This window comes from Rhinolophus ferrumequinum, chromosome 21 (assembly GCF_004115265.2).
Source record: "Rhinolophus ferrumequinum isolate MPI-CBG mRhiFer1 chromosome 21, mRhiFer1_v1.p, whole genome shotgun sequence".
In the NCBI taxonomy this organism is placed as follows: domain Eukaryota; kingdom Metazoa; phylum Chordata; class Mammalia; order Chiroptera; family Rhinolophidae; genus Rhinolophus; species Rhinolophus ferrumequinum.
In genome coordinates this window covers 9,205,730-9,448,073 of record NC_046304.1, presented here as the reverse complement: position 1 = coordinate 9,448,073, position 242,344 = coordinate 9,205,730, and the positions used below count along the sequence as shown (strand labels likewise).

At 47.3% G+C, this 242,344-nt stretch overlaps 2 protein-coding genes across 12 annotated transcripts; both read right to left on the bottom strand.

Moving 5' to 3' along the window:
- Positions 1-3,048: 3,048 nt before the first annotated feature.
- On the bottom strand, positions 3,049-9,320 carry RCVRN (recoverin). Its single transcript, XM_033091497.1, has 3 exons — positions 8,940-9,320; positions 5,761-5,872; positions 3,049-3,170 (listed from the first exon to the last, which is right to left on the bottom strand). The coding sequence occupies exons 1-3, from the start codon at positions 9,318-9,320 to the stop codon at positions 3,049-3,051; spliced, it is 615 nt and encodes a 204-aa protein (XP_032947388.1).
- A 4,579-nt stretch (positions 9,321-13,899) lies between these two features.
- GAS7 (growth arrest specific 7) lies at positions 13,900-225,204 on the bottom strand. Of its 11 annotated transcripts, none has more exons than XM_033089884.1 (15): positions 224,607-224,784; positions 100,075-100,195; positions 71,474-71,554; positions 61,556-61,574; positions 60,309-60,394; positions 51,209-51,262; positions 44,776-44,865; positions 41,826-41,941; positions 39,128-39,202; positions 34,258-34,336; positions 27,865-27,993; positions 26,769-26,892; positions 21,910-21,989; positions 20,339-20,437; positions 13,900-19,657 (listed from the first exon to the last, which is right to left on the bottom strand). In XM_033089884.1, the coding sequence occupies exons 1-15, from the start codon at positions 224,651-224,653 to the stop codon at positions 19,544-19,546; spliced, it is 1,314 nt and encodes a 437-aa protein (XP_032945775.1). In that variant the 5' UTR covers positions 224,654-224,784; the 3' UTR covers positions 13,900-19,543. The 11 variants fall into 11 exon arrangements, with proteins under 11 accessions (XP_032945775.1, XP_032945785.1, XP_032945783.1 ...); XM_033089894.1 differs by lacking the exon at positions 224,607-224,784 and adding an exon at positions 164,037-164,054; XM_033089892.1 differs by lacking the exon at positions 224,607-224,784 and adding an exon at positions 128,968-129,074.
- Between the last annotated feature and the right edge of the window lie 17,140 nt (positions 225,205-242,344).

Here is a 242,344-nt window from a genome sequence, read left to right as displayed (position 1 = left end):
GAGCCAATTAGAGTCAGTCCTGGGACTTTGGCTAGGACTCACAACAGGAAGGTGTTTCTCTTTTCTGCCGAAATTAGAACCATGAAGTCAGTCAGCCTGGATCTGCTGGTGGCCATCTTGCCAGCGTGGGATAAAGCCTGCCTGAGAATGGAGCCAGCACAGCAGAAAGAAGACCCAGGAGATGGAGAAGAGCCCTGAGACACTGTTGGGGTCCATGGACTGAGCCAGACCTCAAACTAGTGCTACTCCTGGAATTTGCATGAGTCAATACATTTTTATTTGTGCAGTAACAGTTCATATTGGGTCTTCTAGCCCTTGCATCTGGAAGAGTCTTGGTGACATAGCTCATCACCGCCTCTACCTCTTTGTCTTCTCGTCAGTTAAGTTGGACTTTACACTGCTTCTGGGTTCTCTAAGCATCTGCCCCACAGAGTGCCCTAGAGCTGTATAGAGCCCCAGCCCAGGAAGCCTTGTCACCCCAAGCTAACCTAACATGTGCTCATTAGATTACCACTCTTGGGTTTTCCACTGCCCAGCAGAAGATCCAGTGGCCCCGGTATGTCTCTCATTGAAGCACGGACACGCAAGGTTATTATGCAGCATCTATCCTTTTTATCCAATGACATGGATGCTCTGACCTCAGAGTGAAGTGAAAAGCCCCCAACTTCACATCCTAACCAACCAGATTCACTCATGGAGGGTGGTGTGTGGGGTGGAGAAGGAGCCCTGGAGTGAGGCATTGAGCCCTTTGGTTCTATCCTGAGACCACCCTGGGCAGGACCCAGGGTCCTTCTTCTCCCCCCGAGTTGGCTCCTGGGTGGCCCACTATGTCTGATACCAGAGCGGTGCCTTGGGCAGGTGATTCTAATAACAACTCTCCTCCTCCCAGAACCACTGGACCAGATGCTGTATAGCCTCCTCTCCCTTCCAGCTCCAGCACTGTGGGATCCCAGAATTCTGTATCCTGTTACGTCCAGGTCAAAACTGTGAGGCAGCTTGGTACAAGCAAAGGGACTCTGGTTTAAGTACCAAATCCTACTCTCTCTTTGTGGTCTCAGTGTCCCCATCTATACTATGGGGATAATAGCACCTCCATCAATGAAATAATGCCGAGCATCTAGCAGGATGTCTGGCTTATAGGAAATGCTCCATATCTAAGTGTTAGAATTACTTTCAAGTTCACACAAAGAGCAGTGCTTTATGGTGGTGTTGATTGTGCCATCGATTTGGCTAAAGCTTGTGGGGGGATTACCCCCAACACCAGCAAGAGGAGACACCCTTGCTTCAAGGGATTGCACATAGGTTGGTCAAGTGTCCAGGACATCTAGATATTATTTTTGACCTTATCTTGGAACTTCAGGCTGGAGAATAAATGGGCCTTCACAACAATGACTCCGATGATTTTGAGAACCCACAGGTGGAATGATTTCTGAGGTGCTGCAGGCCCTGGAGCTCTGAGAAGGCAGTGTGGGCCAGTGGGCAGTCCTGGCCTGGCTCTGCTCATTAGCTGGCTGCCCCTAGGCCCGCTGCTTGCATCTCTGGACCTCCTTTTCCTGTCTCTAAAATGAGGGGCCTCCAGCACATTTGTCTTCGCCTCTCACAATATCAATACTGAACTTGTTGTTATCCCTTGAAACCAGCAACTCTCCGTTTCCCATCTCAGCAGCTGGCATCACTATTCACCCAGCACCTAAGCCACCTACCTGGCTGCCGTCCTTGTTTCTCCCTCCTCTGCCTACAACCAGAAAGGTAGATTCTGCCTCCCAAATATCTCCAGAGTGGTCCCATTCTATCCCCTGGCCCAGGCTGCCTGAGTGACTGTAAAAGTATCACTTCCAGCCGCCCTGCCCCCCGTTGTGCCCCTCTGATTTATTTCTACCCCGCCATAGGGTTCTCTAAACACAGATCCCTCTTACTCCAAACCCCACAATGGTATTCTCTACCCCCACGGTAACACCCAAGACTTCCCATGGACTGCATTCCCTGCTACCATTCAGGCTTAACTCACAATTGGCTCTCCTTCCTCCCTCTGCTCCCTGGCTACACTGGCCTTCTCACAGGAAACGCTCATTCCCACCTTAGGGTCTCTGCTGAGACAAAATGCTTCCCCGCCCTTCCCCCACCACAGTCCACTGGGTCTTAATTCAAGTGTCTCTTCATCAAGAACAACTTCCCTGATCTCCTGGACAAGGCAGCCCCTCCGTGACATCTTCCCACAGTGCTTTGCAAGTCTCCATGGTAACCTCCCCACTTGTGATGGCTTCTTCAAGGTCGGTAGTCCCCTCTGCACCCTGTGCCCTGCAAGGGCAGGGCCGAATCCATCTCCTTCACCACCACAGTGCCAGCACCCTGGCTTGTGGCTGCAGTGGCAACACCTCCCTGTCTTTGAAGCTGAGCCAACAGAAATCATTTCCTTTTCCAGTTCAAGAACGACCAGCCAGCTGTGTGCCCAGCTCCTCTTGCATTTATTCGAACCTGCTTACCCAGCAATCCACAAAGGAGCTTACATGGGGGTGATATTTAGGACTCCTGTGACCTAATCCGGGGATTATCATGGGAGGCATGAGCTGGCGGGCAAGGGAGAGGAGGCGGGGAGGTATAATGGGAGGGACTCTAAAGACATACCGTGTTTCCCCGAAAATAAGACCTACCCTGAAAATAGGCCCCCGTTCAGATCGTCAGCCAGATGGACGCATTTAGTAGTACGTTATGACGATTTTCCAGAAGAAGATGACATGACTGCATTTGAATAAATGTAGATTGTTGTACATGAAAAAATAAGACAGCCCCTGAAAATACGCCCTACTACGTCTTTTGGAGCAAACATTAATATAAGACCCTGTCTTATTTTCGGGGAAACACGGTAGGGAAGAAGGAACCGGTGGATTGCCAAAGACACTTCCGTTTGGCAGGGAATTTTGCTGTGTGTTTAATGTGCTGTGGGTTTGGAGGCCTCTCTCTTGGCCCCTGGGGTGTGTTTGTGTGTGCACATGTGTGTGTGAGTGTGTTTGAGCCGTGAGGGGCAGCAGGAGAGCTAAGCAGTTGGTATCAAGGGTTCTTTTCCTTTTCGTTTAACCTTTCCTTCACTTTTTGAGGCTCAAATTGGATCAGTCGCAGGATTTCCTTATTGGCCAGGGTCCTCTCGATGAACTCTTCCTCTGTAAGTTTATCTGTATATGGGGAAACAATACTACAGTCAGGATTGGCTGTTCCACGCTTCGACAAAGCTGATATCAGCCAGCATGCCCCATACAGATATATCTATTAGGAAAATGCTGAGTCTCAGTCCCAAGGGTACCCCCCACCCCTGCCCTAGATACCCAAATCTTCCTCCTGGCCCCTGAATCTCCCCAGGAACTAGCAACGAGAGGGTTAATGACAAGAATGGCAAGGGGTCCAGGATGCATTCTAGTGCTCTGTGTCTCTTCTGACTGGCCAACGCCTCTGTCTGGCTGGTTATTAGATATTTTGAATGTTACCCCTGGTCTCAAGCCTCAAGTTCTGGGGGGATTTCTAGGGGACTGAGCAAAGCAAATAGAATCTCAGCAGAGAAGCAGGGAATAGCATCCACCAGGGAGAAGGGAGTTAAAAGTGAACGGTCCGATATGGTGCCAGGCAGAGCCTGGCTTATGGAGAGTTCTCTCTGCCCGCCCTAACATCTGGGCAGCCCTACAATTCCCAGCTGACAACTCCTCCATGATTCTTTCCTCTGCATCTCTGCATCCTCCATCTACCTCCCCACCTGAGACTCTGAGAGAGCCTTTCCCCACCTACTATTCAGTTCTATGCATTTAAATGCCTCACTGAGCCCTTCTTCTGTGCCAGGGCCACTGTGCTTGGGGCTGGGGTCACTGCAGGAGGCAGAGGGCAAGGTGTGGTACAGAAGGGAAGGAGATAAAGTCCCTGGCCTCAGGAAAATCCTTGTCTGGCGGGGAAGACAGTCACCTGTAGAAATAAGTTTGAAATGAGACGGGTGCTCTTTCAGCTCATGATTATTCTCCTAGGTGCCTGCACGTAGCTTGGTGCTCAACAAAGCTTGACTGAACTGAATTGTACTTCCACTGGCTTATGTTCTAAGCCTTAGGGACATCCTTAATCCCTCCTGGATTGGGGTCCAGGCTGGTTCCCTGTGTAGGTCTGAGTGGTGAAACTTGGGTTGTAAAGTCCCAGCTGCCCTGTCAGCCTTACAGAGGGCTAAAACTGCCATCAGTGCCCAATTCTGGAGTGAGGTTTTGTCTCCAGGTGGGCTGCGTGAAAACACACACGTCACCTGGCAAGAGTAACACGTCAGCCGCCTAACACCACCACCTCTTGTGATGCTCACCTGGGTCAGTCTTCAAGTTCACAAGTAGCAGAACAAGTGACTCAGCACATGGCAGACCCACGGGGATGTTTTGATGGGGGTTACAGAGCAAATGGGGTGAGGGGCCACAGACAACTGCTAACGAGCTGTTGTCTTTACTTTTTACTATTCCATCTTAAACAGCTAGGATCTGTGCGAATGAGGAGGAGAAAAAGGTGCCTACAGGGGAGGTGACATCCGGGCTAGGACTAGGGTGAAGCAAGGGAGGAGCCTACCCTGCAAAATGTAAGGAGGCGCTCCCTTTCAGGATTGTGCGGCCCAGGCGTGTATCTGAGTGCCTCCTTAAATGTTGTGCCAGGCACCTCTCTTGCCTCGCCCTAGTTCTGGCCCGAGCTATCCATGACCTTCTCGTTTAGCAGGGCAACCGTGCACTTCTCTCACTTTCATCATCCTGGCCCCTGTGGCCACGTGCCATCAGCTCAGCTCCTCTCCCGTACCCTTCCCAAGATGGCCACAAGCGTCATGCTCTAGCAGCTCCCGTTCTGGAATCCATCACCTCTTTCAATGTAAGAACACACTCCTCGGGCTGCTCCCCGCCTAAGATTGGACAGGGCACGATACCAAGACAGATCAGCTCCTTGAGAAGGGGGCTGAAGGATGCCCCATCCACTTTGCCAAGACTTTCTTAGAACGGCACTGCAGTCTGAGACTTTTCTGACCCAACCTTCCTCTCTGCCTGCACGCACTCCATTCACTTTGCAGTCTGAGGCTTCCCAGCCTCTTCTAGAGCCTTCTCCATTTCCTCTCATAGGCTTTTCCCTCAACAAATCTCTTGCAATCTAATTTAAATCTAATCCCATCTGGCGGTGCTTCTGGGGAGACCTAAACTAACTTCCGAAGTAAAACCATATAAATTGAGATCCCACGCACTTGGGAATCGATGCTAATTCAGATGTAGACTGAGCTGACGTGTGCCCTGTCCTAACGGTCCAGAAAGCGTTGTTAAAAACAATAAACTGAAATGTCTACACACCGGCACTTCGCTTAAACAGAAAGTGGTGTGCAATTCCTCTAAACTCTCCGTCTGCACACAAACTGCTAACAAGCTGTTGCCTTTACTTTTTACTATTCCTTCAATATGGGCTAACTCTGTTATAACCAAAGATGTTGCTCTTCAAAAGCACTCCATTTCTAGCTTTCCTTCTCCCCTATGGACTCTCAGGCTAAGACGGAGTTGTATAAGCGACAGAGTATGGCACCATTCCCATCAGCAGTGTCAGCTCCACACAGGCCCCAGAACTGGGCTTGCTGACTGTTCTGCCCATTGTCCCCAGAGGCCCTTCAGCCAGCCCTGCACAGGTGCATGATGGGATAAGGTGTCCCCTGTCCTGCCTGGGCACTGGCACTCAGAAGGATAAATCTTGTTGGGTCTCGGTAGTGAGGGAGGAGGCATTCACCATCATCTTTCTTTCCAAAGAAGCCCCAGATCTTCTCAGCTCGCTTCTCAGGGGTATTTTCATCATCTGGAAGGTGCTTCACGTCCTCAGGACTGATCATTTTGAAAATCGCCTGCAGCAAATCAAGAGTAACAACACATGAGGGGAGCAGGAGGGGCTGGCGGCCCTGGGGAGGCCCACGTCGCTGACCAGGCATCCTCCACGGCACAGAGGTGAAAATGCAGATACCCAGGCTTCACTCTGCCCGACGCAATCAAAACTCTTGGCAGGCAGCTGGGCATCTGCATTTTTGAGATTTTCAGATGGGACAGGGAATGTGGAGGAGGGGTGGAGAAGGCTTTCGCTTCTTATTTTGTTCCTTTCTGAACTGGTTGAATTTCCTAACTACGTAAACATATTACTTTCATCTTATTTAAAAAAAAAAAAAAAGAAAACAAAGAATAAAAAGCTCCCAATGTTGCAGTTTGGGAACCACGACCTTGAACCCCACCTCCCAGAAGTTTTAGAATATCTAACGGCTTTCGGAGTCCACGTGATCCCCAGGTTTCCCAACCAGGCTGGCTTATGGTAATAATGGCTGACATTTGTTGAGCACTTAACACGTGTGCCATTTTTCTAAGCATTTTTACATGTAACCTTCATAAAAACTTTATGAGGTAGGTATACCACGCCTTATTTTACAGATGAAGAAACTGAGACAACTCACTTGCTAAAAGTCAGCCAGCTAGAAGCAGGAGATTCTAACCCAGGTGGTTGATTCTAGAATCTCCATACTTACATTACCTCACCCGCCTCCTGTTCTTATGCCTTGGAGAACATTCCCGTGGCTGGGGAAGGGACAGGGGAGGTGTCAACAAGAACTTCCCAAAGGTCTACCCAGGGCACAAGAAGCCCTCATTTACCCTTCTGCTCAGGGAAGGATCCAGAGAAAGGCTTAGCATTAGACTCAAGGATCCTTCTCACTTCCCTCTGCTCTTACTAATCAAGGACCCGGATGTGTGATGTGCTGCAAAGGAGGAAGTACCTCTGGACCTGCGATCAGGGAAAGGGACAAGGTGATCTCCATGTACCCTTCCAGCTCCAGGTTACTTCCAGCTCAGTAACTCCAGGGCTGGCCAGGCCCCGAGGGGACACTCAAGGTCATGGCCCCCGAGCCTGTTCCAGCCTGCACCCTCACTTCTTGAGGCAGGCCCGGGGTGCAGGCAGTGTGTTGGCTGGGAGCTAAGAGAGCACCTTGGAGATACCTGGGAGCACGGCCAGGCAGGGACAATAATGCCTGTGAAATTAGCCTGGAGGGAAGGTCAATAGCTTTCAGAAGTACCCTTTTAGCCCCCGTCCAGCCCTGTGCTATAACAAAAGGAGCAAGGAAATCAAACCGAGCAGCTTGGGGCAGCAGCCTTGGCTGGCAAGTGCCCAGCAACTGAAGGGTAGGTGGCTCCCTTAACTCTTCTCTCTGTCCTGAGCCACGGGAACAATGTGCAGGCCTGATGGCTAAACACTGGGATTGGCTGGCTGCCTGCCCCACTATGCTTCTAACACCAAGGACAGACTGTCAGGGTCTCATGAAAGAACTGAGAAAGAACCATCAAATGCTCACCCTGGGCCCTGGGAGATTATATGGTTTTTCCAAGGCCATGCAGCTAGTTGGTGGCATAGCTGGGACGAGGACCTGTGACTCTTGACTCCCAGGTCAGTGACTTTGTGATCTGGTGAATAACAGAGCCTCGGCACCGCCTTGCACAGCCTCAGCCATGGATGCTCCCCCTCTCTCTTCCCTTCCCCTCCCATCCCCACCTCATCCTTCCCTTTCTTTCTTCCTTCTTTCCCTTCTCCCCCTCCTCCACTTCCTCCTCCTTTTCCTCAAGGAGCACCAACTTGTAGGCCTCTGCTGAGCCTGGCATCCTTTAGGTGGTTCTGAGGACGTGTCTCCGTCCCAGGCTCCCCGCCAATCCAGGGGAGATTGATCTGAAGGCCCTGTCCAGATGCCAGTGAGGTTTCCACACATGCCTGCCCTTAATGGGAGATCCAAGCAGAGTCCACTGACCAACCATAAGATGCATGTTTGGCAATTTTATTTATGGTTTCTCCTCATAAGGATGGCAGAATTGCTCAAGTGAAAGCAGAATTATAAATGCATAAAAAATTATATAAAATATGATAAACGTTCTCCCTCTTAACAAGAATGGAATTAGAGAAAAAAAGCAAGTGGCATGGAGTAGGGGGATAAAAAAGATCAAAGGGAAATACAAATGATATAACAGGGAAAAATGGAAACATCCTAATTGCCCCAAAATATGAGAATCATTAAATAAAAATATGGAAAACATTAATAACAAAACAGTAATTGAAAAGAGGATAAAATCATATATGAACATATTATATTTCTAAAATTATTTTAAATATACAGATAAAAGACTGGAAAGGTATATACCAACATGTTGACAGTAATTTTCTCTGGATGACGTAAGTAAAGGCAATTTGAATTTTCTTTTGCATCTGTTTCTAAATTTCATGAATTATTTATGTATTAAATAAAACTGTGTTCAAGACACCTGAAATCTTCACAACAAATGATCCAATATGGACAGAGAGGAGAATGCATGTTGGGACGCACTGGCCTACAAGGAGCCTGAGGATCCCGTGGCTCGGTCTAGAACACAGGACAGAGGAGAAAGCTGAGGCTGGCAGGGTGAAGTGACCTGCCCCCCGTTATGTAAACAATCAGAACTAGCACCCAGATTTCACGTCCTCCACTCTGGCCTTTTTCTACTGTATTTGAAACATGTTGAGTGTTTAAAATTCATTGTGAATGAATTTGAATACGTACTGGTGAACGTTTTGAAGGACATTTTAATGAAAAAAGGAAGGAGGGAGGGCGGGGGGGAGGCAGGAGGAAGGAAAAAGGAAGGAAAGAAGAAATGTAAACAGGCAATTCCCAGATTCTTCTTCAGGAGAAAAATGAAGCTGTGGGAAAGTGCCCAGCTTTCTATTAATATCGGTATATGAGAGACCCCCTCCTCACCATGGTTCCAGAGCAATGGAGTCACAGTGGACCCCCACTCCACCCTCCAGCCCCGCCCCCAGTGCAGCGGCACCAGCAGCTGTATCTGCAGCAGGGAGGCCCTGACCCTGGGTGACCCCAGGCCCACGCAGCCATAACAGGGGAGGTGGAGACTGACCATGACAATCTCGAGCACTTCGTTCTTGCTGATGGCCCCGTTGCCGTCCACGTCGTACAGGGAGAAGGCCCACTCCAGCTTCTGGTTGGGCTTGCCCGCGCTGGTCATGTGGAGGGCAATGACGTACTCCTTGAAGTCCAGGGTGCCATCGCTGTTGGCATCGAAGCTGCGGAACACGTGCTCAGCGTAGGCCTTGGGGTCCGAGTCGGGGAAGAACTTGGCGTAGATGCTCTGAAACTGCTGCCGGGTGATACGGCCGTTGGGGCACTCCTTCCGGAAGGACTGGTACCAGGCACGCAGCTCCTCCGCCGTGAACTTGGTGTTCAGCTGCAGCTCCTCCAGGATGTCCTTGGACAGGGACCCGCTTTTGCTGTTCCCCATGGGTGAGGGGGCGTGGGCCCTGCCCGGCAGTCGCCGCTGGACGGGTGGGAGCGACGTGGTCTCCGCGTGCCCGGGCTCGGTGCTGCTGGAGATGGATGGATGTTGAGATGTTGCTGGATTAGGAGGATTTGCAGCAGGTTCACCCCAGTACTTGGAGGGAGGAGGGGCTGGGAGCTCATGGGGTGTTGGGGTGGAGCTCCCAGAACCCTTCTGGGATAAAAATAAAGAGCTGATAGCAAGTGGTCAATCCATCTTGGCCTTCTGGGAGGACAGGACAGGCGGTCAGAAATTTGAGAGCCCAAGCCTTGGGTCAAAGCCTTCCCTGACCCTATCCCAAACTCTAGCTCTCTAAGAGCAACGATGTTCAAGGCATGTCCTCCCGCCTAACTCTGAGGTCTGGTGGGTGGACCTTTCATTGAGCTCTACAATGCAGGGGTTAGGAGCCAGGCTCTGGAGCCAGCCTGGGGTTCAAATCCCAGCTTTGCAATTTACTAGCTGTGTGACCCCAGGCATGTTTTTTCACCCCTCTCTGCCTAGAATGCTCTTCTCCCAATCTTTCACCTTCTTCATGGCTTTCCTTAAATGTCACCTCAGCGAGGCATGTACTGTCCATTCTGTTTACAATAGCACATCCCACTCCCTACAGTCAGCACACCCCAGACTGTTTATCCTGCTTTGTTTTTCTCCCACCCCCATACACCTTCTGACTTACTCGTTTTTTATTCCGTGTGCTGTCTGTACCCTCATCAGAATGAAAGCTCCATGGAAGCGAGGATCTGTCTCTTTTGTTCCCAGCTGCATCTCCATTGCCAGAATGGTGCCTGGCAGGTCTGGGCCCTCAGTGAATAGTCCTTGAGTGGACGGGCATAATAATAGCATCTACCTCATTGTTATTGTGAGGCTAGAGATAATATGTGCAACACACTAAGACTAGAGCCTGGCACATAGTAAGTACTAAATGCGTGTTAGTTTTTGTTATTATTCACCTATGACAGGGATCAAAAATTAAACTGCCTACAGGGGCTGGCAAGCAGAGGGAGGGAAGCAGCTGGACCAGGGAGATAATAGGGAGAGATGAGGCCTGTGTCACACATGGAAGAGGTTGCCAATGTTCGATCCATTTCCGTGTGGTCGTATGGGATTATGGCCCCGTGTTACTAAATTTTTCGATTATCCACGAGGCATCCATCAATCAGATTTTTAGACAAAATTTCCAAACTTTTAAACTTTGGTTGTTGATTCATAAATTTCAAAAACACGGTGTGGGCCAAATACAACCTCTCTGGGGCTCAGTGTCCGCCCGCACGTTGTCAGTTTGCTACCCAGCGTGGTGTCCAGAGCTTGCAGACAGTCACCCAGGCTTGTTGAGTGAGTGAAGGGGTAAATGCGAGACAGAGAGCTCTGCAGGGGAAGCCTTCACATCCCTGCCGTCCGCTCAGCTGCACGTACAAGACACAGGGAAGAACGCTGGTGAGTATGTTTGGTAACTGAGTTCTCGTCACCCAAAGGAAAGGTCGGTGGTGACCTGGCTTGGCAGAGCATGCTAGAGAGGGTGAGGGCACCCTCAAATGACCAAATTGGGTGGGAAACTGTCTCCTCTTTGCCCAGGGGTGGTAACTACAAGGAACAAACCCCACAATGTCTAGGCAGGTGAGTTGGGGTTTGCACCCTATTTCATAACAGGTTAATACTAGCAGGGGACAGCAGGTCCTCTTTCCTGGGAGAAAGCCACTTGCCAGGCCCGCCCTGATGTTGCTTGGGAAGGACCGAGAAGTTCAGGCGCTGACCTCACCCACTGTGAGCCACCCACTGTGGTTCCAGAGCATTTCTCAGGAGGCCTTAATGTTAGTTACGGGGTGTGTGTATGTGTGTGTGCGTGCATGTGTGTGTGTGTGTGTGTGTGTGTGTGTGTGTGTGTACATTTACTATTTTTCCCTTCAGTTTGTGAGAGCATATTATTTCTTAATAGGTACCCTTTCTCTTCTTCTAGACTTTCACTATTCTGTAGCAAGGCATTTGTTCTCAACAGCAGTTAGAAATAGGACAGTCACCCAACTCAAAAACCAGCAGACAAACAAAACCCAGGCCATGAAAACGGGGCCAAAGGCTTCACCTGTTGCCTCCGAACCAGGGGTGGGAGGCCATTAGAAGTCCCCCTGGGTGCCAGGCCTCTCCACAGCAAGCCTGCAGGTGAGGCAAAGCCAGTGTTATAGGGAAGAAACAGGGCTCCAAAAGTCATGCGTCCCGCTAGGCTCACACGGCTGCTGAATGGCAAAGCCGGGAGGAAAGCCCAGCTCTGCCCGGCTCCCCGTTCATGGCTCTTTTCATTATATTACAACTCCTTTCTCAAGGAGGCCTGAGTCCAGGGGCCAAAAAGCTCCATTTCTGTGGATGAGGAGTTGGGGTTGCCATAAAAATGGAAGAGGCTGTGGGCAAGGAAACAGGGCCCCAGGTTAACACAGAAAGCAGCCAGAAACCCCCCAACCTGCCTTGCCCTTCCCAAGGGCAAGGAGGAAGGAGCCGGAACCAGGTGGGAAGCAGCCTGGTGCTGTCCACAGTCTTCAGGTTGCCGTGCCCGGCATGGTGGGGGGGCCCAACCATGGGACGGAACCACAGGCAGCTGTGTTGATGCTGCTGAGACAAAAGTCATGACCTGGAGGTTTGTTTGAAAACCTGCATAAACATCTTCTATCAAAGGGACAGTTTATGCTCCTTAGCCAAACAAGTTGTTGGAGATGATGTATTGTGAGTAGATTTGTTAAGTCTGAGCTGGGCCCATAAACTCTCCCCGAACCCCAAAGACCACTGGGGAGAAGGCTTCGTCTTCGGTCGGAGTCTCAGTTTGTGTCTTCCCTCCCGGTCCTGCCTTGGCTGAAAGAAGCAGGCGCTTCCCAGAGGCTGGCCTGGCCATACCCCAAGCCAGGAGCTCTGTCTTGGCTGTTAGTCGCGGCCCACCCCACAGCCCTCACCCCCATTCCTCTGCCTTCCCCTGCCATGAGCTGAAAGACAAGATGACCCTTCTTCTGACCTGCAACTGGAGCCTGCACACAAGTCTGCACCGAGAGGGCAAAGGGGGCATGGAGAGGGTGGGTGGGGGGCAGAGAATAGGAAAGGATGCTCCTCCCACAGCCGTCCCATTGCACTGAATGGCAACCCATCCTTTTGGGTGCTTAGACTGAAATCCTCAGCACCTGTCTTTCTGTCACACCCCCACTCCAGTCTGTCAGAAATTGTGTTGGCTCCACCTTCAGAGCACATTTAGAACCTGACCATTCTCCCCACCTCCACCTCTCCACCCCCTCAACCTGGCCTGCCCTTTCCAAGGGCAAGGAGGAAGGAGCTGGAACCAGGTGGGAAGCGGCCGGCTGCTGTCCACATTCCTCACATCGCTTCTCCCCGCGTTCCTGCGTCTCTGGCTTCCTGCTTCTGCCCTTGTCCCTTACAGGTCTGCAGCGAGCCCTGTAGCAATGAAGCCAGGCCGTTTGCTCCTAGGCTCAGACCCCGACTCAAACAAAGGCAAAGGCCTTCCATCACTGGCAAAGCCCTGCAGAAGCTGCCCCTCCCCACCACCCCTCTGCTCTAGCCACAAGCAGCCCTCCCCACCCCACCCCAACTCCACCCTGGGCCTTTAACCAGGCCACATTCTCTGTCTTTGATCTAATGCCATATTCTCAATGAGGCCACCCTGACTTTCCTATTTAACATAGCAACTTACCCACCCTCACGCTCTGCCCGTTTTCTTTCTCTGCAACACTTAATACCTTCCGCACCCATAGTGTGTCATTTTTTTATGTCTATTGTTTTTGTCTTTTTATCGTAAGCTCATGGGGGCAGGGATCTATCTGTTTCACTCACTGTGTTCCCAGTACCTAGAGCAGTGTCTGACCTATAGTAGGTGCTCAATAATTATTACAGGCAAGCAGGCAGGAATGGATGGATGACTGAGAAAGAAAGCAATAGCCAGGAGCCCCTTCTGTCCATAGGGACAGAAGTCACCAGGGGAGGGGACTGAGGCCTGGGTCATGTGTGTGGGTGTGGCAGCATGGCACCCATCTGGGCATCAATGCCCAGGTGCCCTTTGTCCCTCTGCTAAGTCATCAGGAGTAAAATTATCACCAATCCTGGGAGCCTGGGAGGAACGCTGAGACCATTTGTACAAAGGAGTGTGGCAGCCCTCCAGGAAGGAGGGTCGCCCAGTGGGACCCAGTGTCTCTGGACAGTTTATTTCACATGGGATAAATCTAAGCATCTCAAGTGTACACACAGCCGAAGGAAAAACATAGGAGAGCATTTAACTTCCTGAAAACGCTTTATAATAATGCAGAACAATTATATATAGCAAACGCCTTCAAAATTTAAACCCTTTAAACATTTAATTCTTCAGCATTAATACACACAAATGCTATTACGGGGAGTGGGGCGGGGTTGGCAAGGGCGGATTACAGCCTCCATAGGGATCAGAGTTTCAACAGTGTTACTTATAAATTATATTACATCAATTTTATTTACTGATCTAGGCAGCCAGAGGGTGGAAGGATATACAATGTGGAGTAAACACATTCATACCGGGGATGAGGAATGCTGGCAGGAGACACAGCTTTTTAACATTAAAAATGTATAAAGTATTTAGCAAAAGTTACAGAAAACAGACCAAACAAGCAAGTTTATTTTGTTAGAAAATTCCACTTTCATAGGATTTGCTGATGTGCTCGTGTCTGTGAAGGACTGCCCCCAGCTCCCATCCCATGTTCTCCTTCCCAAGGGAAGGGCAGAGATGTAAATTTGGGGCTGGTGTCCCTTTGGACGTCTCTCCCTGGGTCCACATGGCTGCCTGGAGGCCACAGCTCCTGAAAACCGGTCTGCTGCATGTGATGCTGGAAGAGGGGAGTCTCCACTTGACAGATGAGTCCACAGAGGTCCTGGGAGGGGACGTGACTTCAGGTTATGAGATAAATGAGACAGCAGAGTGGGCTCGGTCCAGTGCTCTTGCCCTGGTACATACGTTTTCCCTCTCCGTCCCTGTGTCACACCCACCCCATTAGAGCACCCATGTGCCAGACCCTTTGCATTCTACCACTGCAATCCCGTTAGAAATGTCCCTGAAACACAAAGGGTCAATGTCTCCTGAATAGCGCAGAGACATTGAGGGTGGTCACAACCCCTCTCCCTCAGAGGCACCTCCCAACAAAGGCTCCGGAAAGAGCCTCACCCTCCCATCTAGAGGGAGAATGGAACATTGCTTTTTTGTCACAGGTCTTATTCTTAGTCAAACCTGCTAAAACAGTAATCGGGTCCCTCACCTTTGGAAAAGACCTGACAGGAATAAAACTCCTGGGGAGAGGGGGATGATGAGAGTCCTCCCTGGCAAAATTCAGCCCAGAATCATCCCAGCAGCATAGATCCTTGGCTCCCCGCCACGGGACCCTGTGGGCCAGGGCTCCCCATTCCTGACCTTCGCCCGGCCAGGACTCAGGTTTTGCTTGGAGAGGTGCCTGGTTGCCTTCCAGAGCTCAACCTGTCACTGAACAGGGCATGATCAAGACACGGCTTGGAGGAGTCGTCACCATGGGCGGTCCTAAGAGGAGCTGCCTCATTTGTGCCTCAACAGCTCTTAATTTTAGCTTCATTTGTGTCTCCATGGAGACATGCCAGGGTATCCCTCTCATGAAGATTTCAGGCAACACCACGCACAACTGTGCTGATGGGACCCAGAGTGGGTATGACCATGTGCATAGGGTATAAAATTGGAAATGAGACGGAGAGGAGATAATGCAGGGACCGGAGGAGGCCTAAGTGACCTTCTAGAACAAATACCTTCAGTTTGCAGATGAATCAAGAGACCCAGGAAAGGGTCGTGATAAACCCAAGGCCACCCCGTGCCTTCTCATCCATGCTATATCCGTGTGCCTTCCACATCCCAAATGCTCAGTGAATGCCAAGGACGATGTGAGCTGCCATGAGGGTTCCCAGGAGGAAATGGATCTGCTAGTTGAGATGCAAACTTCCGGGCAGTGGAAGGCAACTGGGCCCTGCTCACCCTCTTCCCCAAATCCTTGCAGCTTTCTGCATTGTCAAATCCTAACATGAACCAAAAAGGCAAGTGTGAGCCCCGAGAACTGCCCGTGGGCACAGCTGGCGTTTGGAGTAGGCTTGTGAGCCACAGGAAGCAGGCTAGAAGCAGCCATGCAAACAAGCTGAAGACCCCAGAACAGGAACTTCTGGGGCAGACAACTCACTTTAACAGCAAGGAAGCAGTGTGGTACACCCATGCAACGGAACACTGCGCGGCAACACAAGGGAAGAAATTATGGACATACAACTACATGGGTGACCCAACCACACTCAGCTGGGTAGAAAAACCAGACTCAAAAGCTACGTAGTATGACTCCATTTATAGGATGTTCAAGGAAAGACAAAACTATAGGGTCGGAAAATCAATCAGTGGTTACCAGGGGCCGGGGGTGGGAGGAATAGATTGACTACAGAGGGGTCTGGGAGAATTTTTGCAGTGATGGAAATACTATGTTGATTTGGGTGGTTGTTAACGTGGTTTTATACATTTGTCAAATTCACAGAACAGAATACTTCAAAAGGGTGAATTTTACTGTATGTCTATAAACTCTTACACTGTATGTTAAATACCTCAATAAACCTGGAAAAAGAAAAGGCAGTGTGTCTTGTAGGGGAGGGCTGGGTTATGGGAATAAAATGGTGTGCTGGCTAAGTAAGCATGCGACTGACCTGTACCCCACTTAACATTTGCAAAGTGCTTTCCCTACCTACATAGTAACCAGCGGGACTGCAGAATCCTGTGTAAACTCTCCTTGTCGAGGCCGCTCACAGCTGGAAGTAAAATCATTTAAACAAGCCGAGGTCTTTGACGTCCTTTGAATTTTATGGCTTGTATTTCCAAGAAGGGACTTTGGCTCAGGCAAGGTATGTATGCACCCACCCACTAAATCTAGTAATTGGTTTCACAAAGGGAATAGAAATAAACCCCTGGTTTATGAGTGTGCACACTTTCTGTTTGCTTCAGCCACTGGCCAGCCCCAACGAGCAAAGCGCCTCGTACTGCAGAAGTCCTTCTGCCCCACAGGCATTGGGTGGAGGTGGAAAGAAGGCCCTGAGTGATTCCGCTGGCAGAACCTCAGGACAGCCATCCCTGTGGTTCAGCTGGCCAGTGCTTTGCAATACTGATCCAAAGCACTAGAAAAACTAGAGAGGAACAGTGGCTTTTCTTGGAGGTTGTTGTGGCAACCAGCTCACTGGGAATACCATGTGTCTTAGAGATATATTTTTCTTAAAATCAGGTTTTCACAGACAAAACTAAGTGCATCTGTGTCTCCCAGGTGGAGGCAAGTAGCAAGCGCTCACCTGATTTCAAACATGGAACAATGGATGTGCTCAAGAATAACCCAGACTCACCCACTCTGAACAAACCCAGCCAAATCCTCTTATAACCTAAACACCGAAACATAAACAAAAACAGAACAACACAACAACCTACCCAGAGCGCACTTTTAGATACTCTAGACTTCATCCTGAACTTGACTTGACCCACTGGGGGGCCCTGTTAACAGGGACAGAGGGCCTGGACTCTCGGCTCCAGTCCTGCTCCTCATTCCCTGTGTTCATCTCACAGCACTTACTGGCCACGCTTGGGCTTCCTTCTTCCTCTTTGTAAAGTAAGGAGAGTTATTTAAAACAAAACAAAAATCTTGGAAATTCGAGTTGGATATGGGCTGTGAGAGTCTCGTGACCAGGTGATTGAATCCTTGATGCTGTCTACCTTTGACCCAGTGTGTAAATGCTGCATGGTGGTCGCTTATATTGTAATTACAGGCTCCCAGTGGGTTAAATGTGGAAGGGACGCCATGTTCTCCTTTTCCAGAAAGGTCTAAATAGTCCCATCTACATGGAAAATAGAGGGGACCGGGGAGCGTGCCTGTCTTGTGTGCCAAGTATCTGCTGAGTAAAAGAATGAATGAATAAATGCAGATCTATCAGCACAACATAAGAGCATCTCTGAAAACCTAAATTCTGCACGGAGTACTTGTATGTAAGACCCCCGGAGAAAAGATCAGTCTATACAAAATAAGACATTGTGGACTTCCCTGCTCACAGGGCCACATCTTGCCCTCAGATCTTAGCACAATGCTTGGCCTTAGCTAAATACTTGACGAATGAATAAAGGAGTAAAGAAACACAGAAAAGGAGTATATGAGGAAGGTATCGAGGCTGAGGTAAGGGACTGAGAGGGAAAGAACAACTTCAGAAAACAGACTGGCCCACAATGGGCCAACTCGGGCTACCCTGGAAAAGGCAAGAGCTCCGTCTGTCCCAGGGAATCCTCAGATGGGAATGAGAAGACAAACATCAACGAGCCATATCCACTCAAAATATCTGTGTTAATAACAAGGCTATTGGCTTTGAATATTTCAAAATCATCCACAAATTAGTTTACTAAGCAATTACTACTAGCACCCATTTTCAGTAAAGAAACCAAGAAATCGTATCTTAAAATTGGTAGCTGGTACCATGGCCAAACTCCCAATGTAGAAGGAGTGGTTCTCCATGCCATGGACAGATCCATTCTAATGACCTTTAAGTTGGTTAAGGCCTTCCCTCACATTGACCTTTTTGACCGGGATGCTTCAAGTAAGAAAAGAAAACTGACAAAATTTGATTTGCTTTAGTATATATTTAACATCTTTCTACCATGAACTAAGAGAGAGTAATTCTGACAATGAAAGAAGTGCAAAAGATTCAAGATTAATAAGTCATCAATTACCGACATGGAAGATTGTGAAAAACACCAGTGAGTTGTGCTCTTAGAATTCTGCCCTCCTGTGAAGTATATGGGTCCTGTAAATTTGAAGTAATAGATGGGAAAGATTAACTGAGAAAGATGGGTTCTTAGAGCATGGGTTCCAGGCTAGAATTGGCTCTTTGGCTAGCTGTGTGACCTCCTTCAGGTCCCTTTTATTCTCTGGCCCCTTCACACTGGAAAGGGAGACAGTGATAAGCAAGGACCGATGGCAGCCCTGAAAACTGTCTAAGTCACACTCAGACCAGGCTTTTCCGGGAATCAGGAGATGGAGAAAGGGGACAATGGTACCAGCACCAAGCCAGGGCTCGGTGGAAGGCTCTGGAATGTGCAAAAGGAGCTAAGAAGCCAAGGTGGTAGGACACTGCCTAGTAGGTGACAACTTACTGTGGCCACATGAGTCTTCAGTGCCTGCACAGGGACCACCAGTGAGAGAAAACCATACAAGGGACAGCAGTTCCAATCCAGCCATGCAGAAGCAGGTGGAGCATCTGGGGGATGACAAAGACTTGCCCCAAACCATCTCCCACACAGGACTGACCCAGCCCCATTAAGGGCCTGGGAGGGGGTGGGGTAGGAAGAGGGAGTGTCTGAAGGTTGGGTGCACTGGGATTTCCAGAGAGGAGACTTTACAGAAGATACCTGCTCTAATAGGAAACACAATCCAACGCTCTGACTCAGGGCTAATTTGCTGAATGAGGTAGTTCCATCCTGACCTCTCCAGGCAGGGTCATTCTGGGAAAACAGGAGCCAAGCCTGCTTCCCAAGACCCTTGATGATGAAACGTGACAGAGAAGAGCAGGATGTGGGCTCCCAGAATGCAATGGGAAAAATAGAGGACTGCAAAGGATTCTGAGCGTGGGCTGTTCAGATGAATGGTGACTTCTATCCACAATTCTGATCCTGACACTTGGCTTGGAGACAGAGACGTCCTTCCCCTGACACTTCAAAGCCCTGGAGACAAGGGGGCCAGCCGGAGGAAGGGCTTTGGGGCTTCCAGGGGCACACACATGTGACCTAGCTGGCTCTGGGTGGGGAGGTGACCCCTATGTTGCTCAGTAGAGATCATAAAGTTCCAGCCTCAGTTTGTTCTCGGAGCGGCAAGCACGGCACGGCAGCTGGGGGGGCTTCGGCCTCAGAGACAAGAGCAGGGCTGTGAATCCATCTTCCTGGCCTGGGAACACTGGGGAGCTCCCAGCAGGGCCATCCAGGCTGTACTGGAAAAACCAGCTTCTTGGGGAATCAGCACACCCTCCCCTCTCCTCAGTGGACCAGGAGAGTGGGTGGGAGGGCAGCCCCACTCAGCAGCAGGCCCCATGATGGGAACCACCACCTCCTCTCCATTGGTCCCTCAGCCCCTCTCCTTGGCAGGACCCCCGGGGCCGCACGCGCCCTTCTAGATCTCCATGTCCACAGGGCGGATGTTGCCTGTCTTGTGCTCTCTAACCCACAGCTCCCTGTCTTTGGCTGGGTCCACTTTTCGAAGCAGTTGGTCCACAGGCTCGACTGTCTGCAAGGGACGGAGAAGAGGAGACACTGTCAGAGGTGGCAGCCAAGCCAGGGACACTGCCTCTGAGCCATTCTGCTCAAGCCTTTGTGTCTGTCAAAGCAGCTTCTACAGAGGGCTGTAGGGCCTCAGGGGAAGCCCATGGGAAGGACAGACGTGCACAGGGCTGTGCCAGCGGGGAGCCCGGACCTCTCCTTCCCACCTTGCTTCTCACTCGGTGCACTTTACCCTGCAGACCTCAGGGCTGGACGAAAGGGCAGAAATGTCTCCAGGTCTGTGACCAGTTCCTCCATTTGTTCTCCCATTTACCACCACAGAATAGGACAAATAGCATTTTAGCTTTAGACATTCTGAATATTTCTAGAAGTTCTTTAGGGGGTGGTAGTGGTAAGAAATTCCCTGGGGTAGGCAATAACGTTTTTAGGTTATTTTAACTATGATGAGCTGATTTCTCCTCATGGTAACAGCTCATGTGTGTTGCATCTATTTCACGCATTTCAGATGGGTTCACCTGGACATCCAGGACAATCTATAATCCATCCCGAGAGGTCGCCCACAGGCCCAAGAACCTGCCCACTGCCCATCTTCACGACAGATTTATTTGTAGTGAACACTTAACCTGCCACGGTACAGTGGCAGTTGGCTCTCTTTGGCCTGGGGTATCCCCGGGGAAGGGGAACTCACGCTTTGGTTGAACATGTCCGTTTCATGCCGCAGCTGTGTGTACTGGCACAGATGCTGCCGGATCATCTCCACCCTCTCCACCTCCAGCCGCTCCAGCTCCTGCACAGGAGGAAAAGACCAGAGACCTCTGAGCATGTCCCCTCAACTCGGGGACCTTCTCACCAGACAGGTCTCAGACCACCCTATACGCACAACACAAGTTGCCACCTGCTTAGACCCGATCCCATCTGAGCCTCTGGGAAATGACAAAGAACTCACTCTGTATCTAGAGGTGCAGGTGAAGATAATGAGGACATAGCAGCTATTATTTCCTGAATCCTGTCCTGCAGGCCTGGTGGGTGCTAAGAGCTTTACACGTATTACTTAACTGTCCTTACAATAATTTTGAGACATAGGTTCTGTTCTTATCCGCTTTCCAAACAAGGGAATAAACCCAAAAAGGTAACGTCATTTTCCCAAAGCGCCATGGAATTATGGGAGGAGTGGGATTTGAACCAGGGTCTGTTGTGGTCTTCATCATGATTCTGCACCAGTGCAGCCCCAGCTCCAGTTCCCCAATGGGGTGGAGAAATGGGACACATGAGGGAGTGTCTGTGCCCCAAACTCCTGGGGCTTTGTTCCTGGGCCTCTGCTGGGCAATCTCTCTCCTCTGTCCACCCCTAGTGCTGAGAGACCAGGCCAGGGGAGGCGGGGGGTAGGGGGGATGAGTGGGGTGGCCCCTGTCAGAGGGAAGAGTGGAAAGGGTTTGTCCTTTGGTTTCTAGGTGGTGCTGCATCTTTGGAATTTAGGGGATCAGACTGTTATTCTGTGAGCAACTAGGTCACTGCCCAGGTGATTACCCAGAGAGGGGGCAAAGCAGGGGCCTTAATTAGGAGATTAACCAGGAGGAAAACCAGGTCACCGTTCTGTGCTGCATGGATGGGGGTGGTTTCAGGCAGTGGGACGATGCGATAAGCACCTGGCATGATGCCTCCTTTCTCATCTGGCCCAACAGCGCCAAGTACCAACTACATTTCACTGCAACAGGTACTGACTGAGGAGGAGATGCTGCCCCATTCACAAGAGAAACTCAGGAAGGCAAAAAGAGGGTCTCGTCTATTCCTCACACCCCTTGGTCATGGGCCTCCCCCGCCCCAATTCTTTCTACACAGCTCCCCAATCTCACCATTTATGCACCTTGCAAGGATCTCCTTTCTAGGACCTGTGACTCATCTGGGGGGTAGGAGGGTCACACTTCCTACAACTTGGCTATTTGTCCAAAAGGGGCCACTGTCTACTTGACTGAGGGCAACCTCAGTTGAACCTGATTCCTCAGGGGACAGCCAAGGAGGATATAGCAAGACTCACCCCTTGCCTGTGTTCATTCACACAGATAGGAAGTGCCAGAGCAAGGACTTAAATCAATAGAGACTAGCCCAGAGTCAAGGTCTTGACCCCAACACTAGAGCAGATCAAATGACCGTCTCTATAGTCACCTCCCCTCTAGGGCCTATATGCCTGCCTGCAATGATCCAGGGTGCCCTGAGCGCCAGTCCCTAGACTGACATACATACACATTTCTGAGCACTCACCAATGTGGTGGTCACCATCTCTTCAAACCACTTGGACTGGGCCTGGTTGTAGAGGTCCACACAGCGCATGAGGTCATCTCCTGGGAAAGACCAATACCACAATCACGTTCTGTCCTGTCCTCGCCATAGCTGCCCTCTCCCACGTGCACCCCACAGCCATGCGCTCTCCTCTCCTTGGGGTCATGGAGGCCATTGGAAAGAGGGTGGGAGGGGAAAACACAACAAAGAGAGGGGACAACGCAGCACCACAACAGACCAGCTTCAGAGTGCCCATCTGCACTTGACCCCAAACCCCAAGAATTCAGGATGGGGGTTTCTAAGTGTGTGTGTAGGGGGGGTGTGGGTGAGTGGTGGGTTACTCCTAGGACCTACAACCCTATCGTGAGTCCAAGAAATGCTTCCTCTCTAAAGACGGCCGTTTCATTTCACATTGGAGAGTCTTTCTTGGTTAAAACATGTCACAAGCAACCTGGTACTAGTTAAGAGTAAAAGAAGAAACATTTTCAAATTATGTCCGTGTGTGTGTGTGTTTATACACATGTGTTACTGAATACACATGTATTCTGAAACACAAAATAATGTGTCTGATGGTTTATGGCTCATCCATGTGTGGTAATGGTATGAAAACATGAACTAGAGCGTTACACACCAATATCAGGATAGCACTTCTGTTGGGAAACAGAGAAAGGATGGGTAGGAGGAAATGAGCTCTTTTTATAGCATTTTATTTCATAAGAAAGAGATCTGGAACAAACATTAACTATTCCATCTTGATGACTAGTACATTGCTTTCTGTAATCATATGTACGTTTGAAACATTTTGTAATTAGAAAGAAAACAAACTATAAAGTAATTGCAAACATTACTAAGGTACCAGCACCCCAGAATCCTGCTACACAGTCCACAGTTCCTAGAATAGCAGCCTGGGTATGCCCTGGGAGCTTGCTAGAAATGCAGATCTCAGGATGTGCCTGTTACCTGGTGAATCAGAAACTGCATTTGCACAAGATCCTCAGGTGATCCGTGGGCGCATTACAGAGAAGCACCTCTGGAACGCACCTCTTGGTCTAAATGTAGGTTAGATCATCACACAGTTCCAGAGAGCATCATGGTCTTTGCTCTTGGCGGAAAAAACTCATGAGCCAACCAAAGCTAACTGATTTACTCTTTAAATCTAGTAATTGGAGTAGATTCAAAGGTATTCCTATAACATCACCTTGTTCATATGTATTCTCATATGAAAGTGGAAGAAAACATGACCCAGGGCCTAAACAGTAGCCCCTTTCCCCCTGAACCACACCACTGGCTAGGAGACGACCCTTGAGTAACAGACCCCAAATCAAGGCCTTCGTTCATTTTGTTCTTGGTTCCAGGCCAAGGACTGGACCCAACTGGACTGGAACTGGAGGGAAGAAAGTTGATACTTCCCTACAAATGCATGCTCACCAAGACCCTGTGCCTAACCCAGGATGGACTTAGCATGTTGTCCTATAAAGATACAACCAACATAAAATTCCCAAAGCCCTATTTGTCAATCCTGATTTTGAGGACATGCTTTGGTAAGTTCCACAACATCAGGAAATAGGGTAGGTGAAGGAAGGTGTGTCTTCTCTCTGTAGCGCAAGGGTTTGAAATCGAACCCTTCTGAACAGTACATGGATTCTGGAACCAGAATACCTGGGCTGTCACACCAGCACCACTGTTTACTAGCCATGCAATCTTGAACAAGTCAATGAACCTGCCTGCACTTCAGTTTCCTCATCTGTACGACGGGGATAATAATGGTACCTTCAGAGTCATGGTGCAGATTAAATACATCAAAATATGTAAAGTGCTTGGAACGGACACTGACCCAGAATCAGCAAACTGAAACATGAGCTACAGTGATGAGGATGATGAGACAAAATAAAGTCAAGCCGTGTGAGGATCCAGCTGCCCTCCCTTCCAGCAGTCCTGGAGAAGATAATGGAGGGGGAGGAAAGGGAGCAGAAGGAAAGAAAAGATGGCATGTTTGGGGTAATAGGGCTGTCCAGCAAAATGGCGACAAGTAAAGTTTTTGGAATGAGAGAAGAAAGAATTCTGGGCCACACACTCCATTAACCTAGGCCTTGGGGATGTTTCTCATCCTCTTTGCAATCAGTTTCCTCACCTGTAAAAGGGTATTAAAAAAATATACCTCCTGGGCAGCCGGTTGGCTTAGTTAGTTAGAGCGCAGTGCTCATAACACCAACATCGCTGGTTCGATTCCCACATGGGCCAGTGAGCTGCACCCTCCACAACTAGAGTGAAAACAATGGCTTGACTTGGAGCTGAGCTGCAACCTCTACAACTAGGGTGAAAACAATGACTTGACTTGGAGCTGAGCTGCAACCTCCACAACTAGAGTGAAAACAATGGCTTGACTTGAAGCTGAGCTGCAACCTCCACAACTAGATTGGAAACGACTTGACTTAGAGCTGATGGGTCCTAGAAAAACACACTGTTCCCAGTAAAACAAAACAAAACAACCTCCCTACAGGAAGACTATGAAGATTAAGAGAGAGACTGCTCTAAGGCACGTATGTAGCCTGGTGCCTGGCACACAGAAAAGTGGTATTTTTTAGAGTTGGGTCTAAGGACTAGTCATTTTCATCACAAATAATTCCAAGCTATAGGGATAAGAAACTCTATTATCTGATGACTGCAACAAAGCGAGAAACAAACAGCAAGATTAGAAAACAACAGTATAAAATCTGAACTCATGAAAAGATTTTATTTTAAATTTGGCTCAAAGATGAAATCAAATCACAAATAACAAAATATCTACAATATGAGAATGAAAACCCTGCAAATCAGAACTTAGGGAATATGGTTAAGGCAGGGGTGTGAGGAAAAATAAGTGTCTTGTTTTAACTTTTTTTTTTAACCTGAGGCCAAAAAAAAAAAAAAAGGAAAGGAAAAAAGTGATTTAAAAAGGTCTTTCTAAGTCTGTCAGTCACAAAACCTAGACTCATAAGGGAAAAGATCACTATACAAAAAAATAACAAGAAACAAGCCCCAAAAAGCCCCACCAAAAGGCAAAAGAACCAAATTAAAAGATAAACAACAACCTAGGAAAAATATCTGCAACTCAAAGACAAAACAATATTTTTCCTAACACATAAATAATCCCTATTAATCAATCAATAAAACGACCAGCCACTAGAAAATGGGGAAAGTATATGCATTATTCAGTCCACAGAAAAAAAATCACAGATGACTTGTAAGTCTATTTTTAAAATGCTCAAGTTCAATAAAAAAAAAGTAAATTAAATTAACAACAAGATAATTATTTTTCACCAGAGAGCTATAATGTCACAAGTTAATAACACACACAGCGTTGACAAGAATTTAGGGAACAGGCATTTATCACTGTTACTGGTGGGCACAGCTCTCTGGAAAGCAGTTTGGAAATATCAATCAAAATGTAGATTTAGTCTCACACACAGACACATTTATAAAGACATAGCATTGTTGGCATTGCCAAATACTCCGAAACAATCTGAAAGTCCTACAAAAATCAATTAGGGAAACGATGAAATAAATTTGGATAACAATCATATACTTGGAAACTCTTCAGTCATTAAAAAAGTCTGATGGACATGAATAGATGGATGATTGAATGTATTGGTAATGGAATGTAGCTATCTCTGTGAGTTATCAATTAAAATACAAGTTCAGAACAGAGAGTGCAACATGATCTAATGTGTATACATTTAAATATAAATATTTAAAAGCTTTAAAAAAAATTAAAACACTAGGAAGTATTGACAGTGATTATATCTGGCAAATTAAGATTTTATATCCTTATGTGCTGATTAAAAATTTTTCCCAAGATATTGATTTTGCAATATAATTTTATTTAATAATTTAATAAATTAAATGAATTTAAATATGCCTCTCCTTGACCTGTTTTCCTTCCCACTTCCAATAAGTATATTATGCCTTCTGTTTCTGGATCCAGTCATTTATCACTGTGTGTTATAAGATCTTTATATCAAACGTTGTGTTTAAATTCTATTATTTTGTTACTGACTTATATTTATAACATGTTATTTCAAAATGTCCGTATGGTGGCTACTTCATTCTATAATGAATTGATTGTACCAGGTTCATCAGAAGTTGAGGTGAAAGGGACCTACAGACCATCTTAATCCTACAGTACACATTTCAATCCCAGAATGCAATATGTATTATCCTTGCATGCAGTGAAACTGGTTTTTTTTTTTTTAAATATTTGGTTTTTTACTATTAGGTTGGTGCAAAAGTAATTGCGGTTTTTGCAGCTGTTTTTAACCTTTTAAACTGCAATTACTTTTGCACCAACCTAATAGTTCTAACTGGCTTTTCTCCTCCTTCTTTGGGCATTAGCTAATTTTTACCACTAGGTGGAAGCAGAAACCAACTCACTGGAGGCATCTTTCAGGGAGAATCTGACAGATGGTTATTTCATGGAACAAAATGTCAGCCTCTGGCTGGGGCAGGAACCCATCAACAAAGGAGAATCTCTGGAGTATCAGCCCCTGGGTGGGTGGGGTTTGCACTTCTCTGAGGGCTCTACACAGGGCCAGGACCCCTGAATTCCGGGTGCATGGAGGACTTACCACCTGCTGGTCAGAGAGCCAGGGCCTGGGCAGGAAAGAGCCCTCGCTGGGGAGCATGGGAGAAGCCCAGTCCCCACCATGGCCTGGAGACAGCTTAGCCTGCTCTCTGCCCCACAGCCCCACCCGCCAGCCTTACCATGGGCGATGCACCTTCCTGGTACCTCATCCCCCAGCCCTCTCCTTGCTGTGTTCCCTTCCCCAGGTGAGGACAGGTGGGCAATGGTTCCCCGCACTCACCAGCCTGTGTGGACTTCCTCCTCGCCTTTTTGATGTCCTCCTCTGTCTTGTTGCTCAGCTTGATCTCCAGCTGCTGGGTCTTCATCTCCAGGTCTCTCTGCCGTTCCGTGAGGGCTTTCCGGGCCTGGGGGCCAAGGACACGGAGAAGCTGTTCACAGGGCTCAGAGCGACGAGGGCCCCACGGGTCACGTGGCCCAGCCTTCCCCTTTCTAGGTAAGAGTCCTTTCATTTCTGTTTTTGTGGATGATGCCACCATGGCTCCGAGAGGAGAAGCAGCTAGACTAGCATTCCTCAGCGGAGGCTGCAGCACATCTTCGCATCCTCACCTCTTTCAGCTGCATCCTGAACTGGCCTACAGCAAGCCTCTCAGACCACATTTTCATTGGGACATGTGCACGTACTGAGGGCCAGGCAGTCCTAAAATCAGTCTTTCCAGGATGCAAGGAACATCAGGTCATGTATGTCACCTGGCACCAGTGCTTAGCAGATGGCAGCACCAGTCACACCTCTCTAGTGTAGGACAGTCCCTTTGGTGGCAGTTTGGTGGTGGCAGTTTGGTGGTGGCAGCTGGCAGGTACCTGCAGCTGTACGTGCCCCCTTCTCCTAAACCCTTCCTACGGCACTGGAGTCAGGCCATGGGGAGAGCTCTCTTCCCTCCAGGGCTGGCCATCAGCTCCCACCAAGCTCAGACCTCTCAGGCCTCTGGCAGGGCAGTGATTCAGTCAGGAAGGAATCTGCCAGGCAAGGCCCACACAAAGGGGTCTTCTGTGGACAGATAGCACATCCAGGCTCCGTGTCTCACAAAAGCATGGGTGTACCTCGTGTCATGTGCCTAATGGAGCCCACTACATCTCCCACAGCAGGTGTACCCTATAGAGCCTCATCCCACTGGCCCTCCGAGCAGTGGTCCAAGCTCCATGGGGAAGTAGCTCCTATCTGCCCTTTGGCTGCGGAGACAGGTAGGTCCCTCAGGTGTGGGCTGGAGTCCCTCCACCCACCCATCCCGCCCTGGCACACACAGCCCCTGCTAGTTCATAGCCCACCCTCTTCCAGCGGCCCCCACCTCCCGCCCACCTGGCATTCTGGGCCCCCCCACCTTCTCCACTGCGGCGTAGCGGCTGGCGAGTTGCTTGCGGAGGTCGGCGATGTGGTGGTCACACTTTTTCATATCTTTCTTGAAGTTCTCACGGAAGTTCATCAGGGGCTTCTCTACCTCGCTGTGAAGCTGTCAAGGAGAGTTGGGGGGGGACACACTGAGGACCCCAGGGCATCAGCTGCAAGCAAGTGGAGGAGAGAGGGGGCATTCTCCCACCTCTTCATGGAAGGATGCGGCCTGAGACGGTGGCCTGGCCCCTCTCACAGGAAGGGTAGAAACGAGTGGCTGCTTGTCAGGTTGTGGTTTAGGAAATCACGCCAGGCCCCAGCATTCACACCGGAGGTTGGACGGGTTAGAGTCTGGAGCTTTCCAAGTCCTTTGTCAGCTACCTCCTTCCTCCTCGAAGCTCCCACGGCTTCTTGGAGGGTTCTGCTTGGGTGTCCATCTCCCTTACTTTCCAAACTGGGAGCTTTCTGGGGGCAGAAACCAAGCCACCATCTCTGTCTGTAAGCCCTTGGCACACAAAGGCCGTGTGGATGCTAACTAGGTGACCTCAGCTCGATTCTATTTATTGAATATCTGCTATGTGCTGGGTGCAGAGATTACGAAGGTGATCTGGACATGGTCCAAAGCTCAAGGAATCTGTGGTGGGAACCACCTGCAGTGTGGTGGGAACTTCCAGGGTCCCTCTGGTGGGCTGTGCTCCGGGGGGTTCTCACCTCACTGGCCTGCAGAGACTGGTACACTTCCCATCCCACCACAGGGAACCAGCCTCATAATACGCGCGCCAGAGACAGAGTTTTGCTCTGAGAGGAGCTGGGTGACCTTGTGTTTCCCAGCTTTTTTCCCTTTCCTTCTATTCCTTCCCTCTTTCCCATTCCACTCCCTTTTGAGGAACTTTTACTTGAAACTTTTTTTGGTTTGGTGTGAACACGAGATGTATTTGATAAGAAACCAGATCAATGTGGACCTGTTGTGGTCAAAGCCAGTGGGCAGCCTAGAGCCCCCTTGACTCAGCCTCCTATGCCCTCCTGACTTGGCCTTCCGGGACTCCACCAACATGGCTTTCCTGGGTGCTTTGGCCTCTACCTGTCCCAGAAGTGCCTCTGGGAAGGAAGCACAGCTGAAGTTCCCTGGACAGATGACCCCACACCCACCCACTTGGGGATCCTGTGACTTCTCTCGTCTTCCTCCTCACCAGGCTCTCGTGACCTGATCTTTTCTCTGGAAACCTGGAGGACTTAGGTGTTCCTAGTTCTACACAATCAACTACACATGACTGTGAGTTCCAAGAGGGCAGGAGCCGTGCTGGCTTGGCCACCAAGTAGTCCGCAGTACCTGGCTGGAGCGAGTGCGGACCAAGTGCCCTTTCCCTACTGGGGAGAATGACAAAATCTTCAATGTCTGATGCGCTGGGTGACAAAACAAGTTTTGTTGTTGGATGACCTTTAAGGCTTAACAGGGAGTGGGCCATCCAAATGCCCCTCTGCTTCTTATGTTAGTCGTAAATGTCTGTTATTTTTCTGGGCCCGTGAAAGTCTCCTTGTATAGGTAAACACCCCCATCTGGTGGCAGTTTGTCAGATGCTACAAACTTGAGAGCTACGGAGGGCAGGCAAACCCCTTTCCCCCTCTCCCACACAGATGAGGTGTTTGCTGGGGAGACGGAGCTGCATAACTTAGCTGCCTGGGCATGTATGAGAGTTAACTCACTCTGCCTGTTGACTCAGTAACTCTGGGGTCTCTTTCTGAGGACCTGGAAAGAGAGTTGATCTCTAGACTTTAAGGTGCCCAGGAGGGGCTTTTCAACATTCCAGGGACTCAGCCCCAGGCTCTGTAAGCCTGCCAACACACCAAAATGCTTTCCCCAAATTCCAAATGGCATTCTGGAAATACAGTGCTACTCACTGTCAGGGGTGATTCAATCCTATGGATTCACCCTCTGTACTTTTAAAAAACATAAAAGTTTTTAAAAAAACTTTTATGTTTTTTAAAAGTGTTAGAAAACATAATTTTAAGTACTTTTAAAAAACATAATTTCTTTTCTTTAAAAAAAAAGTTAACTGGGTATCTTTTTGTACTAATTGTTAACTTTTAAGTATTTATGTTTAACGGGAAGTCGGACGTCCTTCCAGAAGCTTATCCTCATGAACTCTTGAGCTGGTCTGTCTTGGGTGGGACAGACTGTTGGAGCCATTTAGTTTGCCTTTTTGGAACTGTGGCACGCTTGGCCTCTTCCTCCTTTCACCTCACACATCAGAAAAGAATTAAAGAGTCATCTGAAGAGGAAATTTCAGGGACTACCTGGTCCAGTGCTTTTCGAAGAGTGGGTTGCTAAGAGCTGTGAAATCAGTTTAGGACCAAAAAGATGGTTCAGGAGGACCGGCTTTCTGATGGGACTAGACCAGACACGAGGGAAATATCAGAGTGCGTTTTAGGCAGAAAGGTTAAGTACTGTTTCATGAAATGTGTGTGTTGGCTATGGACGTGCACGTGTATCTATATGTGGACATTGGGTGTGGATACCTGTGTGTCCTGGGTAGCCACATAAAATGTATTACTGCACGCTGCAGTCAAATTTCAAATGGAAGCTCAGAGGTGCTAGTGACTTGCCTAAGGTCAGAAAGCTTGTTACTGATAACACGGAAGTAAAACTCATGTCTCCTGACTCCCACGCTCTCCCCAAAAATCTTCTGACTGGAGGAACACATGGCCTCTAACTGCATGATTAGATTTTTCTCCCATTGGAAAGAATTTTTCTATTCTCCCTTCTTCAGCTAGAGCCAGGTATAACTTCCTTTGTACGAGTACATAGCAATCTTACTTCTTTTTAGCAGCCTGTTGCTATTAACAATGGCTTGAGCGAGTAGACGAGAAAAGCCTGAAAGATGGCCATAACAAAATTGCATTTCTTAAAGAGCCCTGACACAGAAGAGTAGAATTTCAATGAGCCTTTTAGAGGAGAGGTTAAAATGGGTTTCATGCATATGGAACCATGTTATCCACAGTGAATAAATCCTTGGAGCCCCTTTCTTTTCAAAGAATAGCCTTACAACCACTAGGCTGCTACTGCGATTGCCTGAGGCCACCAAAACTGACAACAGGCTGGAAGCAGCAGAGGTTCTAATAAAACAAAACAAAACAAAACAAAACCAAAAAAAACCACCAACCTGTTTTACATGACATTCCTATGCCTTCCATTAGCTGAATGGTGAAGTCAGCCCTGACTTAAAACTTCATGTCCATTTGGAGGGCCAGCTGCACCATCCTGGACAGCCTCTTAGAGAGGGCAGAGTGCTCCTCAAAACAGGGTTTTATGGTTTAAATGCCACCAGTCTGCCTGGGGAAAAGGTCTGGGGGTCAAGTCTCCACTTCATTCAGTCCTCTCCATTGCTTCCTCTGTAGCTGAGCCCTCTAGGCCATGAGACCATAGGCTATGATTTAACCTCTCTGCCCCTTTCCATTTGTCAAATGGAGAAGCTGTCTTGTAGGGTGGTTGATAAAATCAAGTGAGATGACTTACATCCTGTACGTCACCATCTAGAACATTTATATGACTGTGATATAATAACAAATACATACTTTGGGTTTTGTCCGTGGCTTCTGGCTAGAGCTCCTAAAACCTTTGTAATTTCCTAAGCGATAAACGTGCTAGAAGCATCTTTTGTTTTAATATTTGGTCGTTGACCCCAGTTCCTGTCACAGAGCTCCTAAATCCCTGGGCATTTCCTGGGTGACTGGAGTGCCTTTTGTTTGAATGAGGTGACTCTTGGTGGGCTCCTGAATAGCTTAGGGATGGGGGCAGGTCCCCGCAAAGACCAAACCATGATTTGAAGCTTGGAACTTTCAGCCCCGCTCCTCCACCTCTGGGGAGGAAAGAGGGCCTGGCTACTGAGTAAATAATGGATCCTGTCTACGTGATGAAACCTCCATAAAAATTGTAAACGACAGCGTTCGGAGAGCTTCCAGGTTGGTGAACACATCCATGTGCCAGGAAGGTCATGCACCCCAGCGCCATAGGGACAGAGCTCTGGGGCTCAGGACCTTTCCAGACCTTGCCCTGTGTATCCCTTCATCTGTGTCATCCATCGTATCCTTTAATAGATAACAAACCCGCAAACCTAAGTGTTTCCTGAGTTCTGTGAGTCATTCTTACAAATTATCAAACCTGAGAAAGGGGGCTGTGAGAACCCCCAATTTATTTGTAGCTAAGTCAACAGAAAGGTAGGTAACCTGGGGACCCACTACTCGCCACCGGCATCTGAAGTGGGGGGCAATCTTGTGGGGCTGAGCCCTTTACTTGTGGGGTCTGTGCTAACTCCAGGCTGTTAGTGTCACAATTGAATTATACTGCAGGACACCCAGCTGGTGTCAGAATTGATCAGTGTGGGGAAAACTGTTTGGTGGCCAGAAGTGTTGGTGCAGGAGTAATAGTGAAAGGAAATAGTAGAGGAAAAGAGAGCACTGGAGCGTGTTGTGTCACCTGGGTACTCTATAAACTATCTAGAACCAAGGGTGCTACTGATGGAAGGCAAATGCCATCAGGATTCCTGGGGATCCAGCAGGAGCCTTCAGGGGCTCATGCAGATGGGGCTCCCAGCCCCACCCATCACAATGGTGGCTTTCCCATTCATCTCACCCGTCATGGAGGTTTCTACCTGGCAGAGGACAGAGCTGCTGGGGGCTAGGATGGAAGGGAGACCCCGAAGGTACTCTACCCATGATCTGCAGCTTAAAAGTAACTTGCTGCTCTGTATGTGAGGCAGAAAAGAGCCTAACTCAGAGCTTCTCTACCAGAGCTTGAGTGGCAATTTCCTTGGGAAGTGCTTGGCATAAGTGGTTAGTGTGCTATTTGTGAGCCAGGAATTCTCACTCACACCTCTCTGGGTATCACCTCACTCTTTGGGCACTAACATCCCTTAGAAGTGGGGAGATGGTAATAGCACTGTGCCTTCCTTCCATCCCAGCTCCTTATAAAGCTCCTTCACGTGTCTCAGCCATTGAGGTCATTCATTCTGCCTTCTGCGTACAGGGGATCGTAATGAGGGGGTGTGGGGAGGCCTGGTACAAAGCCAGACTCCTGTCCTCCAACAGAGCACATCCCGTGGGGACCCCAAAGCCCAGCTTTGCAAGTGCCATGGGGGAAAGTACTAGAAAAGAGACAGGACCTGTGAGCATTGAGTGTGGAAGCCCCAGGGAGGAGCAGCCATCTTTTGGGGGGATACTACCTGCAAACAGTAAAGGAGGTAGTGTGCCCCCTAATTTAAAAACGGGGGCTTGGAGAGGTTAAGCACTTTGTCCGAGTGCCCGCTCAGGCTGTCGTGTCTGGTTGGTGATGGCGGGAGGGTGGAGGGAAGAGTGCGGGTACCCGGAAGCAAAGGTCACTGGGAATGGAGCCGCTCTCGGGGGTGTCTCTTCCTTAAAAGGCAAGCATGCTAGTGGGTAGCTCCACATCCTGCACACTTTGGTGTGAATTATTTCACTTAGCTACCTGGTTTGTTTTTCCCCTGAAAAGTAGCTAAGAGCCTGAGGGAATTTGGAGATATGAGCCAGGGAGTAGGGAAGGGTCATTTGGAAACACGGAGAAATCTTGAGAGAAAACAGGCCTGAAAAGAGTAGGTGGCCAAGAGGAGATAGTCAGAGGGTCCCATGCATGCATTACTTCAGAAAATATTTACTAATCATCTCCCATGCACCAGGCACCACCCTGAGTGCCGAGGGCAGAGTGAACAGGACAGAAGCATCACTGTCCTCAAAGCCATGGTGCTAGAGTCTGGAGAACCAAATGAAAGAAGGGTCAGTTACCCAGTCTGAAATTTTGTAACAAAGCAAAACAAATCTCTCTTTGGCATAGTCTAGTCTCTCCTGAAACCAAGCAGCAGCAGAACATGAAGTACGTGCTTTCAAAAGCCCAGCAACGTGATGGCAGGTTTTCATCACTCACAAGCCCACCTGAGGAGCTGCGGGGGAATCCACCCTCATCTCACAGAGGTATGCTGGGGCAGCGTGTATTGGCTCACCAGAGCCGACTGCTAAATTTGTAGGAATTTTGTGAGCTGGTTGCTAAAGACAGCCAGTATTAAAAATTAACTGATCTAAATTTTCAATTCATACATGATGTTAAAAACAAGCGTAGTAAATACTCAGCATGCATCACTTCCTAACTACATTTTGCTAACATCCATGCTCTTGGTGGATATTTCTGGTTATTGATACTATTGTATCGGTGTGGTGGAAACATTGTCCAATAGTGTGCTACTGTGCATAGATTCCTGACTCTTGAAATTTACATCACAGCAATTGGCCAACACTATACATTGGGGAGACAGCTGTTCCACATTTAACAGCACACCTTGTTTAAGACCAACCCAGACAGGCCGTGGGGTGGGGTTACCTTGGCGGAGAACTTGAGATGAACTTCTGCCTCATCTGCAAGGCTCTTCTTCACCTGTGCCCATGCTTCTCCCAGGGAGCTGCAACACGAAGGAGAATGTCAGACTTGGAGACAGCCACAGCGACATTATGTCTGACACCACCGCCCTTCCTGAGGCGGGACAGTGGCTCTCAACCCTGAGTCTTGGGGACGCACAGAATACCCGAGACCTTGGGTTTGGATGAGGCAGAGGCCAGGCACAAAGCAAACTTGAGCATTGCATTTCAACCCATGGGCCAGATGAGCCCTCCCAAACCGAGCTGAGTGAACAGACTGTAGCAGACAGCCGAGGAGCTAGGGAAATACCCAGAAATGCAGGACTGGGGAGATGCAAGGAAGGCGGGATGCAGCTGCAGCAAGGGCCGAGGTACCTGGCCAACCGCTCTCCCCTTGTCTTCCCATCACCCCTCCCTGGTTTGTTGTCAAGGGGCACAAACGCCTGCCGGTAAATCATGGAGAGGGGACAGGTGCCTTCTTGGGGAACAGCCTTCTCAAATGGAAAGTACCACACAGCTCTGTTTGCAGGCAAACCTCCAACAGCCTGATGTTGGGGGTTGGGCGGGGGGCAAAGGAGGACCATTTGGGTCTAGGGGCCTCCTAGGGACACCCACACAGCAGAGAAGGCTCTCGCAAGAGTGTGGCCCTCCACTGGTGCTGATTCTGGATTGTGAGCCCTAGTGTTGCACACAGCTTGCTAGAAAATGGTAGTCCTCTTAGCTCAATCACTTTCACTGCAAGATGCTTCAAGCAGAAACTATCTCCTGAAGTCCCCAGGACTTTGGAATGTAGGCCCCCAGGCCATACTGTTGTTATTTACAACTCTTTAACTTTGCCAACATCCCAAATGATCCCCCTGAGACCTTGTTCCAGACCACTCCACCCTGAATGTTCAGTTGACTTCATTTCATCAAAAAGCCACTTCCTCCGGAGAATTCATTAAACTCCAGTGGCAAAAGCTGATTAAAAGATAGCATGCTGTGAGGCTTCTGAGTCTCAAGCAGAGAAGCCAGCAGTTGAGAATTACCCAACAGAACAGAACGGATCCCTTTGATCACAGTCCAGGCCTGTCTGGTTGTGGTGCTGGCTCAGGCTGAGGTGGGTGTTTATGGGAAATGACTGACAGATTTTATCTAGGAGTCTGGAAGCAAAGAAAGTTCCCCTCGGGTGATCCCGGCTGGGGAGCCCACCAGAGAAGAGATGGAGTGATAAACGGGGCAACCCAGGCTGCTGACGTTTGTCTCGGCCTCAAGGGTCTGAGTTCCAGGGAACTGTGCTGTGGCAGCTCTGGATGGCCTGGCTCATCACCTGTTTTGGCAGGTGGGTAGGATGTCCAGGACAGGGGAAGGAGGGGGTGGAAGCAGACATGATCGTCATATGGATATGGGAACAGGTCCAGAAACAGACTCACAGGAGCGGGTGATCGATGTGCAACAAGGATGCCAAATTATCTCAATGTAGGATGGACAGTCTTTTAACAGATGGTGCCGACATAACTGTACATCCATAGAGAACACAAGGAATCTTCACCTCGACTTCATGCCATACACAGATTATCTCAAGATGGGTCACAGACCTGAAGTGAAAGTCAATGCTATACACAGCATACAGAAACAGTCTTGGGAGGAGTGGGGACTTGATAAAAGGGTGATGGAGAGGGGTTCATCCCTGCAGCTGAGCTACATATGAGCCTGCAAAGATGAAATAAAAGCCCACAAGCCAAAAGGCCCCGGGTAGGACCGAGAATTTGCAAGTCCACTATCAGCAGTGCATGTGGTCATTAAGTGGCGCAGTGACTATTGTAGTGGCCTGGGAATGTCATCTGAGGGCTATTGGGAGGACAGAAGGAAGCAGGTACACACTCAGGACAATGTCCTCGGCCCCACCTCTAGGCTGGGCACTCACAGATGTGAGGTCATCAATCAACTAGCCTGCCTGAGCTAATGCAGCCTCCCTGCAAACCCTCCTGGCCCCGGCCCCGGCCTCCACTAGTCCAGTCCCCTTGGAGCCACAGGACAATTTAGAAAAAAGGCAATTTAGAAATTCTTTCATTTGAAGAGAGATTTTTTTTCATTTGGTAAGTTAATGAAAATAAATGAAATCTGAGATATATTTCTATTCCAATCTACAGTCTGAGGCATGCCAAATCAAAATGCATGTCACCGTCACAATTACCAACCAGAAAAGACCAAAATTCCATTTCGTCTCCACACAGGAGAGAACAATTGAAGGCAAAATAAATAACCTGATCCTGTTTATTTACCAATGTGCACATATCCTATGGAATCTAATTTGGACATAGCACTCGAGTTGCAAAAGCAGCTCAAGTCTCCCCATCAGCACCTTCCTGGGCTGCCCCAAATTTCTAGGCTCCAGCGCTGCACTTAGTTTCAAGGTGGACCGGGCTAATGTTGAAAGCTGTGTATAAACACAAAACGGCATTGCAGCACATTGTGAATAGGGGACCCATGTATTCATCCCCCGACATCCCAACAGTGCCTGCTGGAAGGAAGAGTGTGCGTGGGGTTCGTGTGTGCGTGCAATGGCAACAGGGCATGTGTTCGTGCCCGTGTTGGGGGTGAGCAGTGTTACGCGTGGATGTGAGTGTGTCGAGTTGCCCCGTGTTTGCAGGTATATGTGTGTACAGCTCGGTGGGACAAGCTCGGCTCGTTCTGCTGGGAGCATATGCTATGCATGTTGGCAGGACGGAGTGTCCTTGGCAGCAGCCTAGGCCGAGGAGTTGGAAGCAGGAAGACGCTGGGGCAGCACTGCAGTCACAAGGCATGGGGATACCTAGAAAAGCGCCCGGCCCAGGTGGGAGGGGTCACTCCTCCACGAGCCCCCTTCCTGCCCCGTCTCAGGCCCAGTGCATGGAGCAGAAGGGGGCCGGAGGTAACCTCATTTATGTCCGTGGAAGAAGACACTGGCCTTGCAGGGCCACCCTGTGGCCTGTGGCCAGCGGGTTGGTGAAAACCATTCAAAGGAGGCCTGTTGGCTGCACAGCAAGCCCATGCAGAGGCCTTAATCAAAGCCTCATTTGGTTGGCAAAGCCCTGTCCCCTGAGAAATGTCAAGCCATGCAGGCAGATCTGGACTTGTTTAACATCACAGCCCTCTGACAACCACAGCCATCCCACAACAGAATGTCTTCCTTCCTCTGGGGCTCACTTCTCCTCACAAGAGGGGTTCAGACAGTGCACTGGAGGGGGGTCGGACTAGACAGAGGACCTCGGGGACCTTCCAGCTCTAATTTCCGGAGCCTTTGCTTTTATTATAAAGGTGAAATTCACATAACATGAAATCAATCATTTGAATGAGAACAATCGAGTGGCATTTAGTACATTCACCATGTTGTGCAACCACCACTTCTATCTAGTTCTGAACTATTTTTATCACCCTGTTATGGACTGAATTGTTTGTATCCTGCCCAAATTCCTACGTTGAAGCCCTAACCCCCCAATGTGACTGTTATTTGGAGATGGGCCCTCTATAACAGTACTTAAGGTTAAATGAGGTCGTAAGGGTAGGGCCCCAATCCGAAAGGACTCGTGTCCTTATAAGGAGACTCTGGAGACCTTGCTCTCTCTATTTACCAAGGAAAGGAAAGGCCATGGCGAGAAGGAGGCTGCCTGCAATGCAAGAGGAGAGCTCTCACCAGACACCTACCCTGCTGGCACCTTGGACTCCCAGCCTCTAGAAATGTGAGAAATTTAACTGCTGTTGTTTCAGCCACCCCGTCTATGGTACTGTTATAGCAGCCCAAGTAGATGAATATGTACCCCCACCAAAAGAAACCTCATGCCCATTAAGCAGTTACCCCACCCCCCACCACCCAAATCCCTCTTTTCCTGCAACCCCAGGCTGCCACAAATCTTCATTGCGTCTCTACAGATTTATCTATTCTGGACATTTCACATAAATGGAATCATACAATATGCAACCTTTGTGTCTTGCTTCTTTCACTTCATCCACATAGTAGCATGGATCGGTACTTCATTCTTTTTCATGGATGAATAATATTCCATCACACATCCTCATATCCAATGTGGATGGAGCACAATTTCTGTACCCAGTCATCCCTTGATGGACATTTGGGTTGTTTCTACCTTTTGGCTATTGTGAATCGGGCCGCTCGGAACAATTGTGTACATTTATTTGAGTATCCGTTTTCAATTCCTTTGGGTATAAACCTATGTGTGGAATTGCTGGGTCATACAGTAATTCCATGTTTAGTTTTTTGAGGCACTGCCAAACTGCTTTCTACGGTAGCTGTACCATTGTACGTTCACACCAGCAGGCTGAAACTCTTTGTTAACAAGACAGAACAGAGATGGCTGCAGTCTTCCCTCCATTAGGGATCCTTCTGTGGCTGGCGGGGTGGGGCTCTCCCAGCCCAGGGCCCACACAAGGTCTGGAATGTCACAACTAGAGGGGTAGAGGAGCCTGGGCCTCGGGCCCATAGCAGAGAATTCTAAAGAAGGGGCCAGGTGCAGAATCCTCTCACACCGTCTCCTACCAGGCAGCCCTCAGAGAAAGGAGACTTGGAGTGGCTGTCTGAGGGCTGGTGCCCAGCTACCAGGGGACAGGGCAGAGGGGTCCTGACATACTCCAGCATATGGCATGAGGCCCTTGGCCATGAGAGAGACGACAGTGTGGACGTGCCAACCCTGAGCATACATGCCCACACCCGGAGTCATGGCCGCCCACCTTGGGCCAGGCCTGCGGCGACTTCCCCACCACGGGACCATGCAGCAATCAGTGCTGGGGAAAAGGAATCCCCCCCTCCTGAGTGTCCCTTCTTCCTCCCCACGTCCCTCGCTGTCCTCCCCACTCACCCTTCTTCCTGTGCGGCCAAGGAGTTCTGAGAGAGCTTAGCTAAGTTCTTGGCGTAGTCTTCTTCAATCTTTATCCTGCAAAGGGAGAAAAGCCAACATGTCAGCTCTCCAGTGCCAGACTGTGGGTCCGACCTGCAGCCCTGCCACTTATTAACCGTGTAAAGGAACGCATTGAACCATAAGCTCTGAGAGTACGTGGTTCTTGCCTGTCTGTCTGACACACAGTGAGTACTTAATAAATATTTGTTGAATGAATGAAGGAACAAAATTGTCTGAACCTCCCTCTCCTCAACTGCAAATGGGATAGTCCCACCGATCTCTCCAGGCTATCAAGATGAGCTGTCATTTGCATAGCTCCTAACCCAGAGCTGGACACATGGGAGACCCTTAAATGAATGAATGTAACTTGTGATGGACCACAGGGACACAGGGATACGCAGGGCTGTCTTCCACTCCCATCCAGCCCCAGTGCTCTGGGTTTAGACCCTCCAAGGTGGTGTCAGCCCCTCAGAAGCAGAAATAGAACCTTTCCCTAGGTCTCCCAGCCCCGCGATGCCTCTGAGTGTCAAGCCTGCAGGGCACAAGCATTTCCATGGAAACCAATCTCCCCAGAGAGGGAAGTTGCCTTGGATTTTGCTTCCAGCAGGCAGGCCCTTGACACACTTTCAAGGCAACTCTTGGGGAGTGTTCTGTATTATCTGGCACATCTGTGTTCAATGTGTTGTCAGGGGTATTGTCCGCTGCCTCAGGGGCCTTGTGGGAGACGGAGGAGCTGTCCTTGTGACATCAGAGCCGGCCTCAGAAAGCCCCTGGTCCATCACTCGGCAAATAGTAAATATGCAGAGTCTCTCCCGGAGCTACAGCATCTGCTTCCCGGCCGCTCAGAAGCTGCTGCCCAAAGGGTGTGATGATGTAGAGATGGCAGCCTGACCAAGTCCCATGGCAGCATTTTGAGTAATAATTATTTCACGATTTGGCCCACAAATAATTATTTCACTGAGAGACCCGCAACCTTGTTCCTTCTCTCACTGCTTTGCTTTCAATGTCATCTCTGGCTGGTCTCTAGGTCCTCCCGCGTCTATCTCCTGCCTCCATCGCTTCTTCTCCATTCACTCTGCCTTGAGCCCCCAACTTCCTCAGGATGACAGGGAGAGCCAGCCTGAAGTCTCCAGCCTGTGGCCAAGAGATCTCTCTGGAAAGTGGATCTAACCATGTCACACTCTGAACTTTAAACCTCCAAGGGCTCCACAGTGCCAACCACACGTATCAGGCATGGTATGCTCCCTGGGCGTCACCTCCAGAGCCAGGGCCTGCATCACCTCCCCCTCTGCCTGGCTTCCTTATCCTGAGGCCACGGAAACTACCAGATACCTGCCCCCTGGCCTGACACGCTCCCCACTCTGAACCTCAGCTCTCGCCTCTCCCAGCTCTGAAAGGCTCTCCGTCTGAGATCCCAAATGGACTGAGAAAAACTGCAGGAGCCTGCACTTCTTACGGAAGACCAGAGTTCCATTTATTTGCAAACATGACATTTTTATGAAAGCATAAACCATAAATGTGTTCAAACTTCGGCTTTCACAAACAACCATTTTCCTAGTTGCCTGTTTGATACTATGGTTTTCTTGTACCTGAGCTATATAACCTCTCAATTCCCTACCTGTTTAATGGGTCATAAAGATTTCATTACATAAATAGAAAATGGGCCTCTTAAGGAAAAGAGATGCTCTAAGGCCAAAGAATTATAACTTGATTATTGTTACAACGAAAAAAGAAATATTTTTAAATCTATTGCAATTTGCTGTAAATATTTCCAGTGTGCTCTGGAACTCCAGGTGGAAAGTTGTGTGTACGCATGAGTGCACACTTTTGGGGGGGCAGGGTATGTGCATATGGGGGTGGTAGAGATGCAGGTGTGTGGGTATGTCAGCTGTGCTTAATGGGTTCTCCGAACTTGGAGAGGACGTAGAAAAGGAACTACTTCTCTTGTAGCTTTTGCTATTTCGATCAGGCTGAACTTCTTTTCTCCTCATGTATGTTCAGATAAACCACTGTTATAATCCCTGCACTTATCATAATCACCTTGTCTAACTCTCCCATTAGACTGAGCACCGTGAGGCAGGGATGGGATTGGCAGGGTAGGGGTTCTGTATGCCTAGGCCCGGGACACAGTTTTGCTTCAATGATGAATTGAAAGGTAACATTCTCCTTTTTTGTTATGTAAGGGACAGTGCTTCCAGTGAGGGCCACGGAGGAAAGTATAGGAGCCGAGCAGTCTGTGTGGGGAGACAGTAGGGAATGGTGGGGACTGTGGCAACCTGGGAACACACGCTCCCTCTCCAGGGGCCCCTGCTCCTCAGCTCCAGCCAATTGTTTCGTGAGGGATGCAGAGCCACTGTTCCCAGACTTATTGCTTTCTCCAGAGATGCTAGATATCCAGATTTTAATGTAAAAAACTACCAATTAAAAAAAAAAATGTTGGTTCAAATCTTTAAAAACACTACATCGGCCAGTGACACATTTGCTGGCCAGATGTGTCCCGAGGGCCATGAGTCTGTGACTCCAGTCTCACGCTCCCTGTGGTGCTACCCAAGCCCAGTCCTGGGTGAGCAGTGCTCACTCCTGATGCTGACTCCCCTCGGGCGAAGGGGCCAGCGTGGGTGTGCCACCCGACCCGGAGCTGGGAGGGCCCAGGCCTCACCTCTCCCGGATGAATTCTGACATCTCCTTCTGCATCTGTTTGCCCTTCAGTTGTTTCTGAAGCAGCAGTTCAAACCCAGCCACTGTACCGTTGCCTTGCGGGTCCTTCTTATCAGCCTAGAAAGGAAACAGAAGCATGAAAGAGTAGGTGATGGCTGGAGCCATGGGGAATGGAGGTGAGGGAAGACAGACCCCAGAAGGGACCCCAATGCGCCTGGCAACTCCGACCTCAGTCTGAGAGGGAGGATGAGTGCCCAGTCTTGGCTCAAAGAAGAGGAGGAAGGGCAAGTGGCCAAGACCACAGGTCCTGTTACTTTCTGATCCCCAATGTCCTATTACTTTCAACCAGGCAGCTGCTGAGGCCGGCTGGACCCTCTGGGGAGTCTTGGCATCCTGACTATAAGCTGGGACAGTCTGTGACCTTGGGGGCACGTGCCCCTAACCCTGTGCCATCCCATTTCCTGTTAACTTCTTGCACCGGCCAGGGAGTGACATCCTCCAATGCACATTCATAAAGGATCACAGTGGCTTCTGGGGAGAAACTGGATGGAAGGGAAGCCAGAGTGGAAAAGGGCAGGCTGCCAGCCAGGGTTGACATCACAGCTGGGGGACCTCAGGCAAGTTCTTCACTCACTCCAAGACTGAGTTGCTTCATCTGTGAAACTGGAGAAATGATGGCACCTACTGCATATGGTCATTTTGGGATAAATGACACGTGAAAACGGCTTAGCACAGTGCTCAGCATATATTAAGTTCTCAATAAATAGTATCTACTCTTAGGTATTTTTCAATAAAAATCAGGACTCAGAGAAGATGGCCAAGTCAATAAAATGGAAACTTAGTATCCAATTCATTTCGCAAGCAAAGACTCTTAAATTTTCAAAATTAAGTGCTTTGGCTTTGTTTTGGCAGTACTTCCTCAAGGATATTTGCATACCTCTTTCCTGCTCTCCCCCTGCCCCACCTCCTGCCTGGCACCCCCAGCGTGACATTTATTTGGCATCTGCCCTCACAGCCATGGCTGCTGGAGAACAAGTCTCAGAGCCTCCCCAGACCCTGGCTGGCACCTCTTCCATCACAGCCATTCCCCACCAGGAATCCAGGGTCAAATGCCTTGATACTTAATGGAAGGAGTCAAAAAAATGTCCTTTGACATCCCAGAGGAATGTAGGAGTGTCGGTGAGACTCCTGACCCAGGGTCAGCTCAGCCACTGGGTGACAAGGTCAGGTCCTTCCAATCCTAGGCTGCGTCCTCCCCTCCCCACCCCCACCCTTGAGATAGGAGTGAGTTGTATACTCAAGATCCCTTCCAGAACAGACATTTTAGGAAGGGAATGGCAAGGGGTTGCTGATGCCTGGAGAGAACCCCACTTACCATTGTCAAGCAGATGAAGGTTTTATGGACCCCTCCCAGCTCCCTCCCAATGAGGGATCCTTTCCTCAGCTGCCCTGACCCAAGGCGTCTGAGCCACACTGTAGTACCTCTCGTGACAGGGAAATCACCACCATACGGGGTACACCATGTCACAGTGGGGCTGCTCTGGCCATTTAAAAGTTTCTCCAAGTACACTGAGGATTTGTGCTACGAATGAATGCTACATCTTGATTAAAAAGCAAAAGAAAAATTATCCAAAATACTGAGCCCCATCTGGCCCCACAGAGGATGGATTTGCCGAGCAAGTCACCCACCCTGGGAAAAAGGAGCCTGAGGCAATGGGTTCCAATGGCTGTGTCAGCAGAGCAGGGCCCGTGAAGTCTTGCACACTCTGACCCCTGCTCAGCCTCACTTCTGAGCTCACCCCTCACCAGGTCTGTCTGATGCCAAAGCCAGAGCCCTATTTATAATATTTGCTGCCTCTGCACAGATCTCAGAGGATCTGGAAGAAACACAGCTGGGCCAAAGAAACACAGCTGGGCCGATAGGAACTGGCCCTGCCAGGAAGCAATAGGAATCACTGAATGTCTTCTAAAGCACAAGTGATTGGGTAGAAAGAAAGAAGCACTTTTATCTGGTGTAATACTTGGTTAGCAAATTTTTATAAACTGCAGATGATCCATTCTGCAGAGTGGTGAAAAAACATTTTTATTTTATTTATTTATGTTCTTCAGGGTCTTTGCAAGAGTTTTTTTTGTTTTTTTTTTTTAAGTGTACAGTTCGGTGGTTTTCAACGTACTGACAAGGTTGTGTGACCATCACCACTATCTGATTCCAGAATGGACAACGTCATTTTGAAAGTCATGCTGACTTTAAAATGCAAATGCCCAGGACTACTCCCGGAGTTTCTGAGGAGGTGAACTGTGCATTTGTCAAAAGATATTTAATTATGGAAAAATACTCATAACAAAATTTACCATCTTTAACCATTTTTAAGTGTGCACTTCAGTGGAATTAAGTACGTTCGCACTGCAGCACAACCATCACCACCATATCTCCAGAACTTTTTTTTATCTTGCAAAACTGCAGCTCTGTACCCATTAACCAATATGCAAAAGTTCTGAAACCACAGAGTTGTTAAAGCAGGAGCTCTCCTTGTGCCCAACCTCCTCAATTTTGATGGAAACAGGGGGGCCCAAGAGGTGAAGCCCTTGTCCCAGGTCACGTACAAGAGTGACAGAGCAGGTCTGGAGCTCAGATTCCTTTACTGAAGCTGATTCTAGTTTCCTGCCTTGACTGAGCAGCAACAAAAGTGACCCTCCAGCTTACCTGCTTTCTGGCTGGGGTTTCTGTATTGCCACGAATGAAAACCCTAGAAATTTTCTCAGCTTTATGGAATGACCTGGACTCCAAGAGGGTCTTAAGTTCCTGCCTCGGATGCTAAATCTACTGCCAGCCCTTTAGGGGCCAGGAGAGGCCCCCTCCTTCTTTGAGCTTGTGGCCCTTCATGCCCCTCCTGAGTATTGACTTCTGGGCCTTGGGGCCACTGTGTGGGGGAAACCGAGGCACCACTTACCCAGAAATAGTCACAATAGCTCCACTCAGTTGGTTTCAGCAGCTGCTGCTCTGGCATTGTGTCTGGGTGAGGGAATGTCACACAGTTTATCTGTAGGGCACAGAACAGGAAAGGAAATGACTCGGCTGGAGGGTTGGGAGAAGCTGGGAAGGTTTTGCTCCTGGATACAGCACTACCAGGCCTCCCTTCAGGATCTGCTTGATAGAACATGCACTGAGATCCTGAGATGCTCCAGCAGCCAGCATTTCAAATGAGGGGCAACCGGCACTCACACCCGCCCCACAGGGGCTGGCTTTGGTACAAACCCTCTGGAGGGCGGAATAACAGGATCCATCAAAATTGCAAACACCCACAACCTCTGACCCAACGCTTATACTCCCAAGAGCCTATCCTACAGATATATTTGCACATGTGTGCAGTGACATATGGACACGGTTTTTCACCACACAGCACTGTTTGTAGTCGCATAAGGCTGGACATAACTCCATTGTCCATCAGCCGGGGAACGGTTAAACAAAGAACGAGACAGATAGGCACCTATGGAGATTGTATCCATGGTGATAGACACAGCAACAAAGTTCTTATGTATTGATAAGAAAGGTGTGTCAGGATAGACTAAGGGGGAAGGGCGGGAGCAAGGTGTACAACAGTACTTACTGTATGCCACTGCTTGTGTAAAAAAGGGGGGGGGGAGGATATATACACATTTGGTTATTTACATCCAGAATACTTCTGGAAGCTGACAACATCATTTGCTTCCAAGGAAAGGAATTATGTGGCTCAGGGTCAGGGTGAGAGGGTTACCTTGTGCATTTTACTGCATGTTCTATGAACAGAGAGTGGTTAAAATTATAATCCATGTGCACTTTGGGGGCTGGCCCTAGCCCAGAAGAGTCCAGTGGAGAAATCTGTAGGACCTGTCTCAGACTTTGTTCCTGGTACCCCTGATTTTCACCGCTTGGTGGAAGTGGCTTTGCCACTGCTCCTGCGGATGTCACTTCAAGCCCTGATCCCCTCCTATGGAGCCAGATAAGTTGGTTCTTTGTGGAAGCCGCAGAGCCTCAGGGAGGCAAGGCCTGAGCCCCGCCAGTCTTTAAGCCTTCATTGCAGCCTCAGCATCTGCTGAAGTAGGAGCCATCGTATGGTCAAGGCAAGAACAGTGCAGAAAACACCCCCCCCAGTTTTGGACAGAGGCCACAAACTCCAATGCCAGGCAGTTCACGCAACAAGTGAGGTCACAGAAACTGCAGCTCGAGCGTGGGGAGGGTGACCAGCTTCCGCTTCGGGAAGGGGTGGGGGTACATGGAGATCCATCTAAGGGGCAGATTCCTCTCAGCTCCCGCCACCTGTTATCAAGCCCGAATGAGGAGTCTGATGTTGTCAGGTTAGGCGATAACTCAAGAGAAGCGAAAGATTGGCATTTTTACGTGAAGTGTCTCAATTTTGAAATGTTGGCAAATTAATTCAAAGTTAAGAATTGTAACCACCACGTCAACAATAAGGCTGTCTGTGTAAGCCAAACCAACTCCTCTGATTCAGGCCCATGGCGCTCAGCCATGACCTCTGCTTCAGGGGCCTGAGGGCAGCTGGAGGTAAATCGAGGCCTCCCGGCTGCCCCGGGTACAGTCCTGGGAGGACAACACTGGAGAAGTCTAGCCAAGGAAAGGAGCCCCTCCTCTCAAATACCGACATCTGGCTGAAGTCAGGGGGGAATACTCCCACTCTGGAGGAAAGCATGAAACGGTAGGAAGGACCAGGGGCATGAATAAACCAGAGATACCTGGAGATGGGCAGGACCAAATTCCACCACAGTCAAGGTAGAGGCTCAGGGAGCCCCCTGGGGTGGGTTGTTCTCTCCCAGTGCTGCACCCGTAACCACTGAAGGCGTTACTGGCCTGCAGGAGCCTACTGGAGGGGAGGGCCAGCCTCTCAGTGCCCGGCATCAGGCAATGGTCTCCCAACCGCGCTTTTTGGGCTGACACCCCAAAGTGTGTCCAGAGGTGAGTCTCCTTCGGGGCTCTGATGACCCACTGTGGCATGGGGCTCATTTGCAGCAATCATGGAAATAAGGGATGGATTGCAAAGTTTCACACAGTCCTCACTTCATGTTCCAGCTAGTCTTGTTTCAACAAATAATGGTGATCACAGTCCATCTTTATTTGGCTTAATAATGTCCATGAAAATTGCAACCGAACTTAATGATAAATTAACTATGACATTCGGCATTAAGAATCATGGAACTAGGAGGTCGAAGGCACTCAGAGTGGTATAAGTACCCTGTCAGGGGTCTCCAAAGCAAGGGGTCCTGCAAATGGCCCAGTGCCAACCACTGAAGGAGAGAGAGTTGGGTTGGGGGAGAGGGGCTGGGAGAAGATAATACCTCATCACCCTTGTGGCTTCTGCCACTTTGTGAGAATACTGTCCCTTGGATGGCCTAACCAGGGGCCCCAGGGTGGCTGTCCTTGCCTCTATGGACTATGGTTGGGGGATTTCTCACTCCCAGGTCTCCCACAGGGATTTCCCAGAATCCTCACAAAGCCCGGCACCCCCTCGTGGGCACCTGGAGAACTACACCTTGCTGCCCTCCAGGAGGTGGTTGTAATGATGGGTGGAATTCCTGGGGAGCCCTCACTCGGGCACCCTGCCGAGAGTTTTGCATGCATTCTCACTTCATCTTCCCAGCAACCCCATGAGCTGGGTAACACTGGCCTCATTTTATATGAGGAAAATGGAGGGTCGCAGCAGCTCAGTACGAATCCAGAAGGGCTGACAGCAAAGCTCAACGACACCATGCTATGCAGTGAATACCTGCTCGTCCACTTTCCATGCAAACATTCATTGAATGGCTACTTGGTGCCACGTACTACGCTCGATCTTCCCAGCACTTGTTTATTTAGCATCTCTCTTCCTTGCCAGACTGCTCCATGAGGGGAGGAAGACCACTGGTTCCTGTTGTTTCCCCAGTACCTGGCACAGCGGGTGCTCAGTAAATGCTTCTTGGTGCAATGACTGGAGGCTAGAGGCTTGGTGCAATGACTGCCTTTGATGGTTTTACAGCCTCATGAGGAAGGCAAACAACAAATAAGCAATTGCAATACTTTGGGATAAATCAACCAGTGGGGTAACAAGGGGTGCTGGGGCTATAGGAAGGAGAGGAAGCTGGGAGAGAATATTTAGGTGAGGCAGTCGGGAGGGTACGGTGTGGGAGCTGAAGAGTGTTGCAGGAGAGGAAAGGGCCTGGGGGTCTGAGGACGAACCACGGCAGTTAGGGAGGGCGCAGCTGTGTGGCTGGGGCTGAGTCAGAACGCAGACAACACTGAGGCAGGAGGGGGCCTTGCAGGAGTGGGAGCCACAGAAGCACCTGGCGTGGGAGTGATGTGGCCGGGTTGCTCTGAGGCGAGCACGCCCGCTGGTGTGGAGGACGAATGCAGCCGATATAAGCCACCTGGGGAGGCTCCGCAGCGACCAGGAGGTGTGAAGGTGGCTCAGAGCAGTGCAGTCAAGTGGACAAGCAGAAAAATGTGGGGTCGACATCGCAGACAGACTGCATAGTACCATGCAGTGAACTCAATGACTGTCTACCAGAGGTGACTTTGTCTCCCCCACCCCAGGGACATTTGTCAACCTGGAGACATTTTTAGTTGTCACAACTGGGTGGGCGGTGGATTTACTACTGGCATCCGGTGGTAAACATCCCACACTGCACAGGACAGACCCCCCACTAAGGACGGTTATCCAACCCCAAATGTCAGTAGTGCTGAGGCTCAGAACCCCTGAGGTGACTGGCGCGGGTGGACAGGAGTGCTTCAATTCATTGGGACAGGAAACACGGCGGTGGGGTGGAGGGCTCAACTCGGGGAGAGGGAGGCTGTGGCAGCGGAGCGGGACGGTGAGAGCTGTGGGGTGTGCTGATGTCCTGAGCATTTAGAGCTGAAATGTCCACTTGCAACAACGTAGTGCAAGCTCATGCACAGACGAGGAAACTGAGGCACTGAGAGGTTAAGTCCCTTGCCCACTATCATGCAGCTAAACAGTGGCACAGCAGGGTCTAGAGTCAGTTTCCTGGGCCACCACTTTTACCGTTGCCCTGTACTTCTATGGCCTCAGGTCTCAAAGTCAAGGCTCATACATCTCTGGATTAGAAGGGCGGGCAATGGAGAGGCAACCCCGGGCTCCATCCAGCAAGGCTCCAAACTTCAAAGAAGGTGGGAGAGGCCTTACCCCATGGAAACCCCATGGCTGGGCGCAGTGAGCACCAGTATTATGTGGAAAGGAAAGGGCAGCAGACAAAGGTCTTAGCCCATCTCCAGCCTGGAGACGTGGGGCAACTGGGTGGGCAGCTAGCAGGCCTTGGTCAAGTCTGGGGCTCTGCCCCTCACTCATTCTGCCGTTGGCCTGTCCCTCCCATGCTCAGTTTCCACAGCAAATACTTCCCAGGGCTGGAGTGCTTACTTAAACCCCTGGGGGACTGGTTACAATACAAGCCCGGCCCCAGAGAGATGGACTGTAAGTCTAAGAGTCCATGGAAGAATCCTGCATTTGAAACAAGTATCGCAGAGGCTTCAGATACTGACTACACTTTGCAGGCTAGCTAGTGAGAAGCACTGATTTAGGTCAACAGTAAGGAAGAGGGGAAGATACCCAGAGATGGACCAAGTGTGCTGTCCAAGAAGATCCTGGGCCATACCCGGCCCATTCTGACAGAGCCCGAAGCTCTAGTTCAAAGACGAGGCACAGCAAGTATATCAGGCCCCACTGGTGGCCTGGGCCGTCACCAAAGGCCTTTCAGGTAATTTTGGGAGGCCTCACTCTCTGCGTTTCACTTTTCATTTCTTTTTCACTTACCTCCTATAATTCTAACACACCAGCCCCCCACCTTATGTTCTTCTCCCTCTTTCCCCTATTTCAGGGGACTCTGGGGAGCTCCTGCTTTGGTCCAGCACTCTGGGGCATCTTGTGGCAATTGGAAGATGAGGATTGTGCCCTCGGGAAGTCTACCCATGGCCTGCCCGGCCCATCTGCTCCAGTAACAAGGAAGCTGCTACTCATCCTGTCCCCTCGGGCTGAGCCACCCTGGCCTGCCCTCAGGGGGCAACTTCCACCGGGTGCACTGCTGGGGGAGGGGGAAAGGGGGGGAAGGAGCACAGGTCTGGAATCCTGATGGTTCCCAGCTGTGTGGCCTTGGGTGGGGTGTGGCTCTGTGCCTCAGTTTCCTCATCTGCAAACAGGGTGACGAGAAAATGAGTATGCGTGGAGCATTTCCTGTGTGCCACCTCTGTTCTAAGTGCTTTCTGTATAGACTCAGTCCTTACACTGTCCCCAGGGCACAGATATCTCATTATACAGACATGAACACTGAGACGCAAAAAGGTAGAGAAACTTGCCCCAGGTTGTTAACGGCTGACAGGTGCTGTAACTGACACTTTGGCTTCAAAGCCCAGGTTCATAATCACCATATGTCATCGGTTCTATCACCTACACTACACACACAGTGAAAGGAGAGCTAAATGAGCCACTCAGAACACCACTTGTGCATAATAAATGCACACAAAAGTGGCAGCAAGTATTGTCATTGTCATCGTTTGCTTAACCCTCTTTTTCCTCCATAGCAGGATTTTCAGGCTGCATGAGCCAGGGAAGTGCACCCACTCTTGGATTCATCTCCAAGTGGGGGTGGTCAGAAATGCTCAGAACTGTGTGTGACGGAGCCTGAAAGAGCAGCTCCCTATTCCCAGCCCTGCCGTGCTTGTGGCAAAATGGCAAGCCTGGGACGACACTTCTCACATGTCCACGTCCTTCGCTGTTTGAGCAGCTGGACAGCTCATCTGCCCACTTAGAGAGGGCACTGACGTCCAGTGCCCACTTTCCCCAGGGACAGGGCTGATGGGTATGTGGGCGGTGGTTGGGGGTGGGGGGAGTCCTTCTCAGCCTGCACGTGGGGACTTGGTGGCCTTTTGGAAGAGCCCTGGGAGGCAGAGTGGCCACTCTAGGCAGGAGCTGCCTGCCTCCTCTGGGGAACTTCCAGAACTCTATTCTTAGGGTGCTTTCTCTTGCCTTTAACTTTGACATCGTCCAGAAGTTACCTTGTACAAAAGCAACACTGCTGTGGCTATAATTTACACGTCACGTCACTTGCACAGAACACAGTCTACCCCCCTTCAACCCACTCCTGCCCGCCCTGCAAAAATGGCTTCTGCCATCCTTCTACTCATTGCAATCACCATTCTTCCACTCCTTCCTCCAGAGAGAAAAGTGAGAGATGAGATCAACAGAAGAGGGGGCCCAGGAGGTAACTTCGGCTACATTCAAGCTTTGGGACTTCCCAGATTCCAGGCTGGGCATCCCCACTTGGTCCGCGTTGTCATGGCAACAGCCATGGCCGAAAGCCCCAGCTTGCCGCCCAACCTGTGAGCGCTCTGTGGGAGCCACTTACCGTGATGGTGTTTTCCTTGCTGTGCTTTTTGCCTGGTGATGAGGATCCCAGGTTCTGGGGAGAGAGACAAGAAGCATCATCAAAGCTGTTCTCCATATTGGGCACTCTTTTTTCATTCGGGTTCCCTGAAGGTGGTGGGATTGGTTACAAGCCACGCGCTGAGGAAGTTCGGGATGCTTAGCCTGCCGTTAACTCCTAAGTCACCATATTCTGGGAGAGGGCAGGCAGGAGTACCCCTGACTGCACGCTGCTCCTGTGCTGAGCTTGAAGGCGAAGTAGGGGAAGCCTCCAGCACCGGCTCTGAGGGAACTGCTCCAAACCAGGCCGGCCTCCTCTTTCCCCAATCTGTGATATGGGAGTTAACCCCTCAGCTGCCCTCTGCTGGTAAGTGATTCTGCTTGCTGCTTGCTTCCTGAACCTGCAGAACCCACTGGGGAGCAGAGAGTTAAGGCAGATTGCAGGCCACCACCTCCTGGCACTGAGAATTCAGAACATGACATCTTAATCTGAACCCTCGGGTCAGACACATCAAACCCTATATGTGTGTCATGCGCACTGGGGCACTCAGCCACTTCTGTGCCTCCTGCTCTCCAACCCTGAAAGCAGGGAGGGATTCCTCAGCCGAGAGCCGCATTTCAGCTTTCATTTAGACTTTGGATTGCCTTTGTATGTCTTCCTGTCGCTGGCAAGCAAACCACTGTCCCAAGGACCTCGGAGCCCACAGGTCCTCAGCAGCTTGCCCCAGTTCTAGGATGGTTCTGGCACAGAAAGTTAAGGACGGCCAGCTGAAAATGCCACATTGGTCATAAGAGCCTCTGAACCCACAGGGGAGGGTCAATTCTGGTCTTCATTGTCCCACTATCAGCAGTTACATGAGGGATTCAATAGGGTCCTTCGGCAGCACAGGTGATGTCCACTCCTGTCCTGAGCCACACAACGGCCTGGGAAGCAGGTTCACCTGCGAGAACTGTGTGTGGCTGTTGTGAGCCCTTCTTCTTCCTCTAGTGGAATACAAGGAAGTGGCTGTCAAGACTTTACAGATAAAAGCCCAGGAAAAGCAGGGAGGGACTTCTCCAGCAAACCTCAGGGACCTACCACCACCCCCCCGCCCCCGCCACACACACACACACACACACACACACACACACACACACACTCCCCAGGCTAGCACAGCCCCGCTCCACAGGGCAGGAAAAATGTCTGGGGATGGGAACAGCCCCATGTGCTAATTAGGCAACCCAGGGAGCTTGACTGAGTCCCTGCTGGGGTCTCCTCATTCCCTTATTCCCACCTAGACCTACTTTGCCTGGTAAGTAGAGTCAACAAATGAAAACCAATGTTCTAAGAGCTCTAGATAAAACGGACCTCATAGATCATCCATGTCACAGACAAGAAAATGAACTCACTAGCCTCGACACTGTGCCAATTAATATGACTTCTTTGAGCCTCGTTTTCACTATATGTTACCAATGGTCCTCAAGTTTTGGAGTGCACCAGAATTAACTGAGAAATTTGCCCTAAATCGAGTCCAGGTGGCACCTCCCAGAGCTTTTGACTCAGCAGGACTCAGGGGGGCTAGCACCTCTGATAAAGAGTCTGGGGACCTCCCTTGGAGACACACTGATCTATGTTCTGTCATTTCTTTGAGGCTCCCTACATCCAGTAGCTCCTCTAGCAGCCCTAACAGGATCTGGGGCAATGTCACGTTTGTGACCAATTACAGCTTCTGTAGATGTTTTTAACTCATCACCTCATCCAGCTTACCTACACTGGAACCTCCCAAGTTATCAGTTCTGCCCCAGGGCACTTGCCAAAGTCAGGGCACTTGCCAAATCCTGGAGGAAGGCAGACAGAGGCGGCATGGCATGAACCCAGGTCCCCCTCTCCAAGGAGACGAGACAGGTGCAGAGCTCTCTCAAAGGTTCATTCACTGGCCAAGCAAATACAGCTGACCCTTAAACAACATGGGCTTCAACTGTATTGGGTCCACTTATACATGGATTTTTTTCAATAAACATACAGTTGGCCCTTTGCATCCTAGGTTTCACATCATAGGATTCAACCATCAGCGGATTAAAAACAGTATATTCGATCCGTGGCTGGGAATGCAGGGATGCAGAGAGTGGGCTGGATGCATTGACCTATGCCATTGTATATAAGGGCTTGCATACCTGTGGATTTTGGTACCCACAAGGGGTCCTGGAAGCAATCCCCCACGGATACCGAGGGAATATAGTTAAATTTGGGGGAGTCAAAAGTCATCCGTGGATTTAACTGCACAGGGGGTCGGCACCCCTAATCCCTGCATTATTCAAGGGTCAACTGTACAAGCCTGGGAGGGAGAAGGGGGAAGAGCGAGAGCCTCTGGGATGGATTCTGCAGTTTACAGGAGTCTCCCTGTCACTGACACACATCACCACCACCATGCTCCCACTCCGGCACACCAGGAAGGGCAACCAGTGCTCCAGCACCTCTGGTGAGAGCCCACGAGTCCATGCCGATGCTGTCAGTGATGATAAGGAAAAGGATGAGGAGGGTAACTACGGGAGGGAGGAAGCTCTGCGAGAGCTCCTGGGTGCTTCTGCTTCTGCAGCAGACGCCAGGGTAGGCATCTGACCTCATCTCACTTAATCCTCACAACCCCAGCAAGGTCAGTGGCATCATCTCCGTTTTACAGACGGTGAAACTGAAGCTGGCAGAAACCAACTTATTTGTCCAGGGTCAGAAGGCAATTCAAAAGAGGATACTGGAACCCAAGCCTGAATAACTCTTCTCTATCTCTGCCATCTCTCCACTTTCAGACCCGGGACAATCTCTTGTGTTTCCAGGTGTCTCTGCAGGGGTCAAAAAAGATCTCCGTCATCCACAAACACTTATTTTGGAATCACTGTGTCCAAGGCTCTGTGGAGTGAGGCTGGACCCAGGGGTGAGGACAGGGTTGCAGGTAATGGCGTTGAGGGTGGAATGGTAAGTGTGGGTGTCAGTCCTTCCTATCTCTGCCCTACTAGCTGCGCAGTTGCAGCCAGTGCCAAGCGGGGAGATCACAGGCTCTCTGAGGTGGTCTCAGGCTCTGCGTTTGCTACTGGTGACCTGTGCCTATTGTTCCAAAGTCATACACGTAAACATATAAACATGTCATATACATGCATCGTACACATATATATGCAACACACACACACACCTGTAGCACTCCATTGAAAGGGCCCAGCTGGAATGACTCCTCGGTCACAGTAAGAACACCTACTAGTAGAAGTAGGTTTTTAAATACTACCTCCTATTAAAAAGAACTCAGGCTTCTTGGAGAAATGGCTAATTCCACATGTCTGGTGAACCCAGAACATTATTATGCTGGGAGGTAAGAAAGTATTCAAAAAATGATGTGATATTAAAAAGGACACAGAAGCCAGCTTACAGGGGCTCCCACAAGCCAAATTTGGGACAATTTGCGCATGAATATGAAAAATGACTACAAATGATTAACTCCAAAAGTGGTGATAGGGCGGGGAGGGCAGCATTTCTTTACAGAAAAAATGCCAATTAAAAATGTATATGGAATTAGAAAATCACCATTTGCAAAACAAACCGTCAAAATGGATTCAGGCCACGATCATCAATGATGCTCAAAGTGCTGAGTGAAAAGCCCGTTAGGGAACAGGGCACGTGCGTGGTCTTACCCTACCAGCCTACAGATTACGGAGAAGTGACAAAGGGAAAAGGTACCCATGGTAAAGGAGAAATCTAGTCGTCACCACATTAACCGAGAGCTCAGACTCAGCATCAGCCAGTAGGGAGGTAACAGGGAGTGTGGGTCTCCTGACATACATAGTGGAAAGTACTCAACAGGCCCCAGGAGCTATTCTCCGCAAAACTGCATAACCTACATAAGAAAACAATTAGACCAAGAATGTAGGTCCTTCTATAAGACAACTGACCTAGACTCTTCCCCAAAACAGTCAATGTGAGGAAAGACAAAAGAACAAATGGGTAGAAAATATAGTCTCGATTAAAAGAGACTAAAGGCATAATTTAGATGAAACAGTAAATCCATGCAATGGAATATTATTTGGCTATAAAAAAAAAAAAGAATGAAGGACTGATACATGCTACAATATCAATGGACCTTGAAACAGTATGCTACGTGAAAGAAGCCGAACACAAAAGACCACATATGGTATGATTCCATTTATACGAAATATCCAGAAAAGGCAAACGTATAGAGACAGAAAGTAGATTAGTGTTGCCTAAGGCTTAGGGGGATTCTTTTCGGGGTGACGAAAATGTTCCAGAATTGATTGTGACGGTGGCACAACTTTGTGACCACACTAAAAACCACTGCACTGTACAATTTAAATAGGTGAATTACATGCGATGTGAATCATACCTCAACAAAGACGTTTCAAAAGGAGAGAGAGAGAAACTAAAGAGATACAGCACCCAACGTATCCATGTGTGAAACTTGAATGGATCCTGGACTGGGGAGAAAAGCAGCTATAAAAGACATTCTGAGGACAATTGGGGAGTTTGAACATGGATTTTATATGTATATATATTAAATGATATTACTGAATTAATGGTTTCTTAAGTGTGCTAATGGTATTGTGGTTATGTCTTTCCCTTTAGAAATACATACATTAGGAAATGTTTACAGTTAAAACAATATGTCAGGAATTTGCTTTAAAATAATCTAGTGGGAGTCCGGGGAAGGAATGGGAATATAAATGAAACAAGACTGGCGGAATTAGTGCTGAAGTTAAATGATTGGTCCATGGTCCTTTATTATAGCATTTCTTCTACTTTTATAAATGTTTGCAAATGTCCATAATAAAAGTTTGCTTCTTTTTAACTTCCTTTGCCAATGATTTTAAAGTGTTTCTCCTTCCCTTTTTTAAGTGACACCCCAGCCTGGATTCCTAACCTCGCCTGGGCCTCCTAGGCCACTGTGCTGCCACTGTGACCTGAGGACAGATTGACGGAGGCTGGTGTTGATATATGAGGCAGTCCTTGGTAGACTGCAGGGGGGTGAAGAGGGTGGGGTGGGGTGGCGGGGTGGTCATTCACAACTGGTTTAGCAAGCATCCTCCCACCCCCGCGTGTCTTCTTTACCCTGTCTCCCTGCCCTGTGATGAATAGTCTGGGTACTACTTCCTCAGCAGGTTGGATCCAGTGTGAAACCGCTCAATGGCTTGCCAGTACTATTAGGACAAAATCCAAGCTCCTTACAATAGGCCTGTGCAGACACCACCAGCTTCATCTTCCATCCACCCTACACTTGCTAATTTCGCAAACTACTGCCCTACTCGGCTTCTAATGGGTTCTTTGAAATCACTGCGCTCCTTCTTGCCTCTAAGCATACTCATGTTCTGTTCCCTCCACCTGGAACTGTTCCCCCATCTGTTTGCCAAGTCAAACCCTTGCTGATCTTTCCAGTCTTAGCTTATGTCCCTTTTCTTAAGGAGTCTGTCCCTGACGTTTCCACGACTACTCACCACCACCCAGCTAGGTCCTCGTAGCACACACTTCTCCAGCTCTTATCACCGCTAAAATGAAATAATTATTTTCTCATGTCTTTCTCCAGCACTGGCTCTAAACCTCCATCCAGGCAGGGACTGGATCGGTCTGTGACTAAGTGCAAAGAAGGAGATGTTCAGCAGAACATGTATTGTTGAATTGGGGTGGGGGGCATTACGTAAATGAGCTCAGCATTTCACCTTTCTCTACCTCAAACTCCATTCTCCGGTGGGTCCCTTAGGTTTCCCACCCTCAGTCCCATTCCCTTTCCCCTCTCCTGTATCTTCCTGCGGGGAAGTTCAAGGAAAGCCAGAACAATTGAAAGGTGGGTCACAAAGGGACCTGGGCATTGGTGGGCAGGTCCCTTGCCCTCCTTATCCCTGTTTTTGGATCAGAGAGGGATCCCCCCCCAACTACAGCACCAGACAGGCTGGCAGGCAGGGGACAGGCTAGGACGTGCTTCTACAAACAGCCTTTGATTCCCCTGTCTCCCCAAACAGGTGGGCCCCATTTATCTGGTACCCAGGAAGCTGGAACAGGGTTGCAGACTCAAAAACCGCCACTGGGTGGCACCAGATCACCATCACCTGGGCCCACCTGTGCCGGTCTCCCAGGGCTGTAAGGAGAGGCAAGCACTCAGGGGCTGCTGGACACGCAGCCATGACAGGGCACAGCGGGGACACACCCCTGGTTTCCATGAAGACTAGGTATGCTCCCACCCCCACCACCTCTGACATTCCTGATTCCTAATTTTCCTGATTCATTTGTTCAAGGAGGGGCAACTACAAGTAGCAGAAAAAGAACACCACAGGGGTTTGAACCAGCCACTTACAGATCCCGACCCTGCATCTCAAATGGCCCTATGTTCATGTGCTCATTCATTCTTTCTTCCAATATTAAGTCATAACTGTTATTAATTCTACCTGACAGCCTGGGTAGCGTGAGTAAATACCATGCAGGCCCCAGAGAACTGTGTATACTTTGGTATCATCTGCTGGGAGCACTCTGTAAATATCAAACCTTCGTATTCTAGTTCCACGATCGGCCTCTAGCACCTTTGCGGAGAGCAGCTCCGTAGGCTCACAAACCCTTTCACAGCCTCAGAGAACAACATTCTACCTTCCAGTTCTGGAAACCCGTGCACAAATGCGTATTTGCTCTCTCCACATACTGCGTGATTTATTTTGGGTACTTTGATGACACCTCAACTCTCAATGTTACCATCCAAAAAGAATATACTCAACTCCACCTGCCCTGAGGCAGTCGCTGCTTGCCCAGGCCTGGCTCTCCAGAGCTGACCTTCTCTGCTGGTCATCCCCAAGACCAGTACCTCGCTTCCAAATTCTTTTTTAAAAATAATGCTCATTGTATCCTTCTATAAAAGAAAAATGTGCCCATTTTAAGAAATTTGAAAAATGTTGAAAAGTATTAAAAAAAATTACCTTAGACTAAGGTCACTCAACCTCAGCACAGTTCCTCTTTCCGAGCTGGATACTTATTTGGTGATGAGGGCTGTTTTGCGCATTGTGGGATGGTTAGTAATATCCCTGGACCTTACTCATTAGAAGCCAGCAGTATCCCCTCCCCAGCTGTGATGATCCAAATATCCCCCAGACATGGCCAAATGTCCTCTGATTGAGAATCAGTCTCGGACGCAGATTGAACCACCATCAATGTCCTGGTTTATTTTCCTCTCAGTCATTTGTCTTCACATATGTGTAGAATTCCTCTTCTCAAATAAGACTACCTATAAATGCAATCTGTGTTCTGCCTTTCCCACTCAATATTATGTTCCCAGCATTTTCCTAAATCATTAAATTTTCTTCAGACGAACACTATTTATTGGCCGTGTGGTATCACTGGCTGGCTGGATGTTCGGTGCCATAATCCAATTTACCCATCCCCTGTTGCTGGACAGTTAGGTTGGGTCCAATGTTGCAGTGCTGTAACTACTGCTTGAGTGAGCAGCTTCACACATAAATCCAAATCCCTGAGTATTTGCCAAGGACAGATGCTGGAAGGGAGATTCCTGGGGCAAAGGACTATGGCACACACCATCAAATGACTTCTGAGAAGGTTCTATCAGTATATACTTTGAGTAACAACTTCCTAGTTGTTCGCAGGTGGGGAGAGCCATGTTCTATTAGGAAAGGAAGGGAAACGATGGTGGGGAGGAGCTGTTTCCAGTATTCTCCCTGATGATGCCCAGGGCAACACCAGCTTTTTCAGTTGTTGACAAACCACAGCAGAACTTAGGCTGATGTCTTCAGAAAACATTCTGCGTTCAGGTGGTAAATAAGCTTCATTTCAAACAGACTGATGGGGCTGTGTTGGGAAGGCTATCTGGGGGCTCAGCAGGAAACACACAAGGCCAGGGCTGTGACGTGTGCCACAAGCAGGGGAGCGAGGGACGGACACACACACACACACACACACACACACACACTGTGCACCATCGACGGGGCTTACATCCTCCCTGCCCAAGACACATCCACATCAGCAGCATTGACTGGGTGCTGGTGGGAAACACAGAGCCTCGGGCTCCTTCCTAGACCTCCCGAATCAGAATCGACCCTCTAACAGGAGGCCCAGTGATTCTTAAGTCCATCCAAATGTAGGAAGCCACGGCCCACACAGATGTCCAAATTCTTTCCCTGAATATTAACTGAACTGAACCTGAGCCTAGCACTCAGCTTCCTAAGACGATAATTATGTTTCTGAAAATTGGCACTCTTGCCTGCATTAAAGCTGAGTGTCCCATTTTAGCCGACTGTAGTAACAGATCCCAAGGTCTTTCTTTCAGTGCCGTGCACGTACTATCCACTGTTGTTGATAACAAGCAGCTGTTGTTAGCAGCAGCAGCGCTGTGGGGCCTGGCATTTTAATTCCTGGAAAGGGATGGTGGCATTTGGAGGCTTCACTGAGAACATCTTCTTGACCACTTACGGACCAATTAAATAAGTCTAGTCCTCAGTTGCTCCATTGCCGCTTAATGCAACCGAGAACCACGGGGCCTGGCATCAAGGTCCAGTCTGAAAATTAGCAATCACGTCAACCTGCACGAGTCCCTCAACAGGTCTGGGCCTCAGTGACCCCGTCTGTAACCCAGGAACGGTACTGACACCTACCTCAGGCCTTTGCACAATGGTCAACTGAGAGGACGAATACAAAAGCAGTTTGGGAATCTTAAAACACACTCCCGTCTCTTTCCATCCCATCGCTGTCTCTATGCTAGATTATTAAATGTGATCAAACATTTTACGAAATTCCATCCTGGGTGAAGTCTGGGGGTGAGAAAGGGGGTGTGTAGAAAAGGAAAATGGACTGGCCCCTCCATATTCTTAAAGTCATGGGAAACCATCACCATCTTCCCACTCCAAACCCCTCTCAACTTCTAGAGAAAACCAAGCAAACCACATCACCCACTCTCCCCCATCAAGGTACATCGAAATGACCCAGAAAGACCAACCACTTTCTACTTGGGGCGGAAGTGGGCTGTAGCCATCTGGACACCATGATGTACCCATCTTAATGATACCTCCCTGGACCTGCACAAATGCCTCTCCCTCCCTCCCGTGATAGGACCCCTTACCTGGGTATCACCGGCGGATTTTCGGACACTCATGTGGGCAGTCTCAGGAGGGTGCGCTGGGGTCCCTGATGCGTGGTATCCATTCACTGTGGGTACAGAAACATTGCTCAGATGCCGTACTGGCCACAGAGGGGCTTCTCTGACTTTCTGCAATTGCTGCCCCTTCTCCCACCTCACTGCCTGGTTCTGAGAGGTCTTGTGCAGCTGGGACCGTCTCTCAGGATCTTACCATGATTTGCGGAGCTGGAAATGGGTTGAGAGCATCTCTCTAATCCCCAGCACCCAATTACTGAACTCTTGGGGGAACGAGTTTCTTTTTGAACCAGAGAAGTAAAGGAGTGTGCTTATAGGAAAATGTCGCATCAGTGATGGTCATGGGTGCTGATCAAGGGTCCGATCTTTCTTGCTCTGGAGGCAGGAAGCCCTGCCAGCACCTTCCTACAAACCCCGGCTGATAAACTTTGCTCTGAGGACCTTTCTACCTTCACCCTTACAGCAGTGTGATGTGGGTGCAACGGAAAGAGGACTGTGTTTACTGGTTTTCATGACATTTGGCTTTGCCAATTAATAGCCAGGTGATCATATACCATCCTTCTTGAGTTGGTTTCCCCCAAAACAGTCAAGCCTCTAAAATTGTACCCCTACGACAGTCACTCATGCTCCCAATGTGACTAATGTGAGCTGGTGGTAGACTTGTTCTCCAAGGGAAGTTAGGGGTAGGGAGCCCTGGTTTGTAGCATTTGCCAATTTCTGTGACACAAATATTCCCATCATAGATGATTTAAAGCCCCCAACACCACTGCATGCTCCTGACATCACAAATGCACACTGCAGCCCATGCAATCCCAGTTCCCAGAGGTGCTGCTGCCTGCTCTCTCACGGGTACAGTAACATGAGCTTAAGGAGTGGTTCCCCCTCCATAAGGCTCAGCTTCTGTATCTGTAAAATGGGGGTCATTCTACCCAGTCTCCAAACCTACTTTGTTAGTATGAAAATCAAATGAGACAATCCTTGCAAAAGGGGTCTTAAGTTATCAAGGACGTAATGAAACAAGAGGGGAGGGATGGAGAGAGGGAGGGTCACTGTTTTTGCTCCTTAAATCTAGACGCCTTGCACCCCAAGCCTGCATGATCTCTGGACACCAGGAAAGCATGCCTTCCTCATGCTCGGGCTTGGAGGAATTGCCACAACATATATACTGTGCAGATCGAGCTGGAGAAAGATGCACAAGCTGATGTCCAACTCACGGTTCTTGTTGAGAGAGCTCTGCAGTGAGGCAGGAAGCAAAGGGGAGAATGACTGAAAGTCAGTAACACCTACTCATGTGGAGTGGCAAGGGCTGGTGGCAAGCAATGAGTGATGAAGGCCACCCATGGAGAGCCTTTCTCATGCTGTGGGGTGCCCCCCACCTTCCATTGCTTGCAGTGAAAAGTCCAGGGCCACCTGCAAGCAGAGTCACACTCAGCAGATTCCTGCAGATAGCTGGGCTGCTCCCTGATCTGCAGGCCTGGCCTGGTGCTCTGGAAGAACGCTGAGCACAAACACACCAAGACAAGAGAAAACTGGGCGCAGAGCTGGCCCCCAGTGCAGTGCCTTGGGAAGCAACAAGAAATAACAAATTAACCCCATGTGGCCAGCCATGGTCCTGATCTACACTCACGCGCTTCAGGCAGCTGGCCAAATGCTGGTATTATCCCTGAGTCCCCCCCAGGTAAAGAGAGGGGGCCAGGATTCCAAGGGCTTCAGAGAATGCCATGTCGGGGCGGGGGCAAAGACAATCTACTCGTATCAGCATCAGCTATGCCAGCAAGGGCATCAGACTTATGTTAAGTATAACCCACAATGAAGGCGTAACATTTGAGAAATTTTACGTATCAAGCAGCAGAGCACTGAAATAGAAAAAAACACAAATGCCGGGGAATCTAAAGAGAACAATAGGAAACCTTCATACACTGCTTTCTGTCTGTGACTGATGATGAGTGGACCAAAGTGCGGATGTGGTAATTTAATTTAAAAGGCTGATTGAACTGGATGTATGAAACATGATACCCTAACAAACAAAGATAATAATAATATATTTTACCAAGAAGCCATGGAACATTAAAAAAAAAATAAAAAAATAAAAGTTGGGCCTATTTAAGCCACAAATAAAGTATCAGTAAATTGCAAAGGGCATAAATAACACAAGCCACGTTCTTTGACCAGAAAGCAATAAAAGCAGATATTAATAATAAAAGGACAAATATACAAGATCCCCACCCCACCCCCCCAACTCTCAAATGCTTGGAAATTTAAGAAAATGCTTTCTTAAATAATCTCAGGTCAAAGAGGAATTTTAAACAATAATTACACAATATTTAGAAGATAATGAGGAAGGGCATATCAAAAATAAGTGGGACAAGGTCTGAATTATATTTGGAGAAAAATCTATACCCTTAATTATTTCATTGCCAAAGCCAAGGAGAAATAAAAATGGGTTAAACATTCGATTTAATAATTTAGAAAAAAATTCAAAAGCCAATAAAATAAACCCAAGGAAAACATGAGAAAGAGATATAAATATGGCAGTAGAAATTAATGACTTAGGAGACAAGATAACATAGCAACCCTGGCTGTTCCTCTTTGTATGGGGTGGTGCGGGGGTGGGAATCACAACAATTCAAAAGGCACATCAGTCTGCATAATTTGAGAATGAAAGAGAACACAAATGCTCAGAATTGGGAATTAGAAAGAAAAGATAAGCACAACCAATATAGTACAGATTTTTTTTTAACGCAATAGCGTATAATTTATAATTCTAGGCGAATAAATGCAAAACAGGCTCAAATTATCAAAATAGTTTCAAAGAGGAAAACCTTTACAAAATGACCTCCCTCCAAAAGGCACTGGACCCAGATGGTTGTATGGGCAAATTTGTTTAAACTCTCAACAAAGACATACGTAGGCATAAACTGCACCTTAGCATAGAAACATGTGGTTAGTTTCCCAGTATAACAAAGCCAACAATTACCCTAATCCTAAAATCTACCAACAACAACAGAAAACAGAACCACGGTTCAGTGTGACTATGAAAACAAAGTATGTAATTTCTTACCTGAGCAGGTCTTAGTTTGGAATCAGTCACTACCTTTGAGGGTGTTGGGTCCCCTGTAAACGAAGGTTGTCCCCAACTCCGTGACGGCAAAGGCTGCCCTTCTGACCCTGTACTTACTCCCTTCCCAGCACCTCAAACGTGCACCCTGAATATATTGCTCTCTTTCTTCTGCTTCCAGCATCCTTCCAGCTCCTGCCACGCTAACGGCAGCCAGGAACCGTCTAATGCAGGGGCATTTTGCCCCTAATCCATTCTCTTGTTCTCACTTCAGTTCTGGTTAGCCGTGGGCTAATTACTGCTCATGTCAAAACAATTACTGGGAAAGAAAAAATTATTTTCCATTCAATCATTTTTCCCCACACAGCAGCTTTCCTCTGACACCCTGTCTCGCTGCATGTCACCCGCACAATCGCAGGAGCATTCAGAGAAGACTCAGTGGGGATCTGAACAGTGACAGCTCACCCACAAGCATTCTTAATTGGCATTCCCAGTCCTCGGGGCTCCTAGCCTACCAAGGGTTAGATACAAAATGAATGGGGGCAGAAGTGGGTGCTTTTGAGGCCGTCGGCTTCCAGGGGCAAAAAAATAAAATAAAATTGATCGAGGATTACTCGTAACTATAAGGAACGTAATTCAGTTTGGGACAATAAGAAAAAAAACGTAAAATGCCAAATCAAGCTGTTTTTAAGATATGAAAAGGGAACAAAAAGTTTCATCTAGTAACTTGAGTAACGTCAGATACAAATATAAATACACACGTGCACACATTTCATTCCTCTTTATGGGAAGTTACAGAGAGAGACAGGGAGAGGGCCTGCGAGATGTATGAGAGGAGGGGACAGAATTTGGGTAGAAAGGAGAAGGTGGTCTTGAGAGGTTTGGGGGAGAGGGAAGTAGATAAAAATGGGAAAGCACAGGAAGAACTGTCGAGAGAGGTGAAGCAACAAAGAAGGGCCAGCAACTCTGCTGCCCAGAATTCACCCTCCCGGTAGCTCTGCTCCCACTTCCCAGCTCTAATCCCCCCATAGAAAGTTCCATCCCCCAAGTTCCGTTGTCCAGGTTCCTACTCCCTAAAGAACCCCAAAGAGTAGACATATTCTTTCAAATAAGAAAAGCAGCTCTGGACACGCCCCTCCTGCCTCCTTTAGGTCTGGCTCAATCTCCCGTGTCTCTGGAATAAACATAGGAACTTCTTTCCTGGGTGCCCAGAAGCCTTGTTCCTTCCTCCCTCCCTGCCTAGCTGACCCCTTCCCTGCCCCCACCCCCAAAGCCCTGGAAGCTGCTCTTCCAGCATCTCAGGAGTAAGCAGTGTCTACCCTGGTTTGTTTAGAGGAGTAGTTTTACATTCATAGCCTTCTGGTCTGGAAATACCTATCTGGCCACCTCGTCCTCACTGTGTCCCTTGGTTGTCTAAGATATAAATTGTATTCCCCCAAATAGAACTCACGATACACCCTCCATGAAAGGCTGAATGGTTGAAAACCCGTGGCTTTTCTCCTCGTCAAAGGTTAAAGAGGACTTTGTAAGGTCCCCCAGGACCACTGTTTCTAAAGGAACATGCAAGCCCCTTCCAACTGGGGGTGCCATGGCCTCCCCTGAAATCAGTGGTGAGGTCAGGCTGAGGGCTGCAGAAGCTGCTCTGGGCCTGGCAACTTGCTAATTCTGCAATGACTGAAGGTCCCGCTTTGCTCCTGGCCTGGGAGCGGAGAGCTGTTCAGGGCTTCGTAGTCTGGAGAAGAAGGTGTGACGTGGCTGAGACCCTGGGCTCTGGAGCCCCTTTCCTGGAGGCTTCTCTCAGGAGAAGCACACAGTCTGTCTGCACATACTCCTGGCTGGCTCCACAGGCTCAAAGGCAGGCTCTCCCAGCTCTGCACTGGAACGCTCTCACTTCCCTCCGATCTGGCTTCCCTGAAGCTGCTGGAGGCCTGAGGATGAACCCTCAGTGGGCTCCAGCTCCAAGACAGAGCTGGAAGACAGAGCTCCAAAGCCAGAATCTGAACCCAGGCTTCCTGACAAAACAAACTCCAACTCCCAGGGACAACAATGACAGGTTTCCTCCATCCCTAAGAAAAACACAAGTGCGGGCTCAAGGCATGTCCCAGGCCCAGAAGCTCAGGAAGGCATTCACTCTCCACATCTGCTGAGTCTGATGAGGTAACCACTAGGCAGAGGTGGCTATTTAAATTCTAAAAGATTAAACTTAAATGAAATCTAAATGCAATGTGGCATCCAGGATTGGATTCTAGGACAGAAAAAATATACTGGAAAAAATGGTGAAATCAAAGAAAATCTAGTTTCACTCATAGTAATGGACAACATTCATTGCTCAGTTTTGACAAATGTGCCATGGTTATGGTAGGGTGTTAACATTAGGGGAAACCGAGTAAAAGGTATACAAGAACTCTCTGTACTGTCTTTACAATGTTTCTGTAAATGCAAAATTATTTCCCAAAAAGTTACTGACTTAAGTCGAATGAAATTAAATTCAGTTCCTCAGGAACACCGGTCACATTTCCAGTACCCATTTAAGCACGTGAGCCCAGTGGCTACCATATTGGACAGTGTAGACATAGAACATGTCCATTCTCATGGAAAGTTCTACGGGACAGCACTGCTCTACTCAGTCCTTCATTCAACCGAGTGACTCATACGTGAAACGCCTGGAACTTCATTTTCACTCACATTTTCTTTTCCGCTGCCTGTTAGTATTTCTCTCTCTACACATCATTACTTCCACACTGCATATTAAACCAGCTCAAAGATGATTTTTAACATTTGCGGCAGTTACTGAATAATGCCTTAGGTATTCTGTTTGGGTTTAAACGTGACTCGCCCAGAAGGCCTGGCATTAAATGTCTCTAGTAAAGCTACCAAACAAACACAACTCTGGCGATGAAGGAAGCCAGTCAGTAGGGAACGTCCCGAGCCCAGCACTGACCCTACTAGCACCCAATATTCAAAAAGTGAAATCCAATGTGTGGGGGGCACTGGGCAAGCTCCCAGATCTCTCCCCAGTGGGTAACCTGGCTGGCTGTGCTACCAGCACCCAACAAACCTGCCCTAAGAAGAAAACTCCAGCCCTATCCGTGGGTGGCCTTTCAAACCCTCTCCAGAAGCTCACGAAGGTACAACTCAAAAGTAAAACCAAACCCCAATGACTTTTTCACTCCCCCCCTCCCACAATCCGCCTCCAAGAAGGGGAGGCTGCCTCCGCTTGGCTTGGCTGGGTTACTTTGTGGTTCCCACTGACATTCTTCTTGACCTGATTTTCCATGTTCTCCTTCAGGAGTAACCATAAGGGATGTGTGTGGTCAATAAACGTGGCTGAGTTTCCACACGGCCCTGGACCCCCACCCACCTTGCAGGTAACCACCACAACGCCCATCACGGCTAATCAGGAGCCGTCTTGACAGAGCCATCCGCTCCCTGGCTGCTTCAGAAGACAAGACATCTCTGCCGAGTTTTGCTTCCACCCTTATACTGATCACATTCAGAATGAAATCCCATCTCTCTGTCTTAGGACACCCAGCAGGCTCTGCCAACCATCTCTCCTCCCCCTCATCACCTACCACTCTCCCTCTTGTCCCCCACCTCTGGCCACACTGACCTGCTTTCTGTTCTCAAACATGCCAAAGTCACTCCTGCCCCAGTGCCTTTGCACCAGCTCTTCCCTGGCCTAGAATATTTCACCACCACCCCACACACATACCCATCTTCTCATTGCCTTTAAACGTTGACCTGAACTGTCACTTCCTCACTGAGCTCTTCCCTCCCAGTCTACTCCGTCCCTCGGCCCTGTTTTAATTCCTTGCATTGGAACATACAAGGAAAATCTGACATATTTCATGTGTGCCTGAATGTAGAAAATCTGACATATTTCATGTGTGCAACTAGAATGTAGGTTCGTGGGAAAAGGGACCACACAGGTCTCGCTTGTCTGTGGCTATATCCCCAGTACTGAGAACAGCATCTGGCATATTTGTGGAATGAAAAGGTTTGAAACTCCATCACTGTTGCTTTGCAAAAGCATGAGCCAAACAAAAGGGGCTGAGATCCAGCGCTGAGTGGTCTCCAGAAGAGGAGTCAACCGCCCCAGGAGCGTGAGGATGGGGACGGTCATGTTTTGAAGCAACCTCACGTCCTCATTGAGTCTATTTCTCTCCCCACAATACAATTCTACCTCCTGAAAGCTGCTTGCAAAACTGAATAAGAAAATAGATGGTAAAAATCCTAGTGCTCCCCTGTATAGAGAAATACCAAAGCAGCTATTATTTTATTCTTCAGTGATGGGGCCAGGTTCAAAAAAGAGGAAAGATGTCAACGTATCCCAGATCCTGCTCTAGCATCACTGGTGGGTTCTCTTCCCTTGCGTCCCAGAGGATGGATGGACAGATGACATGTGTTCATGCCCCAGAGGAGAGAGCAGCACGAATCACAAACTGCGGAGGACTAGCCAGACCCTCAATTTATGAATGGACAAAGTGAGGCCTGGCACGGAGAAGCAAGGTACCCGAGGCTCCAGTCTAACACAAGTTGTAATTTCACAAATCTAAGATATCGTTGCCTGTTTGAGACACCCTTATTTTAAGTACCACTAAGAAAGAAAAAAAGATGCTCCCTATTAAACTGGGGTACACCGATGACAGGATGCCTCTGATTTCCAAGACATTAAAATGTGGGTAAACAAATGAAAGGTGGGTCTTAGAAGCAAAGAACTAGAGTTTTGCAGGTTTTATTGATGCTTCTGGCGATGGGCCATGGTCTGCTACGCAAGGCCCCTGGGCAGTGCTGAATTGATTATCTGAGTCACCTTATAACAGAGCTGCTCGACCGTGGCACTCCTGACATTTGGGGCTGGATAATGCTTTGTGGTAGGGGCTGTGCATCGTAGGACGTTAGCGACATCCCTGGCCTCTACCAACTGCATGCCGGGAGCAGCAACCCTCAGTGGTGACTGCCAAAAATGACAGACATTGCCAAACGGCCCCTTGTAGGCAAAATCAATCACCCCAGAGTTGAGAACCACTGCACCAGAGCCAGAGAAACTTAACAAGTAGGCACAGTGGTTCCCTCCTGTCCTTATCCACAGGCTCACTTTCCATGGTTTTGGTTACCTGTGGTGAACTGCGGTGCAAAAATATTACATGGAAAACTCCAGAAATAAACAATTCATAAGTTTTACATTGCACACCGTTCTGAGCAGCGTGATGAAACCTCACGCCGTCCTAGGCCGGCCCGCTCCGTCCCACCCAGGACACCAATCATCCCCTTTGACCACGCTGGACACGCTCCCGCCCACTGTAGCCACTTAGTCGTCAGGTCGGCTGTCTCGGTAACGCAGTGCTTGTGTTCAAGTCACCCATTCTACTCAATAATGCCACAGTCACGTAACATTTATTACAGTGTATTACTATACTTGTTCTATTTTATTATTAGGTTTGTTGTTAATCTGTCACTGTGCCTAATTTATAAATTAAACTTTATCACAGGTTTGTACATATGTATAGGACAAAACAGCATTTATAGGGTTCGCGGTTTTAGGCATCCACTGGGGGTCTTGGGACCTAGCCCCCGTGGATGTGGGGGTCCTGCCGTATGTATGCTGCAAACAAACGAAAGGGCAGAAGCACCAAACTAGACAGGTGTCTTCATTTCAGGCCTTCTCTGAGCCTTCAGAAAGCTGATGTGCACATTGAATCTCCAAAGGGAGTAAAGTGGACAGGGTTTCCAACTGTGTTTAACTACCAAGTCCTTTTTGGCAGAAAACCTGACAGGCCTAGGCTCCCACAGACTTGGGAAACAGGTTCTCTAGGCCCCTGACATGGGGCAGAGGAGGGAAAGTCAGCGTCCACACATTCTAACGCCTTGGCCACCTTGCCAGTTCTCATCCGTGGATGGGACCCTCCCTACCCTCTCCCCACCTTCCTTGCCCCCCTGGAGGCCCTAGCACCCAGTTCAGTGCTGGGCAGAGCGAGCTCTTCCTGTGCTTGTCGGGTGAAGGCAGAAATCTGTTATGCCTAGGCATCGGGCCTGGGGCTCTGATCCAGCTCCTCCCAGCCCTCCTTCTGGGGGACAGCACCCACCAACAGTGGAAGGGATAGAACACTGCCTGGGGATGGTGCCAGGGACAGCAGGCTTTGGGGAGGTGGCCCTTTTGACTCAAAGCGTAAATGCCCTGACCAGCTCTGCAGAGCAGGCCGCGGCAGTTCATACCTGTCATCTCCACATGCCCACGCAGCCCCTCCCTCTATCCCTGTCCAGTCCTAGTTCATGGACCACTCTACTCAGAAAAGACAGCCGAATTACTTTCTAGTGTCTGGCTGTCCTGCAATCAGCCGGGCTAGAGGGCCACACCTCACATTATTCCCGCTGGCATTTCTATACAACAAACAAAAAATACAACAACAATGACAAAAAAACACAAAAAAACAAAACAACAACAAAAGAGAAGGCAGTGAGCCCAGAACTGCCTACTGTCATACAACATGTAGGAAAGCTGAATGAGTCCATTTCTGGGGACTTAGTCCAATAATGTAGCACTCACCTCTCCCTAGGAAGTCAAGAGGAAATGCCCCAATTCCCTCCTCATCAAGGGAGTTCCTTTAATTTAAGTAAATATTTAAGTAAAAAAAATCAAAATATAAATTCAAAAAAGTCAAAAGCCTAGAAGAACTTTCAGTAGGAAACACCCACGCATCCCCTCTCCCATGCCTCAGTGGATCCTCCAGAGGTTGGTTTTTCCACCAATTCGGTTTTGAGTTCTTCTGTTCTGGCGATCTTCATATCCCTAAATCTGTCCTTTGATCATGCTTTGATTTCTTAATGAATCGGTGGGAGAAAATGTCTAAAGACTCCTGCTAATGAAAGCTGGGGCCTGGCCCACTCTTCCAGTGTCCACCCTCCCTTTTCCCTGATCCGGGGTTTAAGAGTCTAGTTATTTTTCATTTTTTATTATTATTATTATTTTATTATTTTAGCTCTTCCTTTGTTCACCTGAGATGTGTTAAGTGAACTGTTAAACCTTTGATGACTTTGTGTTCCATGAAGGTTAAGGAAGTTCTCGGCTCCCCTCCCCTACAGATAAGCTGCTTCTGCTCTCCCTTCCTAAGTGCCTTCCCTCTTCTGTCCAGCTACAAGCATCGGCACATTTTCAAAGCTATTTACATTTAAATTCCAAGCTGTAACCACAACCATCCAGGTTGACAACTAAAGGCGAAAACTGGCAAATGGGGTTTACATACCATATGAGACATTCATGAATTCACTCACCCATGAGGCCAAGCTCTGTTTAGGGACTAAAGATTCAACAAGAGAAAAACAGAGACCAAGTCCCTATCCTCAGGAAGCGTGCAGTTGAACATGAAGAACGACAGCCAACAGGGAGAAGTTCTCCAAGGGCAATGAAACAGCACGCTGCTGGAACGCAGAGTCATGGGCAAGGGCTCTAATTTGAGTGGTCAGGGAAGGCTTCTCAGAGGTGGCATTTAAAACAGGGCTAAACCACAAGAAGTCATACGCTGTTCTCCCACTGGTGTGGCTCACAACTCACCGTCCTGAGATCTCAGAACCCAGTGTCTCCTAAGAGTAACAAACCTCCCACCTGTTACAGGAATAGCTACCTTGACCACCTCTCCTTGATTACCTTTGCAGATGGAGAACACATAGACTCACAAGGAATCCTATTTTTTTTCCAGAATGTTCTGTTTGAACGTTGCCCTAGAAAAAATCTGCGTCCCTTCCACTTCTCCACCTTGATGCCTTTGGGAACCGTGTGGAGGAGTTCTGCCCCTGGTTTGGGTCCCTGCAGACAGGGAAGAACTCTGATGCCTCACCTCACCCAGCCGACTCCTTTCTCTAAGCACCAGGGCGGAGTGAGTGGGAGCCACCAGATTGCTGCAGGCGCTGCCAGGGAGATACCATCCTGCAGGGTAATGGGCCTCCTACCCCTCCAGAACCCTCCCCGGGTTTCGTCCATAAGATCACCAGCCAGGTGTCAGAACCCAGGATCCAGAGTCTTGGCCTTTGCGACGTAGCCCTTCCCAGTTGCCCCAATGTAGTGAGTAGACAGTACCTGTTGGAGGCAGAGAGCTCCTGAGAAGGCCTGGGCTGGCTGGAATCCCAGGAGAACTGCTGGGACGCTCCCAGGTGGTCTCTGGTCAAAGAGAGAAACAAAATCGTTTTCAGAATTTCATAGGGTAGAACCAAAGAAGGTCATAGAACAGAACTAGATGGTCAGTGCTTAAAACAATAGTCATGGCCGGTCACCTTGCTCCCTAACCCCAGGACTCAGGAGCCTGTGCTCTGCTCCCACACCCTTCCCCCCTCCCGTGATGACAGATCTTCTTTTTGCCAGGGACCCTTCTCTAAACAGCTGTAGCCTTCTGGTTGGGATCCTCTGAAGTGTTCCCCTAGTGTCCCTCCCTCTCTTATCCCCCGAGGCTGCCAGTTCATGCACCCCCTGGAACGCTTCTGTCTCTAGTCCTGGAACCCTAGCTGACAACTGGGCATTTCTCCCCAAATACCACTATCCCTGAAAGCACAGAGGAAGGGGCCCTGGCCCGGGGGTCGTACAGACATAGTCCCTCCAAAGGACCTCCAAAGGACTTCCGAAGTCCTTCCCAGTTCTACAGTTCTGAGTCTTGCTTGAATTATAACTGCTGCGTCTGACTGGCTACCTTTTCTGCTGCCCAGCATGCAGCTCAGCCAGAAATAAACCTAGTACTACAGCTGTATCATTGTCTCCTAAACACTACTTTACCTATTTCACCACCGTGAGCAGAGACGACTCATAAAATTACCTAGTGATGAAAAGAATAATACTTTCTCACTATAAACAACTGGATAACACAGAAAAGCACAAAGAAGAAAAAAACTATCACCCATAATCCCACAACTCGGCACTACCAACACTTTGGTATCTACATGTTGATTTGTTTTCTAGTCATATATACATCTTTAAAACAAAACAAAATCATACTGTACATTCTTTTCACATTATCGACTTTTGTGAGTAGCTTTCTAAAATCACGAAAGGGACTGGAGAGTACAGAGGTTACAGAGTCTATTAACAACGATGAGTCTAGAAGCAGACTACCTGGGTTTGAATCCCACCTCTGCCTCTTACCACCCGTGTAAAGTGTAACCTTGGGCAAGCTAATTGTCCTCTCGGTGCCTCAGTTTCCTCCACTGTAAATGAGATCAATAATGGCAGCCACCCAAGGCAGTCGCTGTATTCAGGCCAAATGCACACATACAAGCTCTTAGCATAAAGTTATTTTTAAAGTTAGCCGAATGTATGAGTGTAATATTAATCAGAAAATTATATTGCTGAAAATTCAATTGTTTCAAATATTAAAAATAAAAACAAGCAAAACCCTTTCAATGGCTTCTCTCAATTAGAATTCAAGAGAACTGGGTTTTTGCTTCACCTCTGACTCTAAGTTGCTGGGCAGCCCAGGGCAAATCACTCTACCTCTCTGGTCCTTCAAGTCTTCATCCACAAGGAAGGGGTCGGGCTAACTGGTTTTTAGGGCCCTACTACTCCTGCCCTCCACCTTTGATTGATGGTCTTAAAACCTTAAGACCCATTGTTAAGGTTTAAGGTGCTTATGGCTCTAGAAGTTGGGTAGTAATATGATCCCTTTGTGTCTTAAGGGAGAGAAAACAGAACGGAGGGCAAGTGAGGGAAGCGGCAGGGAGGATTTGACCAGGAATGAGAGCAGTGGGGTCTTTCACGAGGAATGGGCAGAAGAGCAGGCTCAGTGGCCTCCCTGAGGGAGGAGGGACATGGCTGGCTGGCACTCAGACACCAAGACTCCGAGAATCTACCAGCAAGACCACTCCTACTCGGAGGCCAAGTGCAGTGGAAAGCATTCCAGGCCTGCTGCACGTAAGCTGACCTTTGCAAGTAGCTGACCCTGTATTTTGGCTTTCTTTTAACTCTAACATGAGGATAAAAATGGTACCTACATAGAGTTATGGTAGCCTGAAATGGGTTAACCTGTGTAAAGTGTTTAGGATGACATCAGTACACAGTAAGTGCCTTTATGGGCGATAAATAAAACAAACAGATAAGCCAAGCTGGATGAGTAAATGTAGCGGAACTTAGATGAGAAAACAGCCTTCATAAGAAGTGAGACAGGCTCCCGCAGGAAGCGGACACACCACACGGCCTTAGCCGATTTCCAGAGGCCTCTGCCTGCTGGATCGGCTCTACTCGGAGGCTACCCTGTCACCCCCACTTGCCCAGGGTCCAGCTCAGCTCCTCCTCTCTAACCTGGCCGCCCGGCTCTCCTAGAACACAACCTCCACAGCTTCACCAGCGGCTCCCCACGTCCCACCACCCACATCCAATCAGTTCCGGGGGCCGGGAGGCACCCCTCCATCACATCCCTCACCTCCTCACCTCTTCTCCATCTCACTCCTAAGTGGTCTCCCTGCTTCCTGTCTCTCCCACTTAAAATCAGTCCACACACAGCTAGCAGACTGCTCCCCTGGAGCCCCACTCTCGCTGCAGGCCACGCACCACCAAAAAACCCTTGCTAGCTCATTTCCAACATGGCGCACAGAAGAAAGTCCAAACTTTGTAGCCCCCGCCCCACCTCCTCGCAAGGCACCCCTGTCTGTCCAGATTGACTTCCTATTGATATCTAGTCAACTCCACTTGCTGGTCTTGGAACATGCCTTTGCTTGGATGTCAGAATTTTGTTCATCAAATCTCAACTAAAATGCCTCTTCCACCATGCAGCCTTCCTAGATTGCTTTTCTCCCTTGCTGTCAAACCCCCAAACTCTCTAGAGGGGACACTGTACTACATCACCCAGATGCCCCCAGCTGGAGAGGGTCATCGCAGACTCCTTGGAGCACTGCCCTTGGCCAAAGGGAGCTGCCTTGCCCAAGGTTATGCCTGGGGTAGGAGAGTAGGAGGTGCTGCACATCCAAATGGCTGGTCAAGACAGGGATGGGGAGAAGAAGGGAGATAAAGACCCACCAATCCCCTTGCCTCGAGGTAAACGATTTCAAAGGGCCATCCAGCTGAGAGTTGCCCACTGGGCTGGCTAAGGCCTTTCTTGTAACTGTACTGCAGTGTTGCTTCCTTCCCTTCACTGGGGGGCTGCTCCCAAGACCACACCCCCTACTGAACCTCCTGCACATAAATCTATCTCAGATTTGTCTGACAGCCTGACCTAAGAATCCGTCCTCCCCGTCCCACAACATACACATTCCATCCAGCTCCTTCCAGGGAATCAGCACTTCGTCCCACCTCTCAGCACAGATTTTAATCTTGACATCTATCTTATCTTGAGGGCAGAATCTGTGGCTGGCTCCCCCTTTCAAACATAGCACCTCGCTTGAGGACAGACAGGCAAACAGGATGGACACTGTGACGGCACAATGTCGATCCCCATCTGACGTGCCCTTCTACTCTCTAGGGATAAACAGACAGTTCCATTCTCCTAGAAGCAGTCAAGTTCCCCCAGAGAACCATCTCCTTTGTGGTGTTGCTTCCACCTCTTTGGTGGCTAATACCACTGACCTTATTTCAAAAGAAGAACCAGCAGCTCTTTCTGCTGCCTTCAAAAACTGCCCTACACTCGCTGGCCTCTGTCACTCATGGGCCTCCCAGAAGCTGGAGTCCCTTTTCCGCATAAGTATTGTATCTCTCTAGACAACCTCCACCAGGGCTCCAGCAGGGACAATGCAGCTTCCTGAAGGATTCCTCCCTCCTATCTCCCAGTCTTGGCCAGCTCTGACCAATCCAAAATACAAAGCCCCGAGAGCCTGGAGCAGGAATGGAGCCAGGGCAGGCCAGGCGGACATCTGGAGAGAGCCACCAGGGCTCTGGCTGACTGACCTCACGAGCAGCAGGAAAAATCAACCCAGATGACCATACTACCCAGAGGGAGGAAGAAGCCATTTCCAGGCAGGTCTTTTCCAATAAAAGACTTGCTAATCTATTTATAGCACACCAGGTTCTTTGACCACGCCAAAGCAAATCTGAAGTGACAGCTTGGGGGTTATGTTACTCTGGATTGAGGTCCTTTTGCATTCTCTGGGGTTCCGTCCCTAGGGTTCTACATCATGCCAGGTGACCATGCAGATTCCTAACAGAGTCGCTGCCATGCAGGTTCCAAAGTCTCTGGGGGCGCAGTGAGGTCAGAGTGGAAGAAGTGACCACTCTGTGCTCCCAGAGAGCCTCTGCCCGTCCAACCCAATTCATGGGAAACACATTTTTTTCCTAAAGGCAATTCCAACTTAATTCGGACTTCTGCTGAAACCAGGGAAGCCAAACACACATACACACACACAAACTGACCATGGATCAAAGTGTGACGGTACAAGTCAGAAATTTTTATTTCCCCATCAGTGGATTACAGTGGCTGCCCCATGTGAACTAACTCTTTTAAAGAGAGAGTCCACTTTAAGGGTGGAAAGTGATGTAAATCTGGGTTTCAGACCACAGATGTGCCAACTTAATATTAGGTTGGTGCAAAAGTAATTGTGGTTTTTGCAATTATTTTTAACCTTTTAAATTGCAATTACTTTGGCACCAATTTAGTAATAACAACAACAATGGTAATACTAGTAATAAAACAGTAAAGGAGGCAGGAGTTACTAATTTTAAAGTAACTTCTAGACTTCATTTCCCCCTTGTGAAGACCTAACCCTGCGTGTACTAGAGGTATTGGCTTCCAGGGCGAAAACCACAAGGAGCCCCTAGATCATGGTGATCATGGTGATTGGCCCACCAGTAAGTCTCGGCCCCACCCCATGTTCCCCTAATCTCCCTGACCCCACCCACCAGTGGACAGCTGCTCTTGATTGGTCCATTTCCTTGGCTGTGTGGTTGCTCTCTGCTGCCCCAGTGGGTATGAAATCACCACAGGTACCAGCCCAGGAGGAATTGGGCTTTCCTTTCCTGGCTAGAATCTGAGATTCCTGAAGTCTCCTCTTCTTTGCATCTCTCTATACGCCCCCTGCTGTACTTCGCACTCTCTCTGCTACACCCACCTCTTGTTTCTTCCTTTCCCTTGTCTGGTGGTGGCCCCAAATGTGGCTTCTCTCTTGGCAGCTATTTTCCTCACCAACAGGGACTGCTACTCTGCTCAGGTTTCCCTAAGCAGACAGATGGCAGGCAGCCCTGCTGCGCCTTCTTCAGCCATTGTCCTTCCCCGCCTGGAAGCTGGATTGCCACCCGGCTGCCCTGTTCTGCTTGGCCATGTCCTTTACCCCAACCAGGAAGGCAAGTCCCAGGAGAATCACAGCAGCTCCCACGCCCCAGTCCAGGAGCGGGGCCGGCCCCGTCAGAATGCAAGCTGCAGCAAGCCGTGGGAGCCCATCAGCGTCTGGGGGTCCTGCTCAGCTCTCCCTTGGGACACTGAGCAGAAGAGGCTCTGGTCCCCTCCTACATACCAGTGTTTCCTCAGCCCCTGGCTTTGCAGTCACCTTCCAGTTAGGGGTCTCTGGCCAGTTAGGACATCCCTAACCCCTTCTCAAAATTAAATGAAATTGGGCCTCTAACCATGGACTCTCAGCAGAATAGAAACTACTCCTCTCTGAACATCCATTTGTGCCTGGCCCACCCCATATACCCCAACATTGGGTGTCACCTTCAGTGGCCACAAAATATCTATGAAATGGGTGCTATCGTTTCTAATTTTTGGTGGAAGAAACAGAAGCATCAGTGAGAAACAGTAGAGCTGAAGCTCAGTCTGATAGCAAAGACCAGCACGCGCCGGCCACACCTCTGAGCCCTGTGCTGGGGCTCTGCAGCCAAACTGTGCTGTTTTAATCTATATGCCACTCTCGATTTGAGGACCACCTTCAAAATTAACATTATTATATTAATTTAACACAATATTTATTTTAATACTAGAAATATAATCTAAATAAACTATGATAGATATTTAATAAATGAAATTACTAATTATAGTATTAATATATTATTTTATATATTGGTATTTATTCATTATGATTATATTTGAAGGCCTAGTCTGTGTCTGGCACTGTCCTGGGCACCGAGGGTACTGCACAGACTTTGACAGGTTAAACACCCTCTGCCTCCTTCAGCTTACATTCCAGTAGTAGGAGTCACCATGCTATTCTATTTTTGAAAATCAATATAGAAAAATTTTGATGAATGAAAATTTAAAGTTTTTCTAATGGGATTGGTGGGAGGAAATCATGGCAGGAGACAAATAATAAGTACGTCAAACATATCAGGGTAGATAGTGGTATGCACAAAAGAGAATAAAGCAGGGAAGGGGGATAAAAAGCATTGTTAGAAAGGGGTGTAATTTTGGTCAGGCGGCTAAGGAAGGCCTCACTGAGAAAGGCACATTTATTATTAAGTATCTCCTGCTGCCATCACAAATGACCCCAAACTTAGCAGCTTACGTCAACAAGCATTTCTGATCACATGGGCTGAGTGCGTCAGGCTCCAGGAGCGGCTGAGCTGGGGGGTTGTGGCGCAGGCACCCTATGACGCCGCAGTCAGTGCATCATCTATTGCTTCATCTGAGGGTTTGCCTCGGCTGGAGAAGCCACTTCCAAGATGGTATATCCACACGGATGCTGGCAGGAGCCAAAGTTCCTTGTCACAGGGCCGCTCCCACCAGGGCAGCTAACTTCCCCCAGAAGGAACGAGATGAGAGGGCAGAAGCCATGACGTCTTTTATTATATCACCTAGCCTCAGGAGGGACGCTCCTCCACGACTGCCAGATTCTGCTGCTCACACAGCCCAGTCCTGGCAGAAAGTGGGAGGGACTCATAAGAGCGTGTGTGACAGCAGGTGGGGGGAGCAAGCCATGTGTATATCTGAGGGAAGAGAATTCCAAGCACAAAGGCAGCGAAGCGGGCACGTGTCTTTCATCTTCAAACAGAAGCAAGGAGGTCGGCATGGCTGAAGAGGATACAGGCAGAAGCAGAAAAGGTCAGAGGTACCAGGGACCAGACTGAATTATCCAGGGCAGCGAAGTTTCCCAAAGTGGAGTCCCCAGGCCAGCAGCATCAGCATCACATGGAAACTTGTTAGAAATACACGTTCCTGACCCTACCCAATTCCTGAATCAGAAGCTCTACGGGTGGACCCCGTGATCTGTAACAACCAGCCCTGCAGATGTTCTGGTGCACACCCAGGTTTGAGAATCAATGCTCTAGAGTCTTAAAGATCATGGTAAGGAGTCTGGCTTTTATTTTGAATGTAGGGACGGCCATTGCAGCGTTCTAAGCAGAGAAGTGACATGATCCAATGGCTGCTATTGTGCCAGGACCTGCCTCCGAGCAGGCTTCCTGAACTAAGCTACCACATGCCCTCAGCACATCTGGTGCCCTAGATGTGTCACTTGTGAATATTGCCTGTTCCCGTCCGGCCTGTCACTCCTCCAGAGGTCAGATAACGTTGTTCTTCACTAAGTCCTTCCAGAAGGAGCAGCAGGAGCTACTGAGTGTGCCGTGAGTGGCACAGGGACCAAACAGGTGTCTTTGCAGTTGGCATTGGAAACACGACCTCCACCAAGAGCTGAGACGCTGTGGGATCTGGGGGTGTCTCACGCAGGTAGGGTCGGGGACAGGGGTACACAGGCAACCACCTCCCACCCCCAGTTCTGGAACCGTATTCCTCCATGCTGGTTTCAGATACTGTGGGCATGGATATAATTACTGAATGATCTAGTGACACAAGGAAGAACAGCTCGGCTGAAGACCTTCTTGCTTGTGAGGCTTCACCCAGATTCCCCTACTGTGGGGGCTTCCACAACTGCTCTACACCCAGCTCCGATCCCTCTGGAAGGGCGATCTGAATAGGTGAAGTCTAGACAAATGGAAAGACACAAGGGCTCCTCACAAACACCAGCCGCAGGCCCCTCCAGCGAAGAACTGTGCTGTGCAGGATCACCCATATCCGGTCACCAGTGGGGAGGGCTGCTGAGAGACCTCCAGTCTTGGGCAGCCAGGAAAGACTTCACCTCGGCACTGGGCCCCGAGCTTTAGCAAACACAGACCTCGAGCCTTGGAGACCCACGGTCTCCAGCAAGAAATGCATGGCAGGCGTCAAGCCTGGGAAAGGGTAAGGAATGGGGCGTTGGTAGCTAACACCCCTAATTCCCAGAGTACCGTGGTTACAGCCCTGCCAGTCCCGGGGACGCTCTCCTGAGAATGAGACTCCTTATGCTCTGAGGAAGAGGAGAGTTGGGGATACCAGGACTCTGCTGTTGCAAGAGGAAAGAAATGGAATGGAGACCTGGTCCTGGTGTTTCAAACACCCCTCAAATATTCTGAGGCAGCCTAGAGTTCCTACTAAGAGCTCGGGTGCTGGCATCACACAGACAGATGTATGAATCCCCGGTCCACCCCTCATAACTGATGGCCGTGGTTTTCAGCCTCAGTTTCCTCACTGTAAAGTGGGGGTAACACTGTGGTAGCCTCGTGGTGCTGTGATGAAAAGTCACTGAGGCACGGACAGCTTTCCGCAGTCTATGACACCCATTAAACAACAACAATACTAATAAAACAAAACCCTCTCCATTCCTTCGTTCTCTCTGTTTCCTAACTTCCATCCATCCCCCGTGCCCTCGCCTTGCCCCTTTCCTCTTTTTCATGCCTTCACAGAACACATCTCCCAACAGTAGAGGAAGGGAAGCACTCCTCTATGGTGCTATAAGGAAGAAGGTGCCCGAATGCCTTCCTACCATTTCTGACCTGTAAGGGTGTCCCTTCGTTAACTAGAGAAACATCACTCTCGTGGTCCACAACTTGCTACTTCACAGCAACTTAGAGGATCCTTATGCAACACTGTGATCCAGGTGGGTCAGGGGCCCGTAGACCCGTTTCACAGACGATACAGAGGCTGGTGGTGATACCCTGCCCCTTTGACACTGGTCTGAACCAAGCTCTGGACTGGCTCCAGCCCTCACAAAGGGCCTGGGAAGAGCAGAGCCAGGAGCAGTGGAGGGATTCTAGCGAGGGGAAGAGTGGTCTGCCCGGCACTCTCTGAGCCTGTTCTTCAGTCCCCTTAGGATCCCTGATGTACCAATTTCCTTCTAGAGTGAAGATCTGGGCAAACACACTGGGAATCCCTGAACTTGGGTTGAGGGGTAATGAGGGCTGCCTGAAATGTAGGACAACGGTGTCTTTTCATTGAGCCAATAGATGTTGGCAGCCAACAACCAGTTCACAGGTATTATGACCCCCGTCTTAGGGTTAAGAAAATTGTAGGTTGATGCTGAGAAGGAAACGCTATCAACGCCAAAGGCTGGATGCTCAGGATCCAGAACGTAAGCACAGGTACCTTGCAGAGCTCCAGTCTCGTTTCCCAAGTATAGTTATTCCTCAGGATTACTGGAGTCAATTGTTAAAAATACAGGTTCCCAGACCTCATACCTGAGGATTCTGCTTTAGTAGGTCTTGGGTGGAACCCAGAAGCCAGCATTTTAACAAGCAGTCTCGGCGACTAACCAGATGGGGGAAACCAGTAGAGTCCGTAGTAATATGGTCATGGGAACCGGCCACAAACCGGGAGGCACCCAGACGAGACAGAACCCCAGGGCATGGGTCAGGCGCAGGCTCAGGCAAGGTGAGAAGCAAGATATGTAGGAGCAATGCAGGGTAACCCTACCCAAATGCCCATCATCTCTCCCCCCCCCAACCTTCTATAAATATCAGGTTCACAACATCTGCTCCCAGAGAGCCCCAGCTTTGACACGAGGCTTGTTACCTGTTTTAGTTCCCAGGGGAGGCTTACAAATTAGAGTAGATTGTCACAGACACTTTAGCATGACTGAGTCCTTAGAGTCTTCCCTAGAATAGGGGAGGATGAAGAAAGATGAGAAAGCACTGTACTGAAGGAAGCTGAGAGCGAAAGGGCACCCGGAGAAGGTTCTAGGGAATGGGCACAAGGGGGACGGCAGGCTGACCTGGAGGTCGTGTCAGCAGGGCCCACCCCCTTCCCAAAACCTTATCTTAAGCCCCTGAGGGCAAAGTCCTGAGTTAGGACAAGAAGGATGAGTTTTGTGTAATTCTGTTCCCAGGTGCTTGGCTTGGACACAGCTCACAGATCAGGGCCAACAGGATATTCCCACCCTGGCTGGGGCATGGGGAGAGTCCAGGTGACCTCAGGGTACTGTGCGCTCCTGTCAACATCATTCAGACTTTCTGAGCACTAACTACAATGGACAGGCACCAGGCCTGGGGAGGGCCTCTGGGTGCTCACAGCATCAACCCTGCCCTCAGGGAGCCGACGGACTGCCTGAGGGAAGCACAGATGATCTCTTCCTACCTCAGCTCTAGCGCCTGCTTTCAAATCCATCGCTCCTACCAGATGTACTCTGATAGGCAAGGACCATGTCAAATAAATGTATGCCGTCTCCCGGGCACCAAATTCAGCAGGCACTTAGTAAGTAATAAATGAATGAAGACTCGGTGCAAAGCAACCGTTAGAACTCAGTTTGATTGCACGGCCAATGGCTGATTTAAAAAATGTGTGAATGTGTGTGGGTGTAGATAAAAAGACATAAACGGATGGAAAGACAGAGAAGGGCCAGGGAGAGCAGACAAAGACCTGGTACCCTTCACATAGCATGAATTACAAGTGTCCTTCCCATAGCATGAATTACAAATCAAGTAAGCAACCCAATCTAAAAAGAGCAAAGAATACACATGGGTGGTTCACAAGAAAAATGATTACAAATGACCAATAAATAAAAGATGCTCAGTCTCACTCAAAATTGGAGAAGTACAAACTAAGACAACACCAAGACACTGTTTTTTTACCCTTTGGATATATAACATCTTTCAAGACTGATAATGCCTAGTTTGCAAAGCTGAAAAGAAGTCTGGAAGGTCTCTGAAAGGCAGTGTGAAGAGAGCTATTAACATCCCCAATGCACATTCCCCTGGACCGAACGACAGTTCTAGGTGTACAATGACATTAAGTATAAAGACATGTTTCGGAGCATTTTTTGTTAGAGGGAAAAAATACTCTGGAGAAACACCATGAATGCCCACCAATAAGGGACTGATTATGCTGTGTTAGCAGGACAACATTCTGTGCAGCTGTTGCAGTGAATGAGGTACATCTGGGAGTGTCGTGCACAGCATCCCCAAAACACACTGCCACGAGACCAGTGTACAAAGGCTCTCAGGTGCATTTAAAGACCACGCCAGCATGTGATGCTGGTTAATTCTTAAAAATGAAACCAAAGCAGAAAGACTCTATTTTTACGGCACATCCCATTTCAATGGTTTACCAAGAACATGAGAACTTCCCATGAAAGAGAGACAAAACTGTACAGTGTTGGTGCAGGAATAAAGGGGAAAATCGACAGAGAAAGAAAACTAAGAAATAAACCCCGGCAGACTAGTTTAGTATAAAGAGGCACTTTTCAGGGTGATGGTGAAAAGCTGATCAGTCAGTAAGTGCTGCTAGAAAGACAGATCTATTTCTCACATATTTTCTGAAATTAAATGCTATCCGAATTAAAATTAAGGGATGGGGAAGAAAAAAAAAACCAGTCCATGAGTGTTAGAAGAAATATTACCCTCTTTTGTTAGCAAAGGCCTTTCTAAAGTGTAACCTCAAAAGGCAGAAATCGGGGCCGGCCCGATGGCTCAGGCGGTTGGAGCTCCATGCTCCTAACTCTGAAGGCTGCCGGTTCGATTCCCACATGGGCCAGTGGGCTCTCAACCACAAGGTTGCCAGTTCAACTCCTCGAGTCCCGCAAGGGATGGTGGGCAGCGCCCCCTGCAACTAAAATTGAACATGGCACCTTGAGCTGAGCTGCCGCTGAGCTCCCAGATGGCTCAGTTGGTTGGAGCGCGTCCTCTCAAGAACAAGGTTGCCGGTTCGATTCCTACAGGGGCCAGTGCCAGATGGCTCAGTTGGTTGGAGCGCATCCTCTCAACCACAAGGTTGTGGTTCGACTCCCTCAAGGGATGGCGGGCTGTGCCCCCTTCAACTAACAACGGCAACTGGACCTGGAGCTGAGCTGCGCCCTCCCAACTAAGACTGAAAGGATAACAACTTGAAGCTGAACGGCACCCTCCACAACTAAGATTGAAAGGACAACTTGACTTGGAAAAAAAAAAGGTCTTGGAAGTACACACTGTTCCCCAATAAAGTCCTGGTCCCCTTCCCCCCCACCAAAAAAAAAAAAAAGGCAGAAATCATAGAAGGTAAAGATTGGCTAAACTCTCTAGAAAAATAGAGTTTAGAAAAATCACACTCAGAATTATAAAACATCATTAAACAAGTACAGCCACCTGCTATACATGATAAAGACTCTTCTCTAAGAACTGTCTAAACCCCAGAGCACTTCCTGTGCAGATCCCCATCGCAGGGCAGTGCCTGCTGGGCCACTGAGAGTATCGTACACAACAGGACTTGGGGGGGCCGGAGGGCAGGGTATCTCCCACTGTCAGTGACCATTTTCTGCTAAATGGCTGCTACAGAAAAAGGACAAGTCTGCAGAGAAAACAAATCTATGACGTTAACAAATCTATGACGTTAAACAAATCTAAGAGAAAGAAGGGAGGCATTAGACATCACCAGGTCCCAGAGACAGGACAATCAACTCAGCACTTGATTTTCTAGTCCCGAAGCCGGGGCTGCTATGAGATGCCCCATACCCTCTAAAATGTCCTTTTTCATAAGCTAGTTGGAATGGACCTCTATTCCCATAACAAGACAACCCCTGCCCACAGTCACCCACCAACTATATTGCCCTATAAACGGCCATCGCCAGCCCTGAGGCCATTAGATCCACATCTGGTATACGCTTCTGTGAACATGCTAACTGTGGCTTCTTCATAGGCCCCAAGTAGCTTGTCATTAATCTCTGCATGGAAAAGTCATACCACTCAACTGTTCAGAAGCTTCTCTTCCCAGGAAGAGAAGTGATATTTTCCACTCATTCATCACCTTTCGATTTGTTTCCTGAGAAACTCGGCATTTACGGACTTCAATTGCTCTGCATTGCTGATCCATAGTTAGAAGACTTTCCAGTAAAAGGTGTGACTTTACATTTAGAAATAATGCTCGAAATCACTAAGAGTGTTGCTTTTCACAAGACGGAGGAAACTGTCAGAAAGAGCTATGGTTATTTTGGGAAGTAGAAATAAGTAATCATCTCTCTGAGGTGCAGCCACAAAACCACGTCCAAGCTGCTGGATTCCTGAGGAAGACCAGGCAGCCCCCGCCACAAAGGGCCCCAGCAGCTCCTTCAGCATGTAGGAGAATCCTTATCGTGAACCAACGCTACAAAAATGTACAGAAATCCTGGGTGAAATAAGCTCTTTTCAAACATCGAGAAAGGGCATTCAAGATAGAGGAGACCACACAATATGGGGAATAAAACAGGTAGCATTTTAGAGTTGGATGAAGTAAGGTTCCTTGGGGAAGGGCATGAGTAAGTTGAAATAACCTCTCTGCAAGGAAGCCTGAAAGTCTCATCCATGTAGGGAAACGCTGGAATGCTACAAGCAGTGCAGCCTTCAAGACGGGCTTAAATTGAGTCGTGCTGCCCTAACTTCAGAGGACATTAGCATCACCTGGAGGGCTGATGAAAGCAGATCACAGGGCCCCAATCCCAGAGTTTCTGATTCAGGAGGTCTAGGGAGGGCCTAAGAAACTGCATTTCTAACAAGTTTCCAGGTAGTGGTGATGCTGCTGTCTGGGAACCCCACTTTGAGAACCATAGGTCTAGAGGAAGACGAGGAAGGGCAGAAGTCTCTGCAACAACAGTCCAGATGTTGGAGGTAGGGCCATAACAATTTTATTTTTTTTTTTAAGGCACAACAGTGAAAACAACTCACAAATTCCACCTGACTTGAAAGCACTCACTACTTATGCCATTTCCTCCTGAAAACTGCAGCGACTATTTAAGTTGGCCCGAGAGATCCAGAAAAAGAAAACTGCCCCTAACAGGACAGATGTTCTAAGAGCAAAGAAGAGATCTACCAGGACCACAAATAGTTAGGATGTCATGGAATCCTCTTGAGGGATTCCCTCTCCTGCTATAAAGCCCACGAGCTAAGAAGATTTTGCATTTGCATACCTGGTAATAAGAATTCACTCTTGGTGCGCAAGAGTTGAGCCAGCTGGGCGGGTGGGGATGTGGCATCCAAAAGCACTGTGTGCTCCCTGGCCCTTTCTGCTCTGTTCCCCAAGACTGTGCCCTTTTCTGTAGTGTCCTCCATGTTTATATATCAGCAGCAGAGAGCAAGTGAAGACTTTATCTGCGGCAAAGAGGCGAGGGGCAGGGGTCTCCTTGACTCCCAAGCTGGCACACTCCTCCTTCCACGGCAGACATCACATAGCCCACCATTTGTGGACGCTCTTCACACCATATAAAAATGACCAGGGCCCTGGGGCCGGCCCGGTGGCTCAGGCGGTTAGAGCTCCATGCTCCTAACTCCGAAGGCTGCCGGTTCGATTCCCACATGGGCCAGCGGGCTCTCAACCACAAGGTTGCCAGTTCAATTCCTCAAGTCCCGCAAGGGATGGTGGGCTCCGCCCCCTGCAACTAAGATTGAACACGGCACCTTGAGCTGAGCTGCCGCTGAGCTCCCGGATGGCTCAGTTGGTTGGAGTGCATCCTCTCAACCACAAGGTTGCCGGTTCAACTCCCGCAAGGGATGGTGGGCTGTGCCCCCTGCAACTCGTAACGGCAACTGGACCTTTAGCTGAGCTGCGCCCTCCACAACTAAGACTGAAAGGACAACAACTTGACTTGGAAAACAGGCCTGGAAGTACACACTGTTCCCCAATAAAGTCCTGTTCCCCTTCCCCAATAAAATCTTTAAAAAAAAAAAAAATGACCAGGGCCCTTCCCGTTTGTGCATCTCAGCCCTGGAAGAAACCTCAGAACACAAGGCCACTTCTTTAGAAGGGCAGAGGAGGATGGGATGTTATACTGGGGGAGGGGAAACAAGAAAAGGCATTAGAGCTCAGCTCCAGTCCTCTCCTCTATTTCAGAGAAATTCTTTTTATCCTACGTATAAAAGTTAATACAGATCCAGGGAGAAAACACTGGAAAACACCAAAGAGAAAAAGAAAAAATAAAAGTCCTCCCTAATCCCAGACTCAGAAAGAACCACTGCAAACAGAAACCTCCCCCCACACACACCTGAATGGGAGCGGAGGGCACCCCAGTCAGCAGGAACGAGGGACAGAGAAGTGGCAGCAGGGAGCTGGGCCCTGTCTGCATGCCCACTAGGCCTGTTCCTTGAGGAAAATAAAGAGCTTGAAAGGGCTTCAAAACCAGCCCAATCCTCTCTTTTAGAGATGGGGGAATCGAGACTTCCAGATGGTGGGCTGCAGGGAGGAACTGCCTAACCCAGAAACGAGCAGAGCTGTGGGCATGATCCCCAGCCAGGTCCTCTCTGGGATACTCAAGAGAAGGATCAGAAGGATCTGGAAATCTATTGCTTTATGTGCCTCTTCTCGGCACCTTGCCTAAAAGCTTTTCTACACTTACTTCCGGAACCACCAGAATTCTGGGACCCGGGCAGCTATTTTAAGCCAGAGCCTATGCCCACATTCACTGACAGGCTGACAATGCGACAGGAAAGCAGGCCACCTTTCCTGCCGTTAGTGCTTTCTGAGCCTGACACTGGAGAGGCAGGTGACAGATTGTGCTTCTCCAGGGCGTCATGGAGGACATAACACCACTTGCTTGGCTTAGCAGTGTCCAAAGAGACCTCTAGTAGCATGGTGTGCTGGGGCATGGGAAGTATACTGGTTTCCTGGCGCTGCCCCCACATGCCACAAGCGAGATAGCTTAAAGAATAGAACTGCATTATGTCACAGTTCTGGAAGCTACAAGTCTGAGGTCAAGGCTAGCAGGGTTGGTTCCTTCTGAAGAATGTGAGGGAGAATCTGTTCCAGGCCTCTCTCCTAGTTTCTGGTAGCCTTAGCCATTCCGTGGCTGATGGATGGTGTTCTCCCTGTCTTCACATCTTCATCCCTCTGTGTCTGTCCGTCCAAAATTCCCCTTTATGTAAGGACCCCACATGTTGGATCAGGGCACACCATGCTCTCGTATGACCTCATTTTAACTTGATCATCTGCAAAGACCCTACATCCAAGGTCGCATTCACAAGTACTCTGGGGGTTAGGACTTCAACATCTTTGGTGGCACAGGGGCACAGCTCAACCCATACCAGGAAGCGTACAGGGACACTGGGAGGCTGGGGTGGGGGTTGAGTTAACACATGGAGTAGATCTGGGGGCAAGAATATCTAGACAAATAAATGACAGAGGCGTCCGGGGATTCAGCAGCAGAGGGTCTGGTTTGCGGCAGAGCCCAGAAGGGCAGCAAGGAGACTGACCATCGGGGACCAGAGGACAGCTAAGCCCCAGCTCTACTGCAGGTCCCAGATGGCATCCAGGCAGAGCACATGAAAACACTCAGACTGCTTGTGAAAATGATGAAAATCTTCTGTGCCAGTTGCAACCCTGCTTTGCTCCGACCTCCTACCCCAAGATCCCCGTCACCAGCACCCCCTACTAGGACCCCAAAATGGCCACTGAAGGGTTAATGCCTGGGGTGGGGGGCAGGACCCCCACCAGCATATTTTTCCCACCGTCCATCCCTGTGCCAGACCACCTGATAACTTCCCCCACTCTCACCCGTTACGGGAGCTATTTCCTCTTGGGCTGAGGCTATCTCTCGCACGCAGTCAGGCAGTTCCCACAGCTGGCAAGAGGGTGGGAGCTTCATTCAACAGCAATGTCCGGGAGGCCCGCTGTGTACAGGCCCATCTTACGGTCTGTCCAAGGACACCAGGACCCTTCAGAGTAGGGTCTCCGTGGCTCTGCACACAGACCAGCACACGGCAACCAGGGAGGGACATACAGTAAACACAGGCGTCTTGCATGCCTAACATCTCACCCTGTTCTCCTCCCACGCCTCTTGGCACTGCCTACTTTGGAATCCAACAGGGACTGAAATAACAAAAATGCTGTCACCCTACTCCAAGAGCTTCCTCCAATAATAAAGACCTGATCATCGGGCAATCATGCCAGCTTTACACAGGAAGGCACATTCCCAAACAATGAGGGGTCATGGGCACGTTGGTGCTACGGATTCCTGGTTTCGTAGAATTATAGAGCCCGGAGAGGCCGGCAGAGGTCTATTCAGGCAGGAAAGAAAAGTGACTCCAACCACAAGGAAAGTCCCACTGAACAATCTCCTTTCCACTTCAGGAAGCATTCAGCCTTTGCAAACATGCGGCCATTTGCATCGCGTTCACCCACCCCACCCCTGCATGAAGCCATCCAGGTGGATAATTAGAGCTGGGCACAGAGAAAGCATTTAGCAAACACTTGTTGCTTGATAATCAACGCACATGGTCGTTGCCCACTCACTCATCAGAATATAACGTACAGATAATTTCCATGTTGCATGGTGGCGTCTGTACTGACTCCATAGGACCTAACCCTTTACACAGATACACTGGTTCTATCTGTCCAGACGGCCCTTCCCTGTGGACCCCAACTTCCTGCTGTAGCTACATGTTCCCATTGCCCACTCCCCAACACACACATAGGCTCCAAGAGGCAATGCTTTTCCTGCCCATCAAGACTCCAGGAATAAGGCAAAGTGTGGGGAGAATTTAAAGGTCCTTCTCTTGAAACTGATGCTTCATAACGGTTGACCAGTCAGTCATTTCTCCCTAGATCCTTCATTCTCGTGCCTAGTCCCCTTTCATAATCTCCCATTTCCAAGTGCGTTTATATCTTCCCGACTTTATGTCTAATGCCAATTCTCCCCTGCAATGCTTGGTGCAAATCCACGAGGCTCTGTTTGAACACAGGGCAAACTCAATACCCACAACAACTGGGTACATAAAATGTATGCATGAAGCCGACTGAATATAAGAAAAAACGGGGATAATGGCAACCTTCTCCCCTCCACCCAGCTGTGTTCAGGCAGGAAGGTGGGTCCAGTCTGGTCACACCCTGTGACTTTTGAAAAGAAGTGGGTGTTTATGAAAAACCTCGCAATTTTTCAATGTTGGCAGCTAAGTGAACATTTTCAAGCCCTGTATACAAGGAATTAAACACCTCTGTGGACAGCCTCTGGCCTCAAGACAATCTAGTGTGTGACATTTATCGTACTCTACCTGCGTCTTTGCAGGACAGCTCACCAGGACCTGGAGGTCCTGACTCCGCCTTGACTAGCACATCTCCTGCCATCACACACAGAGGTGCTGTAATACCACTTCCCTAGAAATTTAGTCATCATAGACCATCACTGTTTTTAAAGAGCTCAAACCAAGCAAATGTCATTCCTTGTGGGTACACAACTCATAGTCATCTTGTACTATTTTTTGGCTTTTAATTAATGAATAGTGGCTGATCTCATGACTACCCCTTGATACGAGTTGGCCGTTGAATACATTCAGATCCCACTGGAATCGGGTAAGCCACTGGGCTGTGCAGTATGATGAATGAACGGTGAGAGGACAGTGACTACTATCCACTGGCACACTCTTCCTAACCAAAGCAAAAGTAAAAATCTCTGGAGAAGAGAAACGTGAAAGAAGAAACTTGACAACTCCTCATTTCGAAGGCCTGAACTGTTTCACTCGATTCTGAGTTGCTTGAAGGTAAGGATGGTGTTCATTTTGTCCAGATGTCAGAGTGTTGTGCGAAATAGGAAAATGAAAACAGTATAAGCCCCAAATTCTCTGACTTAGACTTAGCAAGAAACAAAGTTGAAACTAGAGTCCGTAGGTGTTTTTAGAATTGCATGAAATGCTGAGATTAAAAAACAAAAACAAAAAAAAAAAAACTGGACTATTGACTCAAAAGCTTTGAAAGCATGAGACCTACTGCTACCTCCTATTATACGTATAAGAATAAAGACCAGAAACTATAGTTGGTAGGTATCCACAGGTTCTGCATCTGTGGATTCAATCAACTGTGGGTTGAAGATATATTTTTAAAGTTACACTGTTGCTGACGTGTACTGTGTAGTTAGGTTTATGATGGGTGCTTCTGTACTAAACATCTACAGACTTTTTTTTCTTGTCATTATTCCCTAAACAATACAGTACAACAACTATTTACAATGCATTTACATCACATTAGATGTTATAAGTAATCTAGAGATTGTGAGATTGTGAGGACAAGGGTCTCAAGGTCTGGATGGTTCTTACTAAACGCAATTCTTGTAAGTGTTAAAATGTAGCACAGTATTTTGCAGGCGCAGCTCTAACCGGGTAAGTTTGATGCAACTCAACCTGGTAAGTAGCCAACTGCAAAGAAGAAATCAACATGTACTTAATATCAGAATAAGTTTAGCCAACTGCCAAAAAGAAATCAACATGTAATTAACCAACTAGCAGTATATAAGCAATGGCTAAGCCTCCCTTCCTGCATGTAGTTAATATCAGAATAAGTTTAGCCAACTGCCAAAAAGAAATCAACATGTAATTAACCTACTAGAGTATATAAGCAATGGCTAAGCTTCCCTTCCTGAAGACAGAGCTTTGGATGTGAATCCCCTCTCCTGTATTTGCTGCAAGTAAATAAAAATACCTAAGACAGCCACGTCTGGCTCTTGAATAGAACACCCCAAGTGGCAAAACCATTGAGTTCGGTAACAATGTGATTTAAAGTATATGGGAGAATGAGCATAAATTATATGCAAATACTACGCTGTTTTACATAAGGGACTTGAGCATCTGCGGATTTGGTTATCAGCAGGGGTCCTGGGACCAATCCCCCCCAGATATCGAGGGACAACTATATGCACAAGTCAGCTATCCTGACAACACTTAAAAATATAAACAGCCATATAAAAACATAAACATAAAAATATAAACATTGGCAATTTTATACGCTTTCTCTATCTTGCCACCATAAAATAGAGTTGTCTTCCATGAGATTCTACTTTACCATAATAGCTTATGGTTATATAACTTTTAACGATGGGACTATAATGCACGTTTACTTGTTTGAAGAAAATTGTGTTTTCTCACTGTGTTTTCATAAGAGAAAGTTAGATTTAAATTGACTCAACTTCCTAATATTAGATCCACTGACTATGCCTTCATCAATCTTGTTCCTACGGTAAGTCTCCTTGCCAAGTTATAAATAGGTAGTGACTATTAGAAAACACTTAAAATACAAAGCAGAAATGTTCACTCTTTTTAAATACCAGATTCAGTAGGTCAGTGGTGGGACCCGTGCATTCGTATTTTTTAACAAACTCCCTAGATGCTCCTGATACCCACCAAAGTTTGGGAACCAGGCAGAAGGAATCCCCAACCGAGGCGTCTACGGAACTGTTTCTGAATGACACCAAGAAAGTAACCAACTTGCCAAAGTCCCCAACATGCTTGTTTTTATTAACTATTTTATTGTGATATAATTCATACAACATAAATTCTCTAAAAGCACACAATACAATGGTTTTTAGTACATTCCACACTCATGCAACTGTCACCACTATCTAATTTTAGAGCATTTTCTTTACCTCAAAAAGAACCCCCCGACCTATTAGCAGTCACTCCCATTCACCCTTTCCCCAGTCCCTGCAAACCACTTACCTACTTTCTGTGTCTATGGATTTGCCCATTCTAGGCATTTCCTGTCAATGGAATCCTACAACACGTGGCTTTTTGCCTGGCTTCTTGCACTCAGTATGAGGTTTTCAAAGTTCATCCATGTTGTAACACGTGTCCATTAGTACTTCCTTCCTTTTTATGGCTGAATAATATCCCATTGTATGGATAGACCACATTTCGTTTGTCCATTCATCAGCTGATGGGCATTTCGGTTGTTTCTGGCCATTATGAATAATGCTGAGATAAATATTCGTATACAGGGGTTTTGGTGGACCTATTTTCAGTTCTCTTGGGTATATATCAAGGAGTAGAATTGCTGGGTCACAGTCCACATTCTTGTTGTTTCACTTCCATATCTGAACCATTTGCTGCTAATCAGTGCCTCTATCCAACAGCCAATGAAGAAAGTTTTTACATTGTTTACCAAAAGCAGTCTTTTGCAAAGTAACTCAACTTCCTAGAATACAGCAAACAAAATCCTTTTTGTCTCCTTTGCCTTTTGATTTTTATGAGTCTTCAATTTACTGGCAGTGTGAATGACTCTCTAACCCACTTGGCATCCGCGAAAATTCCAAGAGATTACCGGTCTTAAAAACTGCTGAGAAATGGGGGATGTGTTGGGCACTTAAGTACTAACTTAACACTACAAATTAAAGTGGATTCTCTGGGGCGGGGTGGGAGGGGGGTGGGGCGGGGAGGAACCCACACAGAAACACAGAAGCAGATTATATAGTCAGCTTTAAGGTCTAACAGCCTTCCACTAAAAATCCGTTAAAGAAAAAAATAAAGCCAAAATGCGCGCGCGCGCGCACACACACATACACACATTCAATCAACCAAATGTGCCGAATGAAAGCATCTTTTCAGTCTCACATTTGTTCAACACAGACGGACAGGAGAAAACAAATCTATGTTTTGGGGTACAGAAGTTTCTCAGAGCAACTTTTATTAACAGGGAATTATCAGGGCTGTTCTATCCCGAGAGTGAGGCAAGTATACAATTATTTGTAACAAAGAAAAGCTCAAAGAATGCTTTTAAAAGTGTCCTACTGGAAAACGTATCCAGAAACGCACATTAGCTCCTGGTGTAATGAAGTTAAATGGGAATCTACTCATTTAAAGAAAAATTAAAACACGAAATCAAGAAAACAACCAACTATTTGGCAAATAAATCCAAAAGCTCAAATCCTGGTTTTGTCCTCCAAGTTTCACTCATAAACATAATAAAACGTTTACACATATGGATTGTTTGTCAAAAGAGCTTAAAAACAATTCCCAGCTTTCCTAGGTTTCAGTAGATGCGCTAACAAAATCATTATGTTTCCCTTAAAAATAAATGTTATTTCAGATTTTTTTAAATACTAATCCATTAACTAGGCTATCCTTACTGCCAATTAAGTTACCACCCCCCCCAATCCGACCCCACCCCCGTGCCCACCATCCTGAATACTGAGGCAAAAAATTAAAGATTAAAAGACTGGGGACCCGCAAGTATCCTGGCATATGAATGGCCAGGTGACTTTGAGTAGGTCTCTTTATCACATGGGGACTCTGTTTCCTCACGTGTAAAACGAATGGTTGTACTGGTCCAGGGATCATCAAATTTTGTCTTTCAAGAGCCAGATAGTAAATATTTTTGGCTTTATGAGCCACATGGTCTCTACCCAACTCTGCCATGATCACGCAAAAGCAACATTAGACCCTATGTAAAGGAAAGAACAGAGTGTGTTCCAAAAAAAATATTTTATTTGCAAAAAGAGGCTACAAGCTGAATTTGGCCCATGGGCTGTATGTACTCTGCCAACTCCTGTGTTAGATGATTTGGAAGGTTCCCCCCTCGGATGAGTGAACGTCACTGGCCACTGAAACCCTATGAACAATCAAGTCATCAAGGTCTGACTTTGGAGAGAGCTCTGCACACCACAGCACACAAATTCTACGGGAATCTGCAGTGCCTGTGTCCCAGTGCAGATTCTCACTTCCTCCTATTTCGGTTGCTACCTCACTCATGCCCCACTGACCATCACCATGGCCTTGGATGAAGCATCACTATGTGGGGGTGGAGTCAACCTTCCTGAAAGGATGCCGAGGGCCAGATGACACAGCCCAAAAGTGTGGGGGAAATAGCTCTCCAAGGGGAGAAGCTTGACCAATGGGAAATAGGAGAGGAGAGGGGGGTGAGCAGGTCAAACACCTCTGCTTTCTCATGGACTACTCAAAGATACAGCTCCTCTTCACCAGCCTTTCAGAGAAGTGAACACACCTGCTAAGTGACCCACTCACTGGGTTTCTGCAGTTCACTCTCCACATGTGGCATCCTCCTTTGTCTCCCTTCCCTCTCTCACCCACTCTCACTGCACTGAGCTTACACCTCCTGAATAAGGTGTTAATACTTAATCCTGGCCTCAGGCTTCGCTTTCTGGAGAAAGAGAGCTATGGCATTACCCCCCTTCCCGCCCCTCCCCTGCAAATGATCTGCTTTCTTTAGAAATCAAAGACATAGATAAAATAAACGCAACTATTGGCTGTAAAGTGTACCAAGACTAATACATAACAGGTAAAACAGTGATTCATATATTAAACGGAACTAATCTTGGCCTTCATTACTGGCTTGAAATACCCTTTCAATGTCCAAATGGTAAAATATATCCTAAAAATGCCTAAAAAGTCAGCATCTCTCAAAAAAGAAGACCTGAATACCTATAACCATATCACTGTTAAGTGATTAAATGTGCTTATCTGGCCTTCCAATTATAAATGGAACAAATGACCTTGTGCTGTATCTCTTGAAATGTAATTATCTGTTGTGCAAATAAGAGGTCCCCCCTTAATACCAGTGTAGGTCCCTGGACAGGTCAGGCTATTGATAATAGCTCACTATCCAAGAACTAAATACAACCCCAATTTTTGGCTCGATGAGTCAACTTTTGGTGGGAATGAAGGATTTTCTGAAATAGTAGAGGACAAGAAATTTCCTGATAACAGAACCCCTAGGGTTCCTGGGGCCAGAGCTCAGGGTCACCCTGCATAGCGAAACGCTCTGGAGAGCCATAAACATGGGAGATAAGGGGAGATGGGGACTTCCCAAAGTCTCATAAAGCATGTTTGATGGCCTTCCTGAGTGTATGTGAACAACATTATTACAGTAACTTACCCACTGAAACTTCCAGCAGCCATCTGGCCTAACACTATTTATTAAATAATCTATGTTTTCCCCAATGATTTAACCTATCACCCCTAACACAAATCTGATCTACATTTCAGTATGTCTCTGACTGTCCCTCCCTGACAATCTTTTCTCCCTTGCTTTTTATTACATTACCTCCTCCTAAGTTCCTCCTATCTCTGACGATTCTTTCAAAGTCTCCTTCGGCCCTCCCTAAAAGGTGGTTTTGCAGCGCTCTCTCCTGGAGGCTTGCCCTGGGCGATCCCCTGCGTTCTCATGACTTCATTTCTCTGGTGATAAAATGCAAATTCTGGGTCACCACCCGTGGTTGTGCAGGTTGCTCACTGCACAACAGTCCGGGCCAAAGGGGCATGTAGGGGTGAGATCCATTCTGTCTCTGCTTGCCAAGCCACCCACCCACAGTGCCTGAGATTCCCATCTCTAGCCCAGATGTCCCCTGAGTCACAGAACCATCCATCCAAACATATGCTAGCCATCTCTCCCTGAACGTCCCCCAAGGAACCATATACTGGATTCATCTTCTTTCTTCCAAACCTGTGCCCCTCTCGTACACCTGTTCTCACTGCATGGCTCTGGCACACAAGGCAGAAAACTCAGAGGAATCTAAGCGGTCTTCTTTCCCTGACCTGCCACATCCTGTGTGACAGATTTGCCTCTTCTCCAGTCACAGCTATAGACGTGAAGTTGACCTCATTACTTCTCTTCTCATTTAGACTGCCAGGCTCCATGCTTACTGTCTTTAAACCTTTCACTCTGCTGCACAAGTAATCTTGCCACAATCTTCTGATCATGTCATGCCACCGCTCAGCATCCTACCAGAGCTTGCCACTGCCCACAGGGCAAAGTCCCAACTCCTCAGAGTGCCTCAGGGGGTCTTTAATGGGTCAGACCCCTCACCTCTCTGTTCCTTACCAAATACATCAGCCTTTCCTTGCTGCCTCGCCTTTGCTCGTGCAGACACCTCAGCATGGAATCCCTGAGTCAAGGGCTGCCTCTTCAAAGACTTGTTTGATACCTGCATAAAGTTGATGCCTCCCTTACTTGAGCCCCCCAGAATTCAACGCAAACACCCGCAATGCTTATTAGTCTCTTATGTGTCTCTGACTCCATTAGATCTGAGGTCTTTGAAGGCGGAGATGGCCTTTCATTGGATTTTGTACCCCCAGCCTAGCTGAGCAATGGGACAATCCCTGTCCATAAAATCCTAAATGGATTTGAAAATAAGCAGATTAGCCAGAGCAAGGTGATACAAATGTAAATTGGTCTGTAAACTAGTTGTATTTGTATGTGGTATAAAAAACGAGGACAGAACACCTATTGTGCCCAAGCGCACTCTGCAAAAGAAGTGATTAGGGATTAAGGAGACTAGAAGTATATATTTGGGAAAAAAGTGGACAGAAGAGAGGACTGGCTCGTGGCGGCTTAGAGCAGGGCACTGGTGGTATCAGCTTCCTGGGCAATGGTGCATGGCTCTGGCCGGAGTCACAGGCAGGAGAGCCCTAAGAATCGAGGAGAAAGGTGGACACAGTGGGCCCCCCTGTTAGGAGACAAACTCAGATGGCTCCGGGATTCAGGAGGTCAGATAAATGCAGGTGTGAGAAGAGCCAGCGGCTATTCGGATAGGTCCTTCCCTGAAGAGAGGCGGTCAGATTCAAAAATTTAAAAAGCAGCCCAGCAGCCAAACAAAACCTGTCTAAGAAAAGATTCCAGAGAGGACAGCCAGGTTTCCTATTTCCTTAGACTAAGGAGGGAAATCCTTAACATGATGGCCATGGGCTGGATGATCCTTGCAAACATGATTAACTCCTTGCTATCAAGAAAGCATTTTCCATTGGCAACTCCTTCATCCTTCCCACGTGAGCTGAAAGGTACCTCCTTCTCCAGGAAGCCTCCCCTGACTTCCCAGTGTCTCACTTCAACATGCTCCCAAAACACCCTGGGCTTCTCCTTCACAGCCCTGGTCAGGACTGTAATCAAAGACATACTCACTCAGAATCGGTTTCCACTATAAGATGAAGCATTTTGAGGGCAGGTACTGCTTCTCTATTATTATAGCCCCAGCATCCAACACTCTGCCTAGAATATATTTGAGGCCCCCTAAGTGTTTGTTGAATCAATGATTCAGTCAAACAGATAAAGAAGGAATTAAACAGTGAATGAATAAAATTGGCATGTGTTCTACAATGCAAGACCAAGGAACCAGGATACCAGCAGTGTATCAGTGAAGGAGGGGAGGGGTAAATAGGGCCAGTCATACTGCAGATGACAGAGCGACTGGAGCAGGGGTCGGCAGCCAACATGGCCTGCAAGTCAACCCCAGCCCACCCTGCTATCATACAGCGCGTGAACTCCCGAACTAAGATCATCGTTTACATTTTTAAGTAGCTGGAAAAGAAGACTATTTCAGGGTGGCTCGTTAGCTCAGTCGGTTAGAGCGCGGTGCTCTTAACAGGGTTGCTGGTTCAATCCCCACATGGGCCACTGTGGGCTGCGCCCTCCACAACTAGATTGAAAAAACTACTTGACTTGGAGCTGATGGGTCCTGGAAAAACACCCTTAAAAACAAATAAAAGTTTGAAACAGAAAAAAAAAGAAGACTATTGCATGACATGCGGAAGTTATTTGAAAATCACATTTCAGTGTCCATATATACAGTTTACTTGGAACACAGCTACACGCAATGGTTTATGCATTGTCTACGGTTGCTTTCCAAAGACAGTGGTAGAGTTGAGTAGCTGTGACACAGACCGTATGAACCTCAAAGACTCAATGGTTTACTACCTGGCCCTTTACATAAAAAGTTTGCTGAACCCTGGCCTAGAGTCTCTTGGGACCGCTATATCCCGGGACCACAAAAAGTCCTGACCCAGTAGCACACGCTAAAGCCAGGACCTCAAAAAAAAAAGCTGCCAGACACTGTCTGTTAATGTAAAATGGGACTTAAATATCCCCTTAATAAAGAGGGGCTAGTTAAACTAATGATAGCATACGCTAGCCATGGACTATTACATAGCTATTTTTTAAAAATGAGTTAGGCTGAAACGTACAAATATGGAAAGATGTTCATCATAGACCGTCTAGAGCAATTTATAGAACAATATGGATAGTGTTTTCCAATTTATTAGAAAGAACAGCCATGCATATGTTTAGAGGGTGAGAGAATATGAATATCTAGAAGAATATGAGTGATAAATAGCTCCAGGGAATGGAACCAGGTATTTTTCTTTTAAACACTTTTCCAACTTACTAAATTTTTTTTTACTGAGAATATACTATTTTCTGGTTTAAAACACACACACACACACACACACACACATACATACAAAATGCTGATGTTAGAAAGCCACTTTTACCCTCACCCTGGCATGGATCCAAATTCTTGATGATCTCAGGATCATATGGTCCAATTTCTGCATTTTGCAGTTGGGGGGGGTTGCACATAACACATTTTCCTCTGAAACTTCAAAGTCTGATAACAGTACCAAGCTGCTCATGTGTTTGTTTTGAGGAAGCTGAAGATTAGAATGGTCAGAAATAGTCCCACTTCCCTTTTCCTAGAAACCCCGCTCACCTATTCAACTGGAACCCCCACTTCGAGCCCGTGGAAGGCCAGGTTGCCAGGGCATATGAACAAACCAACCGCCCGAGTGGCAGCTGTCAGCTGCTTTCTCTGTTGCTCCCTCTAAACAGCAGCTGGCTCTTCTGTCACCAGGACACCTTCAAGTGCCGGCTCCTAATCATCAGCCATATTAAGGATCCCATCAGGTAGGACGAGGCGGCCATAAGTCAGGTAGACACAGACGAGGGAAGTGAGAACCACGACTGAGCCAACAGGTGGATTTGGGTAGGATTTCAGGTTCTGACTTGGCACACACATCTGTGATTTCTACCAAATCTAACTTTCTGTATTTCTATCCTTTGTTCTCTCACAGCGATTTCCTTGGGGAGTCCTGGAGGTCAAGAGACAGAGCTGTTTGCTGGTTTTGCTCTGCCCTGCCCATGAGCAGTCAGCAGCACGACTCTGCTCGCTTGTTATAGGAACCCATCAAAACTCCTTTTATGTATTTATTTATTTTAAGTGTGTTTTTCCAGGACCCATCAGCTCCAAGTCAAGTAGTTGTTTCAATCTAGTTGTGGAGGGCGCAGCTCATAGTGGCCCATGCGGGGATCGAACCGACAACCTTGTCGTTAAGAGCACCTGCTCTCTAACCCACTGAGCTAACCGGCTGCCCCCACAGGTCCTTTTATAAACTTTCTCCCGCCTTCTTGCCAGTTACCCTCCCGTCTACATCCTGGGATCCTGGAGTCATTGTGAAGGCTCAGGAAGTCCCTAGTAATTGGGGGCATGGAGATGCGGTCCTAACACAGAAACGCACATGGAACCTGTATAATCTGTTAGAATAAATAATCCATAAGTAGCCCCAGCATTCCCCAAAGAACATACCAAGAAATGCCAGCCAGTGAGACAATTCAGGGAAGAGAAAGACATGCTGTGAAGGTAGGAAAACCACACTTGCAATGCCTGCTTGAGAGATCCTGCATCATTTAATACATTCAAAATGCCCAGAAATCATGCAGTAGCTAAACCTGTTCAACTTGATTTAAACCAGCTGTTGACCACAGAACTGTTCGAGATCCCAATTCGGAAAACACAGTTCCACACCGTGAGGTTGGGTTCAACGAACGTGCTCAGGTTGTGAGGGTCTGAAAAGGACCCCAACCTTGAAGGGCTGCCTTCCCAATCCAGCTTCAGATCCCTACCACGAAGCTCTGGGCAGAAAGCAGACTCTGAGGTAGATTTCTGAAGAAAAAGTCTGAAAACCAGGAGGTGGAGGAGGGAGAAGAAAACCTGCCCCTCCAGAGAGACAGAAACCCGGGGGCTGCTGAGAACGCTTCCCAGGCTGGGACTCACCATTGGTGGTCGTGTTGACATAGTAACGCCGCCCCTGAGGAGACAGGTAGCTTTGCCAGCCAGGTGGAAGAACAACAGTCTGGCTTTCTTCTCCTGGCGGAGGGGGGACCATTCCAGGCTTCTGTTGAGGAGAAAAGAAAAGGTCACACACATTTGGCATTTCTGCAGTAACTGTTTTTCAACCAGGAAGTCAGAGGCAGATGAAGTCACCCTGGAATAGCTCCATGTTGGGGGCTGGGGGGATTGCCCACAGGACTCCCTAAGGGAGGTCACAGGCCACACGTGGGTGATTTTGGCAGTTGCCTGAGTGTGAGGTGTGAGGAGTGCTTGCCTTTTCAGAGCCACCGCAGCAGGGACAGCTTCCCCTAGAGGACAGAGGGAAGTGCCAGTCAGTTAACAGAGCTGGACTTTCTCGTCGTAGCCCCTAGAAAACTCTCACTGTGGTGTTCCACTTCCTGGGGGTCCATTACTCTACACACTCCCGCTGTGGACTCTGAAGCCTGAAATCCTGGGACCACCGAGCAGAGCAGCAGATAAGCCCCAGGGCCTGCTGTGAGAACCTACCAGAAGTAATTAATACAAGTCTCAGCAGAGCAAGATGTAAAACTATCTATAATAATGCCCAGAATCGATGAAGAGCGAGGTGGGGTTTTCTCAAGTGTCCAAATCACTCAAAGAGAACTGGGAATCTGAGATAAAACAGAGACTGTCCTTTCATCATACGCACTTAGGTGCAGTTTAATTCTTTTAACCATACACAGACAGTAGTACTTTCCTTAAAAACAAAAAAAAAAGAGGAAAATATATAGAACACAGAGAAGCTAGGTACAGACACAGATGCTAAAACAGAATTGATTTCCAGTGGTGGAATTATAGGACGTTTTTATTCCCTTCTTTGTATTTCTCTCTTCCATCTAAATTCTCTTCAATAAACACAAAAATAAAAGTTGTTAGCTAAAGAACATTTGAATGTAAGGAAAGAAGGTTCAAATTAGCTCACACAATTTCTGTGCCTTGTGAAGAAAGTAAATTGACCAAAGACAGGATTCCAGCCACAGGAGGAAAGCAGCCATGAATTTCTCAGCAAAGCTGGACCCTGTTCAGAAATATTACAACGAATCAGCTCTAGATGTCCTCAGCAACCCCCAGCCATGCCCACAAGGTAGTTTTTGGTCACTGATGACCATAGCTTAGGAAAACAAGATAACAGATTGAAAGTGAGCAGCAGAGACTCAGCTCCCCGACGGCTCTCAGCTTTCTGCAGACTGCAAAGCCACGTGCTTCTGCTTCCTGAGATGCCCTGTGTGCCCTCTGCAGGATGGGATCGATCCTAGATGCTCCTGGGACTTCAAGTAAACACGGCCTCCCCATGGCCCTCTGTGTAGCTGCAGTGTATATTTCATTGTGAAGTTTTACTATTTAATTAAAAAGCTTCCCCTATGCCCTGAATGCTTCTGTGTCCCACACCTGCTAACCTGCAGCAGCTCTATGATTCAGTGGGAAAGCCTGGCTTTTAAACTGCCAGGTGCCAGGGAGATGGACAGCAGGCGGGCAGCCTTCTCACCAGCAGGCACATGAGCATGTTTACCTGGGCCTCCAGACACTGCTCTGGCCTCTCCCAGATTGGCAGGTGGTCAAAATACATGCAAGACAAATATAACTTTCTGTTGAGTGTGTGTGTGTGTGTGTGTGTGTGTGTGTGTGTGTGTGATAACCCACATACAGGAGATACACTTTCTGGCTGAGTGGGGTTGGGAGTAAACTAGGAAGACGGAGGTCAGGGGGCTTGGCTGAAGAAAGAAATATTCTACAACCAGGTTGCTTCTGCTTGAGTCGGGTAACTTATAGCATCTAAGATGGGAAGGCCAGACTGTTGTTTGTCCAAATAACCAGGGAGGACATGGGAAATTGTTCAAGGGTATTAAGTGAGGGTCGGAGACTGACATGGCCAGAAACGGGTTGCAGAGGACAGAGGGACCCGAAAGCTCAGTGGACACAGTCCTCTGGCTTCGGGCTCAAACCTGACTTGGCCACTCAGTACTCCCGTGACCCAGGGAAATGACTCAACCAGCTGTGTCTATTTCCACATCTATAAAATGGAGGATGACGTTATCCCAGTTGTGGAAGACACTGTGGAGATGAATAATAACAAAGTCAGCATCTGGGAAAGTGCCGGTCACTAAGCATGCTCAATAACTGGGGGTTTCCAGTAGAAGGGGGGCCATGGAGGTGCCGAGTAAGACCAGGTTTCATGCCGCCTCCACTGTGGTGTGAAGTTCACCCCAACCTCCCCACCACTGCGTCTGAACTATCACTATTAACAGTCCCATCTCCCAGGTTTCTGTTTCCAAGACGACCTGACTTAAAAGACAAACACAGGCCTGCTGGGGAGAGTAACACACTCAGAGACTGAGGACTGCATTCTGGTGAGAAGGCTGGGCGATGAAGAGAACGCTCCTCAGCTGGGCCGGCTGAGTGCGTGGACGGAAACTTCCCGTCTCTGTGCCCGACCTGTGAAGCAGCAACGACGACACCTGCTGCATGGTGATTTTCTCTTTAGAATGCCTCTCATTAATTTATCTAAATAACCCTGTGGGGTCAGAAAAGGCCCTGGTTTACATTTGAGAACTCTGATGACCAAGGAGGTACTATTACTGCTCTGAGGTCTCCCCAGCTAGAAAATGCAGGACCCACCATCTTGAACACTATAAAAGGTGCCTGCAGGGGAGGCATCCAGGTTACTGAGCCAAGACGGGCCAAGAAGTGACGAAAGAAGGGAGGAGGGCACCTAGGCCAATTTCCTGACTTGGCCAGGGTGGCAAAAGTGGTGCCCGCATCCCCCTCCAGTACAGCCATTAGTCCCCGCTCTGCTTGCCATCTGACTGTGCTTTTCCTCCATTCCCCCAAGGCAGCCTCCTTGCCTTTCCCGTCTCACAGAAAGAAGTTACTCCTGTTGGCTAGACTGAAATAAGTCAGGAGTCAAAAGATGTGGAGACAACTGTGTATATACCCAAGGGAATTGAAAATACGCTCAAACACTTATACACCCTGTTCTAGCACTATCCACAATAGCCAAAAGATAGAAACAACCCAAGTGTCCATTAACCGAGGAATGGACAAACACAATGTGGTGTATCCATATAAAAAAATAGTTAACCATCAAAAGGAACGAAGTACTAATACCAGCTACAACATGGATGAGCCTTGAAATCATGCCACGTGAAATAAGCTAGACACAAAAGGCCACGTACTGTATGATTCCACTTACGTGAAATGTCCAGAATAGGAAAACCCATATATACAGAAAGCCAATTACTAGTGGTTGCCAGGGGCTGGGGAGGGTGGGTGGGTAAGCACAGGTTTTTATTTTGGGGGTGATAAAAATGTTTTGGAACTAGACAGTGGTGGTAGTTAACACAAAACTGTGAATGTGTAAAAGTCATGGAAGATACATGTTATGTTAGGTGTATTTTACCACAATAAAAAAACTTTTAGAAAGACATAAACAAGGCAGAAGTCAGCCTCTCAACCTGCAGGCTCTCATTTGCAACCTCCAAACCACCACCATTACCTCACCCCTTGTGGCCGTGGAGGTGCAGGCGTCCTGGGAGAACGGCCCCACAGCCATCAAGAGGATACAGCATGAGTAACTACCCAATAATTAAGGTCGCTACCAACTTATTCTTCTAATTAGCTTCCTGCCAAGTTAAATCCTTCCCTTCCCTTCCTTAGTCCTGTGGCTTCTCCCCTTCCATTCTGTCAGCTCTTTCCCATGGGAATAGGATCTAGAAGCAGGGCTGACACAGGTCCTACCTACAAGGAACAAGGTCAGAGGGAGTGGGCAGAGATGAAGATGGTTTTCTCAACTCAGAAATTCTTAACCTAATGCACAATGTGACTTTGTGGGAGTTATCAAACCCTGCCCCTTCTTCCCCTGGATGGACCCTGAGTGCAAGGCTGGGTGTCAGGCTCCCTGTGCCCCGTCATCTGGGTCCCCTTATGCAGTAAACAACTTGCTCAACTACATATGGAAACTCATCCTCCGAGAATTTGAGGAAAATTAGATCTTCTGCCCCCCAAATGGATGCATGTGTGCACACAGCCTGACTTTATTTTATCAAGAGGTTTCCACACCACTTCAGAACCCTAGCCTACTAGGTACTCAAGATATGTCTGCACTCGCATTCTACTTCTGCCCATCGATAAGGACTTTGACCACTCACTAAATGTCTGCAAGTACACCAAGGACGGGGTCAGGCGCTTAACACTTCATCTCTAATCTTCGCAACAAGCCTGCCACATAGATGCCATTCTCCCCCCATTTTAAAATGAGGAATCTGGGACTCAGCAAATTTAACAACTTTCCCCACATTGCGCAGTTAATTAAATGATAAAACCGAACTTTAAAATATCAGCTTTGTTCTTGACACTTCCATCCAGTTACCTACATCCCGGCTACCCTCGGTCCATCTTTCCCCAGCTCTCCATAACAACCTCCATTTCTTCACCTGCACCGCCTGACATCCCAGCTCCCACCCAAGGAGGATGACAACTCAGGCCTGATTCTCCTGCCTGTAGCATTCTCCAGCCAAGTGTGCGCATGCTTTCCCAGGAGATGTACAGAAATATCACCACCCACATCCAAGCAGTCACGTTCCCCGGCTGTACTTCATTGTCTCCTTATTTAAAATAACACAACCCCAAAAAATTGTCCTATTAATGACGGCTACTGATTCCCCTTGGGGGGAAGCAGTGAGCAAGCAAGCAAAGGGAAGTTACCCAGAGATGAAAACAAATCCCCCTACAGCAATGTTTCTCAAAGTGTGGTCCCTGTGCCACCCTGTCAGTCACCGGACATAGGGGTTACAGTGCAGATTCCAGGGCCCTGATCCAACCACCAAATCAACCTGGAGCCTGGGGGCCACCTTTTAACATGTATCCCAGGTGAGTCTTACACTCACTGAGTTCAGAAGAAACTGGTTTGCAGCTTTAGAGGGAGAAACCGAGAGAAGATATCCCTTCTGAAATCAAAACTGGAAACATAAAATTTTAATAAGCATGATTTATAAAAAGACAGTGTTTAGCTGCACAGCTCCTTATTAATGAAAAGGATCCTAGCCCCTAGCCCAAACCCTTCAAATAAACTATTTTAAGAGAGATTCAATCTTGTCTCTGTGGCCTCTAGTCAGTACGCACCCCCACTCTTAGCTCCCCATAGCCATCACCACTCTTCAAGTTCAACCTGGGCCTCCGTCCCCCTCTGGGGGCTTCTGGGAACACCTGATTCTTACCTTCTGCAGATATGAGCAAATGTTACTTGCCGATGTTAACTGGTGGTCGTCCGGTACCTGATTTAGCAGCCAGATCAGACAGTTTTAAGGTCCCCCCCGCTCCCTGTCTTCTCACACCACGAGCCCAGAAGCAATAGGAGCGCTAAAGAAAGGCATATCCGCAGGGCCCCACACCCCCACTCTCCGCACACCCAGATCTATATATAACATGTCTGAAGTTGTCAGCCTAACAAGCCACTTTCTGGCAGACCCGTTGCCATGGCAATGACTGCTAATGAGCCCGGTGCCGTGATTGGCACTACTTGAAGGCTCTTCCATAAAGAATTCTCCAGCAAGTTCGGCTTTCCCAACCGCATAGCCAGCTGGACACCCAGAAGCAGTCAGGGCATGGCGGGGTGGGCCTGGAAGGCCTCAGTCCCTGGGAACCAGGACCTTACTAGTAGTGCGCCCTGAGCAGTCCCAGACCCAGCAGCCAGGAGGGGCCTCCACTGTCACTCACGGGGAGTCAACCAATTAGTGACAGGGGCTGCAAGGGAGCCACCAAGAAGACCAAGACCCAGCTGGGCCAGAGACTGGAGAGTCCGCTCCACACCTTTCTGCCAGACACCTATTTAGAGTGGAGAGACTCCTACACAAAGCTGGAAACAGCTACCCAAGGATAGATAATGTCCTCTGGCAAGGGGTAAAGACACAAAGCATGAAGCAGGGCACCACGTCCTACAGTGATGCCGCCAGCCTCAGGATCTGTGTCTACGAGAATAATGGGCATCTCTCCTCTGCTTCACAGGTGGATGTGCTATTCTCTCCAGCTCTGGCAGCCTTTCTCTATCCATTGAGAGAGAGCAACTCACAGAAAATACCTGGGGAGGAAGCAATGGCACGGTGCATTCTGAGAAATGTAATCCCTACAAGCTTTATAGGCTGGTAAGGAAAAGATGGACCCAAGTAGCATCATGTTCTTTCAATGGTCAGAGAGTTGGAGACCGGGCCAGAGGGAGGAGGAGAGGCCACACTACAGAGAAACAGACTGTAAGATTCAGGAAGGCAGGGCCATGTTCACCTCATTCCTAGCTGTAGGCTCAGCATAGTACCCGGAACACTGGATGGATAGATGGATGGATGGATGGATAGATGGATGGATGGATGGATGGATGGATGGATGAATGGATGGATGGATGGATGGATAATGGGAATTGTCGTAGAACCTGGGCTTTAAACAGATTTGAGGAAGCTTTTTTGCCGAACAAGTAGACAGAGAATGGCAGTCCAAGCAACATGTGTGCCCCATTTGTGAACAAATCCCAGCTCTTAATGGATCTGATGGAATGGACTGTTCAACATTGTGTGCTGGGGGGTGGGGGAGACAAGATAACAGTGTTTTTTTAACTGCAGAAAGTGAGGAAGGGTATCCAGACGCCTCAGGAGAAGCACAAACTTTTAATCATGACCTCATATGATCCATACAGAAGAAAAATTCCAGGAAACCATTGAGCAACCTTAACAGAGGGCAGAAAGATATAGCATCTATATATCTTTCAGATATAGTGTCAGAATAAAACAATCATAAGGAGAGAACAAACTAATTCAAAAAGCAAATTGGTTTGACCCAGAAAATAAAATGATATAAAAAAAGGGACCCGAAATGATCAAATTATAGGGGAATTTAAAAGGTTTTAACAGAAGAAACATCCTTATTGGCTGCAATAATAACGTATAGAATTAGTATTGCAAAAAAATTAGTTATGGACAAAACAAATTTAAGAATGTTTTCCCAGAATGCAAAAGAAGTGAGAAAAAAAACGAAAACAGAGGTACAGAAAAGCAAGCCAAGATATATCTGGATGCTAGGAGTTCCCTAAGAGACTAGAACAAAAGCTCTAACAGAAAAGAAACTACCAGGAAAGATAGATAGGGTGGGGAAAAAACTTCTCTCAGCTAAAAGAAAACATATTTGTGCAAGGCCCAACACTGCCCAAGGCAAAGAGGATTTTTAAAGCCCAACAAGCTGACACACCCTAACAATATATTTACACAGCGAAGATGAGGATAAGTCTTATCACTGTTTAAGTGGGAGGAGGGTGTCTCCCATGAAGGAGCACAAATAAAGCAGGTGTCAGACTTCTCTGTAATCATATTTCAAAAGACACCTCTGGATTGTTATGTAGAAAACGTGAGACCTTCCTATGTGGCCGAGCTGTCTTTCCACAAATGAAGGTGATCAAAATACATCCCTCTACAGATAAAGGTTCACTCGTGTGTCCTCCTTAGAAAAAGTGCTTAAAAGATATATTCCAAATGCCTGGAAAGTTAAGACAATTAAAGGTGAAGAATGAAGCAGTCAAGGTAAAAAAAAAAAAAAAAAAATCAGGGCTGAACATGAAATCAGCTTTAAAAATGTGTAAATAATTATTATAAATCTAGTTACAGCACATATGTATGTATGTATCATTACTCTCAATATATAGAGTAAAAAGAAATGAAATAATACCCTGGATCACAAATTCCACATGATAAAAGACAAAGAGGTAGGAGGAAAAAAGTGAGGACACCTAGAGAACCAAAACCAGAACCCCATTCTTCCTTTCCATCCCAATAAAGAAACATCCCTTCCTCTCCCTCCTGCCAAGCCTACCAGGAAGCTGCCCAATTTGTTCTTATCCTCTGGCATCTAATATCTGCTCTTGTCTCTTTCCTGAAGACGGGTTTCCAGCCAGAGAGAACATGACAGAACGGAAGGGTCCTTGGAGACCACAGACTCTTTACTGGACCCAGGTGTTGTTGAGTCCGACCTCCAGCCACCTTTTATTGGCCACATGAGTAATCAGCTTCCACAGGGAGTCCTGAGCCCCGAATCCATTGAGGTGGACAGGGTGGGACCAAAGCACTTTGCCTGCAGAGGGAAAACTCAGTAGGAAGCCCAGGGCTTCCTGGAGACCTCATTCGTACCAAGCTTTGCCTTTGGATGTCCTCAGAGCATTCCCAAAGCCAAAACCTCTCGCAGCACGTAGATGACTGTCCGGCTACTTCCCATGCTGAGTCTGAGCGTGTCTGCTTCCCCTTGAGCCACTCTGGTTGGAACCCCTGTCTGAAAAGGGGGTCAAGCACATGAGGCTCATCTCTAGCTTTTTACCAATAAGACGCCGTTCTTCCTTCCATGTCTCTATTTGCAGAATTTCTCAGTAAATGTGACTCGCTCCTCAGAGGTTTTACCAGACACTTCCAGGTGTGTACTCAAACCCCTTATTAGAAATCACCTGGTTAGCAGGGATGTTTCTTTGAGTCCATTAAAGGAACTTTCCAAACCAGGCTTTTAACCCCTAACTGCAAATGTCCCCAGGACTCTTCCAAACCCTGCTCCAACCCAAGTGTCCTCAGGACTCACTGCTCAGGGTGGATGGATGGATGGATGGATGGATGGGGACACATTCCCAGCAGTAATCTTGCTGGCTTGAATCCCCTGCTTGCTCGTGCCAGACCCCCACCCCTGTGAGAAGCCTCCCTGGATGGTATCTACAAGTGCCCACAGGGTGACTCACTGGGCTCCCCAGCTCGTTCCCAGGGAGCATCTGCCATGCTCTCCCTTGCCTGCATTCACTACCTTCACTGTCCTCCGTCCACAAAGCTATTAGAGAAACCCTTGCACTGTGGCTGTCACAGGTGCCCATGATGAGTGGTGGACTTTAGTGCCATTGGAATTTTCTCCCAGAACCCACAAAGCTGCCAGCCGTGGGCCTGGAGGCTAAACCACTTCAAGAACTGCAGATGTGTCTAGCTACTTCAGGACTCAGGGAAGGTCCCAGGCCACCCTGAATATCCATCTGCAAGCTCCCCAGTGCCCCCCTGATGGCCAATCAACTCACTGGGCCTGTTTGTCAGGGCTGGGCAGGCAGAGGACACAGAACAATAAAGTCCATTTTCTGACCCTAAAATGGCATGGAGTGATCTGGTTGCCCAGGAATTTTGATTAACTCAATTACAAAGTAGTCCATGCAAGGATGCAGGAAGTCAACCCTCCCGGGAAAAACCACTAAACTGGAAAACGTGGGGTCTTCAGTGAGGCAAGCATTGATGAAAAGATTTGCAAATGATACTGGGAATTGCAAGGATGAGTTGTGCAGCTCTTCCTGGTTCAGAAGCCGTTTCACGGCCTTGCAGTGTCTGCGGGTCATGCAGCAGAGGGTAGGAAGAAATAGATCATGGAGAAGTGGCATCCGTGCGGGCCTCACACAAAGTCCTGCATGAGCCTTCACTTCACCGACCCAGGAAGAAAAATTTTTATTACCGTTGCGCCTGCCACACAGATAGAGATAGAAGGGCCAATTAATAGGGTTCTGAAGGAGACAGGAACTCTGGATGTCAGCAAACTTTTTGTATCTGAGATGGCTGGTGCTGTGCTGACGGCTTCTGCCCAGGGGCACCAAAAAGCATGACAAGGATCTGGCAGCCACCCATCTCTTGGGAGAATCTTGGCATTGGCCAACCAGCACAATTGTGCCACCAAATATCACAGTCACTCCTGCCATTTACAGAGGTTTGGAGGAGGTGCCGCAAGTCTTCGTGGCTGTGTTTAAGGCCACTCAGAGAAGGGGGTTCCCACAGGTGCTCCTGAAATACGGAGAACAGCTCCAGGAATCAGAGGGGAAGCTGCTTCCTCACCTTGGAGTCTAGTGGGGAACCCCAGAGGAAGCCCCTAAGTCTGGTCCCCTTTCTAAGGCCTGCCTGATCCTGGTGCTTCACAGCTATACAGGGCAAAGCAGTGCTCCCATCAGCCTGTTCCGGCTTCTGGCTCCTGAGCAGCAAAACCTGAGGGATTCTGTTCACAGGCTTGGGATTAATATTTTATTCACACACTCAACTTCCCAGCGGGCTGTGAAGGAAGGCTGACCCCTTTCCCCCTACCGCTTCCTTGGCAGGTGAAAATCACATGTGCCAAATATCCTAGCTCCACCTCAGAGCTACAGAAGCATTAGTAGAAGTCACATAGGCCTAGGCATAAAGAGGCTGTGTCCCCAGACAAGCTGTAATTTACAGTTCCCTTGGCTTCTCTGGGCCTCTGTTTCCTCATCTGTAAAACCAGGGACTGCCAGACTTCAAAACAACTGGGATTCTAGCACCCGAGGAACGTCTTTCGTAACAGAGACCAAAACCACCACAAGGGAAATTTCAAGGCATTTAAATGACCAGCACAAGCAAAAGGAGCAACCACATAAACAGAAGACATGACAAAGACCTCCTGACAGGAACACAAATGTTCATAAAACATTACTTGTGTGTGTGTGTGTGTGTGTGTGTGTGTGATGTGTGCCTCACTCTTTGGAGCTCTTTGGGTCTAGAGATATGGTTTTGTTTACTCACCCAAAACCAATGCAACTGGAGGGAAAGGAATGTTGTCTGAGACATCCTTAAAGTGACGTGATTTAACAAAATTTGGATATCATTCAATCCATGCCCAAAACAGGATATTAAATTGTGGGCATTATACCTCAGACCTGTAGGAAGAGGCTGAACAGCTAATTCTCCCCCCCTCTGCCACAAGCCACTGTTCTAGCCTCTTTAGGGCTGAAATGTCCCTGTGCGTCAGAGGAAGGAGCTGGGCGCGACATTAGCACTTCCCACAGTCCTAAAGGATCTCAAAACACATGCTCGATTTTCCCTACTAATTTATAGCCATAATAATGAATCAATTATCCTGCCCTAGAAGATATTTTTGAAGGACATTTTGAAGCTCTGTCACCCACAATAGGTCACCTCCCTAGGGATCTCCTTATAGGGTGAGAGCTCCTCTAGACCCTGGGCAAATTCCCTTTGCAGAGGGAAAAGCCTGGGAACAAGAGACTTTGGCCAACACTTGGTGTTAGGAGGGGGCGAACAGAAAAAAATACTAGTGAAGCGCCCTCCTCAGCCGTCCTTTTAATATTAAGGTACAAAACCCCAAAATGCCCTATGCCAGTGTTTCTGGCACATTCTAAAGTTGTTACACCTCTGAAGAAAACCCCGTAACCGAATTTACCAAGCACTTTGTTTCATTCAAAGGGGAGCGAAGAAGTGAAGGAGGGAGCTGGAAGTTGCCTGTTCAGGCAGTCATTGATGGGCTCGGTGCCTCATGCAAAGCAGCCTGCCAGGAACATCAAGGGCAAAGGAACAGCTGCTGCCCACAGATGCCCTGGGGGCAAACGCAGGCTTCCTCAGGGAGTTGGTTGGTGCTCTTTTAGAGAAAGGAAGCCAGAGCTCATTAGGGCACAAAGGTGGGTGCCTCTGACGGCCTGCCGGGGCTGAGATCCAGCTGGTCCAGCTTTGTGGTTGGCAGTTGCAGGACAAATGGCACCAAAAGAACACCAGGGCAGCGAGTCTCACCATACAGACTCATTCCAGTTCCTCAGCGGTGCTACTGCCTGTGCTCCAAGTGGTTCCAATCACAAATGTCTGACTCGGAGACCTGGTTTCCTGTGAGCCCTAATTGGTTCTGAACCATGAGCACCAGAAGGAGACAGGCTAACAGGAGCTGGAATCGTTTCCTTGAGTCCGTAGGGGTACAATTCCTACCAACCCCATTCAGCTGACACTCCTGGAGCCTCTATTACTGGTGCATATAAAACTAGACAAATGGTGAGAGCCTGGGGCTGTACTACTTTCGAGGTTTGGGACCTCCAACCTCTTGGTGGCCCCATGAAAGGAACGCAGGATATGAACTGGCGGGCCCTGAGTGCCAGGCTTAAACTGCTGCTGTCTTGCTGTTAGATCTTGAGCAACTTACTTCATTTCTGCTGGTTGGCCTCAATTGCCTCATCTTGAAAATACAGAAGTTGGACCAGATGGTCTCCAAGCAAAGTCACATTCAAATGTAGACACGAGAGTCACAGGCATCAGGCTATCCCCGGAACGCTGCCCGCCTCAAAGCCCTGGGATTCTGCCTCCCCGCCGTGGAGTTCTGTGCTCCCACCTCTCCTCCTGGTACGTTGCGGTCAGTCTGTCCCGATGGCCCTGCGTCTGCCTGCCCCTTCCCTGTCATTCCCCGGACCACACTCAGTTGAGCTCTGTTTGCCCAGCAGTCAGATTTCTGCCCTGGCATCCTGGGCTTCCCTGTATCCAACGTTCAAATTCACCCCACACCAAAGGCAGGCACCAGTGGAAATGTTCTGGGCCTGCTAGCAGTTAGCACTTCTGTTCACCACTCACATGGCACCCCAAACACAAAGTCTACTTACGTTTGGGCACACCCCTCCGACGGCTTACACCCCACACGCCCCAGATGCTGCCTTACTCTGCCAGTAAGAGCTTCGCCTGGGCCTTTCCCCACTCCCTGAATGTCCCTAGTGTCCATCTTCTCTGTTAATCCCTTCTTCCCCATAAACCTGCCAGACCAGCCACAGTCCTCAGCACTCTGCAGTCAGGTCCTGGGCAGCTTAAGTCTGTCAGAACTAGATGGATGGGCCTGGGGTCTTCACAGCAGTCATTCTCCACGTGTGGGCCCTGCACTGGCACGGTGGGCATCCTCTGGGAGCTGGTTAGAAATGCCGAGTCCCAGGCCCCACCCTAGAGGCACACATTGCATTTTAAAGGTCCCTGGATAATTCAGATGCACTCTAACCTTTGAGAAGCCCTGCTGTGAGTTTTCCTTGGAGGTCAACCGGCCCATTAGACGGTGCTCCTAGGTAATAAGCACCCTCTGTCTTCGGGCACAGGTTCAGGCCCCTATCAGAAGTCAGGCCAAAATCAGAGATGGTACCTGACCCAGCCAGTGGGAGAGAGCATCCTGGAGGAAGGTACCTACAGACACAGGCTAACCTTTCCATAGAAACTGGACTTCCCTCAGACTTGAGAGTGGTCACTAAACTCTAGACTGCTGAGAGGGCCCTCTTTCCAAAGAAGGGGGGTTGGCGAAATAAGGCTAGTCTACCCCTAAGTCTCAGGAGAGTGTCCATTAGTTTTACTGTGGCCATTACCGCCACCACCCAACTGGACAGAAGCATCCAGCCCACCCAGGAACCACCATGTAGATCCTGGGTGTACTGGGCAGATACTCAACTACCTTCTGGGGAGCTGTGTCCCCTAATGAGCTTTCCCTCCACCACGTCCTAGCCAGAACTAGGCCATGGCGTGGCAGATGGGTAGGTAGGTAGAAGCCAAGCTTCAAATTCTGGAAAAGTTAAATGAGGGAGGCAACACGTGGACTCCAATCCCCACAACAGAAATCCATGTCACCACGCTGCTTCTCAGGTAACTAGGATAGCCAAGACTCCCCTTCCCGCCACAAACATTCCTTTTAAATTCTTTTTCCTCCTCCCTTCCTCTCCTTCTGATTTCTCACACAACGGCCCAGTATTCTCATCTCCCCGCTTATGCCTTCGGCCGGTGAAACGTGCCCCCCAGCATTCAGGGCCCCCAGACTTTCTAAACTCAGCAGTTAGAGCCCACATCGCAGAAGGTTGTCAGAATTGCCTCTGTAAAATGTCAAAGCCATTGTAGAAACATGCAGAAGAAAAGCAAGCTGAGCACATACATCTGCCAGCAAGCAGAATTGATTCTTACCATCAGAGGACAGCTAATCTTCTTTGGGGGCTGCTAACTCAGGGGTGAGTCTCTGAAGTCCCTAGACTCAGGGCCAGGTCCCCGCCAGCTTCCTTTCCACGGCACCCTCTGCGGGAAATGAGGCTGAGGCAAGCAGCTACCCCAGGGTCAGTGCTCTGGGCACCCTGAGGGATGTTCCTGTGGCTTTTCTCATTGCTATTCTTTCACAAAGAACCCACGACATTGCACAGTTCCTTCCAAATCTGCTCCAGCTCTTGTGAGGAAATCAACAACGCATGCTGGACTTTCCAGATGCAAAGTTTCTTGAGGCTTTCTTTCTTTCCTTTTTTTCCCCTTTTTTTACACTTTCTCTCTTTTTCTCCTCTCTCGGCTAAAAAAAGTTGGCTGAGGTCACAACATACAATAGCCAAGCTTGTGTCACTGACCAGATGCCTCCCACCCCCAGGCCAGCGGACAAGAGCGCCTTTGTCCACTGTATTTTAGGCGGGACTCCCTGGGTCTGCCCAAGCCCTGCTGGGGAATGTTCCGCCAACTTCTTCCCAACCCTAAGTCACAGCTCTGGCCCTGGCCCCGGCCCCAGCTGTGTGAACCCAAGGCCAGATAAAACCCAACATGAAAGGAACAGAGAATGCTCCCCCAAAGAACGCTGGATTTGACCTTCCCAGGGCTGGAAAGCTAGTGCCCCCAGAGGGACAAGACAAGGGTCCCCTGCCTTCAGCCTGCCCTCAGCCCCTCCAAATCCTGACGAACAGCAGGTGAAAGGGAGCAATGCTATGCATCTCAGATGAAAAGGGACTGATGATCACAAAGCTGTTAGTTGCAAGTGAAGAAAGGATTGGACCCTGAGAACAATACTGCATCCACCAACGAAATGAATTTAAGTAGGGACTTGGATCTTTGGTGAAGATGTCAGATCACTCTGTTTAGAAAGCTTCTGGGAGCAGCTGAGGGTGTCGCACTTAAAATGCCATACATTTCTGTGTTTGCTCCCTAGGCAAACCTTTGGGATTTTAGGAAGTGATTCTCTATCTGAAGGTAAATGTGATTTTCTGGAGGGACCAAGTTCCCAAGGCCTGGATGGTTTCCTATAAAATATCACTTCTTCCCTCAAACGCTGGTATGGATGAACTGTTTCCTCATGAAGACATAGGATGAGACTAAGAGATCTGTTCTAACATCTAGAGACCAAGTCAGACCCGGGTCATGCCCTTATTGCTTCACCAGCTGTGCTACATGGAGCAAAGCCTCTAAACTGTGGATTCTTCGAGGGTAAAATGGAGATGATCACAATATCTTTCTCAAAAGGTTGTTATGAGAATTAAAGCGGGTAAAATCCTTGTAAACACTTAGCATAATTGAAAGAGATGTACACGCTCAATAAAAGCTAGTTGTTGTTGTTGTTACTATCAACAATGGCTGAAGAATAGCAGCTGCAGTGTCCTGGACACGAAAAATGTTTAGACTCAACAAGAAAACATATAACCCAATTCAAAAAAGGCAGAGGACAATTCTCCAGAGAAGATATACAAATGGCCAACGCCCACATTAAGATGCTCCACCTCACTAATCGTTAGGGGAATGCCAGCCACACGGAGGTATCTCCTCACACACACTGGGATGGCTACCCTCAAAAAAACCAGAAAAAGCAAGTGTTGACGAGGATGTGGAAAAACTGGAACCCTGTGTGCTGCTGGTGGGAAGGTAAAGTGGTACAGCTGCTATGGAAACTGTGTGGCAATTCCTCAAAAAGTTAAACATAGAATTACCAGGTGATCCAATTCCATTCCTGGGTAAATACCCAAGAGAACTGAAAGCAGGGACTCTAACAGGTATTTGTACACCCTTGTGTATAGTAGCATTAGTCACAACAGCCGAAACGGTAGAAACATCCCAAGTGTCCACTGATGGATGAACATATAAACAAAACGTGGCATATACATACAACGGGATATTATTCAGCCTTAAAAAGGAAGGAAATTCTGACACACATTACAACATGAATGAACCTTGAGGACATCATGCTAAGTGAAACAGGGCAGTCACAAAAGGGCAAACACTGTATGATTCCACTCATATGGGGTTCCTAGAGTAATCAGATTCTTAGAAACACAAAGTAGAATGGTGGTCGGCAGGGACTGGGGTAGGGGGAAATAGAAGTTACTGTTTCACCAGCACAGAGTTTCAGTTTTACAAGATGAAAAAGTTTTGAAGGTGGAGATTGATGATTGCACAACAGTGTAAATGTACTTAATGCTACTGAAAATGGTTAAAATGGTATATTTTATGTTATGTATATTTCACCAAACACACACACACACACAAAAGATACTTTAGATCAAGGAACCCTGGCCAGTGTGACACATGAGCCCCATTATAAGATAGACAGGGGCAGAATCTCCAGGGAAGGTGAAATGTGTACCTACCCAAGCCTCTTGCTGAAGGCAGTGAGAAAGCTGACTAGGAAAAAATGAGACTGGGTCATCTACAGCAGAGCTCTCCATGACCTATTTTGTGTCCAATCTCAGGGACACTGAGGCAGCACGGCCAGCATCTTAATGTCAGTCCCAGGTTTCTCCTCTTAGGAGTAGAGAATGGCACTCTCGGGGGCCCTGTAGGGTTGAATGGCTAGCTGGGCACATCAACTCCCTGCCTTCTGCATCTACCTTCCACCTTTCTGGTCTTGCCCTTCCACCCCGGATGGCAGGGCTCAACTCACCCTTCTCAAAGCCACTAGTGTTGCTGTCTGGGGGACGCCACATCCCCTCTCTGATTGTTAGGCTCCAATCAGCTGCAGGAATGACGACCACAATCCCTTACTAAGCACTCGCTCTGGGCCAGGCACACCAAGTACTTCACACCTTATGTCACTTAACCCATCTAACAAACCAACAAAGGAATTTCTATATTGTCCCATTTAATAGAGGAGAAAAATAAAGGTTCTTGGGATAGATCAGGAAGTGTGGGCAGGATGAACAACTTTAGGGGTTGATACTCCATGTGTGGCCAGCATGAGGAAAGGCCCAGGAAAGTAGTGTGCGAAGGTATGGGGAAAGGTGGATGGACCACTTCCAGCAGAGTCTAAGTAGCATGGAAGAAAGGGATCAAATATACGATGATGGGAAGAGAACTGACTCTGGGTGGTGAACACACGATGTGATATATATAGATGATGTATTACAGAACTGTACACCTGAAACCTATGTAACTTCACTAACAATTGTCAGCCCAATAAACTTTAGTTAAAAAAAAAAAAAAGGCATGGAAGGTGAAAAAGTAGTAGCTAAGGAAGGAGTCAGATCATGAAAGGCCATGAGAACACCTAGGCTAAGAAATTCAGGCTCTCTTCTATAAGCAAGAAGAAACCATGGATGGGTTTTAAGCCAGGGAGAAAACACCACCAGCACTGCACTCTTGATATAAGGACACCAGGGAATAAAAGGATCAAATGTCAAGAAAAGACTAGAAATAGGGAGCTGGTTAGGGAATCCACCCCTCTTCCCCTTTCTTTTTCTCTCCCGTTATAAAAACAACAAAAATGCAATGCTTACATCTACATTTGTAAAACAGTCCCAACCCAGCCACAAGAGAAGAAAGTGAGCCTGTTATCCAGAGGTGAGGGGTCGGCCAGCAGCTGAGTTATTTGCATCTTCTCTCTGTGGTGTGGTGAGAAGAGGGGCCAGATGGCAAATCCACACCCCGACCTTTGAGGTCAGCCATGCCACTGGAACACACAGATAGGAGGAGCAAGGTGTGTCTCTGCTCCTGGAAACAGGCTCCTACCCATGAGTAGATAAAAAGCACAAGACCTTTACCTCCAGTCCTTCAGGTTTTGTGGAATTAAAGTGGCCATGGAAGCTTTCACAACCCATAAAATCTTGGTTTTACAACAGCCAAGAGGGGACAGTGTTAAGGCCATTCAGTCTTGACACCACACTGACACTGCATCATCACACAGCCGAACAGATGCAATCACACCCGACGATGCACCACTACAGACAACACACAGAAATCCTAGTCATGGCAGTTCCCGGTGTGGCCGCTAGCCAATGGCAAGGGACCTTTCTGGGCCATTATAAACGAGGAGGCTAATCTGCTCCGACCTGAGCTAAGCAGAACCAATCCTGCAGACATTCTTTAGGCTTCACCAGTTAATATGTCAGGGTGTGGACGACTTGCAAATGCATTCTAACGGGTTTACTGTTTGGGGTTCCTCTGGCTTCTGAAAGCAGAAGTCACTTTAGTTTTGCTTGATTGATAGTCCTGTATCATTAAAGTTGCTATGAAAAGCACGAATTGTTCTGCCCTTTTGGGTCTCTGCAAATAGGTAGGTTTCTACACATGGGGCCATGTAGGCAGAAGAGAAACAGTAAGAAACCCATGATCCACAAGCAAAAAGGTTGACAATCATTTCCGCTGAGCAGCATGTTCCTGAGTTTAATGGAGTCAGATGTGACCAACCCTCTTGTTATTATTCTTTGTTTCAGTTGAGTTGAAAACTGTCAACCAAAATAAGCCATATTCGCTGTAGGCCCTTGTCTGCTATAGGACAAATCATGTTGTCTCATAATGATCATTAATAAGAAAGAACATCTGGGTATGGCGATGACTCACGTTTTCTAAATGCTTCACAGTCGTGAAGGGAAAAACTGTTCAGCAGCCCATGCAGTCTCCAGGCTGCAGGATCTCAGAGACACCCCCACCCGATACGTAACCCATGGCCACGTGATGGATGATTCACCTAATAGTTACTAACTACGCTTTCCTGAATGCTGTGGACGATGCAGGCAAGTATAATACAAAGGACTGGACTTCTAAAATTTGGAAGACAAGGCACAAACACAAGTGGGGGAAAAAAAAGGAATAATTAGACAAGGCAGTCTATAATAAGTGCCAAATGATAAGTTGACAGACAATGAGAGAGCTTTCAGAATTCAAAGGCAAGAACACTTTCAGCTGGGGTGGTCAAGGAAGGCTTCTCAGAAGATACAGAATTTGCCTGACAGCAGGAATGAAAAGAAAGGGCTTGACCAGAGCGGGGGTGGGGAACATCAAGTCAGAAGTAGAATAAGCCTGGGTGACTCATGAGACATGAGGGAAATGGGAGAGAAGTAGAAGCTGATTCTGAAGGGAAAAAGAGAACTAGAACAGTAACCCAGAGAGATCCAGCTGTGGTGGGAGCCAGTTTAGGGGGATGTGGTACAGTTTACTGGCTACATACCAAGTTCAAAGTGACCGGTGGGCAACTAGGGCAAATCCGGCCTTTGGCACATGGAGCGGGAGCATCTGCATGGAGGTAGCAATGAAATCCTACGGGTCAGTTTAGAGTTCATACAGGAAGGATGGAGAGCTGGACCTTGAGGTGAGTTCTCCCTTAGGTGGTGGGAGAATGAATTCTCCCTGATATTCTTTCGGCCCCATCCCGCCCTCCCTCCCCGATGCCCTCCATCAATGCATGCAGACCCCGGGGCCCCTCTCCAGGACTCTCGAAGGCAAGAACCCTCCAGTCCAGTCCATGCCTCACACTCAGGGGCACCATGTCCGGGAAGGAATGGATGTGAGTTTTCAGCATCAGAGTCACGGAAAGCAAATGAGGAAGGGGTCTTAAGAAGAAATCTGACGTTAACAATGTCCAAGTGAGACACCAAAGAAAAAGTTCACGGACTGCAGAAAGGATGTTTCCCCTGCTAACCCCAGAAAGAGGAATATGCAAGAGAGGTGGTCGTGGTAGAAATCTGATCTTCACACACACAAGAAGGACACACCCTCCCGGGGGGGAGGAGCGCGGGGGGGGGGTAAAATATTAAGATAGACGCCATTATAGAAGAAAGCAAGAAAAAGGATGGGCCTGAGGGTGGTGCCTGGCCCCAACCACCAGGCCAATGGCTCCCGTGAGGTGACTAGCAGCCAATTTCTTGCACTCAACATGGTTGAGTCCAAGGCCCCTCATCAATTTGGAATATCAGAGGGCCAGGCAGTAAAACAGCAGTGCACCAGGTGAGAGCCAATTTGAAAACAGCAACTGAGTTGGGAGATGTGTGTAATCACTGAGCCTACTGGCAAGTAACTGTGACGGGGAGTCAACCTTCCCCCAAGTGCACAGTGCCGAGGCCAGCAGCAGACTATATATATATAGTCTGTCTTGTTCAAGAATGAGTAAAGAAAGGAGGGGTTGGGGGAAACATGGAATAAGGGTGAAGAAACACCACCCTGAAGGCTCAAAGGAAGAGCACATCTCAGAAAATAATTCAGAAGAAAACGCCAGGAAACTGCTAGAATGCAAAAAGTTGTGACCTCTTTGAAAGAGGAACAGAAATTCATAATGGAAAAAAACGGCCAAAGTAGAAAGAATGACACAAAGAAGAAAACAGATGAGGTAAGGATTACCAAAAATTGCTCATTTAAATCCACATTAGTAGTTGTGAGACAATAAAAATATAAAAAGTGAATTCAATAAAGCGCAGGGCATACTTAAAAGGAACTCCCTAAACTGCAAAATAATAAAAGCAAGGAAATAAAGAAGTAGTGTGTGTTTAAGAAGTTTTCCATTAGAAAAGACCAGAACTATGGATTAAAATCAGTAATTAGTTGCAAAATAATAAAATAAAAATCATGCGCGCAAACAGGCAAAGAGAAAAGTTTCCTAGGAAATCAGTTTTTCCTCAGACTTTTCCTCTACTCCTACTAAAGGCTAGAGAATACTTCCCACTAGAATAAAAGCCCCAGGAGGCAGAGCCCGTTGCTCACTACTCCCAATGCCTGGCAGCATCCTTCTGAAAGTACTACAAATGCTAGAAGAGAAATCCCACTAAAGTCAGTTTCATGGAACATGCTCATTGTTTTGTTCATTACTAACAGCGTTCCATAAATATTTGTTGAATGGTGGGACAAACTGAGCTGCACATATGAGTTTCGAGATCTAAGATGTCCATACCCAACCAAGTTGTATCAGTAGTTCATGGGCAAGAAATAGGAAGGAAGTTTGTCTTAGATATGCAAGTGAAGCTGCCACCCACTTACTCTCCGGGCACTGAGAGATAAAGCAAAATTATTTCGATGACAATGGGGAAGTAACCAGATGAGCGCATCTGTGAGTCATTTCTTACTCAGTGCAGACCCTCCAACTCAGAGCAAATCCAGCAAACCGTGTGCCATCTGGTGGGTTTTCCAGCTCAGGGGTGAAGCTAGGTGCCCTAGTGTTTTCTCTTCTGCTTCCGTCCCATCCTGGAACCAGGATACATGTTTCTCCTGCAACATCCTTCAAGGCCAGTACAGATGAAGCCTCCAGCCATGTGTGAGGAGCACTAGTAACTGAGGCTGCCTTTTCCGGGCAAGCACATGCTGACAACGGGGGAACTATTGAGGCTTTGGGGACACTGCTGGGAGAATCACCAAACAAAAACTCTTTGTTTCCTCCCTCCACCCAAGCGACGCTGCAATGTGTAAAGCACCAAAGTGGCCACTTTGGTTGCCAGGGAATGTTCATTTTCTGCATATATAAAACTCATATTGAATGAACCCCCTTAAAACAGTGAAGACTAATAAACCACCCAGTGGCCAATGTTTTCTGTCATCAAAACCCTCTTTTATATCACCTTCTAAGAGTTGTTCCTGCTTTAGAAGTCAAGAGTATGCAGCATGATCTCAACTATGGAAAATAATGCTCTCTCGACCCCAAACTAAGCAAAAGGAAATACACAAAAATATTAACAAAGGTTATCTTTGTATTGTGGGATTCCTCTAGCTGTTTTAATTGTACTATTAATTTTATTGTTTTACATTTTTATTTATTTTTAAATATGTTTATAAAGTCACTTTTACAATCAGAAAAACACTGCCCTCCCCCAGAAATCAGCATATACAATTCCAAATATACCATATGATCCCAATTATGTACACAAATATAGACAGCACGAAAAGGAAAAGAATGCTCAATTTTTATTATTTCGGCTTTTCTGTATTTTCCAAGTTTTCTATGATAAATGTATTAATTTAATGCATTTTAAAAATCTTTATTCCGTTATATGGATATAGCCTTACTTAAAACATTTAAGTAATTTTTGCTAATATGATCCCCCTTGACATAGCCCCTATAGTGAATACTGTTTATCAGATTAGGATTCCTGATACTATCTTGCAAATGATGGAGGCTTTACTTTTAAGAAAACGAACTGAATTCAAACAACATGAGCAACAGTAAAAAAAAACATTCTCAACATTATAGACAGAAGGCCCCTTAGAGACCATGCAGTCATTTTACAGATTGGGAAACAGGTCCAGACAGGGATTAGGCACCACAGCTCCCCAGTCCAGTGCAAAGGTCCCTCCTTCTCACTCTTTGGCTGCCCTAAACCTTGGCGCTGATGTTGCCATCATGGCTAGATGACTAGCTCGATCCGATGGCATAGCAGAAGCCAGAGCCCCACCCAGTATGGCTCCTTCGCTGGCCCCAACAGTGCTCTGTGCAAGGCAACCCTCTCCATTGGGTCTGGCTCTGCTCACTCACCCGGAGCCACTTCCCATGCTTGTGGGGCCAGTGAGCCCCGTGAAGGGAGGAGGCCCAGAGAGGAAACATCTGTGCACAAAAGAGGAGCAAAGGCACAAACGCAGTTGATTTTCCCTTTGGCAAATCCTCTTGTGCCTGTTTTTTTCCATTCATTGACATGCAAAGCTCCATTCCAACAAGGGGGCATGGAAGATTCCAGAAACTTCTAGAAACCACAACCTCCACCCTGTGACAGGGATTCCTAAAAGAAGGTATGCATGGATGCGCTGGAGTATGGACATGTATAAGAAACAGAAGATACTGCCCCATAAATCACTCAATTGCCCACAGACATCCATTTGCTTGTCCCCAAACCCAGCTTCTAGAATTCTTGTAAAGATCTGAGGCCCAAGATGACGGTAGATATTCGGTAATATTAGCTTTGCCCCATACTTCCCATTCCGTTAAATCACTGAGCAGCCTTTGAGGAAAGTCATCAGCTGAGGTCACCAACGCACATCACTCCTGCCTGGGTTTTCCCAACAGCCCAGACTAACCTCTCCAGAATGACACATTCTAACTTTTCTGACAACTGACCGAGCCCATAGAAGGAACAAGAGAAAGGACATGTGGAATTACTACGCTTGGTGGACAAGACTGGAATTTAGAGGATGATCAGAAGGAGCCAGTAAAACCCATGCAGCCGAGAACACCAACATCCACGGAGGCTGCTGGAAAGCTGGCTACCCCCCACAAACCAGCCCGAGAGACCAACACAGCCCTGGACAAGAGCTGCAAACCAACCCAAACAAGGCCCCCACCGCCTTCCTGGAGTGACCCGCATGCACCTTCATTTGATCTCTGTTGCCATCACCAAGGACAGCCCAGACAACACCACACACACACACACACACACACACACACACACACACACACTTCAAGCTCCTAAAAATGAGACTGGTTGGGTAATAGACAGGACAAAAGGTCAGCTTTCGTTTTCCCTCCATTGCACATCTACAAGGTTGACCACACTGCCTGTATTTCACCACTAGATATCATTTTTTGTTATTCTACCCTGTTTCCCCGAAAATAAGACCTAGCCGGACCATCAGCTCTAACGTGTCTTTTGGAGCAAAAATTAATGTAAGACCCAGTATATTATATTATATTATATTATATTATATTATATTATATTATATTATATCATGTCATATCATATTATATTATGAGACCCGGTCTCCTATTAAAATAAGACGGAGTCTTAGGTTAATTTTTGCTCCAAAAGACACATTAGAGCTGATTGTCTGGCTAGGTCTTATTTTCGGGGAAACACGGTAGTTGCTGAAGCACTGTCTATTGCAGGCCAGTACCTGGTACGTGTTGTAATTTATTTAACCCTTACAAAAACATCAGGAGAAAGTATTTTTATTTTCATTTTATAATCGAATACACCAAGGTGTTACAACTAACAAGACAGAGAACCCATTTGAACCCAGTATTCTACGTCCAAGGCTAGTTAGCACAACTCCTCCTGATGTCACTCCCCCATTGTACCCGGGGCTTCTCTGCAGTGTGTCCCGGAATCCTCTGTCCAAACGTAAATACTCCAGGGAGAAGGTACAATTGAAGCCGTGATCAGCCAGGCCCCTACTTATCAATTTCACAGGGTAGAAGGTAATAGCTGATTGTTAGTAGGGAGCCTTATTAACTGGAGACAGAGGTGCCAGGGGAGAGAACAAAAGTGCCAATATAGGCATTCTACAGCAAAGACCCCTGACCAGAACCACAGGTAAAATGACACCTCAGAAGAATATCAACTGAGCCCCACAAGCCGAGTAACCAAGCAATTTTGTGTTTAAGTTGCCAAAACCAAGAGCTCCATCCAGCAGGCAGTCCCCACCAATTCATATGAAGCAATAACTCGAGACAGCATGGAAGCTCAGCTCCCATCTAGGCTAAAATTTGGAAGCCTGGGTTCAATGCTCCAGCAGGGACAGGGACCCACCTTGCTCTGTCCAGCGGCCAGGCTCCTCACCGCTTGCTGTCTCCTGAGAGATGCAGCCCCCGCCCCAGCCTGCCTCCCTCCCACGTGGGCTGGTCTACTGTTCACCTCCACAGCTGCAATTGTTTATGTGGCCTATGATAAGCAGTCCTCACCCCGGTGGTCTGAGCTCCCCCAAAACAAGAACACTGTTCTACTCACCTCTGTCACCAGACACAGAAAATATACCCAAGAAATATGTGCTGAATAGATGGAGTCCCCCAGTCTCTGCATAGGATTTGACAGTCCACTTAGAAAGGTGTTTCTTACTTGCCCGGGATCACCTGGGCACCAAGGTGAGGGTAGAGGAAGTGAGGGAGACAGGAAAGTAGAGGGACACGCACTGCCCATTTGTTTATTTTACTCTAGGAGGGGTTCTTACATACTGAACTGCCTTCAGCGGCCCCCAAATCACAAATAAACAGAATGAGCCAGAGGGAAAAGGCTACCAATGGCTTGGTCAGTGTCTGAAACAAGCCTCTCACGGGGCTAGGGCACTCCAAGTAAATACATTCGGAAAAAATGTACTCCCTTGGCTCGCTTAGACTGTCCAGTAAACAGTTAAAGCCATTACCCAGAGAGGAAGCGGACAGAAGCCAAGTGATCACCTATGACAACAGCAGTCTGAGTTACCAGTGCTAGACTTGAAATGTTCCTAAGTGATTGGCTTTTACCAATGTGTTTTTAAAGAACTGTCATATATCTTCACCTAAGAACTACCAGCCCATGAATGCCTGGTCATCTTGGATAAGCTTGAGCAGACAACTTGATGTCTCTTGATGTGATTCAATTCCTTAGTCTTGTCTGCTAGGCTCACACACTGCTTCTCCCATGGGAAGCCGGCCTGGTGACCCTCTGTCTCTCCAGGACAGTTGAAGGCCCCCTACAAGGTTGTTCACCACGGTTGCACTAATGGCACCCACAGATGGAAGTGCTGAATAGCCAATGGCTGGACAAAAAGGAACTGGGATTTGCTGAGATCCCGTCGCTGGCAGGACTCCTCTGGTCCTTGAAGCAAAGGGTGTGGGTGGAATCCTTAACTCCTTTTCTTCGGCTAGGGATCCCCGCATTCCCTCCCCTTAAAAGGATAGAACGTGACAATAGCAGGTGCTGCCATCCCATCTATGCTCCGAGCCTCAGAGCAGTGGTTCTCAGCCTTCAGCTCTTTCTGCTGTATCAGAACACGGACTGCTGAGTCCCGCCCTCCAAGTCTGATTCAGTAGGTCTGGGTGGCACCCAACGATCTGCATTTGTAACAAGTTCCCAAGAGACGCTGTTGCTGGTTCAGGCATCACACTTTGAGAACTACTGACTTCAAGGGGAAATCACTGAGTTTGTTCTACCTCTGTTCCTAGAAGACTAATTTTTGGGAGACTGATAAATTTACTTTCAGAAAGAGACTCTTAAACATCTTCTGGGAAAACGTGGCCCTCTTATGTTCCCTCTTTGCATAGACCTAGATGACGCTATAGCTCACATTTCCCTAACCGTAAGAAAAACATCACAAAGCTAATGCATAATGGCAACTGTTCCACTGTAAGGGTCTCAGTATTGAAGAACAGCAGAGATGGGTGGGGACTGAGGCAAACTAGAAAAGCCACCACTCACCATCAGCATATTGTTCCCTATTGACTATGCTGGAACAGTCTCAGTGTTGCCAAAGCTACCGATTTTTGCAAAAGCAGCTGGAAATCTGAATTTTTAATGTGAATCTGCTGATTTTCTAGATGTTGGCAACCAACTCAAAAATGTCTAAATGAGAACATTACATTCACGGGCAAAAAAAATGAAAAAACAACCACCACCACCAAAAAACCCCCAAGTTTTGCTCTTGCTTTTGTCCATTAGCCACCAGTGTGCAACTCCTGGTTTTAATTGTTGGGTATCTGCATCAGGAGTCATTTGAAGAGAGAGCTCCCTAGTTTTAAAGAACTGAATACCGCCATCCTAGACTGAAAATATGAATTAGCATTTCTACCTCCTACATCCTTTTGCTAAGACCTTTAACTACCAACATCTCCTGGTGGGTACAGCTGGATGCCAGCTTCTGGGGTATCGATGCACACTTTCCAAGGGCTGCCAACATGTGGCCAACTCCCTCTTCTCACCCCAGAGCTAGGTGCCCCAGCCCAGTAATCTTTCTTGAAAGAGAAGCACAGGACAAGGTTTCTGGGGCAGAAGGGACCCTGGAAAACCTGTCCTACTCTGTCTGTGGAAAAGTGGTACCCCATCAGCTAATAAGATGGTTCAGAAGGGAAGGAGATGTGTGAGGAAGCTGAATGAAACAGCTTAAGCAGTGAGGCATACATCACCAGCTGGGGACAAAGGCAAAGAAGGGGGTCTAGAGGCAAAGCCGTACACCAAGCAGCCTGAGAGGTGAGCAGGGATTGGGGCCGAAGAGAAAGTGAGCCAGACACAGCAGCCTCGGGCAGGGCAGCTGCACATCTGTGGGGTCTAAAGGTGAAATGACACCATTGCCACAGTGAACAGACTACCATGAGGTGACAAGACTGAGCAGCTGGAAGCCAGCACGTTGGAACGTGCCAGGTGGGAAGGAAGGTTGGATTATCTCTCCTGGAGGAGTGCAGAATCCAAACCTGCAGGGCTCTGGGGCATAGGAAATGTGTTCTGAGGCTACTGGGAAAAGTGCGGGTGAGCAGGGCAGTGGCTGCAAGAATCACAGGCGTCCTTCTCAATCGACCCACGGGGAGCAATCCTCCTGACCTCAGGCCCTGGGAGCAGGGCTGCCACCTCCAGGCCCCAGACCTCACACTTCCCAGCTGGCCTGTTTGTCCCTGTCTGTGCTGCAAGGGGTACCACATCAGCTTCTCAAAATGAGGCTTGCAGAGGGCTCTCTCCCACTGAGAACCCTTCTCCTCCCAGGCTTTCCTTGGAAAGGAAATCCACAGCCACCTGCAGGAAAGACTTCCAGTTCATTTGGTCACTGCTGAAGGCCAGCAGTTTTCATACTTTTTTTTTTTTTTTTGGAAAGTGTGACCCACAGTAAAAAGCACATTTTACTTCACAATGCAATATACACACAAAGCAAAATTTTCACATCACAATAATCACCTTACCACATGCAATGCATGCTGGTATCTCCCATTTTGTATTTATGCTGGTTAACACAGACTACATACATACATGGTGTGGCTCGTGACTCAACGTTCAAAAGCACCGCTTTACCGGGTCCGGATCTCCTTCATTAGAATCCCCTCCTTTACCTCCTTTTGCAAGAAACAAATTCCTATAAGGGAATCCTTCGCTCCACTTTTCTTGACCTACCCAGGCAGAGATGAATCTCCCAGGACCTGCAGACTGTATACCACTCACAAGCACTGAGATAATCAATTGATTTTCTTTTCAAGAAAATCAGGGTCCAAGCCTTTGGATACCATGCACTTAAAATATTTGTCGAATGATGCGATAGGAGAGGAAGCCTGAATGACACTTTCAATGACAGTGAACTTGCACTGTGTTTCATAACACACTAAGAAACCCAATCTTCAGAGAACTCCTCTGTTGCTGGCGGTACCCTCTCGCTGCCACGGGGAATGGAGCTGTGTGGGTGCCTTATGGTTTCCAAATGGCCCTGCCCTCAGACGCCAGTGCCCCCAGTCGGGCCCGATAGGTCCACACAGGCCATGGCTTGACTCTCCACAACATGTCAGGGGGAAAGATTCTCACACCCAGTACTGACGTGGGGAAATGGAGCCTCGGAAAAGTTGACACAATTGTCATACAGAAAGTGGCTGAATCCACACGAATCCCAGCTTTCTAGACTCCAAATTCCATGCTCTTTCCAAAAGCCCAGATGGCTTTTAAGCCTGTTATATAAACCTGCTCATTGCCCCCAACTTGCGACACAAGAAAGGAACACCCTGACTATGCCGCCTTCTTTGCAGCCCCTGTAACTCTCTTATGTATACCCACAAGCTGCCCTGACCCAACGACAGAACGTGCACACACATGGCACACGTGCGTGAGCCAGGAGATCCCTTGTGGACCTAGTTCCTGTCCCTCTTTCTGCCGGACTTGCTGTGTGACACCTGGTAGAGCAAGGCACCTCTCTGGGCTTCTCCCTTATCTAGAGCCCAAGGGACCTGAACCTGCTGATACCCAAGGTCCCTTCCAGGCTTCTCCTGGGAATTCTACCCACACCATCTGGAAGCATTTGGCACCACAGGGACTGTCATACCCAGGAATGAAGAAAACACAAAACAGGAGATAAATATCCAGACCAGGGAACTGAGATAAGTCCAAGGAAACAAGAAAAACTTCGCACTGGGCTTCCCTCAGATACCACTCCTGCCTGAGTGGCTTGCTCTTCTTTCTAGAGCCTCGGGACCCCACGCAGCCCAGACTCACTGAAGGAATGAGGAGGGGGACGTGTGGGGAAACTGAAGGCCCCCTAAAGCAGATCCAAGCCCCTGACCAGCAAGAGGCTGCCCAAGGAAGGATTCCCTCCTGCAGGAGCGGCCGGCCTTCACTCCAATGAGCTCCGAGTACCTGCCCTGAAGATGACAGCACGGCCCCTGGTTCCAACTCACCTCAGCCCCGCAGTCCCTCCTCTTGCAAATCTGACACCCTGGTCATTTTCTGCCACCGTCTCCACATTCCCTGCTTCCCCGTGGCATCAGCTAATTCACTGTGCAAAACAGCATTTATATATAGAAAGTTGCAGCCACGCAGGTTAGCATTAAAATAGAGACTTGATGTTGCCATGGCAACAAAACAAATGATATTCAACATGAAAGAGAAGTATGCTGCAATCGGGAAAGCATGTCCACAGTCTTCCAGGGCAGCTGCACCCCGTCCCCCTAGGGTGGGTGGGACAGCCTCCAGAGAAGGAACCTTCCCTTCCATGAACCTTCTCCTCCCCATTAAGTCACCGCTCTGGTTTCAGCTGTGGCCATGGCCCCCTGCACAAGTTCTTTTCTAAAGCCAACTCTTGCCTGGAGCAGTCCTGAGGCCAAGAAACGGAGGAGGAAGTGTGACGATCTGGACCAGGTATGTCAATTTGCAAAAGCTCTATTCCGCCAGCCTCCAGGGGAAGCAGCCTGTGGCCCTGGTGCTATTACCAAGGGTGCTTCTGGAAACAAAGGTGACTTTTGTCACTGCCCACAATAGGCAAAGAGTCAAGAAGGCACCAGTAAGCTTGGGGACATTCTGCAGGCTGCTTGCTTCAACTCTCTGAGCCTCAACCTAAAAATAAGGGGGAACAGGAGGGATGGAAAAGTAGCTGAGCGCCTTCCACCTCTGTAATTCTAGCATGTGCATCTTTTCTCCTTTGTCACCTCCTTTTCCTACTTTCCTCTTGTTTCTCTCATCCCTGGGCATAAGTCTTAGCCCTGCTGCACGTACCAGTGATGTTGCTGGAGCCCCCAAGCCCACACAGCAGCTACTGCGCAGAACGTTTACAGCCTTCAGGCCAAAAGGTCTGGATTCCAGTATTCAAGGAGCCACCAAGGGGCTGGCGGCCTTGGACAACTCTCTGAGCCTTTCTGAGACTCATTTACATGTCTTAGCATCAAGCATGATCTAGACTAAAATTAGAAAGACTGACAACACCAAGTGCTGAGAAGGATGCAGAGCAACGGGAACTCTCCCCACGGCTGCTGGGAACGCAAAATGGTGCAGCCACTCTGGAGAGCAGTTTGGCAGTTTCCTATAAAGTTAAACATACACTTAACATGACCCGGCGATCCCACTCCTCTGTATTTACCCAAGAAAAATGAAAACACATGTCCACAGGGCCTTAAACACGAATGTTCAAAGAAGCTTTATTCCTCATAGCCCCAAACTGGAAACCGCCCAAAAGATCATCAATAGGAACGAATGAACAAACGATGGTACATTCATACAATGAAATACTACTTACCAATAGAGAGAAAAGAATGAATAATTAATACATGCAACAACTGCCATCCACTTCCACCCAACATATGTTACGTTAAGAAGCCCGTCTCAAAAGGTTACACAATATGATTCCATTTATACAACATTCTCAAAAAGACAAAACTGTACGCATGGATGTCACATGATGGGTTGGGTGGGGCAGGTGTGACTACAGAGGGAAAGCATGAGACAGGGTCTTGGAACTGTTCTATAGCTTGGTTGAGGTGACAATTACATAAATCTCTAATATGTGCTAAAATTCAAAGAACTTTACAGCCCCAAAAATCAACTTTACTGTACGACAATCTAAAAAATAAAATAAATGCTACTTTCACCTTGGGGGGAAAAAAAAACCGCAGATGATGACAGAGTCTCCCCATTGGATTATTCAATCCAAAGGGGGAACCTCACACATAAACTGTAAGCCCTGAGAACTATTAGTTATTAGTAGTACAAAAATGTTCTTTTTGTTCAAGACCAGTGGTTCTCAACCTTGGACCAGACACATCAGCATCACCTGGGACTTTGTTTGAAAGCACAAACTCTCAGGCCTCCCCCAGCCCTTCTGAATCAGAAACTCTTCAATAGGTTTGAACAAACCCTCCAGAGGAGTGATTCTAATACATGCTGAAATTGGGGACCACTTGCCTCCACATACCAGTTAGGTCTGCAGAGGCCAGTCCATCATGGAAGGATCTGGCCCTTTAATCAAAAACCACGGATACAGGCAATGTCTTTCTCTATATCCTCCTTGTTCACTGACTTCCTTTTTCCTTCTTCTCTCCTGACCTCTGCCTTTAGTCTGCCCCCAAATATGGCCAGCTATTGCCCTGCAGGGATGAGCCAAGGCCAAGACTCCATCTGACCACCCTGTGGCAGCCGGTGACATGGAAACCACCTGTTGTTTCAGCCAGGACATCTGGAACAAAGAGTCTTTGTGACCTAGGCTGGAGACCAGTAAGGGGCCCTAGGCTATGCAAATCCATTCAGCCCTCTGATCCAGCCTGGCTCCTGGGTCAACACTAGAACCGACTGTGCCAGTCCACTTCCCCCTCTCAACTCCTGGAGCGCTTCTCGCATCCAATGGGAACCCCAGAGTTGTCGCGATGAACCCTAGAATAGCTCAACTTCCTACTTGCCCCAGAACAACAACTTCAAAGCTGCTTTGCATGGTTTCTGGCTCTGAAGCCACACAGAGATGATGGATCACGAGGAAGAAATCAGAACCATATGGATTTCATATTCAGCAAAATAAACAGAATTACAGCATCGGGGTTGGGTCCAGAAACCAGGGGGCTGTGCGTTTGGCCCAGAGCCCAGGCTTGGTGGCCCCCAGTGTGGGCTGGGCTCCCAGCCTCTCCTCCCCACCCATGACTCCTACAAACAGTGCCAGCAGCGCCTGGCGGGTTGACCCTCCTTGCTGAGGTCTCTGCCTACAATGCTGCTTCGGCTGACATTTGTGTTTTATTGAGTTTTTATATTCTCTTTTATGGTGCAGTTGAAAATAGTTCAGCTTCTTTTCTAGTTTCATTCAAATATGCACAAGCACCGACAGGAATGCTGTGCCCTTAATGACAGTGTGACAGCTCCAGGAGCCTCTGGGGAGTAGCAGCTGTGGCACCCACCCCCTTTTACACCCCTGGTTCCTTCTTCATAGAGCCAGCCACACAGGGTGTGGCCACTCCCACCCTGATTCTCATCACAGAACAGAGAAAAACTGTTTCCTTTCCCAGTTTCTAGGCAAACAGTACGGCCTTGCACACAGCCACTGCTCTGAACCAGGAGCGACTTTGACGCACAGAGGACAAATGGAAATGTCTGGAGACATGTCCTGGTTGTCACAATGGGTATGGGAGAGGTGACCAGGTAAATCAGTTCCCTACTGCTGCTGTAAGAAATTACCACAAACTCAGTGGCTTCAGACAACACAAAGTTATTATCCGAGAGTGCTCCAGTTCATAAATAGGTCCCACTGGGCTAAAATCGACACGCCAGCAGGGCTGTGTTCCCTGTGGAGGCCCTAGAAGAGAATGTTTTCTTGTCTTCTTCAGCATCTAGAGGCTGCCTACATTCCTTGGCTTGTGTGTGACCCTTCCTCCATCCTCAAAGCCAGCAACGGTGGGTCGAGTTCCCTTCACGCTGCCATCTCTCTGGTTCTCTCTTCCATCTTCCTCTTACACTTATGGGACTCTTGTGATTACACCGGGCCCACTGGATAATCCAGGATAATCTTTCCCTCTCTAAGGCATCTGATGTACAACCTTAATGCCATATGCCACCTCAATTCCCCCTTGACATGTAACCCAACTCACAGGTTCCAGGGGCGAGGACATGAATTCTTTTGGGGATAGGGGTAGCCATTACTGTGCCTACCCTAGGGAACTACTGGCATCTAGTGAATAGAGGTCAGCGGTACTACTAAACATCCTATAACACATAGGACCACCCGCCCACAACAAAGAATTATGCAATCCCAAATGTCAATAGTGCCAAGATTGAGAAACCCTGGTACAGACTAACACTGACAACGTCTTTGGTGGTCCCTGGTGACGCTGACTCTTGGTCCATTTCCACAGAGACGACAACTATAAGACTTTTGGAGATCACAGAAAAGAAGCTTTGACCCACAACTAAGAAGAAATTTTCTTTTTTTTTTTTTTGGCCATTCTGTGAAATATTTTAAAGTAGATTCTATCGTTGTTCTGGAATCATCCTCAAATGATTCTTTTTCAGTACTCAGAAAACATACACAGATGCTAAAAACATATAAAATGCATTTTGTGTATAGAAGGCACATGAACACAATGAGCATCGATCACTTAAATGTCTTCATGTGAATAAGTTCAAATAACAGGCTAATTCTGCTTTGCTGCTGGGTTGCTTTCTGGTCTCAGGAAGCCCTGAATTAGCCAACCATAGCGGCTTACCTCCCCGTTCCCCGTCTACTCCCTCAGGAATGTTGAGTGACCACCAGCAGATGAACTTTCCTAACGACCTGCAGCTCTCAGTCCCCACACCAAATGCCCTCTTGCCTCTCAGCTCCTGTGGGTACCCAGGAGAACCCTGAGCTCTGTGGACGAGGTGTGCAGCAGCTGGGGCTGCCTGGGGGAGGAGATGGCTGCTCAGAAGGCCCTGCCCAGCCCTACTGATAGCAGGGGGCTATCCTACAAAAGATGGTCCCCAGGGAAAGGTCCCTCCGCCCCACCCTGTGGTCCCATTTGCTGCCTGAGTTCCTCCGAGTGAGTCGAGAGGGGCAGCAGAGGGTGACTCTGTGGTTTCACTGGGACTCCCCTGTAGTGACAAGCAGGCAGGGCCTGCTAACACCACTTTCTGTTATTCTGATAAAAGGAGTCCCAGCTCCCTCCCCCCTCCATTAAAATGATGAGCAGAGCTGCAGCGGCACCTAGTGCACCCACGCAAGTGTGTACATACGCACGCATGTGTCCCTGTGCCCTCAGCCCCAGGCAAGCCCCTGCTGTTCCACAATCAATGCTGGGTACAGCGAGGAGCTTATTTAACTTCTCTGTTGCAATTATCCAGCATTTTCTGCCAAGGCCACATCTCTACTCCAAAGCATAGAAGCAACGGCTCTAGCGAAGCCCTGACACGATGTCTGAGATACTTTAGGACTTGGGACCACCTGTGTCTCGACGTTGCCTGCAGAGCACCCTGCCTTTGTTCACACGTCCGTCTGGCCGTGCCTCTACGGTGTGCTAAACACCCTCCTGGAACCAGAAACTGCAGCAACCAGCAAGACAGACAGGCCCTGCCCACAGGGAGCTTACATCCAATGAGGGGAAAATGGTAACACCCCGCTCTACACACTTATGTGCATTATCTCATTTAATAATCACACCAGTGTTGGAGGCAGGTAACCTTAAATTGTCTCCATTTTCAGAAAATTACAACCGCAGCAGTAAACACATATGTGACGTTTATAATGTGCCTGCTTATGCTCATCAGTCTTCCTACATTCACCCAGTCAATTTTCACCCGCACTTGTGAGGTAGGTTCTGTAATTATACATAATTACATGGGAAGAAACTGAGGTCCACATAGTGAGTAGCTGGCCCCAGGTGTGTGCGTGCATTTACAGCCAGTAAGTGGCAGCACTGGCACTGGACCCCAGATGGTACTGAGGATTCATCAGGGGCCAAGCCCAAGGTCATGCCCTTAACCGTGACAGAGAAGGAGGGCAGAGTTTGCCAGCTCCGGGCCTCCTACTGCATCACCTCTCCTTTAACCTGCTCACCGTGACAGCTTCCTGACCAACGCCCAGCACAGCGCAGCAGCTGGTCACCATCCTTGGCCAACTGCGCCGTCAGGACACCTGGGCCCAGGGCTCCCATTTACAAGGGGCAGACCAGGGGCAGAGAAAGGGCTTTTCTTCATGCAGCCACAGCAGTTCCTTTGTTGCTCTATGCCCTCAGTGAGTCACCTCCCTCTAAAGACAGATGCCAAAGAAAGCCCCATCGAGGGAGTGCTCATCTCACTTCCCTTTTCCATTTCCCAAACACAGCGCTCACCAGAAAGATGCTTTGATAATGGGATATTCAAACACCAGGGCCCAGCAGTGGCAGCTGGTGCTGCAGCCTCTCAGCACTCTCACTAATCCCTACCTCTGGGACTTCCCCGAGTCAGCTTCTTCATGCTGTGTGGGGCTGCAGGTCTAGTTTTCACACTTGGATTCTTGTGGCAGAGCAAAGACCACAGTAATCAATGGCATCATCTGGCATTTCCAAGCACATCATGGGTGATATGGCGGCTTGCAAACCACCCTGGGCTCCAAAGGGGTTTTACCAGCCTCAGGAACCACTAGACTGGCAGTGAATATTATCTAATTGGGGACTGTGTGGGGGAGGATCTTTGCAGATATAATTAAACTAAAGATTTTGACATGGGGAGATTATCTTGCATTATCCAGCGGGGTCCTAAATGCAGTCCCAAGGGTCCTGATAAAAGGGAGGCAGAGGGAGTATTTACTACACACAGATAGGGAGTATGACCAGGGAGGCAGAGACTGGAGTCATGCAGCCACAAGCCAAGGAATGCTGGCCGCCCCCAGGAGCTGGAAGATGCTTGTGGCAGCTGTCTGCTGTGTGTGCCTGCCCCACAGCCATAGGCACCCCTGCTTCTGGTGAGAGTGAGTGCCCTGATTTTCCTTCAGGGAAGCATCTTTACCCCCAGTCTGTCATCACGGTTTGTGGGGCCGATGGCCCCCACCTTTCCAATGAGCAGAGTCCATCCTCCTAGCCATAGTGACTAGGTAAGGGATGAGCAGGGGACCCAAATCAGTCATCTGAGGCTCAGTCCTTGGACTCTGGTTGGAATTATTGGGGAAAGGAAGTCGTATTATGCAAGCCTGAAGCTGCTGACACCTTACAGGGCAAACCTCCCTAAGAATGGAGCCAATGCAGAAGAAAGGGGGCTGGTGAGGAACAGAGGGAGGAAGGCAAAGAGACACATCACACTATGATGACACTGTGAAGCCCCTGGATCAAACTATGTCTGATGCTGACACCTGACAATGTTTCAGTTACACCAACCTATCAATTCCTTTTTTTGTTTGAGTGGGATTTCTGCAACATGCATTAGAAAGAGTCCTAGTGGTCCCTTTCTAAAGGCCAGGGTATAAAACCAATGGCAAAAAAAAGCCTAAAGGACATAAAGTAGAGGCTAGAGAGTCAGCCCCTTTCTTCAGCCTTCAGGTAAGCTCCTCTCCCAAAGATATCTGCATTTCCAAACCCCCTCCGTATTCGTTTCCTATGGCCATTGAAAAAAGTTACCACAAACTTGGTGGCATAAAACAACAGAAACATCTTCTCTTACAGTTCTGGAAGCCAGAAATCCAAGATCTGTATCACTGAACTGAAAGCAAGGTGTTGGCAAGGCCACGTTCCCTCTGGAGGGTGTAGGGAGGGGAGGAGAATAGGGTCCTTGTCTCGTCCAGCTCCTGGGGGCTGCCAGCACGCCTTACATGTGGCTGCGTGACTCCAGTCTCTGCCTCCCTGATCATACCCCTGCTCTTCTGTGTGTAGTAAAATCTCCCTCTGCCTCCCTTTCATAAGGACACTTGGAATGTATTTAGGACCCAGCTGGAAAATCCAGGATAATCTCATCCCAAAATCCAAAATCTAATCATATCTGCAAAGACCCTTTTTCCAAAGAAGATAATATTCTGGCCAAGTCAGACCATTACGTGGATGTGGATGAGACATGTCACTGTTTCTTCCCCCAATTGTTGGGCAAATGGTTTCTGGTGCTTGGCGTGACGTACGCCATCTTAAAAGGCAAGTTTTTCTCAGTGACAGCCAGTTCACCCTGGGAGGGGTGGGTCCTTATCGCCTGAAAGGAATGTTCTTCTGTATATAAGTAGGCTGATTAAGTTGTTTACTGCTTGGGAATATACAGCTTTTAACAAGCACATGCCACCAGCTACAAGCCACCTGTATTCCTGGAGGCTATATATATCAAGCCCCCATTCCCCTTTCTGTTCAAAGACCTACCATCTTGCTGCCACCCAAGACTCTGCTTCTGTCCATAAGTTCCCTTAACAAATTCCGTTTAATTTTGGAGTTATCAGTCTCTTTCTTAGGCCTTTCAGCGCCATCCTCTTTCAGAGGTCGGGTCCAGTATACCTCCGGGAAGTTTTCGAATACCAGTGCCCTGCAAAGTCTGGTTGGCTGGGGCGCCACAGAATCACAGGGACCAACCAGGCAATTTGCATGGCATTGGGAGAAGAAATAACAGGAGTGTCGGGAAAATGGGCTCAGAGTAGGAGATACACAAGAGAGCAGCGTGCCAAGCACAGCTAAGCAGGGCTGGCAGCCCCAGCAGGAGGTCTGCTCAGGGATATTTGTGGAGCTGGAGTCAGGGGCCTGTCTGCTTGGGGGGTAAAATGCAACTTGATCTCAGAGTAAGAGGAGAATAATTAGAATACCTCCCCACATGCACCCCAAGCGACCAGGAGAGCTATGGGGTAGGGTAGGGTGGAGAGGCACCCTCTGTACTGGAAGGAAAAGGGACGGGGACAGGGGATTGAGGGAGAGCATGAGAGGATGACAGGAAGCCAGGTCCAGCTGAGACTTTCTTACAACGCAACTGATTCTGACCTGCAGCTACTGTAAAGGGGGCTCAGGGGTGGTCCATGCCACAGGCATGGGAGAGAAGGAAGGTGAAGGGCCACCAGCTGGAGATAACTAGAACCTGCCGATGCAGGTGCTCACCTGTGCAGGGGCACAGGAGGTATTCTCCGACCCCCACCATCGGGAGAACAGCGGCTGGCCATGCCTACAAGGGTGTCAAGGTGGACCTGGATCTAAGTTGGGTGACTGCAGCTGCCACCCCCACAGAGGACTCACGCAGCTCCTCTCTGACCACATCCCCAAGCCCACGTCTACTACGGGGAAGTGCTGTGTCAGCACATGCACAAATAGCTCTAGGGAAACATCGTGATCAAAACCGGACTTCTAAGCTTCCGCTGTGGTCTGCAGACCTGGACCATGAAGCAATGCAGTACACTGGGGATTCCCAAAGCACAGAGGTTCTGACAACACGAGCAGCACCAAATGATCCCGGAGGTGGTATACGCGAAAGCCCTAAGAGCCTCATTTAAAAATAGTTACGGATTTATTTTAAGGTCTATTAGGAAAGACCATATAACTAGTATATAAAGCCTGTAATGTCATGTTCATTCTGCAAGGTGGCCCTGACCTGCTTTGACTGGCTGCTCGGGGGTCACTGAATATTGGAGTCAGAAGGGACCATTTCTAGGTCATCAAGTCTTACAGTGTAGTGGTGAAGAGGAAGGAAGGACCAGGGAGCCAGACTGCCTGGGTTCAAACTCTCTGGACACATTGAGGATTCCTATGACCATGGAAATAATAATAAATAATAATGCCTCTTACAAGGATTGAATGAGTTAATATACAGAAAGTATTTAAAATTGGCCTGCCCTTGCTTACACTGCTGGCGAAGTGACAGCTTCTTCTCCCACGGCAGAGCTTGCCGTCCTTTATAAAATGTGATGAAATCTAGGTGATTCCAATCCTCTAGCCCTTGTCAGTGGAGTCTCCTCTGCCTCCTCTTTCATCTCAACTCCCTGCACTCCTCCACACAGGTAAGTGCCCGACCTCTCTCAGCTTACCTCTGTCCTACCTCCCCTCGCCCCCACGAGCTTGGGACATCAGACAAAAAGGCCAGTAGGAGGCTAACTATCTCCCTAGAGACCCACAGTGAACCCAGGCCACTGTCTGCCGATATGACCCTCTAACCATGATGGTTCTTTGAGACACTCTGCATGCCCGGTCCTACCCTCGTTCCAGGTGGCTGTGATCAGAAATAAGACACCATCTCCTGAAGTCTGAAAAGAGATCCAGAGTAGTAGACATTGATTCCGTAACTGAGCTGGATCCCTCGGAGGGAAGTTGATACCCACATTCCTTAATCTTGACATTGACCCCTGGGGCGTGGTCACGTCACATTTTGTAAAGAGCCTGGGGGAGGGGGTGTTTCTGACACTATTGATGCCAAACCAACGGACATCACCTTGATCACTTCTCCAAGAACTCGTTTGGGGCTGTAATTTAGAGATTTAGCACGAGTCACAGCTGAGGCGGAGGCTGCACAAAAAACACCCACTTGTGCCTCCCTAAGCTCTTAATCTATTTCGTGAGACGCTCAGTGAGATCACACCAGAACCCTTAAGAGGGGGCCACTCCCCATCTGTACTTGACAGCCTAGCTCTTCCCAGAAGCAGCATCCACCCTCTAACGCTCCTTCCCTCAGTCTGACACTCGGAGACCTTTCGCTCAAAGGGCTGACAGAGCCCTGGGTCTCCCCTGAGCTGAAGGCAGAGAGAGACCTGGCTCCTTTTCCCAGGATCACCCCTGCGTTTGGTGATTCACTGGGAACAGTCCCAGGACTCAGCATGTAGTCCTGCTTAAGGCCATGATTTATTACAGCAAAAGGAAACAAAGCAAAATCAATAATGGGAAAAGGTGCCTGGGCGAGGTTCTGAAGAAACCGGGTATAAGCTTCCAGCATCCTCTCCCAGTGCAGTCACACAGGACGAGCTTGATTCCTCCAGCCATGAGCTGTGACACAGGTAAGAAGTGTTGTCTACCAGGGAAGCTCAGGGACTCAGTGCCCAGGGCTTTCACTGGGCACTGGTCCTGTAGGCACCCTCTGCCTACATGTACCCAAACTGCAGACCGCAAAAGGAAAGCAAGTGTTCACTATAAACCTTATTATTTGTATAAACAGTTTAACCTTATCATTTAGGGAATGGTGGGAACCCTCCCTAAATTCAAGTTCCCGGACGCCAGCCAAGGGCCAATACTGCAAGCAAGGCTTTGTAAGGGGAGCGCTCTCAGGCCTTCTGGGTTCACTGGTTCTGCACACTGGCTATAGAACGTGCATTAGACGGGACCTCCCCTGCTGTCTGGCCCATTCGGCAGCAGATTCCTCCCACCAAATCCTAGACAGGTGACAAGGCTCTAGAACACTTGTGCTGACAGGGAGCTCACTCCCTGACAAAGTATGCTAGTTCGCCGCTGGCCTGTGCTCACTGTCAGCACTGTTTCCCCAGGAAGACCAGCTTCCGAGTGTGGAATTTCAAGTTGAAATACTTCATATAATAACAACCACCACTTACTACTACTCTGTGTCAGACATTGGGCCAAGCACATGACATACATTTAATTTAATATTAAATGAATATTACTATTGATGCTCATTTAATATTATTCACGACTTACAGTGGAGTCAACTATGGCTTCGAGGTGTGAAATGACTTGCCCATGGTCCCCCTGTTAATGAGTTTGAACTCTGGTCTATTTGACCTTTAACCTCTATACATACCCACCTTTTCCTGGGAGCCTGTCTTTCACTGACCACCATTATCATTTTCAACGTAATATCATACTACTTGTTCTCTTGTTTACTTAGTATTTTTTGTTGACTCACTTGTTCACTGAAAAAAAAAAAACCAACACCCTTATTTCTCAGAAAATGTTACAGCATTCTCTGAATGGAAAACTAGTAACATTTGCCAGAAATATACAGAGAGCACAAAAATAACCACAATGAAAACCAAACAATTTTATTCAATCCTAGCTGGATACCACAACCCGCTGAGGCCCAGTTCTCACCCAGCGCTACCCAACACCACCAGAAACTTTCTGCTTAACAGAACCAGAAGCAAGAGAGAAAACTGCAAAAGGAAAACCCTTCTCCCTTTTGTGACTCCATGGTACTGAAAACCTTGCCCATACACCATCTAAACCTATCTTTGCATTGTCTCTTGGGAACCGCTACACTATACCATCTGCACAACACAGACCTGCCCCATCTGGCTCACTAATCAGGCAGCAGGGAAGCAGGGGCTCCCATTTCCTATGTACTCCATGCCCCATCCCGTATCCTGAGGCGTGCTCCAGCTCCTTCCTCCCCTCTTCGCTCTCATTTGCTCAGATCGGCAGCCACCAGACTTCGTGAGCTGCCTCTATGGCCCCCAGCTTGTACTTCATTCCGACTCTCTGCTTCTATAGGTTCCACTCAGCTGGCCAGGCTACTGGCCTGACCTTCAAGAGAGAAAACTACCAACAAAGACGTCATCCCTTCAGCCCAGTTCCAAAACCAAGAGGAGGCTAGGGAGAGAGGGACAGAAGCTCTCTCATGGGCATGTCATAATCTAGAAAGTGGGGGGAGTCTGAGGGCATACAGAAGTCAGAATGTGCCAGTTCTTTAAAACTGGGGCCTACATTCCAAATTCCCATTTCCCCATCCTACGCAACACCACAGACCCCTCCAGTCCGGCCCAACCCCAGGCTCTGAGAAGTCACCCAATCAGACTCAGAGGGTCGTACTCAAAGGCCATTTGGTGGGGTATTCCTGAGCAACAGGCCAGAAGGTCACCAAGAAATCTAAGTAGAGAAAGGCAGGGGGGTAGCTGAGGGATTGGGTTTATGAGGCAAACAGACCCAGGTTCGAGTTGTGACTCTACCATCCCCTTGGCCAAGTGACTTTTCACTTGAGAAACGGGACCCAAAATAATACATGCCCCATAGGGTTGTTACGGGATAAAACAAGTCACCCAGGGTCTGTGCTCAGTAACCTATTGTTATAGAGCTGGGCTATGAGTCTGGGACCAAGAACAAGAATAGGAAAAGGGCGGAAGGCAGGGTATGTGAAGGCCAGCTCATGCACCCTCGTGAGCAGAGAATTGCCAGACAGGTGGAACCAGCCCAACTGGAGTTCATGTCAGAGAGCGAGGGCCTACCCAGTATGTAGACCAGCGGCCACAAACGGGACCGTGGGCCGAATCCAGCCCCCTTGCTTTGCTTGGCCCACAGACATTTGAAAAATGTTTGACTTAATTTGCTACATATAAAAACCAGGAAATTTCCCATGGAGAAAAATAAAGATTTCAATTTGTTTCTTATAAAATCAAGGTTACATACTGAAGTTCCTACTGAGGGGATGAGAAGAAACGCTGCCACCTTCCCACCATTCTCTAACACAGTGGTTTTCCACGCTGGCTGCCCCTGACAATCACCAGGGAACTTTAAAATCACCCTAATGCCCAGGAATCCCTCCAACCCATTAAACAGGATCTCTGAGGTGGGACCTGGAGCTCAGCGGCCTTTTGAACTTGCGAGGTAATTCTAACGTGCAGCCAACAGGGCTGAACTGATGTCTGCATTGCCCTAAGGAAAACACCTCCATCTGCCTCACAAGTACTGTTACCTGCCTGGCCCAGAAACTATCTGGTCCAACAGCTTGTTCAGCCAAAGTTAGAAATAAGGAAAGGCTGGAGCCACAGGACATCAAACCAGCACAGATCCCTGCCAGCAGCCCCTGCTTTAACCAGAGTCCATTCCACAGCATTTCCGGAGACGATGCAGAGCTGGTGAGGCCCCCCCAGTCTTCTCTTGGGGCTGCATCACCTCCACTCTTCCCAGGAAAAGGAAAAGGACAAAGCTTACTGCGGTCCAGGAGTGTGCTGGAGAAGCACTTAGGCAGGCTTCCCCGGCCCGAGGTCTCGGAACAGCCCTGAAAGGCATTCAAGTTTCAGATTTTCCTGCTGTGTAAGAGGTTCCTCTGGCTTAAAATATATTTTCTGTAAAACCCTGGAGCCAGACCACGCCCAGAGCAACCCCAGGTTCCATCACTTACTGATAGAATGATCCTTCTGTTTACAAGCCTATCCTCCGAAGCAATCAAGATGAACATAAGGAAAAGAATAGAATAGACCACTTGCCAGCACTGTTTCAAGACATGACGGGGGAGTCGGGCAAAGAGACGTGGGGATGAGCCGGCGCCTGTGGCCTGTCCGGCCTCAGGACTGGTGCATTAGTGATTTATCTGCACTTTGGGACATTGCCCACTGGATTTGTGCCATGAGTCTAAAAATGGGCGCTAAAAATTAAGAAAAAAGTGCGTGTCAGGATGTCATCGCTCTCCAGCCTGTGTCAAAATTCCAAGTGTGCAGAGCGAGGCTGCCTCTATCTTGCCCAGGGCAGGCAACACAACGGAGACCGAAGAGGATGCCTCCCCACCTGGGGACCAGAGTGACAGCAAGGTGAAGGCTTGCAGGAACAAGGCAAGGAAATGAGATTTTGATTGCATAGACAGAGTGTGGCGGGGCCAGAGAACAGTGACAAGCAACATGTGAATCACAAAGACAAGGGTTTCCCAGTCTGCATGCAACATGTTCGAACAGGCCACATGGCTCAGCCTGAGAAACAGGAAAAGGAGGAAGAGTGTGATCACTGTGTGCAGGTAGCTCGGCAAATACATGCCACCCCAGAGGCCTTGTGCAGAACTCAGGATGGGCCTGTTTGTGCCACGCAGTTGGAGGCCAAGGCCAGCATGGGCGTGGGTCTTTCACATTCACTGGTAACGATCCTGGAAATTAGAACAGTTTCCATTTGAGCCTATTCTCCAAGTACAGGGCCACATTTTTATGGTCCCCAAAGCATCCGGGGAGAGCCTCGGTGTAAGTGACAGCCTGAATCTTATTACATACAGCATGGTCCATGGACGAGCAGTACTGAGCTTGTTAGAAACATAGCATCCAGGCCCCGCCCCGGACCTCCTGCATCAGAATCTCCGTGCTAATAAGCGCCCCGGGGAATTGTGCCGAGTGTTAAGTGTTTGAGAAGCACTCCCGTGCAGTATAAAGGCTGTTTTACCTGCTCAAGGTAAATCTCAGGGCACTACCATGTCCTCATCAGCTCTTCCCAGTTACAAAGGCGGGTCGGGAGTGTATAGGCAGTTGCACTTGAGGCAGCTCCACTGACTCTTTTCTCCCGTCGAACCCAAGGCGGCAGGTACCTCCCTCAGTTCCCTAACTCATGCATCATCAACCAAGGCCATCACAGATTAAAATGTCTCCCCAAAGCCACTGAAACTGATAAGAGTAACATTTCAGGATTTATTTGCCCATCTGTTCATGTATTTATTTATTTGTTCGTTGCGCATTCAAACATTTTTGGGGTACCTGCTATATGTCAGGCAGAGAAATGACCCAAGCCCAGACCTGGGAAGAATTTGCCTCCTGTAAGAAGGATAGTAGACAGGCAGTCACAGTGCAGAGTGAAGGACGTGTGTATTGCTAAGGGAAAAAAACAGGGGGGTCCATTCAGAAAGCCCTCTTTGGAGGAGGTGCTGCCTAAAAAGCACCATCATGACATGCTTTCTTTTTATCAGGCTTTTCTCTTTGTTTTTTTCTGCTCCCTCCTGTCTTGCTTTCTATGGGATTGATTGCATTTTCTTTATTCTCCCTCCCACCCCCACAAACTTAGCATTTATAGGGTCTATGTGGACTCCTTAGTTGGTTACACTGACATTTGTAACATGTACACTTGAGTTCGAGCATAAAGTTAATCAATAGCTCTTTTCTCCTTCTGAATATTACAAAATGCTGGAGAACTCTTACTTCGATCTCCTCCCTCTTACCTTCGAGGTGTTGGTATAGCATGAATCAGCTGAAGGTGCTATTTTTCCACAAGTCTTGGAAACACCTGGTTATTTGCTAGCTCCTGTCACTGATCATTTTCCCAAAAAATAAAATATTCCAAGTTGACTCAAGAAGAAATAGAAAACCTGAATAGATCTATAACCTTCAAAAAAATTGATCCAATAGCCTAAAATCAATCTGAAAAAACTTTAATGGGTCTATGAGGTTTAATTGACAAGTTTTCTCAAACCTTGAAGGAAAGGACAACACTTAAACAATCTATTCCAGAAACAGAGAGGGAAACACTCAGTTCTTCTTAAAATACCCTGATACTGACCTTCAAAGAAAAACAATATAAGAAAAATTTTAAAGCCTACCTCCTAACCTCACAGGCATAGGTGTAAAAATCCTAAATACACATTAGCAAATCCAGATATTAAACCATCAGAAAACTCATTTATTAAACCCCCACATTAAAAGATTATAAGAGGGGGCAGCCAGATGGCTCAGTGGGTTAGAGCACGAGCTCTTATCAACAAGGTTGCTGGTTCAATTCCCCCATGGGATGGTGGGCTGCACCCCCTGCAACTAAGATTGAAAACAGTGACTGGACATGGAGCTGAGCTGCACCTTCCACAACTAGATTGAAGGGCAACGACTAGGAGCTGATGGGCCCTGGAGAAACACACTGTTCCCCAACATGCCCCAATTAAGAACAAATTTTAATTATAAAAAAAGATTGTAAAAAAAATAGGATAATCTAGATGCAGAAACAGCATCTGACAAAAACCAGCATCGATTTGTGACTAAAACTTGAAAACTAGGACTAGAACATAATTATCTTAGTCTGATAAACAGTAACTATCAAAAATTAGAATAGACCATACTGAAAACACTGGAAGTTTTTCCTTTAAAGTCAGAAATAAGACAGGGTTATTCATTACCACTGCTTCTTTTCAACACAGTCCTAAAGATCCCACACCGCAGTAAAGAAATAAAACTATAAGGATTGCAAAGAAAGAAACTGCTGATATCTTCATATATCTACCCCCAAAATCCAAGAAATTCTATAAACTATCAGAATAAATAAGACAGCCCAAGATCTATTTATAAAAATGAGCAGTATTCCTAAATATCAGCAACAATAACAAATATACTTATGGTTAAAATGGATGACTAAAAACAGGTTGTTTTTCTCCATGCTTTCCTGAAATCCTATTCAAAATGACTGGAAAGAAAAAAATAGGTACAAAGCCACAAAGAGGTAAAAAAAAAAAAAGAATAAAATAGAAAAGAAAAAAGGGGGGGGGAGAAAGAAGAACTGACAATAAATGAGACATAGCCACAAAATTTTGGACAATGGAAAACAAATGGATAAATGGTAATGACTTAGCATAGAGGAAAAAACTGAGTCTTTTTACCTTTGGAGGGATATATCAATTAAAAAACTAGCCCTTTTATAAGGCAGTACTTAGGAGGGGCCCAGGAAGACTCAACAGGCACAGGACACCTACAAAATGGACATTTAAAAAGGAGGCAAGGGATTGCTTCTTAGATCATTCTCTACCCTTGGCCTCTAAGTGATTCCCCCTACCCCTCAAGGCAGGAAGTGTCAGACCAACTCTCTAGGGAAACAAGTTCAGAGCTCCTGGACTCAGAGACACCTAGAGGACAGGGTGACAAGTCTTCATGAAAATGGGACAATTAGGCAAAGGATTACATACTGCAAGTTTAAGATCAGACCCACTTCCTTCCCAGCAAGTTAATGAAGGGTGTGCTCCAACAAAACAAAGGAGAAAACCAAGAAAGAGGAAAATGTGAGATCCAAGAAATGGCCAAAAGCAGAAGAGAAGCAAAGGAAAGTAATGGGATGATGGTAAAGGAAGATCCCAAGATGACAAGTGACCATCAACTGGAAGAGAGACAGACCAATTCTTCTATTGCCAGTAAAAAAAAAACCCAGCCCTGATAGATTACTTCATGTGTTGACAGTATTCGGGGAACTTTACAGGTCTGGTGAAGAGTCTGGGGGAAGAACTGGTGCCAGAGACAAACAACACCAGCAAATTAAAAACAACTGCATTTGTTTTTATTTATTTCCACTTTTTTAATTAACTAGGGAAAATAAAAATTGCCTTACCAAAGAAGAAGAAACCAATAACTAGCTCAGCTATAATTAATTTACACAGGCATACTAATGTAAACCCCAGACTCTGATATAACCAAACCTCATGGTGTCACTATTTTGGGAGGTGAGGAAAAGGAGGATGGAGGGGTAGAATTATGGTAGGTCATCCAGGTCTAATTTTCTGTAATAAGAAGCTCACTAGGCAATGTGTGATACTGGGAGATGGGTGGGGGATAGCAAATAACAGTATAAACATATTATTTACAAAATTGAAGACAGAGCCCTAGAGTTAAAAGTGGTGACCTTTGAGGAGAAGGATTTGGGGATGGAGTAAGGTAGGGGAATGCAGTACTTTTTAAAATTCTATTACTTTGATAAAAATAACACCTAATTTAAAAAGAAAAAAATTGAAGGTGCCATTCACAAGAGCGACAAAACTGTAAGTTTGCTATGAGTAAATGTAACTGAAAAGTACAAGACTTGTATGAAGAAAAGTATGAAACTGTACTGAGATAGACTAAAGAAGACCTAAATAAGTGGGCAGATATAATTTGTTTCCAGATGGAAGGCTCTACACCACTAAAGAGGCTTTTCTCTCCAAATTAATCTCAAAATGCAGTGCCATTCCAATAAAATCCTGATATAGTTGGTCACAGAATTCAAAGAGCTGATCAAGAATTCACACAAAACAGTAATGGGCCATGAACACCCAAGGCAAGTTTGAAAAAGAATGAGGATTTTTCTCATCAGAGAGTAGGACTTCTAATAAAGTGATAATAATTAAAATAGCAGATGAATAGACCAATGAAATAGAAGAGCCCAGAAAGAAACCACACATGTATGAAAACATCTGATGACAAAGATGCCCATCAAATCAGTGAAGAGAGGATAGATTTTTTAAAAAATAAACAGCAATGGGATGATGGGTGACTTGCAAAAAAAAGTAGAATTGGGCCCCATCCTTAGAGCAAGCAATAGAAGGAAATTACAGGTAGAACAAAGATCTGAATGTCAAACAAAAAACTTTAAAACATTTAGAAAGTAGTTTAGACCACCTTATGACCACAGTATAAGAAAAGTTTTCTGAAATAAGACATAAAAAATATAATGCATAAAGTAACAGAATAAATTTGATTAGATTAGTTAAAAACTTCTGTACGCCAAAATACACCATAAAAAAGAGAAGAGGGGCAGTCGGATGGCTCAGTTGGTTAGAGCGCGAGCTCTGAACAACAGGGTTGCCAGTTCAATTCCCACACGGGCCAGTGAGCTGCACCCTCCACAACTAGATTGAAGACAACGAGCTGCCTCTGAGCTGCCGGAGGGGCGGCCGGATGGCTCAGTTGGTTAGAGCGTGAGCTCTCAACAACAACGTTGCCAGTTGGATTCCCACATGGTATGGTGGGCTGCGCCCCCTGCAACTAAAGACTGGATTTAGAGCTGAGCTGCACCCTCCACAACTGCATTGAAGGACGACGACTTGGAGTTGACGGGCCCTGGAGAAACACACTGTTCCCCAATAAATTTTTTTTTTAAAGAGAAGATAAAGCAATAATTAAAACACAACAGAGTAGAAAAGTGAGCAGAGTATGAATAGGAAATGCACAGGAGAAAAAATTCAAACCACAAACACACAACCTCAACTAGCAATGAAGGAAGTGCAGAGTTAAATCCAAGGTGCACTATCTCACACCCTCAGATGGCAAAGACAAGTCTGACATGCTGGCAAGGGGAATGAAAATTCTACTGCTCTGTGGGTGGCAGTAGACATATACCGGGGGTGCCAAAACAAATGTATACGAGTGGACACTTTAGTCAACGTTGCTCAAGCAGTAGATCACCATAATCAGAAGTGTCTGGATGCTGATGGTAACCACTTTGAGCACCTCTTGTAATTGCAGAAGTCAAATGTGACTTGTATTCATCTTTTGTTGTCGGTATATATTAAGTATTACAATTTTAATTCAGTTTTCCTTTCTTAAAATGTGTATACGCTTTCTTGGCACCCTCTGTATATATATGATACTATATATACATAAGGATAAACACTGCAGCATGTTTATAGTAACCTAAAATGTCCACCAATAGGGATAAACGAAATATGGACATGCTAGAAAACTACACAGCAAGTAAAACCATTTCTACATGTATCAACGCAGATAAACCTCAAAAACATAATGTGTGAAAAAAGCAAATTGCAAAATGATACAGTATGACACCTTTAGTGTGAGTTTAAAAGTACAGAAATGTAACAAAAAAATTAGTGAATACTATTTTTGATTCATACATGCTAATACAATTTTAAAACATGCTTGTGAAAAAGATACACCATCCACAGAACAGTGGTGACCTCCAGGAAGAGAAGGAGAAAGGAAATAGAATTAAAGGGGCACACGAGAATTTTTAATGCCAAGTAATGTGTTATTTCTGACTGACATTTGGCAAATGCTAATAATACTTGTCGAATCCAGAGATGGTGATAAGCACATGAAAAATGTTCAACATCTTTAATCCTCAGGAAAATGCCAGTTAAAAGCACAGTGAGAAACTACTTCGTACTCACTAGAATGGCTTAAAAAAAGGAAAAGTTGGCAAGGAGCTAAACAATTGTAAGCTTATACATTGCTGTGAGTGATGAGTAAAGTGTAGTAACCACTTCAGAAAATACTTTTGCCATTTCTTATGAAGTTAAACATACACTTACCCTATGATCCAGCAATTTCACTCCTAGGTATTTATACAAGAGAAATGAGAGCATGTTTGAAAGACTCGTATACAAATGTTCCCAGCAGGATTATTCATAACAGCTAAAAACTGGAAACGACTCAAGTGTCTATCAACTGACAAATGGATAAGCAAATTAGAGTATATTCAACTAATGGAATTCTACTTAGCAGTAGAAAGAAATGAACCACTGATACAACAATATCTGAACAAATCTCAGACATTATCCTATACAAAAGAAGCCAAGAGTATATATCACATGATACATTTCTATGAAATCCTACAATAGGCAAAAGCAATCTATAGGACAGAAATCAGAGGTGACCCGAGGAGATGAGTGGGAGGAGAGGAGAGAAACTAACTGCAAACGGGCAAGGGAGAACTTTCTGGAAAGATGCCCTATACTTTGATTAGAGTGGTAGTTAGATAGGTGTATATATTTGTCAAGTCACTGACCTGTACACTTAAAATGGGTGAATTTTATTTTATGGTAAATTACAGCTCAGTAAAGGTGATTTTAAGAATATGAATGGTAGATACATTTGCTATCATTTCTGTAGACAAACTTTATTAAAAATTAAGTGGATTTTAGGAAACATGGGTTATTAATTACGTATATTGGGGAGCGAGAGGTTTCAGGGGGAGAATGAAAGATTCAGAAGACTAATAATGCCAATTCATATTTCTTTTCAGTGGAAGAGCTGTTTCTTTAATCATTAGAGTAGTCCTATTAGAAACCAAAGGGTTCTTTGAGATCATCTAGTTTCAAGTCTCTCATTTTCAGAAAAGCAGCCCAAAGTGAGATTTATCCAAGAGCATTGCAGCAGACATTGTTGTTAAGCTGCCTCGTGTCCTGTACCCATCCCAATCGTATGCCATGGTTTTTAGGGAATTCTCTCTCTCCCACTTGGCACTTCCGCTGTGAGGCTATTAATCCAGGTGCCAGCCCTCCCACTACAAATCCAAAGGGATCCCAGGGTGCTCCTTTGTCACAGGGCAAAGGTGTGTGGCACATGCTTGCCTCCAGATGCTCTCTGCTGACACTTGCAGAGATGGGTGGAGTTCATCCAGCATAACCAAGCACAACCATCACACCACACTGCTTGTGCTCTAAGACTGTGCCCATTAGCCCTACCTCCTGGCCTCACTCAGCTCACACCTTGGTTTCTATCTGTTTTCAGCCTCCTGCCCATTCGGTGACCTTCCAATATCTTTGCATTAAATTCCACTTTGCTTACCTCAGCCAAAATCAGTTTCTGATGTTTGCAACCACAGAACCCTGTGTGACACATCACCCAACCGGCACACAGTAGACCGGGCCCACAGTCCCACAGTTCGGAATTCTAGACAGCTGTCCCTGGCTGTGTCAGCCACCTGGCTAACTTCTCAGGACCCTCAACGCCGATACCTCAGTGGCTGCTGGGAGATAGAACGAAAGAGAATGATCATTTATTGAGTGATACGCCAAGGACCTGGACATGCTGTAATTTGACATCCTTCCCACAGCCTGGTAAAGTGGGGATTACCCCAGTTTACCTATGAGGACACTGACGAGGAAGAAAAATATTTTTTCAAGGTCACAGAGCTCATAGGTGACAGAGAGGGAACTTGCGCCAAAACTGTCCAACGTTAGAGCCCACTGCTGGTTACATCAGACGGCCTCCCCTCAAGAAAATATTGAGCTTTCTGTTCCCCCTACTTCATAATTAGGTCACTGAAACTTCACATGAGGCATCAGAGGCATGAATGGATGTTGGCTGCACTTACAAAGTAGAGAGGGGGGCAATATGTACTCTGGACCAGGACACCCACCCAGGAGAGAGTGACGATGAATGGGGGGGCGGGGGGCAGATAGGGGTGAGGAGCGCACTGCAGCCTTAGGGAGAACAGATGTGCCCAGGGAATGGTGTGGAAACATCCACATACCAGAGGAGTAAGTGAATGCTTTCTGCTTTGAGATGAATACATGTTCCCGTTCCCATGGCAACGGAGCATGCTCATTATCATCCATACCTGCAACTGAATGACTCACATTTTTGGCATTGCACTAGCCCAATCCAAAGTCATTAGCTAAACAGCCTAGAATGTGTGGACTCTCACACTGATTGTACCTGGGAGGATAAACAGGATCTGTATGTGTCCCTCTGAGGCTCTGAGAGCAGGGATCACATCTTTGCTTGTGCACAGCATTTGCATGCAATACCTGCCACAGTCCCTGCCATCAAACCATGTTCTGGGACCTGGGTTTGTTCTGGGATCTCTACACGTACAGAAGGGATGGTAACAGAGTTTTGAGTTAAAGCCAAGGGGAGGGAACTAAACATGACACAAAAAGGGAATCAACTTGGACTGCACAAGCTGTTGAAATGAGTAAGAACTGACGGTAGGTAAGGAATTCTGATTTTATTTTATTATTATTATTTTTTAAGTTGTATTTTTCCGGACCCATCAGCTCCAAAATCCAGTGGCTGTTTCAATCTAGTTGGGGAGGGCGCAGCTCACAGTGGCACCACGCTCTAACCAACTAAGCCAACCGGCTGCCCCAGGAATTCTGATTGTAGACCAAAGTTAGTTAATAAATCTTGAAGGGTAGAATGTGAAAGAAATAATCTTCAGAGAGCCTTCTGAGGGTCAGGTATAACCTCAGATTGACTTGGGTTCAGTTGCACACATTTCCAGAGAGGAAGAAAAGGAGTCTTAGAAGAAATACTACACAGCCACTAGCTCATAGGATTGTATCACAGCTACGTAAAGACCCCTAAGAGAGACGAGATGGGGGCTGTGGCACAGACACGGGAGAGTCCCAGTGCCAAAGGCCCCTGTAAGAAGAGGAGGCCGAGAAGCTACAACGATACCACCAGACCAACCTGGAAAACCCTGAGTGGCTTCCAAGTTACTGAGCAGATTTATCAGTTTAACAAAGGACCTCCACAGAGTACTAGCAGATACTGCTAAGGATCCGTAAAACCCAGTGTTACATGAAAGGGGTTTCTTGCCCTCTAAACAAAGGGAAAACCTGTGGTTCCTACTTAGTTTCTTGAGAGTCATCAAGAGATTTGGGTGTGCATGAGGGAAACCCAAGAGGGAAACCTAAGGGGGAAACCATCACAGAAGGAGAGTCAAGAGTAAGGAGACACCTTACCTGCCCAGATTTCAGAGTGAGTTCAACCTGGCCTCCCAAGAGGGCAGTACACAAGAGCAACATATGGGTTCACTACTCCCATTTCTGCTAAGCCCCAAAGAAGAACTGGGATGTATCACAGCTATTAATGAAGAACTGGACCAGGATGTCCGAAGGGCACTCCTCCGTCAACACCACCTCAACAGCACTTGTCATAAAAGGTTTCTGCTAAAGCATGGCATGTGCTTTACTCCAGCTGGGCAAGGAGTGTGGAAGCCCCTGGGATGCAGAGGCCAAGTGTCTACACTGGTGTCTACACAGCACCCGGCACCCAACACGCATGCTTCACTCACTGTAGACATTCAATAAAGGTTCACTGAATCACACTGAATGAATGAAGAGGACTTTCTGCACCATTTCCTCAAACAGTTTGGAAGCCTTCGTCATTACAAAGAGGACTGACTCAGCATGCCTCAAGGTCTCAGAATGCAGCCAGCCAGCCAGTGCTGAGCTCTGAAATGAAGGGCGCAGCGGGGTCCAGGGGCAGATCAGACACTGCGGTCGGGTCCTCTTTACTGCAGAGAAATCGAAGCAGTGCTGAAATCGGAGGCCCTTCTCAGTCCTGAAATCCATGGGTCCCTTAGAATCCTCTATTTAGAAAGGAACTGAAAATAACAAAAGGCATCAGCCTATTAGGGGGTGTATTCAGGAAGAAGGGAGAAAGGGAGGGAATAAAACCTGAGGAGCTGATACCAAGCAGGAGGAGACAATCCTCTCTGTAAGAGGGCTGTAGGAGCTTCAACTAGTTGTGACTGTACAACTGCGCCAGGGGCAATTTCAGTATGGCGTGGTGGGGTTGGGAGCGGGGGAAGAGGCTTTGTGCTGCTTTAAAACAAAACAAAACAAACAAACGAAAAAAAAAAACGATTAGTGAGCCAGCAAAACTGTGGCTCTGTGAAGGCTCTTGAGGAGATGGGTCACGGTCCCAAGGAGCGAAGGAGGGGTGGGTACAAGACCCCAGGCAGCCTGGCTGCTAATGATCACCCTTTTTGGCATTAACATTCTAATATTCTGAGCCCCTAAGCTGAGGCGTGGAGAGGTTCAGAAAAAGGGGACCCAAGTGTCCCAACAAGAAGTTCTACTCATTAAAGCTGTGCAGGCCTGGACTGGAGGGCGACTCTACATGGCACTAATTATCAAACATCTTTTTACAAGTTCAGCCCAGCACTCGGGACAGATTCAAGGTAAACCCTCACATGGCCTAGTGTCTCTAACAGAGAAATAAATCATCTTTAATTATACAGGGCAGATTGCCACGCCATCCTATTTCTGGAGTGGCTGCTCGGGGAGGGGAAAGTGTAGTGTGGGCACAAAACGCAGAGAAGGGACGTCAAATTCAGCAGGTCCTATTTCAGAAGCTGGAAAGTGAAGTGCCAGTCTCTGATAATCAGGAGTAACGAAGAGGATTCGTGAAAGTCCCCATGCTACGTCTTCCCTGATCCAGATACCTAGAGTGCAACATTAAATGAAGAGGAAATAGGAGCAGAAAAAAATACGATGAAGTCTGAGTGAGGTCAGGACCATCTTCCATGCAATCTTCCAGCACAAGAGGTGGGCCCCAAATTTGGCACAGAGCTTTGCAGCCAGTACATGGAGGCAAAAATGTTTAGCTAAATGCTCTTCGATGTCTTTAAGATAAAATAAGCCACCTGCTCAGAGGAAGCACAACCATTCCCGCCCTAACACCAGAAGACATTCCTCCCAAGCGTTCATAGAAAGAGCAGACTACACAGTAAAAAAAAAAAAAAAAAAAAAAAAAAAAAAAAAAAAAAAAAGTCTTTAAGGACCATGAGTTTCTTAACACTGTTAATTTTAACACTTGGTTTGGACCAAGTCCTTAAAAAGCAATCGCTGGATATCAGTTTCCAGCTGCAATTCCTACCATCCAGGTGTCCGAGACGGCCTGGCTAATAGGAGAAGTAAAAATAAGAAGCAAACTCTCACATTTGGGAAGAAACGTAAGGAGGGGAAGCAGGGCATAGTGTAAACGATTCCTCATTTTACATAACACGGAAACAATAGATAATGTTCAAGTTAATAAATCTTGAAATATCTAAGCATTTTATTTTAAAATTTTGGAAAAAACCGCCAGGAGAACTAAAACTAACATGTGGCTGGAAAGGGAGGAGTGGGGAGTATGTTGCTTTGCATTCTAAACCCTTCAGGACAATTGGATTTTGCTTTTAGCCACCTGCATTTTATCACTTTTGCTTAAAACAAAGAGAGACTCTTACATTACAGCATAGAAAGAGTAAAGAACACACACCAGAATGCATTACAAACAAGACAGTGTGTCGTTACAGGGATAACCTTGAGTTTGGTCTGATTGCTACACAAACATAAATCTCTCACAAACTTCATAATTATTAAGAAACGATCTCTACAATAGCAATACACCTCACAACCCATAGAGACACACAAGTACATTCCACCCCCACAATGGGGGTGTCCCTTAAAATCCGCAGGAGGCCAATGAGGCAGGTTTCCTGCACTTGACTCTTTCAAGTCAGCTAACTTTCATGGAAACTCAATTGGTCTATATGAACTTAGGTCCCCTTTCCAACTCGATTATGCCAGCCCTAGATACAGCCTGCTCTTGGCTTTCATAGCCTATTGAGAGTGTTGAGAAATCCAGGTAGGCGGACACAAAGACATCCAATTTCCCTAAGATGCTGCAGCATTTGCACAAATGATGGCGATTTATCCTTTGGCACAAAATCACTGAATTGTGGGATCTTGAAGCTGGTTAACATCCTCAGTTTCTGGATGAGGATGTGGAGTGCCCAAATGTGAAGTGAGACTGGCCTGAAGTCTTAAAACTCAAAAGTGGGTTCTTAGGAGTTCAATCCAACACTCTTTCCACTATGTGGTGCCTTCTGGAACACTTCAGCATGTTGAATAGCTACTTGAAAAAAGGGGTTCCGCTGTCAAATGTAATGTGGAAACCGAGTCTTTCAGAGGCCTTACATGGTGATAGCACACATCCTGAATCCAAACCCTACTCACCATCTTCTTGTACTCCCTCTACCTTTAGCCACGGCATGGGCCAACCATCTCTCTCACCTGGAGCAGCAAGAACCCAACTGCTCTCTTGGATTTTACTAAGGCTACCACCTCCCATTCATTCTCCACCCAGCAGCCGGAGTGAGTCTTCTAAAACACCTGTGAAAAATCATGCCACAATAGACAATCCTCGGAGATCAAAAGCAGACTGGTGATTGCCAGAGAGGGGCTTGGGGGGGGAATGAGCAGTGACTGTTTCATGGATACAAGGTCTCCTTTGGGGGTGACGAAAATGTTTGGGAACTAGACAGTGGTGGCGGTCACATAATATTATAACTGTAACAAATTGCCAGGGAATTGTACACTTTAAAATCGTTCATTTTACGTTAGGTAAATTTTATCACAATTTTTTAAAAAATTCATATCATGCTTCAGATCAAACCTCTCCAGTGGATCTCCACCTTCCTCTGAGGAAAAGCCCGTGTCCACAGGGACCTGACCGTCCTCCCATCTCGCCTCCTCCCTCCTCCACTCCAGATGCCGTGGCGAGGCCAAGTGCACGTCCCCTGCTTGGCCCATGGACATTCACTCTTCCTTCCCACCAGACCACTCTTACCTCAGATACCCACAGGCTTCCTCCCTATTTTATTAGGGTCTCTGTTCAAATGTTAGTGACCAAAGACCCTTCTTACCAACCTCATCTGAAACAGCACGTCTGCTGAGAGAGGAAAGCAGTACTAACTGTCCTAGCCTCACTCGCCCGATACCACATGATAGTTTTTTTATTGTCTGCTTTCCAGAGTGGAATCTAAGCCGTGAGGACAGGGCTACAAGCTGCTCCTCTCCAACCTAAGGCAATGACCCCTAGAGCAGCCTCTTGCAGTCCCTCACGTGCGTCCTCATGGATCACTCCCCACTTCCCACTCAGGCCCAACTCATGTGATAAACCATGTTCTTCCGCAGATACACAGGCCACTATCAAACAACTTCGAATTCAACACCTCCAAAACCAAATTCCATTCATTCCCCAACCACTCCCTGCCATGCATATTTTTTAATATTTATATTTATGTTCCTAGCCCCCAGAAGCCCAAACCCCAAATCCAACTTCTTTGATTTTTCCATTTATCAAATTCCCCATACTCAATCCCTTCCAAAGTGGTCTTTAAAGACCATGAGTTTTGTAAGGCTGTTTATCTGAAATGTAAGTTTGAACTAAGTCCTGAGGGAGCATTCCCTGGGGATTCGTTTCCGGCTGCAGTTCCTACCATCCAGATGTCAGTGATGGCCCAGCTCATAGAATTGGTAAAAGAAGAAGAAAAGTATCACATTTGGGAGAAAGGTCAGGAGGGGATCTCCCAAATCCTATCTATTCAACCACCAAAGTATCTCCAAGTTTTCTCGCCCCTCCCCCGTCCCTCTTCTGTTTGCCATGACAGTCTTCACCTGTTCAAAACGACTTCTGCTGCGTCCTGCACAGCAAGCAAAACAAAATCGACAAACCCTTCAACATTTTGGTGAACCAGTGGTGCACATCTGTTGATTCTGCCTGCCTATCCCCCAGTCCCTTCTCACAGCACTAGCGCCTCATTTTTCCTGTGGGGAGCCACATCTCTGCATTCTCAGGTGTGGGCACACTACCCATGCCCCAGACCCAGGGCCAGGGCCCATTCACCAGCCAATGAGCACATTCCATCCCCGTCACCACAGTGCTGTTCTGAAAGGCCACCTGATTCCATGAAGCTTCATCTTGGTACTTGGTAAAAAAAAAAAAAAAAAAGCAGCTCCCTTGCTGGTGCCTCAAAGCAGTGAGGATGCCAGTGTGAATCGCCAATCTCCGGCTGCCAATCTCCAAACTGGGGCTGGCAAACCGAGTGGGAGGCCACGGCGGCTGAAGTGAGAAAGACCCTATCCTGACATCTTTGGAGCCTATCGGAGAGTCTACACATTCCGTTCTTTGCTTAAGCAACATTGAGCTGGTTCTTCACATTTGCAATAGAAAGGTCCCTCAGAGGTGACAACGTCCCTCCTTCCCTCGGAATCTCAATCCCTCACCCCACCCCTCAGCCATGCCAGATCACACATTTCCTAAATCAAAACAAAATAAACACTATTCAAGCAAGTTTCCTTATTTAATTCCCAAGTGCCCCCTTGGTCCTCTGTGCTTTGGCTCATGCTGATCCCTGGTCTTCGTTGCCCTTCCTTCTCCAGCCTCTGGGAATCCTCTCCTTTTCGAGTAGACGCCTTCTCCTCTGTGAAGTCCTTCTAAGCCCCTGTAGCATTCTCAATAGGTTTACCACAGTTACCTGTTTACAACTGGCCTCCCCTACAAGACTACAAACTTAAATGGCAGGGGTTATTCACTATCCTCTCTTCATCTTACCTAAGAGGTCCTCATAAATACTTTCTTAAAGGAATGGGAGGAAGAGAGCAGAGCAGAAGTGAGACTCTCCCACCTCAGGTGCTCAGACACTAAAGGGTGGACCAGGTCGAGACCTTATAGGCCCTGTTCCCAGGACCATCCAGAACAAGCTGGGCATGTAAATCAGGTGAAGGAGGGGCCTGAGTGCGAGTGACAAGCCCGGTCTCAGCAAGCTTGTGGGCTCCCTTCCAGGCTGCTTTCTTTTTCAAGTTTTCACAATCGCATGACCTCAGAACTGTATAAACTCACTTGGACTCTCAGCCTTTGGCCGACTCTGCAGGTGGACACAGCAGGTACACATATGGCAACTTCGGCCCTCATTCCAGGGAAAAATGTGCATGGGGACCCACCTCCTTTTGCCCAAGAGGTCCTGGGGCACCCCGAACTAGCCCCTCTTTCTCCTCCCCTGGGCAGCCAGAGCACCTGAATGACCAGAGTAGGAATCTGGGGAGGTAGAAGAAGGAAATGCACCAGGACCTGCCCCCAGGGCTAGCCTGGCCAGGAAAGCAGAAGGCGCTTCCTCAGCTGCTGCAAAAACTCTTCAGCGGCTGCAAAAACTCTTCTAATCGCAATTCCCCATCCACCCCAGGCAGATGGGGCTGTCCTTTGCCCTTTCCCCTTTCATTTTGCCCTTTAGTGACCTTTTTCTCAGATATTTACTCTATATTCCACTATACAGAATGAACCTAATGGGAAGACAGGGTGATTGAGTCACCAAGTAGGGAGGAAGCCTTTGTTTCCCTAAGCTGGGGCAGGCCTTCTTGTTCCAGGGACCAAGATGGCAGAAGAAGAGTCAAAGGTGGGATTGGAGAAGGTATGAGGGTCAGCTCAGGGCTGAGCCACACGTGCCACCCTCCACCACCTACCCCCCACACCAAGCACTCACCTCTTCCTGAATATAAACTATCAAAAAAGGTTAACTGAGGGGCAGAGTTGTGGTCGTGGATGTGAAGGCAAGAGATGGGTACCCAGTGTCCACTCACTGCTCCCAGGGCCCTTCTGTAAGCCCTGCTTCCTTGTGCTTGTGAAACAAGCCTGCTGGATTTCATGATCTATCTCTGAGGCCCCTTCCAGCAGCACAGTCTGAGTCACTGGAAAAAGCAGATGGAGCTAGGGACACACCCGTCCAACCTTCCCTCTGCCACGCCCCTGTTTACCAAACAGCACTTGCGCCACCAGCCTATTGCAAAGCCAGGATGCATTCTTCTGGAGCTCCTGGGAACAGGTTCTACAGGGCCTGGCGATGCAGAAAGCCGTGAGAGCTTTCCACCATCAACGCTGAAGCCTGAGCAAGCGGGGACTTTGTAAACCTTCCTGGTCAGTGAAACACCGTCACAGTGTCAAGTGATTTGAGAGAGGCATCTTTCGACTGCCCTGGGGTGGATTTGGCAGATGTCTCCTTCCTACCTGCCACTGAGGCTTCTCCACACAGTTGCTGAAAGTGAAGAACGAACTGCGTTTCTTAATTCCTCCTCCAATGTGTTTTCCCCCCAGTATTCTTACTTCAGCAGCCAAGTTACATGGTCAAGCACGAGCTGATTCTTCTACTGTCAGTGAGGGAGAGACACACACTGCAATAAGGAAGAGAGCCAGCATCCCAGGCAGGGCAGACAGTGCCAACATGCCCACATACACAGCACTTGATTTTGCAAAGAAAACTGCATCTTTGAGACTTTTGTAGTATCAGTTGTTCTGGGTGGATCACCTAAGTGTGCCAGTCCATCTAGTGCCCTCTGCCCCGTCTTTCTCCCCAGAGCTATACTCTCACAAACCTCACACACCCCAGATGGGACAGCATGATAAGCTAACTTCCTCCCAACTCACTGGAAACTGTCAGCCTCCATTTCATAGCAAAAGGTGTATGACAGGGACAGTGAAGGGCCAGCACTCTTCTCTCCTGCTGAGCCTGAGGAATATCCTTAGCGTGTTACCCCAGCTCCTTAGCACCTACATAGGAGACAAGGAAAGGGAAGGAGAAGAGGAGGTTGGGATCTGCTTATTCCCTTCCTTTTTAGTTCTAAAGGCTAAAGGAGGAAACCAACTTTTGGTTAAAAGTAGGCTTGGTGGAATTACTCAGGTTCACCGGATATTGCCATGAGTGATTTATATAGGGTTGTTTGTATTAAGCCTAGCCTTAATAATTATATAATTAATTTCATTATATTTCTAGCCCAACCTGCAACCTTGTCTCCTGTTAGCTCAGATGATCAAAATCCTGCCATAAGACTATGAATGGTCTTTATTTGCCTGCCTTGGGGTACTCACCGTCATGTTCCCTTCTTAATGTCTGCATGGATACGGGCACACGCTCTCTCTCACAGTTAAAACAGGGAACACAGGCCTTTCTCAGCCCTCATTCCCCCTGCTCCTTGCAGCTTTGCCTTCATACCTTGAGACATTTCCATTGACTTCTGTGACACTAACCATTTAGCTTCGCTCTTTGCCTGAGAGCTGGACGAGTTCTCTCAAATCCCATCCAGGCTAACATCAAGGATTCCATCACTTCCCTGTCTCATCAGTTACCATTTGGGGTAGACTCCCATGCTCCCCCCTCTAGAATCAACTGACCTTGATTTCCCTTTGGGTCCCATTCTTGCTCCTTTCTCAGTCCATATGGTTAAGATGGGGTTGACCCCACCTCCCAACCATGTCACCCCAGGCTCCACTTGAAAATGGATGCGGAAATGAATCACCTGGGATGTGTTAAAATGCAGATTCGGCGTTTCTAGCAAGCAGGTGATGCTTGAAAATGAAAACTGTTCACTGATTTTCTTTCTTTCTTTCTTTTTGGAATTACCGAGAATCTTTCTGAGGAGGCAGCTAAGGTAGAAAATGAAGCCAACACAGAGGAAAGGAAACAAAAACCAAAAGGTGAAGACTTCTGATGATGTCTCCTCTATTAGTCATATACTATTGCATAACGAGTTAGCGCAAAACTTAGTGGCTCCACACAACAGATACTTATGATCTCGGTTTCTATGGGCCAGGAATCTGAGTACAGCTTACCCAGACCTTGAGCCTTATCCAGGGTTTCTCACCAGGGCTGTAGTCATCTCAAGGCTCAATTGCAGAAGAATCTGCTTCCAAGTTCATTCATGGGGCTGTTCACAGACCTCAGGTCCCCCAGCTGGCTGCAGAGGCATTAGTTCCTTGCCACATGAAGAGATGCTTTAGTCCCTCACTTCCATCATGATTCCTGTCGTGAGTTTGGGCAACTGGATGAGAGGGTACATCTTATAAATTGGGCTCTCAGTTTTTCAACCTTTTTGTTCCTTCACCCTTGTCCATGACCAGGTTTCAGGGCTCAAGGGACCCCACCATATGAGTGCCTTTTTTGAAATTTTCGAAGGTGCCTGGGACCAGCAGGGATTGGCAGAACCATCTGAGCAACCTCCTCCCCATGCCCAAATGGGTCCCCCACCCATGAACCCCAAACATAAGGTAGACCCGATGCCCCAAGGAGCTCTGAACTGTATACGGATAGGGTCATCTCAGAACCATGTGAAGATTCCAGAAGGGCAACCTGGTGAGGAGATTGCTCCAGCTGGCTGACATGGTTTTCTTTGATGGCACTATGTAAGACTGGGCACCTAGAATAGCCGTGGCATGCTGACTTGGGGTGATTCAAATTGTTTATATAGACAGAAGTCCACACATCCTAAGGGCCGTCCTGCCTCCACCCCAATTTGGCCACCTACACCCACAGTCATCCCCTTGACCTGGTATTTTAAACCAGAGCTTCTCAAGCCTGGATTAGAATCACCAGTGGAACTTTTAAGAAGGAGAGTACCTGGGATCTACCCTACACCAATTAATTCAGAATTTCAATCAAAATCAAAGTCCCCAGGCCTATTTTTAAGTTCCTATAATTCTAACATAAGATAATTCTAACATTGAGAAGACCTGCTTTAAATGGATGGCGACAAATCTCAAATAGGCACTGAATTCTTGCTACTCTGCTCTAAATGTAAGTTCAATGGACAAATACTTTAGGTATCTCCTGGACATGTTAGGAAATTGTGTGTCTTCCTAAGCTTCCCGCTGCAGAAGTTCTGTGGAGTCTTAATACTCAAAGTGGGATCCAAGGACTGCGGCATCAGCCTCACCTGGGAGCTTGCTAGAAATGCAGAATCTGCATTTTAACAAATCCCCAGGTGATTCATTTGCACATTCAAGTTTGAGAAGCACAGTTTAAGCCATCTAGTAACCCTGCTAATAGTTACACCTTAGATTTGTTTTCACCTTCAAAACAACTATTTCAGACTCTTTCTCAGATAATGGCCTTGCCTCACACTTCACTGAGGCACATTCTCAGCCTTCCCTCCCGTTACAGTGGCCTGCCTGCTTTCTACCTATCAGCACAGAACACCTAGTTGAGAGAGAGAGAAATGCCCTTTGACGTCGTCCTCCAGGCCCTGCCTACGCCTTTGCTTCTCATCACAGCAGGTATTTTTACCAAGAGATGCTTGTAGCCACGACCTCTACTTTCTTACTCTAATGCTCTCCTACCCACTCCACTGAGCCTGTTCTCCCAATGTCACCAGCGACCTCCATGCTGTTACTAAATCCAAGGACACCTTGGACTCTCCCTAGAGTCTGTCGCCAGTCACCAACATTCAACATTCACTCCTTCTGGAAACTATGACTTCTCCTGGCTTCCATAGCATCTCACATGTGTTCTCAAGTAGTCTCATTTCTGGATCGTCCTCCTATGTCCACTCTTAAATGCTGCAGCAATCTCCTGCCTCTACCCCACTTTTCTATCTACTCGCTCTCTTTAGTGGCCTGGCCCTGTCCCATGGCTTTATATACCTTCTACTTCCTGATGACCCTAAATTCATATCTCTAGTCCTGCCCTTTCCCCATGTCTCCCTGGCGGCTCTACAAGGGTGCTCAGCAGGAATCTCTAACAAATCCAAAAATGAATCCATCTTCCTCACTTCCAAAAACTAATCAAATGAAACCTGTTCTCCACGCCTCATTTTAGCAAATGGCACCACAATCCATCCTAACCTAGGCTGATCAAGTTCTCCTGCCTTTCCCATCCGGTCCGTCTCCACTACAGTCAGTTCTACCATCAAAGCTCGTCTAGAATCCACCCACGTTTCTCTATGTCCACTACTGCCACCAGTTCCCAAGGCACCACCAACACTCCTCTATATTATTACAGTGATCTAACTGGTCACCTTCTTCCACTTTTCATCCTTTACAATTCATTCTCCACATGGCAACCAGAGTAAACTTATAAAACATTAATCAGATTATGTCAACCTTTAAGTAAAATCATCCAAAGACCTTGCATTCCTCTTAGAAAAAAAGAAACCAAACTATTTAGCCTAATTTACAAAGCACTAAAGTCTGTCTTCTAGCTACCTCATCAATGTCCTTTTATGCCACCCTCTCTCCAGCCACATCGACTTTCTAGCTCTGTGCTGTTCAATAGCAGTAGAGAGTAGCTATGTATGACTATTTAAAGTTCAATTTAAGTCAGATAAAACTAAAATAAAATGTAGAATTCAGTTCCTAAGTCTTACTAGCCACAATTCAAGTGCTCAGTTATCACATGTGGCTGGTGGCCACATGCCTAGTTTGGCTATAGAACACTTCCATCATGGCAGAAAGCTCTGGACGGTGCTATTCTGGCTATTCCTTAGATGGGGCAAGTTTTGTCCTTCCTTAATGGCCTTTGCACTTGCTGTCTCCCATGCCTTTCCCCCACCTCTTCCCATGGCTGGATCTAGACATCAGCTTAAAACGTCACCTCCTCGGACAGCCCTTCCCTGAACACCCAATCTAAAGAAGCCACCAGTTGGTTCTTCCCAATCACAGGAACTGATTTAACTCTCCACAGTTAATGCTTTCCTTGTTTATTTGTGTTTGCCGGCTTATTGCCTAACTCCACCACGCCACCTCACCCCAAAGTATACTTATGTGATCAGGGACCTTGTCCGTCTTGCTCGCCACCACATTCCAGCTCCGCCTCCTGTGCCCGTGGAGTAGAACTCCCAACACGCTCTGCTCAATTAGTATTAATTGACTGTTAGAACCATGTCATGTTCATATTTCCTCTTACATCTCTCACAACCAGCATCATTTCTCTATGTTCCCTGTCACCACCCAGTTCAGGCCTTCATCCGCTCCACCCTAAACAGAATCCTGCCTCTGCCTTCCAGTCAACCCTGGAAACACAAGCATGTTAACCTTGCTAATAATATTCCTCTTGTCAAATCAATCCCGTACCCCTGCCCTTCTGTCTCCAAGTGGCCTCCATGTCCCCAAATGTGGCACACTTGTTCCTACCTCAGGGCTGCTAGTAAGGTCTTTCCCTCTGCTCGTAGCACTCTCTCTGCTTCTTGGTGGAGACACACCTTCTCTTGCCTTCAGGTGTGGCACAGGTGGCAGTTCCTCTGCAGACATTGGCCCCTCCTCTGGTCTTCTCCAGCACTTCCTGTCTGCAGCCCTGCTTTGGCACTTACTCACAGAAGACAAGAAGTTCCACCTCCCACATGAACACAAACAGATAATCCGTGTGATTTTCCTAAGAGCAATGGTTCTCAAATTTCGTTGAGATCACAATCATCTGGAAAGCTAATAAGGAATACATAGGTCCAGGCCCACTGAAGTAGGCTAGGATCCGGGCCTCTGTTCTTTGTCCACATTCTCTAGGCGACTGGGAAACCCACCAAATTTGAGATCCACTGCTTTAGAACATCAGACCTGCAACATGAGCTGCTCAAGTTCTGCCATTTCCACCCATTCAGAACGCCTGGGAAGTGACCAACTCGGTTAACAAACTTCTGTCACACAAACTTGCTCTTCGTCAAGTATTGAAAGTTACTCCCCACGATAGGCTGAAAACGGCCCCCAAACATATCCACATCCTAATTCTGCGAACCTGCAAATGTTAATTTACATGACAAAAGGGATTCTGCAGGCATCGCAAAGTTAAGAATTTGAGATGGGAAGGTTACGTTGGATTGTCAGGGTGAGGCCTAAATACACTCACTAGGGTCCTTACAAGAGGGAGAAAGAAGAGCAAAGAGGGAACGAGCCTATGTGGGGACAGAAATGGCGGGGAGAACAGGCAATATGATGTGCAGCCATGAACCAAGGAAGGAGTCTTTAGAAGACAGAAAAGAAAAAGAACAGATTTCCACCCCCACACACAGAGCCTCCAGCAGGAGCCAGCCCTGCGACACCTCGGTTTTAGCCTCATAACACTCATTTCAGACTGAGAACCTTTAGGACTATGAGAGAATAAATGTGTAGCTTTAAGCTACTAAGTTTGTGTCAATTCATTACAGCAGCAATAGGAAATGAATACACCTCCTCTTCTTTTTTTTCAATTGGGAAACAGTGGGGAACAGTGTGTTTTTTCAAGGCCCATCAGCTCCAAGTCATTGTCCTTCAATCTAGTTGTGGAGGGCACAGCTCACCTCCAAGTCCAGTTGCAGCCCACCACCCCATGTGGGAATTGAACCAGCAACCTTGTTGAGAGCTCATGCTCTAACCAACGGAGCCACGGGGCCACCCCCACCTCCTCTTCTTAACACTATAAGGTATAAAGTTCTTTTTTTAATTTAATTTTCAATGACAGTAGACATACAATATTAGTTTCAGGTGTACGACATAGTGGTTAGACATTTACATACCTTACAAATTGATCACCCCAATAAGTCTTGCACCCATCGGACACCATACATAACTATTACAATATTATTGACTACATTCCCTATGGTCTACTTTACATCCCTGTGACTATTCTTGTAACTCGCAATTTGTAGTTCTTAATCCATTTCAACAAGGTAAAGTTCTAAGTGTACAAGAATCACGATTTCCCAAACTCATGTGTTGTATTTAAGTCCTGTATTGAAACACAGCACGAGATGTTTCTCTTGGACAGGGCTGGCTTTCTTTGTACACTTCTGTGCCCACAATGCTTAACTCAGTGACTGCTGTGGATGTCAAAATTCTTCAAGGAAGGCCAATATTCCAAGTTAAAATTTGGGGTCCTCCCTAATGGGCCTGGTAGCCTGACCCCAACTGTGTTTCCAATACACATGAGCTCCAAAACACACATGAGCTCCAAAAACAGACAGGTCGCCCAGCTTGGACATCTTGGGGAAGAAGGGCTGCTGTATTTCGACTTGAGGAAACACAGGCCAAATGTACTCTGCTTCTTAGACTTTTAGTTTCATCCTGAAAAGTTCACAGCTTAGAGCTGGGCTGTCTCCAACATGGTAACCACTAGGCACATGTAACTATTTAAATATAAATTAATGAAAGATAAAATTGAAGACCCAATTCCTCAGTCACACTAGCCATATCTCAAGTGCCACATGTTAGTGGCTGCTGTATTGACTGGGTGGCACAAATATAGAATATTTCCATCATCACAGAACATTCTACCGGATTGTGCTGGCTTATCGCGTCTTTCCAAGCATTCTGGCTCCAACTCCACCTCCAGCCCTCTGACGAGAAAAACTCAGAGGGAGAGAAACACAGCCACCACCCCCCATTCTACCCTGGAATTCCTTCTTGAGCATGTGTATAAAGACACACAGCTAGAAATGGTATCCAGAGAGATTTGCCGAAGTCTGACTTTTCACTGAAAAGACACTCTCTTTGGAAAGTAAAAAGCAGAAGTAGCAGTGACGAAACTGAGATAGGACTTATGCTGGGAGTGTAGTGGGGGAAGGTGGAGATTAGAGAGAGGAAGACGTAGGAAAAGATAAGGGAGCAGCACGCATGAAATGGATTCTAGTGATGTTATCATGAGCAGAAAATTCGTATGTCAAAAAGGAGGTCTCCCTTGAGAGCTGAAAGCATGTAAAACAATCTGCCAGCCCACAGAGGGGCCAGACCACTGCTCTGGGAAGGGTCTGCAGGACAGACCCTGGGGCTCTCAGGAGCTTGGAGAGACCCCTCGCCAATCACTGCCCCCCCCATGGGAGTTAGCAATTGTGGGGGAGAGATGGGGAGAGGAAATCCACTGAAAGCAAAGACACAAATCTTTTCCATACATAAAATTAAAAAGTGTGAAAGCACACGGTCCTGGGGAGGCTATGGGGAAACGGGCACTCCTAGACATTGCTGGTGGACAGGCAAGCTAATCTGCTTGGTCGGAGGCTATCTGGCACTTTCTATCAAGATTACAAACACTTATACTCTTTGCTCCAGCCTTGCAACTTCAGGAATTGATCCCTCAAAGATACTTGCCCGTGGGTGGAATGAACATATAAGGATATCCTCAACAGGGAAAGATAACAGGGAAAGATTCGAAGCAACCTGTATGCCTCTCAGTGAAACGAGTTCAGAAGGCATTAAAAAGAATGAGGAAGCACTTACTATTGACTAAACGCCACAATATCTCTTTATATATTTAAAAGAAAGAAAAAAAAACAGCAGCAGCAAGGTGCAAAAGAAAGGGGAATACCCCCTGTGTGAAGGAAAATAAAGGCGCCCGTGTATTTGTAAATGCCTGCATTATTTCTGGAAGTCTCCACAGGAAACTGGGAACTTGTTTGCCTCTGGGGAAGGGAATTGACGGGTAGAAGACAGAAGTGAAGAGAGGCCAACTTTTCACACGACATTCCTTGGTACCTTTCAAATATCAGGTCAGATTATCAAATATCTATATATTATCTATTGACTAAGGGTAAAATTAGCAAAGAGAAGACACACTTCTGGGTATGCATAGGCAACGAGATTCAAACATACCCCACACGCACTCTTCTGCACTGATGCTCCGATCTCAATGGGAAGACTGCACCTGCCAGGGGAGCGAGCCCGGGATACTGGCTGAACAGCAGCCGTGAGCTTCCGGGGGTGCCATGGCTGCCTCTGTTCCCTCTCCCTGCTGCAGGTGTCCCTCCCCTATGGTCCAGAGCCTCCAAGGAGGAGTTCCCAAACCCCTGGACCTCAGCAAATCTAGGCTGTCAATCAGCTTTGGAAATGACTGGGGATTGTCCTCCCCATGCCTACATCCTGATTTCGGGGTCCTGTTTCCGACCAGAGTGCCACCACATCCCTGGGGCCCTCTGAAGGCAGGGTACCCCGCAGCCACAAGCAAATGATCCCCTGCCAGCCTCTCACTCTAGGGAAGAAATGAAAGCAAGTCCCATGGCTGACATCTGATAATCACTATGGGCACCGGACACCAGCCTGTATCAGGTCGGGGTCCAATTAGCCACCCCCACAACAATGCCATAGCAACAAAGGTAATATTATTGTTCTAAAAAGAAGAAGAAGAAAAAACAAAACCACACACACCGTGTTGTGTGGTGGCTTGTAACACCACAGAGATGACGTTTTTCCACACCCTACAACTGGTGCCTCTCACTTCCCCAGGACGAGGCTTCTTCAGTGGGAAGTCACAGGCTTGGGGCAATCACCTCTTCAAACTACTCCAAGATGTGTGCCCTTCACAGGAAACAAGCATGAGGACAGTCCCAGGCAAGGCAGGAGTGGGGGCTGTGTTCACCCCTCAGCCTCCCTGGTGGAGGCAAGGAGGCCGGCCCGGCCAGCTGGAAACAAGACAGCCTCCAGGTGTACCTCCAAACGGCCCTCTGTCCCTCAGTCCCTGTAGAGCTGTCGGCAAGCCTTGTCCATGCCAGACCCCAGCTGGGCACTGGGGTTTTGGTGGTTGCAGCAATGGGCCAGCCACACACTAATCTTCAGACCTAAATGTGGAAAGCATTAACCCAAATAAAAAGACATAAATCAGGAGCCGAGCTTATGGCACAGAGGAAAACAGCTATTCTCAGAGAGTGAGAGCCTGGGCTGTTGCACAAGAGCTGAGTGAGTCACCGGCCAGCAGCAGGAGGACCAGGGAGGGAGGGGAGCCCCCAGCAGGACTGGCGGGTGTACAGGCAGGGGGAGTGGTGCAAAAACACAGCTGTAGGTTCATCACTAGCCACACTTCATCAGTAGTCTGCAGGGATGGGGGCAAGATGTCACCTCCCCTCTCCAACTCAGGAAGTGTTTCAAAATGTGTCCCCCCCAGGGAAGACAGCAGGAAGGAGTCTTCGTAACAGCCCACTGGTCACCCTTACAGCCTGCAGCTGCATCCTGGGGAAGCAAACCTCGGGCCCTCTAGGAAGAAGGCCTCCCTCATCTTTCTTGGCTCCCTCCCTGGTCATGTGCCTACCTTTCTAGGGTCCCCAAGCCTGAGGGACCCATTGGAGGCACCCATCCTCACTACTCTTTCTTTTCTTCCTTTCCGTCTTCCAAACACCACATCCTCCACACAAGCTGTTGACGACACGAAGAACCCCTTCTTTTCCTCTAGTCCCTGGGGAGAACCTCCCACCTTCCTTTAAGACCTTGCCTAACCCACCCACCGCTCTGCCAAGAATGATTCCCAGCTTCCAAGCTCTCCATACCTGCTATGAGCAAGGCCCTGCTGTCCCTGGGTGTGGCAGTGGGGAGAAGGAGCCCCCAAACAGATAATTCAGCTGGGACTGGAAGCACCAGGAGGTCTGAGCCCTGGGGGCTCTAGAAATGACCATGGTAAGTACTAACTTTGAGCAAGACCCTCCCTCTCAAGGTCATCTTCATCTTGCTCTGATGAAGTAAGAGGTTGGGTTTACAGATTCAACTGGGTCCCTTAGTGGCTGACAACGCTCTGTAAGAAACACACAAAACAAAACTAATTCCCCTAGAGTACCTGGCTGCTGTGGGACTTACTCCAGAGAACTCATGGAGCATGGGGGGGCCCTGGGCAGAGTGGGGCTCCGCAAGCAGCTGGCTTGCTCGCAATCACCGGGTGCACAATAAAAGCGATCAACAGGAAGTACCATTGCGCCCTGAGAGGGAAGCTGCTTACAGGAGAGACCTTATAAAGGGACTGAAACAGACTTGGAGGACACAAGCACAAAGGACAGGGCAGGAAGAGAGGGCAATTCTGGGCCAAGGAACCATTTATTCATTCAACAAATATTGACTGCCTGGTGTATAAGAGTGCCTCTCATACACCAGACACAGCTTTAGGTGCTGGGGTGCTCCAGGGGCGCCCCAAGTCAATGAAACAAAGACCTGTGCTCCAGTGGAACTTACCATTCTTGTGAGTGCAGACACACAACCCACAACTGGCCCGCTAGACAGGTGAATGATCCAGTTTTGTTAGAAGGTGATAAGTGCTGGGGAAAATAGAAACAGTAGTACAGGATAAAGAGATGAGATGGCAGACTGAGCAAGAGACTGAAAGGAGATGAAGGAATGGATTAGCTTCTGTTGGCTGCTATTCCGAATTGCCACAAACTAAGCGCTTAAACATACAACACTGAGATAGATTCCCTTACAGTTCTAGGTTCAGAAGGCGGAAATGGGTATAACTGGGCTCAAGTCAATGTGTTGGCAGGGCTGGTTCCTTCGAGAAGCCCTAGGAGAAAACCGGCTTCCTTGCCTCTTGCAGCTTCTACAGGCCACCTGCTTTCCTTAGCTCAGGACCCCTTCCTGGCATCCTCAACCTCTTGTTTCTGTTGTCAAATCTCCTACCCCTGGCCCTCCCGCCTCCCTCTTATAAGGACACTTGTCATTACATTGGGCCCACCTGGATAATCCAGGAGCATCTCCTTATCTCAAGATCACACCTGCAAAATCTCATTTGCCATGTAAAGTAACACAGTCACAGGGTCTGAGGATTAGGGCAGGGACATCTTTGGGGGACCATTACTCAGCTCACTTCAGGGAGTTAGCTACGTGGGCTGCAAAGGCCCTAACAAGGAAGTGTGCCCAGGGCGTCTGAAGGGACACCCCAGGAGCCAGTTTGCAGGAGAGGAATGAGTGAGATGAGGGGGAAGTGTGACCTGTGGTCGGTGCTGTAATGGGGCCTGATCACGTAGCTCCTTGTCAGCTACTTTGAGGCTTCTTTGCAGGGACCCGTCAGAATGATCTGAGGAGAAGCAGGACACGATCAGCCTTACTATGTGAAAACGACAGACTGGAGTCTAGCCAGTCAGGAGGCGACTGCAATAGTCCAAGGGTACAACGATGATGGTTGTGGCTCGGACCAAGATGACGGCAGTGGAGGGTGGTGAGAAGTGGTTCGGTTTTTCAAAATTCTATTTGGAAGGAGGTGTCAACATACTCCCCTGACAAACTGGAGAGAGAGAGAAAAGGCGGAGTTAAGGATTTTGACCCAAGCAGCTGGAAAGACACACTGGCCATTTACTAAGTAGGAAAAGCTGTGGGTGGCCCAGACCTGGGAGGAAAGACCAGGTGTGACATTTTGGATAGGATGAATGGAGATGTCAAGTAAGCAACTGAATATATGAGTCAGGAGGTCAAAAGCAAAACTGTGAGCAAGGATTAGAAATGGACTCGCTGATCCACAGCTGGAGGCGCTCACAGGGGAGGCTGTCAGAGGTCTGGGCTGTTGCCCAAGCATGGAGCTGAGAATTTGGGTCCGGACTGTACCCTGAGAGTAATGGATGTGCACAAGGTGTGGAGATGGCCGTGACTACCCTGGATTAAGTCTGTGAATCGGAAACTAGTTGCAAAACAAGAAGATAGAAGCTGAGTAAACAGGGATTTTGCCTTAGCCCTCAATTTCTCAACGAGGCATTTTTCCACTTCTCACAGCCCATAGGGTAGGAACTGATTGTGGAGCAAGGAAGGGGAGCAGGGCGCGATTCAGGAATGCAGTCCTACCAGAGGCTCCAAAATCCTTAGCTGCAAAGAGCTCCACTCCTACCTGGTGGGCTCTCCAGCTTGCCCTGGGGCCCTCACTGCCCTGCCATGGAGTCTGGAAAATCCTTCTATGTCTGAGCTGTGCAGTTTCAGCATGGTGCTACTTCAGGTGCCCAGTAAATCCTGAGGACAAAGCAGGGTCAAGGGCAGGCGGCCAGGCTGTGTGGGCACCTCTCAGGGGATGCAGGTCTTCCCCACCCACGGGATACAAGCACAACAGGCAACCTGTTCAAATGCCGTGTCTACTGCCAGCACGTTCCCAGGGACAGATGGCACAAGGTGAGTGCTTCCTGGGCACTTTCATCCATTCATTCATTTGACAAATATGTAGTGAGCACCTACCAACTGCCAGGCACTGCTTCTAAACCTTTGGAGCACGTCAGTGAATGAAACAGAAGGAAAAAAAAAAAAACACCTGTACCATTCATTTCACAAGGGGGGAGCAACCAGGGGGGGAGCAGACAATAAAAATAATAAGTAAGTAAACCATAATAAATATTAAAAGGTGACGGAGGGAAAAACAAAAAGTAAAGTAAGGGGAATCAGGAGATTAGGGTAGACAGGGGGTGTGGCAATTTTAAATAGCTCAAAATATTACAATTGTTTCTAAGTCACAGTTGAAGATCTTTCTAGCTTGTTTGCTCACTTCCTTCCTTCTGCTATTCATTCATTCATCAACTTACTTCATCAAATAGTTACTGAACGTTCATTCACCATAGGCCTGCCCAGGTGCTGCCTACTCTCATAAAGCTTACATCTTACTCAGGGAGACAGAAGTTAAGACAACTAGTTCTAGAAGGGTTATGGATGAGCAGAAACTCACGGTCTCATAGGACTCCTGCCAGCGTGCCAATCAAACTGAAACACAAAACACGCTGGAACCAAGTGCTGCATGCAGGTCCCTCTGGAGACGGTCTGATTCTTGGTCTAGGGCCTCGGCCCACGTCGTTCCTCCTACTTCATGTCTTCTCCCCCAACCACCGTCACCACTACGACGACAGTTAACAATGCTCTCTTCTCAGCTATCAGAAACCACAACTCAGTGTTTTCCGTGGAAGCTGCCCACAGAACGCCCTTCACACCCTGCCAGGTTGCTATCCCAAAGCACCTACTGGTGGTAGGGCCTTATCAACTACCACATCTGTTCCATCCTTCAGACCCAACATCTTCTCCAGAAGCACCAACCACAATATTGAGTGGGCCAGCCAGGCTGCCGTCTCCTCTGATCTGAACATCTCTGTTGGGCAGGCTTTGCCTCCTCCTGCCTGGCTGTGCTCACTCCTGGGGCCACAACAGCCTAGGGGCAGAGGATGAGCAGAGGAGGATGTCACACCTAGGAGACCAAACTCACACCTCTGAGTACAACTGGGAACTCTCTTAGCAGCACTAACCACCAGAGGACTACAAGTGAGTCAAGCACAAAGGCTCTTCCTGTTTGGAGGAAAGTCCAGGCCGACCTTTGGTGCACCCCCCTGACAGTCTCTTGGCCTCCGGACCCTCCATTTCTTCCCACCCCACATCCAGCTGTGAGCCAGCTGGACCAATGCTGGCCTCAAGCCCCAGGGGACAACACAGCCACCAATGAAAAGAACAGCTACCAGGAGCTGGTCCAGCTGCCATCCACCTCCCTAGGCCCTGCCGTAAACTCTTCCAATCTCATCTCCCCGCAGAGTTGTGGGGACTTGAGAAGATGAGGCACTACTGCTTTTCCTGCCCTTCCCAATACTGTGTCTCCCCCAGTGGTTCAGCTGGACCGGGACTCAACCCCAGACCAGGAGTGGAAGGTCTTCAAAGCACAGGCTGATTCTCAGCCAGGCTGTTCTGAGCCCTCCACACCTCAGCAGCTGCACAGGCGGGCTGCTGGGCGTGGAGGAAGGAGGCATGGAGAGACAGGAGGCGCGGATGCCTCTTCCCGACTATTCCTCCCACCCTCATCCTTTCCTCCCGTTCACAATGGCCGCATGAACGCAAAGGCCTGCTGGGACCCCAAAGTGCAGAACCACCTAGTTATTCAAACTGGGTGTGCAGATACATCTAGGATGACAGTAGTGACAGAACTGCAGGGGCTGGAGGGGTCCTTCCCTCCCCTCTATGGGATGGGGACACAGAAGGAAGGAATATGTAGTGGTTTAGCTCAGGGGCTCTGGAGGGAAATGGCCTGGGTCCAAACCCTGTTAGTAGCTGGACGACACCGAAGAAATGATTTAACTTCTCTGTGACTCAGGTATCCCCTATGTCAAATGGGCCTGGCAATATTTATAGGCTTGCTGTGAGGATTAAATGACTGTTTAGAACGGTGCCTGAAACATAGTAAATGCTGTCTATTATTAAATTTTTTTGAATCGATAAATCTGAGTTAAAATGTTCTATCCACCTACGAGGCAATAGGCCCATTTATTGGTTGAGAAAGTATGAGAAATACAGGTGCAGAGGTATTGAAGATCTAACCTTATACCACTGGATTGGTTACATATTCCTCATCAACTTCTCTCATCTGCTCCTCCAAACCCATTCCTCCCGACTAAGTGTCAGAAGCCGAGACGAATCCCAGGTGCCATGGGCACCCCAGCAAAGGCCTCCCCCAAGCACAGCACAGTCATCTCAGAAACCACTGCGGCGAGTTGTCATGGGGGAAGGCAGGAGGTCCATAGCTTCCTGGAGCTCTGTGGCACCTGACGCAAAGCCTCCAAAAGCATGTGATGACAGCCTTCCTGACCTCTCACCCACGGCCGTGGCGCTGAGATCTGACCAAGAAGCCAGCCATGCAAAGGCCACACGCATACAGCACTAGTCAAAGCCCTACTTTCGTAATGGTGTCAGGACCCTAGCCCTCAGAGGTGGCAAGAAGGAGAGAGAAGAACGTCAGTGGACACGACTGACGTATTGCTGCAGGACCCGAATGCCCTGGGGTGTGCTTTCTCGTCGTCTGTAAACAGTCATGGTACCGCTCTCCCAGACACACCCAGAGGACGGTGCTTCGGAAACTCCTAAAGCCTCAAACACAGTCAGCCACTGTGTTTTCATTCACCCTGTCTGCTCACTGAAGACTTGTACATAAATGGCGCTTTCTCCAGCATCTTTTATCCACCTACGTCCTCCCCACTCTCCTAGGCACACAACACGTTGAGATGAGGACCCAGATGTCCTTCACTCAAGGCACAGTCCCAAACACGTAAGTTTATGTGTGTGGCCCTGTTCAAAAAACACGTTCCTTTTCTCAGACCAGGCAAGGAGCCACCTGGGGCCTGGCTCACCAGGAGCTCCCCACCAGAAGGGGCAGCCCCATCCCCTACATTAGGGCTGATGTTTGACGGTTTAACACAAAAGCGAGGATGGAAAGCCCCCAGCTCCCAATCACATCTCCACTGCACCAACAAGTTATTTACCACAAGCCTTCTTTTTTTCACCCATATACCCAAAATGCTACCTCACACGGTTATAGAACTAACTGAAATAGGTGAACATGTGCAGGTGGCAGATTTATTTTTTTAAGGCTAAATGGGAGTCTCCATGTTCACACAAACAAATATTTGTATATCTCTTGATTTGAGTGCCTTTAGATGGGGCACATGCCCTCCAGGGCGTCGGTGGCCCTCAACACTCATCTGAGTTACCTGTCAGACTTTGGAAAGCATTGAGAGCTGTTTTTCAAACACCGACTTAGAGCAGTGGTCCTGGAAGCTTTGGAATGCGGCAGAATTCCCTGGAGGAGAGCTCCTTAAACACAGATGGAGAGGAGGGGGGACTCAGTTTCTCATGGAGCAGGTCTGAGTGTGGGGAGCATCTCTAACAAGTTCCCAGGCGATGCTGGTGCAGAGGCTGCTGGTCCAGGGACCACACTTTGAGAAGCGTCACCTTAGAATCTGAAAGCTAAAAAGTACACTAGGGATCACCCACAATGATCATAAGGAGAGCCGGGAACACACTGCTCCCACGGGCTGGGTAATACGAGTGCCTGACCTGTCCTGCTCTTGAATTGATGCAGGACTGGTCCAGCTCCCTCCTCAGACACAGGTGGAGCGAAGGGTGGAAACCCCAGCACCCAGTCGGCACTCACAACATTTGTGGCCCCTGCTGGTTCCTGTTTCTTGTCCCTTGCGGTTGCAGAAACAGGCCACTGGGGTCCCCAGGCCTTCAATACCCAGCCGCTGGCCCTCTCCTAGAGCTGGCTACCCACTCCAAGCAAAAGCTCTATTCCCCTCTTCCTGGAATAGACAGGTGTGGCTGCTCCTGGGAGTTCTCCAAGTTGGAGGGTGGAGTCGGAGGCCCCAGGGAAGGGAAGGGGCACAGCAGAGCCCTGGGACAGCAGATTCCAGACCAGGCCCCTCCATCCTAAGCAGAGCCTGGAGACAGTGGGGGAAGGGGGAGCAGGGTCCACCCATGTACACTGTACCCAGTGTCCCAGCCACACAATGCACAAGTGGCCGGCGGGGCATGCAGCCAGGGCCCACTCATGCCAGTACCATCTGGGAGCCCTTGCCAGGGCTCGGAGGGCCAGCTGAAGAAGCTGGACTCTGTCCTGGGGCACAGTCAGGCTCTATTCTTATCTCAAGGGGGAATGCGTGACTCTCCTTGCAGTGAATGGAGGCCACTGGTGAGATGGAGGAGGAAACAGAGCGGTCACTGTGTCCAAGAGGGCTCCCCGCACGGCTCCGGGCTCCAACCGGCCCTTCATGGCGGGGCCCTGTACAAGCCTCCGACAAGGAAAGGCCAGTCCAAAGGTGAACAAGGAAATGGACGGTCCAGGGCAGACAGGCCCTCACTCACACTGTAGGCCTCGGGCCACACATCCAGGTCCTGAATGAGACCCACAGAACAAAGCCCTAGAGGCAACACAACCTCCATGACAGGTCCTTACCAAATCCCAAAGGAGGGAGACCAGATACCCTATGTACCCCACAAACAGGCATGAGCCCCCACTGGCAGAGACAGCACTATTTGCAGGTAGCAACAAATCTCACTAAGAACTCCCTTTAGGCCTACAAATCCCAGTCTTGGCCAGGGAATGGGACATCAGGCATTCCCAAGGGCTGTAAAATTGGCACCACACCCTTCTTTCCAGGAAAGTGATCGCAGTGCAAAAAGATGCCATCACAGGGAACATCAGCTTCTGTGATTCTGATAATAGGAGAAAAAAAAAAGGAAGGAAGCAACCTCAGTGTCCATCGATAGGGGATTTAAATAATAAATAGTTCATCCACACAATGAACGAATAGCAAACACTAAAAATAATGCTTTAGGTACACTTACTGACTCAGGAAGATATGCAATAAACATTTCGTTTAAAGAAAAAAACAGATTGCACAGCTGCACGTATAATATGATTAAAAACAAGGAAGCAAGGAGGTTGTTCTTTCTTTCCCAATAGGATGAAAGAGGGGAGTAAATGGTGACAGGACAAACTGGGGGTGGGTGGGGTCAGGGTGGTGCTGGGAATGAGGCCAGAGTGTGAGGGGTCTACTGAGGGTGGGAACCGCTGGAACAGTTAGATGGAGTTCTGTTTGGCCTTCCCTCTGGATCAGTCTTAAAGAACTATGAAAACATCCGGAAAATATTTAGCTAGTAAATCTTTTAGAAGCCCTCCACCCTGTTTTATTTATTAACACTTCCCTCCTATTCCCCCCACCCTCAGACACCCAACCCTCCCATTCCCAATCCCTACCACAGAGCCAGAGGAAACTGGACGTGGTGGACTCTGTGAGCTCCCAAGGTCTGACCACTGTGGGTGCTGCCAGTCTGTGGCCTGGACTCGTGTGTCACCTGGTTCACCATCTCGGAGTGGCCCCCTGATCTGCAAGGCAGGCACAGTAGGGGCTGAGCCTAGCAGCACTATTTGAGTTCACTGGACACCGACTCACCAGCAGAGACTGACCCAGTGACTCAAGGGAGGGCACGGGTTAAATGGGCCTTTCCTGCAGAGAGCAAGCCGATTCTTAGACAGGGAGAAGTATTTGTTCCAGCTCTCTTCCTTCTGGGGAATTCCTTGGCGTTCTCAGAGAGGAAACCCATGAATAATGAATGAGTATAAGAAGAGGGAGGGAGAACTCACATGCACACGTGAGCACACACGAGCACACATGAGCACACGTGAACACACACCCTCAAGATCTCCTCCTGTTCCTGAAAGTCCACAAAAGACCGGAAAAGCTGCTTGCTAGTCTAGCAACAGCCCTATTTTAAGGGTCAGGAGCCAATCCCAGCTATGAGAAGTGAATACGCTACAGAGCCCGGATTCTCCTCCCAGTAACAGCAGAGCAGATCGAGCCAGTCGGTTCTGGGTTCAAATCCCAGCTCTGTCCTTTACTAAGTTGAGTGATCTTTAACCTCATTGAGTCTCCATTTCCTCAACTAGAGAGTAATGAATGACATGGTTGACCCAACACAGCACCAGAGCTAAGAGTCTAGAACTGGGGTGTGAGTGCTGGCTGCTTACTGGATTGGCACATCTGTGCAGGGAGACGGACGCAACCTGAAGGCTAGATCCAGGCCCCGCTGCGTTTTGGCCAGCACACTGCGTTGTTTGCTGTTATTTTTGATTTGAGTCAATTACCAACATTACAAGATGGGAAGATTTCACATTTCCAGTTAGGCTTATGGTACCCATGATTGGCTGATGCTGCCTGTTTCCAGTTCCACATTAATTCCTTGGATATTAGTGACCTACCTGGCGCCTGGCATCTGCCTTGGTCACCACCCACTGGAGATGATACAACATTCTGTGATTGTGGGTATCGGCTCTGCTCTGAATGTTGGGGTTAATTACTAAGCAGTGACTCGGGGATACCCAGGAAGAAGGCAGCAGTGCCTTCATGAGTCCCAGCTCTGGCTTGCATCAGGGGAACTCCTGGCTTCCAGGGACCACCATGTAGCCCTCCCACTTTTGCACAGCCTGCAGTGTGAAGTTAGGCCAGCTGGGGGCTGACAGAGCAGGGGCTGGGGCTTTGCTGACTGGCTCCATGGTCTGTCTGGAGGAGACCTGGGCTGGAGGGACTACATGGAATGTTCACTTTTTCTTTGCTCCAGAACTCTCATCGTCAACAGCTCCACCCAACTCCCTGAAAGCATTTCAACTGTGCACTCAGAGAGAGAAAGACTCAAGGCCGGAGGACACAATGCTTACTTTGATTTTAAGAACTTTGATTTTAAAGACACTAACCTGAACCAGGGAAATGCTGAACCTAGGCAAAGACTGCCCCTAATCCAGAGCTCTGACTGCATTCCCCTCCAAGACGCAAGTCCCCATCTCCAAATCTCTAAATCCCTGAAATGGGGCAAGTTCCAACAACCAGGCTGGGTGGACCAGGGCAAAAAGCTCTGAGTAAATCTTGGAACCCCAGTCCTCTCCCTGGAAATGCTGATTAAACACCAGAATCATGCAAAGATCTGAGCCAATTCCAGGACCACCTCTGGGGCCACATAAGCTCTCGACAGACACACACAAACCCTGAGTCAGGGCTCTAAACATCTGGGGCTTAGCTAATCCTCTGCTCTCCAGCATTCAGCTTGGGTGGACTCCCAGGAGCAGCAGGGCCAGCAGGGGCTCCGGGTGCAGTTTCCAGGGAGCGCAGCACACAGCCCTGCCCGGGCTGGGGCCCCAAGTCACACACAAGGCCATGCATGCATCCTCCTGGCCCACACCCGAGGTTCCGGGGCGGCTCCACCGCCTAACCCACACGTGGGAGGCAGAGGCCGCAGCGCTCCAGGATTCCATTCTGTGGTGGAGGCTTCTAGAGGAAACAATTCCCTAATCCCCTTCCTAAATCAAGGCCAAGAAACAACGTGTGGAGTGTCCCACAGATGACTGCTCCTTCTGCCCGGCTGTCCCTACACTGACCTCCTGCTGCTGAAGAGTCATTAGGGGAGGGTGGGGGCTGGGGGAGAACAGGAGGATCCTGTGCTCACAGACCCACAGTCCGGGCTCCCACACTTGGTGAGTTCAGCTGATTTTCAATCCACAGACCATTGAATTCCAGAGCAAACTGAGGCCAAGTGCCGCCCCCGCTCAGCTGTAACTGGGCCAGAATATAAAACGCAGTATTTCATTACTTATATTTATTCAACAGCATTGTTCGTTGTCTATTTTCATTTTCAGCAAAAGTTTTAATTGAAATCTTGTTTAAAATCCCAAATGAAAGCATCTCTTAATGTAAATGATCCTTGATTGATTTGATTTCTCCCTGTGGGTCAGGAGACACATGACAAGATGTTTCCCCACCCACTGACTTAAGTAAATAACACAGTTAAAAGAAGTTTTGATGACAAAAGTGCCAAGACTCCATAACATGGGGAAAGAACAGTCTTTTTAACAAATAGTGCCGGGACAACAGATATTCACATGCAAAAGAATAAAGCTGGCCCCCTTTCTCACACCATTTACAAAACTTAACTCAAAACAGCTCAAGTTGTAAATGTAAGAGCTAAAACTATACAACTTCTGGAAGAAAATGTAGGCATACATCTTCATGACCTGGGATTAGGCAACAGTTTCTTCAGTATGACGATAAAAGTACAAGTGGCAAAAGAAAAAAAATATAAAATAGACACCAAAATTAAAAACTTTTGTGCTTCAAAGGAAACCATCAAGAAAGTGAAAAAGAGAACCTAAAGAATGGAAGAAAATTTTTGCAAGTCATGTATCTAATTAGGGACTTTTATCTGGAATATATAAAGAACACTTACACTGAATAAGAAAACAACATTTATGATTTAACCCAATTTTTTGAAAAATGGGCAAAGACTCTAAAAAGATCTTTCTCCAAAGAAGATATAAGAACAGCCAATAAGCACATGAAAGATGCTCAACATTATTAGCCTTCAGGGAAATGCAAATCAAAACTACAGTGATGCCTGATCACTGCACTGTACACCTGAAGCTGAACAATAATGAATGCCAACTATAATATTATATATATATATGTATATATAGGTATGTATACATTTACAAGAGGCAGAGTACAGCATTGGGAGTGGAGATAGTGGAAATGGGATGGCTCGGTGCGATGTCAGAGAGATAGTGGATGGGGGAGGGGGTCCACAGTGTGAGGGATATAAATGATAAACATCTAAGGAAAAAAAAACAAAAACTCATAGACACAGACAATAGTTTAGTGGTTACCAGAGGGTAAGGAGGGTGGGGGGTGGTAGATGAGGGTAAGGGGATCAAATATATGGTGATGGAAGGAGAACTGACTCTGGGTGGTGAACACACAATGTAATTTATAGATGATGTAATACAGAATTGTACACCTGAAATCTATGTAATTTTACTAACTATTGTCACCCCAATAAATTAAAAAAAAAAAAAGAAAAGAAAAGAAACTACAGTGAGATGGGTGTTCACACCCACAGGGATGGCTAGAATCAAGAGGGACAATAAAGTGCTGGTGAGGATGTAGAGAAATGAGACCCTCATACAGGTAGAATGTAAAACTGCAGAACAACTTTAGAAAATAGTCTGGCAGTTCCTCCAATATGGTTAGTTAAGTAGTTAGTTACCACGTAACCCAGCAATTCTGAATCCCTGCTCTACAACCCCATACCACCCTGCACACACGTATACATGTAAACACATGTGTACATACACAGGCGATCGCCACTCATCATCTATGTCTTTGTCTACACCGCTGGGGCTCAGTCTCCACATGGTATCATGTTTGAAAAAACATCACTCAGGTAAACCAAACTTACTTCAAAAGCAATTTGAGTTTTAACAAAAGTCTCTTAAAAGGTGGGGTGTGTGTTGGCGGGAGCGGGAAGCTTCATTCGCAACACAGAGCAGAACTGAAAACCTTATCCTCCCTTTCAATCTGACTCACAGGCAGCAATGGCTGCCCAAATCTCTCTCCTCCCTTTCTCCAAAGGACTTGAAATTCCTCTGGCGCCCCGGCTACCCAGCCCCCATGGCTTGGGCATTTCTCTCCTGTAGGCATCCTTCCACAGAAGACAGACAGCAGACAGAGACACACACACACACACACACCTTCAAGATTAGTCCATTCTCTCTTTCTCCTGAAAAGAGCCTTCCAGATCTAATTTTGTCCCTCTGCCCATTGCTCAGACTGGTTCCTACAATGAAGGCCAGGGACTGAGCCAGCCAGAGGGAGCTCTCCTAAACTAAGGGTGGGGGAGCAGCTACAAATGCCCCAACACGCTCGCTCTGCTGATTTACGTTTGTTTATGTTTCCGATTTTACCTTTTCATATTATCTGTAACATGTGCTTTCCTCTCTCCACATGGAGGGAAATCAGCCGGCAGTGTGGGCACAATGCCTTCTTTTTCTTTCCTCTCCATCCACAGCTCTGGTACCTCCTCCTGAGCTCGGTGCCCAGTGAGCCCACAAAATGCAGTGCGGACATCCCCAGGCCTCAGAACCGGGGGCGTGATGATGGGGCGCCTGCTGGCCAAAGGAGGGGGGCTGCACTGCTCAGAGCTGGATAGCTAAGCTCGGGGAAGGAAATTAATTTTCAGCAGAAGATCAAAGGAAGGAACATGAGCAGAAAACAGTGGGGAAGACTTAAAGCTGTAATAGTTAGAGAAAGATGAGACTTTTTCCTGTTCAGAGTTGGGGGGAGCATTTAAAGAGCAAGGACATAAATTAGCAACTTGGCCCCACTGGAGCACGGCGGTGGGTTCAGGCTGCAACAGCACAAAGGGCTGTCTGAAGGAGGACTAGACGTCCCAAATTAAAACAAATGCCTCCCAAATGTTGTCTGTCTTTTATTAATTAATCACGATGTCACCCGTGGCAAAGTGTCCCATGACTAACGTCGACTGGAACAGGGTGGTGTTGAGCCAACTTGCTCCTCTTCCTTTCCGAGCGAATGGCCGATGACCCACGGGGAGGCTGGGGTGTGTGGGTAGCTCCTTCTTCTGTGGATCAGATCAACCCAAAAGTGTGTTTCTGGCCTTGGCCACAGAACAGAATTTCTTCCGGGGACATCCAAACCCCTTAGTTATTTTCATCTCTCCATCCAGCCAGAGGTTTGGAGAGTTGCTGGGGGTCCTTAGAGTTTCTCCCAACTCAGAGGCAACTTCAGCCTGTCCTTGAGGAGTTTCAGCTCAATGGTGCTGTGGAAAATGCAGGCCAGATTGCCCCAGACTGTAGAAGGGGAGCTGAAATTTTCTTCTCACAGGAAAAGTCAAGTACCTGTCCCTAAGATGAGACTTGCAATCCATCAGCAAATCCTGTCCAACTGGACCTCAAATCTGGTACTTCTCACCCCCTCTGCTGCCATCATCCCAGACAGAGCCACCTATCCCTTCAGGTCTATCTGGCTCGACTCATAACCCACTTCCATCTATTCTCCACAGGCAGCTAGTGATCAATTTACAATGGGAAACTCAATCGTGTCACTCACAGTTCACAATCCCCCAATGGCTTCCCTTCACACTTAAAAAAAAGAGTTGCTGTGATGGCCCACGCGGTACTGCATTATCTGACCCTCCTCAACCTCTCAGACTTCAAATCCTTTCCCTTTCTTCCTACCTGTTCACCCAACTCAAGCTACATGGCATCACTGCTGTTCCTCAGGGACTTGGCACTTAACTGTTCTTCTGCTGAAAGCATTCCTCCCCCAGATCTCCATCCAGCTAATTCCCTCTCTTCAGTTAGTTCTCTGCTCAAATGTCCCCCAGAGAGGTCTTCCCTGACCACCCCACTTAAAGTAAGCTTCCCCTCAAACGGCCTCACTCTCCACGCTCTCCCCCTGCTTTATACATCTTCATAGTATGCATCACTTAGCTGACATGTGAAAGTGTGTGTGCGTGTGTGTGAGAGTGAGAGAGACAGAGAGAGAGAGAGAGAGAGAGAGAGAGAGAGAGAGAGAGAGAGATATTATTGGAATGTAACTGTGCTGCTGTATTCCCAGTGTCGGGAACAATTCCTAGCACATTGTAGTTGCTCAATAAATACTTGTTGGATGAACGAGTGAATGAACACATGGATTTTTGGTTGATGATGGTACAATGAGCAGGACCATGATACCCCTTCATCTGACATTGTTTTCATGGCGCTTTCACAGATGGGAAACCATTTAAGTTCATGTAGAAGGCACTATTGATTCATCGCTGTCCTTCCAACTCATTAGTAAGAAGGGACGGAAAGAGCGTAACTATGCCCATTTCACAGATAAGGAAACCAGGATGGGGCATGTTATTCAAGGAATTATGAAACATGCTGGCTCATCCAAGGTCAAATCTTTAATCAAGAACCAAACCAGAACTAAACCAATCCAGGTTTCTAGATACTCTGTCCTATGCTTTCTACTGATTGCCTTTGATTTCAACATTCTGTCCTGCTAGAAAAATCTATTAATATCATTAATCACATTAATATTTCAAAAACGAAAAAGTATGATTATCTTGAGAGATGCTGACAAAGCATTACTGGAAAAAATTCCACATCTATTTGTGGCTTCAAAAGTATCTCTTCTCGGGCCGGCCCTGTGGCTCAGGTGGTTGGAGCTCCATGCTCCTAACTCCAAAGGCTGCCGGTTCGATTCCCACCCGGTGGGTTCTCAACCACAAGGTTGCCAGTTCAATTCCTTGACTCCCGCAAGGGATGGTGGGCAATGCCCCCTGCAACTAAAATTGAACACGGCACCTTGAGCTGAGCTGCCGCCGAGCTCCCAGATGGCTCAGTTGGTTGGAGCGCATCCTCTCAACCACAAGGTTGCTGGTTCGACTCCCGCAAGGGATGGTGGGCTGCACCCCCTGCAACCAGCAACGGCAACTGGACCTGGAGCTGAGCTGTGCCCTCCACAACTAAGAGTGAAAGGACAACAACTTGAAGCTGAACAGCACCCTCCACAACTAAGATTGAAAAGACAACAACTTGACTTGGAAAAAAAAAAGTCCTGGAAGTACACACTGTTCCCCAATAAAGTCCTGTTCCCCTTTAAAAAAAAAAAAAAGTATCTCTTCTCGGTATTAAGGCCAGCCTAATCTTATACTTTCCATGAGGACACAGAAAAACACACATAAATGGGATATTAAAATGCTAAACAGAAAATATACGTGCTATCTGAAACCAACAGCCAGTATCAGTTATGAGGAAACCCCAGAGAAATTCCCATTAAAGACAGAACATGACTATTTATTAACATCCTTCTGGAACCATATATCATAATACACACACACACACACACATATAATCAATTTTTAAACACAAATAACCAATGTAAAAACATAATTAAATTTCACTCACTATAACACAAAGAAATTTCAATTTCCCAGGAATGAATTTAATGCAGGGGATACATATGCCCTATGTGAAGAAGCCATTTATTGAAGTGATAGAGTGAAACTAAAATTAGGTGGCAATATTTTGTTCCAGGATAAAGTCAAAAACTGTGCAAGGTCTGAGATTTCTTACCCCAGGTCCAGGAGCAGAGTGAGACACCTGACATCTTTAATTCCATTTAATACGTCCTATTAATGACCCTCTGTAAACAGGAGATATGTGCTATTAATCCCCTTTCGTGCAAGAGCCACCAATCAGGAAATCTCCCTAAATTTACATCGTTCTGACTCCCAAACCTGCTGTCTTCCCACCAGCTCACCCAACCTTCTGGTGGTGTGATGGATTTCTGATGTGTCAACTTGGCGACACTGAACTACAGCTCCCAGAATTTATTTTCTTGTATGTTCTGGTTAGAGGGGACCATAGGAGATTCTTGGGAGGCAGCAGCCATGCACACTCTTGCTGATGTGCTGACTCCCTCACTGGCATGAAGCAGTGGCGGGGCCACAGCTGCCCCACCCTCCCTCAGATCCCCCTCAGCTTCTTCAACCCCTGGGCCAGGTGTGTGACAAGGGGCCTGGCTTCTGCAGGACCCCCACGCCACCAAGGTCAGAGGCAACTTCAGACTGTCCTTGAGGAGTTTCAGCTCATGATCTTCCCTTCCCGACTCAGCCTGCTCTGTGGCTTGCAAGCTCCAGCATCAGATACGGAGACCACAGCCTAACAGAGACTGTTTAACCAACCTCACAGTGACATAAGACCAACGCCCTAGAAAGCCTCTTTAGAAATGTATACATTTATGCGTGTATGTGTCTATATGTATGTGTGCCTGTGTACGTGTCTGTACCTTGCATGTATGTCTATGAACGTCTGTCTACACGTGACTATGTCTATATGTGCATGTGTGCCTATGTCTGCACGCGTGTATGTCTATGTGTAAGAACATACATACATCTCCATCTAGGTGTGCGTCTCCTCCTGTCCTCTGGGGAGTGCCTGGCTGACACTATGGCTAAGGCACTCCCCAGAGGACAGGGTAATGGACTGCGAGTGTCACTGGACAAGTTGGAGATGGGCATTGAAGGCTGGGGTAGTGAAGAGCCGTGAGGATGAGTCCGCCATTCTGCCCCTCTGTGCCACCACGCTGAAGTAAAACGAATGTCCGAGTCCCTTCAACGTCCACGGCACGACTGACACAAGTGCTAAAGATGAAGGGCCCCGGGATGGTCACCACCCTGCTGTGTCTCAATAGGTCCCCCAAACAGGGATGGACACACACAGAGGGGTCTCCATCAGTGCTGCTGGCTGCTGAGCTGACCACACCCCAACCTGCACCCAGCTAGGCCCATCTGAGAGCCAAGGAAAGGCTGCTTCTGGAGACCAGGGAGACGCCCCAGGGCCCCGGCCCTGACTCACCTCTGGAATTTCTGGCCTCAGGAGGCTGCTCACAGACCACATCAAGGGGACTTTAGAGCCACTGTTTGAATGAGAGCCAGGGCAGCCCTAAAGGAACCCAGCCCTAAACAAACCTTGCTGATACCCCCAGGGCAGGTCCAAGCACCTAAGATGTACATCTCTGAATTCTCCCCTCTGGAGAACCCAACTTCAAAGAAATAAAAAGGCGGGAGTGGGAGCAGGGCTGCCGGTTACCCCAAACGTGCAGGCCTAACAGGACAGGGTTAGGGGCGGAGCTTCAGAATCAGACTCCAGGTCAAATTCCAGTGCTAATCCAAGTGGCCCTGGGCAAGTTTTCTCTGAATTCTTCACCTTTAAAAAAGTGTACCATGATACCTTACAATGCAGGGTTGTGGAGAGGGTTAAAAAATATATATTTTTAATAAAGTACAATAAATGTTAATTATGTCTGTTAAGATTTTCACTCATCAGAATAATTACGTCATAGCTCATAGTGGTGAGTCAGTAAGTAAATTTAAAAAAAGGGGGGATAGAGTATATTATAAAGTTGTATAGTCGTTATGAAGGTAACTACTAAAACTAAAAGCAGATTGTAAATCTTTCAAATTATCTGAAGAAACACACATAGAATAAAGTCTATAAAACAGACAATGTAGTAAATATATAGTAAGTAACTACGTATTTTTAAAGGTTTAAAAAGAGAAAACATAACATGAGAGCACTAAAATCAATCATAATCTTATAGAAAAAGATTCTCAGATGTCCCCAATATATTCCAAACTTACATAAATTTTATTATCTTTTTCGAATTCCATGCCGTCTTGATCAAGCCACACAGCTCTGTATGCAGGCACAGGCTGAACTCACGGGGGTTCAGACAAGAATGACACAGTGTGTGATACAAGCTGAATCATGTTGCCCCCAAAATTCATATGTTGAAGTCCAAACCCTCAGGATCTAAGGATATGACTGCATTTGGAGACAGGGTCTTTAAAGAGGTCATCAAGGTAAAGTAAAGTCACTGGGGCGGGCCCTAATCCAATATGACTAGTGTCCATATAAGAAGAGATTAGGGGACAGATACACAAAGAGGGAAGACCGTGTGTAGATACACCGAAAAGACACCATCTACAAGCCAAGGAGCGAGGCCTCAGATAAAAACCAACTCCGCTGACACTTTAATCTTGAACTTCCAGCCTCTAGCACTGTGAGAAAATAAATGGCTGTTGTTTAAGCCCTCTAGTCTGCGGCGCTTTGTTCTGGCAGCCCAAGCTGACTAATACAGAGTGTTGGCTGGACTTCACGGGCAAAGGGGGTGCTGATGGAGCTGGTGAGCATGGAAGAAAAAGGAGGCAACAAAGAGGGGGCTCAGGTAGACCCAGCCCCCATCTTTATCCTGACCTGACCCAGGGCTGATAACAGTAGGGGCTCCAGCCAGCTTGAAGAAAGTAGATGGGGCGTAAACAGTGGTAGACCAGCAGCCTGCTCAAGATGTGATCACAGGAGATTCTCATAGCTCCATAGACTCCAAGGGGCAAGAGCAGGCTGGTGATTGGTTCCATTTTGGGGTCCTGTTTGAAGCTGAGGAATCTGTTACTGTGCCCACCTGCACTCCTACTGTCCCTAAAACAGAGTCAGAAGGGTGTCCTGACCACAGGTGGTAAAATGCTCGCCAAAAAGTGATAAGGAAGACAAATGAACCCCTACCTCTTATGGGCACTGCCAGGCCCAGGGACATCATCCCCAAGTGAATGACTCAGATCAGAGCATGAAACCTCAAGATGTACTTTTGGGGGTCTGGGTCTATCAGGCCAGAGTGAATTCTATTCAAAGTTGTGAGATCAGCCCGAAATGGTCCATCTCTGCAGAACCTCTAATATCAGACAAGAAAAGGTCTCAGAAAGTAATATCTATGGACACTGGATTTCTAAGAGAAAGTATAGTTTCTTTATGCCAGAAGAGAATGACATAGCAGACACGAATGGCCAGATCAATAGCTCCTGCCTGCCATTTGACCAGAATCCTCTGGACACCAAACACCTAATCAAAGAGTGACAACTGGGTGAAGAAGAGGGGAAGCACATGATAGGAGCCACTTTGTATCAAAGATCACGAATGTTTTCTGGAAAGACATAGCCAGTTCCTGAAAAGGAGTTGCAAAATATGGCTGGGCCCCGTGAGACAGTCTGAGAAAGGCTGGTTCCCCAGACAAGGGTGGAAGACCAACAGTCCACCGCTGGTAGAGAGCCAGGCTCAGCTCAAGGCTGCAAACGCCCTGGTGTCTGGGGACAGTCCTGGTAAGGAGTGCTCAAATGCACACCCAAAGGAAAGAAAACAATCTCTGTATATCAGAGAAGCCCAGGGAAGGGCATGCAGAAAGAAGAGAACTCCCAGAATCCTCTGGAGCAAGTCATATCCAGGTTAATCTAAATGAACGGTGCCCGGGGAAGCTCGGGCAGAGTGTAAGACTGAGAGGGTCCTTCAATACCATCATTAGAAAAGTTAGTTAAGGGAGGAGGCAACAGAGGCTTGGAAGAAACCTTCAAGGCCACAGAACCAGAGGTGGAAGCCCCGTCCAGCCCCTGGTGGTCTGTCAGATACAGCATTAAGGTTAAATAGCACCCATGGCCCTCAGGGCCAGGTTCCAAGTTCTTGCAGGTGTAGCAGTCCTATCTGTGACCTGATCCCCAGGCCCTCCAGGTGACTGCGAGGCCCACTCAGCTTAGCTGCACCATGGCTGGAAACTGACCACCTGTGTATAACAAGCTACATCACAGTCAAGGCGTAACAGCTTAAAGAGTACTCGTTTTCTGTAGTTAGACAATACAAATGCCTTCTTTTAGGACTCACTATTTTAGAATCTGTGTTCCTTTGGGCATGCTCAGTTGAGATCTACCTATTTAATCAAGAATTTTTATAAGCCATTAGGATGCCAAAAAGTCCTCTTCAAATGCTTAGTCGCCTGTTTTACTTTTATTTTTTTTTTAAGCGTTAAATAGCAAAACATTTATCTGAACCTACCCAGTTAGCTTTAAACCATTTTGAAGTATTTTGTTCATCATACTTGCATAAGATCCACTATGTGTCTGGTTTTCAGCTAATGAATAAATAGGTGTTTTCACACTTCCGGGCAAAGCCCCAGCAGTGGGGTTTGGGGTTTTGAGGGGAAGAGGAATGTATGTGTCCATTTGTTTAACCACAATGAAGTATAAATACACAGCTGCTTCTCTGAAATTTGCAAACACCCTCAGACAACCTCAATTAAGTTGATTTTTATAACACTCAGACAAAAGGAAACATCCCAAATGTTCCTATAACCATTTTCGATCCTCAGCTGAGCCTATCTACCAGTTGGAATTTACTACTAGCTATTTAAAGCAACAGGAACATCTTTCTATTTCCTCTTAACAGCTCAAAGTGAAACTCTAGGACCAGTCAAAGATTCAACCATGATTTGATTGAAGTTTCTCAAAGCCAAGCTCGAACTCTCTTACTACATAAAAAAAAAAAAAAAAAAAAATCAGAGTACTTTTATCTAGTTTTAAATGAGTGTGAACACTGCCAAGAGCTCATAATAAATGAGTACAAAACTCCAAGTCAAGAGGTCTGAATGCTGCATCTGTCCTTTACTAACGGCGCTTCCTAACTTGGAGCAAATCACAAATTCCAAGGCTCCCGTGTCCTCGGGTGTAAAACTGGGATCATGGGAGAAATAACTGCTTGCCCAAGCTCACAGAGCTGCTGCGAGAATCCATCCTGTATTACACGTGAGAACATCTGATAAAATGGAAAGCTCATCCATGCCGTAATTATTGCCTATACAGGCATTTCTCACTGAAGAGCTTGGGAAAAGGGCGAATCGGGATCATCTGTGTTTTGTTTTTTAATTTCTTGGTTGCATTTTGGTGTTGGGGTCACTTTCGTGGGGTGAGGAATTGCTCAGTTGGTTTGGATTAACCTAGACCATTCTCCACCCCTATCCCTCAAATGACCCTTTACTGCTGGTCAAGACTCACCATGGGGGTGGGGGGGTCCTCCCTCAGGAGGTTGCAACCCCCAGGTGGCATGGACGGAAGGCTGGTCTGTATGAACCCACAGGCCAACTTTCTGCTTGTCATGCGGGGCGGCCTGCGGGGTCTCTGCACCCGCTCCCCACATAAGAACGCAGGATGTGGCTAGGCCAAAAAGGAACACCCACGGAGCCATAGGTAGGGGCGTCATACCACTGTAGTCTCACTGGAGGCTGGAGTCACACGATGTGCGACCTGCTGTCCGCTTTCCTGCCAACCGACTGACTCAACTCCCCTCGACTCCACTCCCCAACGCAGCCGCTGCAGTTATATTAGTGGCCAATGGCTCACTGGTTACAGCTGACGGCCAACTAGCCATAGCTGATGGCCATCTGATCACAGTTGCTGGCCATTTACTACCTGAGCCAGCACCCTTCCACGTGAGGCCGAGAGCCTGGAAACTGCACTCCTGGCTGTCCCCACACTGCTCCAGAAGGTTTGGCATGGCATGTCACCTTCAACAGAAGAGGGTCCATTTTTTTTGTTCTTTAAAGGGCATACCATATCCCATCTCATAGAATTCTAGGATACTGCAGCCAAAGAACGTAGACACCAAGTGATATTTGTGCAACCACCCATAAATGACATTTACGGATTAGAAGTTAGAGGGCTAAGAACAGTTTGGCAGTTCCTCAAAGAGTTAAGTATATGGTCACCGTGTTACAACTCCGAGGTGTATATCCAAGAGAAATGAAATCGTGTCCACACAAAAACTTATAGCAGTGTTAGTCACAATAGCCCAAAAGTAAAAACAACCCAACTGGCCAGCCACTGATGAATAGATAAATAAAGTATGTTCTATCTGTACAACGGAATATTACTCAGCCATAAAATGGAGTGAGGTACTGACACATGCTACAACACGGACGCACCTTGAAAACATTAGGCTAAGTGAAAGACGCCAAACATTAAAAGCCACGTATTGTATGATTTCATTTATATGAAATGCCTAGAACAGGCAAATCCACAGAGACAGAGAGTAGATTAATGGTTGCCGGGGGTGGGGGCAGGGGGAGGGGAGTGACTGTTAATGGGTCCAGGGTTTCTTTTTGGAGTGGAAGGAATGTTCTAGAATTAAATAGTGACTATACACTGAGTCATACAATTAAAGTGTACAACTCAGTGTACAGTCACTATTTAATTCTATGTCCTGTGAATTATATCTCAATTTTAAAATCATTATGAAAACAAAGAGCTATGACTACTGCTTAACCAAATAAGATTTAAGAGGGCAGCCTAGTAAGAGTTATTCACTAATTCCTGAGAAAATCAGGTGAGACATTACAGCTGATTCCATCTTCCCCTCGACCTCATAACCCCATGCACTCTTTTGCATGCAAACTTTCCCTTTCCCTTTCTCCCTTTCCCTCTCCCATTCCCCCTTTCTTCTCTGTGTTTCTTCTCTTCTATTTCCTTCTTTCCCTTAACTGGTTAAGTCCTCAAGGGAAAAAAAAAAAAGAGTAACTGAATGCAACTTAGGTAATGTGCCTTTTAAAAATAAAATAATTTATCCTTTCAGATAGCAGTTGTTCAATAAATGGCTGTGAATGGCAGCATATTGGAGTTATTCAGAATTGAGAGAGAGGATGCTGGTTTTAAACCCAGGCGCCACCATGTGACTATGGAGAAGTCACTGTACTTCTGTGCCTCAGTTTCCTCACCTATAAAATGGGAATAATAATAGAACCTACCTCATGAAGTTGCTGTTAGGATGAAAAGAATTAGGACATGCCTGGCACACTACAAGTGTTTGATAAATAAGGAAATGAGATTCAAGATGGTTCTGAGTTTCCCCAGACCTGACTTATAAGCACTCTTCCTGATGTACAACTTATTTTAAAGATTGTTTTCTAATTGCAAAACTAACACATTTTCATTGTTCCTTGGTGATATTTTGCCTTGTTAAGTATCATTTAATGGTAGCACATTAAATGTACTACCATTATAGCTACATTATAGATTATAGGATGATACTGTAGATACGTTTTGAATAAAATCTCCCAGTCTCGACTTTTTACTTATAACACTCTTTCTCTTTCCCTTTTGCTAATGGGACAAAAGAGATCACCACTGCCTTCTCTCTTGGAAGGAAAAGAGAGAAAGGATTTTCACTTGTAAGAGGCAGAAATCCAATCCACAAGTTTAAGCCAAAAGAAGGGAGGAGGTGATTTATGAGTTCCTATAACTGGTTCAGGGATGACTGGTTCCAGGCACTCACCTAAAAAGAACAAGGCGCCATCTCTCACTTCTGACTGGCCATTCTGTGCAGGTGGACTCTCCCCAATTAGGGGACAATTCATTAGTAACTTCCTCCCAGCTTGGCAACCTGTCTTGGTTGACAAAGCCCCACCAGAACCATCACATAGAATTTTAGGATACTGGGGTGTGGGGTAGGGAGAGTTCCCCCGAAAGATGAGAGATAGGACATCATGATTGGCAGATGCTATAGCAATTCGCTTTGCAAAGCCATCAACTCCCCAAGAGGATTTTAATGGGAAACTATTATGCGCTCAACACTAGCTAACGCATTCTAGTGGCACACAGGAGGATTAATAACAGTACCCCGAGTTCCTATAATATCACTTCCCAGTGAAGAATTGATTTCACATACATTGCTCTCTTAACCCTTACAGCTCCCAGTATCACTGGGTTCGTTTTACACATACGAAAATAAGGCCCACCTAGTCCAAATGACTCATTCAAAGTCACAGAGCCGAGAGAGAAACCCAAGTACATACAGTCCCCAAATCTTGCTGCTTCACACATCACTGCGCAGGGGACAAGAGACGATATTAAAAATCACAGAAGAAACAGATATGGTCCCTGCCTTCAATGATCTCTTTACCTTACCATATATGTTTTAAAACTGCCAATTCAGGGCAGTATATGACAGGTACCTCATAGGTGCTACCTCCCAAGGAAGGAGACGCTCTGAGAGTTGGATGATCAGGTAAGACTTCCTGGAGGAGGGCTTTGCAGGACGCAGGGAGACGGCAGGAGGGCCAGACAGGCCAAGCCAGGGTGCACGAGTGGTCATTTGTTAGACTTCTTCAGAAGGTTCCCATAAGAAATCAGTAGGAAAAAAATAAAAACTTAAAAAGAAAATCTATGAACCACTGTTCTAAATTATTTACATATATTAACTCCTTTACTTCGTTCTTCCGACAGTTCTATGAAATGAGTCCCATTATTATGCCCATTTTACTGATGAGAAAACTGATGCATTAAGAGGTTTGTGTGGCTTGTCACAGGCCAGAAGAACCAAGCAGGGATCCAGGTTCCCTGTGCTCGTACTGACCATATTATGCTGCCCACTGGTGAAGCTCCAAGCCAGTTAGAAAACATCTGCATTACAGTTGACACGAGATGTTCGTCGTACTGTGTTCTAGGGAAATCTGCCCTGGAGAAACGTTTCATGAAAGTGAAGCCACTATCAACCCCAACCCTGGCCCACCACACACAAACACAGCACCTACGGAACCCAACTCCACAATGCTTCACGGAAACCTCCACCCCTCAATCCTACTGGCCAGTGACTCTTCAAGATGAGAAACAAAACATTTAAGCAAAAAGTTTTCTTCTTCCTCTACCTCCCTTCCCTTAATACTCTGCCTTCCGATACTCATGTCCTCGTGCTGTCCTCCGACTTTGCCCTATTCAGTACCTGAAGGTCCTCATACTTATTCATGCGAATGTGTAAATGACTGGTGAGCTTCAACTAGCTGCCTCTGGAACAAATGCCAGCCTCCAAACAGGAGCTAACTCAAGCCCATTTCCTTGGCTAATTTCCTACTGCTAACTCAAGGATCAATTTGGATCATGCCTTTCCTCCCATTTTCTCTTCCCTGGTAGTACCACCCTTCTCATCCTCCCACCCTGACCCCAAAACTACCCTACTTAGTTCTTTCCAGAAAACCTGCAGGTTAAACCGTGAAGCAGTGGTTCTCAAGTACATACTAGGAACACTCAGGAAGCTTTAAAAATCTGCTCATGCCTAGGCCCAACCTCCAGAGGATGGGTACTGGCTTAATTCCTGGGGCCCAAGCAATAGGTATTTTTAAAATAACAATCATATTAATAGATAACATTGATTGCCTGGTTACTCTGTGCTGGGCATTATTTTAAAAATTTGTGTCTATATACTCATTTGAACCTCAGTACAACCCTATGCAATAGATATTATAACACTCCCATTTCCAGATGAGACATCTGAGACAGAGAAGTTAAGTAATCTGCCCACAGCTTTACAGGTAAGAAAGTGGTAGAAGAACCAGGACTCTGGCTCCAGAGTCCACACTCTGAACGACTATCCTACACAAGCACGGATGAGTACGTCACCAGGAATCAAGTTCCAAGGGAATACCCTCTCCTCCCACCAGCAACTGGCTTAAGCTCCACCCGTTCCACAGCCTTCTCGGCCCTTGGCCGTTGTACTTCCCTTCTTGTTCCACGAGCCAGCTTAGAGACTGAGTTTTCTAGCTCTCACCTGGCTTCTCCAACTCCAAGGCGCCTTTTCCTTCTTGTTTGGCACATCCTTTGCTCTGCCACAATCCTCCCCTTTCCATCTCTGTTTGGTACTTGAGAATAGTTCCCTAATAAGCAGACTTCTCAGGTGCCCTCCCCGGCGCCCCATCCCGGCACTAGAGAACTCATTCTGGCTCCCCCAACCTCCTCAACCCACAGCTCCCCCCAGGTACCTCTGTCCCTCCCTGCCCCTTGGGGCCGCGGCCCATCAGCTCCCACTGTTTCCTGACTGAAAGCTCAGCGAGGAAGGATCTCCATGTTCAAGAGCCACACCCCACATTTCTGCATTTGATTTCCTATCAGTTCCTAGGCCAAAGCTCCCTTCCAAATTCACCAAGAGGGTTTTTAATATATCCCTCCAGAGCAAATATTTTTGCACTACACATGGCACAAAGGTCTGGAAACACCTCCAGGCTGGTTACTCTCTGCGAGCCCGGCTGGATCTGCATTTAGCCCTTCTCCTGCCTGCTCTGTGTGCCAGGAGGCTGCCCTGAATGGACTGCATCTAGGACTGCCTTGTCCACTGGCTTCCAGGTGGGTTCAGCCCATGGGAAAGACAGGTAGGAGATGAGAATTCAAGAAGAGTGAGGTCGTGGATTTTTACCAGCCCGCTCTCTGTGGGCTGGCTGTGACTTCTTTCCACCAGTCCACCCCTCCAGATCCAAAGCTCTGTCTCTCTCTAGTTTTCTGTCGTTGCTCCCTCCCCTTACTTCCCCTGGACATGCTTCACCATCCCCCTGACCCCACCCACACCTCTGTAACCTCTGTAAACAGTCTCTTCTTTGAAGTCCCCACTACCTCCACAATTATGGTTTTTCTCTCTCCGGACCCTTATGGAGGTACACCCTGATGGTGCAATTCGGACACAATTGCCACAGAGGACAATAAGTCATTTGGGACATTTTGGTAACCACCTTCCCTCACCAGTAGCTCCTTCACAAAATAACATCTGATAAGAATCGGAAAGCTCAAGAAGGAGCTGAGAGACCTCACTTCTCCCCTCACCCAGCCCACTCTTCATGGCAAAGCTACATGTGCCCAGTGGCAGGATTAGAGAGACAGGACCCAGGAAGAAGGAGGAAACACCCAGATCTTACAAACACGCAGCAAACCCTGAGTCCGTGGCCTACGACATGGCTGGGGACAAGGCCTGAAATCCTCCTGCAATGTAAGACTTGCCAACCTTGTAGCCAACCAGGGAAATAATCTTTTAAAAGATCCATTTCTGTTACCTGCCCTGAAAACATCTGTCCTTGCACCAACCAGCACCCTCTCCTTTCACTATAAGGACAAGTGTGATATGCAGATGGGAGCTCAGAGTCACACTTCCTCTGGCTGCTGCTGGTCAAATCTCTTTATCAACCTGCTAATGATTTTGAGATCTCCAGCTAGACAACACACATTGGAAACATAGTTATAGAACGGAAATGATTAGAAGATAAGACTTCAAGTGACATGCTTAAAAATGTCCCTGTTCTACCCGATTTTCAGATGAGTTTTTAACAAATCAGCATGACCTTGTTGGGAAGTCTTACAGAATGTGAGAGTTCACCTTCAATTAATGGCAGACACTTTGGAATAATATTGTCACAGGAATATACTCTTGGTCCCCACCACCACCTCCGCCACCACCACCACCACCACCAATCAACTGGACTCTTCGTCATCCACCCCCCAAAATTTTTAAAATCATCTTCAGATGTGTTACAAGAGAGGAAACCCAAATGGCCAATAAGCATATTAAAAGGTACTTAGCATCATTAGTCATAAGGAAGATGCAAATTAAGACCACAGTATAATTCTAGAGTAGGGAAAAAAAATGAGAGCCATGGTTGCTTCTGGTGGAGTGGGAGCAGGGATTAACACGGAAGGGGCTTGTGGTGATGGTCATGTTCCATGACTTGATAAGAGTTTAGGGCTGCACAACAGTAGGCATTTGTCAAAACTCAACAACTGACACTTAAGAAGTGTGCACTCGAGTGAATATAAATTAAAGCTCAAAAGGATAAAATAACTGTGAACATTATACTGTGGTTAATGTAGGTACGCTGAAGTGTTTAAGGTGAAGTGTACTGATGTTCTCAGCTTACTTTGAAGTGATTCCAAAAAAATAAGATTGATGGACGAATAGAGGGTTGACATGGGATAAGGCAAGTATAACAAAATACTAATGGCAGAATCTAGATGATGGCACAGGAGAGTGCACTATAAAATTCTTGCAACTTTTCTGCAGGTTTACAATTCTGCCTAATAAAATGTTGATTTTTTTTAAATTAAAAAGGTGAAGCTAAAACACATACACACACACACACACACACACACACACAATGTGAGACGCCTACACACTCACCCAACTGACTAAAATTAACAAGACCAACTATAGCAAGCTCAGACAAGGATGGAAAACTACGGGAATGCGGGCATTGCTAGCAGTAATGAAAAAAGTATTTCACAGTATTTAAGAAAGTTGACCATGTATATACCCTATGACTCAGCAATCCTACTGCTGGGTATATACCCAACACAAACGAGGGCTTTGTCCACCAAAAACATGCACAAGAATGTTTGTAGTAGCATTATTCACATTAGTGTGAAACAACCCAAGTGTCCAAGAGAAGGATAAATAATTGGTGGCACAGTCATAGTGACATACTATATAGCAATGAGAATGAACCACTGTTATCAAACATGTGGGTGAATCTCACAAATATGATGTTGAGTGAAAGAAGCCAGACACCCTCCCCCCAATAAAAAATAAATACCTACTCTATGCTTCCATTTAAGTAAAATTCAAAAATGGGCAAAACTAATACATGATATAAAGCCAAGATCGTGGTCACCTTTGAAGGAGAGTCTGCCTTGAAGAAAAGAGGATTTCTGGGGTGAGGTTCCATGTCCTGGTCTGATGGTTGTTACATGAATGTTCTCAGTTTGTGAAAATTAATCGAACTATACATTTAATGATTTGAGCAATTTTTGGTCTGTAAATCGTACTTCAATTTAAAAGTTCATGATGAAAAAAAAAAGGATGGATTTTTAAGCAATTTGCAATGATCTAGAGTTTGGGGGTATTTTTATTTGTTTGCTTTGGGGTTTTATACCTATTCCAACTATCCATTTAAACCATGAATATTAAGTAAAACTGTTACAGGATCATATACAGTTGAAAGAGACTTCAAAGAACAACTAGTTTAATACCCCATTTTTCAGGTGTTGGGAGCTACAGCTCAGAAAGGTTAAGAGACTTGCCCAAGTTACCCAACCTGTGAGCCCCAAGGCACCCTAGAACCTGTGAACCCCAGCTCCTCATTTAGCAGGCTCTCCACTGCATATCAAGCATCAGCAATCTCTTTAAGATTTCATAGGTCTATCCTTACCACCAGGCAAATCACCTCAGTGTTCACAATATGGTGCTTCCCTCTACGATATGTGAAGTTCATGTTGTAGATGTTTTAGACAGGACGCAATAGGTTGCAAGCCACAGAATCTGAACCAAATTGTGTTAGATACTCACACAACCATACGTGCCCACAAACACACAAAACGGAGAGGTAGCAGTATTTATTGGCTTCTATAACTTAGAAGTTCAGGAATGTACTGCCTTCAGGTACTGATGGAGCCAGGTGCTCACACATGGTTATCTGAGCTCTGTTTTCTTTCATGCTAGTAGCTTCACTCTCAGATGTCCCCTAAGTATTAACAAAGATAGTCATGGCAGCTCCAAGTTTACAATCCCACTAGCTTAACAACAGCATCTCTTTCCCAAACTGTACAGCAAAAGGCCCTAGAGAGGGAGGAATCTTACAGAACCAGTTTGGGTCACATGCTCATTCCTGGATGGCTGTCCAGGGAGAGTCAGGTCAAGCCTGGGTCATGAACTACCCTTAGAGTTCGGGGGCAGCACCAGCTCAAGCCAAACCATTTGCTTTCTATGAATCCACCGCACCTTTGGTTCTCCAAAGAAAAACTGAGTGCTATCACCAGAACAAGAAAAATTAGAAAACAACTGACAGATAATCTACCCCAGTAAGTGTCATCCTTGTCCCCGAACTCAAGCATTATCACAGAAAGCTACCAGGTCCCTGGGAAGGAAGGTCACAGACTTTGAACTTGAGCTTCCTGCAGGCGCACATTCTCACACATTTCAGCTGACCGCCCAGCAGTTAATCTCAACAGATCTCCGTCCTTCCACTCGCTGATGAAGTATTAACTGTAAGTCAAACAGACCCTCCGGCCCTAGCCCAAAACATCCAGTGACAGATGAGGGAGCCAAAGACAAAATGTCGATCTGCCAATCTGCCTCACGACACGTCTTCCCAGTATGCCCGCAGAATCCTTCTACGGGCTCTCTCTCTGCCAGCACTAACATCCTCAGGCACATGCTGGGCCCCTCTGGAGATGCAATGAGAGCGGTGACTTGGCGCGGGACCATCCCTGCTCTGGCAGCTGGGCCTGGGGAAGCAGGAGCTGCCCAGTGTTAGAATCACACACGCTGTGTTCAGAGGGCTTGGCAGACTTGGGGGGGACAGGGGAGGCAGGAACCACATGAATCCTCTCTCCCTCTAGGAGAGAGCTGCATTTTTTATGAATGGTGTGAACTGCTCCTGGCTGTCATTTCCTAAATTTACTTGAAGAACTGAATTTATCCATCAAGTTTTCCGGATCCCCCTCCCACTCACTCTTGACAAGCACGCTAGGGGAGCTCACATCTTCTGATTTTTTTAAACAAGCAGAAGAAGAAAAGGAATTGCAAAGGTCCCAGTTTGGGCTGTGGGTCATTTTTTAAAAGTTTAATCTTCTCATGTCACTGACCATTTGTCACATTGCTTTCCTAGATGGGTATAAAGTGAGACAAGACCATCACAAAAGGACAAATACTGCATGACTGCACTTATATGAGGTACCTAGAGGAGGCAAATTCATAGAGACTGAAAGTAGAATGGTGGTTGCCAGGGGCTGCAGGGAGGCGGGAAAGGGCAGCTTTTCTATAATAGGCACCAAGTTTCAGTTTTGCAAGATGAAAAAGTTCTGGAGCTAGATGGTGGTTTGGTGGTGACGGTAGCACAACAATGTGAATGTACTTACTGCCACTGAACTGGACATTTTAAAAAGATGAAGATGGTCATTTTTATGTTATGTATATTTTACACTAATTTTTAAAAATAAATAATAAAAAAATGAACATGAAAAAATGTTTTAGACAGAAAAACATGAGGACAAGGTTTAAGGAAATAAAAATGTCTAGGTATAAGAAATGCTTTAAAAGGAATACACAGATTAGAACAAAGTTGAAAGAAATAAAAATACCTCTCTAACAGAAATTCTAGTGAACTCATATACGGCGAACTCATTTTTTGAAAGAAAATTTTTGCCTATTCTGCTTAGTCAGTGAAGGCACAGGATGATAAAAACAACTTTGAGCACTCTCATTCTTTGAAAAATTAGGAACCTTTCACTGAATTTTAAAAAGACTAGCATGTTGATAAAGCCAGGGCCCAGCCTACCATGAGCTCTGTCCTGGGCAGCCCCCCAGGCACAGCCAGTCAAAGGACCCAAAGGATCCCCAAAGGACCCCCAGGGTCACTCTCACTTGCCATCCGTCTCACATGTTATGGACGGAGACCCAGTTCCAGGTCTACACTCTTCTACTACCTGCCATGTGACCTTAGACAAGTTATTTCACTTCTCTAAACTTCAGTATTCTCATAGCTAGAGTAGGACATGAAAAAACAAATCTGTTTTCAGAAGTTGTCATAAAGATTAAGGAGACAATGTGCCCGGAGACGACGTGCCCCAAGGCCTGTTACAGAGTCTGAAGTAAGTTGGGAATGCAGCAAACGTTAGATGCCTTTCCCTTCTCTACCTCCCATTCCTAAGATTTCAGCCTGTTTAGAGGACAGTTGACCTCATCACCCAGGAAATCCTCTTCTTCTGCTACCCTCGAGAAAGAGTATTAAACACTGGCACATGTGAAAAATAAACACTGCAGTGATACTTTTGATAGCGAAAACAAACAAAAAACCTTAGAAAACTCTAAAAAGGAAAAAAAAAACTAGAAACACTAGATACCTATCAATACAAAATATAAAATAAACCATGCTACATTCATCCCTAGAATACCATACAGAATTTATAAATGACCATTGATGTATATGCACTAACAAGAAAAAATCTTCAAGATATATTATTGAGTGAAAAAAAAGACATTAAAAAATAATACATTCTGGTTATGTATGTGAAACAAGAACTAAACCCACAAATCAGGATATGTTTCCACAGAGGGCTAGAAAGGACGTCAAAAGGGGCTTTAATCTAATTCGGGTTTCTTAACATTTTTTTCATGATCTTTCCTAATCACTTCCCACCACCATGAAATTTTAATAGCACAGATCTTCTGTGGATCTGTTTGTGTACCATGACCTTTGGAGGGCTACAAGCCATTGTAAGACCCAGGATGTTTTTCCATCCAAGAACCAATTATGTCCTCCCCATTGCATATATATGGTCTAATTCATACACTGTGGGATTAAAAATTAATTGTTAAAAAATTCTTTCCTCAATCTCCTTCCCAAAACTATCTGTGGCTAGGACTGCTAGTGAGGCCTGGGTGGTAGTAAAGGAAACACAAACACAAATTTTAGCAGTGCTAATACCAGGTCTGACAATTAAGTTTGCGAACTCATCCTAGAAAAAGTGCTACATACCTCATTGCTGAATGTCACTACAGTCACCTTCAAAGTACTCCCCTTGGGAAGCTATGCACCTACGCCAGCACTTAGTCCACCCTTCAAAGAAATTTTGGAACTCTTTTTCTGGAATGGCCATCAGAGCTGTCGTCATATTACCCTTGATGTCGGGAATGGCATCAAAATGTCTTCCTTTCTACATTTCCTTTATCTTTGGGTAAAGAAAGAAGTCACTGGGGGCTAGATCAGGTGAGTAGGGAGGGTGTTACCAATGCAGTCACTTGTTTACTGGCTAAAAACTCCCTCACAGACAGTGCCGTGTGAGCTGGTACATTGTCGTGATGCAAGAGCCATGAACTGTTGGCGAAAAGTTCAGGTCGTCTAACTTTTTCACGCAGCCTTTTTAGCACTTCCAAGTAGTAAACTTGGTTAATTGCTTGTCAGTTGGTACAAATTCATAATGAATAATCCCTCTGATATCAAAAAAAGGTTAGCGACATCATTGCAACAAGTTCACGAACTTAATTGCCAGATCTCCTACACACATAATGCCACCACAGGTCCCTGAACTCAAAGGCTAGTGAGCACTTCCTATGGCTGAGTCAACAGACACCACTGGAATCAGATGCTTTCTAAGCTCAGCAATTTGTCGAGGTTCCAGCCAAGGGCAAGAGCCGCTCCTAACGGCCAGATATCCACTTTTCCCTCCACAGCTTCACCTAAGCCTCGAAGAACCCAGGATCCATCAAGCTCTGACCTCCATTCACGGAAAACTCTAAAACTTCCTTCATCCCTTAATCAGATTCTTTTCCTCTTCTGATTTGGAAGAGACCCAGAGGTGTTAAAAACGAACATCTTGACCGAATTTCCTCCAGGCAAGCTTTCCTTGGGCTTACTCACTCCAACACACCCGTCCCTCCTGCCAGACCCAGTAGGAGCCAGACTTTTCAGTAACTTGCTCCAACACAGAGAATCGGCAGTGAATCCGGAACCTGATTCCAAGCTGCCCTGTCACTGTGAGCTGGCTCTGCTCCTGTCACCAACAATGACAATAGTTCCTTAAATGAGACCCTCTGGTAGCAAATGAGGAACACACCAATTTAGCAGGAGATCGGCTTTCCTTGAAGCTTCTCTGAAGTTTGTAGAGAAAAGAGGAATCTATACTGATTGAGTAACAGGAAAAGCCACCTGCAACTTCTATAGAATTTCTGGACTTGAAAATTCTAAGATGTTAAAAAAAAACAACAACAACAAAAAAAACCCTCTGAAATGAACAAGGTCCAACCGCACAAGATTCATTTCTCATCTTCCTAAATCAGTGCCACCACCTGGTTCCTATCTGCTGCAAAGTCTCTGTGAGGGAGGGGGAAGCAGTGGAAAGCACTGGTTCCAAGTAAGGAGGCCCGCTGCACCTCTTTGTGTCCTGGCTGTGTGTCCTGAGCAAGTTTTATAACCTCTCTGCGCCTTAAGTTTCTTTATTGGAGAAATGGAATCCACCTTGCAAGGCTAAGAAAATAAATGAAAAGTCCTCTGTGAAAGCCACCTGTAACCATTATAGGCCTAACCAAACTAAGTTATCACATACATTCAAAACCATTTATGTTCAGAACTCTCTGAGGGGCACCATGAGCAAGCACGATGGGGAGAAATAAATAACTGTCATTGCCCTTGCCTTCAAGAAGCTTAAACTTCAGCTGGGAAAACAACACACACAGGACTGCAGAAGATTTAGCACTTGCAAAGCAACATGCCAAGAAAAGCATACACCTCCATCTGCTGCTTTCCTCCCCATGTCCCTTGGGTCTGCTTGTTTGGATTCTAATATCTGCCTAAGTATCCATCATTCTGGCTACTTCCTCAAAGCTGTCAGGAAACTAAGTCTTCAAAGCCAAAGCAGATGGAATGGCAGGGCCATCGCAGGGCTCGTACTCCCCCCTCAGATTCCGCCATGGCTGACTTCACCCCATCACCTAGGCAACGCTGCCAACCACCTCCCTTGTCCACTTCTCCGGCCTTTCTGAAGGATGCCCCACACGACATCCCCACACTGTGTAGAAAACTACCTACTATGTCCCCAGGGCAGCTGAAGAAAGAGGAAAGGAGAAGAAAGGAAAAGGGGATTCAAAGGCAGCCATTAGCAAAAGGAGAAGAGGAAGCAGAGGAAAAACACAGAAAGTGAGAAAAAAAAAAATCAAAGGGAAATGAGGAACATAAATATCATTTGACATCTGACTTTCAGTTTAGGAAGGGCTTCAACTCACATCCTATGATCTGTGCCAACATTCTGCAGGGCTGAGTAAGGAAGGCAGAGAATTTTATACCTAGCTCAGAAATGAGCAAACTGAGGCTTGACAATATCTCACAGATGGAGTGAGAGCTAGGACCGTGAACCTGCCTCCGGATTTCACAACCAGTGCTGTTTCCACTGCCAGTAAACCATGCAGCCTCAACTAAGACGGAAGAGCACTGGGAGGCAGAACTAGAGGCAGCAAAAGCGGAGGGTACTATTTCCAATAGTCAAAACATGGAGAAAGCATGGAAACAGTTCAAAAGTCCACCAACCGAAGAATGGATCAGCAGATGTGTATCCCCAATGGAAAGTTATTTAGCCATAAAAAGGAATGAAGTCCTAACACACGCTACAACATTGATGCACCATGAACACATCATGCTAAGTCAAAGAAACCAGACACAAAAGGTCACGTATTGTTCGATTCCATTTATATGAAATATCCAGAATAGGCAAACCCATAGAAACAGAAAACAGATTAGTGGTTGGCAGGGGCTGGGGAGAGGGAAATGGGGAGTAACTGCTTAAGGGATATGGAGTTTCTTTTTGGGGTGATGAAAAAGTTCTGGAACTGGATAGCGGCGAGGGTTGCACAACATTGTAAATGTATTAAATATCACTGAATTCTAGTTTCAAATGGTTAAAACTGTGAATTTTATGTTATGTGAGTTTTACCACAATTTTAAAAGTGCGCGAGGGGGAAGGGAGGGGGGAGATGGAGAGAAAAATGAGGAGAAAATTGGACACAAAGCGGGAGGAATGGGAAGTAGCCAGAGATTCTTCGGCAAGTTATGAGTTTCCCCAAATTAGACCAGGAGAGCTCTGCCATTCCTCTTAAACAAAAGAGGTAATAGGAGGCCTTAATCGGGGGCCGTGGACGAAGGACCACCAGCAGCCTGGAACAGAAATCAGAGCAGCGAGCAGAAGGGAAAAGGACTCTGAGGCATGGGGCTGGCATCCCTACAGAAAGACCAGCTGATCCCACCAGGAAATGCTCAGCATTTACTTCTCTGTCCTGTATATTGACAGACTCATTCACTCACCAAATACAAACCCAACTCGGGGTCAGCTGCTGTCATTGGTATTGGGGACACCGCCGTGATCAAAAGCCTGGCCTCATTGAGTTAACCCTCCAGAGGGTAACAATGTTCAAAGTCACTGGCTGGTATGACCTAGTTTAATATAACCTGGGGCTCAGTCCACCAAGTATAAACAACAACTAATAAATGAACGAACCTTTCTTCTCTGATTTTTAGCACATTTTAATCACATTTGGTGGCTGGGTAGAGATTAGAGAGCTGCTGTATGGGACGCAGTCTGTAGAAACAATGGTAAGTCACCTTGCAGGGTGAGCTCTAAGCAGAGAACTGAATGCGAAAAACCAGCTATTTTAATTAAAAATTCTGGATTTCCACCTGGAGTAAGGAATTTGACTTCAGGCCATTGTTTCAAACAGAATTCATCCAACAGACATGTTCCAATCCTTTAGAGGGCCTTCAGCTGTGCTCAGTCCTGGGGACCCTACAGGAAACAAACCAGACACATAGCTCTGCCCTCGTGGGGCTCACGTTCTAACGAGGGAGACACACAATAATGGAACATACTGTGTGTTCGCTAGGGACACATGTTAAGGAGAAAAACAGGGACAAGCACAGAATTCCTGTTTTCTTCCAAGGTTTCGATCCCCCCCAGAGCTACGCAAGTAAGTCTGCTACCCAAATCTGGGTTAAAGGCTTTGGATCAGTCTGCTCAGGCTGCCAGAACAAAGTACCATGGGCTGAGGGGCCTAAACAACAGTAATCTATTTTTCTTAAGTTCTGGAAGCTAGAAGTCCGAGATCAAGGTGTCAGCAGGGTTGGTTTCTTCTGAGGCCCTTCTCCCTGGCTTGCAAATGGCTGCCTTCTCCTTGTGTTTTTATGTGGTCTTCCATCTGTGTGTGTCTGTGTCCTCAACGCCTCTCCTTATAAGGATATCCATATAACCTCATGGGTTATATGAGGTTATATAAGGTGGGGGGCACAATTCAGCCCATCACAGGTCCCCAGTGCTCCCATCACCCTGGACTGCATCCTAGGGCCACTGCGCTGGGCATACCTCCCTAGCCACTCAACTGGTTCCCCATGGATGTCGAGCCCTCTTACCACAGGGATCCAGGAGTCTTGCCCATTCTCTCTCATTCTCAGCTGCATCCCGGGGGCTGATAACACATGTGGTGCTTCTGAGGGGCTCAACTGAAGGCCAGCGGGAGGGACAAAGAGGTGGTTAGGATGACTGAGTTCTTACTCTAAATGGTTAAAGCTTGTCTGGGCCAAGAACTCCAACAGCTTTTTTAATCACCCAAGTGGGCCCTTCAGCTGTGCTCAGTCCTGGGGACCCTACAGGAAACACGCGAGGAGGAGGCCTCAGACGCAAGTTCAAAGGGTCTAGTGGGGAAAGGACCACAACATAGGGCTGAGCGGTTGGGACAACGCCGCCAGAGAGAGTCAGACAGCAAGGTTCATGAGGCCAGCCTTCCCCCTACGTCCTGCACAGCCTCTCACAACAGGCCTTGTACTTGTCACCAGCTCACTCCTGAATTTTAAAGTGTGCTCACATCCACTGTCACCTTGAAAATCCTTCTAGTCGATGTACGAAGCAGCAGAAGAATGGTCGTCACCTCTCTTTTGGACAGATGAAGAAACTGAAGATCAGAGATTTTAAATGAACTTTACAAGGTCAAAGAACCAAGATGTGTGTAAGGTAGGAGGTCCTGCAATGAGAACCCAGGGCTCCTGACGGCTGTCCAGAGTCTTCAGCTACACCCATGTTCCTGTAGCAGCCCCACTGAGAAGCAGGATGCGGAGACAGGACCAGTCCATGTGACACTTGCTCATCTTTCACCTTGAGTGTCCTGTCCTGTGGCCCAAAGGGCCTTGCTCTCCAGGATCCAGTGGCCTTCCTTTGATGTTTGCCTTTCTGAGCTGACCTGGAAACACCTCTCCCAACCTTGGTCTTCCATGATCCCAAGCTTCCCCTCAGGACAAGGCCATTCACGCCATTTCGGAGAAAGGCTGGTTAAGCCTTGAGCCAAAATCAGAGCAAGATGTGCCTAATTCTCTAAGGCAAACTCTCTCTTTATCCGCTTTAATTCAACCATTCATCCAGCCAGCCATCAAATGCTTATTGAGCCAGACTTTAGAAACGCCAAGCACTGCGCCAGGCCAGGGCACTTAGAGAGATTTACGAAGCAGGTTTCCTGCCCCGGAGGAGCTAGGAGCACAGTGCAGGGAAGCAGTCATATAAACAAGTCATTGTGGTCCAGTGTGGTATGTGCCTGCACAGTGGGGGGCCCTACAGAAACCAGAGGAAGAATGGGGAGAGATCAAAGGCCATACTTGGCCGGGGCCTGGATGAGGATTATCATTCCCTAGACAGGCATGCGGGAGAAGGGACTCAGACAGAAGCAGCAGCTGTGTAAAGGCACAAAGGCGTAAAGGTGTGTGCCAGGACAAGCGAGGAGGCCAGGCGCACGTTGTGGAGGCCCGTTAGCCCTGACAAGGAGCGCCGTGACACCTGGGGCAAAAGGGAGTAGATGACCCTAGGGGACCCAGGTTTTAGGAGGATACCATGGATGGCTGTGTGAGTCTAGGGTGAGAGTGGAAACACCAGCCCTAAACCTGGGGTCCCTGGCTCGGTGGAAATACAAGAAATATTTACCAAGGATGGGGTTAACGGAAAACTTGTCCATTCCCAGGGGGATGTCCAGCACCTTCAAACTACCTCCCTCCAGCCCTCTCACTAGGAGTACAGCCTTCCAAGAACAGCTATTGCTCTTCCTTCCCCCATAAACCATGTACGGGTGACTCTGTGATTGTTAATCATGCCAGCTGCATGTCTGCATTGTAACGCTTTCCAACTTACCCCTATTTTACATCGGTCCTCATCTGCAAGAGACTTGTAGTTCTAACTGAATATATATAGTCTTGCTGATTTTCAGTGAAGCATAATTTACACCTTCTACTGCCTCTCAGAGAAATCATTTCCCCAAGACTAATAATAAAGCAGACCAGCCAGCCAGAGGAACAAAGCACCCCAACCACCCCCTGGCAAGTGATTCACAAACAAACCAGAATGGAACTCCCGTGTGGCACCCCCACGAGCAATGCTGATGGACAGAGAGGATGTGAGCCTCCAGCTTCACACAATACTGGGCTTTTCAAACTGTCCCACAGAGCCCTAGGGCTTCCAGGAGGAGTCCCCTGGAGTCACTCTGAAAAGGACCCAGAGTGATCAAGGACCCATAGCACAGTCCACAGGGGGTGTGTGCAGCCAGAAGAGCACCTGAAGGCAGCATCAGTGGACAACAGGTCTGGGAGACACCGAGCCTTCCGGCGAGCTCGGACTCCCGATTCCCATTCACGCTCCAGCATGAACGGGCTGAGGGGCCTAATCAGGAGCAAAGACTCAGGCCAGAGCTAGCTCTGCTGTCCCCCTGGAGTGCCTGGTATTGCCTTCGCCAACCCCCATTCCCAACATCTCCCCTAATGGCCAGGCTCCCACCCGCCAAATACGCTGGGATGACTTTGCACAGAGGAGGAAGAAGCCTACCTAGTACGTTTTCATTCTGGCTATCTTCTCCTGGGGGACACAAAGGAAGTCCATCTGAAATTCTCAAGTTTAGCGGGACCTCTGTGGCCACACCCACCACAGGGGTCCTTAAGGACACACACAGACCAGGCCTCCTACGCCTCCTCTCCCTGTGAACACCCACACACCTCCAGCGCCCTGTCTCTCTGATCCCAAGGCCAGGGTAGCAAACAGACCCCTTCGGAAAATCCGCGGCACCATAGGATCAGATTATAGGGCCAGGGCAGATGGGAACTAGGGCACAGCAGAGTTTCCCACTACTGGATCGTGGTCTCCTCCTACCCCCAAAGAACCTACAATGGTGCCCAAACATTCAGCAGCTGGCTGGCTGAAAGAAAGAAGCAATGTCCCCTGTGCCATGTCACAAAAACACGTCAACTTGAAAATACCCACAGGTCCTAGGATCCTAAACGAGAAGTGGGCACTCTGAGCAGTAACTGGCCCATGGGAAGGGAGATGTCTCAGGGGCCTCTGGATGCAATCTCCTACAGAAAAAAATCTGTGTTTGCAGGCTGGTTTACCTGCCACGTGCACTAAGATAAGATTCCCCTTAATTACTACCTGTAGTTAAGATTCTCATCTTGGTCACACCTAGGTACCATCCGGATGGGAGGAGATTCAGACAACAGTGATGTTTCCACAAAGGAATTTCTGGTTTAAGTTTGTGGTCTAAATACACCATGACAAAGCTGAAGACCCATCCACAGAGGGGCCGTGACTTCCTTGGGCAAACACATCTTCAATGATGATGCTAAACCTGAAAGAAAGAGAAGACCCAAGATGGAAACTGAGTGGAAGGGACAAGAGCCAGAAAGACAAGGTCACAACCAGAAATGGTGACCAAGGGGTTTGGAGTGCCTCTCAGGGAAGCCGATTTCTTTTACTAAGAAAAAGCCAATAATGCCCAGCACCCTTGAGTGATGTGTGGGAAATAAGGAATATGTAACCGTGAAGGCCGCCGACACATACTGAGCACTGACACCAGGCTCTCTGTGGAGCCTTTACTTTAAAAGACACAATTCTAACTTTCACAGTGATCCTCTGATGTGGGCCTTACTATGCCCGTTTTAAAGATACGGAAACTGAGGTCCAAGGTCAGGTAAGCAATGTGTCAAAAATCCCATACGGCCAGCACCCAAATCCAGGTCTGATCAGCTCTATATACCATTATTACCAGACTGCCCTCAAACTGAGAACACTCCCACTCTCGGATTCCAGGAGTGACCCAGTAATCAAACAGTCCCAAGGCAGGTCGATTTCCTCATCAGCTGTTTTTCTCTCCAGCAGGAAATAATAATGGTTGACTGCCCTTTATCTACATGGTGACAATCCTACTTCATGGAATCCTAGTTATTTGCTCCCACAGCAAGAAGGTTCTGCTCTGAGTAGCGCACACCTTCTTCCCCAACCTGTCTTGTTAACCCATAGTCTGTATGTGACCGATGCCTGGTTGGGGATCAGAGATTCTGTAAGAATGTCACCCTGCAAACTCTTTGATTATTGTTTTCCCATATGAAGCCAAATAACTATCATGGGTGGCAAACCCAGAACCTTACATTCATCAGCACCGTAATTGAAATCACTGAAGTATGGTCCTCCATTTTTTTTTTTTATCAAGTGACTATGCCTGCTTGTGCACTAAGGGCTGAGTCTATAAAGGTCAGCAACCCAATCCTTGACCTCGAAAAATTGACAATGTAGTTAGAGCAGTAAACAATCCCGATACAATGGGGTGAGTGCTAAGAGGTCTAGAAGGATGCAGGAGAGGCTGTGTCTGCAGAATCTTCCCAGGAGATTAACACCAAAGCCAAGAAATGAGAACAAGTTCATCTAGCTAAAAAGGAAAAGAAAAAGAGACCAAGGAAAAAAAAGAGTAACCCAATTAAAAATGTGCAAAGAATCTGAATAGATAGTTCTCCAAAGAAAATGTACAACCCACTAATAAGCACATGAAAAAGATGCTCCCCATGATTAATCATCCGAGAAGTGCATACCAAAACCACAATGAGATACCCCTTCACATCCACTAGGCTGGCTGTAATCAAAAAGACATACTTGTATAATAACAAGTGTTGGTGAGGATGTGGAGAAATTGAACTCATACATCGCTGATGGGATTGCAAAATGGCGCAGCCACTTTGGAAAACAATCTGGCAGTTTCCCAAATTGTTAACCACAGAGCTACCATATAACCCAGCAATTCCACACCTAAGCACCCTGTTTCCCTGAAAAGAAAACCTAGTCGGACAATCAGCTCTAATGCGTCTTTTGGAGCAAAAATTAATATAAGACTCGGTATTATATTATATTTATTATATTATATTATTTTACTATAAGACCGGGTCTTATATTAATTTTTGCTCCAAAAGATGCATTAGAGCTGACTGTCCGGCTACGTCTTATTTTCAGGGAAACACAATATATTCCCAAGAGAAAGGAAAACATATATCCACACAAAAACTTGTACACAAATGTTCATAGGAGCAATACTTTTAATGGCCAAAAAAAGAGAAACAACCCAAATGTTCACCAATGGATGAATGGATAAATAAAAGGTGGCATATCCATACAACGGAGTATTAACTCAGCCATAAAAAAGAATGAGGTACTGATACATACTAGAACATGGATGAACCTTGCAACCATGCTAAATGAAAGAAGCCAGTTACAAAAGGCTACAAATTATATGATTCCATTTATATGAAATGTCTAGCATAGGCAAATATAGAGACAGAAAGTAAATTAGTGGGTGCCTCAGGCTGGAGGTTTGGGGGGAAATGCGGAGTGACTTCTAACGGGAAGGGGCCAATGAACGTGTTCTAAAATTGATCGTGGTATTATTAGCTGCACAACTTCATGAATATACCCAAAAAATCACTGAACCGCACACTTTCAATGATATGTGCATTCTATCTCTATATAGAGAAAAGGAAATGAGATTAAAAGAGAAGGGGAGGAAGGTTACTTCAGAGGGAAGAAACAGCATGTGCTAGGACACAGCAAGAGAGAGCAGAGTTGCACCCCAGAATTAGGTAGTTCCATGTGGTTTTGATAGCATTTCACATGTGAAGAAATGGCTAAAAACACAGCTGGGGAGGTAAGCAGAGGCCAGGTCAGAAAGGGCCTCGTAAGCAAAGCTAAGGCATACTATACTATAAATGCAATGAAAACCCTATGTGAGGTCTTCAACAGGAGCTCTGAGATCAAACTGGCTAGAAAAATCACTACGGTAATGCTACGGAGAATGGACATCACCACCCAAGGGATAAAAGAGATGGCCACGGCCGTTAGGGGCCAGGGCAGTACCAGGCAGGAGAAGCGAGAGGTCAGTCACAGAGCAGGCCTGAGGGTTCCACCAAGGAGCTGCGGGAGACGCCTGCTTACACCACCTCCATTTCCAGCCCCAGAACATTAGCTTCTGAGCCCTATAGCAACGCTTTATAAAAAGCGAATGTCCCAAATATATGGTGATGGAAGGAGAACTGACTCCGGGGGGTGAACACACAATGGGATTTATAGATGATGTGATACAGAATTGTACACCTGAAACCTATGTAATTGTACTAACAATTGTCACCCCAATAAATTAAAAAAATAAATAAATAAAGAGAATTTCCTTATACCTGAAGGTTTGTACCTCTTGTTTCCCCTTCACCGTTTTTTACCCAACCCCACCTCCCTCCCCCCTCCCCTCTGGCAACCATCAGTTTGTTCTCTGTATCTATGAGTCTGTTTCTGTTTCATTTGTTCATTTGTTTTGCTTTGTTTTGCTTTTTAGATTCCACATAGAAGTGGGGGGGAAAATGTCACAGGGATGTGATGTATACAGCATAGGGAAAAAAGTCAATATTATCGAAATAACTTGGGAGGGTGACAGATGGGTACTAGACCTATTGTGGCGATCACATCGTGAGGCACATAAATGTCAAATCACTATGTTGTACACCTGAAACGAATATAATATTGTATGTCAACTATACCTTAATAAAAGTAAGTAAATAAATAAAGAAAGTAAATCAAAGGAGAATTTCCACCCAGCCCCTAGAGATAAACCTCTCCTTTGCTCCAGGATCAGGCAAAGACGAAAAGACATGCTTCAGCCCTTTAGCCACCTCCTGCATTTCACCTCTCCCAACAAACAGCCTTTTCCCCCTGACAAGGAGCATCGAAGAGCAGAGGCCCATCAGACCTAGGTTGAAAAAAACACACAAAACATTGCAGTTAAGACTAATTAGCCCAGCAACCATCATGCAGCAGTTCCAAATAAACCGCAACTGACCAGCTTTCCTAGCTTTAACAAGTAGTACCTGTGTCCTGAAAACCCACCAAAAATGCTCTACAATCTTGCTGCTCAAAGAAAGTATGGGCCCAACACCAGCTCCCTCTCTCCTGGGAGCCTGTTAGAAATGCAGGTTCTCAGGCCCACCCCAGACCTTCTGAATCTGAATCTGCATTTCTTAAGACCCCCGGGTGATCTGTGCCCACAGGTCAGAAGGCCTCGACCACAATGCTGCAACCAGTCTAGCACTGTGACCCCAGAGGGGCCCATGGAAAAAGGTTCCTCCCACCGCAGCAGCCCCTCAATAGAAGCCCCAGGTAACTGGCAGCTCTCAGCATTCAACTTGGCATGATCCCCAGAACATGTGGGATGCAAACTCCATTAACAGAGTGTGTACAAGGCACCAGCTACCCTCACTGGAGCCCTATGAAACTGAGAAACGTTCTGCAACTTGCCTTGAACATGGTGTAAGCAATCCACATCAGGGTTAGCTGCAAGGCTCATGTTCCAGCCCACAAACCAAACCACACAAGGCATCCAGCATCCCTTGGAACCGAGAAAGCGTCTCGAGATGTGGAGGCCACGTCCCCGCTGCAGGCCTTTCCTCACACTGCTGGTATCTGGCAGGTCCATGCCTAGCTCTCGCTCTGCCATCTCGTTCATACTGAAGTGAAGACCCCGAGCCTGCCATGTTCGTGTCACCCATCACTCTGCCCTTCTTCCTCCATAGCCTGGTCCTGGTCCTGGCCCCAGTAGGGCACCTAAGAACACCAGCCGCCACTCTCCCCATCCTGCATTTTTACCACCTCCGTACCTCTGTCCTCAGATTAAACAGACTCAAAGAGAGCTCTAATTCCAAAACCTGTGTTCTTTCCATGACTCTGTATAGCTTCATATGATCCACTTAAAAAAAAAATAAACTAAATCCAATCTAATTCCAGGATTTAATTATGATTTGCAAACTTAAAAACTCCGTAGGGTACTCAAATGCTTTGCTACTCAAATTGTGGCCCACAAACCAATAGTCTCAGCATCACATGAGACATAGTAAGATAATGCAGTCTTGGGCCTCACCCCAAACCTACTGAATCAGAATCTGCATTTTAACAAGAGCCCCATGTAATCTGCATGCACAGTAATGTCTGAGAAGCGCCACGTCTAATGCCCTTCAGGAATGTTGTAATGTTGTTCCGGAAGGTTCTATGTGCCCACACCAGAAGACAGGCCCAGGTATGCATCAAAACCTTCTTTAATAATATGAAACTATTAGGCTGAGTACCAGATTAGAGTTTGTATCGGGTATGTCCTTGATTATCAAAAACTCAACAAAGTTTTCTTTTTCCCTCCAAGCACAACAAAGGCTTGTAGCTATCTAGCAATAAAACACTTGCTAAATGAGAACAGTAGATGCAAAGTTCCTATTTCTGTTTCAAAATTGTATTACGTATCAAAAACAAATGCCTCAATGACAGTCTTCCCTGAGCCACTGCTAAAATAAGGGGATCCTCTGTCATGATTAAATTAGGACAAGGGCTCAGTCTCTGTAGAATTTTGGAAGTATCATCTCTAAAGAGTTTTTACAATTTAACTAACTTTGTTGACTAATCTGGAGTTCTCGGTGTATTTGACAAGCAAATGAGAAGGGAGGCGAAATTAAGGCATCTGAGAAAGAACAATGGATGCTAAATGTCTGGAAGGACTTTCATTCTAACAGAACAAGTGTGAAACTGAAGTCTTTTAGGAAGGTCACCTGCCCGCCACTCTGGAGAGGACAGTACATCCCCAAGGGTTTCCGAAGAAGAGCTGCTAATTTCAGCTCCATGTCTTGGCTGTATCATCTGAGCCTTAAGGAAAGCAGGGCACATAGTAGGTGCTCAAATATAAATATTTGTTTTTTGTGGAACCAGAGGTTGTGGCAGATGTATTTACCGCAAAGAAAAAATCCTAGGAAGTCTGGGCCAACTACTAGTATGCTCAGTAGTGTAGATACAAAGATAGCTTCGGAGAGGGGAGAGCTGATTTGAGAGAACGGTAAGAGTTCATCCTGACTCTCAGGAGCTAAGGGCACCTGCTGAGGCCGGCACTGTGGCTTTAAGTCCTGGCAGCAATAGAAGCTTGTCAGACATGCAGGATCTCAGGCCTCATCCCAGACCTACTGGGTCAGAATCTGCATCCAACAAGATCTAAGGAATTCGTTTTAAGAAGCCTTGCTCTAGAAGCCCTGAAATCAGTCAGAGAAGTACTTCTCTAGGTATGGCCATAAAATACTAAGACTGGAATAAACCAGACACGGGGGCATTCCCCAAATGGTGGTCCACAGAGCTGCCCACATATATTCAGCTTGCTCTTTTTCTCCTTCCTGGCACATGGTAGGACTGCATTTTCCCCACTGACTTAAAGTCAGGTGTGGCTATGCTTTAGTCAGTCAATGAAATATGAGCACAATGTCATGTGCCATTCCGGGAAGGAACTTTAAGACAAGTGTTGTTTAACAGTCACCAGCAAGATTCCAGATGGTGGTTGCTCAATCATCCTGGGTCCTGGGGGGTCTTACAGCCCCAAACCAACTTGCAACAGACTTGCAGCCCGAGGAAGAACTGAAACTATGTTGTTTTAACCATTGCAATTTGGAGGTTGTTATGGCAGCATATCCTGACCCATGCTGACTCATACAGCACATAGGCTCACAATGCCGCCATTTCTAGAACATTTCTGTTACTTCCCATTGAGAACTGCTCAAACACATTATTACTTGACGGTAGGAGCTCTTGTTAAACCCTGAACGTCATTACTGAATTGCCATTTTCTCTCCTCACTTCACCCCAGCAGTCATCTTTTTTTCTCCTTTCCCTAGATTTCCTCACATATTTATGCTTTTATCTTATTGTGCCATATGATTTTTGGTAAGCTGCTTTAAATTCTTTTTGCAACAAGGTGATAGACAGTCACACATACAGACACACCAGACTTGGCTCCAAATGAATTTTGGCTGCTTCCCAAAAAATCAAATCCGCCCCTCAAAAGACAAAGATTTGCTGTTACTGAGGATATTTAAAAGAACGTGGCCCTGGGCCAGCAAGTATTTCTTCAACCTGTTCTTTCTACAAAAGGATACTTGCAGAACGCTTGGTACACACAGTCCCTGCTCCTAAAAAGCAATTCACTCCTGAACACACCATCTTTTGTCTCATCATAGGTGAAATCTGAACTATGCTAACTTCATGAAACACTTAGCATCATTGACCAAAGTTTTTATTTTTAAAATTCAGCTTCATTACAGTGATTGAGCCCCTTCTGCATGTCTGCCCTTGTGTTAAGAACAGGTTAACCTTATTGTAACTAGTTCTTCCTGGTGGGCAGTTAGGCTGTGACCCATTTGCATTCTATTAGAAACAGTGCTGCTACAGGCTTTCTGACACTTACAGCTCATCTATCAGAGATGCTTCCGAGTCCAAATTTTTAGAAGTGGAATTGCTGGATCAGAGGGCATGTTCGCTGTTAAGGCTTTTAAGGTATATAGCCAAATTACCCTCCAGGGAGCATATGACAATTTTTCCACACCTTTCCCAATACTCATTCTTCTTTTCTTTTCTTTCTTTTTTTTTTTTTTTTGAGTTTTCATTAAAGCCATCTTTAAAAAAAAATTGCAATTCTTTGATCACTAGCGAGACTGAATATGCATGACTTTGTATATCTTTTATTATAAAGCATCTATCCAAGTTCTTTGCCCATTCTTATACTGATGTATTCATTTGTGTTTTTTTAAATGCATGAAAGCACTTCAGCATTAAAGATACTGACAGTTCCCCAATTTTTATTTGCTTTTTACGTCATTTTTTAAGGAAGAGATCTCTGGTAGCAGAACGAATGATTCATAGATGAGGAAAATCCAGTAGGGAAAAGTGCATCACAACCGATCTGCAGGAGGTGAGACTCCTTGTTCCCCACTCCCCCACCACCACCACCACCAGTCCATACATCAGCAAGTCCTTTTGGCTCCATCGGCAAATAACGTTTCAAATCCATCCACTTCTCACCATCTCACTTCCACCACCCTGCTCCCTGCTTCCTGACTGGTCTCCTGGCTTCCCTTCCAGCCCTCTTCAAATGCATTCTCCACACTTCAATCAAACCAAAGGCTTTCTGTTGCACTTAGAAAACTATCCACCAACCACTGAAAAGAAAGGATAATGATGTAATGTGACAGAGGTGCTAGATAGCACTACAATGGCAACCATATTACATGTATCAAATCAATACACTGCACATCTTAACTTTACCAATGATACATTCAATGAAAACAAAACCATTAGAAGCTTGAAATCGGCCATGGTGAAGTATTTATACCCCAGAAACTGGCAAAAGCTACAAATCAGGACTTCCCTCTCGTGATCTTCCACCCTACATGCCGCAGAGCTGGTTATTAAACATTTACCAGCACACGAGCCTTAGACAATGTCAGAGAATGATATGTCCTCCCCAAAATTGCTGAGGAGAGGAGAGAGCTCCAGATGGAGGGAACCTTCAGACAGGAGACTGTCTCTGGCAATTGCATGGACAGACAAGGGAGACCCACTCCGGGGGAGGACAACTCAGCAGATGCCCAAATGACATCAAGGAGCAGGTGGACCCTTGGAATGATGTTTTTATTAAGTTCCCCAGAACATAAATGCAAATCTGGGCAAGAAAGCCCAAATTATGTGGCAGTACATTTCTTCCAACATGCAGAGTAGGGGCTCGAAATATAAATTAAATTCTTATAGAAAAATAAAGTTACACATATTGGAGGGTGATACCAGGTAGCTCTATTCAACTAACCTGCCTCCCTCTCTGTCTCCACCCCAACATTAGAGAGTGATGACACTCTCTAATCATTCTGGAATATTCTGGTTCTCTGAAATACATCAAACATACACCCCTCTCCAGGGTTATTTGCATTTGTAGTGTCTTCTGCCTCAAATTATTTCTCCCCAGGTACTCACACGGTCGGCTCCTGTGTATCATTCAGGTCTCTGCTCAAATACCATCTCCTTAGAGAAGGCTTCCCTGAGTCTTATCGAACCCCCTTCCTGCAGCACCCCGTCTCCATTACAGTACCTTGTTTTACTGGCCCCACACTACTTTGAAATTATTTCTTATTTTTTGCTAGCTTACCATGTCCCCAAAAGGTAAGCTCCTTTCCTGCTTCTTTCACTGCTTCACCACCAGCACCTACAACAGGGCTTGCAGCCCACCAAAGGCACTCAATTAGGGATTGCTGAATCAATGAATGAATGAATGACCAACTTTTGAACAGGGACTGGCAAACTACATATAGCCCATAAGCTAAGAATGGCTTTGACATCTTTAAGTGGTTGAAAACAAAACAAAAGACGAGTAATACGTCAGGGCACACAAAAATTAGAATAAATTAAAATTTCAGTGTCGATAAATAAAGTTTTATCGGAACACAACCACGCCCATTCATGAGGGATCAGCTGTGGCTGCTTTCGTGCTCCAAGGACAGAGCTGAGTAGCTGTGACAGAGAGCATATGCCCGCTCTCACGGCTTCTCACTGCCTCTGGCGCACTGCAAATCACAGTGACACAGCTATAACTCGATTTGGCCTCTTGGTCTACAAAGCCTGAAATATTTCCTGGACCTTTATGGAAAAAGTTTGCCGACACAAGTTAAGAAAGAGAAGGCTCTGAGAAATGTTTCTGAGGGAGAACAGACAAGGCTTGCTATCCTAACGAATGGGAGAGGAAGGGAAGAGGGGGCAGTGTCAGGTGACGTGGTGGACAAATAGATGGTGGTGACATTCACCCCAGCATGGAGGGTGGGGGTAGAAGGCAGTGAAGAGAGGAGAGAGGTTGAGTTTAGTTTGGACATGTGAAATTTGAGTACCTGGGGATCAAGTCTAGATTCCAGCTCAAGAAGTGAGGCAAATACAGTGAACCAGGAAGTTAACCTAAAAAAACAAATCTTTATCAGATGGTAGACAGGGAAGACACTAAGTGTGAAAGGAGGAGGTGGGTGAATCCTCTTATGTGTCCACAGAAACCTCACACAATTCATACATCTGGTACAACTAAACCTCCACAACGTCACTCCATGCACAGGTTTACCAAACAACAAGCCAGACCCACCCGCTGGCCACCATTTCTACTTCTCTCCATAGGTACAAACACCATGCCAGAAGACTTGCCACTGCAGGGAGAGAGGCATATAATAATTTTGCAATTAAGTACAAGGGGATCAGTCCTGACATTCTGTTAGAAAGCTTGTCATGTGTCGCCTTGCTGCTGCGAGTAATAAGGGAGCAAGCTGGGAGAACAATGTCCCCTGGAGTGGCCTGATAGAAAACCCTAATACTCTACATGTATACAAGGCTTCCTGGTTTACCAAAAATTTCCTTTCATCAGCAAAGTAGGGACCAGCATCCATGCTCACAGATGAAGTAGACCAGACTAGCAGATAAAAGCTGGGCTTTTTCAGGCTGAGAAGAGTACAAGAAGGTCAGCATCTCATTCATGTTTCTAGGTAGTAATGGACGGCAGGGGTTCACACGGTGGTTAACAGATGTCAGGGATTTCTGCAGACTTGTTGCTAAGGGAACGTTTGTGAAGATGCCCCAATCCATAGAATCCAGAAGCCCTGCATACTGCTTTAAAGTCCTGTGATGAAGTCACCTGACTAGACCAGCACACAGCAGTGAAGCGGTCGCGGGAAGACTCCTCCAGAGCAGAGGTGGACAGGGGGGTGGGCAAAAGGCAGATTTGCAAACAGAAGGAGCTACAAATGTAGGCCACAGCCCCTAAGTCAAAGGGCAAGATGACGTAGTGAAGTTGCTGAAAGCAGCACCTTAGTCTTTTCCATCACAATTACATACTCCGCGAACCACCAGCCCTAATTACACCTTTTGCGAACAGAGCTGATGACCACCTTAAAAATTACTGGCATAACGAACAAAGCCACACCCATTTTAGGAAATTTTCACATTACAGAAATGCCATGTATTAAAATCAATTTGTGTAACATATTAAGCATCTACTAGATGTCTGACAGCTCAGATAACACTGCCTATTAATAACCAGCACCAAAAGCTCTGACCTCAAAATGCTGGACTGGTATGTCAATGGTAGTGGACAGACCCAGGATTTAGGGACAGGAAAATCCGGTTTCAAATTCAGCTGCATCATTTATCGTGTGACCTTTATAAAGAAATCCCTGGCATCTTGAAAAATCTATGTATCCTCCACGGATAGCGATGGAGAATTTCCTAGAAGAACTGCCAAGTCTCCTGCATTTCACCTCCCGCTGGGGACTCTTCGGTCTGGTCTGGCGCTGCTTCCCCTGTAATGGACCATCTGTCCCAGGTGTATTCTCCCTACCCTTCTGAGGTAGCTAGTCTGCAAGATGGCCCTGGTCTCCCTATTATCCACACCTGTGTGCACTTCCCTCCCACACTGAATTTGGACTGGTCCTGTGACTCACTTTACTGATAGAATGTGCCAGAAGTGATGTGCTAGTTCTGAGCCTAAGCCTTAAGAAGGCCTGACAAGTTGCACTTTTGCATCCTTGGAAGCCAGCTACCATATAAAAACTCCCATTGCCCTGCCGAAGAGAAAGGCTAGAGGCAAAGGCCCTGAAAGACAAAACACCAGTTGGAGCGGAAGGTCACGTGGGAAAATATCAAGGCGCCAGACACGTTGAGTGGAGATGCCCTTTTGAAGGTTCCAGTCCAGGTGAGCTTCCAGGACTCCAGTCCCTGTCACCACCTGCCTACAAACGCATGGGAGACGCCAAGGCAGACCAGCAGAAGAACAATTCAGCTGAGCCCTGTCAACTCAGAAATATGTGAGATAATAAATGGTTGTTTTGAGACACTAAGTTTTGGGGTGGCTTGTTACATCACAATAGATAAGACATCATTCCTTAATTATCCATAGCACAGCAGCTCTACATCTCTCTCCCACAGCCACAGCTTATAAACTCCTGCAGCAATCACATGAACCCAAAATGGGAGAACAGAAGGTAGAGGGAAGGAGATCAAGTTCACGGGTGACCCTCTGCCACCGCCGAGTTCCACTGACAAACAACATCATATTGCTAGCATCTCTGAGGTCCACACCTTCCAGCCAGATGATGGATTCTAAGAACAGCACATAGGTCAAGGAAAACTCTGTTGTATTCGCATTCCAATCTTATTAACCCCCAGAATTATTTTCCAAAAGCTCTGGTAGTTTTTCCAGATGCCTTACAGTATCTTCCAGGTCCCTGATTTCTGCTCTCCATTCCAGGTAAGAACAGGCCACAAGAAATTCCCGGGCCAGGGTTAGGCGATCCAGCTACTGGACCTGTCCAACCATTGGACCATGTCTGACTCTCCAGCTCCTCCCTGGGGATGGAGATCTGGGCTCCTTTTTCCATCGACATTTTCCAGAAGCTGTTTCTCAGCCTCCATGTACCCCCTAGAAGTCTGGTGGAAATATCCCCCGTAGGGCCTCCAAGTCTATGGAGGTGCTCTCAGGCCTGGCTTGGAGCCCACAGAATGTGCGTCTGCAGACCCCAACCCCATCTCAGGTCTCCTTTGCCACAGCTCCTCCTCGGTCATGTCTCTCAAATATTATATGCGTTTCCAACTCTTCTTCTGCATGGCTAAAGAGACCCTCAAGAAAGTTTCTACTGGCTGCTTTTATCTAAGGGCCTTTATAGCTCACAGGCAGCAGCTGTGGGTCTTCTCTATTAAGCCTCCTCCTTTCCTGGGAGAAGCGGGTTCCCTCCCGCTGGCAGGCTTCCCCATCCCTTGAAGAGCCAGGATCCTTGGGGCCAATCCTTGATCCCACTAGGGCCCTCCACGCTTCTCTGCTTGGGCTGAGGTTTTCATAGAGGCTGCCCCCGGAGTCTTGACCAGAGATTTCCCCAGTACCCAGCATCAAAATCCACCAAACTGGCCTCTCCCCCAAGGACTGGCTAGCCACCAGGGCAGATCTGTCAGCCCTCTCAGAGTTAGCTCCCAACTCCCCTCCATGGGGTATGCTTCCTACAAAGTCGGGGCTCTCAGTGCCCCGTTTTTCATATGAACAAGGAAAAAATCCTTGGGGAGTGTCCGTTTTGCACATACTGCTCTCCACCCCTAACACCATCTTCCATCAAGATGGTATTTCCTGGTATCACTCTTTCCACCCAAAAGCAAAAGGTACACTGGCGTGGGGGTTACAGTGGAGGTGCCATTCCCAGCTGTGCAGCCACCATCCCACTCCTCTCCCAGGAGGCTGGTGTGCCCAGCAGCTCCCCAGGCCTTCTGCACTCCATGCCCCCAGCAAGCTCAGTGCCAGGCACTGCATGAGGTTTACCACCTCCAGGGTCAGGGGCCCCTTCTCTAGCCTCCTGGTCTCTGCCCTCTCAGCCTTGATGTACACCTGGCTGGTAGTCCTCCAGACTCATGTTTCCTGATACTGGCCAGTCTACCGCCAGCGACTCCCATGGGAGTGCTGCATTCACCACTAAGTGATTCTGGATTTGAGGACTCAGTCCATCCCAAGGGACTCTACTTGAACAGCCTCCATCCCTGCCCCGCCCTCAGCCTTAAGGTCCAGCCTGCTCATGGATGAGGTTCACAGACACAAAGGGCCTGAGCAATGATCCTCTCTGCGGAAACTGCATCAGCTTTGGCCCTGAAAAGAGTCCCAGGGCTCAGGGCACAGCAGCCCCACCCTGCTTCCACCTGTGGAAAAAACAGCTGGCTCTGCGTGAAATCAAACTTCAGGGTTAGCAGGAGAGATGCCCCAAGTGGGAAGGAGCAGCTGCCCTCATTTGAGTGCCAGCATTTCAGCCTCCCCAGCATTTCAGCCTCCCGTTAGGGATGCTGTCACCACCATGCTGACCTCGGGGGCTGCACCTACCCTTTCCCACATGGATCTACTGGCCTTTTAGCACAGTTAAGCCCAGGCTGTCAAGTTTAAAAGAGACATGGGCACAGGAGTAATGTTGAACCATCTGAGCTGCTAACCAAAGATACAAGCATTACTCCTTGGGCAACTTCCTTCACCTCTCATATTCGTTTTGCCTGACTGTAAAATCGGGATGGTACCTTTTCCTACACAGAGTTGTCAGGGGAATTGATGACAGTGTATGTCCCATGCCTAGCACCTAGTAGGCACTCAACAAAAGGAAGGTCCTCTCAGCATAGCTGCTCACACAGATGACGCTTCTGTCACAGGTCACCAGGTGGGAGCTGTCTGGATGCCCCTTAGGCACCAGAGATTTCCTAAGTATGTCTATGCCATGGAATGTGACGGACACACCCAAGATTGTCCCAGCTAATCATTTAGCTTGTCCCTGGGTCTGGTCCACACTCCCTTTCCCTCACTAAAATATGCAAAGCCACTCCATTCTTGCTAACACAGCCTACAAACCCACCAGCTTCACCCCCACCCAAAATACAGCTGGTTGATTCCAGCCAGCGACGCTCCTCACCAGACAGACATCCCACAGCCAAATTTCCACATTGGTATTTCCTCGAAAAGTGTGGCCACCAGAGGAACTCTAAAACAGGAGTCTCCCTCAGGGCTTCGGAGCTAGAAAAAAAGGAGGTGCCAGGTCTTCATAAGAAAAAATACACTTGCTTTCTTTCACATCCAAATCTCAGGAAAGGAACTGGGAAAGCTGAGGAACACACGTGAGCCTCTCCCAAACTCACAGGTTCTAAAAATACAGAACCAAGAAGGTTAGGAAACATACTCTGCTGCCAGCCCATGAAAGCTCCTTCCAGCCTAAACTTTGCCCAAATGCTACTACATAATTCATTTCGGAGGGATTTTGTTGTTTTCCTCTGGACCTGAAAGAAACTTAATGTACTTCTATGAGGCCAGGCTCTATTTTTGATCATATTTCCACAGGATACTTCTCAGGCAAACTCACCCTATAATAATTTTCCTTCCTTCCTTCCCTTCTTTCCTTCCTTCCTTCCTTCCTTCCTCTTTTTCTTTCCTTCCCCTTCCTCCTTTCCTTCCTTCCTGCCTTTCTTTGAATTAAACGGAGCATTTCGTCAAAATTTGCAATTATTTTGTTCTTTGTGAAGTTGGTCAGGGGTTAAATTATAAATAAGTTCAGTCTCCATGATTTGGGCAGCGTTTTACCAGAACGGTTCTGTATACCTGTGGGTAACCGCTCATTTAATCTTTACAGTCCTGGGTCAGGCAGCCTTTTACTAAAGGAGAGGAGATGTCCTGTAAGGTCGCTCCCCCACCCCCACCCCCACCTCCCCCACCTCCCACACACACACACAGGACTTTAGAAACTTCGGATCCCACTTAGGCTGTGATCATGAGCTCAGAGATTAGAGGGCAGAGAGGCCTCCCAACTGTCACCCAGACAATAAACAGCCAGCCGACTTGGCTCATCAGGTCCCCTGTAGCCCTGGGGCCAGGCCAGAAGCCCAGAAACGAGCCACTTTCAGGTTCTGGAGGGGCGGGGGGCGCTGGCTGGGGGCTGCGGTATCCCTGGGTCAAGCCTGCTGACGGGGCTCAGGCTGGTGGCCAGCCAGGCTCAGCTGACCAGCAAGTGGGCGGCCCCAAAGCGGCCAAGCAGCCTAACCCGGGACAGCAAGACGGTCCACCGGCTGGCAGGTTCCGGACTCAGGGGTGGTGACACGGGGCTGCGCGGCCAAATCGGTGCCACTTTTCCGATCACTGATGCGTCTCCCATAGACCGCCGGACTTCGCAGCCCTTCGCCGGCCCCTGACACTGTCGGGAAGGAGCCCGCCAGCTCCAGAACTCACACAGGCAACAAGTTCTCGCTTCCTCAGGGCTCCACGATGTGCTCTGGAGGCCCGGCACGGGGGGCGCTCAGGGGGCGATCCCGGCGCTGCCCATGCCCTGAGGGGCTCCCGCTGCCTTCGCCGCCCCAGGAGCGCGGAACTACGGGTTCGACTAGCAGCGGCTGCCCCGGGGCGCCCCTCGGAGAGCGATGGCCCGGGCATCCCCGATGCGGGCAACAGGTCTGCAAGAGCGCCAAGGACCGGAGCCACGGGTCTCCCAGTTCCCGGCCCTCGCCCCTTACCTCCAACAACTGCACATAGCTCGCTGGGAACCAGCCGCGGAGCCCATCCTCCTTCTCGCCTTCCCACCAACCGCCGTCCGGGACCTGCAGCAGCGTGATCAGCTCGCCCGCGGCGAAGCGCAGCCCCTGGCCGTGCCGCTCCCCGGAGAAGGGGTACAGGGTCCGGCAGCGGGCGCCGGACATGGCCTTGGCGCCCGGGCTCACAGCGCAGCCTGCATCCCTGCCGAGCCCCGCGGGTTGGGCAGCGGCTCCGCGATGTCCTAGGCGCCCGGCGCCCCGGGCTCCCGCGCTCTGGGCACGCGCCGTCTCGGGGGTGTACAAGGGTCCCCGGCCAGGCGGGGGACGTGCGCTCCACGCAGGGAAGCGAAGACTCGCTGGCTTCTGAGAGCAAACGGCGACGCCCCCGGACCGGGCAGCTCTCAGATCCCAGCTCTGGGCGGGGGGGGCGGGGCTCGGGGGGAGGAGACCCAGGCGCCGCAGGCTCGGGAGACAACTTCCCGGGTACGAGGAACGCGGGCTGCCGCCGAGAGGGCCGGCCGGGGCGGCCCTGGCGTGCGGAAATGCGCAGCTCCCCGGGGAGGTGGGATCTGGAGCATCACCCTCGGCCGGGCTCCGCGGCGAGGGAGTGGCCCGGCGTACGTGGAGAGGAGGTTGGCTGCCGGGTGGCCGAGCGGAGACTCCCTCCGCGGCGAGGGGGCGGGGCAGGGGCCGGACCAGAGCGGCCACGCCCGCTGAGGGCTGGGCTCCCTCTCGCCTAGGGGGCAGGTCACTCGGGAGGGGTCTCCCATTCACACTCCCACCAAGAGGGCCACTGGAATAGAAACGCCCCTCTATTGTAGGTCTGTTTTGTAGGTCTGGTGGCCGATGGCTGTGAGCGCCCCCTCCGATGTACCCGTAAGGGAATGTGTTTGTGGCCGTCACTGTAGGAGTTGAACCTGGGGTTGAACTTGACTCACCGGAAACTGAACAATGGATGAAAGACAAGTTTGAAGCTTGGCGCCTGAGCGGGGAAGCCCGGTGGCAGCGTGTTACACAGGAGGGACCGACCGGGGAGGCGACGAAGTTGGAGTTGGTAGAATTGGGGTAGAATTTATCCCGTGAGGATAAATGAAGGAAAGGGGAGAGGTGAGAGGAACATCCCCGCCCCCCCCCCACCCCGCCTTGCCTGCAAGGGGAGGCTGGCCCAGGGTACCAGTTCTCTCCTGAAATTGAGATTGGCCAGGCTGAATTCGTAGGAGGCTGCCACGTTCCACGCAATGTGCCCAGTACGTATAAAGATCATTTGGACAAGTCCCTGCTCTCCAGGGACCAGTGGACCTGGGTGCTGAGGGTATAAAAGTAAAAGAAAGCTAGGTTTCTTTATTAGCCTAATCCATAGGAAAAGTTAAAGCCCATCTCCTAAACCATAAATAGCTGGACACTTTAATCTCTCTATATACTTCTAACTGCCTACCCTTACATCCTGCTGAATAACCTTCCATGGCTCCCTATTGCCTATTAAATTAAGAAGAGATTTCTCAGCCTGGGCATTGCAGGCCCTCCACAATACTTCCCGGAAGCTCATCTCTCACTGTTTGCCTAGACGTCCTTTATAAAACTAGTCAGGCTGGGCTACAAGAGCCTTAAGATCTTGTATGTCTTCCTATGCTTTGAATCAGTGGTTTTCAATCCTAGCTGCACATTAGAATCACCTGAGCAACTTTAAAACATGCTTGTGCCCAGGCCTACCCTCGCTTGGAGAATCACCGTTGAGCCATATTCTGCATGTAAGCCATCTCACCTGAGTAGCCTCCGTTTGGCCTCTGGCCATGGGCAGGCTGACAAATGCGGATCGTTTATAATATGTCAGCGATTGCAAATTCACAAACCCTTCTTTGGCTAAAAACATGTGGAACAAACTCTTAACAACAGTCATTACTAACAGTCCCTTAACGCAGAGCTGCAAAATTTGTTATAGAAAACAGTCACTACAGGCAATTGACCTAATCAAGTCTTAGAAAGGACTAGAATTCCCTGTATTGGGAATATGTGACTGTTAGCAGTCTGACCTCAGGGTTCGTATCTGATGATAGGGCCCAGCTCCAATGGGAGAGCTGGTCCAGAGCCTTCCTGCCACCCAGAATCCTCCATGGTGCCTGTGAGCAACTTGTGATCCAGTTTGGACTTGAGAAATCTCAACCTACACAGTATTCCATTCGCTTCAGCTCCAAATTGCCCACCCCAAACAGTTCTGCTGCACCGAAATTGATAACGACTGTCAATTTCTTCAATTCTTCTGTTTCATTCCTGTAATCCTATGAGCTGGTATGGTTATTGCCCCCAGTTTATAGGTAGAGAAACGGCTCAGAGGGTATGACTTGCCCACCATCGTATGGTCGGTCGGCAGCAGAATCAGGCTAGTCCATTCTGCCAGTCAGGAAATGTGTATCCTTGTAGCTCATCCACAAATAGTATCTTAAGAAAGGGTTCTTTGGTGATATGCAAAGTCAGTCTTGGTAGAAGTAAGACTGGACTAGCAGTCAGTGGAACTCCTGTCCCTGATCTCCCATCAATAAAGTAACCTTAGACAAATCTCCTAACATCTTTGGGTCTATTTCCCCAACTGTGATAGGAGACTGAGTCCAGTAGCTGGAATATGGGACTTGAGATGGTTAAATGTGTAGGCTCTGGACTCCCAGCATCCAAACCTCAGTTCCACCACTTTCTAGCTGTGTGCCCTTGGGCAATTTACTTAACCTCTCTGAGACTCATTTTCCTCATCATTAGAAGAAAATAATAGTAGTTTAACTCTTTATACTACTATTTATAGAGTAGTATAACTCTATTTATATCATAGAGTTATTAAGAGTATTAAATGAGTAAAAATGTAAATCATTTAGAGCAATGCCAGGCATGTTAATTACTCAAATATTAGCAATTAGTATTATACATCTTGTCCAATGGTGCTGGTTATTTATTATCTAACACTTCTTTTTGAACTGAGATTCCCAGACAATAATAGAAGTGGAAACTCTTACATCTTCGGAATGCCAAAAATTTTTAAGGAACACACTCTGTGTTTCTGTTTTCTCACAAGATCTTGGAGGAAAGATGAGTTTCTCTCTTATCTGTTTTTCCTTTTTTGTCTTCCTCCTCTCTGATCTTCTATTACTATCTTGAATTTTTATTTGACTCTTTAATTATTTACCTTCTTTGATAACTAAGTCTTATTTTACTGATTAAGCTCTTAGTAACTCAGCGAAGGGATAGCGTGTTTATTTTAAATTTCCATCTATCCCTCTTAAAGCTTAGCACTGAGTTTTGCAAAAAGTAGGTGTTCAATACTTCCTGAATTCATTCTGCACAAATTGTCTGGACCCCTGGTTTCTATTCTGATTTTCCATATTGCCAAGTTACTCTATAAACACGTGTTAGAACATCTGGATTAGACTGTATACTCCGAAGAGTAGCCTTTAGTCTCTCTTTCTTAGCATTCTCTCGACACTGTGCATTTGATAACTATGTGCTGGCAGATATTTCTTTTCTATCCAGGACAGTCTTATATGCCTTTCCATCATCAGCCTTTGAATGGCAGATAAATACTATGAGGGTTTCAGTTTCTTAAAAGGTTAAACATAAATTTGCCATATGACCCAGCAATTCCTACAGAAAAGAAAATGAATGGCTACATAAAAACTTGTAGTGAATGTTCATAAAAGCATTATTTATAATAACCAAAAAGTGGAAATAATCCACATGTCCATCAATTGATGACTAGATAGACAAGATGTGGAATATTCACGCAACCATGAAAAGGAATGGACACGTGCTACAACATGGATGAACTTCAAAGACATTATAAGTGAAAGAATTCAGACACAAAAGGCTACACATTGGATGACTGCATTTAGATAAAATGTCCAGAAAAGGCAAATCTATAAGAGACAGTAAATAGATTAACAGTTGCCTGGGGCTGGAGTTGGGAATAGAGAGTAAATAAATACACAAGCTTTCTTTTTGGAGTGATGACAATGTTCTAAAGTTGGGTTGCACAACGCAGGAAATCACTGAATTGTACACTTAAAACAAGTAAACTTTTGGTATGTAAATTATACCTCAATTAAGCTCTTAACATAAACCAAAAAATAAACAAAAAACATATAAAGGCCTCATTCATTCGACAAGGGTATTTCCCCCCACCATGTGTACTAGTTCATTCAACATCAACCTAAGAGCTATTAAGCACATACTATAAAATGGACAATGTGCTGGGCCTGGGGATAGAGACAAAAAGAGGGCAACATCTATAAAGAATTCCTATAGATCCATAAGAAAAAGATGGATGACATAATAGAAAAAAGGGAAAAAGAACAGGCATTTCACAAAAGAAGGTATTCAAATGGCCAATAACATTAAAAGATTAACTTCATTAATCGTCAAGAAAAGCAAATTAAGGGGCGGGCCTGGTGGCTCAGGCGGTTAGAGCTCCATGCTCCTAACCGCCGAAGGCTGCCGCTTTGATTCCCACATGGACCAGTGAGCTCTCAACCACGAGGTTGCTGGTTGGATTCCTCGACTCCGGCAAGGGATGGTGGGCTGCGCCCCCTGCAACTAACAACGGCAACTGGACCTGGAGCTGAGCTGCACCCTCCACAACTAAGACTGAAAGGAAAACAAGTTGACTTGGAAAAAGTCCTGGAAATACACAACTGTTCCCCAATAAAGTCCTGTTCCCCTTCCCCAAAAAAATCTAAAAAAAAAAAAAAATCAAAACCAAATTAAAATCATAAGGAAGTAACAATATATACTCACCAGGTCATAAGTGTAAACACAAAATGGAAAATACCACAAATTGGTGAGAATGTGATGTACTGGAACTCTCACACTGCTGATGGAAGCCCGTTGGCAAACTTGATATTTAGCAGGGCTGAACACAGCATCCTCTGTGACTCCTCAATTCCACTCCTAGGTATAACCCAGACTGAGATATGTTCACTGAAAGACATCTACAATGTTCATAGCAGCACTATTCATAATAGCCCCAAACGGAAAACAGCCGAATGTCCCTCAGTGGTAGAGTGGGTAAATGATGACACATTTCTACAGTGGAAAATACTACACTTTGAGAATGAACAAGCTATTGCTACACATAAGTGGATGCCACATTTGTGACGTTGAGCAAAAGAAGCCAAGGGCACAGCACATATAGCATGGTTCCATTTTATATGAAATTCCTAGAGGCCAGGAGACCGGTTCTTTTGGGAAAGGGCACATGGGGGTATCTGGGATGCTGGTAATATTCGACTTCTTGAACTGAGTACTAGTTACACAGGGCTGTTCTCCAAACTGTATACTTATTTGTGCACTTGTCTCTATGGATGCTATATTTCAATTTATTAAAGAAAATAATATAGTCCCTGACTTCAAAAGACATACGAAGTCTGACAATTAAGTTTGCGAACTTGTTGCAACATGTTGCTAACCTGTTTTTTTATATCAGAGGGATTATTCATTATGAATTTGTACCAACTGGACAAATAGTTCACCAAGTTTACTACCTGGAAGTGCTGAAAAGGCTGAGTAAAAAAGTTAGACAACCTGAACTTTTCGCCAACAATACATGGCTTTTGCATCACGACAGTGCACCAGCTCACACTGTCTGTAAGAGAGTTTTTAACCAGTAAACAAATAACTGTATTGGAACACCCTCCCTACTCACCTGATTTGACCCCCAATGACTTCTTTCTTTACCCAAAGATAAAGGAAATATTGAAAGGAAGACATTTTGATGACATTCAGGACATCAAGGGTAAGATGATGACAGCTCTGATGGCCATTGCAGAAAAAGAGTTCCAAAATTGCTTTGAAGGGTGGAGTAGGCACTGGTGTTGGTGCATAGCTTCCCAAGGGGAGTACTTTGAAGGTGACTGTAGTGATATTCAGCAGTGAATATCACTATGTAGCACTTTTTCTAGAATGAGTTTGCGAGCTAAATTGTCTGACTCGTGTAATCTAGATTCTAGAGAGATACTCTCCCAACTTTTTTGACTGTGGACCTCTATCAGTAAAACTCCCAAATATATGTATTTCTATTATTTATCAATTAAATACATGAACCACTAAGCTAATAAGAATCTTACAATACACAAAATGAGAATTTTGAAAGTTATATTAAAATATAGAGTATGTACAAGTAGAGGTTTGAAATTGTCTTCCCGCATTATAGTGGGACTTTTGTGCACTTCTTGGAAATCAGTGATCTTGAGAGACAGCTTCAAGAAGACAGTGGGAAGGGGGAAAAAGTTAGGGTACGAAAATAAGCATTTTGGAATCATGACTTCCGAGAAGATAAATGAAACCAGTTCTCCCCTTGGAGTCTTGGAGCAATCTAACATTGGGCTCTCAAGGAAGAGAAAGTGTTAAGAACTCTCAATCCATCCCCTCCCCAATTCTATCTAGAGCCTAAGCAAGAGGTCCAGCTAAAGGTTCTAAAATTGAAATGTGTATAAGAATCGCCCACAGAGCATGCTAAAAATGATGCCTACTCCTGGGCCTCACCCCCAGAGATTCTGATTGAAGAGATTTGCAGTGGGACCCAGGAATCTGTTTTTAGCAAAACTCTCAGATTATTCTGCCTGGAGTCCTCAGACTGCATTCTAGAGCAGATCATCTTAAACACCAAGGTTGCCATATGTTTTCACAAACTATTTGTGCTGCCAGAAAGCATTGTATTTATAAGTAGGTGGGGTTTACATTTGCATCTTATTTGGCCAGGCACACCACCATTGAAAAAGATGGTGGAGGAGTGGAAGCAAAGCAGAGAGACAGACAGAATATTGGGAGGCAGAGCTCCTAATAGATAAATGAAGAGAGGAAAGAGGGCAGACAGAGAATAAAGAAGAAGAAAAAGGGAATGGAATAGAAGAGAGATGGGAAAGGATGAGAGAGGAAAGAGAGGAGAGAAAAGCAAGCCCATCTTTCTCCCGGCCAAGCCCTCCTCTCCCCACACACTCTCTGTCCAGCCAGAGACCCCAGCCCAACTTTGCTGCACTCATGAAAGCTAGAGGTTTCATTTGCAAAAGAAACACGGAGGGAAGAAAAGAGAAGGGGGAAGAGAGAAGAAAAGGAGGGCCTCAGAGAAATGAAATGAGTTGTGGGACCAAAAATAACACTTAGAAACCAAAGTCCGTCTTTTCCTTAGTCTTGCCGGTTGGGTGGTGAAAGGAGTTTCTGCCCCTTTCCCCACTTGTCCCCAGCTGCAGCAGTAAAGTATGGAAATGAGAATGCCCTTTGGGAGTAAATAACAAAATATCCCCCTAGGAGCCGAGCAGAGATATGCAAAGCCACATTAAAGAGACAGAAAGTCTCCAGGGCCAGAACCTACCTCCAACTTGATGACCCTATTAACATATCTAAAGCATGGAAAAATCTGCCCAAAGTGGGCTGGGCTCTCTGGAAGCTTAGCAAAGAAGTTTAAGATGCTCTCTCTCTCTCTCTCTCTCTCTCTCTCTCTCTCTCTCTCTCTCTCTCTCTCCTCTCACCCCCCCTGCCCCTTCCCTCTCCCCCTTCCTCCTTTCCTTTTTCCTCCCTTCCTCCCTCCCTCTCTCCCTCCCTGGACTGCCTTTTGATTAGTATCTCAGCCTACTTCGTTTGCCCCCAAAACAAACCTGGCTCTAATTTCTTTCCCCAAAATTGTGGCTGAAGCTGGGGTTTTCATTTGTCGGTGGTGCCCCTCTTATCAAGGTGTGAAAATAGTTCCCGAGGGCTCATTCAAAGTAGTTTAGGCTGCTACAAATCCCTGGCGACTCTTGAGCTTTGAGAAAATTCACACTGATGCGCGCTGGCTGCCGGTTGTTGGCTTTCTCCTGGGAAAAGGGACAGGCCAAGGAAGATTGTCAGGAGAGCACGTTTCTTGCTCAGAACAAAACCTCACCACGAGTCTCCATTCTTTTAAAGACTAAAAATAAAATCGGAATTAATCACAGCAGAAAAGGAACAATTTCTTCAATGACTATAATTAGCTCTCCGTTTATTAATGAAGACTCAAATTATCAGGCTCATCTGAGTCCCAACTTTCTTGCTTACTAATTACACGTCTAGGACACGCGGCTTCACCTCTCTAAACCTCCATTTCCTCAGCCGCAGGATAGGGGCCATGCTACCTTTTTCATGATACCACAGAAAGGATGGACCAAGGCCATTTGGGGAATGTTCTCGTTCAAGGGTCCAACTCTATCCAGTGCTCACAGGGCTAATTACAGACCAAAAGAGAACTCTCTCTGGGGATTTGAGAAGCCAGAGAGTGGACTATGGAAACTTCCAGGCCCCATATGCTAAGGAGGTGGAAGTAATGCTTATTTACTCTCTAGACTAATAAAAATTCCTTCCAGAGCCTCCCATAACAACTTCCGAGAGGAAGTAGCATGCACGTGGGTTTACATTCCTCTTGACCTACCCAGCAGGATTGCCCTGTCAGTCTGCCCTTCCTGTCACCAGGAGGTCAGAGCCTGAGGAGCACGAACTACTCAGTGTGGACCTGTGGGGCACTCAGTGTGGACCTGTGGGGCAGCCTGGAGAGTGGGCAGAAAGGCTTCAGGAGAGCCTTGTAGCAAACTGCCCTTCAAAGTGGCCTGTGCCAGCAAACTTCTAGCGACAGGGGTCCTCTCTGAGTATCCACCGTTGGCGGTAATGGTACAGGGATATCCAGATATTTCTGGAATCGAGAACTCATCAAAAGGGATTTTGAACAAGCAAAGCAAGAAACATGTACCGTGTTGTTAATTGCCCAAATTATAATGGAGGTTCATTATACTATTTTACTTTTGTATAGGTTTTGTCAAAAGAAATAAATAACGGAGCCACTTTAAAATGGAGCCAGAGCTGCTGTCCCAGAGGAACTGCCTTGCATGTCTAATGCTCCAAATTGTTGGAATGTTGAAACAGGGCAAATAACCTTTAGACTGGGCCTAAAGCAACATTGTGCCCCAAAGAACTGTTTGTGAAGATAACAAGAAGCCACATATTATGGCTACCAGACTAAAAATTAAAACATTCTTCAGAGTTAGCGTGGCTATGTTAGCTCATCTGCACCTATAGAAATGCCTTCCTTCTTTTGATATAACTGTTCCTGTTCCCTTTCTCATAAACACCCCTTTCCTCTGTCTCCAAATCAGAACACTACATGGGCTTCTGCCTGAATCAGTGGGTCCTGAATAGCTATATTTTGATCTCAAACAAATGCGTGTTGTCTCTCACTTTGAAGGGCCTATTTTTAGGTTAGCAGTTTGAAATTTTCCATAATGAATAAAGGAAATATATGCACCTGAGCCTACTCCAGAGACTTAACTGTTATGAAAGTCCTTTAGAGTCCCAGTTTGAGCCTATTCACTCCCAGTTTTCAAACAATTCCAAAACAACTAGTTTTTCCTATCTAGTTTTTCAGTTCATGGTATGTAGACCAAGGTATCTTGATAGCAGAAGGAAGCACCAGCTGACAATTTGACACTGGATAGGGATCAGGGAGAATCACTAAAAAAGACTCAAGAAAATTGAAAGAATCTTAGCCCAGAGCTATTTTGCACACACACATCAAGAGCCCCGAAGACAACGGTGGTGAACGGTCATTGAATACAGAGCAGCAGTGTAGACAGTGGAGACAGAGTTGAGTAAGTAAATTCAACCTAAGCTTAAAAAAAGAGGTGATGTGGATGCCAGCTGGGCTCTGCCCCTCCTAGCAAGAGCCTCCGGTTCCCGTCCGTGCAACAGGAAACACAGTTGTCTGCTCTACTAATCTTACAGGCCTGTCGGAGAAGCCACAGTAGGCATACGTTGAAAGGTGGCTTATGAACTATGAAACAAATGTAAAGTATTGTAAGAATGGCAATGACCCTGAGTCCTTCCATTTTAAAATTCAAGACACTGTGTTACACTTTTTTGAATGATTGTTGTCTTATTCCATTCACTATAATAGAATACTATAGACTGAGTGGCTTGGAAACAGAAATTTATTTCTTACAGTTCTGGAGGCTAAGGTCCAAGATCCAGGTGTTAGCAGAGTCTGTGTGTGGTGAAGACCCGCTGCCTGATTCATAGATGGCTGCCTTCCCTCTATGTCTTCACATGGCAAAAGGGACAAGAGAGCTCTCTGGGGTCTCTTTCATAAGGGCACTAGTTCCCTTCATGAAGGCTCTCCCCTGATGACCTAATCATCTCCAAAAGGCCATACCTCCTAATACAATCACGTTAGGCATTAAGTTTCAACACATGAATTTGGTGGGGGAGACATATTCAGTCTATGGCCATTTTCATCCACAGCTGATCAGTTACTTCAAGTTATTTCAAGTATCTGCAAGTAAAAGGAACTGTTTTGATTAGTGGGCAAACTATTAAGTGAGGTGGCTGTTAACATTAGGCGCTTGGGGGTACGGTGGGAGGAGATTGCCCTTTCGTTATAAACCTTGGCATGGTTTCATTAGTTACAATGAGCTCACATTAGTTCTGTAATCTAAATTTTGAAAAGATTAATAAAGGAAATTAGATATTCATGATAAGCAAAGGCATAATGAACACAGATTTTGTACCTGTGGCCCGTCATCAGGTTAGGGAGGGGATCCAGACACTCTAGCCCGTGATGAGTTCTACTTTCCACCATCGCACTCCTCATAGCTCTTCTTATGGTGCAGGACCTGCTGGCCTCCTGAGCAGGGAGTCGGGTGCTGAAGCTCTGAGCAAAAGGCTGTGCCTGCTAAGATGGGGAATCCAGTTCTACTCTTATGCAGGTCACGGGACAGGATCAAGAATGAACATCAGGAAGATAACTCTAGCAGGTGCTATAATTTCATGTATATCACAGACAGATATCCCCTTTTGTGCTTAGGATTTTGAACTCTGACCCTCCCACTCCCACCAGCCCCACCTTGGTGAAAATTTTACAGAAGCTTCTTGAAGTCATTGTCTCCTAACGAGTTGGTATTAGATTGAACCATACAAAAATACCAATGCCAGATCATTTTTGGTGTATACAAATAACAATTTTAACATCAGTTTCAAGGTAACACCTCCCATCCAGTCCTACTCCCAAGAGGTAAAGTGAGGCCTATGGAAGCCACCAATCCATCCCATTCCTCCCGCATTCCTTATTGGCCACTCACACTACAAAGCTAAGCTTTGTCTATGTTATGCTGGATTCAGGATATGAAACGCCAGCAGCTCACCAGAATCACTGGGGGCTTGTGACAAATTCAGATACATGGGATCAACTCAGGAGATTTTGCTTGAGGAGGTGTATTCTCAAGTTCTCCAGGAGGGTTCTCATGCACAGTCCTGGCTGAGACCCTTGGCACAGTGCAATGTTTCCCACTCTCTGCTACATATTAGAATCACCTATAGATTTGAAAAATCCTGATGGCCAGGTTATACTCCTTACCCATTAAATTAGCATGTCCGGGAGCGGGAGCCAGGCATCAGCATTTTTTAAAGATCTCCAAGTGATGCCAACGTGCAGCCACGTTTGAGAACCACTGACATAGTGAATGAGGGGGTTTGCTAACCTTCATTTTCAGAGGCAGGTGTTGCCCGCAGCCCCTAACCGACCACCTCATCAGGGAGTAAAAACAGCACAGGGAGGGTAAAGATCTGCCCGTGTGGGTCGTTCTCATTAGGCCCTGGGTCAAGCTTACCCGTTCTCTAGTGCTGGACTCGCTGGCTTTACCCACCTGGCTGCCTGCCTCTCAGGATGGGACCCCTGCTAAGCCTTGGTGCCTCAGCCCCTTCTGTTTCCTGGGCAGCCTTGCCTTCTGATGCCCACTCTGTGAGGGACACACACTTGGGAGCCACTTCCCCTGCCTGGGAGTGCAGCCCAGGACCCACCAGGGAGTGTGTTACCATGACGATCCATCAGGGCACACTGCTCCCCAGGCCCCTTCTGCCACTGCAAAAGCCCTGTGAAAAATCAGAATTCTCTGGGCTTTTCAAACTGCCTGGACTTCTCCACAGGAACTGGATGTGGGAGATTTTCCCCCTCTGTGCTTTGGGAAGATGGGGCAAAGGAGAGGGCAGCAGCCTCAAAACAAACCGAAAATTTCTCAGTCTACTCGGATAACTAAAGAAATCTAGTCTCTTACAGCAAAGATTATCAACCATAATTGTTGTCATGATGTTTCTTGAGAGGAAAGTGACTGGGGACATATGAAGAAGAAATAACTATTTCTTCAGGTGGAGGAGGATGGCAGGAATAGAGAGAAAGGAGAGGAAGTGTGAGGGCGGCACAAAAGGTGACTTTTACAGGAGAAACTGCAACTGAAGAAAGAGGATGAGATTGAAGGTCTGTGTGGAGCAGGGAGTGGGTCATAAAGAAATCAGGGAATCTAGCCACGAAGAGATGTATCCGGGAAGAGAAGACTAATGAGGAAGAGTACACTAGCTATCTATTGTTGTGGAACAAATTACTGCAAAGTGTAGGGGCTTAAAACAACAATAATTATTTTCTTTCTCCTTAATAATTTTTATTCTGAAATGATAAAGTATTTAATATATTACATTAAATACAATATACCATTAAAATCGCTTTCACCTTTCTTTCTACTTTTTTTAAATGTAGCTACTAGAAATTTTATTTATTTATTTTATATTAAAGATTTAATGTACGATGAGAAGACTTATGATACAAATTCCCCCACTACTTTTCCATTAGTTTTTTTCTTTATATTATACTTATTTTTTAAAAAAGACTTTTATTAAAATATAGTTAAAGACAGTATTATATTAATTTCAGGTGTACACAATAGTTGTTCAACATTTCTATACCTAAAGAAGTGATCACCATGGTAAGTCCAGCAACCGTCTGACACTGTACCATGCTATCACAATATTATTGACTATATTCCCTAGGCTGTACATTACATCCCCATGACTTATTTGTTTAATTCCTAGAAATTAGATTTACTATACCCCTTCACCTTTCCCTCCTTTTTAATTTTTCAATTACAGTTGACATTCAATATTATTTTATATTAATTTCAGGTGCATAACATAGTGGTTAGACACTTGTATAATTTAAGAAATGATCCCCCTGACTAGTCCAGTACCCACATGGCACTAAACATAGTTATTCCCATATTATTGACTCTATTCCCTATGCTTTAATTTACATCCCCATGACTATTCTGTAACTACGAGTTTGTACTTCTTACTCCCTTCACCCTTTTCACCCTGCCCCTAACCCTCTACCACATCTATCACCCCCAAAAATCTAGTATTCACTTGACACCATACGTAGTTATCACAATATTATTGACTATATTTCTTATGCTATATCTTACATTCCCATGACTACTTTGTAACAATCAATTTGTACTTCTTTTTTTTGGTTTTTTTATAATTTCTTTTTTCCTCCCCTTCTTCCGCCTCCCCTCCCCCGCCACTCCTGTTCAAGCCGTTGTTTCTCAGTCTAGTTGTGTAGGACACAGCTCCCTGACCTATGGTGGTATTATGGGCCTTGCGCCACCCCCACTCCTTCCCCCCCCCCACCCCCGCTGGGGTTGCCTCCATTCCAGTGAGTCAGCAGGGTGGCGCAAGTGGAGCTCATTAGGCCAATCAGATTCATATCTGGCCTGTGTGGGAGGGCTTCAACACAGGAAATATGCACCTGCCTGATGGCTACACGGGAGAAAAACCCCACACAGGGACAATGGTGACTGTCCTGCAGCCCTTGCTATGAAGCCACACACCTCAGTCTGCACCCCCGTTTGTCTCTGATAACCCCTTGTTACTGTCCCTCCAGCAGAGCCCAAGGTGAGTTCCTGTGAGTGAGAGATTCTGTGTGCAGGCCATTTAAGAGGATGTCTGATTTTCCTGCACCCTTTGGTCCCACCCAATGGTTAGAATCCCCATTGTTTATTTTTTATTTATTTATTTATTTTTTAATTGGGGAAGGGGAACAGGACTTTATTGGGGAACATTGTATATTTCCAGGACTTTTTTTCAAGTCAAGTTGTTGTCCTTTCCATCTTAGTTGTGGAGGGCGCAGCTCAGCTCCAGGTCCAGTTGCCGTTGCTAGTTGCAGGGGGTGCAGCCCACCATCCCTTGCGGGAGTCAAACTGGCAACCCTGTGGTTGAGAGGATGCACTCCAACCAACTGAGCCATCCTGGAGCTCAGCAGCAGCTCAGCTCAAGGTGCTGTGTTCAATCTTAGTTGCAGGGGGCGCTGCCCACCATCCCTTGTGGGAGTTGAGGAATTGAACTGGCAACCTTGTGGTTGAGAGCCCACTGGACCATGTGGGAATCGAACCGGCAGCCTTTGGAGTTAGGAGCATTGAGCTCTAACTGCCTGAGCCACCGGGCCGGTCCCCCATTGGTTTTTGCAACCAAATGTGAGGGGCTCCTTTTCCTGGTACCAGTGCTCTGGACTGGGGAGTCTGGTTTGTGGCTGGGGTCCCTTACTCCTCTGGGGGGGATCTCTGCAGCCGAGATATCCCTCCTTGTTCTCAACCACTACACGGTGGTTTGGGGCTAGCGCGTTTCACATCTCCACCTCTCCTACCAGTCTCGACATGGCTTCTTCTTTATGTCTCTAGTTATAAAACTTCTATTCAGCTAGACTTCAGATGATTCTTCAACTTGATTGTTCTATAGTTTAGTTGTAATTATAATGTGTTCACAGAAGGAAGCAGGCACAGTGTTTATCTACTCTGCCATCTTGGATCTCCCCAACAACAATAATTATTATCTCAGGGTTTCTGTAGGTCAGGAAATAGAGAGCAGCTGGCTTGGTGTCTGTCATGAGGTTGCAGTCAAGGTGTCAATATGGGCTACATCATCTGAAGGTTTGACTGGGGCTGAAGGAACCACCTCCAAGATGGTGCACTCATGTGGCTGGTGAGCTAGTGGTGGCTGTTGGCAGGAGGCTTCAGTTCTTCAACTTGTGGTACCTCTCTGTAGGGCTGCTTGAGTGTCCTCACGACATGGCAGCTGGCTTTCCCCAGAGAGAGTGATCCAAGACCTGCAGTATCTTTTACGACCTAGCTTCCAAAGTTACTCAACTTATTTCTATAATATCTTCCTGGTTACACAGTCAGCTCCATGCGAGGTTGGAATGGACAATAAAAGGCTGTGAATACTAGGAGTTGAAGATTGGAGGCCATCTTGGAGGCTGGCTGCAACAAGGAGAAAATCCTTTCTGAGTCATAGGATTGCCAAGTATGCTTGTGCAGGTTAATACCTGTACAGGAAACCCAGCAGAAAGGGCAAGTGGGGATAGCAATCTAGGCTGAACTCTGATAGTCTGGCCACGCTCCAGGCAAAGCAGACAGACATACCTTTTTGTAATGTGCCTCTCTAACAGAGGTACATGTACTGTTCCTACAAAAGTGCAGCTTGTATCTCAGTCTCAATTTATCAGGATACTTTTAAGTGTAAGTAATAGAAAATCCAACTAAAAAAAAGAAAAAAGAATGATATATTGACTGATATAAATAAATGGTGCAGGTGCATGAGGTTCAGGCATGGCTGGATCCAGGGTTTGCAACAATGTCATGACATCTCTCTATATCTTAGCTCTGCTTTCTTCTGCTTTGATATAACTCAATATCAACTTTATCTCATAAAGCTCTCTCATTACGTGGCACCCAGCAGCTTCCGTCTTATTGACTCAAGTTCAGCCCAGGTATGGAGATTCTTTCTTCCAGCATTTGAAAAAAAAGTTCTGAGCCTGACTGTCTTTGAACTCCTCTCCCTCCCCGCCAATATTCACTTTGTCCAAGGAGATGGGATGTGTTGATTGGCTAAATCCACGATATATGGCCACTCCTAGAACCAAAGAGGATTGGCTTGGCTCCACAGAACAATTTCAAAGAAGTTTTCCAAAAGAGAGATCCTGGATACTGTTTCCAGAAAAATGAAGAACAATGCTCAGAAGGTACAAATCACAGGAGTCTACCACAGCCCTGAGTCCGCATTTGAGTGACTCTGGAGGGAGACAGTTCCTCTTGGAGCCTTGGGATGACACTGGCAATCAGAAGATGGAACAGATTTGTGCTGAGGCACAGAGGTACAGGACGGCACATGCGACCGCTGACTTAGGTAAGGTCAGAGGCTTTGATTTTCTCCAGGTTTGGCTGGTGGAGCCTCAGATCATAGGCTTATGATCCAAGCTAGACACCTGTTGGAATTAAAAAGTAAAATTTTGTTATCAAATTACTTGCCTCAACAGTAAAAACAAGGTACAAACTAAAAGAGAGAATCTATTCATTTATCAGTTTTTCCATCAAACATGTTTGAAGCACTTCCTACATGCCCGATGCCTTGTGATGAAAACAATATTTAAAGAAATGGGAACTGTAAGTGCAAATCTAGGACTGGCTCCTTCTAGAATTTAATTGTTAGTACCCATTGCTTGTCAGGACTCGCCTGACTTTCTTTTCGGAGCTAGAGACCTCCACACCTGTGCCCATTTTGGCAGTTCCAAATTTTGGGATGAAAGTTTGCTGCTTTGCGCGTTCCCCTGTTGGAGTCATGGGAAACTTATTAATAATTATTCTTCTCCAATTGGAGGCTTTATCAATTCTACCACCTCATTATTCCTCAGCATTAAAAAATCCTTGCACTTTCCCTTTCACAGTCATTCCTGCTTTATGCATGTGTCCCTCTGTCCTGAGGCAGAGAAGAGAGACAAAAACATGGAGACCTGCAATTCTGGCTCAGGCTGGGAAAACAAGACTATTGTTAGCTAGAGTCTGCCGTTGGATCCTGCTCTCTGCTAGTGCACTCTATAGCTCCCTCCTTCCCCTTTAAGGGTCCTTATCAATATGTTAGTAACTCTACCAAGATCATTTAAGATTCTGCTAAATTCTGCATTTTGAAATCTGGTTCTGTGGAAATTTGCAGGAGAAATGGTTTCTATTTTTAAAGGGGCTGATTCTTTCTTTTTCTTATCATTTTCAAGTGAAGTTTGAACTTAACAGAGCAGTTTTGAAAGCTCACATGTACCATGGATTCTTCCCAAGCTGTGTGACGCTGGGTCAGTGTTTCACAAAGTGAGGGTCACTTTCCCTGGTGGTCTGGTGTTTCATTAGATAATTATAGGGGACACAGAGATGAGAATTTAAACTGATAAGCTGACTATTTTTCGGGTGTATCATGCTTGTGATTTCATGAATGTTAGTACTAGCACAAAGTGAAAGTAGATAGCTATGTTAGCTCAGAATTGATTTAAAAGAAAAATGTTAGTAGACGATTATGCTACTGGTATGCAGACTTGACAAAAGTCATGAAAGTCTCCTGGGGCTGCTGTAACAAATTACTACAAGCTTGGTGGCTAACAAAAACACACATTTATTGTCTTACAGATAGGAAGGTCAGAAGTCCGAAATCAGTTTCACTGGGCTGAAGTCAATGTGTTATCAGGGCTGTGCTTCCTCCAAAGGCTGTAGGGGAGAATCTGTTCCTTGCCTCTTCCCGCTTCCCTGCTGGCTGTGCATATTCCCTGACTATGGCTGCATCACTCCAATCTCTGCATCTCTGGTCACATTGTGTCTTCCTCATCTGTGTGTAGTGAAATCTCCCTCTGCTTCCTATTGATAAGAATACATGTGATGGCATTTAGGGCCTACTAGGATAATCCAGGATACTCTCCGCATCTCAAGATCCTTCATTTAATCACACCTGCAATGTCTTTTTCCCCCCCTTTTTTCTCCTCCTCCTCCTCCTCCTCACCCTCTTCCTCCTTCTTCTTCCTCTTCTTTTTCTTTTTTGCCAAACAAGGT

Excerpts from the sequence above, each read along its gene's own strand:
- RCVRN (XM_033091497.1), bottom strand. The coding sequence starts at position 9,320 with ATGGGGAACAGCAAAAGCGGGTCCCTGTCCAAGGACATCCTGGAGGAG. Across the intron at positions 5,873-8,939 it reads AAGTGCTCGAGATTGTCATG|GCGATTTTCAAAATGATCAG; the intron begins GTCAGTCTCCAC and ends GATTTGCTGCAG. Across the intron at positions 3,171-5,760 it reads CTTTGGAAAGAAAGATGATG|ATAAACTTACAGAGGAAGAG; the intron begins GTGAATGCCTCC and ends CCCCATATACAG.
- GAS7 (XM_033089883.1), bottom strand. The coding sequence starts at position 224,789 with ATGTCCGGCGCCCGCTGCCGGACCCTGTACCCCTTCTCCGGGGAGCGG. Across the intron at positions 44,866-51,208 it reads GCAAGGAAAACACCATCACG|ATAAACTGTGTGACATTCCC; the intron begins GTAAGTGGCTCC and ends TGTGCCCTACAG. Across the intron at positions 20,438-21,909 it reads AGATGGTGACCACCACATTG|GAGCTGGAGCGGCTGGAGGT; the intron begins GTGAGTGCTCAG and ends CCTCCTGTGCAG.